The sequence below is a fragment of the Cryptomeria japonica genome, chromosome 2 (genome assembly GCF_030272615.1).
Source record: "Cryptomeria japonica chromosome 2, Sugi_1.0, whole genome shotgun sequence".
In the NCBI taxonomy this organism is placed as follows: Eukaryota; Viridiplantae; Streptophyta; class Pinopsida; order Cupressales; family Cupressaceae; genus Cryptomeria; species Cryptomeria japonica.
Window position 1 is genome coordinate 135818997 of NC_081406.1, and position 259364 is coordinate 136078360.

General features: G+C 38.5%; 1 protein-coding gene across 5 annotated transcripts; it reads right to left on the reverse strand.

The window, feature by feature from the left end:
* Nucleotides 1–37018: 37018 nt before the first annotated feature.
* Nucleotides 37019–221520, reverse strand: LOC131073245 (uncharacterized). 5 transcript variants are annotated; one of them, XM_058009647.2, is made up of 11 exons: nucleotides 221262–221520; nucleotides 220655–220733; nucleotides 138294–138424; nucleotides 138125–138210; nucleotides 137894–137988; nucleotides 100618–100710; nucleotides 81331–81427; nucleotides 81009–81063; nucleotides 37947–38101; nucleotides 37718–37843; nucleotides 37019–37609 (listed from the first exon to the last, which is right to left on the reverse strand). In XM_058009647.2, exons 1-11 carry the CDS (start codon nucleotides 221362–221364, stop codon nucleotides 37328–37330), a joined length of 1302 nt encoding a protein of 433 aa, XP_057865630.1. In that variant the 5' UTR covers nucleotides 221365–221520; the 3' UTR covers nucleotides 37019–37327. The 5 variants fall into 5 exon arrangements, with proteins under 5 accessions (XP_057865630.1, XP_057865632.1, XP_057865629.1 ...); XM_058009649.2 differs by having other exon boundaries at nucleotides 37723–37843; nucleotides 80952–81063; nucleotides 221262–221519; XM_058009646.2 differs by having other exon boundaries at nucleotides 37730–37843; nucleotides 80952–81063; nucleotides 221262–221518.
* Between the last annotated feature and the right edge of the window lie 37844 nt (nucleotides 221521–259364).

A 259364-nucleotide genomic window follows, 5' to 3' on the forward strand; every position in this document is an offset into this window, starting at 1 on the left:
TAGATCTATATTTCACATATAGAAAAATTTAAAAATCAACCACATATGAATATATTTACATACATAGATAGTAGCTCAGGCATAAGAATGCAATTTATTTTCAGATTTCAATAACATTCCATACAAGAACATACTATTTATTTTCATATTTCAATATGTTCAAAATGAAGAATATAAAATTTATTTTCAAATTGATGTATTATTTAAATCCACTCATAATGTATATTTGCATGCATATATACTCATATAGCTTGCAAACATTTTTAATATCAATGCAATACAATCAATTATTATGCAAAAAAAAACAAAAAAACTCACACATGGCATAGACTTAATGCAAGAGTCAAACTCACCTAGAGTGTTCCACTCACTAGGATGTTATGAGTATAAGGACAAGACATATAAGATCACTTTTATTACTTACGATTAAATAATGCTAAACACGGTATACTGTGATTCTAATACAATATAACTTTATACATTTTTTTATTCAAGAAACATATATATTCAATTATGTAGAGATTGTCCACTCAAAGATCATGCATTCATCTACACCATGATTCACTATCACAACTATATACGATGATATTTTCTTACTAAACAAAAATAACACAATAGAGGCACCAGGTCACCTTAATCACGATACCTTCATCATATAAAATTATATTATGAACTCTATTAGACCCACTATATAGGTTAGGTTCAACTCCAAACCATGAACAACAACTACAATATAGATATGATGCAAAATGTTCTTTATCACTCTATTTGCACTGTGAGACATGGACCAACTCTGATACCATGTGAAGAAAAACCCAATGGGAAAAAACCCTCCCCCAAAAGAGAGATGAAGAAAGCACACAATGTTCTCAATGATGAATGGGAAGAACAAAACTGTGTCCCCCCATAAGAGAGAAGAAGAGACCATGAAACCCCCCTCAATGTCGAATCTCCTGCAAAGATGGTCCAATGATGATGACCAAAATACCTCCCCATAAGGAAGAAAGAGAGTCAATGCTGCACCCAAAATAGTGTAATATGACTTATCTATTTTTAAGATGATTTAACAACATCATGGTTACATAAGAATGCTTATTAAGCATACATAGCTTACATGAGCATATATGCACGTAATATCATCAATCCACACTTGATAACTTATCAAGGATCTTATTTTTAAATAAACCTCCATTAATTGTAAAATAATTAGAACCATAATTCAGTTTACTCAACTTTTGAAGAAATATACAAAACTAGAATCATAGGTGACACTACAACACAACTCTGTATACACAAGTTTACAAGAGTATTCATGAGTATCTATAACAAATCATATAAGGAAATCAAACATGAAGACATAGAATGGTCAATCAAGAAAAGATAATGCGCTTAATAATGGTTATTCTTAACAATGTCTCGTCTTTAACACCCAATAGTTATTTCATCTGAAAGGGATAAAAGACTATCTCTTAACCCCTATAGGAGACAACTCAATATAGTGCCCTACATGACATGCTTAATAGTTCTTTAAACGTGTGCATAAAATACTAAATATGTGCATGAATCCTTCATAATCATAACATGCATATATGTATATACATGATTCCATCATCTACATACAACCATGTATATGAAGATTACTCACTTACAATCATATTGAAAATAACAGTGGAATAATACTGCCATACCTATATTTTATAAATAAAATTCATGTAGAGGACATCGAGAGATATCAAATTTAAAAGGTAAAAAAAATAGGATTCATAAATATAAACAAATGACAAGATTTACTATTTAAAACAATTAAAAAAAAAATATAAGGAACCTATTGCATTGATCAATTGACGAGACATTGCAGCCTTATTTACAAGATAGATATACATGTTGTAACACCCTTGTTATGAGGCCCAGAGGACAATCAAATAAATCAATGAAACTAAGAATATATATATATATATATATTAAAGGAGAAACCTTTCATATGCAATTGAGTTACATGACACAACATGATAAAAGGATAAGATGGATATATAATAGCTAGCAATAGTCCTCAAGGCCCCGCAACATTGTTACTCAAGTATCACCAAAATAACCCAACATACATAAGCGTAAGAATCTCCATTTAAATAATATAACTTTGTTTATTACATAAGTGCAAGATACACAATACAATGCCATACAAAAGTACATATATCCATCCATTACATCGCAAAGTATTCATAAAGACATCATCTTCAAAGTACATTAATGAAATGATTACATAATTTGGATCCATCAAGAAAGTCTTCAATCTTCACTCAATCCATCACGAACATGATAAAGGATGAACAAGACCCAATGGGTGCAAAAATAACTCTGCCCAACCATGTGGTACCATTAGGTCCACCTCCTGTGCTAGGAGATAAGAACCAGACCCATAAGACGAAAGCAAGCAAACAAGTACACATACAAGACTCACATGAGACTCATAAGATCACTACCACAAGAGACTCATAAGAAAAACAACCAATTCTAGAGGCCCACAACAAAACCCAAAGGAAAAATAACAATAAGAAACCACTAGGTATGTAATAGGGAAGAGTGTCATCACTAGGTTGTCATGGGTTACCCTGATGAGTCTTCACTAGGTCCTGGCCCCCATCTTGGGTTACCTTGGTGACGTCTATTGATCCTCAGCCCCCATACAAACACTAGTGGAGCACACCTACCTTTAAAAGGGACAAGATTGGTGGATGCCATTCCGGGCCTTCTCTACTTACCTCAAACCTAAACAAGCATCTGAGAGTAAGAGAAGCAACAATTAATATTTTTAATGTGATCTAGCTACCCACCCAAGTTCTTTAATTTAAATTACCACTTGATTACAAAACCCTCATTGAGTTAGCCCGGTGACCCCTTTGGGTCCAAACCCCCAATGAGAGCCACTCCCCCTTAACTTGCACCTAGGAATCCAAAATAGACCACAATGTCTATGACACCCGAAACCACAAGATGATAAGATCCCTACCATAGCAAGGCTTGACTCACTTACTAGAACAAGATAAAATCAAGAAGTAACAAATGCAAGCTAAGAATGACCATCTAGCATTAAAAGGCATACATAAAATCGAGTCAAACCACATCAAAAGGCAAAGGATATCCACGCAATAAAGAAACCAAACACCCCCTTAGCCTCTGGAATCAAATACATTCAAACACAACCTTCCCATGTTTCCAAAATAATAGACGACTTCCACACCAAAAGAAAATCTCAAAAGCGATACAAAGGGGCATTTCTTGCCATGCATAAGAGAACTAATTCACCATTTTATATTATTAACAAAGTAAAAACTTTCCACCTCCCAACATTTAAATTTAAGTTAATATCAATCTATTTACTCAAATCGAAACACAAAGACAAGCAACGAAACACCCAAATCTGTGATCCTATTGAAAACTTTTAACCCATTAATCTACCAACAAAAAAAAAAGGAAAAAAAAAAGAAAAAATCAAAACAACTCCAACCTGGAGTCCTACATTCGATGGAGGATTCTCGGCATTCCAGAGTGATCCACAAATTCCTCTAGAAATATAGATTCCAAAGCCCCTTCAAATCCTTTCCATCAAAAATAGATCCAAATCCAATTCCCTAAGAATCCCCAAATTCGATCCCAAAACCCACTCCCCAAATTTCTAAAAAAAATTTCACGGGAACCCCAAAATTATTCCTCCCTGCTTTTTCGAAAAAGCAACAATCTATAAAAACCAGCATGCAAAAACTCCCACTAACTCAAAAATTATTTACAAGATGAATAATTATTTACACCAGCATGCACATTAGGCAAAATATGGTCAACACCAAACTATGGTCATAGTTTCTATATACCAAATACAATCGATAGACATAAACTTTCTTGAAAAACTACAAGGCAATAGACACACAAATTCTCACATAATTATAATGAACAATGCAATAATGGGGAAAATAGTTATTTTCTCAATGATCAAACATGACCACTCACATGTCATTCACATATGAGCACGTTCATTTCACATATGCAATATAGCATGCAATGCTCACCTAGGGCAAATCAATAAATACTCAAGCCAAATAAAGTCAAATAGGAGCATCTATCCTTTCATGATAGGTATAAAACATGTTAGAGGCTCTCTCCCTCACTACTCAAGTTGATCCACACCAATTCAACTTTTGGTTCAATATATATAAGTTCTTTGATGAATACTAAGAGGGGGGGGGGGGGGGGTGAATTAGTATGCCAAAAATTACTATACTTAAACACTTTACTAGACTACCAGTAAACCGGTAAAACAGTTTAGCAAACAGACCAGTTAGCACACATGCAAACCAAGTAGAAAATAATGCATTCACCCATAGAAGCACAAACACCATAACACAAGAGATTTTGACGTGGAAACCCAAATGGGAAAAACCACGGTGAGATGAAACTCACAAGTAACTATCTGCAGAATAGGAACCAGACCGGTTAAGGTCATACAATGTTCTTTACCAGAATAGATCCTGTTAGGAATCTCAATCTTTGTTAGGAGATAAGTCCGATTAAAGACTATCTTGCTAGAGGATTTTAGATCCACAGATGTGAACCACCTTGTTAGAGGATTTACAAAAGGCTTTTTGGGCCTACTCGATTAAGGGCTTCAGACTTGTCGAAGATGTGAGTAATCAACAAGTGAGTGATCTAGCAAATAGCACAGATTGCTTGGTTAGATCCTTGATAGCTCGTTCCTAATGCATTCCAACATTACTTCAGTCTTCAACACATTCACACTCTATCTATCTTCCACACACCTGAACTTGTCTTCTGTGTTCTCTCTTACCAAAACTCATCAACCACCTTAAACCCTAGCAACAACCTAAAACCCTCGACATGATGTCCTTATAAAGGAATCTGATTTCATGTCGGTCCAATAGGATTACAATACAATTTCCTAGGTTCAATGCATCTAGACATATTCTGTAACATGACACAAAAAGCACCGTTAAAGTGTCGGCACCGCCAAACAATCAGTGGATGGTAAATCATCACAAAATGTCGGTTGGTAACTCATCACAGAGTATTACCGGTTCATACAGAATACCGGTTTAAGAAAAATACCGGTTGCCGGTTTGACAAAATAAAGACTCGGAAATATGAGTTGTGCCGCTTCGTTCCTTCGTACCACTTGAGATCCCCGAACTGCTTGGGGTCTTCACACCGCTTCAGATCGATAAACATTTTTTGCAAAACACTGATAGTCTAAAGGCTATAATACATCATAACGGTTGGAACAAATATTGGTTGAGCTTTAACTTCTACATACAAAAAGTGTTCTCAAATCAAGTGTGTGTCCATCAATGACAATCATAGCATCAATCATAAAAAATGCCAACAATCTCCCCCTTTGGCATTGATGGCAACACTTAGGAAAATTTTGACATCTAAGTGTTTTACAACAAAAATATACCATAATCAAAATTACTCTCCCTAAGCATATACACTATCCCTTTTGCAGAAAATACAATGTATACTACTCCTTAACAGAAATAACATGAAAGTATACATCAAAACATTCAAAATTTACATCAAATTTATACTTCTCCCCCTTTGCCAACAATGAAAAAAGTATTGTAGACTAACCCCTGTTTCATTAGTATTGAAATAATAAGTGTTTATGATAGTAAAGAGTAAAACTTGTCAAAAACTGATTTGAAGTCCTGCAAAAATTGCTTCATGGATAAGGACCATGAGTCAAGTAGGGATGTAGCCACCTCTTTCTTTGTCTGCATCTGGGAGACCTGTTCTTCCATGGCATCTATTGTGCTCATCTCTTGAGTGACCATTAGGGCATCAAGATTTAGGTAGCATTTCTGGAGAATTTGCAATCTTGGCAGTAGGACCAGTTGAAGTTCCTGCAAATTTCATGTCCGGTTGCTTATCTCTGCCTCTAGTCTTGCAGACTGCAGTTGAAGCCAGTGAACAGTTTGTCCATATGTGGAAAAGCAATCATATGGCATCGTGAAGGTGCTAATAAATGACTACATATCAGACTGCAGTTTGTTCTTTTGAGTGAGCACAACATCACAGAATAAATGAGGTTGGCAAATCTTGTTGAGTAGAAGATTGCCCTCATTCATTGCATCTCTAATGGCCTTTTGTGCCTTCTGGAGATCAGACCAGATCTCTGTTAGCTCTCTTACCAGGGCAGTGTCCAGAGCCTTTTGATGTTCCTTCTTGGCATTTGCTTCTACAACCTCTTCCAGGCTTTGCACCTGGTCTTCTACAACTGTGCATAGGAGCTTCAATTGTGCAAGTGAGGAATCAGTACTGGGAAGGTTCGTACCGAGTATCAAACTGGTAAGTGTTTCCACCGCAGTTTGGATAACATCTTCCTCCTTTTTCCTCCTTAGAGCATCCAATCGCTCTTGAGTAAGCTTAATGCTCTGCAACAACTCTGATTCATTTGCAGACTGGAGGTCAATAGGACTGGTAATTGCAGTCGGTTTAGCCTGACTACCGGTTGCCATTGGAGACTCCACCCGTGTGCTCTTTTCCACTGCTTCCTTGTCCTTGGCTTTTTGCTGGTCTTCTTGAGCCTTCCTCTGCTCCTCCTCTTCTTTCTTTCTTTTCTCTTCTTCTTGTCTCTTCTCTTCATCTTTTCGCTTCTTCTCTTCTTCATCCTTCTTCTCCTCTTCCTTCTTCCTCTTTTCCTCTTCCTGTTTCTTGTCTTCCTCTTTCCGCTTCTCCTCTTCTTTCTTTTCCTTTTCCTTCTTCTTCCTCTCTTCCTCTTGTTTCTTATTTTCCTCTTCTTTTCTCTTATCCTCTTCATCTGCCTGTTTCTTCTTTTCAGCTTCCTGTTGCTTCTTTTCTTCTTCTGCCTTCTTTTCCTATCCTGTTCCTTCTAATGGTGTATCCTGAGTAACATTTTCACCATCTAAGGCATCAACATCAATGGGGTCCATTTGTTCTGTGACCGGTTCTTCTTCACTGTTATACACCTCATCCGATTTGCCAGTTTCAGGTTCTTTCTCAACTTTTTTGTTGGCTTCAGCCACTTGATGCATCTTAAGAGCTTCTTGAGCATGAGTATGTGTATCCTTGATCACTTCATGACCCTTCCCTTCCAGTAACAGGAGTCTTCTTCTTCTCATGAAGAAGAGGCCTTTGTATTTATTCATAACTTCGAAAAGTTCTGAATTTGATACATCAGGAAAATGTTGAGCAAATATTTCCTCCCTCATTTCCTGTTCCTTTTCTATGGAAATGTGCCATTTATTGTCTAAAGAATTATACAAAGAATCCGGTGTCTCAGATCTAATTTCTGAAGGTGATCGGTCATTAACACACAAATACTTAATGATTTCCTATTCAACTTCTTCCTTTTCTTCATCATTGAAATCATCAAAACAATCAATTAAATCATTCAACACTTTTCTCCTAATATTCTTTATAGTTCTTTGACAATGTGTCAAAGGTTTGTAAGAAGAAATGTCAATATTTATCGGTGCAGATGATGCCGGTTCATTCTTTGTATTTTTCTTTGTTTGCCTAGTTTTCTTCTTAGGCAGTTCTTCTGACACAGTTTCTTTTGAGTCAGGTGTATTGCTTTTTGTCTTCCACTTCCTCTCAAAGACTTTTGCAGGTGCTGCTTCCGGTTTCTTCTTAACTGGTGACCGCTTGGTCACTTTGGGACTGGCTGCAGTAACCGGTGCCGATGCTGAAGGCACCGCCTTTCCTTTCTTTTCTGAGGGTTCTACAACCGGTGTAACCCTTTCCTAATAGGTGTCAGTTCTCTTTGCCTTAGGATCAAGGGGTGAGGCGATTAGGGTAGAAGCATACCCGTCCAACATATCATTCATTACCTCATAGCCCATAGGCTCTACTTCTTCCTGCCTAGGCTCAACGGCCTCCATTATGCATTCATCCACTTTGATGGTGAAGCAGATGTCTTCCTCATACTTTTTGACTAAATCACCGGATATTCTCATCCTTTGGCTCTTCTTGCATCTGAACTCATCAAAGTATTTGTTCAGTGCTTCCGGATAGCCGGTTCCAACCGCTTGTAGACTTTCCTTGATTTGTTTTATTACCGGTTGGTCGGCAGACCACTGAATATCACCTACTCCTGGAAAGTAGCCTTGAAAGTAAAAGAACAACCCAACCAGTAGTTGTCCGAACTTGAATCTCAGTGCATTGTCCTATTTGATCGACTTAAGATTCAACATAAGTTGTCTTTGCATACAAGTGCACAGATCAAACGATGCATCCTCCTTGATCATCTTGTAAGCGACATTTACCGCTGCAGCAGAGACATAATTAATTTTGCTAGCAGAGAACGTCCGGTAACCTATCACCATGTAGGCATACTTGACCAGATCGTCCTTGATTGAGTTGATGGTCATACCACGTGAGTCGCTCACTGAACTGGTGAGCTTGGACATTTCAGTCTTGCTGACCTTCCTTAGGGCTGGCACTTCCCCTGTATTGCAGAAACCAGTGACAGCATGAATCGCTTCCGATGTGATATCATGCATCCGCTCTAGGTACATCTTGTCACCATGTACCGTTCTTAGAATAATGCGAATGTGATCATCCAAAAATTCTTCAAGAAAGTAAACTGCATTTTGAAGTTTCTTCTTTTCCAGAATGTTGAATTCTGGTTTAATCTTCTTATCCTTTCCACAGAACAGGCTCAGCTAGGAATGGATCACAAGAGACCCTAGGTCTTCAATTTTGCAGTCTATGTAATCAGAAATCCCTTCTTCTACTATAACACCAGCCGGTACTTGAGACAGGGCATTATATTTCGACTTTCGCTTAATGAAGTCCATAGAATCAATAGTTGCACTAGAGCTATCATGAGATGCAGAAGCCATGATAAACAAAGAATTATGAAAAATACCTTCGTAGATTGAAATTTAGAGCTTCACAATTTGAACTTCGCTTCACACTCCTTCGATTGCAGAGATACCGCTTTGCGTTCTACACTCCTCCAACAAATGTTTGCTTCAGATTCTTCTGCGGGAATTTGATAAATTCTTTGATTCGTAGTGTAAATCGCTTTCCTTCGCTCTGCATTTGAAAAAATTCTTCGCTCCAAAAATGATAAGTGAGAAATGATTTCAAAATTCCTTTTAAACAGGTTCTCCACCTACCATAATAAATGCTCCAATATTAGGGCGTAAACCCTAATTTGCCTTTTACCATTTCTGGTCTTCTACTGACTGACAGGTATCTCATATCGGTTAAGGTCTTTTACTGGTGTAAACCGGGGGTTTGAAGTATTTCACCGTTTGCTCCCCCTAAGCTTTTCTGATGCTTAGTTTGCCGATTTCGTGATTTCCACACTAGGTGCAGAAACCGGTTCTTCTTGCAACACCGTTGGTTTCTTTTTCCAGGTTTTGTTCATATCTGCTTGAACAGTTTCAATATCAATCTTTCCTTCCGGTGTGTCTGGTATGTCATTTGATATGTTCTTTCTTGTTCTGCAGAATTTAGCAATGTGACCCAGTTTGTTGCAATGATAGTAGACCATTCCAGGTGCTCTCCAATGTCCATTATTCATGTTACCGTTCTTCCTCCTGCATGTTGCAGCAGTGTGACCATGACAATGATAGATCAAATAGTTTGCTCTCCATCCGGTTGCCGCTTGATAGCCACCGCTTCCTGACTGATGATTAAAGGTGGTAAACCGGTTGTGATTCTGGTTCACAAAAGGTTCCAGACCAACTCCTTGATTCCTTTGAGGATATCTTCCAGTGTTGTTCATAACAGACCTGCATTCAGATGCTTTATGCCCAAACTTGTTGCATGCATAACAATTACCATTGAACTTATTGGATCTAGGTACATTGTTTATAAAGTAAGGAAAATTATTGTAGGCTTTACTCCTACACACATTGGCGGTATGTCCTTCTTTAAGACAGTTAAAGCAAACAGGTTTAAACTTTTGCTTACCTTTATCCTTTAATGCCAGTTGTTTCTTCGATGCTTCAGCATTTGCACCAGAGGTCTCACCTTCCTCATGACCAGAGTAACCAAGTCCATCAGTATTCTTGATAGGTTTGGCCGATTTAAGCTTTTGCTCTAGCTTAACAGTACTCTTGTTGAACTTAGCAAGTATTTCCTTTGACTCAGAGAGTTCTTTGGAAATAGCAGCATTTGTTTCCATCAAGTTTGCATTCTTGGACATGGCTATGTTTAGTTCTCCTTGCATGTCTTCCTTTTCCACTTTGCTCGCATCGAGTTGAGCAGTTAGGGCACTGATCTCTTACTTCAGCTTGGAGATTTCATGATCTTTGTCTTTTACCAGATCTTCAGCTTTCCTCCGGTTCTCAAGCTCTTGGCACATTCGAATAGTCAGTCCTTCCAACTCTTTTCTCAGGTTGGAATTGGATTCATTCAGCTTTTCTACTTCTTGAATTAGGGCTTCCATGTCCACTTCATCAGAAGAACTATTTTCAGATAGCTCCATCAGTTTTTCAGCATGTCTTTTTGCCTAAGAGGCCTTATATTTGACCATAAGATCATCATAGGCTTGTTCAGACTGAGTGAGCCGATGAGTAAGCTCCCTCATAGTGTATTCCCCCATATCTCTTTCCAAGTGGTTAGACTTATAGAAAGGTTGGCTCTAATACCAATTGATGAATACTAAGAGGGGGGGGGGTGAATTAGTATGCCAAAAATTACTGTACTTAAACACTTTACTAGACTACTAGTAAACCGGTAAAACAGTTTAGCAAACAGACCGGTTAGCACACATGCAAACCAAGTAGCAAATAATGCATTCACCCACAGAAGCACAAACATCATAACACAAGAGATTTTGACATGGAAACCCAAATGGGAAAAACCACGGTGAGATGAAACTCACAAGTAACTATCTGCAGAATAGGAACCAGACCGGTTAAGGTCATACAATGTTCTTTACCAGAACAGATCCTGTTAGGAATCTCAATCTTTGTTAGGAGATAAGTCCGATTAAAGACTACCTTGCTAGAGGATTTTAGATCCACAGATGTGAACCACCTTGTTAGAGGATTTACAAAAGGCTTTTTGGGCCTACCTGGTTAAGGGCTTCAGACATGTCGAAGATGTGAGTAATCAACAAGTGAGTGATCTAGCAAATAGCACAGATTGCTTGGTTAGATCCTTGATAGCTCATTCCTAATGCATTCCAGCATTACTTCAGTCTTCAACACATTCACACTCTATCTATCTTCCACACACCTGAACTTGTCTTATGTGTTCTCTCTTACCAAAATTTATCAACCACATTAAACCCTAGAAACAACCTAAAACCCTAGACATGATGTCCTTATAAAGGAATCTGATTTCATGTCGGTCCAATAGGATTACAATACAATTTCCTAGGTTCAATGCATCTAGACATATTTTGTAACACGACACAAAAAGCACCGTTAAAGTTTCGTCACCGCCAAACAATCGGTGGATGGTAACTCATCACAAAATGCCGGTTGGTAACTCATCACAAAGTATTACCGGTTCATACAGAATACCGGTTTAAGCAAAATACCGGTTGCCGGTTTGACAAAATGAAGACTGGGAAATATGAGTTGTGCCACTTCATTCCTTCGTACTGCTTGAGATCTTCGAACTGCTTGGGGTCTTCATATCGCTTCAGATCAGTAAACACTTTCTGCAAAACATCGATAGTCTAAAGACTATAATACATCATACCGGTTGGAACAAATATCAGTTGAGCTTTAACTTCTACATACAAAAAGTGATCTCAAATCAAGTGTGTGTCCATCAATGACAATCACAACACCAATCATAAAAAATGCCAACATTCTTATACACAAATCCACTAAGTAAAAATTAGGTAGAGGTTTTTTGTGTTCTAATGTCACAAATAAGCATAGTGAACTCATGACCTAGTGTTGAACCTAGAGCTCTGATACCAAATGTAAAGACCACCATAATATCAAATTAACATAATTCAAAAATTACACACCAACAAGCATACTTTAATGCCACGTGTATAAATCTATAAGATAAAGACATGAAATTATATTTTGACATATAAAGTTAGAGCACATAGGTTGATAACAGGATATATTATGTGTAAACATATACCTTTACAACAGACCACATGATCAAATATAAAGAATATATAGTAAACAAAACATGACAACCACCATGACATCTATCTCCAACAATCACATCAAGGGTGAGAAGATTGTCGGAGCACATATCCGCCTTACCACAAAGTAGTTACACTTCCCTAAAATCTTTCATGATACGAAAAATACCCAACCCAACATGAGGTAGACTAACAATGTGCAAATCTTTTAAGAGTAATGGAATAGTGTAATATGACTTATCTATTTTTAAGATGATTTAACAACATCATGGTTACATAAGAATGCTTATTAAGCATACATAGCTTACATGAGCATATATGCACGTAATATCATCAATCCACACTTGATAACTTATCAAGGATCTTATTTTTAAATAAACCTCCATTAATTGTAAAATAATTAGAACCATAATTCAGTTTACTCAACTTTTGAAGAAATATACAAAACTAGAATCATAGGTGACACTACAACACAACTCTGCATACATAAGTTTACAAGAGTATTCATGAGTATCTATAACAAACCATATAAGAAAATCAAACACGAAGACATAGAATGGTCAATCAAGAAAAGAGAATGCACTTAATAATGGCTATTCTTAACAATGTCTCATCTTTAACACCCAATAGTTATTTCATCTGAAAGGAATAAAAGACTATCTCTTAACCCCCATAGGAGACAACTCAATATAGTGCCCTACATGACATGCTTAATAGTTCATTAAACGTGTGCATAAAATACTAAATATGTGCATGAATCCTTCATAATCATAACATGCATATATGTATATACATGATTCCATCATCTACATACAACCATGTATATGAAGATTACTCACAATCATATTGAAAATAGCAGTGGAATAATACTGCCATACCTATATTTTATAAATAAAATTCATGTAGAGGACATCGAGAGATATCAAATTTAAAAGGTAAAAAAAATAGGATTCATAAATATAAACAAATGACAAGATTTACTATTTAAAACAATTAAAAAAAAATATAAGGAACCTATTGCATTGATCAATTGATGAGACATTGCAGCCTTATTTACAAGATAGATATACATGTTGTAACACCTCCGTTATGAGGTCCAGAGGACAATCAAATAAATCAATGAAACTATATATATATATAAAGATATATATAAGGAGAAACCTTTCATATGCAATTGAGTTACATGACACGACATGATAAAGTGATAAGATGAATATATAATAGCTAGCAATAGTCCTCAAGGCCCCACAACATTGTTACTCAAGTATTACCAAAATAACCCAACATACATAAGCATAAGAATCTCCATTTAAATAATATAACATTGTTTATTACATAAGTGCAAGATACACAATACAATGCCATACAAAAGTACATATATCCATCCATTATATCACAAGGTATCCATAAGAACATAATCTTCAAAGTACATTAATGAAATGATTACATAATTTGGATCCATCAAGAAAGTCTTCAATATTCACTCAATCCATCACGAACATGATGAAGGATGAACAAGACCCAATGGGTGCAAAAATAACTCCGCCCAACCATGTGGTACCATTAGGTCCACCTCCTGTGCTAGGAGATAAGAACCGGACCCATAAGACGAAATCAAGCAAACACGTATACATACAAGACTCACATGAGACTCACAAGATCACTACCACAAGAGACTCATAAGAAAAACAACCAGTTTTAGAGGCCCACAACAAAACCCAAAGGAAAAATAACAATAAGAAACCACTAGGTATGTAATAGGGAAGAGTGTCATCACTAGGTTGTCATGGGTTACCCCGATGAGTCTTCACTAGGTCTTGGCCCCCATCTTGGGTTACCTTTGTGACGTCTACCGATCCTCGGCCCCCCATACAAACACTAGTGGAGCACACCAACCTTTCAAAGGGACAAGATTGGTGGATGCCATTCCAGGCCTTCTCTACTTACCTCAAACCTAAACAAGCATCCGAGAGTAAGAGAAGCAACAATTAATCTTTTTAATGTGATCTAGCTACCCACCCAAGTTCTTTAGTTTAAATTTCCACTTGATTACAAAACCCTCATTGAGTTACCTTGGTGACCCCTTTGGGTCCAAACCCCCAATGAGAGCCACTCCCCCTTAACTTGCACTTAGGAATCCAAAATAGACCACAATGTCTATGACACCCGAAACCACAAGATGATAAGATCCCCACCATAGCAAGGCTTGACTCACTTGCTAGAACAAGATAAAATCAAGAAGTAACAAATGCAAGCTAAGAATGTGTTGGCATTCCAATTATAATAAGAGATTGTTGGCATTATAACAGACAAAGGGAGATTGTTGGCATTTCTATAAGGATATTGAGAAGGTTGTTGATGATTATGGATATAATTGATTAAGGATGTTTACTGTCTTAATATTATTATTTTGTCATTGATGTCAAGAAATTGATTTTCTAATTCAGTATGATGTTGCCATATCTTAAGATGTATGATTTGGTGAGTATAAAGATGTCGATAAAAGACACAGAAAGAATGTGATGAATAAGGGGAGGAATAAGTTATTCAATGGGCAACTATTACTGAGTTAGACAATGATGAAATCATGATGTTTAGATTGTTTTTGATATCCTACATATGCTGTTGATTGTAAGGTTAATACTATACTATGTTACCGAGCAAAGAACCTAGTCGGTAAACCCTAAGGAACCTAGTCAGTAAACCCTAAGGTTATCGCTATTGGTTAATGAAGGCAGAATGTCTACCGAGTGAAGTTTAGTATTTACCGAGTTGCAACTGAGTAGTAACAGAATGCATTGAATGAATATAAGCATTATTTAATGAAGGAAGCTGATGAGCTGGAACTGATTAAATGATTGGTATGTCGTGCATGAAGTTTGTTAAGGATCTATGGCAAAGGAAAATCGACAGGAAGATCTATAGCTCAGATTGAACTGCAATACCCTAGCACAAGTTTGAAGAATTGTATGCAAGTTCCAAGGTGGGGTAAAATGTTTTCAGATCAAAGGATACATTGAACCTGGTCAAGTTTGAAGATCTGATGGCTATGATTGATCATGGGATATGTGATCAAGGAGATTAAGCGGTTGGCAAATTGTTTATAAATAAGGAACCGTTGATAAACAATGCATGCGGGCAAGTGTATGCATAGGGATGCTACATAGTGATTACCAAGCATAGAAGCTTGAAGACTTGTTTGATTAACAAAGTATAGAGCCCAACAGATGGACAAGATAAGTCCTATGACTAGATTGTATTGAGCAAATAAGAATCTGCTTTAGCATTTTAGATGTGAAGTTGCAGATAGATTTTTATTACTGTTATTTTGTAAAGTGACAGAAAATCTCTTAACCGAGTGGACTTAACAGTCTTATTTGTAAAACCCTCTAGCAAGGTGACATTCTGATTGAGTGTTTGAAATCCTTTAACAAGGTCACTTCTAACAAGGTGAAGATCCTAACAGATCTGAGGGAAATCCCTTAACCGGGTCACATCTAGCAATGTATTTGTAATCTTTGACAAGATTTGCTTTTAACCGAGCATACTCTAGAAGAGTATATTTCTTAGTGGGTCCGAAATCCGACAATGGTTTTTCCGTATTTGGGTTTCCACGTTAAATCTGGTGTTATGAGTGTTATGATGTTTATATGCTTATGAGTTTGCATGTTTAGCAGTTTTGGTTATATTACTGAAGTATATGTTACTGATGTTGAATCTGTTGATTTTATGGAAGATTAAGTTTGTATGATTCACCCCCCCCCTCTCATCTTGTTAGCTTGGCATCTGTACTTAACATTAAGTATCAGAACTATCAGAATGACCATCTAGCATTAAAAGGCATACATAAACTCAAGTCAAACCACATCAAAAGGCAAAGGATATCCACACAATAAAGAAACCAAACACCCCCTTAGCCTTTGGAATCAAAATACATTCAAACACAACCTTCCCATGTTTCCAAAATAATAGACGACTTCCACACCAAAAGAAAATCTCAAAAGCGATACAAAGGGGCATTTCTTGCCATGCATAAGAGAACTAATTCACCATTTTATATTATTAACAAACTAAAAACTTTCCACCTCCCAACATTTAAATTTCAGTTAATATCAATCTATTTACTCAAATCGAAAACAACAATGAAACATCTTATTATTCCAAAACTCACAAAATGAAACTGAAGCTCCACCATTCAAAAACTTATAAGGAATAAAAGACATTTATTAATTCCAAGGGTTACAATTATCTAATAGAATACATGAAGATCATATAAATATAAATATAAATATAAATATAAATATAAGTATAGAGAGAGAGAGAGACTGCAAAGTGTTTAAACCCGAATAGGGATCAACGCCACTCTTAGTGTTGTACATAGCCAGCCTAAAATATTGCATGAAAACCGATAAAAGTCGGTTATAAAAGAAGGCATGCCGATTGCAATAGTCAGATGCTGAGAGGTTAAACAATGCAAGAAAACCGATTGTATTAATCGGTCACAAATATAAACATATCGATTAAACAATGAATATCAATAATATTACTCAATTGAAAAATGAAAGAGTGCAATGATAACTAATTACTACACACCAAATTTTAATACCGGTAGCATTTGAAGGTATACCGATGATAGAAATCGGTTAATACAGTAGCCATAGGCTGATCAAGATTAAAAGAAATTGGGTTTATCAAATAGGGTGATGCCAGGGAATTCCTTTCCTAGTGCTAAGGCATGCAACTACAAGCAGAAACACAAAGTTTACATGCAGGAAGAACACAATAGAGATAAAATCTACATTACAACTACAATAATTTCAACCCATCTGAAGAGCAGAATTGAGGAAAACACAAAGAGAAGCAACAAAACACCCAAATCTGTGATCCTATTGAAAAATTTTAACCCATTAATCTACCACAAAAAAAAAGAAGAAAAAAAAACAACAACTACTCCAACCTGGAGTCCTACATTAGATGGAGGATTCTCGACATTCCAGAGTGATCCACAAATTCCACTAGAAATATAGATTCCAAAGCCCTAAGAATCCTCAAATTCGATCCCAAAACCCACTCCCCAAATTTCTCAAAAAAATTTCACGGGAGCCCCAAAATTATTCCCCCCTGCTTTTCCGAAAAAGCAACAATCTATAAAAAGCAACATGCAAAAACTCCCACTAACTCAAAAATTCTGAGAATAGCCATCATTCCTAACTCCCCTCTCCACTACTGAAATTAATTTTATTTTGATTGGTTCTTTTATTAATTTCCTGAGCAGATTTAAATTACCAAAGTAAATATTTAATTCCCAATTTAAATGTATCCATATTTACATTTTAAAAATGAATAAAAATGATTAAACCTTTTAGTTCATTTAATTAATTTAATTTAACATTGCAACAAATTTTCAATTTATTAATTAACATTAATATATATTAAATTCATTAATTCATTTAATATATTAATATTGATTTCCTCTTAACACAATATTGAATAAACATTAAACTACAGTCTGAAATAACAAACTGCATACCAACAAAGACACAAAAAGTTTACAAGAAGAACAACTGACCAGACAACCACATGACTGCCAACAACACAAGGATACATGACTGAAATTTCGTTCCTATAGGAATGATGGTCACTTCAAGGGTTTGGTTGATAACTCCAGATATCAACATATCCATTGGGTCATAGAGCATACTCAAACCTAAAGATTCAGGTGGCTTTGATGCTCGGTACCTGGAGGTGCATAAACACATTGTCGAGCATATACATATAATCCATATAACATCATACCGTGCAAAGGTAATGGAAGCGATGCAGCTTACTCACAAAGAGTAGGGCGATGCTTTTCCCTTTCACCCAAGCACATCAAAGATCGAAAGCAATGTACATCAGATCAAGTAAACACCGATAAGCATAATGATTAAATTATAACAAACACATGTATAATCCATCTCAATAATTATCTGACTAACTAAACATAGCTAACATCATATAAACACATCATAGTCAACATCATGTAAATCATCATCCATCGATCCAAAGGCATAAAACATAAATAACCACATATAAATCCATGTGACATATAGTGCACCATATCTAGAGTCATAATCAAACCAACACCATATAGGGTCTAAGCCAATGAGAAACTCCAAACCATAGAATCTGGAAGGCCAAAAAGAGAGTGAGCACTACACATGTAAGAAATTGAATGTGATAAAACCTACAACTTAGCAATAAAATATAATAAAACATTGGTTTCAAATGAATAATTAATCAATATTAATCTATTAATCACTAAGCTCAATGCTCTTTCTTTATAACTATTTTAATTGTATTATATATTTGATTATGATAATCAATCAATCTTAGTTCATGATTCAATCATATCATATACAAAACTAAGTATTCTATCGATTTAATTTATAACATGGTTGTATTTTTTATTTAATATTGCTTAATTGAACCTAACAATGACTCTAAAAATTCATCAAACATGACAGTAGATTTTGGAAAGTCAAATACTCTAAACCTTAGAGTAGATAAACTTGATGATGATGGCTTTAATATTTAGCATTTTAGTTCAATTTAATGTTCAATTAGGTTTAAGGTTAGTGTTTAATTTGTGTTAAGGTTTTATAAGTGTAAGTGTGCAATTTAGGTTTGGGTTTAGAGTTGGGCTTCGATTTGGTTTAGTATTAGGGTTCAATTTTCTTTGGTGTTAAGGTAAAGGTTTAATTTGGTTTAAGATTTATGATGGATTTGTTGGAGTAAATAGTTTTTAATATTTACGTTTACTTAAATTTTAACTTAGGTAACAACATTTAGTAGATAGATGGATATTTGTAGAGTTATATCAAGACTCTAACTCTTCCAGATGGAGACACTTGTCCAAATCTTGTGTACTCTCATCACTTGCTCTTTCTTATTTAAACAAGGCTCCTTGTACATTTGTGCTCACCACATTTCAATACAATCTCATGTGTTGAATCTCTCTTGGTTGTGGATGATGTTCTACAAATTGTCTCCTAGGTTGGGTGGAGACACCTACATAGTATCAAAGCCACCTGATATGCAACTCCTTCCTATTTAGAGATCCTTCATCATTTTTAAGTTTTGAGGTCCTAGATTGTCTTGATCTATCTCGTGATTGGAGGCATTCGATTTTTAAAGTATCTCATCCTTGGATTAGCCTTGGTGTGTTTGAATATGGTCAGATGGTTTCATTCACTGGTGACTTGTCTTTGTTTGGTGATCAAATTTCCTTGCCCTCAATTGTGAACCATGTGCCTTTGTTGTAGTAGATTGCATGTTTCTAATAGGCATTGGTTCTTTCTTTCAAGAGCGACTAATGATAGTTTATGAGTGGAAGAATGCTAACTAGTTTTGTCATGGTGGATCTTGGAATGCATCAATCTCTTGTTTAAGCATTAGGGATTTGTGTCAGACTCCAATAATTATTTTGTTGAGTTTGAATGATATACTTGGGATCAAATTCACTATTTATTTGGTCAAAGTCCCTTATTTTCATCATTACTTTGTGAGAGGTTGTATTTCCCACCACTAGAGTATTCCACTTGATAATGGATTTGTAGAGTTAAGAGAGACACTTTGTCATGAGGAAGCTTACTTAGCTTATCATATCTATTATGACTGCTCTCCCAAGGTGTTTTTGCCCGTTTCTAGTCATGTAACTACATCGACCTTCATTTGGTTCGATACTCAAATTCACTAGTTAGCCTCCATATTTTCCATGTGATTTTATGTTTGACAAATTGGCTACATAAAACCCATATAATTCATTTCATTAGTGCATCAAAATCTTTTGGGCATCTTGTTTTTTAGCGTCGATCTGCAAAATATGACTGGGTGGAGAGACTCCTCCTCAGGCTGCATTTTTACTTAGCTAGGCATATAAACTTTTCCTTGAAGGTCAATACATTTATTGTGAAAGGCATGTCTTTTTGGTTGGCCTATTGATGAGGATCGTATCATCCTACATGGTGGAGATCCTTACAATGATTATAGTTGAATCGTTTTTTAATTTTCTTATCTATTGTTTAAGATTTGAGTCGTACCCTCATTGTAATACCTGCCAAAATACCCTAGAGAAACTAAGCATCTAACATACTAATGGAGATATAAATTTTTTTATTTAACATCTAAGATCAACTAATGCAACATACAACTCCATTGTTTAATTACACTTATTAACCAATTAACTATTATGAACATGAATCATTACACATTTCCTTCATTTACGCAACTGGAAATAAACATAAACAACATTAATCGTTCCCTAGGGTACCTCAACATCATTACTTAATTAACTATCATAATGACATCCTAGTCATATGATAATCACATTCCATTCTAACTTAATGCATTATATCCATTTCCTAACCATGAGATATGCAACCTACTATGATGTTTATCCAATATGATATGCATACTATTCTAACATCTTTCTAGCATGATACATTTAACCATTTCAATGCATGAGTAACCCCCTTAGATCTACATTCTTTCTATGCACCGAATATCAAATGTGTTTTAACCCAACATTTCTTATCTACATGCTCTTTATCCTTTTCCATAATAATGCAATCCTAATGCATAGATATATTCCATCTTTACTAATCCATTTAAACATACTTCAATTGTATCTGATTCCCTAACATGACCATTTATTTTAACATTAATTCCAAATGCATAATGAAAGAATCTTAATGAAATCTTCTTCTTAACAATCCCTTGCGTGCAATGCATAATTTCCTTTCTACTGAATCACATACATGAATCATTCATCTAATCATATTATCCAACATTCTCATTAATACTAATCCATTCATTAAGGCTCCTTCTCATTTCAATCAGACCCTAATCATTTCATAGAATTCAATTTCAACCAATACAATTAAGCCATAATATAAATCCATTCCATTTCACTTATTAATACACAAGGGTATTTCTTCCATTCTATAAGTACAATGTGATGCATCATATAGTCTTATTACAATCCATGACATAATCCTAAATTCCAAATACTACCTTCTTACAATTACAATTACATAAAATACATCATGAACACAACTCTTCCTATTACAAGATCCCAACTACTACATACAAGAATATTACATTACATGAATTCCATTGTTTGCCCTCTCGGGTGATAACTTAAGACATAAAGCACGTAATGCAGAATAATAACGCCATAGATATCAGACAAGTATAAGAGATATTATTCCATTCATAATTGTTGTCGTTCCCACAAGTTACATTCAGAAGTATATAAAGATGCCGAGGGGGTGCGAGCGCCAACTGTCGCACCGCAACTGCCACCCCTCGGTTGCCAACTAACCAACACAATTACAACTTAATTAACTAGTTTTATTTTCGTGTACAATATTGTCGCCAACATGATCCCCCCAAAAAGAAAAGAAGTCATCTCCGGATGACTTAATACAAAATAGTGATGACATTAAACAGAACTGCTAATGCTAGTCGAGCTCGAAACTTATACACCTGCTGCGTCCTCGCTTAAAAACCCTTTTCTGCTACCATCCTATGCTCAAGTGCGGATTTCACCATTATTGCTTCTTTGGACATCCAAGTCCTCCTGTGCCTAAACCAAACTTGTCTGCAAAACACGCATTTCAGTCTCAGCCTCCACCAACTGCTACTCAAATGATACTGTCTCCCTAGCCAATTTGTCCTCGATAGCCACTCGCGTTGCCCTCTCGGCATCCAACTCCTGGGTACGCTGAACTAAGTCTCACACTAGTACTGCCTCCAACCTGGTGGTTAGCTCCTCTCGAGCCCTCTGTGCATCCACCAAGGCAACCGCACGTCTAGCCGAGACATACTCCAAGTTCCTCAAAGCATACCATTCCTGCCTAGAGGTGGCCACAACCCGTTGGCACAAAGGCTAGGAGACACCTTAAATCCTCCATCACACTCCCCAAAGGCTAAAAACTGAACTGAATAAATCCCTCAAACTCTGTTTGTTCCCAACCTCCAAATCCGTCTCCCGCTACGGCTTATGGCTTCCCTGCCAATGCTTAGCTGTAGGCTTCTTTCTCATAGTACTGACAACCCACACTTACCATGACTTCTCAGATGCCCTTTGCCCAACTCGAAAAAGTGTATTGTAGCTCAAAAAATAAACTGGGGGCAGCGCCTCCAGCGGGGTCTGGGGCAGCGCCCCGGCGGGGTCGAGGGGCAGCGCCCCTCGTGGGGTCCTGGGGCAGCGCCAACACCAATTTACAACCCTCAGAACCATACGAAAGTCCATGGCGCACAACATTTCTGTGATATTTTAAGATGCCAAAAACCCTTCTTCTCCACTTTGAATTTCCAGTGTCCTGGCTTCAAACTCCAGCGAATCATTTTAAATCTGGTCGTCATCATTTTTTTTTTTTTGGCACTGTAATGTCCCCGATGCCACCCCGGCCATACAACCTCCCTGTACGGTCAACAACAACACTGGCACCTCCGATCGTGTGGCCACCTTCCCGTGTCGTCAACACCCCTCCACCGTACGACGAACCACTGACGACGGAGCAATTGCGTGTGTTTGTGAGGCTGCGTGGTTGTGCGACTACGCGTCTTAGTCTTTGAATACGTTTTTGTGTTTTGGCCTTTCTGCACGACGATGGTTACCACCGTCAGTGGTGTCCACCATATGGTGGTCCCACCGTCGGTGTTACCACCGCACAGTGGTCACCGTCGGTGTCACCACCGTTGGTGGTCCACCGTACGGTGGTCACCGTCGGTGTCGCCACCACCGGTGGTCCCACCGTATGGTGTTTCCACCATGGTGCTTTTTTTTCGTCTTTTTTTTTTTTTTAATAAATTTTATATAACTTTTTTTTTTTTTTCCAACCGTACGGTCAATTGCCGTACAGATTAGTACGGCCATACGGTACTCTTTTTTTTTTTTTTTCCAATTTCCTAATTTAGTTGTCTAGAGAGTCTTCGGCTCGGGTCCCCTGTCTCTGGGATCGCCCTTCATCCTTCTCGATTTGCCTCACTCGAGAGTCTCCCGTTTTGGTCCTGTGCCTGGCGAGTCGCCTGCCCGGCCTCTCGGGTCCCCTTCCATCCTTTCGGGTCCCCCTCTGGACTCCCGGGTGTCCTTCCGGCCTCTCGGGTCCCCTGCGCACTTCTCGTGGTAGGGTTTCAATTTGAACCTATTGGTGGCAAGTTTATTTTCCATGGCCATCCGAAGACCTGGAACCACAAATTCTACAGGGACCACGGTCTCCTTCCCGTACATAAGAAGAAGAAGAATAATAAAGATTTTGAAGGCTGCAACCTTCCACATAGGGTTCCAATTATTGCCGACACTCTTCCGATTATCTACGTCGCCAGGGTTTGGGGCGTCTCCCTTCCAATATTCTCTGTATTCTGACAGGTACACCTCTGTTGGTTGCTTTGGTTCCTCTACTTCGAGCCTGTAGCTCTAGAACATTTCGTAATCCTCCATCTGCCAGTGGAAGAGCCCGTTCAATGACCCTGTCTCATCCTCAGAGCATTCTCCTAGTTTGAGAATCCCTTCATCGTTGGGCTCCCTGTAGCCCCGTCCTTAGTCCCTCGGGTAACCTTTTCCTTCACCCTCTGATTCCGAAGATGATTGCAGTTCCTCGTCAACAACCTGGGTCCTCAGATCAATGGTGTACTTCCGCCCCCCTTTCTCCATAGAAAGGGTGTTCTTTTTCCAGTCATGGTTCACCTTTGTTGTAACCAACCACCCTCTACCTAAGATGGCATCGTACCCCTTCTTCTTGAGTGGGATTACCACAAAATCTAGTATGAAAGGTTGCGTGCCGATGGTGACCGGCTGGGCCATCAGGGTGCCGAGTGGCTTGATGCTGTGCTGGTCTGCACCTACCAAGTTGAACATGGGTGGCCATAGTTTTGGCTTCCCCAGCTTCTTCCACGTATCCTCTGGCAGTACATTCACCCTTGAACCTTCGTCCACGATGGTGTCTTTGAGGATAGCCTCGAGAATTCCCATCTCTACTACAGCAGGATGCCGACCACTATTTAAGGCCAACAACATTGGGTCGGTCGAGGGGCTGATCGGAACTTTCGCCCATGTGGCACGCAAAGGTACCTGCGCAGTGGTTTGTATGGAATTAAAAATGGCGGTTCTTAACTGTGGCATTGTCTCTAGAAGGTCCTTTACCCTTATAGGTACTTCCATTTGCAGTACTTGCCCAATGATGTTATTTTCTGCTTCCGTACTGGATGATGTACTCGCCACCTCGTTGTCCCGTCGTTCGGCTGTTAATGTTCAATATTGGCCTTTGCCTCCCATAATCTCTCCTTCTCCGTACGGGGGTCGGGATAAGTGGTTTTTTTCATCTGGGCACGGGTGATCGCCAGTACTTCTTTCTCACCAGTCTTCTCAGCCTTCTCAATGTTGAGGAGATTAACCCCTGCCTGTGGGCAATTTGCATCCTCATGGTCGCCTAGCCCACACCATCGATAGAGGTGCTGAGGGGTGGCTTCCTGTGTGCAATCACGGGCGATGTGCCCCCACTAATTACAGGCCCTACATTGGATAATTGGCCAGCCCTTGGCATCATACTGGATACGGCTTCTGTTATTGTTATTGTTGCTATTCCTTCCGTCGCCACGTATGTTGTCCCGGTAGCCTCCAGATGATGCCATTGTGTTGGTTTGCTAGGCCATACCCACTGGTGCGGATGTTGTGGCCTGCTCCGTGAACAACACTTGGCTCATTTGCGTACTTCGGGTTTTCATGTTGTATGGGCATTCCTTGATGGAGTGTCCCATCACTTGGCAAATCTCGCAGAATGCCTTCTTCAGGCAAGTACCCTTTGTGTGCCCCTCCTCTTTGCACTCAATGCACCATATGTCCGTTTGCCAGCCTCACTGTTGCTGCTGCTTTCCTGTGACGAGTCATCCTCCTCGGACGAGCTATCCTTCTTTTTCTTTTTCTTTGATGTTTTGGTCTCGCTCTTGAGATCCATCGCTTTATTGTATGCATCGTCATATGATGTAGGTGGAATGATTTTCATCTTCCTTTGGAGGGAATGCTTTAGTCCCTCCACGAACCATCGCTTTTTCAACCCATCTGCTGGTTGACTCTCCATTTTTCCCAGCAATTCCTTTAGCCTCCTATTGTATGCCCGTATTGTCTCCTTGGTACCTTGTTTGGTACTGTATATCTCTGTTACAATTTCATTGTCATCACGGAGCAACTGAAACTCCTCTGTGAATTCCTTCTGTAGATTGGCCCACGTGGCCACTTTTTGCTTGTCCACATCAAAGTACCAATCTATGGCAACTCCACATAACGTGGCTGGGAACTGTTGTACCCAGTCATCCTGGTTTGTCACTCCGTTGGCGGACCAAATGGTTTCACATGTATGACAGTGCCGTAAGGGGTCTTCCTTGCCGTCCCCTGTGAACTTTGGCAATTTTTGTTTACTCGCCATCCTGGGTCGTCTTCCTGGGGGCGGCTGTGCTTGTGTCTGTGACCCTGTGCTGCTTCCTCCGGTGGCGCCGGTGGTGTGTCTTGCGTGGGCGACTGGAGGTACGGTGTTTTGCCTGTCGTGTGTGGCACCTACACCCATATGGTTGCCCTCCCCTTCGCTCCCACCCGCGCCCACTCCTGGTTCCCGTTGGTGATCTTCACTCCGTGGTGTAAGGGATAAGTTTCTAAACTGATCCCGAGTCTCTTCGACTAGATCTCTCCTTAACCTTGTTTCCGCCAGAAACTCTTCGTGGCTCTGTTCCCTACGGTGTTCTGGCGACGCATAGAAACTTCCCTCAACTTCTGCACCCTCCGTGACACCTCCGTGGTTCCCTTTGGGCCACCCTTCGGCAGGTCGTCCTTCGGCAAGTTGCCTCAGCCTCCGTCTCTGTTCTACTTGCTACTCCAGAATCAAGGCCCTCTGCGCGGCCTCCGACTCGTCCGTTTCTGCTTTCTTATTTCTGTCTTTATTTAATATATTTGGCATAAATCACCTCCGTACATAGCAAGCACACACCATGTACACAATTCTTTTATTTTTTATTTTTTATTTTTCCCTTTCGACCACAATTTATATCAACATTGTGCCAGGATTATTACAGGGTTCAATTTCCCCTTCGCCTCTTGTTCCGTGTGCGTGTCGTCGGTCTCTGGGTTCATCTCATCGACGGGTAGGCCCGTCGTGTGCGTGCGCCATCCGTGTCTTCCGCTCCCGAGTACGTCTAGGCAACGACGCCAAATGTTTGCCCTCTCGGGTGATAACTTAAGACATAAAGCACGTAATGCAGAATAATAATGCCATAGATATCAGACAAGTATAAGAGATATTATTCCATTCATAATTGTTGTTGTTCCCACAAGTTACATTTGGAAGTATATAAAGATGCCGAGGGGGTGCGAGCGCCAACCGTCACACCGCAACTGCCACCCCTCGGTTGCCAACTAACCAACACAATTACAACTTAATTAACTAGTTTTATTTCCGTGTACAATATTGCCGCCAACATCCATCATATTCATTACATATATCTGCTACAAGGTACATCCATAATCATCATGAAGAAGAATCCACATCCACACAAGAAGAATCCAAGATAACATCCCAATGGCTAAAAAGCACTAGCCACCGACCATGTGGAACCAAAGGAACCACCCCCTTGTGCTAGGAGATGAAACAAGGTCCCAACACACACACTCTAAACCTAAGTTGGCACCTATAACCAAAGAGAATAATCACACAAGGACTCTCATGCAAGAACCAACATAAAACGGCAAGAATAAACTCCCAAAGGCGTACAACTCAACAAGACCTAAATGCAAACAACAAAACATAATCATAAATCATCAAGGAACACATGTAGGGGTGGAGTGTCATCACATGTCATCCTCAAAACATAACAACATAAGGCACTAGTCTGATGGACATGTGGAGCCATCTCAACCTATGAGAGATCAAGGGAGAATAAGTTGCCATAGAAATGGCCTTCTCATGCTTATCCTAAGACATCCTCCCTAGGATCAAATCATGAGGCTCACATCAATTTCATCTTTATTAATGAATCTAACTACCCAACCCATTAATTATTAGGTTATCACTTATTTACAAATCATGGTAAACTCCCAATGTGCCATGACAGTCTAGACTTCATGTATCCTTACAAAGAACCTCATGCAAGCCTATCTCTCATGGCCCCGATCATCACAAGGGAGCTCGCTCCCCCTAACATGGCCCAACAATAAATCACAAGAGGCTCTAAACCATAATGAAATATGAAAATATAACATCTATATGCTACCAAATACATCCATACATTCACCATACAATATACACATGGCTACAACAACAAGTATAATAAAATGAGCCTCTTGGCCAATAAATACAAGGCATAACAAAGTGGTGCAGGGTACCTCTTGGTTTTGGATTTTTTGTTGTTGTTTGTGTGTTGGTAGGTGGTCCTACACCCTAGGATGGTGTTTTGGATCAGATTGGATCTTTGGATCCTATGAATGTAATAAAGAACCTTTTGTAAGGTCAATTGGCTCTAGGTCATTTATAAACCTAGAAACCAACTTTAACCATGGGTTCATGTAGGGTAGGAGGTGTGTTGTTAGATTTTCCTATGTTTTTTTAGCCTTAGGGTTGGTCTACAAGTCCATTAGGAACTTTGGAATGTCAAATGTGAATATTTGTCAAAAGTTGTAAAAAGTTGCAAAAGTTGCTAAGCAACATTACCCACCGATCAACAAAGAAGTTCCAGTAGTCATAACTAGTTGGAAATCAGTTGTAGCCATTGGGGGAAGGCTTATTTGTTCCTTTTAGATCACCTATGAGTGGGTTGGATGACAGATGTAAGAATTTGGTGGTTTGAATAAACAAAAACTCAGATTTTGCCCATTTTCACTAGTTTTCCGTACTGTACGATCTGACAGAGGATTGGTTGGCATGAAAATTTGAATTGGTTGGATTGTGGTGTGAATGTAGGATTGAATGCAAGTGGTCTAACTCGAATTGGTGGATTCTGGAGCAAGTTGTGGGCAGTTTACCAAAAACTATCACTCAAAGACCCATTTCATAGGGTTTCATAAAAAACATGACCCTAACTTGCAGATCCTACTGAGGAATTAAACGGCCCTTTGGGAAATGCAGATTGAGGGTGTGCATATTTTCCTTACAAAAGGTTGGAATATGGGAGTGATTTTTGGTGTGGTTTCCACCAAACCCTAGGTTAAACAAAACCATGTGTTTAGCCTACCCATAAGGAGGAATGAGAAAACAGTCACCTCGGAAGTGTTTGGGAACCGGTTTAATGGTGAATTTGGTCCATTAGAAGCCTAAGGAATATGCCAAATGAGTGATTTAATTTCTTCAACCCCATTCTTAAGTAGTTGCTTTGGAAAATAGGCCTAATTATGCCTATTAGGTCTGCAAACCCGGTAGGTGCTTAGGGGTGCTGGAGCAAGGTCATAACTCTATCTTTTGGAATTAGATGTAAGCCCCAAAAGGGTACTTTGAAATGTAATTTTTTCCTAGGATGTTTTGAGGAAAATTTGGATTATTTGAGAAATATCGGTCAGATAGGGCTACAAAGAATAGGCCTAATTGGGGATTCCTTGACCCGGGTGTAGTAGGATGTCTTCAAACTTGGGTGAAAGGCATAGGACGAGTGACCTTGGTTATAAAATAGACCAAACCCTCCTTAGGAAGTGTTGTGGTTGATTGAGTACATTGGTGTGTGTGTAGAACCCTAGTTGTGGGTTGAGATAAGCCTTATCTAGGCTTAGAAGGGTGAATTGGGTCTTCTTACCTTCTTGTTGCCCACTCTGCATCAAAAAGCGATCAAATATTCCATCAAATATAAAAGTGAAACCACAACAAGGCTAACTCACTTGCTGGTCCAAAACAACAATATAAAATCTACACATTAATCCATGACACATCAACATGGAGAGAGTCCAAAACATCCACAATGACATAGGGAAGTAAATAGACATAAAACCATTAAAATACATCAAAAACTGATCAAAGTCAAATTTGGAAAATATCAACAAACCTCAATAAAGCCTCTGGTACAAAAATCCAATCAGGAAAATGCCACTGAAATGAGCAAAACTGAGAAAACGCGTATTATAGACAGTTTAATGCTTTTACCTAACAATATAGTGAATTTGCAAACTAATACAACGCTTGTGTTACTTAATACAACACTTTTTACATCCCAGTACAACGCTTCTGCATTTTATGATAGGGTTTTGGCAGAGAAACAACACTTTCACCCTATAAAACAACGCAATCACTGCACATGATAGCGCAAATAAGAAATAAAATAGGCACAATTACATAATTCTGATAGAAAACTTTCGACCAAATTAAAATCATAAACTTAATCAAATTTCACGAAACATGGACCAACAAGGTCGCTTAGAGAAGAAGAATAAATAGGCACAAATGAAATAGAATATAAACCAAGATACATTAAAGTTTCCTCACGATAAAACTCACAAAGAAAACTAGAAAACTCCACAGAACCTCCAAATAATCCAGCAACACACACACACACACACACACAAGATATTCACATTCGAAAAGGGGATTTTTGAACACCCCAACAAACCAAATAGATTCACAGAGAGAGAATACGATATGAGAAAACATCATACAGAGTCGTGTTGTAGACTTCTCTCAATGTGTTGATATTGTACTGTAACTCTTAGTTTATTGAAATACAAAATATTGTGCTTTATGCACATTATTTTATTTAATAGTTAAGATTTGTAAGAAATTTGAACTATCTACCCCACTACATTAGTGTTAAGAAACATTTTCCATACCTTAGCTTCCTTTTAGTTGGTATTAGAGTTTGGCCAATTTTGGTCACATTGTTGGGTAGCAGGTTTATTATATTGATATCACTTCAAGTGGGAGTTTTTGCAGACTATTTTCAAAATCTTTTTGCAGGAAGAAGATTGTAAGCACATCTATAAAAATTGATACGAGAAGTTTAATTGTAGCAACTTCGAACTTTGGAAGTTGAAAATGGAGGATATGTTGATCAATCAAAATCTATGAGCAACAATATCTGAAACAAAAACCTCAAAACACAACATAGGATGTTTAGGATATGATGGATCAAAAAACTAAAGGTCTTTAAGGCTCTATTTAGCAGACTCCATTTTTTTGTAATGTCCATGAAGAGAAGATTGCAAAAGATCTTTGGAAGAATCTTGGAGACGTTTACCATGCTAAATCCCTAGTAAACAAACTATTTTTGAGAAAGAATATGTATCTTTGAAGATGGAAGATGAAGGATCCATTGTTGATCATCTCAATGCATTCAATATGATTGTTGCTATGTTGGGTTTTGTTGGTGGCAAGATCGAGGAGGAGGATTGTTGCATGCTTCTGTTGTATTCTTTGCCTAACTCATGGGACCACCTTGTTATGGCTATTGGGAGTACAACCACCATGTTCAAGATGGATCAGGTGGTAGTATCGTTACTTTCTAAAGAGATGCAAAGGAAGACTTTTGAGTCAGCCATGGATGCTCTTTCTATTTGTGGTAGATCAACAGAGAAGGGAAACAAGAAGGACAAGAAAGATGAAAGAGGCATATCCAAATCTTGTGAGAGATATAAGTCTCCTAGAAAGTCCAAGGCAAACTGTTGGAACTGCAACAAAACCAATCATTTCCATAAAGAATGTAACGAGGAGAAAAAGAAGAAGAGACCCTCGATTCAAATTTAGTCAAATCCTCTCAAGATGATGATGAAGCATGTCACAACCTTGGCAATGCATGCATCATAAGATGTATGGTTGATGGATTTGGGTGCGTCTTTTCACATGGCCTCACATTGGGGTTAGTTTTCAAATTATGAAAAATATGATGGTGGGAAGGTGTATCTCAATGATGACTCTCATATGAAATTTGTTGATCATCGATGGTGTAATGCACATTCGAGGTTTGACACAAAATCTACTCTCTATAAGTAAGTTGAGTGATGTGGATGTGCAAGTTTTTTTCTCGCAAGGTGGATGCAAGATGAGTAGATGATATATGGTGCTTGCTAAGGGTGTTCGGATAAGCACCTTGTATAAGTTGGATACATCCATTGTATAGTGCAATAGTGCTTCTATAGAGTCCAAGAAGGGCTCTAGATTATTCATCTTCATTGTTAGATCAATTTGTGATGAGAATTTTTTCTTCTACATGTAATGGTCATGATTTGTAGGTACCTAAGGGTGCCAATGCTTTGGAGATGAAACTCCCAATAAAGAATACAATGTTAGGACACCAAAGACTTGGTCATATTGGTGAGAAGGGTCTCAAAACTCTGAAAAATAAATGTCTCGTTAGGGGGCTTAATGATTGTAATCTTGAATTTAATTTCTGCAAGCACTCCATCAACGATAAACAAAATCATGTTCAATTTTACTCTAGTTCTCACAAATCTTCACGGTTGTTGGATTTACTACATTCAATTGTCTTAGGTCTTGTCAATGTTCCTTTGATTTCAAAATTTGTGTATTTCCTATCATTTATTGATGACTACATTAGGACATTTGTTAACTTTCTCATAAGTAAATCTCAAGTCTTTAGTCGGTTTAAGGAATTTAAGGCTCCTATTGAGAATAAGAATTGTGGAAAGATTAAGTGTTTGAGGATTGCAGATTTCAACGGGTTCTATAAGGACCATGGCATTGAGAGGCATATCACAACTCCATACACCCCTCAACAAAATGGAGTTGTAGAGAGGATGAACATGACGTTGATGAAGAGGGATAGGAGTATGCTTAGTGATGTTGGCCTTAAACAAAAGTTTTGAGCTAAAGCTATAGGCACCGCCTACCATCTTGCAAATAGATCTCCTACTTCAACACTTAGTTGATAAGACACCTTGGAGGTGTGATCAACAAAGAATCCCTCGATGATACATCTCAGAGTATTTGGTTGTGAATCTTATGCTTATGTTCCAATTGAAAAATAATCTAAGTTGGAAAACAAGGCAATTAAGTGTATCTCTATCGACTATGGTATCGATGTAAAAGGGTACAAGCTTTGGAATCTAGTGACAAAGAAGGTTCTCTGTAGTAGAAGTGTTATTTCCACAGAGATGAAACCTTCCACTATTGAGCTATAGCCAAAGACAAAGGGGAAATAGAACAAGGAGGTAGTTTAGATTCCTTCTGCCCCTTAGAAAGAAGAACTACGAGCTCCTAGTGGACCTAATAATAAGGAGAGATCTCGTAGCTCTAAAAGTTTAGAAGATGAATAACCTCAACCTCATCCATTGAGGAGGTCTACTCGAGATAACCTAAAGGATATGGTTATTCACCAAAAAGGATATTAATTATTATATTCTAGTTTTATTTTTGCTTTGATTGCTAACACTAATTAGCCTAAGACTGTTAGAGAGATTGAGTATGAGAGATGCACATTCTTGGATGAAAGCCATAAAGAACAAGATGACATCTTTGAAGAAGAATAATACGTGACATTTGGTACCTTTGCTCGAAGGATGTACTCTCATGGAATGCAAATTGGCATTCAAGAAAAAGTTGGGTCCCAATGGCAATGTTGAGAACCATAAAGCACAATTGGCCACAAATGGGCATTCCCAGGTTCATGGAATAGATTATAGTGAGATTTTCTCTCCTATTGTAAATCTGACATCCCTTTGATTCTTATTATCACTTGCTACAATTCATGATAGGGAAATTGAGCAAAGGGATGTGAAGACAACATTCCTTCATGATGATTTGGAGGAAGAGATTTATATTTCACAACCAGAGCATTTCGTGGTGAACGGTAAAGAAAATCTAGTTTATAAGTCTAAAAAGTCTTTGTATCGTCTGAAACAATATCCTAGTATGTGGTACCAAAAGCTTGATACCTATGTGTTGAGTTTGGGATTTCAAAGGTCTAAATCCAATCGTTGTGTTTATTTCAAAACTAATAATGGTTGTATTCTCATATTTGTATTATATGTGGATGATATGTTATTGTTTGGGAATGGATATTTGATTTTTTCATTTGGAGTCTTAATTGTCAACCCAATTTGAAATGATTGATTTAGGTGTAGCTAGCTACATTCTGATAATGAAGATCAAAAGAGCTAGATCTAGCAAAAAGCTTTGGTTAAGCTAGAGTATGTGAATTCCATGTTGGAGAGATTCAAAATGACAGCTTGTAGATCTATGGCAGTTCATGTTGCACTAGGAATGAAATTGCATGTGGAGGACTGTCCAAAATCTCCTACTAAGATGGAGGACATGGCCAATGTACCATACGTGGGTGCAATTTGCATTCTTTTGTATGCTATGGTATATACTAGACCAGATATTGCCTAAGTAGTGGGAGTTTTGAGTCCATATATAACTAATCTTTAACAAGTGCATTAGGATACAATTAAATGAGAGTTTAGATATTTGAGGGCTACTTTCGAGTATTCTTTGTTCTATCATAATTATTGCACTAGACCTTGACATATTTCAAGAATTTGTGGATGTGTGGATTCAAATTGGGCATGTTACACTGATAACAAAAGATCCACTAGTGGTTGTCTTCACAATGAATGATGATGCTATTAGTTGGATGAGTAAGCGACAAGTTGTAGTCTCTTTGTCCACGACAAATGTAGAGCATATGACAACTACCCATGCTTGTAATGAAGCCATTTGGCTTAAACAATTGTGTTCAAATATTGGGCTTGATGCAAGATTGATTACTATTTGTTGTGACAATTAGAGTGTTAATTGCTTAGCAAAGAATCCAACTTTCCATGCTAGAACAAAGCACATTAATGTTCAATTTTATTTTGTTCAAGATATTGTAGAGGATGGAAAGGTAAAATTGGACGAGGTGGATGGTGAACACAAAAAAGTCCAAGTAGTGTTCCAATTCTATGGACCTTTTTGTGAGATTTTGCCAAGATCAAGAGGTAATGGAAAGCACAAATAAGAGAGATAAAATAGATGGTAGGAATAAATTGTATTCAATCAAGATACAAAATATGATCAACTGGACCATTACAAGATATAGATTGATTGCCCGTACAAACAATGTAGATGAGCCTGCTTATATAGGCAAGGCTAGGGATATGTGAGCACACAAGCATGACATGTGGCTAAATAAGAAACAAGGGTAGGTAGGAAATAGGTGTGGGTAGGTAGGAGAAATAATATAATATTCCACATGAGGTGGAATGTAACAACAATGTAATATCAACACCATAAAAGATGGAAATTCTCCTACACACACTATCCCAATGTTGGCACAAACACCCAAGTGTCTCATACCCAAACTACTATGAAATGCATGTACCTAAGTAAACTTAAGTAAAGTGTAATAATATCCATGATGAATAATTATTTACACCAACACTTTTGAACCCCTATGATTGATCTATGAGTTATTTGAAAGGTCTTCCACAAGTGAGAATTTTATGATTAAGGTGTCTCAATATTTGCAAATCCGAACATTTGTTATTGGATTTATTTGTTTGTTAGTTTAATTACTTAATTGCCTACAAATGTCTAGTCATCTAGTGGGACGCAAAAGCTTGGTGGCATCGTACTTGATGGTGATTGTATGACACATGTTGCACTTCTAGAGGTAAGTATCCGACTTTGACGATCTTGACAAGTGTCAGACTATGACAGATTCTATGACAAAATTGACAAGTGGCAAGAGATACCTTTTGCATGGAGAGGTGTGCACCCAAGTTGTGTTATGACAAGTTGTAAGAGAATAAGCTAATAATATTCATTTATGATGGATTTCCATACAAATGTAAGTGTTATAAATTATGGTGGTCGTAAGATACATAACATCTATCAAATGTTAAATTAGCTATTCTTGGGTGCCAAACTCAAGAGGTTTGAATGGAGTCATTTGGAGACATGTTGAATGACTCTACCTTATTGCTTTATCTAGAAGCTTCCTTATTTATTGTATTTCTCTATATAAGGTGGCCTTGGAGAGTATTAGTCACATTATTGTTTGCAAATGAAGTATTATGCTACAAAAATTAATCTAGATTGTGGGTTGTTAGTTGTAGACTCTTGTTGAAGAAGCTAAGTGTTGCTATTGTATTGCACCCGTTAGTTTACTAGAATGCAAAGTATTGTACTTTTGGAGTATGTGGTTCTTCACCCAAAAGGGTTTTCCCCACAATATACCTTCTATTGATTGTGTTTATTTTATATGCATATTTCTTATATCCTTGTGAATGTGTTTCTATTTTTGCAAAAGTTAAGGTTCATAAAAAAATTTGCACTATATCCTCAACTAGATTAGTGTTAAGAAGCATTTTTCTCACCTTAGCTTCCTTTCAAATACCAAAAAGTTCAAATGGACTTAAAGAAAACAATTAGCAAGAGAAGAGGAAGTCTCCAAACCTCATAGCCAACACATAAGCATTTGCCCTCCTAAACATTGTACATGCTTTCATGACTCATGAATTTATCGCATTTGCCCTTATATATTTATTTCTTATATCTTATTTGATGTTTTACATTATTAAATCATTGATTATTATTACATAGTTGTTGTACCTTACATGATCTTATAATTTGCATTGACGTCCTATTCCTTAAAACTTCTATATTTAACTAATTGGTGTTGGGACATATATAATCACTAACATTTTTTGATGAATTTCATTTCTATTATGCCTTTATGACACTCGTCATCTTTTGGCACCATATAAATTTTTATGATTATTGATATACAGAGTATAATTTGCATGGTTAGAGCCTATATCCTACAATATGCAAGTTAGATCTATGTGGTCAAAGTTTTATCAACTTCCACAAGACAAATCTCTTTCCCTTCTCCCTTTATTCTTATCAAGATAGTTGTTCCTTAAAGAAAATTGTATTTTATGCTTATTTTAAAATATGTGACAAAAGCCACTCATTGCATACATTTTCTATTTTGCAACTTTTCAAACAAAAAAAAGCACTTGTTGCAAGAAGAATTCAAGACTAATTTGCATGCTCTACCTAGATATATATCCTTTGTGTTTAGAAAATTTTATTTACATGTTGTCTACTTGTTTTTACCTTGGAATGCATTCACCTAATTGACTAAATGCATATCAAAGTGGAGGCAAAATGTAATCATGAAAATAGCATACCCATGTCCCCATCCCTTATCTTTTGCACCCAACTTTAATGTGATGAATATTAAGTGTTATATTCTTGTGAGAATATTATCACTCGTTCCCAAAGATTTTATCTTCACCTAAGGATTCCTTATTCATCACCCCAAATCAAATTTGTATGTGTAAATGTGAACCAAACATTTCTATTGTCGCAAATCAAAACATTAAAATTCAAAATTCAATCTACACCTTTTTGATCTTTTTCACTACTAATTGTAACCTAACTTAATGCACATTTTATTGATTTGTGTGCTATGTTGCATTAAAAAACATTAAGTCATTCATTTGAAATCATTAAGGCTTTTACAATCGTCAAATACTATGAGGATAATTGAGGAATCATTAAAGACCATTGAAGCAACATTACCAAAGCATTACATCAACATCATCCTAGGGTTGCTTGCAATCATCAATCATTGTTCCAAAGCCATTGAATTGGTCCAAGTACTTCATAATTAAGCAAAGTCCTCAAAGGTGTTTGTAAGCATTGTTAGTCCTCACAAAAATTTAGATATCATAAGATTGAGGCAAGTGAATTCCAACAATCAATCTATGTCTTCATTCGCACAACTTGAAGTCCAAATTCTAATCACATATGTCAACCAAAACAACGATCAATCAATTTTCAAATTATGACCACATTCACCTATTCAAATCCTGAAAATCCCACATTGCGACAAATAGATTCCTAACATCTTCAACATAATTTTCTCATCTTCAAAATCCATCTATATATCACATTTGAGTTCCACATTTAATTTCAATAATTTTATTTATCATCCCAGCTCATCTATTTAGATTAATTAATGGTTAACTGCTTTAATTATTTTATTAGCCTAGATATATTAAGTAGTCGATCTGATCGACTCTTTAGAGTACTAAATATCACCAATAACATAATTATAGAAAGCAAAATCAAAGCTATGAGGCGATTTCAAGCCAAATCTATCTACAGGCTAAAAATAGAACGTGAATTCTAGCAATTTCAACTGATAGCTTAGACATAAGCAGAAACTAAAACAATCGAAGCATGATTTTTATTGCATAGACCCGTACTATGTTACCCCACCCAGCTTGTCTTTATACTTGCTGAGCTTATCTGCAGCAGCCAGAAGAGTACATTTGCTTTTGCAATAGGCAAATCTGATATACCTGTTCCTATAGTTCTTAGCTGTGTGTAAGATTTCAGAGGTTTCCACCGACTCTGGTCTTTGAATTGAACCTATGGCTGATTGAGAACAATCTTCCTTTTTAAACTTTCCTTTATCGTGAAAGAAGCCGCATCCAGGCACAGCAGCTACACCTGCGACCTTGATCAATTCGGCAACATATTCTACCTGTGAAACAGAATGATATATCATACACCATTAATATTTTCTAAACGAAGTATTATATGAACAAAAGGCTAAAAGCAAAAATATAAGTCCAGGGAGAAAATGAAATACATCACTTATTACACAGGTCTCAGGCAATTCTGCAAAAACAAAGACAGCTCCCTGAGGCTTAAAGTGAACTTTAAACCCAACTTCACCCAGCGAGTCCACAATGAAGTCCCTCCGTTCCTTGTACTCCTACAAGGACTTAAAAAATATAGGGAGAAAGCAAGCATAAAGATGCAAAAGGGAAATTCAGAGCCGTAACAAAAAATAAATTAAATCATTGAATCACGCTCACCATTCTCAACTTTTTCAAGTATTCCGGACCACTTTTAAGAGCAACCAGAGCAGCCTCCTGAAACGGTGCTGGGGCTGAATCTGTGAGTTTTACATGAATATTCCGTATTGAAGATGCAATCTCAAAGGGTGCAACTGCCCACCCAACTCTCCAGCCTGTATATGGATGTACAAAGCTATTTAAAACATGAACTCCAATATGTTACAATTTTATTTTCGAGTTTCTAAATAATGACAAAGTGAATATGCTTAAAAGAAGACTACCATAATTAACAGTACAAGCCTAATCTACGTAATGAAATATCAACCATTTTGTAGTACTAAATAAACTGGAAAAATAACTACTTACAACTTCTACATGCTATATTTAATGCATCTATCTATTGGTATTTGTATGGTCCTTCTGAATCTTCACTTTAATTGATCATAAATTTCTTTGAAATTGAATTGAATTGAATTGTGCAGGTCAACTAAGAAATGAGATAAATCATCTAGCACACAAAAGTACAGTTTTATATGGAAAAAAAAATATGATTAATATGAAGGGGTGGAGAGACGCTCAAAACAATGGTTCACTGCATGGTTGCACAAATCATGAAAAAATCAATTTATGAGATTAATAGGCAGTTGGCCACAGGGCCATTTTTAAAATAAAATCACAGATTTTACATATTTAATTGATCAACCCGATTTTTGACCCAAAAAAATGCTCTGTTACCCAACCTACCTGCAGACCAGCCGAATCCGAGTTCAGTTAAAATCAGATCCGTGATCAACCGATCTACCTGCAGATACGGTCAAGATGTGGGAAAATGAGGTAGGGTATGTCTGGGATGAACCATGCAGGAATCCAAGAGAACATAAGCTAGTCTAGGGAAATCCGTCTATTTTTCTGCCTCTTTTTGTTGTTCTCTTTTTTTAAGAGTACCTTTATTAACATTGCATTTTAAAAAATTATGAAATGGTGTTAGTGAAGGTCTATGTAATTTTGAAGGTGTTCATTTAAGCTTTGCAGCAGGAGTTATGCCCCTCGACCCCACCCTATATCATGTCAGGGAACATGCTCGGAGTGCTACTTCAAACAACCCAAGGGTCACTGCCCCTAGACCCCGTGAAGCTATGGGATATGGAGAAGCGAAAGTTGACTTGGATGCTTCGACTTTTCAACATGTTATACTCGAGTTCAAATAGTGAGCACACTTTTAGTGTGAGTGGCGGTGGCATTGTTTGTGATTTTTTCAAATGTTCCTACATCATTTAATATGTCGATGATTTAGAAAATTCTTATGTACTAAAAATTGATCATCATCATTTAATATGTCGATGATTTAGAAAATTCTTATGTACTAAAAATTGATCATTGAACTAATAGTAGTATTTTACTATTCAACTTGAAATGAAGAATGAATATTTTATAATATTGATAATTTGTGTTTTAAATGACATTTAAGATTTTATGGTGGTTCTGTTAATTATATTATGCTATGGGGTATTCTGAACTTAATTCCTATTTTTAGTCCACACATACACGCAGGTTACCAAGAAACGGGGTACTTGGAGACTTTGGAGACTAGTACAAGTACTGATACAGTAAAATTTCAAAAATTGGAGATAGGTGTACTTGGAAGCGCCAATTTGTTTTCATATATCAAGATCACCGAGAGACGGGGTACTTGGAGACTTCGAAGATTGGTACAGGTACCGGTATGACAAATTTCAAAAATTGGAGACAGGAGCACTTGGAGACGCCAATTTTTTTTTAATAATTTAATGATTTCCAAAATAAAATATCATGACATAATGAAAGCAAGAACAGTGGTAAAGGTTTTAGAATATATGCAAGGATTTGAATAAACAAAAACAATGCATGCAGAATGAGAAAGCATGATCAAGGCATGCGAGTCATCTAATGGAAAACCTTGACTACAGAATCTTATTGTTAGTTTAATCTGACCGAAGAATCATAACAAGTTTTAAGCAAGAGTTCATAGGGTATTATGAAACGCAAAGCTATATATTTATGTATGAACAAAGGAAGCTCAAATTTATCAAGCAAGCACAAGGATAGATCTACTTAATATTGACTCCTCAAATCATCGAATGAACAGAGATTGTTAAACTATATAGAGTAAATTAAACCAACAAGCTCCATAAACCTGCAAATGTTATCGTGGCTAGACAATCTCTCACATCCGTGCTTATCCAACATAGCTAGATACCGTATATAAGTGAGTTTTTCTTTTGTTTTTGTACCTTTTTAGGCCCCTAGATCGGAGTTGATGATGCCGAAAGACATCGACGCGAAGTCTCTTGCTCAAGTCGGCATTTCAAAAAGCAGCCAAGGTATCAGAAATCTCTCTCTCTCTCTCTCTCTCTCTCTCTATGTATGTATATATATGTATATATATATGTACACACACACACCAAGCCCGGTTACATAGGAAAAATTCAATTAAATGTTGATTTTTCTGATTGTTTGCCTTAACCCTAGCGAAATATTTCCCCTAACCTTAAACTGTAAACCTGTTTTGACGTATTCACACATTGCCCCATTGCAAATGGGGACCCCTGCTTTTTGCTTTCTAGGGTTTGTTTTCTTGGCTTAGTCTTTTAGGTTCTTGGCTATTAGTCTTTGCATTGAAGGGTCACAGGAGGGCTCATTAGGATAGGATGGTGTGCTTGAGTTGAAATGGGTCAGTAGGTGGTCCAGGTTAGGGTCTTTGTTCAAAGTTTCCTCTTGGTTAGGCCTGGGTCTTGCTTCAAGGATTGAGTCTTCTTTGAGTTTGCAGAAGTCATTTTATTATGTTAGGAGTCTTGCCCTTTAAGACCTAGGTCATTTAGTCAAGGAGATGAATGGAGGTATGTGAGCAAGTATCCTCAAGGATTTTTCCCCTGGAGGGTTTGAGATTGGTCCAATTGATGAAAGATGAAGTTCTTGTACTCTAGGCATAGATTGGTATAAAATTGACCTATTTATCCTTAGAAAACGCCTAATGATCAAGTCTAGACTTAAAAGTTTGAGCAAAAGGTGGAGAATTTGAGCTAGATTGTCAAATTCGCTCCTGACCCTCTCAAAGGGACAAGAGCGAAATCTTCCTTCGCTCTCTTTGCGCTCCTATTTTGGATAAAAATTCACTTTAAGGCATGGATTGGGGGGAAATTAGCTTGAATTCACCCTTGGAGATGCCTTAGACAAACTTAGACATGGAAATTTCAAGAAAAGGTCAAGAATTTGAGCATTATTGCAAAATTCGCTCCAGACCCTTCCAAAGGGTCTAGAGCGAATTTCTCTAAAAACCTCTCCTGCTTCTAACATGGGTTAAAATCCTTGATTCAACGCCTTGAGTAAATGAAAAATGATCTATCCATGCCTTTGGAAGTGAGGTGCAACCAAGTGAGATGAGGAAAGTTGGAGAATTTGAGCTAAAAAGAAGAATTCCACTCTCGAACCTTCCAAAGGGTCCAAAGCGAATTCTCCTAAAAATCATCACTTGGTCCTAGCTTAGATCAAAAAGCTTGCTCCTACGCCTTGACTGAATGAGGAATGACCTATCTATGCCTTGTGAGCAAGTTGGAACGAGATGGGATGAGGAAATTGAGCCTAGAACATCAATTTCGCTCCTAACCCTTACAAAGGGTCCATAGCGAAATCCTTAGAAAGGCCTTATTTGTCATCAAAAGCATTGAGTGGACATCACTTTGAAGGCAAATGGACTTGATTAAGATGAAGGACCCAAAAGCCAAGTCTAACAGAAAGGTTGAAGGAAATGATGAGAATTTGAGCTAAGAAGCAAATTTCACTCCAGACCCTTCCAAAGGGTCTAGAGCGAAATTCCTCTTGAGGTCATGTACCTTCCAAGAGTACCGAAGCGAAATTGTTAAGATGTACTTGTGATCCAGCCTATTGAACTAGACGCCTCCTTAAGGTGATTTCTTAGCATGTCCTAAGGTGAGGGTAATGTGAATGAAGATGGAGTTTGAATGTTTGGATGATATCTAAGACTAATTCCTCAAATTCGCTCCTGACCCTTCCAAAGGGTCCAGAGCAAATTTCCTTGGATCTCCCTTCTTTGTCCTAATTTGCATCAAGCTTAGGTTTCGAAGCATCAATTGAGGTTGATTGAACTTAGAGGCGCCCTTAGCCATGGATTTGAGTAGGTCATGATCACAAAATGTTAAGAATTTGAGCAAATAGGCCAATTTCGCTCCTGACCCTTCCAAAGGGTCCAGAGCGAATTTCCTTAGATCTCCCTTCTTAGTCCTAATTTGCATCATAAACCTTGTCCCTATTGCATGAATGAGAAAGAATTGACTTGTATAACAAAATGAAGTGATGAAAATGTGAGGGATTTGAGCATAATTGCCAATTTCGCTCCTGACCCTTCCAAAGGGTCCAGAGCAAATTTCGTCTAGCTCCCAACCCTTACAAAGGGTCCAGAGCGAATTTCTTCTAGAACCTGACCATTCCAAAGGGTCATGAGCGAATTTCATCTAGCTCCTGACCCTTCCAAAGGGTCCAGAGCGAAATCCTCCAAAGGACCTAATTCCTCACTAGGGACATTGAATTGTGGTCATGCATGGCAAGGAAAGATTCAAAAGTTCAAGTCTAAGACAAAGTTATGAAAAAGGAAGTGTGAATTGAGCCCAAGGGAGCAAATTTCGCTACTGGCCCTTCCAAAGGGTCCAGAACAAATTTCTTCAAGAAGCCTTGTACCTTGCTCGAACCTTTGAACTAATCCATTCCTAAACATTTTTTTAGGGCAAAAGGACTTGTTTTTGATGAAAAAGGATGAGAAATGAATTTTTATGAAGGAAAATTGAGCAAAGTGCAAAATTTGATCCTAACCCTTCCAAAGGGTCTAGAGCGAATTTCATCTAAGCACCTATTTACTCCTTGTTTGTGGTCGAAATCTTGGTTTCTATGGCGTAGTTGAGAAAGGATTGATGTATACTTGCCTTGAGAAATGGATTGGAGCAAAGGAAATGATGAAATTGAGACTAAATGACAAATTTCACTCTTGACCCTCTTAGAGGGTCTAGAGCAAATTTTCTTAAGACCCTCCCTTTTGCTTCAAGAATGGACTAATTTCATGCCTTGGAACCTCAACTAGGACGTTATCATGCCTTGAAGAATATTGAAGTAAAGAAAATGACGAGAAAGTGAAGAATTTGTGCAAAATGCAAAATTCGCTCCTGACCCTTCCGAAGGGTCCAGAGCAAAAATCCCATTATAGGTCTTGTCCTTGGAGAGGGTCCAAAGCGAAAATCTCATTATAGGTCTTGTCCTTGGAGAGGGTCCAGAGAGAAATTAATCCTAATGCCTTCTTGTTGATGATTTAAGGTAAGAAATGCTATGTTAGAATGAATATATCATGTATGCTTAATCATCTTTTGTTTATTTTGCAAATCAACAAGACCAAGTTAGAGGAAGATCAAGCGAGGACAAGGACTTCTTCAAGCTTCATCCACATTAAGGACGCCTTAGATGCATGAGAAGGTACCCAGGGTGTTGCTAAAATCAAAGGACTTCAAGTGTTAGAACTATCCTCAAGGAGATCACAAGATATCAGAAGAAGGATCTTACAAACACTTCAAAGCGAGATAAGATGACAGAGAAGAAAGAAAGACTCGACCATGAAGAGGCCTCATCGAACACAGGGGAGTCAAGGAGAGGTACATTATTCATCGAGTACAACAAGGTTGAAGGAGGATCAATCAAGGTCAGTGTAAGGGTGCGTTGAAGAAGCAGATAGTTTCAAAAGAGTTAATCAAAGTTAGCTTCTCATCATCATCACATTGAATATCAAGAAATACAACGTTCCTTGACCAAACACAAAAGCAAGACAAGGTGGCATCCCAGTCATTGTTCCTCCAGTCAAATAGGTCCACATCAACATGTCCAGATTCAATGTACCTGACTCACCAGTGATAACACAAACTTTGAGGCACCTACCCCTGACATCTATAGGTCCACACTAATGCAATGTAATTTCCTCATTGGCTAAGAGAGTTCGTTGTAACAAACCCTAAATGGTTTTCATCCTAGAATCCTAGCCATTCATTCTAAATCAATTTGAGCCATTGAATTGTAAAGGGCTCTCTATATAAAGCTATGGCTCTTCATTTGTAAAGGTTAATAGTTGAGGAATAATTAGTAGAATAGTTAGTAGCAAGGAAATAGGGAATAGATGGCAATTAAAGTAGATTAGGAGAAGAAGGCAAGAAATTGTTGCCTAAATTGTAAATGAACTCCATTTTCATTGAAGTGATGGTGAAGTGTGTTGTTTCTTTGCAATATGCATGGTCTCTTGTTGGGTCTTCATGTTAGATGGTAAATGAAAGAAGTTACTGAATGAACTCGCGTGGAATTTGCCTAGTCCAAACCACTAGCCTCTTACTGACTGTAAGTGCGCCTTGCATGGTCAACTGGCACGAATGAGCTTAATCTCGAGTCGTTACGTGTCTATTGTTCATGCATTAACTTGAATGGTGATCAGTGTCTGATGGGGTAACGATTTGAACATCTTCAAAATTCCCTTAAAAGATTGCACTGAGCCAATGTCAAATTGTTCAGTTTGATGGAGACCTAGCCTAGTAGGACTCCAACTAGTCATTCATCCATCTTCTTGCATTCTAGGCCTTAGAGTAGACTTTTTGAGCCTTTCTTCTTTTGCTATGTCTTTATTCTCCTTGGTAAGTAGATAGGACTTGAGTTCCAGCAAATTAAATGTTCAGGCAAACAAATGTAAGTCCCCTTGTGATTCCAACATAATCACATCACACCCTTATCCACACGTAGAGACCCTACATATAAGAACCTTGGAGTCTTCTCGAATGATCCTTAGACGAAATCTTCAACATTCGAGGAAATTTTGTTCAAGAGAGGATTAGATACTTAGGTATTTTATTCTGTGTTCGCATGTGCATAAAAAACACATCAACATAATTGGCGCTAGAAGGAGGGCCGATCATTGTCAAGCCGTGCTCAATAGAACTTATCAAGAGTTATCCAAAACTTTTACCCTCTCCTTCATGCTCAACAAAATTGAAGCACAATTAGAGGAACATGATAGCTAATGCGAACTCTTGAATCCAAGGAAGATCAGTGGAGAGCCTTTTCTCAACGCTCAACAGAGGTGGTACAAAGAAAGGAGGTGATCGCTGGGTCGTCAGTTGGACTTGCGAAAAGAAGGAAGCAAGCTAGAACTAGTTGAGCTTTCAAAGTTGAATCTGAGATATTCAAGATCTTTTTTAGGAAAAAAAAAAACAAAAAAAAACAAACATAAAATCCATAAAAAATCAAAAAGAAAGATTTCTCAATGGAGCAACAACAGTCTCATAATGAGCAACAAGTTGATATTCCTCAGCTTTGGTGGAAATTGAACATACAGTTCTACCCGCGGAGATTGTCTGAGTTTGCAAGATCAAGGCAGTGTAGAATCCACAAGACGGATGAACATGATGAGATGCATTGCTTGACATACTTTCTAGGATGGAACCAACAGTAGAAGGAAAGATCTTCTTTGGGATGTACCTAGGCCAGAAGTTGAAGAAAGAAACTTCAATGTCCCAGAGAGCAAAGACCCTCTTTCATGCTTCTTATGGATGATTGAAAGTCAAATTGTTTTGAATGGCGATATGTGCTTGGAAGACATATTACTACCATTGTGGTGTATGATTCATAACGCACCTCAGTCTGAATTTACTTGCTCATTGTGTGAGATGGCCATCAACCAAGTCAGATACCAGTTTGGAATGCCACTCTTATCCAAAGAAGAGTGCATTGTGAACAAATACTGGGGTGCACATCTTGCAGCTGAATTCAAAAGAACATATGAACAAGATATCACTACACCACCTGATTGTGAAGAAAGACAATTGCACGTCAATGATACAAATGCACCTGATGATCAATGTATTGCAATAAGTAGCTCACCATGCCTTGCACCTGAAGAAGAATATCATGGAATGAAATTTGAAGAAGCAATTGAGAATACTCAAGTAGTGACAAACTATGATCAAAGTGTTGAAAAACAAGTCAAGGAAGACAATGATTCACATCCCTTTCAAGAAAAGGAATTCCTCGAAGAGTTTTCATTCGTGCTACAAAAGGAGATCATGGAGAGTGAATTGCAAGAAATTTCAAATAGCACCCTTAAAGAGGACAATCAAATGGACATATTGAATGGAGAGCTACAAATCATAGCAAGTGAACTCAAATATGAAGAACCATTCGAGGGGGCACTCAAAGACACCATCATTGTCATGCTATTTAAAGGCGCAGTGAAGGACCTCATGGAGGAAGTAAAAATAGAATCATCACTAAAAAAATTTCAAGACAAACAAGTTATGGTGAGCGATGTGATTCATCATCAACTTCGGCCTCTCGAGACTATGCTTAAAGATAGAAAGCCACCAGAGATTGAATTTGATCAACTAGAGATGTTTGAAGCTCAATCTATGAAGAAGTCCCTAATTTTTGAAGATATGCTCACAAAATTTCATGAGGATGCATGGTTTATGCAAGATGTCACTACGCAAGTAAAGAATGTTAAGCTATTCGAAGGGGCGCTAAGCTTGGAACTCCAAATCAAGATCAACATATTGCAAATGCTCATGGAATGGTTCATCATCAATGGCGACTTGCTGAAGCAGCTGGCGATCTCGCTTCCAACAATGCACTTCCATTCGAATACGAACAATGCTAGGTTGTCTCTTTCCTTAATCCTAGCCTTGAAAGTTATTATGATTTTGATTACGACGGTTTTGGGAAAACAACTTTCATTTACATAGATCGTGGTCTTGATGAGTTACCTCAATTGATTACCTTACATGAAACCTTGCCTGAATATAAGAGATGCATGGTGAGAGCTTGCTTTTCTGTATTTAAGGATGAATTTGCTCGATTGAGAACCATCACCTTTGCCATGCTCATGTTGCATATCCTGAGAAATCATGTAAAGTCATGTACATACTTCGCTTCTATGAGTCGTGTTAAGTCTAAGAGTCTTTATATAGCTTTAGAGTAAGTTTTCCTTTTGTGTGTTTTAGTTAGGGTCTTTTTTGAGCCTTGTTCTTAATTTGCCTTGAGTCTTTTGACTCATGATTTTGAGTGGCTCAAATAGTTTACTTGTTTGCTTTCTTTAGTTCGTTTGCTTTTGTGTGCTTTAGCTTAGTTTGCTTTGGGTTTGTTTTGCTTTCGAGTCGATCGGTTTGCTTAGTTTAGGTGGCTTAAGTGGGAACCTTCATTTGTGAGAAAGACCTTTGTGTTGTTTTCTCACCCATTGGCAACATCTTGGATCTTATGTTTGGTTCATTTCTTAGATATCTATTCATGAAGTGCTTTGAATCCGAGGTTATTCCTCTCCGGCTTCATCATTTGGTTAGGACTTGTACTTGACCTGGAAGAGAATCACTTTCTATGTCTTGATACTGACATCTTTTGGTTGCTATATCTTAAGACAGTAATAAAACTCCGAGTCATTATGGTTTTCAGGCGAAGCCGTGATTAGTAAAAATCCAAAGTCTTGCTTCAATGCCACTGTAATCGTCAAACCCAAGTGAGCTTCATAGCTTACAAACCAAAGGAATTGACGGAATGAAAGAAAATAAAGCAATTGTCAAAATGAGAAAATGAAAGAGAAAAATCAAAAGAAAATGAAATGAAATATCAAAATTGGCTAACGGGAACATGCGAGTAACTCCATCGGGGCTATGGACGCCCGGCTGGCAATGGAGCAATATTCATGAGATTGCGGCGATAACCTCATCGGGACTATGGACGTCTGACTGGCAACGAGGCTCTATCCAAGATGCTTATGAAGTTTAGATATACTACGTAGCCAATCACAAGGGAACCTGAAGATCATAGTCGTCTTGTTGAGGGGAATGAATATACTTGCACACACATGGGCAATCAAAGACCAAGTGTCTTGATCCGGTTTGAGATTCTCCTTCCTTGTTGAGTATGTTTCCTCATTTCCTGATCAATTGGATTGAATTGCCCGGAGGTTCTAAGTGTCAATTGAGTCTTTATCTTTCAAATGTTCAGGAACATTTATTCGAGGTACCGCTAGATGTTGAGACGTATTCACACATCGCCCCATTGCAAATGGGGACCCCTGCTTTTTGCTTTCTAGGCTTTGTTTTCTTGGCTTAGTCTTTTAGGTTCTTGGCTATTTGTCTTTGCATTGAAGGGTTGCCAGAGGGCTCATTAGGATAGGATGGTCTTCTTGAGTTGAAATGGGTCAGTAGGTGGTCCAGGTTAGGTTCTCTGTTGAAAGTTTTCTCTTGGTTAGCCCTGGCTCTTGCTTCTAGGGTTGAGTCTTCTTTGAGTTTGAGGAAGTCATTGTATTATTTTAGGAGTCTTGCCCTTTAAGACCTAGGTCATTTAGTCAAGGAGATGAATGGAGGTATGTGAGCAAGTATCCTCAAGGATTTTTCCCTTTGAGGGTTTGAGATTGGTCCAGTTGATGAAACCTGAAGTTCTTGTACTCTAGGCATTGATTGGTATAAAATTGACCTATTTATCCTTAGAAAACTCCTAATGATCAAGTCTAGACTTCAAAGTTTGAACAAAAGGTGGAGAATTCAAGCTAGATTGTCAATTTCACTCCTGACCCTCTCAAAGGACCAGGAGCGAAATCTTCCTTAGCTCTCTTTGCCCTCCTATTTTGGATAAAACTTCACTTTAAGGCATGGATTGGGGAGAAATTAGCTTGAATTCACCCTTGGAGACACCTTGGACAAACCTAGACATGGAAATTTGGAGAAAAGGTGAAGAAGTTGAGCATTATTGTAAAATTCACTCCTGACCCTTCCAAAGGGTCCAGAGTGAATTTCTCTAAAAACCTCTCCTGCTTCTAACATGGGTTAAAATCCTTGATTTCAGGCCTTGAGTAAATGAAAAATGATCTCTCCATGCCTTTGGAAGTGAGTTGCAACCAAGTGAGATGAAGAAAATTGGAGAATTTGAGCTAAAAAGAAGAATTTAGCTCCCGAACCTTCCAAAGGGTCCAGAGCGAATTCTCCTAAAAATCCTCTCTTGGTCCTGGCTTAGATCAAAAAGCTTGCTCCTACGCCTTGACTGAATGAGGAATGACCTATCTATGCCTTGTGAGCAAGTTGGAACGAGATGGGATGAGGAAATTGAGCCTAAAACATCAATTTCGCTCTTGACCCTTCCAAAGGGTCCAGAGCGAAATCCTTGGAAAGGCCTAATTTCTCATCAAAAGCATTCAGTGGACATCACTTTGAATGCAAATGGACTTGATTAAGATCAAGGAAGGACCCAAAAGCCAAGTCTAAGAGCAAAGTTGAAGGAAATGATGAGAATTTGAGCTAAGAAGCAAATTTCGCTCCTAACCCTTACAAAGGGTACAGAGCGAAATTCCTCTTGAGGTAATGTACCTTCCAAGAGTACCTAAGCGAAATTGTTAAGATGTACTTGTGATCCAACCTTTTGAACTAGACGCCTCCTTAAGGGAATTTGTTAGCATGTCCTAAGGTGAGGGTAATGTGAATGAGGATGGAGTTTGAATGTTTGGATGATATCTAAGACTAATTCCCCAAATTCGCCCATTACCCTTCCAAAGGGTCAAGAGCGAATTTCCTTGGATCTCCCTTCTTGGTCCTACTTTGCATAAAGCTTAGGTTCCAAAGCATCAATTGAGGTTGACTAAACTTAGAGGCACCCTTAGACATGCATTTGAGTAGGTCATGATCACTAAATGTTAAGAATTTGAGCAATTAGGCCAATTTCGCTCCTGACCCTTCCAAAGGGTCCAGAGCGAATTTCCTTAGATCTCCCTTCTTAGTCCTAATTTGCATCATAAACCTTGTCCCTATGTCGTCAATGAGAAAGAATTGATGTGTACACCAAAATCAATTGATGAAAATGTGAGGGATTTGAGCATAATTGCCAGTTTCGCTCCTGACCCTTCCAAAGGGTCCAGAGCGAATTTCATCTAGCTCTTGACCCTTCCAAAGGGTCCAGAGCGAAATCCTCCAAAGGACCTAATTCGTCTCTAAGGACATTGAATGGTGGTCATGCATGGCAAGGAAAGATTCAAAAGTTCAAGTCTAAGACAAAATTATGAAAAAGGAAGTGTGAATTGAGCCCAAGGGAGCAAATTTCGCTCCTGGCCCTTCCAAAGGGTCCAAAGAAAAGTTCTTCAAGAAGTCTTGTACCTTGCTCGAACCTTTGAACTAATCCATTCCTAAACATTTTTTAGGGCAAAAGGACTTGTTTTTTATGAAAAAGGATGAGAAATGAATTTTTATGTAGGAAAATTGAGCAAAGTGCAAAATTTGCTCCTAACACTTCCAAAGGGTCCAGAGCAAATTTCATCTAAACACCTATTTACTCCTTGTTTGGGGTCGAAAACTTGGTTCCTATGGCGTAGTTGAGAAATGATTGATGTATAGTTGCCTTGAAAAGTGGATTGGAGAAAACTAAATGATGAAATTGAGACAAAATGAAAAATTTCACTCATGATCCTCTTAGAGGTTCTAGAGCGAATTTTCTTTAGACCCTCCCTTTTGCTTCAAGAATGGACTAATTTCATGCCTTGGAACCTCAATTGGGACGTTATCATGCCTTGAAGATAATTGAAGTAAAGAAATGATGAGAAAGTGAAGAATTTGTGTAAAATGTAAAATTTGCTCTTGACCCTTCCAAAGGGTCTAGAGTGAAAATCTCATTATAGGCCCTATCCTTGGAGAGGGTCCAAAGTGAAATTAATCCTAATGCCTTCTTGTTGATGATTTAAGGTAAGAAATGCTATGTTAGAATGAATATACTATCTATGCTTAATCATCTTTTATTTATTTTACAGATCAACAAGACCAAGTTAGAGGAAGATAACGTGAGGACAAGGACTTCTTCAAGCTTCATCCACATTAAGGACGCCTTAGATGCATGAGAAGGTACCCAAGGTGTTGCTAAAATCAAAGGACTTCAAGTGTTAGAACTATCCTCAAGGAGATCACAAGATATCAAAAGAAGGATCTTACAAACACTTCAAAGGAAGATAAGATGTCAGAGAAGAAAGAAAGACTTGACCATGAAGAGGCCTCATCAAACACAAGGGAGTCAAGGAGAGGTACATCATTCATCAAGTACATCAAGGACGAAGGAGGATCAATCAAGGTCAGTGTAAGGGTACATTGAAGAAGCAGATAGTTTCAAAAGAGTTAATCAAAGTTAGCTTCTCATCATCATCACATTGAATATCAAGAAATACAACGTTCCTTGACCAAACACAAAAGCAAGACAAGGTGGCATCCCAGTCACTATTCCTCCAGTCAGATAGGTCGACATCAGCATGTCCAGATTCAATGTACTTGACTCACCAGTGATAGTACAAACTTTGAGGCACCTACCCTTGACATCTATTGATCCACACTCATGAAATGTAATTTTCTCATTGGCTAAGAGAGTTCGTTGTAACAAACCCTGATTAGGGTTTTCATCCTGGAATCCTAGCCATTCATTCTAAATCAATCTGAGCCATTGAATTGTAAAGGGCTCTCTATATAAAGCTCTTGCTCTTCATTTGTAAAGGTTAATAGTTGACGAATAGTTAGTAGCAAGGAATAGTGAATAGATAGCAATTAAATTAGATTAGGAGAAGGCAAGAAATTGTTGCCTAAATTGTAAAAAAACTCCATTGTCATTGAAGTGATGGTGAAGTGTGTTGTTTCTTTGCAATATGCATGGTCTCTTGTTGGATCTTCATGTTAGATGGTAAATGATTAGATTGAATGAAAGAAGTTACTGAATGAACTCGCGTGCAATCTGCCTAGTCCAAACCACTCGCCTCTTACTAATTGTAAGTGCGCCCTGCGTGGTCAACTGGCACGAATGAGCTTAATCTCGAGTCGTTACGCGTCTATTGTTCATGCATTAACTTGAATGGTTATCAGTGTCTGATGGTGTAACGATTTGAACATCTTCAAAATTCTCTTAAAAGATTGCACTGAGCCGGTGTCGAATTGTTCAGTTTGATGGTGAGACCTAGATCAGTAGGACTCCAACTAGTCATTCATCCATCTTCTTGCATTCTAGGCCTTAGAGTAGACTTTTTGAGCCTTTCATCGTTTGTTATTTCTTTATTCTCCCTGGTAAGTAGATAGGACTTGAGTTCCATCAAATTAAACGTTCAGGCAAACAAATGTAAGTCCCCTTGTGATTCCAACATAATCACATCACACCAATAGAGCTTATCCACACGTAGAGACCCTACATATAAGAACCTTGGATTCTTCTCGAATGATCCTTTGGCGAAACCTTCAACATTCGAGGAAATTTTGTTCAAGAGAGGATAAGATACTTAGGTATTTTATTTTGTGTTCGCATGTGCATAAAAAACACATCAACAAAACCTAACCTAGTTTTTCTGGACTAATTAGAAAACTGTTTATCTTTTAGTTTGTTGATTTATTTCAGAGAAAGTTTTTTGTTACTATGGTTCTCTACGACACCGTTATATATATCAAAGGATAAATGCCAAAATCAATGACTTCCATTGGGAAGCAATAATTGTGATTCAAAATAATCCAGGCGCAGTTGAATTTATGGTTGTTTCCTAACTACATGATCTTGATGCATGCACCAAAAGTTGGTGTAGCATGCTTCAATGGATAAAGTAACTAAGGTGAATTGCTATTATGTTCAACATTTAGAGTTTCTACAATATTTTTTGGCATCCTCTGGGCATTTCTTAGTGTAAATGATTGTTACAACAAACGTAATATCTATTTGCCTATGCTAAAGAACGTAATGTCCCCTTTTCAAATTAGGATTTAATGATAAACAATAATAATAAAATTATAAATATAAAAGAATAAAATTATACATTACCATAACTAAAATTTAGTTAAGTTTAATGAATGGTCAAAAGGCATAAGATGAAAAGTTATGATTCCCTCAAACATGAGATATAAAAGGGAGAAGAGAACTTCATTTGAAAGAGGATAATTTTGGGGAATGAGAAGTGAAGATCTGATTTAAATAAGAAGTGCAGATCTGATTGTGAAAGGTTGTATCCCTTTCAAAGGGCAGAAGCAATCAAGAGTTACACTCTTTCAAAGGGTGCTAATGGTGAAAGGGTGTGCCGAAGGGCATCCATAATGAAGAGGTGTGACCTCTCCCTCACATTGTGAGAGATATATAGGAAAGGAATCAAAAGACAACAGTGTCATGACCGTGGATCAGATCAGATCATAACTGTTATTACGTTACAGGAATTGGCAATTTACTAGTAGGGGACATTAGAGTTGTATCAGAGCATGATCCTGCCATCCTGCAGGGTAAAAAGATAAATCAGGAGAAGCACTATCAGACATAGCAACAGTGCCAAGAAGTTCATTGCATAATTTATAATCACACTTGGAAGAGCAATTGTTGAAAGTTGCATATTGGAAGATCATCATCAGCATATTTACCAAAGACTACATCAGAGACAGCTAGCTTTCAGTTTAGAACCTTTGAGTGAAAAGGAAAGTTTAAAGACAAATTATTCACTTAGTATTCATTTATATTGATTAAGTTTAAAGATCACTGAAGAAATAACTAAGACTATTCGAGGAGAAATCAATCGAAGAAGTCGAATAACCGAGCATTCAAATCAAAAAGAGTGCAGACCCAGCAGTTATATAATTATCTAAATATTGTGGCTCTAAACCAAGATAAGTTCTATTTTTAGAATTAAGTTGATTATTATAATGAAATGCCTTCATATTTTTTAAAATTATATTTATAAAATGTATGGCAATACTCATCCCAAGTTGGAATTGTTGTCTCTAGACTAAATTAAGGTAAATCCCAAAATGAGATCTAACATTACGTGTATTGTGAGTGAAGAAACAACCATGTATATAATATTTACTCCAGATTAAGAGAAAATATTGTATGAAGGCCTAAGGTGGAATGGGCATGTGCTACATCATACTTAGGCAATGGATAAGACCTAAGGTGGAATGGGTATGTGCTACATCATACCTAGGCAATGGATAAGGCCTAAGGTGGAATGGGCATATGTTACATCATACAAAGGCAATGGATAAGACCTGCAGTGGAATGGGCATGCACTACATCATACTTAGGCAATGGATAAGATCTAAGGTGGAATGGGCATATGTTACATCTTACAAAGGCAATGAATAAGACCTAAGGTGGAATGGGCATATGTTACATCATACAAAGGCAATGGATAAGACCTGCGATGGAATGGGGATGTGCTACATCATACTTAGGCAATGGATAAGACCTGTGGTGGAATGGACATGTATGTTACACTCGTACAAAGGTGATGGAAAAAGGCCTACGGTGGAATGGGCATATGTTACATCATACAAAGGCACCAAGAGATGGATCTAGCCCTGGTTGGATGTTCCTGCCTCTTGTGGGTAAAGTGATGAATTGATTGGCCCAAGAGATAGATCTGGTCCTAGTTGGTGTAATATCCCTTGTTCAAAATAGTGTGGAAATGGTGAATTCCAACCCAAGGAATATTGTCAAACAATTGTCATTCAAGGTCTCAAACTGCTGATCTTAGTTTTTAATCAGAATTAATGTTGTATAACAGCACCCAAGAAGGTTGCCAATGATCTCATCAATGACATACTAACATGCACAATGCTATAACTTCAATTCTAATCAAATCATGACTTCCATAGGGTGTAATGATCAACTACAGCCAATAGAAATTTAGTCAAACAATTGGCTTGCAACCACATATCTAGATGGCACATGAATTCTGAATGCCACTTTATTATTCCTTTCATTTGAAAACATTAGACTCATTACAATGACAAAAGGAGTACCAAAAGCTTATCTATTTAACATTGGAATTTCAGAGTATCTAAAGACACAAGACAGCCATCAACACATGTGTATAACTGATAAATACATAGAAATCCTAATGCCAAATGCACCTGGAAGATATCGCCCAATGAAGCAATGAAGAATCAAGCAATATCCACTAGCAAAGTGTCTCCAATGTGCAAGATTGAACCCTGTCTCATGTTGCCCCTGCTGCTGTGACTGACAGGTCTGAGAAGACAATGAAATCTGCATCCAAGTGCCCCCCAACCACTTCCTATACTAGTCGGCCTCAATCCTAGAGGGAGGCGCTATACTCATTGATGTGTATTAATACCATTTCATGAAGATAGAACCCAAATCGAAGGGTTTCATTAAAGCACAGGTCCGTAATCACTCACTGAAATATGGCTGACTTCTATCATCAAACTCTCTCCACGTATTACCAAGAGGTTCGCCTTGCCCTTAAGTTGGAATCGCTGCCCACTTTCATGTACTTCGGTGCCTCAAACATGATAAGTGAACAAAATCGAGGATATATGAACCTGCTTCTGACTGATGACTGGCTGCAACCTTCATTCGATTCGCCTCCCAAATACTTCAAATAGCATCACCCTCTTCTTAGGTAGGATCGCTGATCTCAAACTCATGAAAGCATGCATCTACTATGAGCAATGGGCAAAATCGTAGAAGATGAAAAACTACTTCAGACTGGTTACCTGCTGCAAACACTCAGATCACTTCCTAATCACTCCAAAATGGTTGCCCTTTTTCCTTAGACAAGGTAGATGTCTTCAAACACAACAAAGATGTATTCACCATGAATAATGAATAAGATCGAGGTAGTCTGAAGGTCTGATGCAAATACCTCGAATCTGATATGAAACCTCAATAAGCTCAAGTGAAAGGACTGATTTGTCCTTCCCAACCACCATAAACTCATTATGCACAATGTGGAAAACTGAGTATCTCCCACTTCCAAGAAGAAGCTAGGGTTTCGTCCAGCCCTTCTATCCAATCTGCTGAAGGTTTGTGTCCGCAGAGATTCAACAAATGCAACGCATCAGTCATGTTATCATATCCAATCAATCTCCAATTCTAAGTCTCTTTCCTTCTATTACACTCCTCTATTTATCTTTTTCCATAACCCATCATGAGAGGCTTCTAGAAGAGGGTAGGTACACTTTATTTATTTTTAATAAGTGACTATTAATTATTATTTTATTTTTTATACTTTAGTCACTTTTAATTAAACTAATTAAATATAAAGTCACTTTTTAATAATTTATTTATTTTAATGACTTTATAAGAAATTAATTTAATTAATTTCCCCTTATTACTCCTATTAGCCAAAAGGCTAAAATTGGGGACATTACAGTTGGATGCTTTTGCCTCTTGTGGATTAGTTGCTCCAAGAGATGGTTCAGGTCCTAGATGGACATTCACGCCTCTTGTGGGTCAAGTGAACTATGTCTGCATATATTCATGTGTATGCTTTGTGTCTGGATACATTCATGTGCTTATTCTAGGTATGCTCCATGCCTTCATGCATTCATATGTATACTTTGTATTTTCAAGTGTATGCTCCGTGTTTGGTTCTATATTTTTAGTTAATCTAGAATATGAGAATACCTAGAGTGAATCAAAAGATAGGGATTTATTAGATTTGAAGTCATAGATGTGAGTCATACTATCATACAAACGTTGGGTCAATCCAAATCAATTTTGATGCTATTACAAGATGTCCTAGTTCCTTCTCTCAGAGTGATGACAGAAAACTTGTCTTAGAATTGCAAACCTCGCAAATTCTCAATGCCTTCGGTATTATCAGAGCAGCATAGCAGAACGTGAATTGTGATTAAAACCCTGTGAAAATTGTTTGAGGACAAGCAATTTTGGGAAGGGTGGACTGTAATGTCCCCTTTTCAAATTAGGATTTAATAATAAACAATAATAATAACAGAAAATCTTTACACAATCTAATCAAGAAGCATCTACATTAATAATAATAAAATTATAAATATAAAAGAATAAAATTAAACATAACCATTACTAAAATTTAGTTAAGTTTAATGAATGGTCAAAAGGCATAAGATGAAAAGCTGTAACTCCCTCAAATATGAGATATAAAAGGGAGAAGAGAACTTCATTTGAAAGGGGCATAATTTGGGGAAAATCAGACATGAAGATCTGATTTAAATAAGAAGTGCAGATCTTATTGTGAAAGGTTGTGTCCCTTTCAAAGGGCAGAAGTAATGAAGAGTTGCACTCTTTCAAAGGGTGCTACTGGTGAAAGGGTGTGTCCCTTGCCAAAGGGCATCCATAATGAAGAGGTGTGACCTCTCTCTCACATTTAGAGATATAAAGGAAAGGAATCAAAAGCATCCAGTGACATGACCGTCGATCAGATCAGATCAGAACTGTTATTAAGTTAAAGGAATTGGCACTCTCCTAGTAGGGGATATTACAAAGAAAGAGATGTGTTGTAGTTTGGCCAAGAAAACGAAACCTTGTGCCCTAGCTTCAAAACACTAGCTGCAATTGGTAAGACCATAATTGGCTGATTAAACAAACTAGCAACATGTTGTATCAGTCAAACCCTAATCGTCATTTTGAGGAAACCCTACTTGCGAACCTTAGAAAATCTATTCACAAAAACCATAACCGCAGACTTCAAGAAAGGCAAAATCTGCCCATAACCTTTGAAAAATCTAGTAAAATTTTTGCTGAAGCCTACCCTCATGTAATTTTAGATGAAAAAATTGTCGCAGTTCATAGACAAGACAACTGATATCTTTCAAAGCACCAGAAATCCATGATTTCCAGACTAAAAAATGGTGTGATTCTATGATAAAACCAACATGAAATCTGCAAACAGAAAGTAGTCACAATTATGGAACAAAAAAAATAATGAGATCTTTTGTTGAACTATGATGAGTTTTATAGAAGCAGACATGATCTTTTAATTTTTTTTATGCCCACAAATTATGATTTTAAATGGCACAATTTTTGGAAAGAACTTGTCACGATTTTGTGCACCAATGTGGCACAACTCTTCAAAAACCCTCATGGCCTGTTGCATTTTTTGTAGAAAAACTATCACAAAGTCCACCTAAAATAAACCCATGCGATTTGATCTTCAAGTTCTTGTAAGTGTTGTGCCACACTGATAAAAACTCTTTTTCTCATAGTTCCCTAATCTAATACCATGTTCTTAAAACCTATAGAACAAAAAATATTATTATTCAATTAGTCATCATGATAAATTAATATACATGGATGAACAACTTATATAGAGTTTGAAGGATGAAACAAAAAATAGTAAACTCGCTTAAGTCACTAAGGTGACTTTATTACAAAAGTAACTCATATTCTAATAATCATTTAATATTATTCTAATATTGTGACGTGACTCATGTAATATGAGTCATGATGATTGAATCAAAATTAAAATAATTAATTCCCAGAAAATTGTATTACATAAATAATCACATTTATCATTACATAAACAACAAATATATAAAATAAAAAAGATGGGAGTTCCAAAATGAATAGTTAATATCATACTGTTGTGACCTTTTCACACATCGCCCCATTGCAATGGGGACCCCCTCTTTTCTTCCTTTCTGCGTTGGTTAGAATAGGGTTTTGGCAGCTTAGTGGGCAATTTTGATTTTCTTGTGCCCGAGTCTCGGAATTTTGATCATGCCTATTGTCGTTTAAGGTTTTTGAAGTTATATGATCAAGCACGTAAAGTTGAGATTTTAAATGATCCTAATTTTGTCTAAGTGTAGACCTTTTGAGCGTTAACGTGTTTTTGAACGTCCACGTCGGTGATTTTAAAGTGCTAAGGTATTTTAAGACCTTTTGGACTTGTTTTCTCACTCTTAGAAAGTTATTCAAGTTGATTTTGCACTTTATCCCGATAGGTTTCCTTATTTTTCGCTCAAATTTTTGGTAAATCAGCCTAAGTCCAAATGGGTTTTATTGAGTTTTAAAGTTTCCTAGTGATTTTGAGTGGAAAAATCATCATTTTCCGGATGAAAATCCATATTCTAAGGGATTAAAGGTCAAAATTCCACACTAGAGATGCTTTTCCCCTCATATTCCTGACTACCCATGATTTTCCCCCACACAAAATCCAGACTTGCCTCATTTTTCCACCATTGAGAATCCATACTAGGGTTGATTTTCCCCATGATGCTTTAATTTTGACTAAGTGTTAGGATTTTATCCTATCTACCTTCGTTTTTCCATTGGGAGTATGGATAGGGTTGTGGATGGCATTCGCGATGATTCCATACCAAGATCGATTTTCCACTAGGACCTTTTGTAACAAGATTTCGTGGATTTTTATGTGAATCTTCATTCTAGACCCTTGGCGATTTTCCACTGAGAGTGATTTTGATGATTTTGTGTCCCGATGAATGTCTAGACTAGGGTCGATTTTCCACCAAGGGGATTTTTGTGCAAAATGATGAAGTTTTAATTGGAATTTTCATTCCAGACTCAAATCGATTTTCCGCTCAACCCATTTTTGTGCAAGTTGATGAATTTTGATAGGGATTTTTATCACTACTTGGATCGATTTTCCCTTAAGGGGATATTTTAATGATTTTTAATGATTTTTTAATGGGATTTTTATCCCAAGTTAAATCGATTTTCCCCAATTGGCCATTTTTTATTTAAATTTTGAAATTTTTTAATAAATGAGCCTCATTTAATTGTTTTTGATGAAGTGCAACGATTATTTAAAAATTAAAAAAACAAATTAATAAATGATTTGCCATGAGCATTAAATGAATTTTACCTTCTAGAAGCAAATCGATTTTTGTCGAGCAAGTATAAGAACGAGTTTTTTATCCCACATTGCTTGTATGGTGAAAGTTGATGGTGAAAGCAAGTTTAAAAGGAGAGATCCCAGCATTATTTTACTATTATATTTGCCAAGTGTGCTTGCAAGGGTGATTTTTCCTCCAGCCGGTGATTTTTTTGGTGAAGTGTTAAGCTGACACCATTGAGCTGCAAGTTGATTTTATCATTTTTCATCCTCCATTTCCAGTTGGGCGATTTGTTTTGGCTGCCATTTGGGTGCCCTTAAAGCTTCATTTTCAGATTTCTGATTTTTTGGAGGGCGGCGATTTTTATTTTGGAGGATTTTCACCTCCATTTTTGCTGATTCCTTTCACCATTTGTGGCGCCATTTTTTTTTGGGACTGCTGATATATGTTTTCAGATCTGATTTATTTGCCATTGCTGAAGATTTCTTACCTCCATTGCTAGCTGGAAAATCAATTTTCAGACTTACATTTTATTTCCAGCTCATTTGTGCCTACAGCAATTTTACCTAAAGGCTGATCGGAGTTGTTTTTAGTCAATTTTCAGAGCTATTCATTGCTGTTGCAGGTCTGAAAACACCATTGTAGGCGGCTGTCCTCAAAAATCTTCATTTCCAGCCACCTACCCACTTTGACAATTTTGCTTGGAGCTCATCCCTTAGTCAATTTTTGATCATTTTCAAGGATTTTTACTACTTTGCAAGGTGCTGGTAAGTCTGAAGTAATTAATTTTCAGACTTGCCCTCAGAAACTTTATTTTTACCAGCATTCTTGGACATGATTGCTTTCATCATTGAGGTTATTTTCATCAAGTTTGTGCACATTTGGGTGATTGCAACATGTTTTTAGAGATTAATTTGTGAAGTTGCAGGTTGTTTTCAGATTTGCTGGCAGCCATTGTCGACTTCGGAAGGTGTCTTCAGACTTAGTTTTGTGTGAAAACGCAACCTTTCACACCTTTCCTTAGTCATTGTTGATCCGGTATACTCCTTTGCACTCCAATTTGAACATAATTTCTAAGTATAAGGAGGTGTTTTCAAACTTTGGTCTGAAAATTGTTGATTTTAATGAATTTCATGAGGGTTTTATACCCTAACCTTGTCACATTTTTGCATTCAATTGTTGAAATTTATTAAGAATGTGGATTATTTTCCTGATTTCCATACCCAAATTAGTCTAAATCATTAGGAAATCAGAATTTTGTCCAAAATATTTTTCCTAAGTTCTAACTTCTAGCTTCGTGTAGGTGTAATGTCGAAGACCGGACTCAAGGAAAGGAAAAAACAAGAAAAGATAGTTGAGACTAGATTCTATCTGGAATCCAAGATGTCAACCATATGGAAGGAGATTACAAACACAAACATGCATTTCCTGAACATGAACCAGATGCGGCAGCATATGTTCAGAATTGGAAACCAAATTATTTCCCTAGCCTATGTGAACATTGTAATGTCTCCTCTTCTTTAGTTGCCATTATGTTGCTCAGATTCACCTGTCACCCATCTCCACAGGTGAAGTTCGATGATTGGAGATGAATTTATTAGCTAAAGGGGACCTAGACTTAGTCATTTTTTTTGACTTTGGTGGAAATAATAAAGTAACTTTATATTATAAAGTTACACAGGTTACTTTATTCTAAAAATAGAAATAGTTAATAAAGTAAATTATAAGTTACTATTTAATTAAATAAATGACTTTTTATGCACTCCTTGGCTCATGTTCCTAAGCAACATATTAATTAAAGGTGGCCCCACTCTCAATGATGAGCTAACCCCTCTATTAGGCAGACCTTTATGAGAGCCTAAGATTCCATTGGAATCTCCTAGATGCCAAAAGGAAGTTCGATGTAGGGTTGGGAATCATAAGGAGACTTCTACGTGAAAATCTTGGCATTGTGTTTTGGAGTTTTTTATTATTTTGCTCTGCAATTTGCTGCCATAGCAGGTACACCAAGTTTGGAGCCCAAATTGGAGACGAAATCCTTCAATTTTGGGCAGGTTGGACGAAACCCCAGCCATTTCTATCAAGTCAGCACTCAGGGAAACCTTCAAACCAGGTATAGAGGACCATTTTTAGAGGGTATGTGTGATTATTCTACAATTTTGGAGGTTAATACTCAGATCTGGGTGGTTTGGACAGAGTTTGTAGAAAACTATTAGCAATAAATGCCAACCATACAGCTCCCTAGGCCAGCCGTACCATTCCCACTTGCCTGGAGCTCAAAAAAAAAATTGAAAGGTTTTACTTGGGCTTTTTTGTACAAATCTGATTGTCAGCATTGGAAATAAAGATTTGACTCATCCTTTCAGGTTTATGATGCCACCAGAGAGAGATATGAGCAAAACAGTGGGGAAAATTGCCTTCTCCTGGCAAGTTTTTGGAATAAGCTTCAGATCTTCTCTGATCATCAATTTGTTTTAAATAATTATTTGTATGGTGAATAAACCTTATTGGAAGGGTTGAATTGCATTGGAAGCCATTAATTTGCAAATTATCAATAAATCCCACAGTCCAAGCTGCGTGGAACCATCTAGTATGCAACATTGATCTCTCTAGTTATAAAGCTTCCAAAGTTTGCTTTTATAGTTGCTGTTTAGAATTTTCAGAATATAAAGATCTATTTCAGTCAATTCTTTCATTGTATTTTGCCAACATTTCCATACAAGGCATTAAAAACACAAAAAAAATAGAAACTAAAAACTTATCAGCAAACATTTCCATCCTCCTCTTATCAGAAAAATAAAAACTTTCCCAAGAACTCCAAACCATTCCAAAACCCTTTCAATCCACAGAAGGGTAGCACATCTTCTCCTAAGCTTGATCAAGAGTCTAGGAATGAATTGAGGAGAAAGAAATTGTGTTTTACTTGTAAGGAACCGGGACACAAATGCCTTGGTAAAGGCAAAGCTCATCTCATTGAGGTAAGTTCAAATGTGGAGGATGAGCACGTTCAGGACACTGATGACAAGGGGGTGCATAATGAGCCACCGTAGATTGAGCTCGATTCTACTGATGCACAGGCTACGACGAATGTCACCATGGCCACTCTTTCTAGTTATCCTAAGTTCCACGCCTTCAGATTGAAGGGAACTATTCAGGGGCAGCGTATGGTGTTCTTAGTAGATACTGGAGCAACCCACAACTTTATTGATCACCACTGAGTAGAGAAATGTGGGTTACAGACAAAGGATTTTTTCAGGATTTGGTGTGAAGGTGGCAGATGGTGCAGTTTTGAGTTGTACTAGGAGAGTTCCTCAACTGCATATCCAGATGGGAGACTACACTTTGACCAATGATTTTTATGTTTTTCCATTGGAGGACTATGATTTAGTGATTGGTATGTAGTGGTTACAAGGGATTGGCAGGTATGTCATTGATCCCCGCAGGATGCAATTGGAATTCTTAGCTGATGGTAAAAGAGAATTTTGAGAGCGTTGTCGGATGGAAGCCCCAAGGAGGTTTCTTCTCACAGGATGGAGACTATTTTCAGGTACAAAGATATCCTTTGGGCTACACAGTGTTTTATTTCATCTAAGGCACCTTCATCACAGGATGGCAAGTCATATCACATTGATATATAGCAAATATTAGATAAGCAAATATTAGACAAGTGTAATGTCCCCAATTTTAGCCTTTAGGCTAAAAGGAGTAATAAGGAGAAATTAATTAAATTAGTTTCTTATAAAGTCATTAAAATAAATTAATTATTAAAAAGTGACATTATATTTAATTAATTTAAATAAAAAGTGACTAAAGTATAAAAATAAAATAATAATTATAAAGACACTTAATAAAATAAAGAAAGTGTACCTACCCTCTTCTAGAAGGAATCTCATGATGGGTTATGGAAAAAGATAAATATGAGAGGGTGATTGAGCTAAAGGCAGGCTTGGAGTTGATATTTGAGTTGAGTTGGTTTTGTAGAACCAAATTGGTGTCTGCGGACTAAGGATCTTTGGGAATGAAAACTCTCAATTGATCGCATAACTGAGAGGGTGAAAGATCTCTCGAGGGGTTGCATTCAGGAGGTGATACTTCAGTCATCTCACTTGAGCTCATTGAAGTTTTATATCAGATTTGATGGTGGAGTGCTTCAGATTTTCATATTTCCACAATTTGGTTAGTAATGAAGGACGATTCTTCTTGTGAATGTTAGTGACTGATTAGTAGACCTAACAAGGGAATATCTCAGTCTGAAGTAAATCATGGCAGGCAGATTTTGAAATCTTTCTTCATGATTGAAGCAACACACACATAGTTAAGGGACTGCAACTTCATTGGGAGACATGGCAATCTTTTAGGGAACATATTTGGTGGTGATTTCATGACAGTTCAACCCGGAATCGAATTTAGATCATAATTGCAACTGTCTGTCCTAAACCCCAATTTGATTCATATCTTCCCCCACATGCCTCGACTTTCACATATAAAGATTCCAAAATTTATTAGACAATGAGGCGATGTTTATGAGGCAATTTATTGAGTGTTTGGGGTGTCCATTTCATTACATTAGAGAAGCCAAAGCTGACAGGTCCGTCCTCCATCAACTCCATCGATTTCCATCATTCAATGCTCATAATTGCTTAAAATCTTATGGGGAGTTAAGGCACTGTCCTTCTGTTTGGAACCGAACCATTTGGAAGGAGTTTTGAGACACTTGAATGCAGATTACATTATGTTCTCAGAACTGCACTTGCAGCAGTAATGGTGGGTTATGGCATGGCTCAAAAATGTACGTTGGAGCTTCCGTAATGGTGGATGTCGATTGATCTTCATTGCCTCAACTAAGTGAATGCAAATCAGGTTTTGGAACAACTTCTTTCATTGTAACTTTGAGTTGAATGCTTCAGTTTAATGAATGCCCTATGTCTTCAGAAAAAATCAGTGGTATAGTTCTTTGTATCAGCCCATGTATTGATGCTATGATTGCATTTTGCACTAGTTTATAATAAGATTTGAAAGGGGTTTTTTGGCTGCACTTTGTTTAAATCAAGTTTCCTGACGTTGCATGAAATCTATTTGACAAAAATGTCAATCTATTGTTGACTTGTTTTTATGCTCCACTTGACATAGATTGCTGTCTATAGTCTACATTTGGTCCTCACATTTATTTCACAGGTTATTTATGACATTAATAGTTGTTCTCATTGAAGATTCATGTGGTTGATAACCTTTATAACAAACTGAAAACTCAGAACAGCAGTTTAAGACCTTGAAGGACATTTGTTTGACAGTATTCCTTGGGTTGAAATTCACCATAACCACACTATTTTGACCAAGGGATATTACAACAAGACACAATATCAATGTGCAAGAGAGAAGTCTCTAGACCGAATGCTACAAGCCCAACCCTATTGGCTCATTTGTGTTGTAAAACCTAGGCCAAGAAAAATGGAAAACAACAAGGATAGGCAAACGAGGTTTAGTTTAGACTGAATAAAAGACTTAGGGCAAGAAAAAAGGGGAACAAAACAGCAGGATCCGAAGAAATTCTTTGGAATTATGAAAGGAACAGATTTGATAAGTAAGAACAGCTTCTCACTCACTTCATATATTGCATGTTGGTGAAAATGGAATTTCACTATTTTCTACCAGTGAAAGTCTAAAAGTTTAGCCCAAAGATGTAAAATAGTACTTGTTATAGTTATCCGAGATTCTAGATCCAGCTTCATTTCATCTCACAAAGCCAGGTGCATACCTCTCTTTTTTTATAGGAGATATCTATTTAAACTTTACTGACAAGAAAAAGAGTATTAATAAGTATTCTTCCAGCCTTTGTGAATGCTCTGAAAAAACTAGCATTGGCTGGAAAAGCTCACAAGACTTTGCAGTTTGCTCTCACAACTACGAACCCAAAAGACACATTGATCAAACCACTATAGTTAGGACAGGAGCTGGAAAAAAATACAAACTTTTGTAGCCACAATGATCATTTTAAAAATGCGAATTGGGGCAGTCCTATTGGTGTACGTTTTATCATTCACCGAACATTAGAATAAAATGTCAAGGACACGCTACCCTCTCTTGAACAAAATCACTACGTATGCCAAGATTGCAAGAAAGACCACAAGGCGACTCCAACGTTTATGTGTACGAATGGGCGACTTTATGTTGGATACCTTCCTTGGCTATGTATGTTGAAGTACAAGGGGGACTTACGGTCAACTAGTTCCAATCACAAGTTAGGACTTAGATGAATTTAACAATAACTGCTCTCTTTTCGTTTTTGTTTTTTTTTGGTTTTTGGTTTAGGATTTCAAAAAAAAAAAGATAAAAAGAATAAAGGTTTAAAGGCTCTATGCTACTCCTAAGAACTCAAGAGACGGTAAGACTAGGTGAAACCAATAACAATACTCTGCTTTACCACATTGCTGATGGTGTTTTGATGCACTATCGAACAAAGAATAAAATACCAAAGGTACTCTATCCTCTATTGATAAAAAGACTCTCAAATGCTGAAGATTTGCGAAGGATCACTTGAGATGACTCCAAGGTTCCCTTATCTTAGGTCTTAACACGTTAGATAGCTTCAATGGCATTGATGTGATTTGTTGTACCTTCGAGGGGACTTCGTACTTTCTTGATTCAACTTCAATGGTTATGATGTTATTCAAATGATTTTGCAATGAAGCTTTTTTTTCTATATCTACTGATGGTTGATAAAAAAGGGTGAAAAATGAGTAGGGTGTAGGAATGCTAAACTAAACTAAAAATGCAAGATAATGGCGATCTTAAGTGAGCCCAACTAAGCTTTGCTTCGACATCTTTGAACATCTCCACAACGCTAGTGCAATCTTCTAAGGAGCGCTTAACAATTTTCACATTGCTAACTTCAAACATGTTTCACCTTCAACATGAAACATATTAATGATGAAATAGCAATCGAAGTTAAGTATAGGCTTAATGATTCCAGTTGACCACGCAAGGCGAGTATGCAATCGACACGCTCCTAGTAGTATGGATAATGGAGCTTCACTTTTAATCACGCATGCATCTTTCACTAATCTAAAACTTGAAAGCAAATTCTATTAATTGTTCTTCTCAACTTCTATCTTAAGCATGTCATTAAGTGTTTTGACTGTATCATTCATGTCTTCCAATGCTTGAACAGTGTCAGGAGGACCTAGGTTGATTGTCTGCACATCAAATTCTTCCATTGTGATTCATTTTCCGACTTATCAACTCTTGGAATCGCAACCTGCATGACTCTGGATCCTTCTTAATTTCGTGTTATCTTTGACATCCTTGTAGAATTTCTTACTTCACGTTCTTCACTTCTGTCCAAGTAGCTTCCTAGATCGAATGGATCTTGCTGCTCTACGATCACCTTCTTGGATAGTCTCTCCCTTAGCCCAACTGGTATAGTCGATCCCTCTTCTTCAACTTGTCTCTCTTTCATTTGTTGTTGTTCTCTAGGAGGAGATGTCACTTCTTACTCATCATCATCTTCGATGTGCACATATGTGTTACTGCTTGCTTTATCTTGTGCACCCTGTTGTTTTCCTTTGTCAGTTGTGTTTCCTTCAATTGCCTGATTCATTTCCATCTGATGCACAAATGATGTACTAGAGGAAGACCAAAATTCCTTGCTTGGCTTAAGCTTTTTCTTTGGATGTTCATCTTCATTATTCTCCTTCTGTTGAGATTCCTTTGAATGAGAGGAATGAGTAGCACTAGCATGTTGACTCTCATCTTCCATCTCTTCATCAAACATTTTTGCATTTCTCATCATTCGGAATGTTTGCTCAATACATTTATCCTGTAGCTTATACATCTGTGAGTCTAACCATTTCTTGGTATTGATCAATATAGTTCTCATGAGTTCCCTTAAATCTATAACCTAAACATCAAGCCAATTGACTTTTATCTCTTTGTTCTTCTCCTTATCATAAATTGGTAAGAGGCTTTGGCCGCTATCGTGTACTTGATCAACAACGTCAAAGACTCTTGTTGCTCTTATGATATCGATGGGTAGTCTTGAATTCATTTTCTTTATTACCTCAAAGTCATTAGGTGCATTCATGAAGTGATCTTCTAATTGCAATCTATGCCCATGCTTCCTTCCACCAATCTTTTGAATGCTGCCATAGGGATCGAAGTTATCTCTTGGAAAATAAGGTTGAAGATGGCAAATTGCCACCTCTTCGTCAACCTTCTCTGCTACTTTCAACGATGGGCAAACCTCTACAGAATCTCCTAATGCTAAAGGAAAAGGAATCTTTGCCTTCATTTCGCTCTTTTGCACTTTATTGTATGACATTAATTGTATCGCCAATTCAAGTAACACCAACTTGTTTGTAGGATATCGGGGCAACATGAGAGGCATACATGAGCTCCCTTGAACTCTTGTATAGGTGAATTTAGGAAATTGAATGAACCATGCACCAAATCTCTCTATCACTTTTTGGGCCTCGGAAGTCAATCTTTGATGAACACCTCCTTGTAGTAACCTTGTGATACGCATTGTAAAAGCATCATTCACTCTTTTATGGTGCTTCTGATTGAAGTAGTGCAACTGTGTGTAGGAATCACAAGCTCTCAATTGTCCAGACTTCGAACCAACTGGTCCTCTATATGACAATCCTACATACTCGTAAACCCAAGCAAGTGTATACATGATATATGAGCCCATGTAAAAGGTTTTTGTTTGTTCAATTCTTCTGAATTGCAAATCAATGTTTTCGCTAATGATCCTAGCCCAATGAATTCTTTCTCTTCCCATCGATACTATCTCCATGAAGTAGAACATCCAAATATCATATTGAAAGGCCTGTGGGATCCCAAAGACTCGGCTAAGGAGTGTCATCAAATCACCATACTCCTTAAAATCAATTCGATGAAGCTTGTCTAGAAGTCTAGATTTCTATCAAGTCTTTCATAACCAATACTTATTGATTATTCCTTGGCATCTATCGAGATCATCCTCATAGATTGCTTTTGCGCCATCAATGCTTTTGTATATCATGTTCCTGAATTGAGGTATACAGAAAGCCTCTGCAATTGCATCCTTGAACAAATAGGCTATTACTCTTCCATCAGGTGCAAAAATTATCCTTCTGTCAGGATCATAGTGTCTAGCACACTCAATGATGAGTTCATTACATTGCATTGCTAGGGGAAAGTCGGCTGCTCTAATAATTCCACTGTCCATTGTCATTTGAGAGCATCTTGTTGGTGCGGTAGTTTAGAGTTCTCCTTGAAATTTTTGCATATCAATCTGTCCGATGTTGAGATCTCCAACATTGTTCCACAGTGATGTGATCTTCGTCTCAAAGATGGGTTTCTTCGAATTCTCCTTAATAAGTGTTTGCATAGACGCTGCCATAGCACCTGTGAGAGTTGCTTAAGTCAGCAAATAAACAATTAACTTAAATCAAATTCCTAATAATAACCCTGTCCTTAATTAAATTAAGCCTCAGTATCATGACAAATAAAGGCTGCGGCCACGGCTACAGAGAAGAGATCTACGCCAGCAACAGGCTAAAAACCCAGGTTGATGCGCTTCGCTTTCTTCTTCCCAGTTTGAGAAAGGTGCGAGACTTCCTCCACTCAAGCCCCAACTTGCCGAACGACTGATGGTATCGGCAAATGCTATCCATTAGGCTAAAGAAAGAGCTAATTCTCTTCTGTCACCTCTTTCTATCTGAATATTCATTCACTCAGAAAACTCAAACCTTCTCTTCTCCACTCGAGTAGACCCAAAATTAACCAAATTTGTCTTAATATGAGGTCTGATTTGTCTCAGATCTGAGACAAACATCTTTCATCAGTTTGATCAAAACATGGAAATTCCACTAAGTAGTGACCAACTGCCTTCAAACCTCGTAAATCTTGTCAGCTTGCCACTTTGTGAGGTGATTGGAATTTGAAATCTCACTGTCAAAATAATAATAAAAATCAATCTAACTTGCTGACAATGAAAATTGAATTGAACGGTGAGATGGTAGCTCGACACTTTACCGGTTTTTAATACACAAAATCAGTACAAATGAGATCACTCTGATCAAATAAATGATATAAAATTCAGATCAAAACTCGGAATCTTGATGAAGTCACTGTCCTTGAATGATATTGCTGTGCCTGTGATGCTGGATGGTATCGCTGATTGCAATTTGTAACAAATCCGCCACCTGAATCTATCGGTCAAAAATGGAGTTTGCTGAATGAATCCAATGATCTCACAATCGCTTTTTCTTTGAATAAGCAATTCACTTCACATAATTCGCTGTCTACAATCAAGTCACCGATCAGAAGTCGAAAATCACTATTTGAAGCATGCATTCAGCTTAAAATATTAAAAAAAGAAGATAGCAGAATTCTGATGAATGCAGTTTGTTGTGATACAATTGTGAATTCAGGTGCAACCTGGATCAAAATCGACATGCCCAAGGTATATTTGCTGTGGTTGATCCAATTCACAGTTGAGTCTGTATGATGATTGATCAGCAACCTTGATGAAACATACATCATCGCTAATAATGAGTTTGCCAATGCTTGGATAGAGTCACTGCGCCTTCAATCAGAACCATCCAATCTTCATGAATTTGCCGTCAATCAACATCGCATACTGCCCTTAGCCAATTGGATGACAGAGGTTAATTGGTAAAATCAGATGAAATCAAAATGATGTTGAGAGAATTCATTACCTCATCACAGATAACTCAACAAAATTCATTTAATGCGTTGCAATTGATATAATGGGTATCCAAGTTTCAATCATTTAATATTTCACAGACACCGTTTTCCATTTAAACATGAGTATCTTTTAAAATCATGGTGTCTTTTGTGATGTATTGGTTTCAACTCGCCCTCCACATATTACAATTACCTCATGATGTGTGATTGCCATATATCAATGTGTTGGAATCAATACCTCAAAACTTTGAACTTGGCAATTCAAATCATTAAATGAAATCGCTTAGCCCAATCAAATTTAATAGATTGCATTTATCAAATCGATTCATCTTCATACATTGAATGCATTTTTTTTCTTAGCAATTTTCATTTAATGTAATATCATCTTTGCATTGGTTGAATAAGCCTTGTTGACATTTGGCTAGCGACTTCTCTTGTGTGGCGACCCATACTTGAATGTATGCTATGTAATGAATCGCATTTAGTCAATGTGCCACCTTTATCATTTGACAAGAGGCCCCGAGTTTTTCTTTTAAGCATCCAAACATAATCGCCTGGCAATCATCTCGCAAAGATAAGTGTTTCCTATTAAATATATTACGACCACCCACTTGCAACATAACATTGAATTTCAAACCATTTAATTAAAGACCTTGCATTGCATTGATACTTGAGATCTTCCTCGAGTTTTAAAAAGTTGTCATCGAATGCACTCTTGAAATTTAATCGTGGAAAACTCCAAGCCTAGAGATAACACCATCGATGGTTCATCAACTCAAACTTGCACTTGCTTATTGTTGATTGTTTTGAGCGACTTGTATCGTTAGAAGCAATGATGAGCAATGCACAAAGAGTGCAATGCTTTCGAGAAGCAAAGCCATCAAAAGGCAATGCTTAAAAATCAGTAACGATATTAATGAGCACTACTTAAAAAGCAGTAGTGACATTGAAGGGCAGTGCTTTAAAGAAGTAATGCTACTAAGAGGCACTACTTAAAAAGCAACAGTGACATCGAGAGGCACTACTTATTTTCCCATGCCTTAGCCAAATTTTTTTGATTTTGATTTTTTGATTTTTTGATTTTTAATTTTTTTGTATTTTTTCCAATTTTTTATTTTTTTGGATTGTTTCAATTTTTTTAATTTTTTTGGATATTTTATTTTAAGAGACACAAACTCTAAACTACACTAAACTGAGACACTTATTCTACAACAACTATGCTAAAGAAAAGAGGGGGTCCCCATTAAAATGGGGCGATGTGTGATTTGGTCACAAAACACAGTAAGGACAGCTACACAAAATAAGTACACTCTTCTAGGGTTGTCATCAAGATTTTCATATCGAGAATAAAACCATCCAACGAACAATATTTAATCGAATTCGAAGTTAAAGCATCCACAATATGAGCCCAGGCTAACTTTACACTTTGAATAAAAATCATTTATTCAAAGAAAGTATGAACAATTGTTCCACCAATCTATATTATCAAACCCTTCATTCATTTAACAACTTTGAAAAGAAAATTTACTCTAAGCAAATCTATTCCATGTTGAAGAAAATATGCAACCACGTGATAATAACAAGGTTTCAAAGAAAAAATGCAAATAAACTTCTATTATCAAAGTAGTTGTTTACAACAATTTCATAAATCTCTCCACACAACAAAATGAGAGAATGAGAGTTTATATAGAGTTTGAGAAAACAAATGAAAGGCCGAGATCAATCTAAGATCAATGGTCGAGATTGAAACATAACAACCCTAGATAGAATTTCCCAAAATAACATCAAGGACAAATGTATGGAGGACAAGTGGCACAAGGAGCTATCTTCTAGGAAGATGCATTCTTATCCTCTTCAGCGACAGTTTGTTTAATGAACCTGGACACAATTGGGTTGAATTCCTCCATCGTGACATGTGGCAGCATATTGACCCTGAATTCCCATCCATCCAAGTCATCTGCACTAGCGGCAAAAGCAATTTCCCATTCCAACTCCTGTTTTTGGAAGGCATCTCGAATGGCCAAGAAATCCGATGCCTTGGTCAAATTCTACTTCAAAACTGGTCCAGTGACGGCAAAAAAAACTTCCTGAGTTCAGAGCTTTAGATTTTCTGCCTGCATATCATTTTCTCGGATGGTCTCCTTCTCATGTAGATCAACAATCACAAGGAAAATCATGTTTTGAATCTCTCTAATTTGCTCCTCAACCTTAATACTATCAGCCATCACCCTCTCTAGGACTTCGCTTCGTGCAACCAATGCCCGATGCCATGTATTGAAATCATATGCAGCCCTTGCTGCAATTACTTTTCCATCAATCAATTCCTACTTAGGAATTCCTTTCAACACTCTAAGGCAAGGGATAATTTTGTCCTGAACATCATGAAGATCTTCCATGCTTCTGCCATGTTTGCAATTCTGGAGAGCAAAAAGGAAGTTGGTCCATATGCGAACATTAATCTGTCCACAAATGTGGCTGCTTCTTCTATTTTACTTTCCATCCATTCTTTAGCTTCTCTTGTTGTCACTTTTTCTTCTCCAAAATTTACAATTGTTTTTTGCGAAGGATTCAAAAGTGAAGGAGTTGTTGCATTGCATTGGTTAAGCGGATTAGTCAAGTGCTGAATATATTCCTTCAGGCGCTCAATTTCTTTTTTGTATTCTCTTTTCTTTCCAATCTCTTTGTCCAATCTCGTCTTGAGGGAAGTGACTAAATTGTCCAAGTCGTCAACCTCTTGTCCTTTTGTAGTTGGTCCCAAGTCAATAGTGGTTATTTCATACTCTTGAGGAGTAATATCCTCTTTCGCCTTGTCCATTTTTGGCACATCAATTTGTACTGAATGGCAGATGGCTTCGTCCCTCTGAATTGTGAAAAACTCTTGGCTGGCTTCTTTGCAGCAACTGTCTCTAATCTAGCCAAGAATTCAATCGTGTCATCTTCCTCTTGAACTTCCACCGACGCTTTTATCTTCAACCTTTCCTTCAACCAATCAAGAATCGTAGACCATTCAATGCCTTCTTCTTGATTACCTTCTTCATATGGAATATCCTGAACTCCTCGAAGAGCAAAAATCATTCCCTCTTGAAAATCCTCGTCAAGAATATCCATCTCATTCTCTGATTCAAGTATCTCTGTGCCTATAGGAGATGGGGGTTCTTCGTCTTTCTGTTGGATTGACTCCACATTTCCCTCATCGATTGGAGAAGGAATCCTGATTTCAGCCAATGGCTCATCCTGAATAGTTAATACATCATTCACATTCCTGGATATGGCTGAATGGGATGGCTTTGATCTCTACTTCTTCTGAGCAATCTCCTCATTAACAATTTTTATTCCTTTTGACCTTGAAGAGTTCTCAATTGTCTCCTTCCTTTTCCTGGAATCAATGCTTTCAATTGGCTCGACACTTTGGGATGGTCTTGCATTTGAAGAATATGATTACGTTTTGCCCATCAAGTTATAAGTGAGGTTCAAATTTCTTCGCCTTAGCACTTAGATCTGTTGATCGACCCACCACTATGAATATTTAACTAGTCGCATCAAAGTGATTGAATCTGCGAGCTCTGGTTTTGACTATCTCACAAGAGGAAGAGGCATGTTTTCATCAAAACGTGACTAAGTATACTCTCTCCATCATCTTCTAGCTGATCAGGCACACAGAAAAGCTCAGTTGTTTTGATCAAGCTTACTGGCAATCTAGACCATAGTCTTTTATTGATATCATACTCATCTGCAGCATTGGCCCAAAAATCTTCCAAATCAACCCTATGCCTGTACTTCTCTCCATTCATTGATCCAGTATGGTTATGAGGCTCGAAATCAGCTTGGGATTGATAAAATGTGAATGAATACCACTGCATCTCTAGTCTAGCACCTTTCGCTGCTTGTGTCGTTGGGCAAGATTCTACCATATTTCCAATGAAAAATGGAAAGGAAATGGTCGCCTTTTGCTTTGTTCTTTGGAAGCCTTGATATGTTTCCAATTGCCTAAGGACTTCAAGCAAGATCATTCTATTAGTGGGATAGATTAGAGGCCGATAAGGACATCTGGTAAATCCCTGGACTCTTATGTATGTAAACCTTGGATACTAGATAAACCAAGATCCATACTTGTTTATCAAGCTCTTGGCTTCCTTAGTAAGCCTCTAATGAGTTCCTCCCTACAATGTCCTGGTGGTGTACATTAGAAATGCATCATTTACCTGTTTGAAGTGGGATTTTTCAATAAGTTGCAGCCGTGGATAACAATTATAGAACTTGAATTCATCCTTGCCATTGCCTACTATGCCTTTATAGATCAATCCTATGTATCTGTAGTTTCTTGCTAGCAAGTAAACAATGTAGGAGCTCATATAAAAGGACCTAGTCCTTTACAAATTTTTCAGTTGTTCATTCAGGTTGTCGCTGATTATTCTGGACCAATTGAACATTCTGACTCCAGAGTTGATCTCATCAATGACATAGTACATCCATGTTTCAAATGGTGCACCCTAAGGCCTGCCCATTACTCTATTCAGCAGTAAAATGATATCACCATAGTCCTCCTTGAAGTCAATACGAAGCAATTTCTTCGGCACTCTCTTGGGAGTGGGCCTTGGCTTCTCCAGCCACAACTTGTTGACATTTGTGGAACAAAGCTCAAGCTGATCTTCATAAAGTTTATGGTTTCTTCTTTAGTTTTATAGGAAGTCCGATTGTAATTTGGTACCCCAAACGCTTCTTGAATGGCTAACTCTCCGAGATGAGCAAATATTCTTCCCTCCGACGGAATGATTTGTCTTTCTTGTGAGTTGTAATGTATGGCACACTCGATCATCAACTCAGTGCACTCCATAGCTGGTAGAAATCCAACCACAAGGACAATACCATTTCTCATCATCCGATGAGCAATAGGTGTTGGCAAGTATCCATCATGCATGTACATTCTCCTTTTGTAATCTTCGAAGTCCACGTACCCAAAGTTAGGGTCTCCGACATTTTTCCATTTGGAATTAATCTTTGACTCTAGCTACAATCCTTTATTGGCGAACTTCATCTGAATTTTTCTTGAAGGTCCTTTGGTGGGCATCAACCTTCAAAATTATACTTTTGACTGAATTTCTTGACGAAAAATCTGTCTTTACTTCTAGAACTTCTTGGTAAATTTCTTCTTTACTCGGAAAATTTACTTGTCCTTTGAAAATCTTCCTTCAAAATCTATCTTCTTTAACCTTGAGAGAGCAAAACCTTTCTCAATCGAACTTTAAAAAGAATGAATTGAACTTGATATAGAGTTGAAGAGTTTGATGATTTTAGCAACTTCATGTTTTTCTCTTAGATGCATCGAACCTAGTGTTGTGCGTGTCGCACACACACCCCATCAATGACAGGGGACCCCCACTGCTCGCAGAGAGGAAGAGAAGAAGCCCCAGGTTTGGTGGACAAATCGGGCAAGTAATAAATTCGCGCAAAGGAGGATATTTGCACATTCACCTAAGAGCCTGAAATCTTCAAGTCAAAGTGCCAATGCGAAGTGAGAAACTCGGATTTTATCCTCTTTCTGCAAATCGTGAAATCATCAGTTGGCCCGAAAAGTTAAAGGGAAAGCATAAACTTTTAAAACCCCTTCATGGGCCAAGAATGAAGAAGAGTTATACAGGTCAAAATCACACATTCCAGATTAAATATCCGAAATTGTGGTTAAACCTAAGTCGCGCAAATCCTCCAATGGCCCGAAATGCTAGTTTCAAGTTTGCGGAATAACCCTCCAAGCCGAAATCGTGAAATTTGTAAAGAAGAAGACAAAAGCCTCATCAACCCTGAGTTTCCCAAACACCAAAATCGACCTACATGGTCGTAATGCGAGGGGGTCGATGAAAAGAAAACTTCCTAAATTGCACCAAATGACTTCTCAACCCGAAAATGATAGGGGCGCCTAAGTTGGTAAAGTCGGCTTTCAAGCCAAAAAGGAGAAAAACAAAATTAAACGTGCAAAGTAACCTTTCATGCTGACTTTCAAAATAGCTCAGAGAGCCGAAAATGGCAAAAGATGAAATCGCGCAGTAGGGGGGGAAATGGCCGAAAACTTAAAGTCTTCCATCTCACGAAATCTACCTCCCTCGGCCGAAAATTGTAAGGCTTGCAAAACGGCTCAATAAGCCGAAAACGCGAAATAAGGTTAAAGCGTTGAAACTTCAAAACTTTTCAAAGCCCTCTCCGGCCCGAAAATAGGTAAGGCATTTTTTTAAAAACTTTGCAAAATGGCCCAAATGCCCGATTTTCGTATTGGGAGGGCGTTTTTTGGTTTAAAAAATCATGATTTTCCCCTTTAGGCCGAAACTCAAAAAAGGAACCCATAGGCCGAATTTGAAGTTGGCAAAATGTTTCAACTTGCCGAAAATGACAAGGAACTTCAAATTCGCCAAATAGGTTAATAACCCGAAAGGAGTTAAGGGTTCGTGAATTTTGACAAGCCAATAATTCAAAGCTCGCAAAAAACGCTCCCAAGACCGAAACTTAAGGACTAAGGGCAATAGCTTAAGTTAAACAAAAACCCGTACTTTGTCCATAAGGCCCGAAGTCGATAAGAAAGCAAGATCGCCACCAAATAGTCAAAACCCAAATTTGAGAGGAGTAAAGGTATACTTCAAAATAGCACATTTTTGACCAAGAACGCGAAATTCGCAACAAGGGGACATTTAAGCAGTTAGAGGCAAAGTCTCTCACTTCGCCTGAATTGCCCTAGATTTCAAGATGTCATTTGAGGCTTAAAATCTCACAATTACCCTCAAACGCTCGAATTTTATAAAGCATGAAAGGCGTTCAAAGCCAAAAGAAATTGCACACTCTAGTATAGATGCTCAAATTCCATCAAAGGCCCATACATTTCAAATTCACGCAAAAGATCCAATCAGGCCGAAAATAATGAAGGAAAATAAAATTGCACAAACACTTCATTTAGCCCGAAAAACTTAGGAAAGAGAAAAGGTCACAACAACGCCTAAGTCGTGCAATTCTACTAAATTGGCCAAACTTTTCAACGCATGTTTGAAGCGAACACATTCAAAAGGTACATCTCACAAAGAGCTTCTCAAGCCCGACTTCGCCAGCCGTTAAAAGTTTAATGTTTGTTAAATTAATTTTACTTTTTCAAATTAATTTATTAAAGTGAGATGAATTGTTGCAGGACATCATCACAAAGAACTAGGAGAAGGCCTGAAAAACACAAATCGAAGAAGGGTCATAATCAAGGCCAGGTGCTGAAGAAGAAGATGCAAGAACGCGTTGTAGGAGCGCGAGATCGAAACCGAGCATTGGAAAGCGTGCCACTGAACAACAAGCTAAAGTCCACCACCGGGACCAAGGACCAAAGAACACTCCAAATGCAACAAGTCTATGTGTTCTCAGTAAAAGTGCACAACTGGATTTAATTCCAGGAATTCAGTTTTAAACTGAAACTGTTTTATTGTAAAACTGATTGTGGGCCCCACTTAAGATATTTTGAAAGAAAGGAGAAACAAGTCAGTTGTGGATAGTTATGTCCAACTACCGGATAGATCCAAATTAAAGCCAAATAGTGACAGGTAGTTGAGATAGTGGTTGGTTGGATGACAAAGAATTGAATTGGCATAGGTTAAGGCTGCCAGCTTCTGGAAGGCAGATCAGGACCCTTGGATGCAGTCCATCCTGGCCTCTGTTTCAAAATTATAAAAACTATAAAAGGCAGTAGCCTTTCTTTTGTAAAGGGTTAGACAGTTAGAGAATTTTGTAGTTAGAGTTTTATAGCTAGATTTTAGAAGGTAGAATAGGTTAGATCTTAGCAGTAGCATAGAGATGTTGCAGAAATTGTTGTGATGGACAGCTGAAATCAATATATAGACATTGATTTGGTGTTTATTGTCTTGTTTTCATCCTGTTTGCATGGTTTCTTTCAGCATTTTAGATAGATATTTATGTTTGGGTGTGCAGGTATTTGATAGATTCAGGCTTATACCATTGAGGATATACTGATTGTGTATCCTTTTGTATGGTTAACCTGAGCCTTTGAATTGTGCTTGGTTCAATTGCAGGTGTTTGTCTAGGCTGCGAGAATTGGGTGCTTAGTCGTGCGTCTGCAGTCTAAAAATCTTCCAAGTCCCCTTGAAGATTGCACCGTTCCTGCAAAGTTGTGAGTTATTCTGGCCAAGTAGGGATTGGTTATGTTGAATCCGTTTACCCACACACCAGTCTTGTTAGTTTTAGGTCTCCTAAACCCTTCCCTTTTGATTTTATTTCACAATCCGAGAATCAGAGCAGACCAGCTTGTTTCAAAATCGTAAGTCCCCTTTTGTTTCCAGCAAAGCACATCGATCACTGAGTAATCCTGCAGTCAAGACCTGACAACCGAAACATTGAGGTCATCCCCATTGATCAAATTAACCAGCATTAGGGATTTCCTTATCTCAAGAGAGGATAGGATTCTTAGCATTTCTATTCTGCGTTGGCCGGATGAAGTCGTAGTTCCACGACTTTAGACACGTCAACACCTAGTCTCTTCCAAAATGGAAACTTAATCTTCATTGAAAATTTTTGAAAGAAAGTTTCTAATTTTCACCTTGGCGCCACTTTTCACTTAGCTAGAATATCTTCTCCTTGAATGAGTTGGCATGGAATCTTCTAGATTCTTTTTTGAGTTCGAAAATTTTCTAAGTGTTGAATTTTTCGAAAATTCTTCAAAGTGTTGGAAAAATATAAAAAATATTCCAAGTGTTGAGTTTATATTTCCAACCTCAAGCTTGATTAAACCTTCGTCAATGGTAGATTTTAAGTGTTTCATGTCATGTTTGTCTTCTTCTTTGGCCATTTCTTCTTTCTTCTTGGCGAACTTGATCATCTTCATGCCAATTTTACCTAGGCGAACTTCGTAGTTTTCAAGCCATTTGTCATACATGGCATGGCGGACTTTGTAGTTGGCAAACCAAACTCATCGAGTGTTGGGCGGACTTTGGCCTTAGCTTGCCATTTCTTGGGCGAACTTCACACTTGTCTTGCCATTCTTATTTGTTGGCTAGGTGGACTTTGCAGTTTGCTTGTCGTTCTTGGGCGGAGTTTATAATTGTTTGGCCATCGTCTATGGCAGACTTGATGAATGGCCAGCCACTTTCTATTTTGCTAGGGCGGAGTTTGAGCTTTGCAAGCCAAGTGTGGGGCAGAACCCATGCTTGGTTTGTCATCTTGACCTTGTGTGGACTTTACCATCTTTATGCCATGCTTGGGTGGAGTTTGCACTCTTCATGCCATGTCAAATGTGGGCGGACTTTGCACTCTTCATGCCATGTTTGACATAGCAAACTTTTCTAACTTCTTGCCAATCATACCAAGTGTTGGGCGGACTTTGCCAACCTCATGCTATTCCCTTTCATTGTTAGGGTGGACTTTGCTCTTGGCTTGCCATCTCCTTCATTGCTAGGGCAGGCTTTGCACTTGGCTTGCCATCTTGTATCCTACCAACTCCATTGATGGTAAATTTTGAACTAACCTAGCACATGGTCTACCTTTGTCATGAAAACTTGGATGAATTTTCGTGCTCAACAATTCACGTATATCTGTAATATCTGAAACAATACCTCGTCTGGAGATTTTCCCTTGCTTGTTGTACTTGACACAATTTTTTTATTTTGAACATAGGAATGTTGTTGCCATGACACGAGGGACCCAATCCTAGGTCAACTTTCAAAAAAGCTGCTTGCCGGATTGATCCCAAAGTGCCAAAAAATGAAAAAGCAAGAAAAAACAAAATCCCACAAAAATAGGAATGTATCAAAATTGACCCTAGCAATTGCGTTTTTCGTTCCTTGGGCCCTCTAAGGGCTTTGATGGTGTCCAGACACTATTCCAAGCATGATTTCCCTATTTGGCTTGGATGACTCTTGAAACACTCTAACTCCAAACTCTCAAAAATTAAGACTTATGAAATTGCAACACCAAGGCAAAACCCTAAAAAGCAAACTATTGCGGGTCCCCATTTGCAATGGGGCGATGTGTGAAAAGGTCACAACAAGTCGTCAATACTGTCTATAGTTAATAGCCAGGCCCTAAGAGTGACATAATATGGGCATATTACTAATATCAATTCAGATGAGACCAGCTTTGAGTTTTAGCTACACCACATTGATGGGAACTAGAGAGATCTAGAGGTTGTAAATGATAGAGATGCATTGGCTAGAGTGAACACTAAAATTAACATGATTAAACTACTTTTGTATTCAGCAGTTGTGTCCAATTACCATGCTGAAACCATAAAACATATAATTGTATCATTTTCTGATGCCTGTGTCCAAGGTTAATCCAAATTTCAGGAAATATTGAGCCTAGAAGGTCTCAGTGCCTCAGTGGTAGAGTGCCCCAGAATGTCCATGGGAGTGCCTAGGTTCAAGTCGGGCTTGGCAAATTTTTGCCAACATACAGATTATTCGGAATGGAGATGTTCAAGGCACTGCCTGATTAACATTTGAACACATAGTGGCATTGTGCATGGTTTATTGGTCTCTTTTGGTTATTAACATTATTTAATCTCATTCCAACTCTCAATCCCTAATAACATTTTAGGCAGCCCATCAAATCATGTTGGAAGCCTTAAGATTAAATTTAGACATTACATATCACTTCTGGAACATCAACAACAGCAATATACTACACCAAATTTTATCTTTTAAGTAAAAGCATAAATTTGTATGTGTGGAAATTTTACCTGTTACACTATATGTCTTAGACATTGAAGATGTAATAATGGTGCGGTCTAGCATACCAGGTAGTGAAGCCAAACTGATGTGTTCTGAATCAAATGTTATATGTTCATATACCTATATGAAACATATGCATTAGATGCTATACAGGCTCTAAATTAAACCAAATTGAAACATATTAAGGATCTTTGACGAGTACAAAGTCTTTTTCCCATAATATTGTTTCTATGACTTTAGTTGCAGGAAAAATACATGTATGGTTGGATCAACTGAATGTACTGAAAACCATAAATAGCAAGCTGAGTGCAAGATAAATTTCATTTTTCTCCTGTACATGTCTAAATTATTAAAAACAAAAAGAATTTAAATACATAAGTTCCATACTTCATCAGTTATTGCAAGACAGTCCATTCTGCAGCACAGTTCTGCAATAATCATAAGCTCATTTTTGCTGAAAACCTTCCCTGTTGGATTGTGAGGACTATTACAATCTGTGTTAGTCAAAATTATAGAATGTGTCTAATGTACCAATATTTCCAAAATATGGTATTCAAAAGAAATATAATAGTAAATGGATTTAAAAATTTGACTTTACAGGCAAAATTTGAAGGCAATTTAAAGCTTAAACTATAAAAAGGTTAACTAAGCCCCCCAATTTCATCTTTATAATCTACCCTACTATGGTTTTTCTTGTTTCTCATTTATAACAAAAAAATATAATTTTAAATATACATGAATTACACAACTACAATGCAGTATGTGCTTCCAGAATACTAATTAATTTGTGAAGGAGCATGTACGTTGGAATCCCAAGACAGTTCCATGTTATGCATACCATGAATTCCAGTTGCAGTATTGGGCCAAATTAACTTATTTTAATTTCATAATAAACCTTCACTTATGTGATAGTTCTGAAGGTATAAATTCATTAAATTGTGAATAGGCTTTTATAACCTGCTAGGATGAGGTGATTTACATCCTGTTGACGTGTCTGAAATCGCATTGCTGCAAACTCCATACGGCCAACGCAGAATAGAATAGCCGACTGATTATCCTACTCTCTCTTGAGATAAGGAAGTCTCTAATGCTGTTTTCTAAGTTTGATCAAAGGAGACAACCTCAAGGTTTCTTTTGTCAGTTCTTGACTGCGGGATCTCTCAGTGGCTTGATGTGTTTTTGCTGGAAACACAAGGGGACTTACGATTGACTGGCGATTCCATGGATAAGTTCCCTGGTACCTTTTACAATCTCTCCATCAGATGATATTGGTTAATTTGAAGCTGTTTTAGCAGGACTGCAGATTTTCCGAATAGATAAAAAGGGGAGAAAAGAAAGGAAGGATAGGGAGAGAGAGAGAGACATGAACTGTAAATTCTAACTAAGACAGCAGATTCAATCAAGCAGACAGACACCTCCAGGAAACTAGATTAGGCATCATCAGCCATTTAGACACAATGCTTGCTTAAACTTGGTGCAATCTTCAAAGGAGAAACTAGATTTTCATATTACCAAATACAATATTAGAATTTCTACATTCATGATATATATTTGATAATCGAACTGAGCATGAAATGGTCCAGATTAACCATGCGGAAAGAAAAGCAATCAGCTATTCTCTAATGGTATGGACTATGAAGACTCTATCAGATGCTTGATTAAAAACTGCTATGTAAAATGAATAGACATAATTAAAAGCTTTCAAAATTAAGTGAAGAAGGAGACCATGCACTCACAAGGAAACTTGAAAATAGTCTTAATCCATTGTATTAATTCCTGCAAATTCCTTCAGAGCTTTCGCAACAATCCAAGAACTTCTTACAAAATGAGGGAAAACCAGTCCCTTAAATAGGCCTCAAAAAAGATGAATGGCCTAGATTAAATCTAAATAAGTGGCCCAGATTCATCCATAAAGCAGTGCTGCCCATACCCATAAATGGGAGGCAAATATCAACAACTACCCCAAAATGGGTAATAACTACCCAAAAAGGGATAATTACAACAATTTGGAATAATCCAAAAAGGTGTATAAAAAAGTTTTACAATTTGTTGACCAAAAGTCAACTGTCACCCTTTGGGGACAAAAGTGCACTTTAAGATTTGGAGGGAAAAAAGCACTTTTGAGAAACTACTTTCTCTATTTCGGTTTCACACTCTTTCTTTAGAAACTGGTCCTCGCCATGCAGGTATTCCCGCCATAAATCACGACCTGCTGCTCGTTCCTTGCGAACGCATTCCTGAAATTTGATACATAACTGGAAGAGGAGACTGAAAGGTGGCATGGGAGGGTGGCGAATTTTGTACTGCATGCCCTCGAGATACTGGTCTACGTGCTTTAAACCGTCCTTCCAGCTGGAGCGATTACGCTCGAAGCACAATATGTTTGAATGGAACTGACCAGCAAAACTCAAGTCTCCAACTGAATAAGAAACCTTATCTGCTCCCAACCTTTCTTCCCAGTCTGGCCGGATTACACTGTCGGATAGGTCATTTATCCATCTTGAAACCATTGATCGGAGAATGGTCTTACCTAGTTCTTGCATGTTCCCGAGAATTACCTCACATGTGTCGTTTTCTTTGTCAATAATTTCCTGGGCGTCGTTCTTCATGGTGACGGTCCAGTACCATTCCTTGAGAACACTGATGCCATGGGGATCTAGGATGTCAGACAGTCTGGGAATTTGCGCATGTGTCCAGAAAAGAGCTCTCATGAGGGGAAGGGTAGAGGCCGCCACTTCGTGCATGTGAAGGGATTCCCTCTTTACCTCCAACAGCCTGACTAGAGTGAGCTCTCGATGGAGAGCCATTTCTTTCACCTCCCTAAGGATCTGTTCTCCCTTTTTCTTGATGTCCTGTATCCATTCCTTGACGGCCTTTTCGGTATCTCGAATTCCTTCAAATTCAGTCGTGGTCCTTTGTGCCAATGCCATTGGGGGAATGTGGGGTTCGGAGGGGTTGTGCAATGGCCGTAGGAGCTTATCGATGTATCCCTCGGCCTGTTCAGCACGGGCCCGATACATATCCTTTTCCACTGTGATCTCCTCGAGCTGTCTGAGTATGTTCTACACTGAATCCTTAGATTCTTCCTTTTCCTGCTCTTTTGTAGCTCGTCCGATGGGGACAGTCGTAATGCTATAATCTGCCAGTGTTATCTGATCTGCTGGCTTGTCTAGGGGCGGGGTGGCAATATGAAGAGTGCGGTTCCTTTGTTCGTCCCTGGTTACTTTAGAATATGCCCTTGGTTTCTTCTTCCCTTTAGCTTTTGCTTGATCCATTCGTGAGAAGATATCCTCTAGATCGATGGGTGCTTTGGTGGCGGCCCTACGCTGATCTCTGGCGATCAACCACTCTTGAGGCACTGTCTGGGTCGATGATAGGGTCAAGTTAACACCCTGTTCTCCTACGCTCTCAACCGGCTGACCACAAATTCGCAGCTGCCCCGCCATCGGAGGAGTGAAAGAGGGAGGAAGCTCCCTGCTTGCACCTGAGTTCTCCCCTATTTCGCTGAACAATTGTCTGACATCCTCCTGTGAAGGTTGCTCCTCGGTTCTCTCGGGCTCATGAATTTCGTCTATCCTTTGTTCTCCTTCGACGGTCGAGTCATCCTTGGCTATATTAAGGAGTAGCAATTCGTGACGACTCTGCTGGGTAGGTTCATGCACTTCGACCCCCTGGGTGGATGGGATTTCTCCTTTTATTTGGTCACCCAGTTTGGTCAACTCGAGGCCTTTTGGCTTGGTGTCTAGTACATTAGGTGCAGGAGGATCATTGGCCTCAAATGCATCGATGTCACTCTGGGAAGGCGGAGCAGGTACGCAATCCAACTCTATGGCATCGTCGGACGAACTGGGGTCTTTTGAAGATGAAGTGGCCTCTGGCCTCTTTATGGGAATCTTCTCCCTTCTTGTTCTTTTGGACGTCTGAGTTCCTCTGCAAGCCTTAGCTTTCTTTCTTTTCTCTGGTTTCTCAGTTGATGTCCCTTCGTCTTCGGAAGACTGAGAGTCAAGACTGCCCATCAAATGGTAAGTGAACTGGACCCCTTCATGGACTAGCCTCTCGATCTGATGATGTAACCACTGATCTGTGTATCTTGCTGGGGCTACCATAACTGCTTCGAAATCCGTGATTGGGTCCTGAGACCAATCAACGCCTGGCAAGAGGTGTCTTACTGCTTCGAATTCTCGGACTTGGAGGCAATTTCCTGAGTCCGTGAGCTGATCTAGGACCTGACGGTATTCAAAGAGTCGCATCTGCTGCACACTCAACCTAGAATATTCCCGTCGCCTGACTTCGTAGTCATCGGAGCAATTTTTCCAATAGTCTTCAGCTGACTCCTTTGCTCTGTATCTTCGACCATAGGCCCTTTTTGCCAAATTATCATGATCGAAGTATTTTCTTGGGAAATGGTCTTGGAGGCCATAAGAGGCCAGCTCTGCAAGGGACTCTTCTGCTAGGGTGGGGGTTCTCAATTGGACATCATGGTTGCCTATGATCATAGGAAATGTGAATCCAGCCTGCTTGCTCTCTCGAAGTAAGATGCCGGCGAGGCGTGATTGTCTTGCCACCTCCATAAGGATTACTTTATCGGTTGGGTACCGTGGAAGTCGAAGGGGGGCACCATCGAAGCCAGCTATTCGGATGTAGGAAAACCTTGGGAACTGAATGAACCAGGCTCCATACCTCTGCACTAAAGTGGTAGCTTGCTCCGAGAGCCTTATGTGTAACCCTCCCTGCATTAGCCTGACCAGGCGCATTGTAAAGGCGTCATTGACGCGTTCATACTGACCAACCGCGTAAGTCGGGCTGTTCTTTTCCCTTTGAGCTATATCCTGGTAGTGCAGCTGCGGGTAGCAATCATAGACTTTCACCTGACTGGGCCCATTCCCGATCTCACCTTTCATTATCAATCCTGGCAGTGGCTGGTTCTTTGCGAATATATAGACCAAATAGGAGGTCATGGTGAAGTACTTCTTTGTTTCGAGCTCAATCAGCTGAGCATGGATGTTATCGCTTATGATCTGGGCCCAGTCAAACTTAGACTTTCCGGCGAAGACCTGCTCTGTAAAATAGAACATCCACTCTTCAAAGTAGCCGGACTTAGGAAGTCCCATGACTCGGTTGAGTAAGGTGACCATATCCCCGTGTTCATTATGAAAATCACTTCTGGGGGTCTTTTTCACAATCCTGGTGTTCGGAGGCCTTTTCTCCTTGAACCATTCTTTGTTAATCAGTGCCCTGCATTGGGCCGGATTCATATCATATGCCCCTTGTGCTTCGTCTATGGTTGTAGCTGTGGGATTATTTGGAAAGGGGATATCAAATGCATCACCGATAGCCTCAGGGGAGAAGTCGGCGATAGTCATATTTTCCAGAAGCACTAATCTGGACTTTGGTTCGTATTGCCGAGCAACCTCTACTACTAATTCATAGTTCTGGATTGCTGGAGGAAAACCTGCCGCTTGGGCGATGCCACTTTCCACCATCTGCCTAGGCCTGCCATATGCGTTGGGTGAGAAGACCCAATTCCTGAAGTCCTGAATATCAATATGGCCAAGGTCGGTGTCACCAATGTTGTCCCAAACGCTCTGAACCTTCGAATCCCTTAATCCTCCCCTTTGATATTGATACTTCATCCTTTCAACCTTACATGGGATGTCTGATTTGGATGCTCGTGAGGTTTCGGCTGCAGCGGGTGTTTTTGATGATTCCACCGCCGATTTAGGCATCTATCCTGCACAGCCGGACGCGGATTACAAGGTGATACAAGAACGGTAATGCGGATTAGATAACAAAAGAAGTGCTCCAGTAGGCCAGGATTAATTTAGAGTTTAGTCCGGGCATGGAGCAATATCATTTTAGCTAACAACTTGATTATCTTTAACCGCAGCATATTCTTGAAGATTTGTGACTACGCATCTATACTTATCACTTTCGGATTTTGGATTAATTTTTAACAGAGGCAAAACATGGAAATTTTCTTGAGTTTGAAAAGAGATGCAATTTCTGGCTAAACTTTGGGAGTGAATTCTAAATTTCGAATGCATTGAACAACGCTTTATGAAAAAGAGATGCAGACTTCAAGAATTCAAGCATTATGATCAAATTTCACGCATTTGTCTACTTGATTTAAGCATTTTCAAATGATCATACGCGATAAAGCGTACTTACCTGATGGGAGCGGATGGCGAGAGATTACCCGACCTTGTCGCGTGAAGTGAACGGACGATCCTGCAAAGTTTGAATCCCAACGGTTATCCCTTTGATTTAAATTTTCGCGGTTTGCTGGATGAAAGAGAATTTATCAATTTTAAATGGTTTTACCCTTGGCAATCTGAATTTAAATGGTCGAGGGGGGGTTGATGCAGCATCTTACCTTCCTGTTTTCGGACCTTGGAGAGTTCTTTCAAATTTTGAATTGCATTTTCTCTCCAACTTTGGATTTTTGACGAATTTGGAGGTTTCGGAATTTAAACTTGGCTTCACCCAGCCTGCACGAAATTCGGAGCTTGAACGTTATTTGCAAACTTGGAGATTCTCAACCCGTTGGCGAATTTCGGAAGTCCCTGGGGTTTTAGGCGAGCTGGAGACGTTTTCGGAGCTCTTCAAAAACCTCGGACCTGAGCCCCCTTTTCGCATGCTCCCGCAACTTTGGAACTTCGGAGCTGGAGGCGGATTACAAACTTCGGCAAACCCTGGAGTCACGGCGCCCGTTCAAACTTCGGCGATCTGGGAAAAACTTCGAAGGACTCGCCGCCTACGTTGGGTGCTTTCGAAACCTCGGAGAGTTTTTAAAACATCTCGCACTTCAATTTCGCGATTTCAGACCTAGGGTCCGAAAATAGCATTTCGCGATTTAAACTTCGGACCTGAGGTCCGAAAATAAGCTTTGCGTTTTACTTTTCTTCTTCTCAAGGGTCCGAAATTCGGACTTAAGTGTTATCGGGCTTTCGGACCGGAACGCGTTTTTAAAAGATTTCACACTTTTTCAAAACCTCGGACCTAGGGTCCGAAAATAACACTTTGCTTCGTTTTATCCTCAGGGGTCCGAAAAGAAGGATTTAAGTGATTTCGGGGGTTGGAGGCGCTTTCGAACCAAGGAGAGCTTTCTTTTTTTAACTTCGCGTTTCACTTTTCCCAGGGGTCCGAAAATCGGGACCTAAGTGCCTTTTCGGACTTTCGGACCTAGTGCGTCCGTTTTAAACTTTTCACCTTTTATTTAAGCTTTTCTTCGGGGGTCCGAAAATAGTTTCTTTTTTTTTTTGTTTTAAACTTCGGACCTCAGGCGCGTTTTTAAAAGATTTCACGATTTAAACTTCGGACCTGGGGTCCGAAAATCGCACTTAAGTGATTTTCGGACTTTCGGACCTCATGCGTCCGTTTTAAACTTTATGCTTTTCTTCTCTCTTTTTTGTGTTTTCCTTTTGACGTCTCTTACCCCAGGGGTCTGAAAATAACACTTTTGCCATATTAAGAAGACCTCGGACCATTTGGACGTTTTAGCGAAATCGAGGCACTTCCAAATTTCGAAACAGGGGTCTGAAAATAACACTTTTGAGTGATTTTCTGGGTTTGAAGCGCTATCTTCACAACATTTTAAAAGAACTTTGTATTGCTTTCAAACCGAGCAAGGAGCATTTGCTTTGAAATTTTCGCTCCAGGGCCCGAAATCTACCCCTTAGACAATTTTGGAAACTTGCACGGAACGTCGGACCTCCCACTAGCTTTGCCAGGTTCCACAAATCTGGATTTGGGAGGCATCAGAATACTAAGGCACTCGGCCAGGCAATTCGATCTTTCATCAGCAGGCGAAAATCATCTCTCGCCCAAACCTTGCAAAGGTCGGGTGACAAACTTCATGCAATCGGCCTCATAGCTCTGGCTTGGCGGGATCCGTCAATTCCTACCATCTTACGCCTATCCAAGGCGATTTTCAAAATTTTGGAACAAAGCTCTTGGCGTTCATGCCCGAGAGCTAGATTAGTCAAGAGGACTCATCGGCTCATTACTTCAACGTCAATCAGTTTACGGATTGGTCACGAACTCGCTTGAAGAGACACGAGAAACTCTGCTTGGAACCTCAGGACAACGATCGAAAGCTCAAAACAGGAAAGGGGACCCTGTCGGCGACAGGGAGCGTGTGCAACGCACAACACATCCTAAACCAAGCAACCTATTCATTAAGCTTTTATGAGATAATTCATCATCCTCAACTAGATGAATTATTCATAAAACACTAATTGAGCATGCAATTCGAAGTTTAAAGAGAGCAAAAAGATATGTGTGATAAAGTGTCTGAAAGTCATTCATTTGTAGCCTAAAGAAGCAATGCTATTAGTTTAAATATCAAACAAATGTGTTATTGAGACACCAAATAATCAACCTTAGTATCTCTATGCTCTAAAATATGATTCACAATAATATGGTAAATATCAAGTGGTACTATTATAAACCTTTTTCCATGAAGTTTGATAACAGATTGAAACTAATTTTAAAATTTCCATGTAGGTCAGCATAAATCAAAGGGATCTGAATACTCTTTCAGATTTGAAAAAGACATGCTTCGCACTATCTTGATTTTCTCAAGGTCTTCCCATAGACTCAAGGTTGGAATAGTCAAAAACTCCTTATATCAGAATTATCGTCTATGTGAAAAGTCTGTCAAAAATTTTCTGGGATCTTGCATTAGAGACAAATAAGCTTGGTTATGAGCTAGCAGTTCTCATCGAAAACTGTCAATGCTATTTGGCACATGACAATCTAGAATTCATTCTGTTAATCTGTTCATTTTGCTTTGCTATGGAAAACACTATAAAAATCCTTCATTTGGTCTGAAAGTTGCAATAAGATTTTCTAATAAGCAATGTCCTTATGAAGATTTCATAAACAAACATAAGTTCAATGATTGTCAGTTCGACAATGCAAATCTTCATCCTGATGGATTACAGAGTGATCCAAAATGTTGATACAAAAAAATCTATTACATGGTGATATCCAAAAGCTCTTCTCATTATAATTGACTGTGAAAGAATGATGTCTGTTAATGCAGATCTTGTGTGAAATAGACAATGGAGCTTTCAGCATCTCAAGCATCTTATTGGGAAGTTTGTCGGTTTCCCATGTATGCTTAGTTGGCGATCAGGTAATTGAGATCCTAGCCGATGTATTTGTTGGATATGATGGAGAAATTCCTCAGCCTTATTGACTTCTACCTACCTCGAATGCAAGTAAGAACCCATAAGAAGGTGCACTCGGCCTCTTCAAAGTCACAATTGAGTTAGTTCTCGTCTCCCTACACAACTACAAGGTGGCTCCCTCAAATTCATTTAAGGTTGACACCGCATTAGTGGGGCATTTGGATAGGATTTGACATGTGCCTAACAAGGACCCTGGATTTGTTTCTTTTGGTTTTGAGAAAGTAGCTCTCAACAACAATTTGCCAATTGGTTCCCATGATGCCTCCAATCCAATGGTGCGGCTTCAAAAAATTCAAGGAAGATGAGCCTGTAATGTCCTGTTTTAGGAACCACGCAATATAACCTCAAATGCAATGCTCTGATACCACTTGTAATGTCCCCTTATGGTCAAACTTAGGAAATTGGGATAACTATCTATCAAGGATTAATTGCAACAGATTTCTTTCCTTAATAATCTCAAATAGTGCTTAAGATGATAACAATAGAAGTTGATACTTTACAAATGATGCTTATTATGAAATACAAATTGATATTACTTATATTCTGAAAATAGATGAAAACCAATATTGCTGCTATCTCTGATATGGCTCTAAAACATATGCATGATGATTTGTTCTACTTAATATAATAATGAGAAGATTATCTTGCTATCTCTGATATGAAAGATTGATAAATATGCAAAGAAGATCTTTATTGTCTCACTAAATTTACTATTGCTGATATCGATGTAATGCTCATTCCTGATATACCGATATGAACTTGTGAAGTTCTTGTTGATACTCTTGCTGTGTCTGATTTTGGTCCTTAAACTTATTCAATTACTTTCCAAATATCGCCTAGAACAATATGATGGTCTTCTGTTCCTTATGTCTTTATGAATATGCAGAGGTATATGATGATATCACTTACTGTGATATGTTGCTGTCCCTGATCTGAAATTATATGTTTGCAACTATAATTAATGGTGATGTTTCTGATATGACTGTATGAGCTTGCAACAATGGTGGTGCTCTCTCTGATTTAGATCTAGTTCTATGTGCAATCGATTATTGACACTTGGTCTAATGCTCTATGAGAGCGATCTAATAAGGATGAGAATAAGAAATAAAACTGATTCAATGATGTCTTCATGGAATGGGTTTGAGCTCCTTATGTATCTTGCAATACTGAAGGGATTGCACCTCTTGATGGTTGATGAGACGTACCTCTTACCAATCAGGCCTCTTCATAACAAATTGTACCTCTTCATGCTAATCGGTTAGTTAAGGGATATCGACTATTTTGCTTGCTGCCTTTCTGATTAATATCAATGCTCAGTATTAATCTTTATTTGTCTGACAATTGTCCAATCGCATTAATTATTCCAAGTCGTATGACTCACTAATGGTTATGACTTAACCACTTGATTAGTTAACTTCTTCATAAATCGATATGCTTGGCTTATAGATACGATCGATCCTCTTGTGCATTGGTGATCAAAGATTACTTGATGTTTATTGGTTCGATATGCTGATTAGTATACTGTTGTCATTATTCATTTGATCTGATTATCATCATGCCAATTCTAATGATCATTGTTATCTCTAAATTGCTGCCATATCCATTCAGATCGGATGTTGACTATTGCTCAAACATGGTTCCTCGTGGTCTTCCTTCGATGGATGGTTTAGTCTGAATTATTGGATCCACTTTGATATGTGTTGCCTTCAAGAAAAAGAGGGGTAAAAGATCTCCATGATTATTTATATATCATCAGTCTTACAGCCACTGCTTCAATATGGATTGTACCTCCTCCATGTTGTCTTGATGATGATGTTTGTTGTGCGTTATGCACACCTCACCCCATCCTTGATGGAGACCCTCCACCGTAGTTGCAGTCAGCCTGAGTGATGGAAAGATCGCACAATAAAGATATTTCCCCGAAGTTTGAAGAAGGATTCAAAATGAAAATCGCGCCAAACCTCCTGTCATTGCAGAAGAAAGCCTGATAAAGGCTTAAGGTCGATCTTTCATTGAGTTTTCAAACGCCTTCAAAATCCCCTGAAAAATGTTGAGCCATGGTAATAGCGAGAAAATACAATGTCGAGCTTTGTTATCAAAATGCAAAGTTCGATTTGATTCCCTTAAAGTTCGCTAAACTAGTTAAATCGACCGAAAGTGAGGTGGAAAGTGAAAATCACGCAGTAGAGGGAAAATGGCCAAAAAACTTAGAAGAGTCTAAATCGCACATAATCCTCGAGGAACCCAAAAATCATTGAGTGAAGTGTCAGGAATGAAGAGGAAGTCTCAATTCGCCAAAAATCATTTTGTAGGCCGAAATAATAAAGGATTCACGTTCGTGCAAAATGGCTCTATAAGCCGAAAAGCTCCATTTGCTCGAAAAAGAAAAAAATCTATTCAAAGTTCAAAGTCGCCTCCAATATGCACGAATAACCTCATCAAGCCGAAAATGCTTAAAGAGTTGAAAAGGAGTGAAGGATAAAGGATCGCGCAAAACGTCTTGAATAACCGAGAATCATCAGCAAAGGCTGAAGTTCGGCCTTTTGGTTAGATTTACAAGGCAAGCAAAAGCCCAAAAATAGCAAGGGGTCTCAGTAAGACAAAACTCCAAAGGAAATAAATCGCGCGGAAGGGCTCATGTGCCTAAAAATCTCAAAAAGTTGAAAAATCGCAAGTTTGAAAATCGGCCTATAAACCCCAAATGTAAGACGAGCTCTATAATCGCGTAGTATTATCCTTTCAATCGAAATGAGGCTCACGAAGTCTCTTTTTGACCCGAAAAATTTAATGTTTGCCAAATCACGCATTTCGGCTTTATAACCCGAAATTCACATAAAAGGGCCTTCATTTTGATAAAACAAAAGATCGCGTAAATCGTTTCATCAGGCTGAAAATTGAGATAAAGGCAACATCGCATCTTTGCTCCACAGGCCGAAAATCAACTTAAGTTTGAAGATCGGCATCATAGACCGAAATATGAGGTAAAACTCCCACATGCTTAAAGAGCCAAAGAAGGACACGCAAGAAAAAGAAAAGTTCAAATTCTCACAAAATCGGCTTATCGGCTGAAAATGACAGAGAAATTTGCAAAGTAAAGCCTTAGCCCGAAATTGCCATGAAAGGCATTTGAGCGAAAAATGAAAATAACACAAAAACCTTCAGATAGCTCGAAAATCATTAAGTCTAGTCAAGTCAAGTAGAAGTCTAAACTCCACACAAAATCGTCTTCTTAAATGGATCCAAATCTCACAAAAGGGACTACAAAATCAGAGGGAGAAGGCGAAAAACATTTAGAATGAAATCTCACAAAAGGTGTCTAATGCCCAAAATTCATTATGAGAGATGCCCAACGTCAGTAAATAAAATTTACTGTTTGTTAAATTAATTTATTTAATTTTTCAAATTGATTTATTAAAGTGAGATTGATTGTTCGCAGATCGAAGGCATTGTCCCAAAGAACCAGGAGAAAGTCTGAAACGTCAAGGAGCTAGACGCTGAAAGCTAAAGAAGAAGATGCAGGAACACGCTGCAGGAGCAGGAGATCTGAACCGAGCATTGGGAAGCATGTCGCTGAACAACAAGCCAAAGTCCTTCACTGGGACCAAAGACCGAAGAATACTCCGAACGTGGCAAGTCTATGCATTCTCGAGAAATACACAACTGGATTTAATTCCAAAAGTTCAGTTTTTGAAAACTGAAACTGATTTATTGTAAAACCACCTATGGGCCCCACTCAAGATATTTTGAAACAAAGGGGAAATAGGTCAGTTGTGGACAGTTATGTCCAACTACCGGATAGACTCAAATTGAATCCAGACAGTTGCAAGTAGTTGAGATAGTGGTTGGATAGATGACTGAGAGTTTAATGGGCATGGGTTAAGAATGCCAGCCTCTGGAAGGCAAGTTGCAGCCCTTGGATGCAACCAATCCTACCCTTCGATTCATATTGTAAATTCTATAAAAGGCAAAGGCCTTTCTTTTGTAAAGGGTTAGATAGTTAGAATTTTGTAGTGGGATTTTAGAGTTAGAATAGGTTAGATTTCAGGCATAGCATAGAGATGCTGCAGAAATTGTTGTAATGGCAGCTTGAGCAAGTATATGAACATTGAAATATGGTGTTTGTTGTCTTTGTTTTAGTCTGTTTGCATGGTTTCTTTCAGCAAGTTAATTTTAGAGTGCAAGGATTTTAATGGTGAAGTGTGGAGGGGTATTTGATGCATTTTTGGTTCATACCATTGGGGGTCTGTTGATTGTAGGTCACCGTGCATGGTTAGTCTGAACCCAAAATTGTGCTTAGTTCAACTGCAGGTGTTTGTCTTAGGATGTACCAAAATTAAGTGCCTAAAACGAGTGTCTCCGGTCTGAAAATCCTTCATCCCTTGGAGCTTGCACCGTTTTTGTTTAGTTGTTAGGGTATCTTTGGTGAAACAAGAACTGTTTATCGAAATCTGTCTACCTGCTGCATCAGTTGTTATCGTCCTTGTCCTTAGGCTTCCTGAACCATTCCCTTTTGATTTTATTTCGTAGTCTGAGAATCACAACAGACCACCTTGTTGCAAAACGTAAGTCCCCTTGTGCTCCCAGCAAATCACATCGACCGTTGAGCAATCTTGCAGTCAAGACCTGACAACTGAAACCTTGAGGTCATCCCTCATTGATCAATTTAAAACAGCATTAGGGATTTCCTTATCTCAAGAGAGGATAGGATACTTAGAAAGTGTATTCTATTCTGTGTTGGCCGGATGGAGTCGTAGCAATACAATTTTAGCCACGTCAACAATGTTGTGATGACATCTTGAATCCTAGTATCACATTCTGTTGTGCCTCTTAATGCCAAGTATGAAAATTGTCTTATAAGACCTCACGATTTCCCTTGATACCCTTGATGCTTATTGTCTCTGTATGGAAAGAACATGCAAACTATCTACTTGAATTCTTATTTGCTATCTACCATTTACTATTAACTATTTCCTAACTATCTTGAAGTGCTCAAGGTATGACACTCCTTGACCTCATATGTGACTTACTGTTGTTTCATTATTAGCCCAAAAATGGGGACATCACAATGCATGGGCTCCGACTACATTTTCTTCTTCAAGTGCAAGCATTCAACACCCCAACCCCAACAAGGCATCCCCATCAAATTCCCCATCTTTCTACTCTTCAACTCACATTTCAGAAGTTTGCATGGATGAGATTATTGACTAAGAATATCATTTGCAAGAACATACACTAGTATGCAAATATTCAACCTTGCAGCCCAAATTGTGTGACGTACCAAGTTGGATTGAGAAGCAATGGAATAATTTCATGGAGAACAAAAACTACATCTACCCTATGCAAGAGGCTTCTTCACTCTTGAATTTGAATATCTCCAAGACTTATAACTTCTGCTAAAATTAGAACCTTGCAATTTTCAAGGGGGTGTTCTCTACATCAAAGCATGGTTTCCAACCTTTGATCCCTAAATGGGTTCATTGTCCTCGACTTATTTGTGATTTTTTCCACCTTTATGGCTCTCCAAGTTTGAAAGATAAAGGTCCTCAAGGCCATGGGCAATAGTTTGAGAAAGCATCATAGTGTGTCTAATGAGAGAGTCAATTATTCTTGCTCCAACTATGCCTATATCCTTATGGAAATAGTCCTGACCAAAGAGCTTCCAGCTAAAATATTTCTAAAACCGGGAAGCTGAAAAAGGAAGCAACCAATAGATTATGACAATAATTCTAAGTTGTCGGTTCGGGTTCGGGCACCGGTTCGGGTTCGAGGAACCGATACGCCAGTACGATGAAATTTTGAAAAGGGGTTTGGGTTTGTTATATATATATGCAGCCTATAAGCATTAATTAAGATTAGCATGTCACATAGCATCATATACATCAAGTTTAATATCAAAATGACAAAATATTCAAGTATCATTGTTTCAACTTTCAACAATTATTAGTTTAGTTTATTATATTCAAGTATCATTGTTTCAACTTTCCCCTTGCTTGAAGTCATCTTAATTGTGTGAAATGAGCAAGTTAATGTTTTAAAACTCACTTTTAGGGTTATATTTTAATTTTTTATGTGGTGGATTTCAATAAAAAAAAAATTTGCAAAAAAACACCATTTTTGGGCCATCAAACCCTTGAGTTCGACTTGGGTCCTCTTGGGTTCGACCTGGTCCGAACCAGGCCTATGAATCACGAACCTTGTCCGGACCACAAGCAGACTGGACCAGTACCACGGGTCTGGGGGATCGAACCCTACAACATAGGAATAATTCCTTTAGATGTAGAAAATGCTTCTCTATTGGCTATCACACCTCGTAATGCCACAAAAATATTGGTTCGGATCTGGATAAATAATCAAAATGTATGAAATCCACCTAGTGGACAACTGCAAAAACTTTGTAATTACACCAAATGATATGCCTAGGAATGATACTCTCCCAATAGTGTATCAAACGGATTTCTTTCTCACAAAATTTCCCTTTCCCTTGCTTCAATTAATGTTGTTGTCGGTATTCAAACCAAAGATTTTTTAAAGTCTATAGCTTTAATGATAGAGTCACTAAGACTTCGTATGGGTTCTAGGGTTTCAAGGATTTTGGAGACCAATTTAGCTTAAAAGGTGGAGTCTGCAAAGAGTGAAGCAAAGCACATAAATGACGCCGAGGCGTAAAGCATGCTTCTAATTCATCAAATCATGATTGGACTCAAGTGAAAAAACAATGCCTTTGCAATGTAAGGCAAAGCAATAGATATCTTTAAGATCATCCAAGAATAGCATACATGGAAAGTCTTAGTTGGAGTCAACTAGAGTTTATATATCTCGTTTTACTTTTTTCAGTACCCTTGTTCATAGGGTTGTCCATAAGAAATGTTTAAGCTCTTACCAATTTTCTATATAAAATGGAGTGACCCCCTAGGCCACTTTATATATATATATATAATATAAAATATCAATTATTAAATTAATATATGATAATGAAACATTGTATGATATATTTTATAATGCATATTATATACTATAATAATATTTATTAATTTAAATTTAAACATGCCAATGTAATCAAACACACCCTGAAACATTTATATTGATTTGTTTTACAACACTAAACGGAACAGTAAAAAAGAGGCAAATGGTGGCCCAAACGGGGTTGCAAGAACCATCCCTTTGGGTGCTACTACACAACAAGGATCATGATCCACGCATGTGTGCACCCAAGTGTCTAGGGGGCTTGCACCCGCCCATATGGCCTCCATATGCATTGGTTTTTTTTAGAAGGTTGCTTGTTGAACATTTTGTCATTGATGTCAAAGGTCAGTTGTTGTGATTCAGAGTTTAATTTGAAGTTTCAATTGAGCTGCTTGAATGCTTTGTTGAGCTGAGTGGATGTGTACTTCAGCTGCTTGCTTGCTTGGTTGAGGTGCCTGGTTGTCTGCTTAAGCTGTTTGTGCATTCTCTTCAGCTGATTTTCAGCTGCTTACTGGACAAGTCAGTTTAATGTGCCATGTCAGATTGTCTATCTCCGGGTGTATTTAAAAGGTAAATATCAAGTTGAATATGTTCGACCTTCCTGTTGGCTAGGTTTATTATGTATTATTCGCTTTTATCTTAAGTTGTGGATGGCTTCAGAATTTATCACCATGGCGTGAGGCATACAATTGTTGAATTTAATATATGTTCAATTCATACTCTCAATATTTATGGACTGTTTCTGAAAGTAAATGTTTGGCAGAAAATTCTTTATTACTTCACATTAGCTTGAGTCTGATGACTTCAAGAGTTCCTGTGTTCATATGCGACAGCTGCAAGTGTGTCTAACGCCTTGGAGTTGACTTAATTTGTGCTGTTCTTTTAACAACGCAGCATATATGTTCTTTTTGAAGATGGGGCGAAAAATGTTTCTGAAGTTACATTTTTTTTTAACATCTTTTAACAGATGTCGTTCTGGAGTCTGTGGTCAGTAAGTTAAAATTTCGATGGAAGCTTTTTTTGACAGCAGATGTGAGTGGTTGCTACATTATTCTTGGTTGAAGTTATGAGTTGCCAAAAAGAATCCTCAGAACATCTGGCAGTCATTGGGTTGAACGTTTTCTTGCTGGACGCTTTCATTATACCTCCCTATGCATTGTGTGTGGTTACAACAAAGATTTCATGAGTTACTTCTTCTTTTCTTGGTCGTTTTGACAGGGGATGTTTGTCAGATGTTTCGGTTGGCAGGCTCTTTCTTTTTGTGCAACTGAATCCGTTTCTTCTATCGTGTTGGCACACAGTTTCCTTTTTGGTGATTCCATCGTTGTGTTTTTGTTGATTATTATTCGATCATGTTGGGTGTAATTATTTTAATGATATTGTAACTATGTAAGAAGCATTAAAAAAAGGAAAGAGCAGCTTGAAGTAAGACATTTTGTTTTGATATAAAAAAATCAGCCAAGTGGAAAAGAATATGGTGTTGTAGATTTTCGAAGATCAAATATACACGGTTTATATAGGATGTTTTTTTTCTGAAGCATATCAACTTTTGAATTGAGCTAGAGATGATATGATATTTGATGAGAGAAGATTACGATGAAAAACGTGGTGAAGGTTTTCGTTGCTGTAGAAGACAACAAATGATTCTATTTTTAGAAACCTATGAACAACAAGGAAGAATTCTGTGAGAGAGTATATTCCATGAAGCCTGAAGATGTGCATAAATTAAGGGTGAGTACTGCAGAGAGGTTGTCTCAGATCTATGTCTCAGTCTACAGTAAATTGAAAGGAGAAATTGTGCATGTATGTACAGTATTAAGCTCTCTGGTTCTTAGTGCTTTTAAAAAAAACAGAAGTACAGACGTTGGTGCCTCTTTTGATGAAGTTGGTGCTTTGTCATTAATGTGGTTTCTTCAAAGAGAGTCAGTTCTCTCAGTGAGTTGTAGCTCACTTTTGTAATCAGAGTTGGTGCCCTTTTGTTTTTCAAAGTAATTAGTGTGCCGTGGTTTTTTAACCCAATAGGTTTTCTGTTGATTTTCGTGATCAGATTAACAATAATGAGCAGGAAATAATAATGCAGTCACAAGAATCAAAGCACACAAATAGAAAGGGCACACGACACATGGGAAAACCTCCCTCTTGGAGGTGAAAAACCCAGCAACAAGATCCAAGTTTATATTAGACAATATCAGCATACAAATTTGCTTACTGCACTTGAAGCAACATATAAATAAGAACAGCAGACTGAAGATTCCAAACTAGGGCACAAGGAATAGCTTGATAGACTTATCTGCACTATTGAGATTTGTTGTTTGCTGTCATGCAGATCATTCACAGAGCATAGGAGTGAATTTGCTGACTGTGGATATGATTCGCTGCCCCTGAGACAATTTGCTGTACCTAGGAATGAATCACTGACACAAGAAGATAGTTCACTGTTCTTTAAAGGCTGATTCACATAAGGCTAGCAATGAATAATATGTATGTCTATTGTGTAGAATGAATCTTGTTTATATACAAGATTCATGTTTAAGTCTTCTAAGTCAGCCTTAACCAATTCTTTATTTTACATATTCTACTTTGCACTTTGGCACCCAATTTGGGGCCTACATAACTTGCAATTTGTGCCACGTTACCTTTTGGACCCAGCCCTATTGCTTGTCCACACGTTACATTTGGGCCCAGCCCTACAGACATCAATTTCTTAATCTACACGTTACATGGGAATAGGACCCAGCTGAGTCTCCACGTTACATCTAGAAGAAGGGCCCAGCTGAGTCTTCACATTACATCAAGAGGAAGGGCCCAGCCCTATAAGGATTGAATCCTTATTTATTTTCCTCATTAAGTTACAATAAACTAACATTTTCCACGTGATAAATTTTGGTGTCTTTGCCTCTATGCTATCTCTCTCTTCTAATTCTCTGTTTTAAGGGGATGTATTGATTAAAAAGATTAAAATACTGATTCATTCCACCCCCACCCCACCCAACCCTCTCAGTATTTTTTGTGTGCAATTACAATGTTTTCTCCTACACCAAATTCTCATTATTTCCAAAGTTAATAATTTTTCCTCGTTACTATCCTTAAAATGCATAAAACAAAAAAACTTGAAGCATACCTAAAATATCCCATTCTAAAACATTTGAAATCATTTCCAAAATTCAAATTTTCCAATTTTTCTTTTAATACAAAAACTAGATATTTTGAAGCAACTCCATTAAAGATACCTTAAATTTCCATTTCTCCAAAAACAAAAAAATTGAAAATCTAAAAAAGTGCCCTTTGAATGACACCTATTCTATGAAGTCAATTTTGGAATCTAGGCATTTTCAAAAATTTGGGTATTATGAGGAACAAAATTGAAAATTTTGAAAAGTTGTTTTACAAAACAATTTAATCAACTTCTTTTTTGTATAAATTGAATCTAAAGAGGGGAGTCCTATCCTCTCCTAAGGGTGAGCAACCCATTCCAGTGAAAAAACATAATCAAATTGAGAATAAAAGATAAACTTACCTCGATTTGAATGCACGCCCAAAACAATGAATAACTTGCAATTTCTTCAATTTCAGAGGGAGAAGATCCACACACACCATCAAAATCGTTTTCCTATTCCAATCCAATTAACTCCCAAACTTTTTCAAATCTAATCCACACAATTTTCTCATTTTCATAAAGGGGTTTCAAGAGGCATTTCTTCCAAAAAGGAAATATTGACAAATAAAAACTAAGTTCCTTTCTTTTAATCTATATTTGATCCTATTTCCTTTATTTATTTTATTTTCCACTTCCTAATTCATGTTAAACTTCCTAACTGTTTCCATTTCAATAACTGAAAGCGGATAAACATTCAACCTTATTTAATGTTTCTAATCTACATGATGATTAAAACAAATATTTGTAACCCATTAAATTTACAATATACACATCACTAGCATCACTAAACACTATTTTGATCCAACCAATTTGTCCCTTGTCCTTAAGTGCGTTGTCCATGGCATGTACACAACAAGGAGTTTGTTGTGAAGTTTTCACATATTGCCCCATTGCAAATGGGGACCTGTTGTGACGTTTTCACACATCGCCCCATTGCAAATGGGGACCCATGTTTTTTTTGCTTTTTAGGGTTTGTTCTTTAGGTTTTTTAGGGTTTTGTTAGCTAGCCTTTGCATTTTGAACGTCGCCCAGGGGATCACATGGATAAGTAAGTCCGGCTTGAGTAAGGTCCTGATCCTGAAATTTGGCTAAGTCTGGAATGTCCTGATCCTGAATTTGACTAAGTCTGGAAACTGAAAAAACCTCCAAAAACTAGATTTTGCAATATAACTCCTGGAGGTCTGAAACCACTCTCAAACATCCTGAAAGTATATATGGAATATAACTTAAAGTATAAAATACTTAAATGTTATATTGCATAAAATTTATCCTGATAGAGAGTTCGAAAAGTCAAATTTCGCTCGTGTCCTTCTCCAAGGGTCCAGAGCGAACAGCGCTCCTGTCCCTCTCCAAGGGACCAAGGCGAATCGCTCGTGTCCCTCACCAAGGCGAAATGCTTAGTTGAGCCATTCCTGACCTTGTTTGGACGAATCGAGACATCAAAGGCATGGTGAAGGACGAAATGAGCATGATAGAGCATCCAGACTTGATCAAAAACAATGAAATGATGAAGTTTTTGCCTAGAGGGTCAAATTCGCTCCTATCCCTCACTGAAGGACCAGAGCGAAATTCTTCATAAGGTACGATCTGGGCAAAGATCAAGCAAGTTTTATGTTTGAAGGCAAGAAAGGAGATGAATTGAACCCATTGAAGACAAATTGAATATTATCAAACGTCAACAAGGGACCCAAATGCCCAAGTTCGCTCCTGTCCCTCTCCAAGGGACCAGAGCGATCTTTGTCTTAGACAAATTTCTTGCCAAGTTACAATGAATTCCAAGGCATGGATGAATGAAAGGGGACATTACGAGACCGTTGAAGATAAATTTGGAAGCTAACGAAGTGTGATGGAGACTACAAGTACAAATTCGCTCCTGTCCCTCTCCAAGGGACCAGGGCGATATAATGATTATATTGCCTTTTCCTCCAAGTTCAATCACTCCAAGTCAAGGTGAAGGGTGGCGTGGACGTTTTAAGGCATCTCATTGAAGAACAAAGCATCAAAAATTGCCAAAGATGAAGGATTTGCACCAAGACATCTAATTCGCTCCTGTCCCTCAGGCAGGGACCAAAGCGAAATTCCTATAAAGGCCAAGATTTTGAAAGTTTATCAAGTGTTAAGTGATTAAGGAGAATCAAGGGACTTCATTTTACGCGTTGATAGCAATTACAAGTTGAAGAAGGCAAAGACAAGCTCAAAGCGTTGAAGTTCGCTCCTATCCCTCAGTCAGGGACCAGAGCGATATACACCATATTTGCCAATTCATGCATGAATCACGTTAAGTCAAGGTTTTGCGGGGTCATACAAGGTCTAAGATGTCTTTTGGAGATGATATACAAAGGTTTTTGACGTCAAAATGCTATCAATTGAGCTAAGGAACTTATATCGCTCCTGTCCTTTGGACAAGGACCAAAGCGATTTCTATTAAAACACTCATGCTCCTTCAAAATCAAGACAATGCAAGGGTGGGCAAGATCGAGGATGCCATTTGAAAGATAATGAATGAGGAACAAAGGTTGAAAGGTGGCAAATTCTAGCTAGAACACATGGATTGCTCCTGTCCCTCTCCAAGGGACCAGGGCGATATCACACCTAAAGGACATTTGTTTGCAGGACAAGTCGCTCAAGTTTAAAAAAACCTAGCGAACATGCCAAATCCAACGTGGAGATAGAGATTTTGGACGTAAAAAATGCAAGAATCAAGGCCAACATGATGGATCGCTCCTGTCCCTCAGTCAGGGACCAGGGCGATGAGGTACGTATCTTTCATCTTCAAAATTTGGCGTTCAAACAAGTTTTTTTGAATTTATTTTAAATGCTAAAATTCGATATGTTTTGAAAATTCAATTAAATGGCATTTAATATTGCGCTTGATATTATTAATTATTTTTTGCCTTGTGAAAATCGAATTTGATTAAATTAATTTAGAACGATGGCATTTAATAATTAATAATTAATTAATAAAAAAAAAAAATCAAAGGGAGCGCTTGGTTTATAAAAGTCGGCCTTGTTATTTATCAAAAAATCGTTTAATTTGCTTCATTTTCACAAAGTCGGCCTAAATAATAATGAGAGGTAAGCGCCTATAAAGGGAAGGTGGTTTATTCATTTCAAATCATCATTTAACATCCTTCATTAGCATGCGATTTGGAGAATACAAAGGAGGTGCGAAATTGTCATTCAAGAGGAGGGCGCAGACATCATCAAAGGAGTGCGAGCTTAGTCTCAAGTTGGGCGAACTTGCCAAAGACCACGTCAAAGATATCCTCAAGGGTGATGAATTGATAAAGGGATCGTTCATTTAAGGAGATCACGTTGAAGCCATCTAATTTTGATTTTGCCTATTCCTTGTTTTGCATTTTAGAGTTAGGCTCTCAAGAGAGGTATGGCGATATGGATTTATTGTAGCTTAAATTTTGAAATTTTGAAATTTTGAATTCATAGCTCAATAGTCGTTTTTAGGAAATGATTAATAAAGGACTTATCATTAAGTTTCCTAAAATTTGCTCTCTAATTTATGTTATGTATTGCAAAATCATGTTTCTAATTTTGAAATGTTGTGTAGGCATCAAATGAAGATCTCATCAAGAAAAATCAAGCCGGACGGTCTTCGCCAGGACGATCAAGTAAGGACATGGGCAACCTCTTTCAATCCAGCGTTCCAAGGCGAGGTACATCATCTTCTTGCACATCAAGGACACAAGGAGTTAGAACAAGGGCTCGTTGAAGAAGCAAATAATTCCAGATGAATTAATTAAAGCAAGCTTCTCAACAACATCAAGTTGAATATTTACCAAAGTTACAAGTGTCAGATGAGGTGGCATCCTAGTCATCACGTCTCCAATCAGTAAGGTCCACCTCAGCATGTCCAGATTCAATGTACTTAACTCATGGAAGGTGGCACAAACTCCGATGTACCTACCCTGGCTACCCATTGGTCGATTTTTCTAGAGAGGACATGTGTCCAAGCAATACAATTTTATCATTGGTCAAGCATTAAATGTTATGTAATGGTTGTAACAAACCCTAATTAGGGTTTTCATTGTTGAATCTTGGCCATTGATCTTGAATTGATCTAAGCCATCAAATTGTATTGTGGGCACTATATAAGCCCAGGCATTTCATTTGTAAAGGTTAATTAGCAATAAGTTAGAGATAGCATGTAAATAGTTGGAAGAGTTAGAATATAGTTGATAGAATAGTAATTAGAGTAGAATAGGAGGACAAGGCAAGAAATTGTTGCCATTGATTGTAAACAAACTCCATTTTCATTGAAGTAATGGTGAAATATGTCGTTTTCTTGCAATTTGCATGGTTTCTTGTTGAGTCTTCAATCCTAGATGGTAGATGATTAGATGAATGGAGGAAATGTGATTGATTGATGGTGGAATTCGTATATCCATACTACTAGCAGTTTGTTGATTGCAGACTTGCCTTGTGTAGTCAACTGGAATCGTTCAACCTAAGCTCAATTTCAATTTGTCGCTTCTTCATTGATATGCATCAACTTGGATGGTGTCTATGCCTGCGGTGATGATTTGAACATCATAAAGCTTCCCTTAGAAGATCGCACTAGTCTTGTGTAGATGTTCCATTGATGTCAAAACAAGATCTAGTTAGAGTTTCATCAAAAATCAAGTCATTGCTCTTACATTCTTAGTATTAGGATTAGATCCTCTCTTCGCCCTTATCCTTTTTTTCATTTTTTTTTCAAATCCAAGTTAGTCAGAGCCTGTGTCCAGCAAAGCAGATCGGAAGTTCAATCATCAGATGTAAGTCCCCTTGTGATTCCAGCAAATCACATCACACCACGAAGAGCTTATCCACACGTAGAGACCCTACCAAAAGAACCTTGGAGTCTTCCTAACCGATCCTTTATGCGAATCTTCAGCAGTTAGAGACTATTTTCTCAAGAGAGGATAAGATGCCTATTGGTATTTTATTCTGTGTATGATGGTGTATAAAATACACGTCAACAGGACCCCCTACTTTTTAGGCCCTCCCGGTCTTTTGGCTTTCGTTTTTGGGGTCTTTTTGCAGTAGTCTCGTCAATCTCTCTAAGCTTGCAAGTGAGTGGGGTCAATTTGATCAAGTTTGCTTTTCTTTTGAACTAATTTGGTTAATTCTAGGGCCTGTTTTGGTCATTTTAGGTTTTTGTCCTTCGGTCCTAGATTTTAGGGATTTCTTTTAGGGTTTTTGAAAAACTGAACTTAGAACTGGAATCAGGACCCTTCAAGGTACCTCCCAGTAAAATTTGAGCGAATTCTGAACACTTACTATTTTTACTAAGTTTCACTGCCTCTTGAATTGGTCTAATTTTGCCAAAACTCAAACTTACTATTTTTAGTAAGCGCTTTCCTAACCTATTTTATCCAAACTCTAACATTTCGAAACACTTACTATTTGGGAAAATCTATTTTTGGCAGGTTCATCCCTGAAGACACTAAAGACTGAATGTTCCTAAAGATCATTTCATACGAGAAAGTCAAAGAGCAGGCAGAGTCATCAAAATTTGACTAAGTGTGGGAACCAGTCCAAGAATGTAAAGCTCGAAAAATCATATAAGTCTGGAAATTCACATCAATCCACAAATGTCATCCTAATCCGGAAATGGCTTGAAATTTGACTAAGTTTAAAAATTTAAAAGATCTTCTAAAACCTAGAATTTGCATTATAATTCCTAGAGATCTAAAACCACTCTCAAACATCCAGTCAATATATACATGAAATATAACTTAAAGTATAAGAAAGGAATATTTCATGTATATATCCTGATGAAGAGAATGGGACAGACTTTGAAAAGTGAAAATCATGAAAATTTCTTCCTCCTAGCAAAATTCCGCGCTAGAAAGAAATAGGGCGCCAAAACCACCCTGCCATGGAATTCATGAAAAGCCAAAATTCCTTCCTCCTAGCAAAATTCTGCCCTAAGACATGGAAGGGCGCAAAAGTCAATGGGTCTTGGATAAATCAAAACATGGATGAATCCCATGATGCATGCATTCTAGCACCCAAGGCGTACGAAGGGCGCCAAAGGAGGGTCATCATGGAAGATAGAAAGAATTGTGAAATCCTTCCCTGGATGGAAATAGCGCCCAAGCTTGATTATAGGCACCAAAATGAAAGGCCTAAAGGAAAACTTAGAAGGTGATGGATTCCTCAACAACATGAAAATGATCAAATTTCTTCATCAAGGAAAATTTCAAGTCCAACGTCGACAATGAAGAAATTTCCAAGGCAAAGGGGAATTGAGGGTTAGGAATAGAATGAAATAGCAGAAAATCCCCTCAGGAAATTTCTAGAAAAATCCATTTTTACACACAAATCTCATCACAATTTCAAAATTTTTGCAAACTTGGAATCGTGAGAGAATTCTCTCTTCTGGACCCGAGTCCTAAATTTTAGGAAAATTCCTAAAAAATACGAATTGTGGAAAATTGATGGAAAAGCTTCCCTAGAACAAGATGAACTCAAAAAGCACAAAAAATTCCTTCCTCAAGGAACAAATTTCGAAAATTTCTTCTCCAATTCCGAAATGTGCCCAAGGTTGGAAGCAAGACGTAAAAATCAAGGTTCAGGAAGAAAGGTTCAAAATTCAAAAAATTCCTTCCTCAGGGAAGGATTGCTCCAAAGAAAAAGAAAGTCCAAGAAAGTGGAAAAATTGACTTAGTGTTGGAAATTCCTTCCTTCACGACAGAATTCCAGGAAAGTGAAAAATTGGCTAAGTGTTGGAAATTCCTTCCTTCACGACAGAATTCTTGGAAGAGGTGAAAATTTGGCTAAGTGTTGGAAATTCCTTCCCTCGGCACAGAATTCCAGGAAAGTGAAAAATTGACTAAGTGTTGGAAATTCCTTCCTTCACGACAAAATTCTTGGAAAAGATGAAAATTTGGCAAGTGTTGGAAATTCCTTCCTTCGGGACAGAATTCCAGGAAAGGTGAAAAATTGACGAAGTGTTGGGAATTCCTTCGTTCAAGACGGAATTCCAAGCAAGGAAGAAATCACAACCAAGGATGAATTGAAGATAAAATTTCTAAGGCAAGGAAGAAATCAAGGATGAACTAAACATGGAAAATTCAAAACTTCAAAGAAAATTCTTCCTAGATGAAATTTTCTCTCTCCAAGGGTTTCTCACCAAGTGGTAGCCAGGTTAGCGCATGTTGAAATAATGGAGCACCTTTTTTAAATGTAGCTGTCACATTTAGGGCGTTATGGCAGATTCCTTTTACATGGCAGCCATCGTACTCAATGCAGTGGTGGAGCATCTATTGCATGTAACCAATTTGGAAGTAATGGTGCATTCAATGCACATTGGGCAAATTTGAAAGAAATGGTGCATTTAATGCACAATGGATGCCATTTTTGGCAGGAATGTAATTAGTTGTAATGGGATGGAATTAATTGTCTATGGGCATAATGGGCATTTATTATTAATTCCCACCTTGTTGCATCATGTGTGGAGAATCTTTTGGGGAAACCCTAATTAGGGTTTTGCAACGCCTGAGGCCTATTTTAAGGGGTGACCCCCCCTCATTTGAAAAGTGAGGGAGACTTGTATGAAATTGTTGCGATAAGTTTTGAGATAACATTGTTCTTTGATGGTGTCCACTTAAGTTATTTTTTCAAACCTTGCATGGTTTAACCTTCCTCACTTAGAGTAGTAGTATAGTGCTTTGATTTCAATGGAAAATGTGATGGTGTTTGATGAATTTCCATGGTTCATACTTTTGGCATCTTGTTGATTATAAGATGTTGTGTAAAGCTAGCCTAAACCCCTAAATTTGTGCTAAGTTCGATTGTGGATAGTCATTTGGATTGCGCCATTTATGGGTATTCAAATGCACTTTCTCAATTTGAAAATCCTCTAGCATCCCCAAAAGATTGCAACAGTTCTTGCGGAGATGTAGTTAATCTTGGGGAAGCAAAGCTTGGTTTATTAGGAATTTGTCCACCAAAGCATTAACTGTTGATATCACTGCCCTTAAAAGTAGATTTAGATCCTCTAACTCTTTCCCCTTTATTTTCAGTTCATTTTAGTCCGTTCGAAGCAGCAACATTGCAAAATTGTCATATCCGATGATTGATTTCCAGCCACAATGAAAGAACGATCAAATGTAAGGCCCCTTGGATTACCAACAATCACATCCGCCAACTGAGTTACGTCCATTGCATGAAGGAACCTTGGAGTTAGCTGTTTGAACTTTCCACAATCTTAGCATAGGGTTAAACTTTGATCAAGAGAGAGTGAAGTGACCATTGGTAACTTTATTCTATGTTAGACGTAGTCATAAAAAACACATCAGCCGAGTCCATTGAATGTATCCATTTGTTTGCCTCAATTAAGTTGCCTATAGCTTTGCGCAACATTTTGTGGCCCAACCTCCTCTATTGCATCTTTTACGATCTAAAACTGAAAATCAGCATCTTTGTAATGACCAAAACAATCAACAACCCTAAGGAAATAAGGGCACTCCTTAATGTAACCATACTATTGATAAGTGAACAATGTCTAAATTTTTGGAATAGTTCTTATCCAAATTGTTGTCCTCATTTTAGATTCTGCTAGTGACACAAGTATTGGTCTGACCATTATTATCTTTGTCAAAGCCTCCTTATAATATGGAGAGTGAGCCATATGGAATGGAATGCAATTGGCAAAGAAAAGTTTGCCAATGGCATCATTCACCTCATCCTTCATAGCACACTAAATAAATTTGCAAGTGGCTATATAGAATCAATAGTCGCCCTAAATTTCCCCTTAAGACTCTATTACTCAAGACCCTAAACTAGAAGAATCCAGAATCAATACATGCGGCTTTTGCAATGTAGTAGAAGTAGAACTCTAAAGAGCCCTCCCCCTTAGTTGCAAAGAAGTAGACGTAGGTACAGTTTACTTGCCTCAGCTCTATATTTCAAGTTTGTACCAACTTTTCACATACTTCTACACCTTTACCTCAGATATCAAGGAGGTGATAATTAACTATAGTAATGTTGCCATAAAATTCTATTACAAAAGTGGCACTTCCAACACCTAGTGCCCCCAAATGTCCCACGCTTTACGTGTCACTTAGTTGCAAATTGTTTTAAAGGTGACTTCGATCAAAGAGACCCTTAGCATACTTTTGGAACAATTCGAAAGCACAATAAAAATTTGCACTCCTAATGGAACTAGTGGCTTCACCGCTCTTTGTGTAATGTGCCCTCTTTGAAATAGAATTTAATGGTAAATATAAATAATAAAACTAAAATTCAAAAGAATAAAATTAAAATGAAAATGAAAATATAAAAGAATATAATTAAATATAATTATAATTTGATTAAGTTAATGAATGGTCAAAAGGCATAAAATGATAAGTTGTGACTCTCCCAAATATGAGGTATAAAAGGGAGATGAGAACTCATTTGAAGGGGGGAATAATTTTGGGCGAAATCAGAAGTGCAGATCTGTTTTAAATAAAAGTACAAACATGATTGTGAAAGGTTGTGTCCCTTTCAAAAGGCAGAAATAATTAAGAGTTGCACTCTTTCAAAAGCTGCTAATGGTGAAAGGGTGTGTCTCTTGCCAAGGACATACATGATGAAGAGGTGTGAGCCCTCCCTCACATTTGAGAGATATAAAGGAAAGGAATCAAAGCATCCACGAGATTACCATCGATCAGATCAGATCAGAACTGTTATTAAGTTACAGGCAGTAACATTCTTGTCCTTAGTGGTATGCATGAGGATGTGCTTAATATGTATGTTTAATATATGAAGTCTGATAATGTTCTTATGCAGAATTTAATAGTATTATTAATATAGACTGCAACATGTATCACAGTCATACTTAATTTCATATACATTCATAAAACCATTAAAATGAGATGACAAGTCATTACCGTAAGAACAATAGCAATTACAAGAAAACCGTTTATCATGAAAGACACAATTTGAATAACAAATTTGGTTGTTATGAAATGGCACGATTTGCATATGGTAAGAGATGCGATTTGGGATAAGGCATAAGACATGTTCCTTTGAACACAACCAATCGCTTCAGTCAGCAAGGTATAAGATAGGGTTTGACTGTTGACATCATTCCAGCAAAGGAGGATTAGATGGAGTATATATGCTGATTATTCCAGTATCAATCATTGGAGAATTGATTGGAGCGCACAGCCTGAGTTGTGTGGTTGACAAAAGCAATGAAGGGAAGGCAGCGACCTTTCAAAGGGGTCGCTGCCTCTAAAGGACGTGACCATTGATAGTGGTCTTACACTATGATAGAAGAGGTAATCAAGGGAAATAAAGGAGGAGGTAAGTAATAAGACAAAATCCTAATATCTGCTACAAATATACTCAGCCATATATCCAAACTGGTATGAATTCCAGAAATTATATATAGCAAACTGTAGATGCATTACACGGTAATTTTTGCATGATAATATCTGCATAGTCACAGTATTAATATCTTGCATATTTATGACTGATGCTGATAACATTCTGCATATTTGGTTGGCAATATATTCATGTTTATGAATCTGAGCAATTACACATATTTGATGGTAATGGATAAATGCATACTGGCAACTAACTGATAAATAATCAGAATATTGATTAGGACAAGAATACTGAAAATAATGTTTATTAATAATAATCTGTACAAGGGCACCTTATATGATAGGGGGAACTGCAGTACAAGGGCACTCTATATGATAGGGGGAAATTCTGTATAAAGGCATCCTATATGGATACATTGAGTAAGGGGAACTGCTGTATTAAGGAACCCTACATGGTTACATTTAGTAGGGAGAACTGTTAAAGACACCCTACCAAATCTTGCACTATAGTTCACTACCATAATTCATGTTTTTTACTCTGTTAATGTTACAAGAATCCGTCTTTATGTTATACATAGCTAATTCTATATATATATATATATAGTCGCTCATATTATCATTCTTTAATGTAATTTGTAGTATCTTCTGACTTTATTTTTGCAGGTCATTTGACAACAACAGAGGCTAAGGTATTGTTGACGTGTCTGAAATCACATTGCTGCAAACTCCATACGGCCAAAGCAGAATAGAATAGCCAACTGATTATCCTACTCTCTTGAGATAAGGAAGTCTCTAATGCTGTTTTCTAAGTTTGATCAGAGGAGACAACCTCAAGGTTTCTTTTGTCAGGTCTTGACTGCAAGATTACTCAGTGGTTGATGTGTTTTGCTGGAAACACAAGGGGACTTACGATTTGCAACAAGCTAGTCTGTTGTGATTCTCGAATTACGCAATAAAGAGCAAAAGGAAAGGTTTAGGAGATCTAAAACTAACAACACGGGTATGCGGGTAGACGGATTCAACATAACCAATTCCTGCTTGGCCAGAATAGCTCACAACCTTGCAGGAACGGTGCAATCTTCAAAGGGACTTGGAAGATTTTCAGATTGGAGACACACGGCTAAGCACCCAATTCTAGCGCAACTCAGACGACCACCTGCAATTGAACTAAGCACAATCGAAGGCTCAGGTTAACCACACAAAAGGATACACAATCAGCATATCCTCAGTGGTATGAGCCCAAATCTATCACATACCTGCACACCCAAAACAGAAAGATCTATCTAAAATGCTGAAAGAAACCATGCAAACAGGATGAAAACAAGACAATAAACACCAAATCAATGTTTATATATTGATTTCAACTGCCTATTACAACAATTTATGCAGCATCTCTATGCTATTGCTTAAAATCTAACCTATTCTAACTCTAAAATCTAACTACCCAACTGAAATCTCTAACCCTCTAACAATCTCCAATTATCTAACTGTCTAACTGTCTAACCCTTTACAAAAGAAAGGCCTCTGCCTTTTATAGATATTACAATTTTGAATTGAAGGCTAGGATGGACTGCATCCAAGGGTCTTGATCTGCCTTCCAGAAGCTGGCAGCTTTAACCCATGCCGAATTAATTCTCAGTTATCCAACCAGCAACTATCTCAACTACCTGCCACTATTTGGTTTTAATTCAGGTCTATCCAATCTTCTTGGTGGTTGGGAATAGTTATCCATAAAAATATCTTGCACGGGACCCATAGGCAGTTTACAATAAAGCTGTTTCAGTTTTAAAACTGAATTTCTGGACTTAAATCCAACTGTGTGCTTTTTCTCGAGAAGGCATAAACTTGCAACATTCAGAGTGTTCTTTGGTCTTTGGTCTCGGTGGTGGACTTCATCTTTGTTCAGCGGCACACTTCCCAATGTTTGGTTGCTCTCGCGCTCTTGCATCTTTTCTTTTTCCAGTCTTCAGCGCCTAGCCTTGAATTGCGATCCTTCATTGATTTGCGTTTGAGGTTTTTCTCCTGGTTCTTCGATGACGCCCTGCAACCTGCAAACGATCAATTTCATTTCATTAAATCAATTTGAAAAAATTAAATAATTAATTTAACAAATATTAAATTTAATTACGACGTCTGGCTTGAGAAGCTCTTTGTGAGATGTATCTTGAAAATGCTTCTCCTTTCTCTTCGAATGTGAAATCTAATCCTTGGTCTTGATGGTGTTTGGGTGATTTACTTCTGCGTGTTTTTACCTTTGGAGTCCTGGGCGCTTTGAAAACTTCTTATAGCGCGACTCTAGAGGTTTGAAGAGCTTCTGCAAATTTTAAAACTCTAACTCTCATGCCTTTTCTGGTGAATTTCGGAGAATGGAGGGCACTTTTGCAGACTTTAAACTTTACGTTTCCATCTTCCAAATTATGAACTCTGCGTTTTCGCGTTTTGTCTAATAAACTTTCTGCGCTGTGTTCTTCGGATGAATGGGGATCTATCAATTTCGCATTCCTTATATTTGGGCCTATGCGTCGCGATTCTGGGCACTATGGCAAATTTCGGACCTTGGAGGGGTTTTGGCGATTTGCCCAAAATTTTGGACCATTCAGCATTTTTATAAATTTCGGAGCTAAAAGCGTTTTTGTAACCTGTAGAAATTTCGGACCTAAATGCCCTTTGGAATTTTCGGATGCTTTGGACGTTTTGTTTACTAAGGCATTTTTTGGACCATTTAACACTTCGCAAAAAAACTTCGGACCCTTTGCCCCCTTTTGAAAATCGAAGAAACTTCGGACCAAAAGGCGTTTTTGGAATTTAAAGAAAACTTCGGACCATTCAGCATATTTTGCAAATTTCGGAATTTTAAGCGTTTTGGCGAACTGGGAATATTTTCGGAGTTCAACGCGCTTTGCAAATTTCGGAGCAATTGGGTTGTTTTCGCCAATTTCGTCGCCTTTCAATTTCGGCTCTAGGGTCTGAAAATAAGGATTCAATGCGAAGTTCGGGCCAAAAGACGTTTTATGCAAAATCGATGCACTTCCAAATTTCGGAGGAGGGGTTCGAATTTGGGGTTATAAAGCGAACTTCCAAGCTGGAGGAGTTTTTCGAAACATTTCGCACTATTTCACATTTTCTAATTTTGTCCTAGGGTCCGAAAATGGACACTTAAGTGTTTTCGGAGCTTATAGCATATTTGGCGAATTTTAAAAGGAACTTCGGACCTCAACGCATTTTTTTTTTTTAAACTAGATACACTTTTCAAATTTCCCCCCTCAGGTCCGAAAATGGACGCTTAAGTGGTTTTTGGACCTGGTAACATATTGTGCAAAATCGCGTTTTTTAAACATTTCGCCCCAGGGTCCGAAAATGGACATTTAAAGTGTTTTTTCGGACCTTGAGGGTCTTTTGGCAACTTTTCACTTTTTCAACTTTTGGCTTGTGGGTCCGAAATTAAGCATATGGAATATAACATTTAAGTATAAGAAACTTTCTCCTTTCTTATACTTTAAGTTATATTCCATATATACTTTCAGGATGTTTGAGAGTGGTTTCGGCCCTCCAAGGGTTATATTGCAAATTCTAGTTTTTGGAGGTTTCCTCAGTTTTTCAAAGTTAGCCAAATTTCAGGGTCAGGAAATTCCAGACTTAGCCAAATTTCAGGGTCAGGACATTCCAGACTTAGCCAAATTTCAGGGCATTTGAAGATCAAGACGACATTTCAGACTCCATCACTCACCAACTTGACCCTTCATATCCCCTTCCTCTTCCGCAAAGATAGAAAGGCACAAACCGGGGGGTCCCTGTCCAAGACGAGGATGGGTGTGCGATTCGCACAACAGGTACCTTCTCTCAACCCTTGTACTAAGAGTTGAGATCCATAACTAGGATATTTTAAACCAATTTACTAGGGGACATTACACTTTGCTTGTCTGTTTTAATCAAGTGCAATATCAAATTCAAATTCAACTTCTTCAACCTCATCCTCACTTATGCTATGAGAACTCATACTTGTATAGACACTAAAAGAAATGATATAAAATTTATAAATTTGTTCTTTTAAATCAAAATTCAAACCATGCATAATGCAAGAGATTAACCCACAAATTTTCTATTGATTTTGCTTCAAGTTGGACAAAGTGTAGAAGCAAAGTATAAACAAATAGGAATCCTTGTTTTCAACATTTGTCAAAGCACAAAACAATTGATACACAAAAGTTAAAGTCCTAATTTGACAAAAAAAGTGAACATCTAAAGAATAAAATATTGTTGTTCTAAATTTTAAATAAAAAGTTAAAATTTGATTATTATTCGTTTCCAAACAAAAATAAGGAATTGAAATTAAAATTTGCAGCAATGTAAATTGAAAACCCCTAAATTGGTTACTAAGTTAATCACCTAAAACTAGTAATTACTAATTAGCATGGTTGCCAAGAGACCAATACTAAAATTGGTACAAGAGACAGGTACCAATATCAATATAACTATTTTAAAAAAATTGGAGACAAAGGTACTTGTAGATGCCATTTCTTTTAATATAATTTATAAATTTATAAATTTTCTACATAAACTTGAAAATAACGTAACACTAACTTTTAAAACAACAACACTAGTAAAGTTTAACATTGACTTTAAAGTCTCAATGCACAAATGCCCAAAATTCAAAGAGTTCATACTACCTATTTGATAGAACATATTGAAATTAAGAAATATCGATAGCCTAATAGCTTGATATACATACAAAAAATTAAAATGGAAAATTAAAAATCTATAGTCTACACTTCTATGTCATCCATTTCTAGGGCCTCAGTTATGTGCTCACAATCAGGTAAAATTTGGTCCTGTTGTGACGTTTTCACACATCGCCCCATTGCAAATGGGATTCCCTGCTTTTTAGGTCCTCTTGGTCTTTTGTCTTTGGTTATTTCGGTCTTTCCGCGGTAATCTGTTTGGCCTCCTCAGTTTGCAAATGTTTGAGTGTCAGTTTGATCAAATCTGCAACTCGTTTGAGCGAATTTGACTAAGTTTGGAGCCTGTTTCGTCCGTTTTAGGGTTTCATCCTTCAAACTTGGATTTGAGGCCTTTCCTTTAGAGATTTGAAAAAATTGAATGTTGCATTGGAATCAGGATCCTTTAAGGAACCTACCCGTGAAATTTCAGCAAATTCTAAGCAACCTTCAATTTTCTAAAAGTTCCTATTTTTAAGGGATCTCATTGCCTCCCGGATTGGGTCTAATTTCGCCAAAAATCAAACTTATTGTTATCACAAAAGCTTCCACCCTTGCTGAGCTATCAACTCAGCAACCTTGTGAAACATTGAAACAACCCCGAAGTGTGGGACCTTGCGCAAGGGGTTTGAATCTCCGGAGAAGGTCGGCTTCCTTCTCAATCCACGTGCGGTTGAACCAACTCAACACTTCAAAACTAACTCCTAAGCCTATCCTAACAACTTGCAGAGGTAAAGGGAAGAGAGAATTGCTTGAAATAAAGGGAGGCGATGCACCAAGAAGAGATTGTTTCTCTCCCTACTGAAATGACACAAGGCACTAACTGAAACACCTTGGAAATGCACAACTTCAGTTGTATGAATGATCCCAATACATGTGTGGAGGTTAGAATTTACTAAGTGTCAAGAGAGGAGAAGGATTCCCACAAGTCACACTCAGAAGACAAGCTAACACAGCATACATGTGAAAGAAAATCACAACATACACTTATAATGGAGGTAACAACACATACATAGCATGCATAAGTTAAAGTAAGGCAAGAATGGTAGTTTCAATTCATTCAAAGGCCAAAGGCCAAACTTACATTTGCATAAATGCAAGATAAATACAGGAGAGGTGGGAGAGCATAGAGAAAGCTCAGGGCAGCAGGGAGAGAACCCTTTACAATGAGGCTTAACAGCCTTTATATAGAAAAATGGTTACAAGAGTGATCATGACCCCTGTATGTAAGTCTGGGACTGCAGGGTAGTGCGTGCACTTGACTTGTACATGCAAGCAACCTAGCCATACCCACAAAAGGCAACTCTGAGAAGGGTGCATTGACTGACCATCCAAAGTCAGAGTATGCAGACATGACATAAGTCACCATAACAAACATGACCTCGTACCTCCCCTAATGGAAATCCTGCCAAAAACATTAAATGCACCCATGTGGCTTCACAAAAGGTGCATAAGTCACCAAAGTTGTCAGAGCATTTAAAGCTTTGAGTGTCGATCACGCCATCCGGAAGTGTTACAAGCCGGAAGGAAGTTTGGAAAACTTCGAAGACCTAGGTCACCGAAGTTGGGGAAAGACCTCGGAGACCTGAGTCACCATAGTTGGGAAGACTTCGGAGACTTGGGTCACCGTAGTTGGGGAACTTCGGAGACCAGGGTCACCGTAGTTGGGGAACTTCGGAGACCTGGGTTACCGTAGTTGGGGGAACTTTGGAGACCTGGGTCACTGTAGTTGGGAAGACTTGGGAACCTAAGAACTTCGGGGTTCCAAAGTTTCGGGGTTGAAGACTAAGGAACTTGGGAACCTGGGGGTTCCGGAGTTTCGGTGTTGAAGAACTTAGGAACTTGGGAAGCTGGGGGTTCCGGAGTTCCGGGGTTGAAGAACTTAGGAACTTGGGAACCTAGGGGTTCCGGAGTTCCAAGGTTGAAGACTAAGGACCTTGGGAACCCGAGGGTTCCGGAGTTCCAAGCTTGAAGAACTAAGGAACTTGGGAACCTGGGGGTTCTGTAGTTCCGTGGTTGAAGAACTAAGGAACTTGGGAACTTGGGGGTTCCGGAGTTCCAGGGTTGAAAAACTTAGGAACTTGGGAACCTAGGGGTTCCGGAGTTCCAGGTTGAAGAACTAGGAACTTGGGAGCCTAGGGGTTCTAGAGTTGCGAGGTAGAAGTCTTAGGAACTTGGGAACTTCGGGGTTCCGGAGTTCCGGGGCAAGAGAACAAGAGACCAAGGAAGGGAACTTCGGAAGTTTCGGGAAAGAGAGAGGAAGAGAAGGCTTGGGAAAGGAACTTCCGACAAGACAACACTTCATACCTTATGATTCCATCGTCTTCTCTTTGGATCAAACTAGGGCAGCGCTGGTCCATGGAACATATCTCTGATCAGTTCTCACTGATGGACCAAGGGTATAATAAAATTACAATATTTTTGGCAACCTCTGCGAGATGCTTGCCTGCTAAGCATATAGATCAGTAGCCTGTGCAATCCATTGGCCGCAGAGTCACAACTACAAGAAAAAAGAAAACTCTCCTCTATAACCTGCAAAGGATCAAAATCAGCCATTCTGAAGGGGAACAACATGTGCTCGTGCACTTCTTGGAAAACAAGAAACCTAACTAATATTTACTTTGTTACAATAAGAGGCAACTGATGTTTTTGCCTCTATCAAAGAGGAACCTTTTGAAGGAGATGATCCCCTTCGTACCATTGTTGCATTCACCATCTAGCTGTAATGGTTGAAATCTCTTGTATGCATGCATTAGATCACACATACTACTCATGTGGTGAAAGAACACTTCGCCATTCACCTTGCCACCATAGGGAAGCCATAGAAAATAGCCACCTGAGACATCCAGGGATGCATGAAGCATACACAATAGGAAGGGGGGAGTTTTTTAGGAGTCGGCTAGAATCAAAAGAACTACTCCTTGCAAAAGAGAAGGCGTCTCTTTTATACAAGAGGGCATCATTTATTCCACAATAGCCGACCTCTTCTTGTCGTGAGTTGAAATCAAAGGAAAAGGCCTCGAACTCACATGGTGATGAAAAGTATACCATATCTTTGTTTTGGCCTGCACAAGGGGGCTCTTCAGACACATCAAATTGGAAACTTCGAAGCTCGGGTATACTGTCAAGTTGAGCAACCAAAAGGTTGTCGGCATGACCAACATGTTGCTCAACGTCATCAAACTTGGCATGTTGGTCCCAAGTGAAACATTCAAGCTCGAGCACATCATCCCTAATGCCAAAAGAAACATCATCACCTTGAATGAAGACCTCATATTCAACATCATCACTTTCAGGGACAGGGGAGAACCAACGTACACCATAATCACATGTGTTGATATCCAACTCATCAGCACAAATCTCAAGTTTATGAGACACCTCGAAAGAAGAACTAAAATCTTTAGATTGTCTCTTTGCTTTTGTTTCCTCCTCCTGGCAACTGAATGCAACAACCTCAGGTTCATGGCACGATCCATTCGCCATGCAATCTGTAGTAAAACATTACCCCTTGTGCCCTCCTCAAGACTAGCATGTTGCTCCAGAGCTACCATCGGGGGAGGTGTCGACATATCCTTCTCCTCATGATCAACAAACAAAGGAAGATTGTCAAATGAGAGGACAGTGTCCTCTTCTTTTCCTTCGCACTCTTCTTCAATGACCTGCTATTGCAACTGATTATTTTCAATATCATCCTCCAACATCGTTGATTCCTCTTCCTTTAGAGCATATGAAGGCTCACCAATGGCTGATTGAACCCTTCCTCATGATGAGAATGGGAACCATTTGTCCTCCATACAACAGGTCTGCCCTTAAAAAGGGAGATAGCATCAGGAAAGGGCCTAGGTGGTGGGGTGTTTTGCAAAAGGCACTAAGGAGAAGGCTCTTGTATAACAACAACTGGCGCTCCCTTGAAAGTTGGAATTTTAAAACTAGGGGAGTTAGCTGAAGGCTTGGGAGGTCTCCCTTGTCTGAAGCTTGGGATTTCAAACTTAGGAACCCTAGGAGCAGAAACCTCCTCCTATATGAGCCGCATCTCTATGTCTGCTAGGTGCTCAATTTCTTTCTTCCTAGCAGAGGCAAGTTGCCTTGCAAGGAACTCCTCATGTTGTCTTTGGGCTCCCATCTGTTGTTGCAGAAGTTGACCCTGATAAGCAAGCTGATCAGGCTGTAAATCCCACTCCTGTTGTCTCTTCAACTCCTCTAGCTGCTGGGTGAAATTAAGCAACACAATTTTGATTTCTGCAATTTGCCTTTTTTTGTCATCTTGGGGTTGGTTGGGCTGCCAAGAAGGTTGAGCAGGGGTGGGTGGGTGCCAAGCATTAGGAAAGTACCTACCTACTGCTGAAGTGAAGTTATTTAGCATGAAACTAGGAGCAGTCCTAGTTTGGCCCTATTGGTAAGGAGGGGAAAAACAGCTGGCATTCTCATCGAATGGGGGTGAATAGAAGTTACACCCAAGATATGAACTCATTTTAAAGCATTTGAAAGAGATGGATCTTTTTTAACAAAATGTTTCAAAGAGCAGATGAACCCTCTCAACCAAACATTGATAACATACCACAGATCCACCAAATGATTGCATAGTTGTCAAGTGCTTGAAAGATGTTGCCTCCAAAGGCTTGATGAACTAAAGAACACACCAAATCTTCAATTGGCTTGGACTTCGGACTACATGACTTCGAAACCTTGGGGTTCCGGAGTTGAGGACTTAGGCACTTCGGAACCTGGGGGTTCCAGGGAACTGAACCTGCGAAATGCGAAACCTGGGGGTCCCGGAGTTCCGGAGGTGGTGACTTGGGAACCTGGGGGTTCCGAGGTTGTGAAGTTCTAGAGTTGCAATGACTTGGGAACCTGGGGGTTCCGGACTTCCGGAGAAGTAACTTCGCATGAACAAGAACTGGACTTGTTAAGCATAATCGCCAAGTGCTTGAAAGATAACTACCTCTAAAGGCTGAGACACTAAGAACAACACTGAATCCGTAGCATGTATGTCGAACTAAGTCCCACCGGGCATGCAAAAAACTGTTATCACAAAAGCTTGCACCCTTGCTGAGCTATCAACTCAGCAACCTTGTGAAACATTGAAAAAACCCCGAAGTGTGGGACCTTGCGCAAGGGGGTTGAATCTCCGAAGTAGGGCGGCTTCCTTCTCAATCCAGGTGCACGTGTTGAACCAACTCAACACTTCAAAACTAACTCCTAAGCCTATCCTAACAACTTGTAGAGGTAAAGGGAGAATTGCTTGAAATAAAGGGAGGTGATGCACCAAGAAGAGATTGTTCCTCTCCCTACAGAAATGACAAAAGGAATCAACTGAAACACTCTAGAAATGCACAAATTCAGTTGTATGAATGATCCCAATACATGTGTGGAGGTTAGAATTTACTAAGTGTCAAGAGGGGAGAAGGATTCCCACAAGTCACACTAAGAAGACAAGCTAACACAGCATACATGTGAAAGAAAATCACAACATACACTTATAATGGAGGTAAGAACACATACACAACATGCATAAGTTAAAGTAAGGCAAGAATGGTAGTTTCAATTCATTCAAAGGCCAAAGGCCAAACTTACAGTTGCATAAATGCAAGTAAATACAAGATAAGTGGGAGAGCATAGAGAAAGCTCAAGGCAGCAGGGAGAGAACCCTTTACAATGAGGCTTAACAGCCTTTATATAGAAAAATGGTTACAAGAGTGGTCATGACCCCTATCTGTCAGTCTAGGAGTGCATGGAAGTGCGTGCACTTGACTCGTACATGCAAGCAACCTAGCCATACCCACAAAAGGCAACTCTGAGAAGGGTGGATTGACTAACCATCCAAAGTCAGAGTATGCAAACATGACATAAGTCACCATAACAAGCATGGCCCCATACCTCCCTTAATGGAAATCCTGCCTAAAACATTAAATGCACCCCTGTGGCTTCACCAAAGAAGGTGCATAAGTCACCAAGGCTTCGGATCATTTAAAGCTTTGAGTGTTGATCACGCCATCCGGAAGTATTGCAAGCCGGAAGGAAGTTTGGAAAACTTCGGAGACTCGGGTCACCGAAGTTGGGGGAACTTCGGAGACCTGGGTCACTGTAGTTGGGGAACTTCGGAGACCTGGGTCACGGTAGTTAGGGGAACTTCGGAGACTTGGGTCACCGTAGGTTGGGGAACTTCGGAGACTTGGGTCACCGTAGTAGGGGAAACTTCCGAGACCTGGGTCACCGTAGTTGGGAAGATTTGGGAACCTGGGAACTTTGGGATTCCAGAGTTCCGACGTTGAAGACTAAAGAAGTTGGGAACCTGGGGGTTCCGGAGTTCCAGGGTTGAAGACTAAGGAACTTGGGAACCTGGGGGTTCCGGGGTTGAAGAATTAAGGAACTTGGGAACCTAGGGATTCCGGAATTCCGAGGTTGAAGAACTAAGGAACTTGGGAACCTGGGGATTCCGGAGTTCTAGGGTTGAAGAACTTAGGAACTTGGGAACCTGGGGGTTCCGAAGTTCCGGGGTTGAAGAACTAGGAAATTGGGACCCTGGGGGTTCCGGAGTTCCGGGTTTGAACTAGGAACTTGTGAACCTGGGAGTTCTGGAGTACCGAGGTAGAAGACTTAGGAACTTGGGAACTTCGGGGTTCCGAAGTTCCAGGCCAAGAGAACAAGAGACCGAGGAAGGGAACTTCGGGTTCAGAACTTCAGAGAAAGAGAGGAAGAGAAGGCTTGGGAAAGGAATTTCCGACAGGACAACATTTCATACCTTATGATTCCATCGTCTTCTCTTGGATCAAACTAGGGCAGCGCTGGTCCATGGAACATATCTCTGATCGGTTCTCACTGATGGACCAAGGGTGTCATAAAATGACAACACTTACTATTTTTAGTAGTTTTTGTTTTTAGTAAGTTTCTATTTTTAGTAAGTGCCATTCTGCCCTGGTTTGCTCTAATTTTGACGTTTTGAAATACTTCCTCTTTATATTAAGTCTATTTGTAGTAGGTTCTCAACTGGCAAGGATCCTGGCACTGAACGCTAAGCATTCCTAAACACTTCTTACTTTCGAAAATTTGAAAAACAAGTAGTTGATTGAAAAATGGTTCTCTGAAATCATTCTAGAAGTGAAAAGGCATCGAAAAATCTCCTAAGGAATGGGAATCCACTTCAATCCAAAATGGCATCCTGATCTTGGAAAAAGTTCAAAATTACCTATGTTTGGACAGAAGCAAGTCAAATTCCTTCATGTAGGCAAAATAGCGCCCAAGATCACATATGGACGCTAAAGTGAGGGAATCATGGAAAATCAAAGAAGTTTGAAAATTCCTTCATCATAGCATTTTGGTGCCAAAGTCATGTTTAGGGCGCCAAATAGAGGTGGCCATGGAAAGTGATTGAAATTGAAAATTCCTTGACACTAGTAAAATAGTGCCCATGCCCTAGGGAGGACGCCAAATTAGCAAGGCCAAGGAAAATCCAAGAACTCCTAAATTCCACCACTCTACCCAAATGGCACCCTAGGCGGGAGAAGAGCGCTAAAATGGAGAGGCCAGGGAAAAGTGGAAAAAGATGAAAATTCCCTTCTTAAGGTGAAATGGCGCCCAAGTCAAGGTGTTGGGTGCCAAAGTCAGCATGCCATGGAAGGTTCAAAAACTCCAAATTTCCTTCTCAATGGCAAATTTGTACCCAAGTGTGGAATAGAGTGCCAAAATCAAGGTGTTGAGGAAAAGCTAACAAATGGGAAATTCCTCCATCCAAGTGAATCAACGCCCAAGGGGAAGGAAGCAAGGTGCTAGGAAGAGGGTGCCATGGAAAAATCGTCGAAAATTTCCTCCATGATGTGCAAATGGCGCCCGACGCCAAATCCAAGGCCCCAAGGAAAACCAAGAAATTCCAGATTTCCTCCATGAGGATGATCTGGCGCCCAAGTTAGGTGTTGGGCACCAAATTGAAGAAATCAGGGAAAACCCACAAGCATTCAAAATTCCTCCAAGGCAGGCAATTAGCACCCAACGCAAGCATGGGGTGCCAAATGGAGGTGAGCAAGGAAATGTCAAGGAAAGCAAAATTCCTTGCTCAAGGTGAATTAGCACCCAAGATGGTTGTGGAGCACCAGACTGAGGAAGGGAAGGAATTTCCTTCCAAAAGAGAATTCCTTCACAACATGAATTCCATGCCAAGATGAATTGAAGGTAAAAAAAATTCTAAGGCAAGGAAGGAATCAATTATGAACTGAACAAGAAAATTCCCCCCAAGGAAAATTTTGAAAAAATCCATTTTCGTGCATCAAAAATCATCCAAAATTCAAAGTAATGATAGATTTGGTTTCGTGAAAGAATTTTCTCTCCTGGGACCTGGAACTCAAAATTGGAAAAATCCCTAAAAGAGAGGAAATGTGCAAAATTGATGACAAATCTTTTACAAGGCAAGGAAAATTCAAAACTTCAAGAAAATTCTTCCTAGATCAAATTTTCTCTCCTAAAATTTTCTCCCTCTAGGTGTTTCCCACCAAGTGGTAGTCGGATCAACGCATGCTGAGATAATGGAGCATCTTTTCCATGTAGCCGTTGCATTTATGGCATTGTGGTAGATTCCTTTTGCATGCAACCGTCAAGTTCAGGAGATGATGGTGCATATATGGCATCAAGGGCTATTTTGCATGGAGACATATTTATTGCATTTATGATCTATTTGTGTAATGTCCCCAATTTTTAGGTTCTCTAGCAAGCTTTAGTAGCTGACACTCTGGGTTCACATTAGCTTGTTCAGATGAATAATCTGATGTTTCCGATGAGGTCAGTTGGTTTATTAGAGTTATATGCATGTTTCCAAAGTGATTTATGGCCTCTGGATTAGTCTCCAAGAATCTTGGGGAAGCCGTCTATTGTTAGTAAGTTGCCCGATCGGCCTCGTTTGCTATTATTCTTCATCAGGATCACTCTGGTGCGATCGGAATTTGATTCCGGTGTGTTCTAACAAGGTTTAGCAAATTTGGTGCATTAATGAGTTATTTTAATTATTTTACTAAGCTTGCTTAAATTTAATTAAAATATTTAATTCCAACCTTAGTGTTATAGCTTGTTGGAACCGGGGCAAAAAGTTTTAAATCTTGGGCACATAAAATAGTGACTTTAAGTGTCAAAATATTATTATATTTTTGAAGAAGTCATTTTCAGAGGAAAAAGGGAGTCTAAATTAATAAAGTGACTAAATTAAAGTACATCTATTTATAAAGTCACTTATTGTAAAAGGTACACTTTATTCACTTATTATGAGGAAAGTGATATTTTTAAAGGAAGTGATTTATCCCACATTTGTGGTGTCTTGGGAAATGGGCCCAATGAAAGTTATAAATGGAAGCATTAAATGGAGTTTGTGGCATCTTGGAAATTGTGTTTTTTCTTGAAGTTTGGATTTTTGGATAAATCTAATAGATTTCTTGGCTTTTATGGACATTCACCCTCATGGGCAACATTTCCCAAGTTTGTGGAAGACCAAATTTGGGAAATCCAAAATTACGAGCTTCCTATAGAAAGCTCCAAGCACTATTAGCCGGACAACAGGGTGGTACATGCAAACGGGACAGTAATGGTTGATTTCACCCCCAAGGCTATTGGAGAAGCCTTTGATATCCCAGTCAACGAGGATGCAATTGTGGTGGCAATAGAAGAAGATTCAACAGTATATGACACCAATCCCAATAAGTGCAAAGGGAAGATGAATGAAAATTGGTTTAAGGACAAGAGACCCCCTAGCAGTAGGATCCTCAAAAAGGTCTACAAAAGTAAGTTCAGTGAGTATGAAGACATGGTCACTCTACTCAGCTGAGTCATAGGGCTCCCCCACTCCAATATGTTTGAGGAATGGATATTTTACTTCGCAGAGGTCTTTTCAGGAAAAGTTAAGTTTGACTGGGCCCAAATCATCAGTGACAACATCCATACCCAGATAGTCCAATTGGCAAAGAAGAGATACTTCACAATGACCTCTTACATGGTTTATATGTTCACCAGACATCGTAGACTGTCGAGATTGATTCGCTCAAGTGAAAATGGAAAAAGGACAAATCAGATAAAGGTATATGACTACTACCCTCAACTACATTTCTACAACATAAGTCAGAGGGAGAGAAATAACATAGCCTATATAGTAGGCCAATATGAGAGCATCAATGATGCCTTCACCATGTGCATGATGTTGATTTTAACACTTTCAGATTACTGTAAACTCAGAAAATCAGAATTTAATTACTAACTAAATTGATTAGATGAAAGATTTATAGTTTTCCAGAATTAAGCATAACCAAGAAATAAACAAAATAAGAACAAGACACGGTTACCCTGGGAAAACCTCCTAGGAGGAAAAAACCTAGCCAGAAAAGATCCTCAGATCTGATTATGGATTAGATTCATATGAAGATTACAACAATTATCTCAAGTATTTGAAGGCGATTGCACTTAGGGCTGATAATGTCTTTCACAAGACTACACTTTCACAAGTATCCCTTTACCACTTCCAACAGCAATCAGGTCCAAAGCCTAGGTCTGCATTATGAAATCTGCACTTTGTTAGACAGCAGCTTTAGCCCTCAGTTCGCTCTCCACATGGATGAATTTCGCACCTTTAATGGCAGATGTGATTCACTGATATAACAGGTGTGATTCGCTGTAGTACTGCTCCTTCAAACTCGCATTAGGCAGATGTAGATATTTCGCATGATAATGTATATTGAATGTTTGATTGAGGAAAAGGTAACTTTACTTATATGATGCGGTATCCAAAATTCATTTATGTCGGCTCATACTAAATTATTGACCTTTTAATTTATTGTTTCTCCTTCAACCGAATGCATTAGATAGGGTTGGCCCTATTTTGTTTGGCACGTTAACTTTCATGTGGCGTGGAGTAGCGTGGGGTTTTATGATGTGCCGTGAGGTATAGGGCCCAGCCCTATACGTTGGAGAAGGGGCTGGCCCCTTAGGCGGATTCCAATGTTGCCCAAGGCAATTGGAATCCGCCATCCCTAATTACAATCAACACTCCCTCTTAATTAGGGAGAAAGATAATCTTACAACCAGGTTACAAGATTAGGGCCCAGCCCTAAGTAATACATACAATGTTTAAATTGTAATCAGAACTTAGCTGTCAAATTCAAATAGTCCTGAGAGGGTATCACAACAAGTATCCCATAGTATCCATCTTGTACTGCCTGTGGAGGATGACTTCAAACTTTAACATGCACACTTGCAAGTCATGAATACATACACAATTATTCATGCACATCATGGAGTCTTTCCATGCCATCGATCACGCATATCCATCATTCATTGTCTTTACCTCAGTCTTCTCCCAAAGAAGAATGTAACATCATAATCTTCCATCTTGCACCCAAGCATAGAGTGGAGATACATAATCATTGCTCTCCATAAGCATAAAATGAAAACATAGTCCTCCATCTTGCACACAAGCATAGAATGGAATTTAATAAACATAATCCTCCATCTTGCACACAAGCAAGAAATGGAATAGACATAATCAGAATATTGTAGTCTTCCATCTTGCACACAAGCATAGAATGGAACTACATAACATAGTCTTCCAACTCGCACACAAGCATAGACTGGATCCACCTTACATTGCCCGTAGAGGGTGGAGAGGATCTTTTCTACCATCTTACATTGCCCGTAGAGGATGGTTAACAATTACACTTCTCCCTGAGAAGATTACAATACCATCTTACATTGCCCGCAAAGGATGGTTAACAATTACACTTCCCCCTGAGAAGATTACACTACCACATTACATTGCCCGCAGAGGGTGGTTGATACAACACAATGTATCACAGAGGTTCAGACTCCCTCTCAACCGAGGCAGTGTTCTCCACAACTCCAAGTCTATCGCAAGCTTCAAGAGACTTGGTGAGAACATCTGCAACACAGGATTGTCCTGCCATAAAACACTGAATTGTTAGGTATCACTATACAACCCTGATAATAAATCAAAACAGCATAACAAGAATTTTGAAAAACCACACTACTTCTCTTGATGCAACACTTGCAACAATGTATTTAGCTACAGTAATACTTAATGCAACTGAGGACTATCCCTATAGGTCCAAGAGATAGCAGTGGGTGAATGCTTGAAGTGTTTTCCTTGTCCGTAACACTTCTTGACCAATCTGAACCTAAGCAGCTTCAGCCCATAATCAACTGTGCCTCGCAAGTATCTTAGGATGTGCTTGGCTGCAACATGATGAACATGTTTGGGCAAGCTCATGAACTGGCTAAGAGCATTCACTGCAAAGCATATGTCTGGTCTAGTGTTAACTAGATACATCAGTGATCCAATCAACTGCCTGTACTCTGATAAATCTACAAAATCAGAATTAGCTGCAGAAACACTTAACTTCTTTAAGTTAGATTCCATAGGAGTAGACACAGGTTTACAATCCATCATTCTAAATCTTTTCAAAATATCAATAGTATACTTTCCTTGACTTAGAAAAATTTCGTTAGACCTTTGCCATACTTCTAGACCTAGGAAATAATGCATTAAACCTAAGTCCTTCATTTCAAATTCTGAAGCTAATTCTTTCTTACATCTAATGATAAGTTCATCTTTACCAGTAAGAAATAAATCATCCACATATCGAACTATAATTAGCATTTCATCATTGGATGACTTAGAGTCAGCATCATTTTACAAAATCCTAAACAAGTATTTATCAATTCTTTCATACTAAGCACAAGAGGCCTGTTTGAGGCCATACAGGGCTTTCTTCAATCTACACACCTGAATCTCATAACCCTTTAAGATATACCAAAATAGCTGGAACTCCCTCTCAACAGCAGCTGTGTCCAATCACAGCTTCCAAAGCACTTGAACTTCCTTCAAGTGTATGCCCATCCAAATAATTTCCCTTGAAGAATTAGTATGCCCTGTTTCAGAATCATTCCAAGCCACTGAAAGATCCAATCAATTTCCTGTACTCCAGGATAGGAAATCATACGCTTAAGCATCAAGTCAGTTCAATCATAATGAAATTAAAAATGCTTGACCCAAGAAAAGAATTACATGCTAATACTCATAATAAAAAGTAATCAACCAACATAAGTTAGAGTATACCAAATTCAGAAGGAGGCGCTCCCCCTTAACTTCTGCACAATCAATCTTTTATGTTAATCTCAAGGATCCTGTCCATCTATCTTTCAATAAGGTGGACCCATAGCACAATTGTTGAGATAAGATGAGGATAAATTCCATCAAGAGATTACACAACAAGATTGCCAATAAAATGTCATCAATAGAAAACGAAAATCCTAAGAGATCAATTGCGAGGTCTTTCAAAGAGGAATCACAAATAGAATCACAGATTTGTAGAAAATAGTTTCAGCCAATGAATAGCAACATTCTGCAACATTAGTAAGACAAGATATAAATTCAATCTCTTGGAACAGGCGACGGAGTAAGCACAATAAAGAAAACCTCACAAATCATCCAACCGTGCCCCATCAACCTCTTATAGGGGAAGTGATGAATCTACAATTATCAGAACTCAAGATTCCTTTAAGGTCCATAGTTGATCATTATCTTTGGTATTACAAAACCAAACAAGAAAGATTTGCCCTAAAACATAACTTCTTCATAAAACATTTATAGTAGATCTCATTCTTCACATCAATGGTCAGATTTGAAGGTTGAGAACATCTCAAAGAATACTAGAACAACTTATTGGTGTAACAATCAACGAAAATAATAGTTTACTCAAATCAGAAGAAAGAACATAGAAAAAGACCAAAGACTGAATGCAGCCATAATATCCATTAGTTCATCTATTTGCAGTTCGGTCCAAAGGAAGTAATCAGAAGTAAATCAAAACGAGTGAGCATTGATAAAATTGATCTAACAACATCATTCTGAAAAATGATATTAATAAAATACTCATTAGTTATACTCTTTGTTAACCACCAAGCACAATTTTATACTTGATCAAAACCAAACAGATCTCAAGGTAGTTTATGATAGTAGAAGAATCCGCTACATCAAAAAGCACATGAAGAAGATCTATATTATACGAACTACAAGGTTGTGTAATAGATAGGAGAAATAAGTTTCTTCGGCTAGCATTAACCCTTGCATACTACGAACATGATTGCAGATCATCTTTCAACTAGCTTTTCTATCAGGAACACCTATTAGTAAAATTACACATAGGCCAAAATATTAAGTCAAAGTGATCTCGATCTGTTCATTAAGAGTTCATCTCCATAATTAATAGAACATAAAATTCCTACACCTCAGTCGGTATACTTATATCAATGATGCCAAGGCAAACAATCATTACCTCCTCATGACTATACACATCTCCATAAGTTGTTCATGTCAAGTAGAATTCAAGTCAATAAAAATGTCATGAATGAAGATCATTTAAAAAAACATAACTCGACCAAGCATAGCTACTCACTTAGAATGCATATAAGTATTCATCACAAGAATACTTAGAACTTTTAGATCAAAAGTCAACAATAGAGCCAGTCCATGTTATTTAACATACTAACAATATCTAAATTACATATGCAGAGAACATAACAAGTATTTAGATCATAGTTATATAGATGACAACTGTGGATGATGAGTCCAAGACATTCCTGATTCCAATCAAAGTATTAACGAAGAATCAATCTATAATACCTTGCAATACTCAAACAGAAATTTAGAATACCTTCTAAGTTCTAAAAAAAGTATGCAAATCATGATGATATCTAAATAATGTTCTATATTAGATAAGTCTAACAACTAAGGCAATTAGAATCATAAAATCAATACGACCTAGAACTAGGTCAGCCAAACGATAATACTTCAATCCTTTGGATAAGCTGAGTATAATATATCTTGCAATCAAGAATGCAATGACTCAAAAATACTTAGCTTGAATGACGCTGAAGAGTCAAATCTTCAAGCATGCTGGACCAAGATGTGACCATGCTAAACCTTTGATCACAAAACCTTTTCAATCTTTCCTCAATCCTGGAACCTGTCATCAATTATACGACAGCAAGAAGGTGCAAGATCTAGGCTACAGGATGCTAGATCTTATTACAACTTGGCTCTGATACCGTGTTGATTTTAACACTTTCAGATTACTGTAAACTCAGAAAATCAGAATTTAATTACTAACTAAATTGATTAGATGAAAGATTTATAGTTTTCCAGAATTAAGCATAACCAAGAAATAAACAAAATAAGAACAAGACACGGTTACGTTGGGAAAACCTCCTAGGAGGAAAAAACCCAGCCAGAAAAGATCCTCAGATTTGATTATGGATTAGATTCATATGAAGATTACAACACTTATCTCAAGTATTTGAAGGTGATTGCACTTAGGGCTGATAATGTCTTTCACAAGACTACACTTTCACAAGTATCCCTTTACCACTTCCAACAGCAATCAGGTCCAAAGCCTAGGTCTGCATTATGAAATCTGCACTTTGTTAGACAGCAGCTTTAGCCCTCAGTTCACTCTCCACATGGATGAATTTCGCACCTTTAATGGCAGATGTAATTCGCTGATATAACAGGTGTGATTAGCTGTAGTACTGCTCCTTCAAACTCGCATTAGGTAGATGTAGATATTTCGCATGATAATGTATATTGAATGTTTGATTGAGGAAAAGGTAACTTTACTTATATGATGCGGTATCCAAAATTCATTTATGTCGACTCATACTAAATTATTGACCTTTTAATTTATTGTTTCTCCTTTAACTGAATGCATTAGATAGGGTTGGCCCTATTTTGTTTGGCACGTTAACTTTCATGTGGTGTGGAGTAGCGTGGGGTTTTTATGATGTGCCGTGAGGTATAGGGCCTAGCCCTATACGTTGGAGAAGGGGCTGGCCCCTTAGGCGGATTCCAATGTTGCCCAAGGCAATTAAAATCCGCCATCCCTAATTACAATCAACACATGGTTAGGACAATGCGGGAAGGATTACAACAAAGGTTATCCAAATAGGCCATCGTACTAATATGGATATATGGGACATGGTATATTCGGCTTCCCCAATTCTACTACTTAAGAATATCAAGCTTTGAAGGCAACCTTTGCAAACGCCTTAGATACCCCATTAATAAAATGGTACTCTTTGAGGTTGCCAGACAGGCGCATACAACTCGGTAGGTCCTTAGAGAAAAAAGGATGGTAGGAGTCACATTCCTAATGGTTGTAGGGGATGACATGTATTTTAAAACCCCTGTGCAGGCTAAGCAATCGAATGAGGAGTTGGCATCTTATTGCATTCAAAAGCATACCTATAGAAAGAACTTTGATCCTACTAGATTAGGACGGAAGGCTTATGGAAGGCATTATAAACATAAAAGGCATATAGAGGACTACTAGGCTAGCTGCGCAAATGATTTTGAGGTTCGTAGGAGAAAGTACACTAGGCTCAATCTGCAACAAAATGAACCTTTGAGTACGCCCAAGTTCTAGATCAATTAGTGGATTATAGGGAACGCATACAACATCACGCCTATGAAGCCATAAAGGACCGCCCACCTTCGATCAACTGGTCTCAAGAACCGGTCATTGACCTAGAGATCAAAATGGAGGGTTCTAAGAGACATGTTAATGTCTGGCTCCATAAGCATATTCAAGAGCTGACCCATGACGGCACACAATTCACCTATAACCTAATGCAAGGTCTTGAGTCCCATTCATCAGAAGAAGACGAAGCCTCAAGTGTTGCACAAGAGGAAGAAGAAGAGGCCGAGAAGAAGCCAAAAAAGAATAGAAAGAAGGCAAAAGCTAGTAAAGGGACCCAAGCATCAAAAGAGGTCCAACAAAAATAAGAGCCAATCACTTAAGGCCCATGCACAAGAAAAATTACCAATAAGGAGGCCATCTGCTGCCACCTCAACAAAAGATACCCATGCAGTAGAGAACGTAACTGAATTGGAATGCCAATCCACTCCTCCCACACAGCAAATTGATTCAGTTGTCACTATAACATCAGATCAGCAAGAGCCTAGTGTGCAAGAGCCAAGGATGCAAGTCATTGATCTGGATGGACCTAAGAACCAGATTCAATGAAGAAGTTGACAGGCAAGATACCGAACAGGAAGAACCGGAGAAGGCAAGTGATAAAGATGATGGGGAAGCTGCTGAAAAGAATGAGAATAGGAATAAGGATAAGGAGGAAGACAACAACAAAGACCTACCTAGATATGAAGGACATCAAGAGCTCGAGAACCCTCGGCAATTGTTGAGTGAAGTCAGGGAGAGTTCAACTGTAGACAAAGAACAAAATAAAGAGGGGAATCAGCCTTTCTCCCTAACTGGCCAGTCGAGGATTAGAAAGTGGGTCAGCTACAGCATCAGAGGAATAGAGTAGAGAGTTAGTGGTCACCTCAAGGCAGTCCATCCCTCCTACATGGTTACAATCCCAGGTGCAAAAGAAAGCCATAGTGAGGCCGCCTATAAGCTTAGAAGACCTCTTCTCTCGAATAGGAGAACCACAGACTAAAGAGAAAAATAAACTGAGGACATATTCCAAGGTTACCAAAGAAGATCAAAAGAACTGGACGATGCACATTGCTATTCACCCAAAGGAAAATCCATCGAGGAGACAGCCCTAGCCAATTACAATGTTATGTCTATAAAGGTGGCTAAAAGTCGAGAGGTTGTAATATTGACACAATTTTTTATTTTTTTTAAACAAGACTACACACACAACCACACTCGTTAGGGTTAGAATAAGAAATCCAAAACCAGCAAGAGGAACCCTACACCTTTTGATCACCGAGAGCCCAGACTGGGAGGGTGAGAGCATACGGTAGCAGGGGATTGTTAGTTGCAACTGCTGAAGTAATGAATACAATAATGGGCAGCAAGCCAGCCCCTTCCACTTATCCAGCGGGTAAACAAAGAAACTTGGCGGTAAACCAGCCAAGAGAACAAACACTCCAAAGCATGAATCACTCTACAGCAATATTTTAGCGGGAGGACTAAACACACATAACAAAGCTCAACTCAACTGCTTGTGCAGCGGGACGATCATTACAAACATTTATCCCTCAATCGCTTATCCAACGGGAGGACCATTACAAACAGATATCACTCGACCGCTTAAGCAACGGGAGGAATGAATTACAAATATCGAATATAGGCGGCAAGCTAACCTCTTCCACTTTTCAATGGGGTATACTTTACAATCCAGAAGTGGTTGATAGTACTACTATTTTACCTTTCAAAAAGAGAAAAAAGATAGAATAGAAGAACAATGCTGATCACAAAAGATAACTACCACCAACCCAGCTCAAACACCAACTTTCTAAAATCTGATATAGATAACAGCAGGCTGGAAATGCATTACCAGCAACACCTAATCACACCAAAATGCTCCCAACTCGCTCCAACCTCACTCAAAACACCCCACAACACACACAAATTGACACTAGGCATAAAGCAACTAAGAACAAACTGGAAATGAGCTTCTATATGCCCCCAAACACATAGAACGCATCCCAATGCATACACAAAAACCAGGCCTAAGCTGGAAATGTACAATTTGCATTATAAAATTAAAGACTCCAAACAAGGGGATAAAAACTTACAAATCATATCGCCAAAAGCATAAAAATAATTTGAGCCGACACCCAAATGATAGTTCGCACAGGCAGGGAGGAAGGATCGAATTTTTGCTTCAGCCACACCAAAAACCAGCAACACTGAAATCCACACCACACAGGAACTCTGAAAAAATGCACACTGAAACTACACCACAATCCAACACTCAGCTAGATACTTTGTTTCAAGTACGAAACTGGCTAAACTAGGGAGCCACAACACCGAAGCTCATATTCACTCACCATTCCGGCAACATAAAAATATGATTTCTTCAAGATAACCAAATGAGAGGCCAAGCACCTGTATTTATAGATTTTTCCCAGTAAAATTCAAATGCAAATGGCACCCAAATTCACCTCGAATCAAATTATATTTCATCTTACTTCAACATTGTGTTGCATTTCATTTCACCACACCCCTCATGTGTTTGGTATACCCTTCCTAGGCAAAAAGTTCGAACATTTTCCTCGGTGAATAGTTTGCAACTTCAAAATATCATAAACACATAAAATATGCCTCTTTTTTCACCAACGCAATTGACTTAGGAAAATAATAACATTAACAGCAGATATATATCTTTTCCCTAAGTCGTCCACAATAAAATTAATCAATAATAAAATAATTAAATATTAAACCTTAGGATAAGGAAATAATATTTAATTAAATAACTTATAACTCCAATACTGATTATCATCAAAATTTATTTAAACTAAGCAATGAGAACCACTGAACTGGACTGGATCAGAGCCCTGCGCAAGACTGCCAAAAATAGCAATGCTCAAACTGCCACTTACTAAAAATAGCAAGTCATGAAATACTGCTCCGAAAAACATGATCTTCGCACCCAGAGAAAGAGCTTGGAAAGCTCGGTGAAACTGTACCATCTAGTCAACCAAACCCTAACTTACTAAAAATAGTAAGTTCACACTTCACCGTAGAATCAAACGCATGTTATGCCACCCTAAAGTTCATGAAAAACCCAGAAGGAAACCATAAACAGAACTGAAGAATTCCATCCGGACAAACCCTAGAAAGCTCGTGCAGAACTCCACAAAAGTACGAAACCCTAATTCTCCTTTCCATATAGCCTACAGGTCTCCGGAATAGGCCACTGGATCACAGAATGACATCACTGAGAAGGGGACATTATAGAGGTGGAGAAATTCAAGGATTCCATGCACACCATATTGAGCCAACTCGAAAGAATGACTGCTAAAAGAGAAATGTATAAGGCTCATGCACTGCAGGTTGAAAATTATATAGATCACTTGTTGAAGCCATTGCAGCACATAAATGAGGCCTATATACCATCTGTAGCATTAGCTCAGAAAACGACTGTTGAATTTGAGACTATATGAGACACTGCCAAGGCAACCAGGGAATGGATGGAGGATATTGCAAAGATAGGAAACCACGTGATTAATGATTTGGTTTACTATGAGCGGGACACAAAGAGGACCTTTAGAACAATCAAGGCACTTAGGAGCAACATTGAGGCGACACGGAAATCAGTTAATAGGCTACTTCCCATCATGAAGGCACTATTCTGGACTCACTCCTTGATTCCCATGAAGCAAGAGATCTTTGAACCTCACGATTTCAACACCTTTGACGGCTGATTTTGGGTTATGGTATTGAAAGGTGATGTCATGGACCTCATTGATGAGGGATGAGAAGATAGTGAAACAATCTTGCTTCTTGTCAGGAATAATTGCGAAGATCTCCTGAAGAAGTTAGTGGGTGAATGAAGGACAAATATGGACTACGATGAATTCAAAATGTGCTAGAAGAGCCAAGTGAAGAAGAAAGGGGCTGCATACACTTAAAATGATTTAAGATGCGCCAGCAGATTCTATGCAGCCATACAGGATTATAAGACCAATGGGATCAATTTGCTTCAGCAGCTAAGAGAAGTAGAGGATAGCTATATAGATACTAGCATCCGGATGGATAACCCACCTATGCCTCCTCTTCACGAGATAAGGGTCGTCTGCGTGAAATTTCAAGAGCATTTTAGGGACGCCTTACAGAACCTCAAAGCCTATCCTACCCATTAGCGTAAATCCCCTCGTGTCTAGCAGCAAGACACATGAACCATTGAGCTATCCCACAGCCAAGAACTGACAAGTTTGAACCTTGAGGTCGCCTTCTCGTGATCGTTTCAGTAGCACTAAAAGCCTCCTTATTCAAGAGAGAATGGGATTACCTTAGAATTCTATCCTGTGTTGACCGGAAAGAGTTTAAGTACGACTCTCGCCACATCAAAAGGGCCTATACCTGGGTTATCTGCCCCTATGTTGGCTATAGTTTTCTTTTGTGTGCAAAAGAACTGATCAAGGTATTTCAATTACCTGCTGCAATATGATTTGGAATGAACTAGATGAGGTGAGGCATAAGATCGAATCTGTAGAGGTGGTACCCCTGACCTTACAAGCATACAAATTGAAACAGGTGACTTACATGAATATGGGATTTTTCTCCCGTGCTCCTACATACTGAAGATTGATATAAAGTGGGTTACCACCCTTATGCAAGTGCTCCTCTATTTTCCTACAGCTGTATTGCTCATCTGACTAAAGTCTAGATTGAATTGACTGGTTCTTCCATGTGCTTACATCCTTGGAGCTGTGAGGGGTTTCTTTTAGCTATAAATTGAACATTTAAGGATGTAATTAGTAGTTTGTTGATCTTGGACATGTTCTTGTTATACTTAAGTGTCCATTGATCAAGCTTGTTCTAGCCTCTAGGGCATCAAATAATAGAGTGTGACCCATTTCTCTCATGCCTACATGTATTGCAATCGAAGGAAGGTGTTGATTGCAGAAGTCTCCTCATGATGCCAGTTTCTCCATAGTTATTTGGATGTTTTTGAGGAATGGGTATGCCATATTTGTTTGTGAAGATACATTTGCCAGCCTGGTGGAGTATTATTGAGCTAGTCCTTGCAAGGATTTGTAAAATTCTGTCAAAGTGTATCTAAGCCAAGTTTTTTAATGCATCATATGGATTCAGCTTGTTCTATCTTCAAAGTATGCTTTCTTCTGAATGCTTCTAGTATACATATAGGGATGTGTTTGGGTTATCATTGTACTGGACTTATGGTCTTCAAATGCTTGCTTAGTTCTCATATTTGACTTTCCTGGTATGTTTGTATGAGAACTGATGTTTGACTCAGTTGCCCATGTGTTCAAGAAACTGATATACTATTGATTATCCTTCCACCACCATTTAAATATCATAACACCTCTCTCACATTCCAGTTTAGCGTCCTCACCAATGTGTATGTTTTAGTTTTCAAAATCCTAAGCATTTTCATGGTTGATTCATACTCAAAGAATTGTGCATGATTGGAGCATATTAAAGGTTATAATTATATACATTTAGATTGCATAGACAGTAGGTTAAGGGGATTCATCTTAGGTGAAATAATTCCATTCCACATCTTTGGTTCAGAGGCAATTTGCCATTTTCCATCTGCTTAGTGTGAGTCTACTGTTAAGCAGGATATGGTTGCAAGGACCTCAAACATTATCATATTTCTCTTAATTTGCCATTTTTAATAATGTCCAGGAACACCCTTCAAGATTTAGCCAAACCTAAAGCAGAACAAGAGCACAGCCTCTCTTATGAATTAGCCCATTGTTGTCCACTGTTGCCTCATAAGTATCAGTCCACCATCCTAAGCTGGCATTCCCCAGGCTTAGATTTTGATCTGCTCTTTAGGATCTGTAGAGCCACAGCCTTGAGAGCCAGCAGAGTGTAAAAACGATTGTGTAATGGATAAGAAGGTGCATTCATAAAAGGAGAAGCCCATGCTCAGATCACCAAATCACATTAGTGTGGCCCACAACTTAGAGGATATATGCACACATAGTCACATATTCAAAATTGGGTCCCGTTCCCCGCAGAACTGATCTTGTTCCGGTGAAGCTCAATTAAAAGAAGAAAGGATTCAGAATCCTCATGGGTACATGTTATCTTGAAAGAAAAACATTAAACTAACCTGTTTAGCACAATTGCTTTTGTCTGAGATGTAAATGCTGCCATGAGCTCCTCTACATTTAAAGTCCAATGAGGCGGATTGAGAGCAACATAAACCTGTTTTATCAGATGTATCTCTGGTTTCTCATGAATTAAACAAAAAGAAAATCATATGCAGATTTTCAATCTATAAATTTTTCAAATCAATATGTTGAATTGTAATTGATTTCTATATGTAAATGCAAGGCCTTACCGGAGTCCCTCCAGCCATCGTAATGCAAGCTTCATAAGTCTCATATGCTGGATCAAATAACAATACTTCATCCCCTTGATCTACAACTGTTCCCAAACAGTGTCAGGTCTACAGCATATTTAAATTCAATAATAGGCATTGCTTCAGATCAGAAAGAAGAAAACACAACCAGATAGTATTGTTGCAGCAAAAGCTTCTGATTGACCACAACAAATGGTGATATTTTTCACAGGGTCTACATCCAAACCCTGATTTAACTTCATAGTCCATGCTATATAGTCACATACACCTTGAACATGTCTGCAAGAAATTAAAGAAAAATTAATTGAGTGATCAAACCGAGGTTATCAAATTCATATGGAGTGAAGATAGTAGTGAAGATAGTAGTAATTCTTTGCAAAGATTTATACTTATGGATTCCAATCATTCCCATGCACACTTGAGAACTATATAATGTGTCCTTAGATTCATACATTTATGCTAAAATTTGCATTATCTATGTACTAACATAGCAAACCTTGCTGTTTGACAGCTGCAGTTGCTAATTGAGTAAGAACTAGGAGTTAAAGATAGTGAAATTAGAAGATCAGGAGAGTGTCCAAAAAAAACAATCTACAGAGGTACATGAACTTCTCAATGCGTCTAGCAGTTTAGAAAGCAACTGAAGTCTGAAATGCATTATTAGTTGAATACCCATTCTTATTAATAATCATCACAATGACATCACAACCTTTCAGAATAATGGAGTTGGAAGCAATATGTTTTTTTAGCATCATAAAAGATGAGGCACATAACTAAAATGTCCTTACTTCAAGATTATCAAGAGAATCATCTGTATTTTAGAGTTCGATGACCTTCATGACATCAGCACAAACATGATTTGAATAATAAAGGCCTCTTCCACTGGAGCAAAAATCAAGAAAAATTGCGAATCAGCACTGTTCCTAACTTTGTCCTTGAAAAACTTTCAATTTTGCAAAAAATTGTTGACTGTCACAGTTGACCCTTTTCTCCAAAAAATTTTGAGTTTAATTGCATTTAAATCACAGGTTTGAAAATTTTCAATGGTACTTTGACATACCAGTGCCATTTCCTTGTTGGTGTGATTTATATGCGATAGGCTCATGCATTCAACACATTTGGCATTTTTTTTCTTTGTGCAATGACAGGCAAGGACTTTTTTTGCTCACCACGACAGACTGCCTATGCATTGAAACTGTGGCAATGGGAATGGTGTTCCAATTAACCAGCCAAGCTCAAACATAAGCATGGAAATCGTTTGCTGATATTAATTTGTAACTATGAGATTGATTAATCAAAATACAAGACATTAACAAGATAGGAATCTAAATAAAAACAAGCTTTTATTGTTCTGTACTAACTATAACTAACATACATATTTAAAAAAAAAAATCTCTGGGAATTCTTAGCTGTTTTCAGTTTTGTCATTTAAAAGGAAACAAACTAAACAATCTAAAACTTCCAAATTGAAGGCTATTCGCATTAAACAATTGAATTATCAAGACTATTACTTCACAGCACAAATAACTCTCAAGAATGATGTAAACCTTATGTATCTTGTGAAGTCCTGAGCCAATGTCCAAATCATGGAAATGCTTTCCTTCAAAGATGCAATGTGGTTGGTGTTGAGACATGGACCAACTAGGACTCGAACCTAGGACCTTCCATACGCTGCTGGAGTGCTCTACCACTGAGCTACTGGCCCGTCTTGGAGTCCATCATTGGTCCGGGTGTGGCTTATTTCCAACACCAACACCCCCCCTTAAGCCACACCTCTCGTGTGCTTGGGGCTCCTAGCCTGGACCTAGCTCTGATACCATGTTGAGACATGGACCAGCTAGGACTCGAACCTAGGACCTTCCATACGCTGCTGGAGTGCTCTACCACTGAGCTACTGGCCCCTCTTCGACCAGTCATCGTCGGTCCAGGTGTGGCTTATTTCCAACACCAACAGTTGGAAATGTTTTCCTTGTTTATGGAGAGAAAGTAATACAGAGAACTAGCACTATACTACAGTACAGCTACACCACATAAACACTGATTTTGTCATTAAATTGAGATTCAATAAAAATAATGAATGCAATTAAAGATCATTCAGAGCCATCACATATATTATTAACTTTTAAGGACAAATATTTTTAATATCAAAGAGAACTGATTCTTGATTCCAAAAGAAATAAAATCTAATTTTGAAAGAAAGTTGTAATGGATGGAAAGCTAGGGTTTCACAAGTTATACTTTATAAAGTAGGAAATGACCTAACTTTCACATACATCACATAAAAAAAAGGAAGAACTCAATAGATCCAACCTCAATTTTAATAAGAAGAGGGTTGAATGCTGATCGGAGTCCTATTCCCTTTTTCTTTGAGTTGAAAATGTAATTGAAAAGATGTAAATTGAATGCCAAAATCTAATGTAAGAAGGTGCATCCATGAACTAGCAACTTGGACTGATTATGCTAGCTCATAATGAGACAAAAACTTCACAACAAGTACCAAAATGGATAGAGAATCCGACAACGTAGCTGTAGTCAAAATCTAAAGCTGAATTGATAGGACCAGGGCACCCAGCACCTTGGTCTTTTGAGTTGTGGTATGAAAGTCTAAATCCTAATTGTTGTGCGTTGCACACGCTCCCTGTCGCCGATAGGGTCCCCCCTTCCCTTTTTTTGAGCCTTTCGTCTTCGCCCTGTTGGGTTTCGCGCAGAGTGTCTCGCGTCCTTTCAAGCAAGTCTGTGACTGGTGTGATGATATTGAAAGAAAAGAGCCGATGATTCTATTAGGCTAGTCTAGCCCTCGGCCACAAATACCAAGAGATTGTTCGAAGTTGAGAAATCGCCTTGGATAGGCGTAAGGTGATGGAAGTTGGCGAAGCCCGCCAAGCTGAGAGCAACGCGTCTGAAGGTCGCATGACGACCCAAAATTGTCATTTTTGCGTAAGAGCGATGAGATGGTAAGAGCGATGAGATGGATTACATGAGGTTTGTTTTGCGGAGTTTACCAGATTTGAATGAAGAACGATTTTCACCAATTGAGAAAGGAGGAGCAGATTTCATTGCAAAATGCCAAAGTTGACAAATTTGCCCAAGTGCCCAAGCTCGCGCTTCTCGAGGAGAAAGTTAAAATCGCCAAAATCGCTCTAAGGGCGAATTTCGGACTTTCACGCCAAATTAAGAGAAATTTCAAAATTTGTTAAATTCCCAAAATGGGCCAAGGGTCCGAAAATGCCTTAAAACTCACAAAATCTCGAAAAAGTCCGAAATTGCGAAAACTGGCAAAACTAGCCCAAGGTCCGAAATTTCACTTAAGTTGCCAAAATTGCCCAATGGGCCGAATTTCGGACCCAGGGGCCGAAATTTGAAGATTTGTGAATTTGCAAAAAACATCTAAAACTCCGAATTTGCAAAAAAGTGTTAAAACTCCGAATTTGCAAAAAGACACCCAAGGTCCGAAATTCACTTGAGTCATCTAAATTCGGACCCGGGGGCCGAAATTTAAAAAATTCATAAGTTTGCAAAATATGCCTTAAGGTCCGAAAATTTGGATAATTTGCAAAAAAGCATTGAAAACTTCGAAATTCCAAAATGGGCAAAAGGTCCGAAAAACTCCAAAGTGGCAAAATCGCAAAAGCTCTGAAAATTGACAAGACGTTAAATGCTTCGAAGTTCTTTCAAAATCGCAAAAATGTGCCAAGCGTCCGAATTTCATTTAAGTTGCAAAAGCGATGAATGCTCTGAAGTTCTTTCAAAATCGCAAAAATGTGCCAAGGCATCCGAAGTTCGCACTTAGGGTTTAAAAGCGCAGTTTAAGTTTGCAAAACCTCTCAAAGCTCTGAAATTAGCCATAGAGCCCAAAGTCGCAACGCGTAGGGCAAATAAGGAATTCGAAATTGGTAAAACCCCTCCATTCCTCCGAAGATCACAACACCATAGCTCCGAAGTTCACGATTTGGGAACGAAGCGTGAAGTTTAGAAGTTTGCAAAACCCCTCCATACTGTCGAAGTTCGCGTAAGGGAGGATTGCGTTCGATTTTGAAAGGGAACCCAGAGAGTATAATTTGCATCCAAAGTAAAACACTGACATAAACCCTTCCAAGCATCCAGGTTCAAATTGCTAAATCACACAAGGTAAAATCGCCTAGTTTAAAACTCAAAATGACAAATTCCTTTCAAACAACAGCCGTGGAAAATTTGAATTGAAGATTAACCGTTGGAATTCAAAATGTGCAGAACTATCCATTCGTCTTTGCACAGCAAGTCGGGCAATTTCTCGCCGTTCATTTTTGCCAGGTGAGTACGCTTTGTCTCTCTCGATCATCTGAAATGCTTATAAATCAAATAGATGTGTGTGCGAAATCTTATTAAAATGCTTAAATATTCAAAATTCGCATATTTTTCCGCTTGTAAAACGTCGTGCAAAGCAGTGAAAATTAGAATTCGCTCCTAAGATTTAACCAGAAATTGCATTTTCAAACTTAGGAGAATTTTTTCAGCTTTGTCCCTTTTGAAAGTTAATCCAGAAAATGTTAAGTATAAATTCGCGATCAAAAGCTTCATGAATACTTTGGTTTAAATCAATCAAGCTTTCAGCTAGAAATATCACTCTGTTTTCAATCTAATTTTTGAATTAGTCCTTGAAAGCTAGCATATTCTCTATCTAACCTGCCCTGCTTCTTCTATATCACCTCGTAACCCACGTCCGGCTGTGTAGGATAAATGCCTAAATCGGCGGTAGAATCATCAAACACGCCCACTGCAGTCGAGACATCGCGAGCATCTAAATCAGATATCCCACGCAAAGTTGAAAGGATGAAGTACCAGTATCAAAGAGGGGGATTGAGGGAGTCAAAAGTTCAGAGCGTCTGGGACAATGTCAGTGATACCGACCTAGGCCATATTGACATCCAGGACTTCAGGAATCGGGTCTTCTCCCCTAACGCATATGGCAAGCCTAGACAGATGGTGGAAAGCGGCATCGCCCAAGCAGCGGGATTTCCCCCAGCAGTACAAAACTATGAGTTAGTGGTAGAGGTTGCCCGGCATTATTAGCCAAGTTCCAGATTGGTGCTCCTAGAGAATATGACTCTTGCCAACTTCACTGCTGAGGCCATTGGCGACGCATTCGACATTCCTTTCCCAAATAATCCCACGGCCATGACTATAGATGAAGCACAAGGGGCATATGATATGAATCCGACCAGATGCAGAACACTAATCAACGAAGAGTGGTACAAGGAGAGAAGGCTTCCAAGCGCCAGAATTGGGAAAAAGACCCCAAGAAGTGACTTTCATAATGAGCATGGGGATATGGTCACATTACTCAGCCGGGTTATGGGACTTCCTAAATCCAGCTACTTTGAAGAGTGGATGTTTTATTTCACAGAGCAAGTCTTCGCTGGGAAGTCCAAGTTTGATTGGGCCCAAATTATAAGCGACAACATCCATACTCAGCTGATTGAACTCGAGAGCAAAAGGTACTTCACTATGACCTCCTATTTGGTCTACATGTTCGCCAAGAACCAGCCGCTGCCAGGTTTGATAATGAAAGATGAAATCGGGAATGGCCCTGGTCAGGTAAAGGTCTATGATTGTTACCCGCAGCTGCACTACCAAGAAATAGCTCAGAGAGAAAAGAGCAGCCCAGCTTATGCAATTGGCCAATATGAGCGCGTCAATGATGCCTTCACAATGCGCCTGGTCAGGCTAATGCAGGGAGGATTACACATAAGGCTCTCAGAGCAAGCTTCTATTCTAGTACAGAGATACGGGGCCTGGTTCATCCAGTTCCCAAGGTTCTCCTATATCCGAATAGCGGGCTTTGATGGTGCCCCTCTCCGACTTCCACGGTACCCAACCGACAAAATAGTTCTCATGGAGGTCGCAAGGCAGTCACGTCCGACCGGCATCTTACTCAAAGAGAGCAAGCGAGCTGGATTCGCGTTCCCCATGATCATAGGCAACTAGGATGTCCATCTAAAGACCCCCACCCTAGCAGAGGAATCCCTCGCAGAGCTGGCCTCTTACGGCCTACAAGAGCACTTTCTGAGAAAATATTTCGATCATGATAATCTAGCAAAGAGAGCCTATGGCAGGCGGTACAGAGCAAAGGAGTTAGTTGAGAATTATTGGAAAAACTGCTCTAATGACTATGAGGTCCGGAGGCGTGAATATTCTAGGCTAAGTGTGTAGCAAATGCGACTCTTTGAATACCGTCGGGTCCTGGATCAGCTCACAGATTCAGGGAATTGTTTACAGGTCCGAGAATTTGAGGCAGTGAGGCATCTTGTGCCAGGCGTGGATTGGTCACAGGACCCTATCACTGATTTTGAGGCAGTCATGGCAGCTCCAGCAAGATATACAGACCAATGGTTGCATCAGCAGATTGAAAGACTAATCCATGCAGGAGTCCAGTTCACCTACCACCTAATGGGTAGCCTCGATTCTCAGTCTTCCGAAGATGAGGGAACTTCCAATACGCCCAGAGAAGAAATTGAGAAACCTGAGAAGAGAAAGAAGGCTAAGGCTTGCAGAGGGACTCGGACGTCGAAGAGAACAAGAAGGGAAAAAATCCCCATTAGGAGGCGAGAGGTCACTTCATCGTCAAAGGACCCTAGTTCGTCCGACGATGTAGTGGAATTAGATTATATACCTGCTCCGCCTTCCCAGAGTGACATTGATGCATTTGGAGTTGATGATCCTCCCGCACCTGACATGCTAGAGGCTGAGCTAAGAGCCATTGAATCAATTGAATCGGGTAACCAAATAGAGGAAGGAGAGATTCCATCCATTCAAGGGATCGAAGTGCATGAACCCACCCAACAGAGCCGCCATGAACTGCTGCTCCATAATACTACCAAAGATGACTCTACCATTGAAGGAGAGCAAAGGACAGAGGAGACCCGCGAGATCGAAAGGACTGAAGGGCAACCACCAAACAAAGGCACCAGACAATTGTTCAGCGAAGTGGGACAAAATTCAGCTGCAAGTAAGGAACTTGGCACCTCCTCCACCCCCCCGGTAACGGAACAATTGCAAATTTGTGATGAGACGGCTGAGAACATCAAGAAACAAAGTACAGATTTGGCCATAGCATCAGCCTAGACTGTGCCTCAGGAATGGTTGATTGCCCGAGCCCAGCGCAAGGCCGCCACCAAACCACCTATCGATTTGGAGGACATATTCTCACACATAGACCAAGCTAAAGCTAAGGGGAAGAAAAAGCCCAAGGCATATTCTAGAATGACCAAAGATGAGCAAAGGAACCGCACTCTTCACATCGCCACCCCGCCTGTAGACAAGCCAGCAGATCAGATTACACTGGCAGATTATAGCATCACGACTGTCCCCATCGGACGAGCCAATAAGGAGCAAGAAAAGGAGGAATTCAAGGATTCAGTACAGAACATGCTCAGGCAACTTGAAGAGATAACAGCTGAAAAGGACATGTATCGAGCTCGTGCTGAGCAGGCCGAAGGATACATCGATCAACTCCTGAGGCCACTACACAATGCTTCCGAGTCCCATATTCCCCCGACAGCATTGGCTCAGAGAACCACAACGGAATTTGAAGGAGTACGGGACACCGCAAGGGCCGTCAAGGAATGGATACAAGGCATCAAAAGGAGGGGAGAAAGAATCCTTGAGGAATTGAAGGAAATGGCTCACCACCGAGAGACCACTTTGGTTAAGCTGTTGGAGGTAAAAAGGGAATCCCTTAGAATGCATGAAGTGGCTGTCACTACTCTTCCCCTCATGAGAGCTCTTTTCTGGACCCATGCGCAAATTCCTACATTGTCTGCCATCCTTGATCCATATAACATCAGCACTCTTAAGGAATGGTACTGGACTATCACCATGAAGAATGACACAAGGGAAATCATTGATAAAGAACACGATTCATGCGAGTCAATTCCGAAAGGCATGCAAGAACTTGGTAAAACCATCCTCCGATCAATGGTTTCGAGATGGAAAAATGACCAGTTTGATGACGTGATACAACCAGACTGGGAAGAAAGATTGGGAACGGATAGGATTACCTATTCCGCTAGGGACTTGAGTTTTGCTGGTCAGTTCCATTCAGATATGTTGTGCTTTGAGCGTAATCGTTCCAGTTGGCGAGATGGTTTGAAGCACGTAGACCAGTACCTCGAGGGCATGCAATATAAAATTCGCCATCCTCCTATGCCTCCATTCAGTTTGCTATTCCAGTTGTGCCGCAGATTCCAGGAATATGTTCGCGAAGAGAGTGCCGCAAGTTGAGACCTTTGGCAAGAGTATTTGCATGGTGAAGATGAATTTCTAGAAAAGGAATGTGAAGCTGAAAAAAAAAAGTGCTTTCCTAAAGTACTTTTCCTTTTTTAAACTTTAAAAGTGCTTTTCCTTCTAATTTTGAAAATACACCTTTTCAACCAAAAGGTCATATTTGACTTTCAGGTCAACTAAAATGTAAAACTTTATGAATGCACCCTTTTGGGTAATTTTGGATCAGTTTTAATTATCCTTTTTTGGGTAGTTATTGCCCATTTTGGGGGTGGTTGTTGATATTTGCCTCCCATTTATGGGTATGGGCAGCCATGTTTATGGATGAATCTGGGCCACTTGTCTAAATTAAATCTGGGCCATTCATCCATTTTGAAACCTATAAAAGGGACTGGTTTTCCCTCTTTTTTGAAAGAAGTTCTTGGATTGTTGCAAAAGCTCTGGTGAAATTTGCAGGATTTAATGCAAAGTTAAGACTGTTTTCAAGTTTCCTTGTGAGTGCATGGTCTCCTTCTTCATTAATCTAGATTTTTTTTCAGTTATGTTTATTTCCTTTATATAGCATTTTCAAGTAAACATCCGATAGAATCCTCGCAGTTCACACCATTAGGGAATGGCTGATTGCCCTTCCTTCTGTATGGTTAATCTGAACCTTTCATATATTTAGTTCGGTTATTGAATGCTCACTGAATGAATGTAAAAGTTCTAATGTTGTATTTGATAACATGAAAATCCTATTTTCGTTTGAAGATTGCACTAGATTTATGCAAGTATTGTCCTTAGATGGCTGATAATGCTTAATCTAGTTATTTGGAGGTGTCCGTCTGTTTACTAAATCTGCTGTCTTACTTAAAATTTACATTTTATGTATCTCTCTCTCCCTATCCTTCCCTCTTTTTTCCCCCTTTTTTATCAAGAGAATCCGTAGTCCTATTGAAGAAAGTATCAATCCAACTCAAACCATTGGATAAGCAAGACCATTAAAGTTTTGGGGAACTTGTCCAGCAATCAATTATCTCACCGTAAGTCCCCCTTGTGTTTCCAGCATAAACACATCAAACCACTGAGCAATCGCGCAGTCAAGACCTGACAAACGAAACCTTGAGGTTGTCCCCTTTGATCAAAGTAGAAAATAGCATTAGGGATTTCCTTATCTCAAGAGAGGATAGGATGCTCAGCGAGTTTATTCTATTCTGCGTTGGCCATATGGAGTTTGCAGCAATACGATTTCAAACACGTGAACAGAATTGGCGCTAGAAGGAGGGCAGTATGATGAATGTCTAAACAGCTAAATCCGAATCATATCAATCTATATTTGTAAAGAGTAACCCTATAGCTTTTTTTTTACCCTCCTCTGCGTGCAATAGAATTGGCGCTAGAAGGAGGGCTTGATAATGCAGTATGGTATTGCTGCATGAATTCTTGCTCAACCTTCCCCTTGAACAGCCGGATCAAGGACTGAACCAGTCATATATTGTAGACCAGTTACGAACCCTTGCTTGGAAATCAGAAGCAGATCACCCTCTTTTCAGACAAGTAAGTCGCACTATTAATCAGGAAGAAGAAAGGGGTGTGCAAATAGAGACTATGATCAGGGAAAATTTAGAAAGACAAAGGGTTGTTGCCCTTCACAAGCAAGTCCTTAAGGAAATCCGACAGTTTTCTTTCCGATCTGCTAATATGGTAAATAATGGGTCTGCCCATTAATCCTCCTCAGCCAGGAAAAGATCTCGAACCAGTGATACAACCAGATTTGGATTTCAGCGACGAACAAGAAAGCCTTATCATTGAATTATACAGCTTGGCCTGGTCAGTAAAAAGAAACTATCCAGACTGGTCTCGAATGCGCTTGATCCTTGAGGAAGAATAGGAGATTGTTGATCGTATCGACGCACAGAATCAGAGAAATCAAGAAGAGGCTAATCTAGCTCCCGCACCGCCTCCACAAAATTGACATTGAAAATAACTCACGCTGGAACGAATTGGATCTTTCTCTCCGGAGAGATTCGAAAGAGTCCTAAGGTCAAGCCCAAAGCGGGAAAGATTTGTTGGATTCCAGTTCTACAGACGCAACAGTTATCGACGAGCTGCAAATCCTAGTGAGTCCAATTCTACAAATCAGCAATTTGCTGTCCCAGCAGATACAGTTTTTACAGCTCCAACGGTTACAACTCCAGTTCCTAATCAAACTCAAGTAAATCAACAACAGATGGCGCATAATCCACCCGCTCCAAATGGTGCCACTTGGTTAGTAGACAATCCGTCACCCATCATTTTCCCAGCTTACCATGATATGCCTAAGAGCCTGGACACGTTCTGTTCTATTTTTCATGCAAATGATCCAAACAGAATAGCGGAAGAACATATTAAAATATTTGAAGATGCATTACGCAATAGACAGATTGAGTATGCAAACGTTGCATGTAGACTTTTCCCTTATTCATTGGGGGAAGACGCATTTTACTGGTTTATCCACTTGCCAGTATCCTCTATCGACTCTTGGGAGAAGCTGAAGACAGCTTTTACGGGAAAGTATGGTATCCCTATAACCCCTACAGAGCTATAAAGACAGTTTCTAGAAGTCAAAAGACAAGGACATGAGCCAATTAGTTCCTTCAACAATAGGTTCCATAAAGCCTTTACCCAATTGCAAGATCCCTATGTGGTAAGTGATGCTTCGGCAAGAGAAATCTACTATTCAGCTCTGGACTATTTGACAACTATATTTGTCCGAGAGTCACACCCCGCACCGACCACGTTAACTGAAGCCTATGCTAAGGCTATGGAGATCAGTAAGGGATTAGGCCAAAACATCGCCGAACCCTTGATGCAATTAGGACCTCCCGCTATGCCTAGCCAAATTCAAGAAATCAACCAGGCTTTGGCTCACCAAACGCCTATTATGAATCCAATTCCACAATTGGCATATCAGCCTCAACAATCTACCAATCAGCTAGTGCTCCATCTGAGACCACCTATATCCCAGATCCCTCCTAAACAACCCATATATTTGCAAAATACTATAGTATCGTCTAGAACCCAAGAGGAGAAGGACGAGATGCGAGAGCTAACTGACCAGATGAAGAAGCTCTCCTCTGAAGTCACTTATCTGCGAAATCAAAATAACCAATTGCAGAATAGTCAGAGAAGCCAGCAGCAAGGTCAACACCAAGGTCAATACCAAAACCAAGGATATCAACGACCCACAAGGACATGGAACACTCGTCCCAACAACGGAGGAGTCCCCACTCCACTTGATAACCCGCCGACATCAGAAAACAGGCCAACAGATAGGGTATTTTTGGCAGAGGCAGCTCTATCTAATCGGTGCAGGTTGCATAATACTAACCAGCACTCAGAGCTGCAATGCGACGAGTTTCAAGTTGCAGCAAATATATTCCAGCGAGAAGTTGAGAACACAATGCCTCAACCAGTACTTCCTCCCACCCGATTCGAAATAGTGTCGTCACCAAGGTATGACACCGCACTTGTCTTAGAGACCTACATTCCCTCGTTCTTCTTCCCTAATCAGGATGAAAATGAGGTGGCAGACCTAAACCAGCCTGCTAATGTGAATGCATTTCAGCAATACCAGCGCGGCAATCGAGGGTATCACAATAACAATAACCAGAACAGCAATAGTGGCCCTTATACTACTTCCACGCCTCCCAAAGATATTCAAGTTCCTTCAGATCAGAATGCCAAAAACAACCCAAGTTATCCTAAGGCATCGCAGCAGTATGTGAGCCAAAGTCAGCCGCAAAAGGCACAAACCCCTCCGAGAATACTTACCTCTCAGAATCAGCCAACCGCTGCCGCAAATCAAGGCTCCAGTGATAAGCCATCCAACAATATAGAGATTACTAAACTCACCCAGTTGGTGACAAATGAATTCAAGAAGATTAAAGTCAGCTTGTCCCTTGCTGAACTGATGAAAGTTTCCGAGGTCAGGGATATGGTTTTGGGCAGCCTCCAAGAACCCTCGCTGGTTCAGTCTAAAGAGACCGATGAGAACTCCGGACCGAGAGCACCGCCAGGACAACCCCAGAAGGTCAGCAACGAGGTGAGAGCACTAACAAATACTAGGGGTGCAACAATAAATTACGCTACACCGCCTGAGTTCTCGAATGATTAGCCTATGGAAACTGGTTTTGGAGTGCGTGCACGAGGAAGAACTCAGGACATCTCAATCATGAACAATGACACCCTCCCATCAGAGCCTACTATCAATTTGTTTACTGAGAAGCTAGAACCCCCACGTTTCCTATTAACCCTCAGAATCTTTGGTAAGAACTTGCAAAATTGTCTAATAGACTCAGGAGCTTCAGCTAATGTTATGCCTCTATCAGTGTGCAGCGCTCTAGGCCTAACCCCCACCAAGACTAACCGAAAGGTTACTCAATTAGATAAATTTGAAGTGACGGTAGTGGGGGAGTTGAACAATATACACATGCAGTTGACAGCAGATCCGCGTATCCAAATGTATATTGATATCCAAGTGGTAGACATACCGGGAGCATATGGCATGTTGCTTAGTCGAGACTAGACCCGCGTCCTTAACGGTTGGCTGCATTCTAGTTTCACCCATATGTGGCTACCATGGAGAGGGGTAGCGAATCAAATCCGGATTGAGTCTAAACCTAGACTCAAATTGATGATTACAGAATATAACCAGGCCAATGAGACCCTATTCCTAGAATCAGACATGGACACCTATAGGGCTCACACAGACTCAGCAAATGAAGTTTTGTTGGTACAATGCTCAAATCCAGTCCAAAATCTGGAAGGAATTGTAGAGAATTATGATAAGGAGATCCCATCACCAGAAGAAAATGAGTTGTTCAGCAGCTTTAAAGAGTTTTTCTGCAAATACAAGGAACACATGCGACATCTAAACCGTCAAGATTCTATTAAGAATTTGCTTCTAACCGGCTGGTGCAGAGTTCACAATGCCGCCCATTCAGAAATAACATGTTCATTATGTAGAACAACATTAAATCAAGCATGGAAGAGACATTCAGAGGTGCTGCAAACCCACACTCTCAGGCCAGAAGACACTGCTCTCCCCGAGATTCCCAAAAGGAGACCTCCTGAGCAAGAAAAGTATGAAATGATAAGTCCAACAATCATAACCAATAAGGTTGCCAGCCCAAATCAGACTTAGGCTTTAAGGTTTGATGGTTCAAAGTCCAAGCAAGGGGCTGGAGCAGGGGTAGAACTGATAAGCCCTACGGGTGAAACCTATTTGGCCTCCTACCGACTACAGTTTCACTGTACTAACAACATAGCAAAGTATGAATCTTTGATTCATGGTTTGCTGCTAGCCATCAAGAAGGGAGCTCAGATCCTGCACTGTTTCGGAGATTCCAAAGTGGTAGTCCGGCAAGTTTGAAAACAATACACCTGCCATGATAAGAGACTCAGTGTTTATCGCAACCTAGTGTGGGATATAATTGAGAGTCTTGATGCTTTCAACATCGAGGCCATCTTCAGATCACAGAATCAAGTTGCTGATTCATTGGCACAGGCCGCAAGTACGCTCGAGTCCCTGTCAATGCAAAGTTTAAACAAATTTACAGTGGAGTTAACACCAATCCCATCTGTTCCGGACAATGTCACTAATTTTCAGGTGTTCAATGTTGATAAGCACATCATTAATTTTATTACAATTTCAGATGTGTTTGCAACACAGATTATTGACGAGGAAGAACCTCAAGAAGCCGAGATCAACATAGAAAGAGTCTTGAATCTTAAGACAAACACCATTCCCAGAGGCATGGTACAGTTGGAAAGGATCTTCGACTGGGACCAGCTCAAATCTCGCAAGGAAGGTACTTCCGAAGGAGGCGCCTGCAATAAGATCAACATAGGCACGCAAGAAAATCAAAAGAACGTGCTGATTGGCAAGGTATGTACATCTCAAGAGAGAGACGGAATCCTCAAGAACATGAGGGAATTCCCAGATATCATCGCTTGGGGGTATGAGGATCTCAAAGCTTATGACACTTCAGTGATAACTCATACCATACCCCTTAAGCCAGACTCAAAACCTTTCAAACAGAGGCAGCGGCCAGTGAACACCCTCCTCGAACCTTTAATTTATCAAGAAGTAAAAAAATTACTGACTGCGCGCATCATCTTTCCAGTACGACATTCCACGTGGGTCGCTAACCTAGTTCCTGTGAGGAAAAAGAGTGGTGAAATCAGATTGTGTGTCGACTTCCGCAATCTAAATAGAGCATCAAAAAAGGACAACTATCCGCTTCCTTTTCTTGATGAAGTCCTGTAAATGGTCAATGGATCCTACATGATGTCTTTCCTAGACGGTTATTCCGGGTACAACCAAGTAATGGTCGAGTATGAAGATCGGCTGAAGACTGCGTTCACCACCAAGTGGGGAATATTTGCTTATAGAAGAATGCCTTTTGGTTTGATCAACGCAGGAGCTACATTTCAGCGCGCCAGGGACATCGCATTTAAGGACCTTGTAGGCCGATGCATCATTATCTATATGGATGATTTAACAATTTTCTCCAAGCAAAGGGCGGATCATGTGAATGATCTGCGAAAAGTTTTTCAGGGTTGTCGCCAATTCGGGATATCTCTAAATCCCAAGAAATGTATGTTTGGCATGATTGAAGGTAAGCTTCTCGGTCATGTTATATCAGAAAGGGGGATATCAATCGATCCTGATAGAATCAAAGCCATATTACAAATCAATCTCCCCGCAAGCAAAAAGGAACTTAAGTCATACTTCGAGAAGATAAATTTTATCAGAAAATTTATAACTGGATTTGCTGAAATAGTTCGCCCGCTCAATGACAAGCTAAAAAAGGATGCCAAGATAGAATGGACACCAGTGACCAAGAAGGCGTTTGAAGAAATCAAACAAGCTATCGTCCAGGCACCAGTTTTGGTAAGCCCAGACTACCTAAGGCCATTCTACATATATTCTTTCGCTTCTGAACACACCTGTGCAGCAATTTTGACTCAGCGAAAGGAAGAAGAGGGGGAGCACCCGATAGCATTCATGAGCACCCCACTGAAGGAGGCTGAATTGAGATACCCGAATATTGAGAAGCAAGCTTATGCGCTAGTCAAAGCCATCAGGAAATTCCGGCATTACATACTCAAGAGTAAGATATATGCCATAGTGTCGGATGTTGCAGTAAAGACGTTGTTTATGCAGAATGAGCTGGGTGAAAGGAGAGGCAAATGGGTAACCATCATCCAGGAGTATGACATTGAAATCCAACCCATGAAGCTAGTACGAGGTCAGGCTTTGACGCAGACCCTCGCATCCGAATGCTCAGGAATCGTGCATCAACAATACCTGATTGAATAAGTCTCGCCAGACGAGTGGTCTGATGACATAACCTTCTATCTTCTTAATCAAAAATGTCCATCACACCTTAACCCAGTACAGAAAAGGGCACTGAGGATGAAGAGCAGTTGTTTCATGCTACAAGATGTTGTCTTGTATCAAAGAAACCACAAGGGCATCCACCTAAGATGCGTGAACAGAGATGAAGCACGCCAAATTATAGGGCAGTTCCATACTAAGTTTGGAACAGGCCACGGGTCAGGCTTAGCAACAGCCCACCAAATCCTCAGGGCAGGCTATTATTGGCCTACCTTATTCCGGGACACCCATGACCATGTGAAGACCTGCCATGTTTGCCAAGTAGCCGCAACTAAGGAGCGAACCCCAGCCATGCCACTCCGACCAGTCATAGAGGTAAAACCGTTCGGCCAGTGGGCGCTCGACTTCATAGGTACGATCAACCCGCCCTCCTCTGCGCAACACAGGTACATTCTAACCGCTTCCGATTATTGTACGAGGTGGTCTGAAGCTCAATCTTTGAAACAATGCAATGCTGATGCTGTTATTAAATTTTTAGAAGAGAACATTATTACGCGTTTTGGTTGTCCTCATGCTTTAGTTTGTGATAACAGTTCTGCATTTGCATCATTAAAATTTTCAAATTGGGCCTTTGATTACGAGATTACATTAAAATTTTCATCTAACTACTATCCCTAAGGTAACGGTTTAGCAGAATCCACTAACAAGAACCTGCTGCAAGTGATCCAAAAACTTCTAGACAAGAATCCGAAAGATTGGCACACCCAACTCCGATTTGCCCTTTGGGCAAACCGCACCAGATGTAAGGCCGCCATTGGAACTTCACCATACCATTTGGTATACGGCCTTGACCCCATCTTTCCTATACAATTGAGAATACCCACCTTGCAATTTATGAGAGAATATCTAGGAATCGACAACGCTGTAGAAGCCAAGTTGTCCCAACTGTTATATTTGGAAGAAAAGAGAGACAACACCATAGACAATTTTGCTAAACACCAAGAAGTGGTCAAGCGTTGGTTCGACAGGAGGGCGAAAGTGAAGGCCTTCCACATTTCTGACCTTGTCCTTTGTTGGGACAAAGCTCATGAGCGGAAAGGAGAGCACGACAAATTTGATAATCTGTGGCTCGATCCTTTCCAGATTTCCGAAATTTTGGGAGAGAATGCATTCCGACTCAGGACCCTAACAGGCAAGGACGTTCCCCTGCCTGTGAATGGTCAATTCCTCAAGCATTATTTACAGCCTTAGGCTTCTCGAAGCCTTTCCCCTGTATATAATGGTTTAGTTTTCCGCTTCCTGTTTTAGTTTAGTTTCCTGTTTTCCTATTTTGTTTTGGGACCCCTATCGATTTTGAAAGGAGGCCTATGCCGTGTACAACTTTGGTGCGATGCCGGATTTCTGTAACCTTCTACTTCTAGGATCCAAGCTCGGGGAGGACTCTTGATTGATGGAGCACCCCATGATGAGGTCAGTCTAATCTAGATGACCTTTCTCTGCAAGATCTTGTTTTTTGTCAAAACCTATCCCCGATATCGTGATTACTGCACAAACACATTAAAAATTGCATACAATTAGTTGTTAATCAAAGGGACACTACATCGATGAAAGGTCCGGAGCTCTGCTTCAGCGACCACTGTTACGCTCAATCCTGCATAGGCTCCACTGCCTACCATGCCAAAAAAAAAAAAGAGAAAGAATCAAGAGTAAAGACATTTTGAAATCAACTTGATATCAGGCATAAGATTGGCCAATGGGAATGCAAGCATCTCTGCCGGTATAGAGCAAAAAGATAAAACTTTCTTGCCGGAAACAGAGCAATCTCTGTGAGCTAACAGGGGATAACTCCACCAGCGCTATGAACGCTCGCTGGCAGCGGGGCTCTATCCAGGTTGCTTTTGAAGTATCAGCTCGCTAGGCATCTCGACAATGTGAAACATTGATGCCTCAACTTTTTCTAAGCTGGAATAAACTCCACTTGCACACACTAGTTAATCCGATCTGCGTGTGATTCGATTTGACCATTGACACTATCTCGTTTTGAAAGGCTTTTCTCCTTTTCTCATCTGAATCGTGGTGGTTAACCAGAGATCCTGGGTTCGACGACTCAGATAGCGAGCAAACTTAAAGTGCAAGTGTAAGTGTCATTGGCATTGGCATTGATTCATCTAATGTCAATGACAATGATGAGGAGGAGGAGAATGAGGATGACGAATTAGAGAATCCATTTGATGATCAAACTTTAAATTGTTGAAAGTTGAAACAATGATACTTGAATATTTTATCATTTTGTTATTAAACTTGATGTATATGATGTTGTTATGGTATGATCATGATGCTATGATTACAAGTTTATGTTGGTTTTGTTGTTTATATGATGCTATGTGACATGCTAATCTTAATTCATGCTTATAGGCTGCATATATATATATATATATAATTTACATGTTTTTGTACTAACGAACCCAAACCCCTTTTCAAAATGTTGTCGTACCGGCGAACCAGTTCTTTGAACCCGAACCGGCAACCTAGAAAATAGTCAATCACAACCTTCGAATAAACTACAAAAGTCTAATTGCCAAAAGGAATTCTTCAAATCTGAATAAATAGAAATAAATTTGAATTGTTACTAATAACCAAAAAAGGGGCATGAGTTTGAAATAGAAGGTTTAGTTTGTGAAGGGAAATAGAGGTTGTTAAATAAAGAGAGAGAAATGGGTTTTGGAATGGAATGTTGGAAGGTGGTTTACAAATGGCAAGTGAATGTTCCAAATTTGAATTACAAACATATTTCCCTCCTAAGCGTTGGATTTGGGCGCCAAGTTTGAATGCAAATTATAATGGGGTTTAAGTATTGTTTTGGCTCCAATTTCATTTATTCTATCTTATCATTTCAACAAGGTTTGTTGTTCTTCTTCAGAGGTTGAGAAACCATTGAAGGAGTGATCTTCTAGGCTGATAAACCAAGGGGATAGAGGCTTGCAGGCAATGTGTTTACGAGTCTCCAGTGGCAATCACATTCAGGGGTTGCAGTTGTGCTTCAAAGAGACTTTTATGTGGGTTGTTTTGGAAGGGGTTGCAATAGTTAGAGTGTTGTAGCTTCTTAGTTCATTTTTAGATTTGTATTGGTTGTAATAACAACATATATTGTTGTTATTCGTTGTCGTTAGACATTTACTTTCATGCATCTCGCTATTGTGGGAAAGTTTGAGGAGTTTGGAGAGTATTTTGGATTTTATAGTGGATTTGCAAAGCTTTGAGCTCCATTTTTGGAGTCTATTTTGTAATGCTTCATGGTGTTGGTGTATGTTTTATCATCTACCAAACATTAGAATAAAGTACCCAAAAGATAATTTATCCTCTCTTGAAAAACCACCGTGTATGTGAAGATTGCTATAAGATCATATGGTGATTCCAAGGTTTATTTAGTCGGGTCTTGACGTGTGGATAAGCTCAACAGGCATTGTGATTTGCTGGTAATACACAAAGGGACTTATGCTTGGACAAATTGTCAGCAATTTTGGGATTTAGATTGATTTATCAATTAAAGTTCTCTCTTTCTCTCTCCTTTTGGGATTTTCGGGATTTAAGACTTCAAAAAAAAAAGAACAAAGGAATAAGGGTTGAGAGATCTACTCTAATCCTACGAATTTCAGAGACGGTATTGATTTTGATGGCCTCACTAAACCACAATTTGCTTCGCCTCATTCATGACAACTACACAAAATGGATCCAATCTTCAAAGGACGTGCTTATGATTTGGAAGTTAAACATGCACAAACGAAAGCTCTGACTAACTTTGCACAGTAAATGAAAATCATCCATTCACCAAAAGTATGAGCAGAGATACACCATAAACCAATACTTATCAGATCTTTCATTCATTTAACATACATGAAATAAATTCTAACTAATGTGTTGAGGAAACTAAAAACCTCGCTAATCATTCAAATAAAAGAGATTACAAGGCCTTAAGAGAAAGCACACAAGTAATGTATTATTTGGAAATGACCTTCATGCAACAATATTTCACATAACCTTGCACTCCCCAAATGAGAGGAGGCAACCTTATATAGGAGTCCAAAAATCTTGAACGGCCAAGATCGAACAATGATCAAGGGCTCATATTAAATGTTCAAAACCCTAATTAGGGTTTCCTCAAACTCTAACAGTTAAAATGAACAAGAAGAAAAAAAGTGGTGCGGATGCTATTCTCACTGAGTGTCCAATTTTCTTTGTTGTAGATTAGATGTACCTGGACACAAGAAGTCGCACCTCCTCTATGGTGACACTTGCAAAGTTGCTAATTTGGAAGTCGACCATATCCACATCATCAGTACAAGTGGCGAGAGTATCTTCCCAGCCAATTGCTTTTGTCAGGAAATCTTCGTCTATGTGCATGAAGCTCGAGACTCTGGAGAGATTTTCCTTGAGAATTAGCCCTGAAACTTTCAAGAAGTTTCCTTGAACTTTGGCCTTCAAATTCTCTGCACGCAGATGCTTCTCTCGCAACTCATCCTGTTGCAATATCTCAGCTGCCACAAAGAAAACCTTGTCTTGAATATCTCTCGGTTTTTTCAAATTCTACACACAACCTTGGATTTTCTCAGAGATTCAGCCCTTCTAACCAAGGCAAAGTACCAAGTGTTGAGATCATACAGGTCATCGGGTTGGATGTCTTTTCTGTTTACAAGATCCTGCTGGGAAAGTCCTTTGATTATCTTTAGATAAGGAATAGTCCTCCTCTGAATATCCTCAAGATCTTCCCAAGCTTCAGCCATGTCTCGAATTCTGCTTAATAAGGACGATGTGGAGTTATGTGCTGCTATCAAGTTCTCAATGAGTATGTCAGCACATTCTGAGGCATCTACTGTCCATTCTTTTTCTTCTTTGAAGGTTGTCTTCATCTCTTCATAATCCTTTAATGACTCTTGTGGAAGAGGTAGGGGAAGAGTAACAGGTACCTCCTCTCGATCCATAGGTTTCGTCAAATGTTGAACATATCTCTTCCATTGCTGATTCTCTACCTCAACCTTCCTTCCTTTTTCCTTTTCCTTGGCTAGTCTTGCCTTGAGGGTATTGCAAGAATCATCAAAATCTTGGATCTCTTCGGCCTGAATAGGCTTACACAAATCTATTGTAGTGATCTCATAATCTTCTGGAGCAACATTATCCCGAGTTTTGCCTTCTTTGGGTACAGCTACTTGTATTGTTCTGAATCCTGCACTATCTCTTTGAATTAAAGAGAATCTCTTGGCTAGTTTGGGCGGTCTTATCTCAACCGGTTTACTCACCATAGCCAGGAATGCTGTTGTGTTCTCCTCTGAATGAGCTTCCTTAGGAGCCTTAGCCTTTATTCTTTCCCTCAGCCAATATGGAATGGTTGACTGCTCCATGCCACATTCATCAAACTTATCCTCAGTTGCTTTTGGTCCTGTAACTATACCATCTAGGAATTCCCTTGGAAACTCAGGTTCTTCAACTTCTACATTCCTAGCAGAATTCGGCTCTTGGGCTGGTTCTTCCATTATATCTTCCACTGAAGGGGAAGGAGCTCTTACTTCATTTCCTCCTATATCAACATTCATCTTTTGTTCATCAACTGTAGCCTTGACTGGAGCAATGGATGCAACACTTAAGGTCGAATGACCCTCGTCAGGTTTATACTTTTTGCTTGCATCTCCAACTACTTTCTTTCCTTTACACCCCAAAGAATTTTCAATGGGTTCTTTCCTTTTTCTGGATCCAACACTTGACAAAACACCATGGTTTGAAGACATTGATTCATTGGTTCCCATGAGATCATATGTGAGATCAATACCATTGGATTTAAGATCCTTTGTCTTCTCGATTGCCACCATTTTGAATATTCAATTACCGGTCTCATGAGGTCACTCAAATCAGACCTCTCAAAATCTGACCAATTAACCAAGGCAAGGGGCTCATTTCTCAGTTTATCAAAGTGAGGTTTGCTCAAACTCACGATTATCTTCAAGCTGATCCGCTACTCGAAACACTTCTATTACTCTAATTAAATTCAGGGGAAGCTTGGACCACAACCTCCTTCTGACTTCAAAACTATCAGCTGCATTAGCCCAATAGACTTCGAGATTAGGTCTATGCTCGAATATTTCTCCATCAACCTTCTTCATCTGGTGAAGAGGATCAAAATGCTTTCTAGCCTTATACTGGAAGAATGGGTACCAAGCAAGTTCCTTTTCAACACTAGCGGCAGCCTGTGATGATGGACATGTCTCCAATCCATTTCCAATAGTGAGAGAAGATGTTCCTGCCTACTTTTGCTTCTCTCTCTGAACAATCATGTAATTTTCAAGTTGTCTAACAACTTCAAGCAATACTACCCTGTTGGTGGGATAAATAGGCAACTTGTAAGAAGGTCCAGAGAATCCTTGAATTCTTAGATAAGCAAATCTAGGGTATTGGATGTACCAATGCCCGAATCTGCTAATAAAATCTTTAGATTCCTGAGAGAGCCTTTGATGAAGACCACCTTGGAGCGTTCTTGTAATGTACATTAAGAATGCATCGTTGACTCTCTTGAAATGAAATTTTTCGTCCAAGTGCAATTATGGGTAGCAATCATAAACTGCAAACCGATTCTCTTTATTTCCCACTTCTCCTCTACAAGTGAGTCCCCTATATCTGTAGGTTCGAGCAAGAGAGTACACCAGATAGGAAATCATATAAAACGTCATGTTCTCTAAATTCTTCAATTGGTCATCAAGATTATCACTTATAATATTTGCCCAATCAATCATCTTTACTCCGGCAATTATCTCATTGATGAAGTAGTACATCCAAAGCTCAAATGGCGCACCTTGTGGACTACCCATGACTGTTTAACAGAACTATCAAATCTCCAATATCTTCCTTGAAATAGGCTCTCACAAGGTCCTTGGGTAACCTGGAGGCACCCTTCCTTGGCTTTTCCAACCATTGGTGGTTGATGTTGGCCTCGTATTCTTCAATATTATCCCGATACAACCGTGTTGCTTCTTCCTTGGTCATATAAACAGGGTTATGAAATTCAAGGATGCGGAAAGCTTCCCTAATAGCGACATCACTAATGTTCGCCAAGACTCTCCCGTCAGGTGCTATGATCTCTCAGCTTATAGGATTATAGTGTTTGGAGCATTCTACCACCAACTCAACACACTGCATCGCTGGAAGGAAACCAGCAGCTTGTACGATTCCATTTCTCATCATCTTTCTAGCAGTTGTTGTAGGCATCAAGTTGTCTAGGCCATACATTCGCTTCTTGAATTCTCTCAAGTTCATATGTCCCAGGTTCGTGTCTCCGACCAGCTTCCACTTAGACCTCATCTTGGATTCCGGAGGGGAATCTTTATCCACCTGAAACTTCATCCTAGCTATGAGATACCTGCAAAATAAACAAACTTAAGTCAAATTCTATACTTGTAGGCGCAATTTATGAGTTTAGTGGACTTTCGTTTCAATACTTAGTCACAAAATGGGATTTCCCATACTTCATTATCTTGAAAATCTCTTGAGAATCAGAATACTCAGTCTGATAACTCAGAACTTGGGAAGATTTAAGTCCAAGAATATTTCATTAAATTCATTCAAACTCAGAAAATAAAGAGAAGGGAAATATCTTTTCCTTTTTATTCCTTCTCTTTAGAACTTTGAAAAAAATCTGGTTGGAACCTTAATATTCTGCCTATGAAATCAACTTTCACCTTCAAAGAATGAAGAAGAATGGGGAAATCAGAAGTTAATCACAGAAAAATCAATGGGTTTGTTCTCCCAACAGTCAAAATTCTTCAACAATCTGAGTTGAACTTGTTGAAAAATGATTAATAACTCAGAAACATACTTGAAATCTTCTTCAAAACGCTTCCAACCTGCAAAAATTCCTTCAAAATTCACTCTCAACCTGCAGAAAACCTTTCAAATTCACTCTCAACTTGCTTATAGAAAGTACGAACTTTATGTGTAAAAATGAGAGAATGAATAAGGTATTTGTATAAGAGTTCGAATTTCATATTTGGAATCACAAAGGATCTTCAAAATTTGTTTCCACTTTGCTCTTCATTCATCGAACTTGGACATTCAGTCTATCGAGCTTGCAAAAAAAGTTTCCATTTTGATCTTAGTTGCTTTATCATCACTATCAAGTTCAAAATCCTCATTTTATCCTTCCAAGGCAACTTTCTAAATTCATTTTCAGTCCATAATTCGAACTAGATCTGCAAATCTCCAAATCCAAAACCTTCCATTTTGGTCTTGATTCGAATTTCTCTTCTTGGTTGCAAGTTTCTAAATTGTTTTTTAGTTCATAATTTGGACTGAATGTACAATATCCTCTTTCCAAAAACATTCTAATTCTCTTTATGAAGATCTCACTAACATCGTTGAGGAATATTCCTTAATTTTCAAATTTTGGCAAGCATCTCCCTTGGGCGGACTTTGTTTGACATACTTCAACCTTCATCAAAGATAGGGCAGACTTTTTGACGTTGTTTACCATCATATGCTGATGTATGGCGGAGTTTTTGAGAGTTGGGAACCATCATATGCTTGAGATCTTACCATAGGGAGGACTTTCTTTGACTTAGGAACCATAGGGCGGACTTTCTTGATCACTGTGAACTTTACTTGCAGCAGGGCGGACTTCATCCATCTTAGGCACCATCTTATCTGATCAAGGGCGGACTTTCTCTAACTTAGGCACCATCTTATACTCATCACCTTGGGCGGACTTTGCTCATCTTATGCACCAAGGTAAGGGCAGACTTTGCCCATCTTATTCACCAAGGTCAAGGCGGACTTCATCTCATTCAAGGCAAGGGCAGACTTCATCCATCTTTCACACCATATTTCTTGACCAAGAGCAGACTTGAATGGCTTCTCTCCTTCTTGCACATGGCGGACTTTGTGAGTCTTGTTCTCCATCATGGGGCGGACTTTACCAAACTTGGGAACCAGAGAGGGCGGACTTGCTCACCTCTTTGCACCTCCTTCATCATCCATAGGGCAGACTACATCTAATTCAAGGCAAGGTAATGGCGAACTTTATGAGTCTTGGGAACATTGGAGGGCGGACTTTGTTGAAGTTAGGCACCATTACTCATCACCTTGGGCGGACTTTGCTTCACCTTTCTTCAGATAGGGCGGACTTCAACCCTAGCTTGCACTTCAACTCATGATAGGGCAGACTTTTTGAAGGTCATGACTCACCTCACCTTTCCCAAGGCGGACTTGAACAAACTTGTGCACCAACATCAAGGCGGACTTCATGAAGATCAAGAACCTTATGACCAAAACTTGAAATCTCCATAACTTGTGCAATTTTTATCAGATCGCCTTGAAATTTGAAAACCATGCCTTAATCATTCATTGAATTCCTCAAGGTTCCTAAAATTTAGGAGATTAGCTTTTTGGGTCAAAACTTGGATTTTAGAAGGAATTTGTCGATCATTTCAGTGTATCTCAGTGTGAAGAGTGTGAACCCTAGAGCCACTTTCTAAAAATAGAAAAAGCAAGGTTCCCTAAAAAATAGGAAAAACTTTCTAAAAATAGCCACTTTGAGGATCGTGCTCAAAATGCCAAAAACGAAACTTCCTAAAAATAGGAAAAAACAAAAAGCAAAACTTTCCAAAAATAGAAAGTTGTCCAAATAGACACAATGACGACGTCTAGACTCTATTCTAACTATGGCTTGCACACACTGACTCATAATGTTCAAAACTTAAGTTGCTCAAAATTGACAAACTTGACAATACTGATGACAGAAGGTCACAAGGCGCTAACGAAAACCCTAGAAAGCAGGAAAAAAGGAGGGTCCATGTTTGCAATGGGGTGATGTGTGAAAAGGTCACAACACATGGCAGATTTGTAGACTGTCATAAACATATTTTTGCATGTTGTTATAATGCCAAAAATTTTACAGAATCTTCTTATGTTTTTATGAGGGTTTTAAGTGTTTATAAGTTCAATGGTGCAATTTTCGGCATTCCCGCTTTCACCGTTTGGTTGCAAATTATAAATCTAAGTTGGGTTATTAGAATTTTATAAAACTAATATAAAATTCCAGCAAGGCTTATTACACAAAATGTTAGGATTAGGGCAAAATAGGGCGCAATGACACTAAAAATAGTAAGTTTGATTTTTGGCAAAATTAGACCAATACGAGAGGCAATGAAATCCCTAAAAAATAGGAACTTCGCTCAAATTTCATGAGTAGGTTCCTTATAGGATACTGATCAAATGAGTTCTAGACTTGGCCAAATTTGCTCAAACGAGCTGCAAACTTGATCAAATTGGCCCCACAACACCTGCAAACTATGAGGACTAACAAAACTCTCATGAAAAGACCCAAAACCTAAAACGAAAAAAACCGAGGGTCTACAAAGTAGGGGGTCCCATTTGAAATGGGGTTATGTGTGATTAGGTCACAACAATGCCTGACTAGCTATTATTAGAGTTGTGAATTGTTTAAGTGTAGAGATGCAAACTTTCAATTTAGTGTTTTCAAAGAGGCCATTGAGGAGGTTGGGGCCTCAAATGTTGTACCAACGGTCATTGATTCAACACGTGTGCAAATTGGTTGGTATGATGCTAGACGGTACTTACAAGCACATCTTTTGGACCTCACGTAGGTTCATACATTGAAATACGTAGGGAAAATAGATTCTCTTTGTATCTTGCCCTAAGCTTGTGCGCCTTAGCATTGCAAGTCCATCAGGTGCATATTGCTCCTTGGCAATAAGCCTGAAATCTTGTAATCAGCTTTATTATATTGTAAGTGTGATTCTCACCTTTGTTTTCCCCTTACAAGCTTTTCCACGCAAATCTGGTGTTCATGTGGTGAATGTGCTTGGTGGTTTCATGCTTTGCAATTATAGTAAAAGGTTAATAGTTATATAGATCTGAAAAGAATTAATCTAGAATGATTCGTCCACACCCTTTGTCCTGCCGTGTGTTCAACAATTGGTATCAGAGCAAGGTTCATCATAGTAAATCTTAACCACTTAAGGTAGATCTGGAATGGCGCAAGATTCCGACTACAAAGCACCAAAGTTTGATGGCACAAACTACTCTTATTGGAAGGAGAGAATGGAATGCTATTTGGAAACTTTACCAAATGAAATCTAGGAAATTGTAAAGACCAATTATACTATTCTAGAAAATGGTCCTCAAACTCCAAATGAGGTTAAGGATCGAGAAAACAATGCTAAGTCAATTGTATAAATGACAGTATTTGACAAAGTTACGAGATTGAAGATTGTCAAAGATGTCTAGGAGAAACTAAGCTATACATATGAAGGAGATCCAAAGACAAAGCAAGCCAAGCTAATAAACCTCAAGAACAAGTTTGAGAGCTTGAGAATGTCTAATGATGATAATATTGAAGACTATATACATAGAATTAATGAAATAGTAAATGCTATTAAGGGTGTCGGTGGAAAAATGGAAGAAAGTGATGTTGTGAGAAAAATGTTACTGACTCTAGCAAAACCCTACAAACCCAAGATATGTGATATTGAATGAAGTCATGATTTGGAAGTCCACTATCGACTAGCTCCTTGTTTCACTATATGCCTATGAGATTGTCGAAATTGATGATATCGAAAGGGAAAGGAAAGAGAATGCATTCAAAGCGTCAAGAAAGCTTTAAGATGAACCAAACTAAAGTGACTTTATATTTAATTAATTTAATTAAAAGTGACTAAAGTATAAAAATAAAATATTAATTAAATAATCACTTAATAAAATAAATAAAGTGTACCTACCCTCTTCTAGAAGCCTCTCATGATGGGTTATGGAAAAAGATAAATAGAGAAGGGTAAGAGAAGGAAAGGGAAGGAAGATTGGAAATTTGGTTATGAAGAAATGACTAATGCCTGGCATTGGTGAAATCTCTGAGGACGCAAAGCTTCAGCAGATTGCAGAAGGGCTAGGCAAAACCCTAGTTCTTCATCCGGGAATGGGAGATATTCAGTTTCTCACATTGTGCATAACAGGTTATGGTGATTGGGAAGGACAATCAGTCCTTTCACTTGGGTTTATTGAAGATTCAGATCAGTTTTATGGTGGTGGTGCTTCAGACTTTCAGATTTAGAGACCATTTTGTTCAAGGTATTCTACATCAGGAATATTCATTCTTAAACCTTGGCAATACCTATAGACTTCATTGGAGTTTTTGGAGAGAAATTGGAGACAGATCGAAGGACTTATAGCTTGCTGTTAAAAAAAGGTTGCAGACCTCTTGGAACCACATTTTCACTCATATCTCTCATTTGGAGCATCGATTCTTCCATTTGTTGATTGCTGATTGAAGGGAGAGTATGGGCGATTCCTTCAAGGAGATTTATTGGTGTTAAAAGTGCATAAATTAATTGTTTGAGAGGGGCCGAATTGTAGCAGGTCCACCACCCCCTAAACCCATCGAACTTATCTATAGTGCCCAAGTATGGTTGGAAATCCTTAGGAAAGGGTAGGCGCTGTCAAGGAGGCAAATTCCGATCAGATGTGGGTGAATATGGGAGGCTATTGACAGAAGCAACAGTGGGTTGGTCTGAGTCATCTTTATCAGCAGCAGCACGGCATCAGACATGAACCTCTTCCACAACGATCTTTGAACAAAGCTTGTCTAGTCGTTCATCGATATCCTTTAGTGGATGAATTGGGCACTTTGGTGGAGGTGTGTGGGGTGTTATCAGCATCACATCTCATGTCTTCAGACTACAGTAGACATTTACACTTACAGTAGTAAGACAGTCACCTTTAGAAGGACTTTTTGGCACTTGGGTGAGCTTGTAGATCACCATATTGCTTCCTACTCCACTACAGATTTATCAGGTTCATTTCATTATATTTTCAGTTTTGCATTCAGACTTTAATGGCTGCCATTGTCCTCGGAAATTAGTGTCATGTGTATGGTCATTGGGAGAAAATTACTTATGGACTTGTATGATCATTTGCAATTGAATTTAAGGAGGAATAAGAGTGTTCTTGAAAACATGTTTATCTGTGGTTCCATGTTAAATGTTTGACAAATTGACACTTGGCTGTAAGTGCATATGTATTCATTGTAAACTCATGTATATGTGTGGTTAAAGGCTTAGATTGTCCTAGATGATGCATTATGCATGATAGTGTTGACTTTTCAAGTTTAGGAAATCATTATATAAGTATATATCAGACTGATTTTTATAAGAACAGCAAATTGGAGAACTGTCTAGCAAGTGTTTGACAATATTCCTTGTGTCTCACAAGCAAATTTTAAACCTATAAGACCAAGGGAAATTACACAAACACAAGCGAAGATATGGATGAGATTGAAGCAAACTTTGTGGGGAAACTAAAGAGAGGAACCCGAAGGCCAAAGGTACATTACCCTTGAAATTCTTTAATTGTGGAGAAATTGGTTATTATACTTCTACATGTATGTATAAGGAAAACTACAAGAGATCAGGTGATGGCGAGAAGAAGGATAGATACAATAGAAATGATAGAGACAAGATGCCAGATGACAGAGATAAAAGCAAAACGGGATTTTGCTCAATGGATGCATATTCATCTAAGGATGAAGATGATGATGATTTTTGGCTACAAAGGAGAAGGATAAAGGAAGATCTAGAAGACAGATGATGGAAACCTAGTAAAAGAAAGAACTGCTTTGCATGCTAAAATTGAACTGAAGGCTTGGAGTATTGACTCCATATGCTCAAACCATATGACAAGTGATTGAGAGAAGTTCATTAACCTTGAGAAGTATGATGGTGGAGCAATAAAATTTGCAGGAGAAGAGGCAGCTCCTACTTGTGGAAAAGAAATCATTACAATTGATGGTAAGTATAAGAATTAAGATGATTATTATGTTAAGGTTTGAGACACAATCTACTAAGTGTTACTCAGATGTGCAACAAAGGGTATGAGGTTACATTTAGAGAGACTAGATGCAAAATCAAAAAAGAAAGGTCCAAAAAACTTGTTGCAAAGGATTACAGTATTGGCAATCGCCTCCTGGTGCAAGTATGTTGAGAACAATATCACACTAACAATGTATGTAAACCTGAACTGAAGAAAAGCTTACTCAGAAAGATAATAGCTAGATAAGCATAATGGAGGAAGAGCTGAGTTAGGCAGAAAAAAGTAGGGGAATGGAACCAATGTCCACCCTAACAGAATTCCAATTGAGTGAAGAAAAGAAAAAGGTGAAGGTTGAATTAACTGACTATAGTAAAGATCAGCGAGTCTTCACTCCAGTCCACGACAAGAAGAATGTCAAAAGTTCTCCCACTACTCAAATCAGGTATTCAACTTTCAATGGGAACTATTTTTCTTGCAGTAAGTTTGGACATAGAGCTAGAGAATGTAGAAGTCAAATCAGATCAAAATTCTTTAAAGGACAATGTTTAAATTGTAATAAATTTGGACATAAGCCTAGCGAATGTAGAGATCAGATCAAAAAACAATCTTTTGAAGATATTATGCATGCAAAAAGTTTCGATATAGAGCTACAAAACGCAGAAATAGTATGATATGGAATGGATATGAAAGTATAAATCATGGTAGATATGTTCAATCTTTCAAAGGATATTGTTATGCTTGCAACAATTTTGAGCACAAAGCTATTTAGTGCAGGTCTAATGGAAGGTGGCAAAATGAATGGAAACAGCAAGAGCCAAAATGCTATAATTGCAGCAAATCAGGACACGTTGGCAGATTTTGCAGAGGAAAGAATGAGAAGACTAGTTCGGTTAAGAAGATTGACTTGAATAAGGAAAGATAGAAGATGGAGATAACTTGAGTGTAGAAAGCAGATGAGAGTGCTGAAGGAAATGTCAAAGTTGGATATGCACCCTTTGTTGGTGTCGATTCTTCTTCTGAAAACTAATCAGTGGTGCAGTGTCTAAGGGGGAGAGTTGAATACAAATCTAGTATTACCCCCTCTCATGTTTCAGATGTTGAGATGTCCTCGACATGGCATAGTGTGGGAAGATCCTTTGTGGAGATTTCTAGATATTTCTGGAAATCCACAACAAAGCTGTTAATTGATGTGCATCTATCTAGGCGAGATTTATAGTTGATCTTTAGTACTGGCTTCTCTCAAGTGGAGCAATGGTATGGTTCCAATTTGGTGGTTTTGTCTTGAGAATTTGTGTACTCATCTTTGTTTTCAAGAAGTAAGATGGATCAGTAGTTGTTTGTAGTTGTGTGCCCGTTGTCCTTGATGTCAAAGGGGGAGGAATTTCATTAGAGTTTGATGGTACCAATGTTGCCTTCAGTGACAAAGGGGGAGATTGTTGGAAACTTGAAAAACGCTCTATTGTATTGTCATTGATATCAAAATTATCTAGTGTTTTGTCTTGTTTGATGATTGTCCAGATTTAGATCCAATTGATGATTGGTCTGATGATGCTCAGTGGATGTGTTTCAATTGATGGTTTGATGATGCTTGGTTTAGGTGTTTCAATTGATGGTCTAATGATGCTTAGTTGATGTGTTTCAGATAATGTTCAGTTGATGTGTTTCAATCAATGTTCTAATGATGTGTTTCAATTGATGTTCAATTAATATGTATCAATGTCCTCTCCTTGGTATGAATGATTGCCTCTGGGACCAATATCAATTTCCCCTCCTCATCTAGGGGTGGCAACTTTGTTGATGGAACTCCATTATGGCCTAGAGCCTTTTTGAGCCTAGAGACATGAAATACATTATGCACCTTACTGCTGGATGGCAATTCTAACTCGTAGGCCACCTCCCCAATGCGTTGAGTGACTCTGAATGGACCATAGAATCATGGCTTAAATTTCTCAACACCGCTCCTCTTCAAAGAAGACTGTCTATAAGGTTGAAGCCTCAAATAAACCATATCACCAACCTCAAAGATACGCTCAACCCTGTGTTGATTCGCAACTTTGGCCAAGTTAAGAGTTTTGTATGACCTTTTGGTTGGCAATTTTCAAACTTAAAGTGCCCTTCTCCTAAGATTCGGTCACTCCAAGTGTTTTACAAAGTTCGGCCTTTCAAGTGGAAATACATGACTCCTTGTTTGGGCGATTGGAATTTGTAATATGTGTTAAATCGCCGAATTTGTAGAACACCCTTATCTCCTTAATAAAATTCGGGCTCTATGGGTTACTTGTGCGATTTAATACTTGTGTGATATCGCCCCCTCATTTACAAACTTCAGGCACTTTCCCCTTTTGCACGATCTAGACCATTTGCCCTGAGTTTGTCGGCATGAAACATTATTTTGCAACTGGGGAGATTTTCGGCCTATAAGGGGAATTTGCACGCTTTGGCCTCTTGTTACCATTTTCGGCCAATTAAGGTTTCTTGAGAGCTTGATTTTCGGCTTGAAAAACCGATTTCTTCTTATGATTTTCGGGTTTGTCAAAGAATTTTGTGTGTTTTGAGATTGTCAGCCTGAAAGAGGATTATGCACAATCTTACCTCCCTTAGCCATTTTCGAGTATTCAAGCCGGTTTTGAAAGTTGCTTTTGAATTTCGGCCAAATGACCCATTTTGAGAGCCTTACCTCACATTTCGGCCTTTTATGCCGATTTGTGAGCTTTACTTTGTTTTTCGGCCTACTTAGGAACTTTGAAAGCCAACTTCAGGTATTTGAGGAGACGCGATTTCTCTCATTTCGGCCTTAAAGGCTGATTTTTGCTTTAACGTTTTCGATTCTTAAGACTTCCTTCTATCATTTTCGGCTATTTGAACTATCTTACGCGAATTTGCACTTTTAATGACTTTCGGGCGAAATGTTGTGTTTGCGCGATGTTACCTTCCTTTACTGCATTTTGGCCCAAATGAGGTTTTGGCATGAATTTGTCTCCTCCCATTTCGGGTTGCGAGGGGAATTTGCGAATTTTGCTTGCATTTCACTTTCGGGCAAATGAGCACGAATTGTGCGATTTTAACTACACTTACTTTCCCAAGTTCGGTTTTGAAACTCTTTTGTTTATCTTTGATTTTCGAGCTATAAGCCAATTTTGAAAGTTTTTACCATTTTCGGCGATTTTGGCTTTTGAGACGATTTTGGTCTTTGAAGTTGTCACTTTGGCCATTTAGACCAAAGATGTAAATATCATAATCGGCAATAAATCTTTTGGCCAAAAAAATTTTTAAAAATTGGGAATCGGGAAAAAATCGACAATAAATCGGCAAAATTATCGAACATTTGAAAATATATAATTTTTTTAAATATTCTAAAAAAACACATGTATACACTAAATTTATAGAACACAATAGCATATTACTGGTTTCCGTCATATATAAACCATAGTCATACCATATGGCATATAGCAAAGTGATATACCAAAAAAACAAGTTCAAGTTCTAAATAGTAAATACGATTGAGTCAAATCCATATTGTAGAGCCTAGACCACAAAACAAATCAGTGAACTCTGAATACATATTAAGTTCATGGTTTCATATCATTGAAAACTAGAAATCATAGATTGCTGTAATGTCCCTAGTAGTTTGGGATCTTTGGCCTGCAAAACAGTTTGTAATGTCCCTACTAGTTAAAGATTACTGTCCTGCAAAACAAATTGTTAGAATACAACATATGAATATATATATAAACCATTTTTTTAATTTGCAATCTATCTTTAATACTTAATTAACATAATCATCATTTTCATCTAAAAAAGGATACCAATGCCATACGAAAGTATGTCCTTAGGCGGCCGTGAAGTTCGCCCTCTTGGAACCCTTGATTCCAAGATGTCCTTAGGCGGCCGTGAAGCTCGCCCTCTTGGAACCCCTTGGTCCACATTGTCCTTAGGCGGCCGTGAAGCTCGCCCTCTTGGAACCCCTTGGTTCCAAGCCCTTCAGGAAATCGAAGATGAGTTCGAATCCTGTCTTGGGTGTAACCTCTTACACCCAAGCCATCCAAGGAAGACCCTTGTCTATTCCTTGCCTTGGGTGATGCCTCCATCATCCAAGTCCTCAGAGGGGACCGGCCAAATCCGTCTCTTCTTGGTTGAGTTTAATCAACCAAGCCATACATATGCATATCAGTGTTCAGTATATATACTGCCCTAGGGATTATCATAATCCCTCCATTAGGCATAGGGAGTTTCCTCCCTATAGCCTCCATCATATAATCACATTTATAATACATTTTTGCATTTTATTACTATTTTCCATTCCACAATCCACATTTACATATTCCTGATTTACATGTATTCCCTAACATATATTCATAAAACATTCATTATCATATACTCACATTTATTTATTAACGTGTATTCCTAACTATTCATTAATATATTTCCCCATATTCATTAACATACGTTTACATATTCCTTAACACCTAAAAACCCTTCATTAACATAGATATAAAAAATATCCATTACGTATATATTAAATATGCCTTAATTATATTTATTAACATATATATATTAAAGTTTTCATTGTCGTGCAAGACAAGTAACGGCAATGTACTTTTTTGACTCTACATTTACTAAAATTAATTTGAATCCGCATTTACTGTTTGTGATGATTCATTGGCTGCTTGGAAAACAAACATTAATTCTACATTTTTGCCTCTCTTTTAGCAAGAGCATCAATGAATTTTTAAGGCATAATGGACACGGGCATGAGGAGCGTCCCTCGTCTGCAGCAGTAGCAATCTTTTCCACTGTAACTTTCGAATTCGATAGGTGAAAATATAGGGTCTAGCACTAGCTTGTTCAATTTTACAATAAAATCTATTGCAATGGTCCTCCAAGAACATAAGGCCCCCATGTTTTCCATTCTATTTGAGTTTTAAGTACCAGACAATATCTTGTCCAATCCCTATGTACTTAACAGAGAGTCCCATACAATAATCTTAGAACGTTGTACCAATACTTTCCATTCTTTCTTATTATTAGTTTTATGGCCTAACAAGAAAGACATAGCATAAGATGGCGGAGCGGAGTGGGATCACGGGCTTTCGGAGGCATGAGGGTTTTACTTACAGTAAAGTTGCAGAGAGGCGATGGCCTTTCAAGAGAAACCACAGCCACGGATGGAAGGCGTCTGGCCGACAATACCAACAACAAGGCTCTTGGGCATGGAAGGCTCCGGGGAATGCCAAGCCCTAGAACCGAAGGCAAGAAGAGGGCCCCAAATCACCATGGAAACAAAAGGCAAGTTCCTTTCGCGGATATCGTGATCTCGGAATTGGTCCAAAAGTGGACTTCAGGATGGTGCAGGAGAAGTTTTGGCGGCCAAAGATATCCACAGAAGCGGCGAAGACCCTAAAGGTAAACCCTAATGCCGAATTTAATAGAGTTATGACAGTTGAACTCTCAAATGAGGCCTGGAAAGACTCTCTCGACTTTCTTAAAAATAAAGTCCTTTTTGTTAAATGGGCTGGGAAATGGCCGGCTTTCTCAAAATTTAGGAACTGGTGTGACAAGAACTGGGGGGAAGGCATGGACCTAAGAACATTGGGCAATGGTTATTATTTAGTAGTCTGCCCATCAGTTCAGGACAGAGATTGGGTTTTAGATAATGGCCCCTTTTTTATTGAAGGAAAAGGTTTAATCATTTCTGCCTGGTCCCCAAATTTTAATCCATATGAAGCCACAATAGAAAAAACCCTCATTTGGATTAAGCTTCCGGGACTACCCCAAGAGTATAAGGATGCGGACACCCTGAAACAAATAGGTAACCATTTGGGGGAATTTGTAAAGGCGGAAGAGCTTGTTGACCCATCAGATTTCAGCATGATTTCTAGAATATGTGTAAATTGGCAGACAGTTCATAACCTACTAGACACTTCAGATATTAAAACAGGGATGGGGATATTGAAACAAAAGATCAAGTTTGAGGAAGAAATGGAATCTTGTGCGAAATGCTCCAACAAAATTCATCCCCCGGGTTTCTGCAATCCAGAAACAAAAGGAAAAGACAACATGCAACAACATCTGGAAAAGGAGATTATTAGAATGACAGAAGGATATCATGGTGAAAGTCAGTGGATAGAAAAAGATTGGGAGATAAACTCCCTTGGAAAATATTATGGATATGGTGCAGAAGGGACACAGATGGTAAGAATAGAATATCAAAAATCAATCATCGATGAGACTTTTATGGCAGAGGCTCAATCTATTGTCATTTTAACAGGAAAAAGGACTCAGAGAAAGACAAGAAGAATATTTCCTCCTTCACACTGAGAGGGCAGGAAGTTTGGTAGGAAATGGCACTCAGGAAGGCGATTGGAGGGAGATGACTTCAGGAGAGGAAGGTAGCAAACACCACCATCAGGAAAACAAGGCCCCTCTACAAGAGGAAAACACATCAGCCTCCCTAATGTGTATGGTAAATGATAACGCTACACAACAGGGGATAATGACAATTAATTTCTCACCCAAAGCAATTAACTTAATGGAGAACAGCATAGTCCGATCCAATCAGGAAATTGAAACAAATTTGGAGCAAATGCAATCTATGTGCACCTCAAAAAAGACAAGAAGAAGTTTAGACCCTCCAGGGGAAGAACCAATATTTAAGGATATCCAAATATCCCCAATCAGAAATCTAAACAGCTCTTTTGAAGGGGTAGATGATAGTGGTGGAAATTTTACTGCATCAGATTACGACTATGAATCTTCAAGATTTCAGGATAAAGAGGATGAACTGGGCCTGACAGCAGAAGGAGTGCTAGAGAAGCGATCTTTGGAAACCACTCTATCCCTCCAAACCAAAGCTAAAGTTGGGGAGAAAAAGAAAAGAGGTCCAAAGTCACAAAAATTCAAACTGGAATTGGCGGGCAATGCAGCAGGCCAGAGCAAATTGAGATCGGGAAGAGGCTATGCCTCTTCCCGAGGGCAATGAAGACCCTCTCGTGGAATGTCAGGGGCTGCAATGCCCCTGACAAGATTCGCTTGATCAAGCGATGTATTGATCAAGTGAGACCGGACATCTTTCTCTTACAAGAAACAAAGATCAAAGAGGAGGATTTTAGCTTGTTTTCTAGGAAATTTCAATCATGGAACTGTAGTCTGGTAGGAGCACAAGGCGCTTCTGGAGATCTAGCTGTGCTTTGGAAGGGTTCAGTTGTTGATGTGACTGTTGTTAGGGCCACTCGCTGGTGGCAATGGCTGAAAATTAAATCAATGCAATTACAGACATGTTTCTTCCTCTTCAACATATATGGGCCGATCAACACAAATTTGAAAAAGCAAGTGTGGAGTGAGTTATCTAAAATATTGACTAATGACAAGGAAAATGTTTTCATACTGGGAGGAGATTTCAACGCACTAATCAAGCTTTCTGACAAGAAGGGGGGCGTGGGTTAGAACAGGCAGAGTCAAAGAGATTTCAGCTCCTTTGTTACAAGTTCAGGTTTAATTGAAATCCCTTTTAAAACGGGAGAATTCACATGGACCAATAGGAGGAGTGGATTCCTAAATATCGCTGAAAAATTAGATAGGTTTTTTATAGTAGGAGATTGGTCGGAGAGTCACTGGACCAGCGATGCGGAGATTTTACCTTTTACGGGATCAGACCATTATCCAATTTGTCTAAGGTTGCAAGATGACAATGCTCCAAAGAGATGCCCTTTTAAATTTGAGGCAATGTGGCTTCGGGATGGCAACATCAAAAATCTCATAGACCAATGATGGCAACACAAGCCTGAAAACCCAGGTAATAAAGCTTTCACTTTTTTCAAAAAACTTCAATTTGTAAAGGATCAACTTAAGCAATGGAACAGAGAAACATTTAGAAATATCTTCAAAGACAAGATTATTTTAGAGAAAGATCTAAAATTCTTACATGAGCAAATAATAAACAATGGTTTGAATGAAGACCTGGATAAACGGGAAAAAACACTCAATATCCAATATGCGGAGGTATTAGCTAGGGAGGAGATTTATTGGAGACAAAAATCTAGAGAAACTTGGTTGAGGGAGGGTGACAGAAACACAAAATTCTTCCACACCTCAGTTAAAGTAAAAAGGGCTCACAACAAGATCTTCTCAATTAAAAACCGAGATGGAAACACAATCACAGATCAAAAACAAATTAATTCGGCAGCAATAGAGCATTTCTCTGAGATTTTCAATAGGTTGGACATTCAGGAAGAAAACATGCCTCACATTCTAGAGGCCATTCCCCCATGCATAATGGAAGATCACAACAAAAGGTTAATGGAGCAGGTATCAATGGAAGAGGTTAAAAAGGTTGTCTTCAGCTTAGGTGCAAAAAAATCACCGGGGCCGGATGGTTTTCCAGCTCTGTTCTTTCAAAAGTTTTGGGACATATTGGTGGAAGACATTCATGGAGTCGTAGAGGAATCTAGGAGGGGAGGATTCATTTTAAAAGATTTCAACAACACCTTCATAGCTTTGATTCCAAAAAAGGCGGAAATCAACTCTTTTGATGATTTTCGCCCAATATCACTCCGTAACACCATTTATAAAATCATTACAAAAGTCATCTCCAATAGGTTAAAACTTAAAACCAATTTTAGACCTAGTGATCTCAAACGAACAGAGTGGTTTCGCTCCAAGCAGGTCTATTTTTGAAGGTATTATACTGGCCCATGAAGCTGTTCACTCCATTAGGACAGCAAGGTCAGAAAAGATGATGGTTAAGGTTGACATAAAGAAAGCCTATGATGAGGTCAATCGAGACTTTCTTATAAAAGTCCTTCAGAGGTTCCGTTTCAGCGAAGTCTAGAACTCCTGGGTCAAAAGTTGCATTAGTTCCCCGAGATTCTCAATTCTCGTAAATGGTAGCCCCCAAGGTTTTTTCGAATCTAAAAAAGCTTTAACGCAAGGAGATCCTCTCTCACCGTTCTTATTCATAATAATGGCAGAAGTGCTCAGGTGCCTTATCTCTAAAAAATGGGAATTAGGTGTTGTTGACGTGTATTTTGTACACGACCAAACACAGAATAAAATACCTAAAGGGTACCTTATCCTCTCTTAAATAAAGCCTCCGAATGCTGAAGATGTCGCGAAAAGGATCAATCGGGATGACTTCAAGGTTCTTTGCTGTAGGATCTCTACGTGTGGATAAGCTCTCTGTGGTATGATGTGATTTGCTGGAATCACAAGGGGACTTACACTTGATGACTGAACGTCTGATTTGCTTTGAATATTGCTGGAACACAGGATTTTACTGCCTTAGATTTGAAAAAAAAGGGAAAAAGGACGAGGGCGACGAAAGGATCTAATCCTAACACTAAGAATGTAGGAGCAATGAATGATCTTTGATGAAATTCTAACTAAGTCTTGTTTTGACATCCCAGGACCATCTCCACAAGGTTAGTGCGATCTTCGAAGGAAAGCTTTATGATGTTCAAATCATCACTGCAGGCATAGATGCCATCAGGCTGATGCATATCAATGAAGAAGCGACAATTGAAGTTAAGCTTAAGCTGAATGATTCCAGTTGACTACACAAGGCAAGTCTGCAATCAACAAACTACTAGTAGTATGGATATATGAATTCCACCATCAATCAAGCACATTTCTTCCACTCATCTAATAACATGAAATCAAATATGAGAAGTATAGAGACCATGCAAATTGTCGAATCGACCCATAAATTTCACCATTTCTTCAATGAAGTTTTACAAGTCTTTTACAACAACATCTTGGCAACAATCTTTGCCTTCTCTCTCTACTCTACTCTAATTGCTATTCTATCAACTAGCTAATCACCTTCTAACTACTCTCTATTCACTAACTTCTCTCTAACTCTTTCTAACTACCTTTACAAAATGAAGAGTCGGGGCTTATATAGTGCCCTTAATACAATTCAATGGCTAAGATCAATTTGAGATCAATGGTCAAGATTCAATAATGAAAACCCTAATTAGGGTTTGTTACACCCATTACATAACATTTAATGCTTGACCAATGATAAAATTGTATTAATTGGACACATGTCTTCTCTGGAAAATTCAACCAATGCATAGCTGGGGTAGTGTTGTGACCATTTCACACATCGCCCCATTAAAATGGGGACCCCCTCTTTTTTTCTTTTGTTTTGCCTGTTCTTCTCTCTGCTTTAGGGTTTTGGATTAAATGAGTGAGTCGTCTGGATTAGGGTTAAGCCTTAGGGTTTCCTTTGATATTTTCAAGCCAAAGTCCAGTCCAATTTTGAGAGATTATTATACATCCTCGCATTGATTGCCATTTTGAAATAGGATGAGCCTGTCAGGAGGTCAAGTTTGTCTCAGGATGGGTCCAGTTAAGATTTTGAAGGCAAATTCAAGTTAGGTCTAAAGTGTTAGCATTTCAATGATGGAATTGTGCAATTTTGTTCGGGTGAATTTTGACCAAATTTTTGAAGGTTTACTAACTGGCCCCTGGCCTTGGAAATGACTTAATTATGCCTTGTCAAGTGATTTGAAGACCCAATTTTTGATGTTTTGGCCTGCAGAGGTGAAATCGCCCCTGTCCCTCACCCAGGGACCAGGGCGAAAGTGATATTTTGTGCATATTGGTTATTGACTTGTTTAATTTGTTTTATGCAGGGTCTCCAGGAGAACAAGTTGGACGTAAATTGAATATTTTGAAGATTTTGAAGACTCAAAAATGATGAATTTTAAAGTTTAAGACCAAATCGCTCTTGTCCTTCACTCAGGGACCAGGGCGAAATGGTTTCCTTAGATCGTTTTGGGGCCTCATTTGATCAAACTGAAGCATCAAGGACACAATGAAAGATGAAGTGAACGTAATTGAATATCCAGACTTCATCGTTGGCAATGGAAGATTGAGCTTTGGGCCTAACAAGACAAGTTCGCTCCTGTCCCTCACTGAAGGACCGGAGCTTGTTTTTCAAAGTTACACTGTCCTTGCAGGACCAAGACAATTTTTTGATTGGAAGAGATCAAGGAGGGCATGTTTTGTCCATTGAATATAATTTGAGCGACCAACTAACAAGGAAATATGCTAAAATGACAAAATCGCTCCTGTCCCTCACTGAAGGACCGGAGCTTGAATTCCAAACTTGCGTTGTCCACACAAGATTTAAGTGATTTTGAGATTTAAGGAGGTCAGGAGAAGAATGCTTTGTTCATTGAATATAACTTGAGCCATCTACGAAGTTGAAAATCAACCCAAATTGGCTAAGGCGCTCCTGTCCTTGACCAAGGGACCAGAGCGAATTTCAAAGGAAGCTCCTGTCCCTCTCCAAGGGACCAGAGCGATTTTCCCTTAAGACAAGTTTTTGGCCAAGGTAAAGCGAATTTCAAGCTTGATATGAAGGAAAGAGGGCATAGTCACTCCATTTGAAGATAATTTTGAAGCTTGCAAAACGCAAAGTGAGCCCATAATGGCCAAGGCGCTCCTGTCCCTCTCCTAGGGACCAGAGCGATTTCCTCATAAGGCAAATTTCCCGCAAAGTTAAAACGAATTTCATGTTGGAGATGAGTGAAGGAAAGCATAATGAATCCATTGAAGATAGCTTTGAAAATTAGCAAAAAATGATTGAGCTTATAATTGTAAAAACGCTCCTGTTCCTCACCAAGGGACCAGGGCGAAAAATGTATTATCAAGACTTCCCTTCCAAGTTCGGTCGAATCCAAGCCAAGGCACATGATGGAGATGATATTTGGAATGCCTCAAAGAAAAACAAAGTTGCAAAGACCACAAGCATTTGATGAAATTGGCTAAGGCGCTCCTGTCCCTCTCCCAGGGACCAGAGCGAAATCTTCAAATTTGCCTGATTGCCTAACATTTTGAAGTGCTACTGTCATTTACAAGACTCGAGATGGGATAAGGAACAATGTTTTACGCCTTGAAGAGAATTTGATGTTGATATGATTAAGGATTTGTGCCATGGACTAAAATTCGCTCCTGTCCTTCACTGGAGGACCAAGGCGATTTCTATAAAATCAAGCATCTCCCTCCAGAATCACGCCAAGGCAAGGTTTTACGAAATGAGAAACGCCTTTTGGAAAACGATGGACAAGGAAACATCCACAAGAATTGACAATTTTTGACTCAAGTATAAAATTCGCTCCTGTCCTTCACTGGAGGACCAGGGCGAAAATCCTTAGAAGGGCTCGTTTTGTCTTGAGAGGGCGAATTGAACATGCATTAAGCGAACAATAGAGATCATTGATTGCCTCACATCATAAATTGACAATGTGGAAAACGAAGATCAAGGACAAAAAGATGAAATCGCTCATGTCCCTCACCAAGGGACTAGGGCGAAAATGGTTCTAAAGAGCATTCATTCAAAAATTGAATAGATCAAACTCAAAGTCACGAATGAAAACCCCATTTTGGACGTAAAGGAAGAAATTTTGAACGTAAAAGGCAAGAAGTATGAGGTCTAGAATAAAATCGCTCCTGTCCTTCAGTCAAGGACGAGGGCGAGATTGCTTTAAAACAAGTTCCTTCCAAAGATGAAATAAATTAAACCCCAAATGCCAAGCAAGAATGCTATTTTGGACATCCAAGATGAGACTTTGAACGTCAGAAGTGAGAGATACAAGGCCAAAATGAAGGGGCGCTCCTGTCCCTCTCCAAGGGACCAGAGCGATCTTGTTAATATCTATTGTTTTCCATGCTTGGGCGCCAATATCATTCAAATTGCATTAAATGCCAAGTTCGATAAAACCTTGAAGCATTTTGAAATTAAATTGACATTTAATAAGTGCGCAAGGCATTTAATAATTGAATTTAGCCTTTTTAAAAATCGAAATTTAATTGCAAAGGCATTTAATTAATTAATTAAATTATTAAATGAAAGGAGTGCGCTTGGGGTTTTATTTTAAATATTTTATAAAGGTCGGCCTCCTTTTTATTTAATTTTGTTTATTATTTGCTTCATTTCCACCAAGTCGGCCTATGGGAGAGTATAATGGTGAGCGCCTATATAAGAAAGGTATTGTGAAACATTTTGATCCATCATTCAATCATTGTTTAAGTGCGATTTGGAGAAGCAATAGAAGGAGCGAAATCTCATCCAAGGAGAAGTGCGAGTTTTGATCCAAGGAGAGGTGCGAATTTTGTTGGAGGTGGAGCGAATTTTCCTCAAAACGTTGAAGGCTAAGGGTGGTGAAATTGCTAGAGGGAGCTCACGTTGAAGACTTCGATCGACATTTTGCCTAGCAAAATTTCTTAATTTTTGCATCTTTTTTTAGAGCTAATTCTCCAAGAAAGGTATGGTGAAGATCTTCCTAGCCCAATTTTGAAATTTTGAAATTTTGAATGTCCAATTGCATCGTCATATTTAGGAAATGATAATTCAAGGATTTATCATGAAGTTTCCTAAATTTAAAACTTAAGCTTAATCTATATTTTTACATTCCAAGGTATATTGCTCATTATGAAATGTTATGTAGGTATCACGATGGCGACCCCAAAGGCAGGAGCAGCCACTAGTCGTCCAGCCCTCATGAAGGAAGATCAAAGGAACGAAGAGATGGAGACCAAGATCGTGTCAAAATGGAGCAACATTGGAGATACCAACTTGGGAAACTTCAGTGTGAAGAAGTTTCGAGAGGTCCCTTACATTGGAAAGCCATCACCTGTCGCAAGGAGAATAATTGAGAGTGGCATTATCAAGGCGGCCGGCTTCCCTCCAGCAGTCCAGTGCCATGAGTTGATGATCGAGTGTGCTCGCCATTATGACCCACAGTCAAGATCGATCGTGTCCAAGGAAGGAAACACTTTGGCTTATCTTTCAGATGAGGCTATCAGTGAAGCTCTCCATCTGCCAGAACATAAAGACATGATTTACAAAAGCTTGGAAGGAGCTAGATCCATGTACGAAGATGATCCAGATACTTGCTTGAGCATCATCAACAAGAATTGGCTACTCAAAAGTCGTCCTCGCCTGAGCAAGATTCCCAACACACCACATAGGATCGACTTCCAGGAGGAGTACAGAGATTTGATAACCTTACTCAATCGAGTTACAGGGGCTCCTCAAGCCTTCTATTTTGAGAAGTGGATGTTCTTCTTCATCCAAGTGATAGTTCAAGGAAAAGGAACAATTCATTGGACTAGAATTATTAGCCATTGCTTGGACGTACAGTTGAGAAGACTGAAAGCTACTAAATCCTTCCACATGAGATCGTACATCATGTATGCCTTGATCAGGAGTTTTGAATATGCAAGACTACCTCACAGAGGATCGATTGGAAGAGGACCTGGAGAAGTCAAAGTTTGTGACTCTTATGTTCACTTGCATCATCCACCTAGGAGTAATTACAAATTAGTCAATGATACTTTCACAATGAACATCACCAGGACACTACAAGCCGGGATTCATAATCGGCTATCTCAAGAGGCACAAGAACTTGTAAAGACGTATGGTGCCTGGTTTATCCAATTCCAGAAGTTTACATATATTAGAGTTCATGGGTGTCCTTCACCTCCATATATGTTGCCAAGATATCCGACAGACAAGATGGTACTACTTGAGGTGACTAGGCAGTTGGCAGCTTATGCGAAGGCATTCAGACACGGGCATGGAAATGGGATTCCTGTACCTATCATACTAGGGAATTCAGTTGAGGTATGTCCTAATGCTCCAGCTTTAGATGATGCAGAAAGGGAGTTGGCCTTGTATTCATTTTCATTCTTTTCATTGAGGGAGAATTTTGATCCTTATGGGCATATAGAAGAGACAGTTGGTAGAAAATACAAGCATGAATGTCAAGTAGAAGACTTTTGGATGAATCTCTCAGATGATTTAGAAGTGAAAAGAAAGATGCATTCCAGATTGCCTTTGGATTTCATCAAGAAATGCAAAATTTACAGAGTGGCCGATCAAGCTCAGGACAGTGGCAGGCACCTCCAATCCTCTTATGATAGAGAGGACAAGGCAGTAAAGATAGATTGGAATGAACCTGAGGTTGTGGACTTGAAAACTTTGATGGCTCCAGTTTTGTCCTGTACTCGCAGATGGGTTGATGTGCAACATCAAAAGTTGAGAGAGCAAAATATATCAATGACTTTTACTTTGGAGGAAAGGTCGGCAGAAGGAGCAAGCGTAAGTGAGGGCCATCCTCATCCTAGAAGCACAAGCGAAGGCAATCCTCACCCCAAAAGCGTAAGTGAAGGCAATCCCCATCATAGAGGTGCGAAGAGGAAGGAAAGACCTGAGAAAAGAGAATCTTCCAAGAAGAAGCAAGAGGCCAATCGAGATCGCTCATCCGGCACATCTTCTCGACAAGAGAAGAGGACACTTGAAGTTGAGGAATCTATGGAGTCAATGGTTCAGAATGATAAACATGAAGAAGGACAGGCATCTCAATGTTCATCAAGTCAATCTCCCCAGGTCAATGAGCTACATGAAGACCAGAATGACGATGAAGCGACGTCTCCTCTCAAGAAAGAAGAGCCACTACCTAAAGAAATACAAGTTAGAGAGACAAGGTCCGCCATTCCAGATTGGTTAAAGGAGAGATTAACAAGGGTAATTGTGATCGAAGACGAAGATAATGTGATTGATTTAGATAGCCTTGTTGGAGATTCTCAAGGAGTAACAGAAAAGAGGAAGGCCACCAAAATGTCCAAGATGATCAGAGATGAGACAGGGTCCAAGAAGTTGCAGATAGCTACACCGGCAGTGGACAAGTACGAGGGTGAGATCCTTGCAGAAGAATATGATGTAGAAACCGTTGAGCTTGGTCCACTCACCACCGAGCAGGCATTGGATGAGGCAACTGATTCATTTGAAGCACTTAAAGATAAACTTAAAGAAGAAATGGAAAAGAATAGAAAACTTGAGAGAGAGAGAGGTGCTTGGAGATGCTACTTTAGCCACCTCAGTCAGCCTTTGGGACGTCAGGATCCAGCAGTATCTCCTGTGCAAGCACTTCCCCTTGAATCAGTTGGTGAAGCAGAGAAAGTTAAGAGCTTGGTCCAGCTTATGAGCTCTTGGATTGACAAATCCCATACAGTTGTCGTTGAGTTTGCAACAAGAATGATGCAGACCATTCATCGGGCTATCCAAGTCCTTGAGATCATCCACAACCTAATGATAACAGTAGCCGCCTTTGCTCATACTAAAGATGTTATCATTCCTGTTCTTCAAGTAATCAGGCAAACACCAAGAAAGATCTTAGCACAAGAAAAAATAATGGATGGAGGAGCTCATAATTTACTCCAGTGGTCTACTTTACTCCAGATGAAGGAAGTTCTCTTCGAGGACACCAGCACCAAATGCAATCAAGTAGAGGAGGTCATCCATCCGATCCAAGACAAGGTGTTTGGGGTTTTATGTACTATTCTTGGCAGAAGGATCGAAGTTGAGACAAATGTGGATCTTCAAGAATTAGAAGAAAGGGTCAAGGTCATCTTTTGCAAAGATGAGAATGTTATTACAGATGAGCAAAGAGATCAAATGTTTGCTACTATGCTCCTGATTGAGAAAATTAAGGAACTCGAACCTGAATGGGACGCAGCTCTTCTCAAGGCCTTTGATCAGATTATTCACTTGGAAGAACGAATGAGGAATCTTCCTGAGATTCCTATTGCTGAGATTGAGGGAATCGTGTCCAGATTCATTGCATATGCTAAAAAGGAGCATTGGAAAGGGAATAAGGTTCTAGAAGAGAGGTTGTTATAGATGACATGGCACCTTAATTGTCATTGGTCTATGTTTCCTAGATTTTTGTGCCAAATTAAATATTTGGCTATGCATTTAATATTGTGCAATAAAAAGGGAACTTTTGTAATAAAACCCTAATTAGGGTTTAGGTGTCAGAATCTCAGCCGTTGATCTTCTTTTGATCTAGGTCGTTCATTGTAATTGAGGATGCTATATATACCCTCACTCATTTTCATTTTGTCATTAGATATTAGAAAATAAGAAATAGTTAGAAGTTTAGAGTTTTTGGAGAGAAGAAAGTTATTTTGTAGCAAGATTGAGCATTGAAGAAGGAATTTCAAGCAATTGTTGTCTATTTTGGCTTTGAGATCAATAAAATATTGAAGTTATGGTGTTTTATTGCAATTCTTGTGGCTATCTTCATGGTTGTTTACTTTCTTGAATCATTCTCAATCGAAGTAGTATTTAAGTTTGAAGAACTAAGTGTTGGGCTTGATTTTGGTGAGATTCACGTTCCAAACCACTAGCTTCTTACTGATTGTAGGAACGCCTTGCGTGGTCAACTGGAGATACTTGAATTACTTAAACCTTCAATCGTCATTGAGCTTTGGATATGTGCCTTTGTGGTAGTGTCCATGATCCTTGATGAATTGAAAAAATCATTTGTTACCTTAGAAGATCGCATCAATTTCAGTTGGGTTGTTATTTCATGGCAATATTGAAATTGGTAGAATCTTGTCAAGTCTAGCCTACATTAGGTCATTCATAGGATTAGATTAGAATTTATCCCTTACAAACTCTACCCTTTGATCCTTTTTGAGAATTTGTTAGTTTAGAGAAATCTTGTTCCTACAGCTTGGAGGACGTAAGGCCCCTTGATGAAACAGCATTCACAACGACCACTGGTGCTTATCCACACGTAGAGACCCTACATAAAAGAACATTGGAGTCACCCTGATTGATCCTTTTTTGCGACATCTTCAGCAATCAGAGACTTTATTCAAGAGAGGATAAGATACCCTTGGGTATTTTATTCTGTGTATGATTGTGTACAAAATACACGTCAACAGGTAGGTACATCGAAGTTTGTGCCACCTCCCATGAGTTAGGTACATTGAATCTGGACATGCTGAGGTGGACCAATCCGAGTGGAGAAGTGATGACTAGGATGCCACCTCGTCTGACACTTGGTTGATGCCAATTTGATATTGCTGAGAAGCTAGCTTTAATTAACCCTTCTAAAACTATCTGCTTCTTCAACGAACCCTTGCTCTGACTTATTCTGTCTTTGATGTGCAGGATGATTGATGCACCTCGCCTTGGAATGCTGGATTGGAAGAAGTTATTCCTGATGATGCCGGATCGAAGAAGGCCGTCCTTGTCGATGCTAGACTGGAGGAGGTCGCCCTTATCCTTGCTTGATCTTCTTGGAGGAGACCGTCCTTGATCTGGCTTGATTTTCCAACTCCGGGATCTCCATTTGATGCCTACACAAAATATTAAAGTTAGTCTTTTGAGCATCAAACCTCAAAGCATGAAATTTAAGACCTTTCAAAGGTAAAACTTAAGATATTAATTTGAAAAAAGTCATGATAAATCAAGAACTATACATTTTCAAATTAATCATGAATGGAAATTGGATTTTCAAGACTTAGATTTTACAAAATTGCAATGGGATCACAATAAGTCTTGAATGAGATCTTTAAAAAAGTAATTCTTCATACCTTCCCTTGAGTACTTAAGTACAAAACCTTGAAAAATGAAGGAAGAAGACCGGATTTTGTTGGGCAAGATTTATAGCCCTCCCTTGGATGAAGTACACCTCCTTTAGCCTTCAAAAGAGCTTCACCTTCCACTAGCTTCTCCAAAATCTGGAAATTCACCTTCAAACTTGCTTAATTTCACCTTCAATCTTCTGGATTTCACTCCTCAAAATATGCCCTTCAAGTTCGCATGAGAGATAATGCAAGAATGATTTGAATTTGCTAAAGAACCTCTCCCATTATATAGAGCGCTTACCTTGATTCTTGTTGAGGCCGACCTAGCAATTAAGCCTTAAAATAAAATAAAAAACCACCAAGAAGAAGGCCGACTTGATAAATAATGACAAAATAATGCCTTGTGCGCTCAACCTTTAATTTTTTAATTATTTAAATTAATTTTAATACCTCTAAGATGTTTATTTTGATTATTTCAAGGTACAAAATTAATTTATTAAATTGAAATGCCTTTAATTTAATGTGAATTTGATTTAATCTTCCAAAGGCTTCGAAGTGAGTAAATTTTTAAGAATATCACGCTCAAATAATGTAAAAATGAAGGATATCACTAATCTCGCCCTGGACCCTTGGCAAGGGTCAGGAGCGATTTTTCAATTTTGCTCTTAATCCTTCATCTTTTAATTGTCAATTCTCCTTGTGGGGTAAGCAATGATCTCCTTTACTCGTTCCATGCATGCTTGATTTGCTTTTGCAATGCAAAATAGGGGCTTCAAAGATTTTCGCTCTGGGCCTCCAGTGAGGGTCAGGAGCGACTTTTGCAAATTAGGCTAGGATCATCAAGCTTTGGAGGCAAATCCTTGTTCATCACGTTTTGGAGGACCTTTCCACCTTAGCACAACCTTGCCTTAGCGCAATCTTGAAGGGAAGTTGTTGGTTTTGCAAATTTCGCCATGGGCCTTCAGTGAGGGTCCGGAGCGATTTTGACTCTTTTTGCACAAATTCTTGATGACTTCAACTTCAAATTACCCTCAAGGCGTAGATTATCATTCTTCACTCCCTTTTGAGTCTTGGAAACAAAATACCATCTCGAAATACAAGGGAAGTGAGAACTCTTGGAAATTTCGCCCTGGACCCTTGGAGAGGGTCAGGAGCGATTTTCCCTATTGTCATGCCAGGAGCGATTTTTGTCTTTGTTGCCCAAAATTCACCATTTTTCAAACTTTCAAACTTTCAAATGCATCCAGAAACGTCCAATCTTCTCTCCAGAAAACCCTGCACAAAACGAGTTAGCCAAAATTAGCGAGAAATAAACTTGAACAACATTTTCGCCCTGGACCCTCAGCAAGGGTCAGGAGCGAAATTTACAATCTAGGCTAAATTGCTCAATCTTTTAGTTTCAAACCACTTCACAGGGCAAGGTAAGATCATTTTCAAGTCCAGGAACAAGGTTTCAAATTCAAGCGTGTTGGCATATGATGTCTACAATGAATTTCGCTCTAGACCCTCAGAGAGGGTCAGGAGCGAAATTGCCTTCCTTGGCCAAAATTCATAATTTTCTTCAAGGGGTTCAATCAATCCCAAAGTCTAAACAAAATGCTTTGCAAATCAAAATTTGGTCGAATAAGGCCAGGAATGAGTCCTAGGTTGATTTTCGCCTTGGACCCTCTGGAAGGGTCAAGGGCAAGATTCGCTTTGGACCTCCTGAGAGGGTCAGGAGCGAAATTTGCTTTGGACCCTCAGGAAGGGTCAGGAGCGAAATTTGACTTTTTCAACTCTCTATCAGGATAATTTATATGGAATATAATATTAAGTTATATTCCTTATATACTTTCAAGATGTTTGAGAGTGGTTTTAGACCTCCAGGAGTTATATTGCAAAATCTAGTTTTTGGAGGTTTTTCAATTTCCAGACTTAGTCAAATTTCAGGATCAGGACATTCCAGACTTAGTCAAATTCAGGATCAGGACATCACTCAAGCCGGACTTGCTATCTATGTGATCCCCTTGGCGACACTCAAAATGCAAAGGCTAACGGACAAAACCCTAAAAGACCTAAAAAGACAAACCCTAAAAAAGCAAAAAGCAAGGGTCCCCATTTGCAATGGGGCGATGTGTGAAATGGTCACAATAGGTGTTTGGAAGGGGGTCCAAATAGCAGCAGGAGTAAACCCTTAAACCCATTTACAATTTGCAGACGACACCTTCCTAGCAGGAGATGCATCGGCTAGGGAAGGAAGGGTCATGAAAGACACCCTAGACATCTACAAAACAGCTTCAGGTCAAAAAGTTAATTGGCATAAGTCTGAGATTTTTTTCTTCAACTGTAACCCTAGCAAGCAAAGGGAAATATGCAGACTTATGGGTATGAAAGTAGGATCCTTACCGGGCAAATACTTAGGAATACCCTTCTTTGGGGGAGCAAACAGGACGAAGTTGTGGAAAAAACAATTAGATAGCTGCATTAGCAAAATGGAGGGGTGGAAAGCAAATGGCTATCTTCAGCGGGCAGAATTTTAATGCTGAAAACAGTTGTGTCAGCCATCCCAATTTACTCCATGATGTGCCTTAAAATCCCGAAAAAGGTCATCAACTCAATTCAGCAAAAGATGAGGAAATTTTTTGGAATGGGGCAAATGATCAAGAAAAAATCCCACTTTTGGCATGGGACAAAATTTGTCAAGCCAAGGAAAGGAGGGGCTGGTCTGAGGGACTAGCAAAAAATGAACAGCGCCCTAGGAGCAAAATTGGTGTGGAATATATACTCAAACTCAAATCAGATGTGGGTAAAAGTGTTGAGAGCAAAGTATCTAGATTCAGCAGAGCATCACAGAATCTTCACAATCTGAAACCCTCCCAAAGGGTCAGCAATTTGGAACTTCATCTTGGAGAGTCGCAAGGTAGTAACAGATCATCTAACATGGCAGATTGGGAATGGGGCTAAGGCCAAATTCTGGGAGGACTCTTGGGCAGGTCTACCTACTCTGAGAGAGCTGGAAGACTTCACAGAGGCAAAGGAAGTGGTAGTGCAGTTATGGGGTGATAAAGTCAAGGACTACATTCATAGTTCTGAGGGTGACTTAGGAAAAGAATGGCATTGGAAAGATTTATCTACAACAGGCATGTCCGCTCAGGAGCAACAAAGACTTAGAAATGTGTTGAATCAGAGGAAGGTTTTCCTTACAGGTAAGGAAGATAAGGTGATTTGGTGTGGGGCTAAGGATGGTAAGTATTCAGTCAAACTAGGATACCAGCTTATTGAAGGTAGGGAGGAGGCTCCCTCAAAATCATGGGCCCTTTTCTGGAGTAAAGAATGCCTCCCAAAAGCAGGAGCGTTTGCCTGGTTAGCAGCGAAAGGCAGAATCTTAACAAGTGAAAGAAGGAAGAGGCTCGGCTTGGAGGGACCTTCAAAGTGTATTATGTGCAATCAGGCAGAAGAATCAGTGGACCACTTGCTCTTAACTTGTGAAGTAGCACAGAAATGTTGGTCCGAACTTCAGAGGAATCTAAACTAGCAGGGACCGCTTCAATGCTCAGTAAAAGAGGTTTTTGAGAGCTGGCCAAGACAACCAAGGAAGTCAACCCTCTCATGTGTTTGGAAAATAAGCCCATCTATAGTTGTTTGGGAGATATGGAAGGAAAGAAATCGAAGAATATTTCAAGACAAGATAGAGGATGAGAGAAGATTGTTATCAAGAATCAACAGAGCTATTGAGGAGGTGGTAGGATCGACAACTTCACAATCCTCCTCATTATCCAACCCTTTCTCCTTAATGGACAGAAATATTCAAAAAGCATGGCCAGGAATCAAAATTAGACATGGATCAACAACAATGAGTAAGGGTAAAAAGGGAAACTTAGAGAAGGTCCAATGGAAACCACCAGAGAAGGGATGGGCTAAAGTAAATTTTGATGGAGCAGCGCAACATTCTGGTCAGCTAGCAGGGGTTGGATTTGCATTATGGGATGACAATGGAGATCTTTTAAAATATGGAGCTAAAAGGCTTCGGAAGAGCACCAACAATGAGGCAGAAGCCCAAGCAGCGCTATTGGGTATAGAATTAGCAAAAAAAGAAGGGGTTAGGAACCTACATTTAGAAGGGGATTCTTTAATTATAATTCAAGCAATTATGAATGGGGAAATAAGTGCTTGGCATCTTCAAGGCCTCTTAGCAGTTATATTAGAAGAACTTAATTATTTTGAAAAATTCAAAATCAGTCATATTAGAAGGGCGGGCAATCAAACTGCGGACAATTTATCCAAATGGGCCTTGTCTTTTGATGCCGAAGATGTATTGAAAATGGACGGCTTTCAGGGATTATCACTTTTGGATGAGGTGACAGGTTAATGATTGGTGAGAGGGATTGGAAGGAGTGATGTCAGCAGGATGATGTCAATTCCATGAGAGACTCTGTGTGCAGAAAGGCCGTAGTGAAAGTTCGCACGGGGGAAGATCCACAACTTCAATAAAAACACAAAAAGGAAGGCTCAAAGCAGCGGCTACTCGGGAAAGTAGTAATAATGATGTGCGACCCCTCGACACACATGAAATAACATCAGTAGTTGGGTTGAGCAAGTGGTGATTAAATGTTTTTGATAGGGCTTTCGAAGAGGAACATGCGAATGCATCATCAGATGGTTAACATGCCATGCTCATAAATAGGGTAAATGCGGGTTATAAACCAAGAGGTGTAGTGTTTGCAACGACTGTGGAGAAGTAAACAAGGTTGAGAGAAATAGAGTAGAGGTATCCGAGAAGAAAAAAGGGTAAGGAGGAGCCGCCAAGATGGAAGCGACTTTTACAGTCACCACCAAAAAACAGCAAAAAGGATTTAAAGGGGCGGTGAGCAAGGATAGAATGGCAGGGCTTCTCCGTTTTAAGGAGGAAATGATAAACACTGTGCTGAAGGTGGTTGGCCCATTTTTTATGGAGAATGTGGCTCGCTGGAAGGTAAACTTGGATATCATTTCAATGGTGATAGCCTGGGGCTTAGAACTTGGTGAAGATATTGACACGGTGAAATGGGCTACAACATCAATTTTTGATGATGCTATGCTGGAAGGGCTCGATTCCATTCTGGAATGGGCAGTGCCAGGGGTAGGGTTTGACTACTCAGAAGGATTTGTAGAGGCCAAGGATGCAGAAGAGTTCGGACTGGTCCCCTTTGTTCGCTGGATAGGGAAAGCAGACAAGGAAGCTTATGTGCTGGAAAGGGCGGAAGCATGGGAGAACCTGAAGAGGTTGATTCAGCAGCATGAGATGGAAGAAAATGACCTAGTCAAAGTATGGCCAAAGGCTTCCCCTAAAGGCAGGCGCAGAGGAATGAGGAAGCGAAGGATATTCCAAGGCAATTGGCTGCAGCAAAAGAACCCCTGTGGATTTCCGACTGGAGGTTGATGAAGGCGAGGGGATTGGTGGGTGTTTTTCGTTAAGTAATGGAAGCAGTTTTTTAGAAAGCAAATAGGGATTATAAGAGTAACATTATCAATGTAAACCCGTTATGGATCTGATTAGTAGAATTAGATATCAGTAATAGGATTTTATATCATCCTATGGGTTTCGGGGGAGCTGGTAAGATGTGTGGTTTTTTGTTATTATGGAGGTGCTATGGTTGTAAATGCACGAAGTGTGAGGATCTTGTAGGTTTGTAAGTTTAAATATCGGGCTAACTAGACATATGAAAGCCTGAAATTTTGATGATGTAAGAAATATTTTATATAATGAAATAAAAATATTATTACCGACCAAAAAAAAACATATATATATTAAAATATTCCTTTATTAACCTATACATTAAAATATGCATTTAATTATATTTATTAACATACATATTAAAATATTCATTTATTAACCTATATATTAAAATATGCATTTAATTATATATATATATAAATATTCATTTACTAACATATGCATTTAATTATATTTATTAATATATATATAATAAAATATTCATTTATTAACATATGCATTTAATTATATTTATTAATATATATATATATATATATATATTAAAATATTTATTTATTACTTACCTCTTTTCCCCGAGCACCTTCCCTTCTTCCTTACCTCTTTTTACTAAATGAGTTCCTTCCTTGTATAGAAATCATACTTTTTTTCCCCCTTTTCTTGTTCCATGTGTTCTTATTAAATATATCCCCTCCTCAATGGGCAAACGGTCATACCTTTTTCAAACAGTTGCTGCCTTTGATAAATTATTTTTAATTCACAACCTTTCAGTTGCTTCCCCGAAAACTCTTAATTTAATTTAATTTTTAATTAAACTCATTTGTTTTATGAATAACTTTTATCTTTATTAACTCTTGATTGTTTAAAATGATTTTCATAGGGCTGCGATGTTTGTGATAGAGAAATACACGGTTACTAATTTTCGGTACTTATTTATTATCGTATCTTGTTGATTATTGATATTTGTTACCACATTGGCTGATTCTAGTCTTCCCTTAATGCATTGATACCTTAATGTTAATTGATACTTATGATTTAGAGAATGTTAATTGTTGATTGTGATAATATGCTTGATGTTTGTTGTTAATACATCGATACCGTCTATTAATTGATATGTCTTTCATTTCTATTATAATCTCTCTTGTATGATAGATATTATAAATCAATGTAAGAGCTATTTATTAACTTAGTTGATTGCATACCCTTATATCTTTATTCCTTGATTGTGAGGTGTTGATGTTATATAGCTGCGACTATTATATCTTAGTATTACCTATTTATTTATATTATTATTATTTATTATTGATTGTGTAAATTATATCTTATAGTATAATATTAATTTATTTTATTTTAATTAGTAATAAATATATAAATAAATTTCAAATAGTCATTCTTTATTAATTATTATATTAATTAATAATAATTGTTTCATTTAGGATATATATATATATATATAAATATATAACGATCAAGGAGGGGACATGACAATTGCATTTGCGACTAAAGCTCAAAAAACTCTGTTGCTGCTGAGTGGGTGCTGAAGTAGATGGTGTTGCAGCAGCTGCTGCGGCTGCTGCAATATCCTCAACCGGTGATGAATTTGCCTCTTCTAGATCAACAAACTCATCTCCCGCCTCCTCACATTCTGCCACCTTTGCCGCCCATTCAGCTGCCTCCCTCTCCATCTCATCTAACTGAGCGTCAGTGATAAATGCATCCACATCAATATCACCAGTAGCACCATCAGGTTCAGCAATCCAATCCGCTGTGTATGGATCAATCTCATCAATGTCAAGTGCGTCATATGAATTGTTCCCTTGTACCCTCTTTTCATGCAGTCGAAGGTTGTACCACACATATACAAGGTCATTCAAGTGCTTCTGAGTCAACCTATTGCGCTTTTTTGTGTGAATGGCCTCAAAGACACTCTAGTTGTGCTCACAACCAGAAGCACTACAAGGCTGAGATAATATGCGGATTGCAAGCTTTTGAAGATTAGGCGTTGTGGCACCATAATCTTCCCACCACAGATCTGCAAGCATACAAATTGGCATTTATAACTTGGTAAATATTTTTATAAACTTAAAGATTGAAATAAATGGTAAAGTTAAACCGTAAAATAGATTTAAGAGCACTTTTTTTTTTACCTGGCAACGGGGTGTCTCTCTTACGAATACCAATAGGTGAAGAAAACAATGGCCCATCTTCCTTCTTGTACCTCTGCAACTCATCAACAATGATGTCTTGAATATTTTCATCAGGAACCAACCTCTGAATACATGTGTCAAGGCCAAGTTGAACCTCCTAATCTATTTTGAAACTGCGGGAGTAAAAGAACTTGGGGTTCAAATAGTAGGCAGCAGCATGGATATGTTGGTGGAGTTGTCGGTTCCACCTTCAATCAATTATGCGCCATATGGGTTCATATTTAGTCCTCTTTGACTAATACAAGTGTTGAATTGCCTCTTTGGCCTTATCCATGGCCTCATATAGATACCCTATGGGGCTTTTATCCCCATCCACCATCCGTAGAACCCTCACCAACGGTTCTGACAACTACACATGACAAATTTAACAAAAATAGCAATGTGTAATATTAGAAAATTTAAAAATATATCATCAATTGAAATTTGAACTTTGAACACTTACATTGATGATCTCCTCCATGAGTTTGGCAAATCTATCATCAAAAACGGCCTTCACGACCTTCTCTGCTTCAGGCTTCCTACAATAAGGGCTTTGCAACCATCTTTCACTCACAAACATCCTCTTTAGGTTGGGCAATGCACGTAATATGCTCTATAAGTTGAGGAAATTTGTGGCAAAACGTGTGACTCCTGAACGCACAAGATCCTTACCATCAATGTGTTGTCTCATAAGCTCCAAGACCCATGTGTGGTTGTAGATGTACTTTGTGATTTCCCTTCCATCTTCAACCACATTCTTCCCCCAACTAAGTTTCCCTATGTCCTCGAGGAGTAAATCAAGGCAATGAGCAGCACAAGGGCTCCAAAATAATGACGGATGCCTAGCCTGTAGAAGTTTACCCGCTGCCACATATGCAGTTGCATTATCAGTCACAACCTGAACAACATTCTGCACTCCCACTTCGGTCACCACCTCATCCAACATGTTGCACAAGGTTTCTACATTCTTCACTTGATCTGAGGCATCAATCGATTTTAAAAATACCACCTGTCCCCCTGAAGCAACTAGAAAGTTTATGAGTGTCCTATTCCTACTATCCGTCCACCCATCAGATAAAATGGTGCAGCAATTCCTTTCCCAATTCCTCCTTTGTTGTTCCACCAGCTGATGTGTGTTTTGGACCTCATCCTGCAATAATGGCCCACTCAACTCATAACGACTTGGGGACTTGAACCCCTTACCAGAAATGGTCAATCCACTGACCATTTGCTCCCAATATGGACTCTCAATAATACTAAACGGAATACTGTTGTAAATCCAAAATCTAGCCACTACCGCTCTTGTCTGCTGATGCACTTCCTTATTCCATGAAGTACCTAACAATCCAGGTTGTGCACCAAGAGTGTTACGAGGAATGAAAAAACCAGATGTATTGCTGCCCACCCCAATATTTTTTGACTCTATAGAACTGATATTCCTCATTGGGGCTGCCATTGCCTCTTCTGTCCTCTTTTTTTCTACCTTCTTTTGCTCAAATTCTGAAAGTCTTGCTTTTGCCTCCCTTTGAACCTCTTCAGGACAATTGTCACATACTGTAATATTTTGTCCACTGATTTGTGCAAGGTGAATTTTGAGTCGGTATATGCCACCGGTCATAGTTTTCGTGCAATGGTTACAAATAACCTCTCCTGCCACAGCACCTGGTGTGCCATGTTTCCACATAGGATCCCTCTTTCTACCACCACCTCTACTTGTACCACCTCTAGTTGCAGAAGCCATTGTCTTTTATTGAAATTCGAAAGAAACCTATCAAAAGAGACCAAACATGGATCAATAAATATAAATTGAAGATGAACACAAACTAAAATTGGACAATTTAGCATGGTCACGACTCACAGCCAAAGTACCAAACTACAGAATCCAGATAAATGTCTCATCAAGCTAATTGTAGGTGCCTCCATTATCAATTAGATACATCTCAATTCTGTTATTTTTAAACCACTATTGCAGTGTGTAACTATAGATCGTGGATACAGTTAATTATTATTACACAGTGACACACCACTATTAGTAATTTATTACTATTATTACACAATACAGTGTATTGTGTAATAATAGTAATAAATTAAATTTTAATAAGTGTCTGTGTAGTAAACTGTAAATTAATTATAGAGTAAGTAACTGTAAGATAATAATAGTAAATTACAATCTTAGGAATCTATAGTAAACTACAGTCTTAGGAAAACTACTGCAAATTAATAGTTGATAACTTAATATGAATTTTACAGTGTAATTCTAAATTAATTTTGTGAAATTTTTTTTATTCAAATTTCATACAGTGTTGCAGAAAAATTACTGTAAATTAATAATATACAGTTACAGTTACACACTTAATCAATTAATAAGTATTGATCTGTAAATTAATAATATAATATATATAATATATATTATACAATAATACACTATACAGTATACACACTATTATTAATTTGATTTGGGTTATACAGTTGAATGAGTCAGGATATATCGAATAGCATTATACAGTTACCACTTGCCAGTATACAGTTTTGGGTTAGTTTTTTATTTGAATTAAATTTATTATTTATTACAAAGATGTTAATTTAACACAGTATACTGGAAATTTTGAATCACGAATTAGGAATGAGCAGATAAAATAAAAATAAAATAAAAATTTAAAACAGTATATGCCCGTGCCGTGGAAATTTCGAATCACGAATGAGCAAATAAAATAAATAAAAACCTCAAACACAGTTTGAATGCCGAGTCGATGGGGAAGCTGCAGTTGAAACCTACGAATTCGCGTCGCGTGCAATACGATTTCCGATTTCGCCTCTTTTTTTGTTTTTAACTTCAACTTTTTTACTTTTTAGGGTTCCATCGTTTTAGGCGCGCGATTTTTACATGATTTTTACGTAATAAAATCGCGATTTTCAAGTAAACAATGCACGATTTTTACTAAAAAAATCGTTTCCGATTTTTTGCACGATAAAATCGGCGGGCTGAATGGCTCGGGATATATCGCGATTTTCGCGATTTTCCGCCGATATTTACAACCTTGATTTAGACCGATTTTGGCTTTAGTGGCATTCGACCTGGACTTTCTCTCAAAAGAAGGGCTCAGAGACGAGGGTCCCCTTTCCACAACGGGGATGGGGTGCAAAATGCACAGCAAATGGCGACTCAGCTGGGAAATGTTCCTTTCACGGATGACTATCCAGATCGAACCCCAGAATCTCTGGTACATACCCCATAAAACAACCCAAATGACAAAAGACAGATTCAAAGTAAAAATGAGGTCGCAAACTGAATGAAGTCACCAAACTTGAAAATCAAGTGTGTGCAGTGAAGTTCATTTTGTCTTAAAGAAAGTTGAGATAACATTGTTCGATCAAGGCAAGCTACCTTGCGGACTCATACTCCAAAAGCAACCTGGATAGAGCCCCGCTGCCAACGAGCGTTTATAGCCCCGGAGGAGTTATCGCTTGTAAGCTCACAAAGATTGCTCTGTTTCCGGTAAATTTTCTTTTGAACACTAGCAGAGGTATCTGTACTCCCAAAGCCAAGCATCTTGATTTTCTTTGCTTTTGATTTTTACTTTTTCACATTGGCTGGTAAGCAATGAAGCCTACGTGGGATTGAGCATTACAGTGGTCGCTAAAGCAGAGCTTCAAATTTTCACTTGCGATGACTTCCCTTTGATAAAACAACAGACTTAAAAGATTTTAAGCATTTAACGTGTGGTGATCACAATGTTGGTGACAAGACACAGTAAGCAACTAAATTTTTAGAATGACTAAGTCTTTAACCAAATGAACTGACTACGGGGGCAACTGTCAATTAGGTGCTCTACCAAAGTTGTCATCCAAGAAACAGACCGAAAAAACTTCCTGACTTCGTACACCAATGCCGGGAAAAGCAAACATACCCCTTGCAAAAGAGACGAGGAGACATCCCCTTTTGAAAGGACACCTACACTACAAAAAGCAAACTACTAAAGCAGAAAAAAAAGAATCTAAACTAAAAAAAAACTGAAAACGAACTAAAACAGAAAACAAAAACCTAAACTATGTACAAGAAGAGACTGATTGTACAAAATGTGGACTATATGTATAAGTTCCCGACCCAGGGTGATTTTTCAGTATGTGCAGCAGTAACAGGGCAGCGGGAACGGTTCTAAGTTTGGCTTGTTTGTCTTTGAATTCTGAAAAGAAAATTTTCAGTTGGCCACTCTCAAGTTTAACCAAGACCTCAGGCAAAATTATTAGTTGGGGAGGCTCGTTAGGTTCGTGGTTAATCCATTTATAGGTTCTTTTCCCGGCATATTCAAAATTAAATTGAAAATTTTCAGAATTAACAGTAAGAGGAAAAGAAACAACCTGGCAAATTTCTGAGTCATGCGGGGTGTTGTGCGGCGGAAGATCTTCAACAACTGCGTCAGGAGGTCGCCACTGGTGGTGGGGCATCTCGATAGCATCCGGTGTGTGCAAGTCAGTATCAAATTCTTCATCGGGTTGCGCAGGTTGAAAAGAAGTCTCAAAACTGAACTCGAAGTCAGGAAGGAGGGGTGCATCATCTGTCGTTGCATCTTCAAACAGCATGAACAATGCGGCTTTATGCACCTCTGTCAGCACATCTTCAAATAGCAGGGACTCTTCGATTGATTGGTCCTTAAAAATGTCCTTGACTAGCTCTTGGACTGTATCCTCCGTTAATGGGGCTATTGCAAATCGCTCCTCAGTGTTGGGCTGATCTATGAAGCTCACTAGATCGTCCTCAAAAACATCCTCTTCAGCCTTGGCCTCTTCAAGTGCAGGGACATCACAGTCCTCCTCTGTCACATCTTTTGGCACAAGGACAGTGTTGACGTGTTTTTTATGACAGCATCGAACACAGAATAAAGTTGCCTAACGGTCACTTCACTCTCTCTTGATCAAAGTGCGATTGCATGCTAAGATTGCAAGAAGTTCAAACAATCGACTCCAAGGTTCCTTCAATGCGTGGACGTGACTCAGTTGGCTGATGTGATTGTTGGTAATCCAAGGGGCCTTACGTTTGCATCATTCTTTCACTTCTTTGTTGTGGCTGGAACTCCATCATCAGATATGGCAATTCTACGATGCTGCTGCTTCGAACGGACTGAAATGAACTGAAAGTAAATGGGAAAGGGGTCAAAAGGATCTAAATCTACTCCTAAGGGCAGTGATAACTATGAATAGTGCTCCGGTGGACAAATTCCAAATAAACTGAGCTCTGTTTCGCCAAGTTTAACTACAACCCCGCAAGAACCGGTGCAATCTTCTAAGGATGATGAAGGATTTTCATATTGGGAAAGTGCATTTGAATACCCAACACGGCGTAATCCAAACGACTGTCCACAACCGAACTTAGCACAAGTTTAGTGGCTCAGGCTAACTTTACACTGCAAGTTACAATCAGCAAGATGCAAAAAGTATGAACCATGGAAATTCATCAGACACCATTACATTCTTCATTGAAATCAAAGCACTTTACGATTTCTAATCTAAGCGAGGAAGGTGAAACCATGCAAGTCTTGAAAAAATAACTTAAGTGGACACCATCAGAGAACAATGTTTCACTGTTATTATCCCAAAACTTATCGCAACAATTTCATACAAGGCTCCCCCCTCTACAAATGAGGGGGTCACCCCTTTATATAGGCCTCAAACCATGATTACATGCAAAACCCTAATTAGGGTTTGCCCTAAAGATTCTCCACTCAAGATGCAACAAGGTGGGAATCTCCAATTAATAACCCATCATGCCCATATACAATTAATTCCACCCCATTACAATTAATTACATTCCAAAAGTGCCTACTATGCAATGAATGTACCCTCATGCAAAAATCGCTCATGATGCCATAAATGCACCATCATCTTCTAAACGTGACGGCTACATGCAGAAGGAATATGTCATAATGCCATAAATGTGACGGTTGCATGCAGAGAGATGCTTCATTAATTCAACGTTCGTTGACTCGGCTGCCACTTGGCGAGAAAACCTTGGAGAGAGAAAACTTCAGGAGAGAAGAATTTGATCCATGAAGAATTTTTCTTGAAGTTTCTCGAACTCTCCTTGCTCTGGAGGAGATTTTCAACAATTCTGCACCATCTCCTATTTTTTAGGAATTTCCACAATTTTAGGGTTTTGGTCCAGGAGAGAGAGAATTCTCTCACGTATCCAAATCTTCAAAAATTTCTAAATTTGGAGGTCATTTGAGCCTTGAAAATAGAGTTTTCAAATTTTTCCCTGGGGGGAAATTTCTTCTCCAGTTCATCGCTGATTCCTTCCTTGCCTTAGAAATTTTATCTTCAATTCATCCTTGGATGTGATTTCTTGTTGTGGAGGAATTCATGAAATTTATCCATCTATCCTTGCCTGACCCATTTTGGCGGCCAACTACATACTTGGGCAGAATTTTCACTATGCCATGGATTCATGGAATTTTCCATCTGTCCTTGCCTTCTTCATTTTGGCGCCCAACTGCATACTTGGGCGCAATTTTCACTATGCCATGGATTCATGGAATTTTCCATTGTCCTTTTTCAACATCCCTATTTTCTAGGGATCCTCCTAAAATTTAGGAGTCAGGTTCATTGGATGGAAAATTTCATCCCGATTCCGAATCTATAAAATTTTCCATAGTCCGTCAAGATTTGGTGTCTAAAAATAGTAAATTCAAAAATTTGCCCGAGGGGAATTTTGCTTTTTATTCCTCCTTGACTCCTTCGATTCCATGCCTTAGGCAAAATTTCAACTTTTAGCTTGGGCGGAATTTTCACCATGCCAAGGATTCATGGATTTTTTTCTTCTGTCCTTAGCTTCTCCATTTCAGTGCCTGACTCCATACTTGGGCGCATTTTTGCTTTGTCCATGGACTCGCGGATTTTTCCACCTCTCCTTGGCTTCTCCATTTCAGTGCCTGACTCTAGACTTGGGCGCATTTTTGCTTTGTCCATGGACTCGCGGATTTTTCCACCTCTCCTTGGCTTCTCCATTTCAACACCTGACTCTATACTTGGGCGCATTTTTGCTTTGTCCATGGACTCGCAGATTTTTCCACCTCTCCTTGGCTTCTCCATTTTGGCGCCCCAGTCCAAACTTGGGCGCATTTTGACTTTGTCCGTGGATTCACGGATTTTTCCTTCTGTGAATGGCTTTTCCATTTTGGCGCCCCAGTCCAGACTTGGGCACATTTTGGCTCTGTCCGTGGATTCATGGATTTTTCCTCCTGTGAATGCCTTCTTGATTTCAGCGCCCCAGCCCAATATTGGGCGCATTTTGGCCCTGTCCATGCATACATGGATTTTTCCTCCTGTGAATGCCTTCTGGAATTCAGCGCCCCAGCCCAACCTTGGGCGCTTTTTGGCCCTGTCCATGGACTGATGGATTTTTTCACTTGTGAATGCATTCTTGAATTCAGCGCCCCAACCCAGCCTTGGGCGCATTTTGGCCCTGTCCATGGACTACTGGATTTTTCCACTTGTGAATGCATTCTTGAATTCAGCGCCCCAACCTAGCCTTGGGCGCATTTTGGCCTTGTCCATGGACTGGTGGATTTTTCCAATTGTGAATGCATTCTTGAATTCAGCGCCCCAGCCCAGCCTTGGGCGCATTTTGGCCCTGTCCATGGACTGGTGGATTTTTCCACTTGTGAATGCCTTCTTCAATTCAGGCATGGATTCTCAGTACTGGACCTATTTCTGGTTTTCTCCGTCTGCTATCTGACTTTCCGGAATTAGAATTGTCTGTGAATGCTTGATCCTTGTCGCCTTGGCTGACTGACCCTACCAGTAATAACTTTCTAAAAATAGAAACTTTCCAGGTGTCAGCGTTAGACCCCTATACAGGGTGCAGTAATGACTTACTATAAATAGAAACTTAATAAAAATAGAAATTACTGAAAAATAGTAAGTTTGATTTTTGGCAAAATGACAACATTCCGGGACTCGAAAAAATCCCTAAAAAATAGGGACTTTCTAAAAATAGAAAGTTGCTCCGTTTGGGCTCAAATTTCACTGGGAGGTCCCTTGAAGGGTCCTAATTCCAGTTGTATGTTCAGTTTTCCCAAAACCCTAGCAGAAACCCCTAAAATCTAGGACAGAAGGCAAAAACCCTAAAATTCACAAAACGAGTCCTAGACTTAGCCGAATTTGCTCAAACAAAAGGCAGACTTGACCAATATGACCCCCAAACACTTGCAAAGCAGAGAGACTGGCGAGACTGCTGCAAAAAGACCCCAAAAAAAAAGGCCAAAAGACCGGGAGGGCCTAAAAAGAAGGGGGTCTCCATTTGTAATGGGGCGATGTGTGAAAACGTCACAACAGACAGCAAAATCATTCGCTGCCACAGTCTAACTGATTGATTCATCCTGGTCAGCACTGGGCAACTCCATCTCAATATCATCAAGAAGTGTAGTGTTGCATTGATGTTGAGCTCTTATGTACTCATCTGCAGCAAGGTAGGCACTCAACACTTTGCTGGTGATGGATTCTTCTAGCTCCTCTGGCAGTCCATATTGGTCTTTGACTTGACTAACTGCCTCCATGCATAATGAGCAAGTGAATTCTGAATGTGGAGTGTGGTGAATTCTACACCACCAAAGTGACAGCATGCTCTCCAAGCATAACTCCTCTTCGAGACCAAACTGGTTCTCAATCAAGTTATTAAATCGAGTAAACTCTTCTATGCTTGACGTAGGACTGGGGATATTCGGCTGCGCTAGCTCCTCCGCATGGAGATATCCCAAAAGAATAGCTGCCCCTGCAATGCCAACTCGACTCTTGATAGAAACGTCGAGCAACTCAACTCATTGTGCTCCGCTATACCATGAATTTTGCAGTGACCTGCAGATGTGAATTCAAATAACCGCCTTGGATACAACTGCAGGCTCAGCCTTTGCTGGATTTGGGAAATGTCAGATTGCGGGCAGCCTTCATGAAGCGACTGACCATACATACTAACTCAGAAACTTTTTTTGGTATTTTCAGATTTTCTTATTTTTTTGGTTTTTTTGGTTTAACAGGGATCTTGCATATCCCGAATACAGCATTTAAATTGGCTCAATGGACTCAACTTGTTGCAAAGAACTTGATGGGGGGGGCTCCTTCTAGCACCAATTCTGTTGACGTGTCTAAAGTCACGAAACTACGACTCCATCCGGCCAACACATAATAGAATGTACTCGCTAAGTAACCTATCCTCTCTTGAGATAAGGAAATCCCTAATGTTGCTTTTAATTGACCAATAGGGACGACCTCAAGGTTTCGATTGTCAAGTCTTGACTACAGGATAACTCAGTGATTGATGTGATTTGCTGGGAGCACAAGGGGTCTTACGATTTTGCAACAAGATGGTTTGCTGCAATTCTCGGACTGTGAAATAAAATCAAAAGAGAAGGGTTCAAGAGACCTAAGGGCAAGGATGATAACAGTTGATGCAACGGGTAGACAGATTTCGATAAACCAGTTCTTGTTTTGCCAGAGACACCCTCACAACTAGAGAAGAACAATGCAAGCTCCAAGGGATTAAGGATTTTCAGACCGGAGACACACGTTTTAGGCACCCAATTTTGGTGTAGCCTAAGACGAACACCTGCAGTTGAACTAAGCACAGTTTGGATTCAGACTAACCATGCACGATGACCTACAATCAACAAACCCCCAATGGTATGAACCGGAAATGTATCAAATACCCCTCTACACTTCACCATTATAATCCCTACACTCTAAAAGAGAAGGGTTCAAGAGACCTAAGGGCAAGGATGATAACAGTTGATGCAACGGATAGACAGATTTCGATAAACCAATTCTTGTTTTGCCAGAGACACCCTCACAACTAGACAAGAACAGTGCAAGCTCCAAGGGATGAAGGATTTTCAGACCGGAGACACATTTTAGGCACCCAATTCTGGCGTAGCCTAAGATGAACACCTGCAGTTGAACTAAGCACAATTTGGATTCAAACTAACCATGCACGATGACCGACAATCAGCAAACCCCCAATGGTATGAACCAAAAATGCATCAAATACCCCTCTACACTTCATCATTATAATCCCTACACTCTAAAATCAACTAGCTGAAAGAAACCATGCAAATAGAATGAAAACAAATACAATAAACACCATATTCAATGTTCATATATTGATTTCAGCTACCATTACAACAATTTCTGCAACATCTTTATGCTATGCCTAAAATCAAACCTATTCTAACTACAAAATTCTAACCCTTTACCAGAGAAAGACCTCTGCCTCTTATAGATTTACAATTTGAACTGGTGGCCAGGATCAACTACATCCAAGGGCTGCAACCTTCCTTCTAGAAGTTGGCAGCCTTAACCCCACTTAATTCTTAACTATCCCTTCAACCACAATTCCAACTACCTACAACTGTTTGGCTTCAATTTGGGTCTATCCGGTAGTTGAACATACCTGTCCACAACTGACCTGTTTCCCCTCTGTTTCAAAATATCTTGAACGGGACCTACAGGCAGTTCTACAATAAAACAGTTTCAATTTTCAAAAACTGAACTTCTGGAATTAAATCCAGTCGTGCATCCTTCTGAGAATGCATAATTTGGCAGCATTTTGCGTTCTTTGGTCTTTGGTCTTGATGGTGGATTCTAACTCCGTGGTTCAGGTGGTGGTGCACTTCCCAATGCTTAGTTGTGATCTCGCGCTCTGCATCTTCTTCTCCAGCTTTAATCGCGATCAAGGCTCCTTGACGTTTCAGGCTTTCTCCTGGTTCTTCCGGACGATGCCTTCGACCTGTGAACAATCAATTTCACCTTTAATCAATCAATTTGAAAAATTAATTAAATTAATTTTATGAATATTAAATTTTATTTAACATTGGCCTTTGGTTGGCGAAGGCGAAGGATGCTTGCATTTAAAACAATATCACTCCCTTTGTGAAATTAGGGTTTCAATATTTTAAAAAGAAAACGACCCCTTGTTTAAAATCAGCCAAATGATAAAAATGCGAGATTTTATAGTAACCCATCATGATACCTCCCTATTCGCATTTTCGGCCAAGTTAAGAGTTTTGTATGATCTTTTGGTTGGCAATTTTCAAACTTAAAGTGCCCTTCTCCTAAGATTCAGTCACTCCAAGTGTTTTATAAAGTTCGTCCTTTCAAGTGGAAATACATGACTCCCTGTTTGGGTGATTGGAGTCTTGTAATGTGTTAAATCGCCGAATTTGTAAAACACTCCTATCTCCTTAATGAAATTCGGGCTCTATGGGTTACTTGTGTGATTTAATACTTGTGTGATTTCGCCCCCTCATTTACAAACTTCGGGCACTTTCCCCTTTTGCACGATCTAAACCTTTTGCCCTAAGTTTGTTGGCCCGAAACATTATTTTGCGACTTTGGAGATTTTCAGCCTATGAGGGGAATTTGCACGCTTTGGCCTCTTGTTACCATTTTCGGCCAATTAAGGTTTTTTGAGAGCTTGATTTTTGGCTTGAAAACCCGATTTTGAAATGAATGATTTCTTCTTATGATTTTCAGGCTTGTGAGAGAGAATTTTGTGTGTTTTGAGATTGTCGGCCTAAAAGAGGATTATGCACGATCTTACCTCCCTTAGCCATTTTTGGGTATTCAAGCCGGTTTTGAAAGTTGTTTTTGAATTTCGGCCAAATGACCCTTTTTGAGAGCCTTACCTCATATTTCGGCCTTTTAGGCTGATTTGTGAGCTTTACTTTGTTTTTCGACCTACTTAGGAACTTTGAAATCCAACTTCGGGTATTCAAGGAGATGCCATTTCTCTCATTTCGGCCTTAAAGGCCGATTTTTGCTTTAATGTTTTTGATTCTTAAGACTTCCTTCTGTCATTTTCAGCTATTTGAACTATCTTACGCGAATTGGCACTTTTAATGACTTTCGGGCGAAATTTTGTGTTTGTGCGATCTTACCTTCCTTTACTGCATTCCAGCCCAAATGAGGTTTTGGCACGAATTTGTCTCCTTCTCCCATTTCGGATTGCAAGGGGAATTTGCGAATTTTGCTTGCATTTCACTTTCGAGCAAATGAGGACGAATTGCGCGATTTTCACTATACCTACTTTCCCAAGTTCGGTTTTGAAACTCTCTTGTTTATCTTCGATTTTCGGAATCGGGCTATAAGCCGATTTTGAAAGTTTTTACCATTTTCGGCGATTCTGGCTTTTGAGCTGATTTTGGTCTTTAAAGCTCACTTTGGCCATTTAGACCAATTTTGGCTTTAGTGGCATTCGACCTAAACTTTCTCTCATACGAAGGGCTCAGAGACGGGGGTCCCTTGTCCACGACGGGGATGGGGTGCAAAATGCACAACATAACCCTTCTTGATCACTATAATTTGGTCAAGCAAATCAATTTGTCTAATGTACTATTCTTTATCTTCTAATCGCTGCAATCTGAGAAGACATATAAACTCACTGTTTACATTATTCTTCCACGTGTAATCGTTGCAAGCTCATGTTTGATGGTAATCCAATACCCTTCTACCACTAATCACATCTAATATTATCAACAGCCTACTAGGAGGCTGCCAATTTCCCAATACTCAACACCCATTACTTAATATTCTCGTGCCATAAATTAAATTATTTAACTAGATAGCCCAATTTATTCATAGTACAATTGATAGTAGCTCTATTCAAGCCCCAATTCTTGTAACCTTTCTAATTCTCAACCCCAAATGGGGATTTACTTGTCTAGGGCGCAATGACACATCCTCCATAATTGGGCCCAAGTTTCGGGAACATCCATCTAGACCACCCTTGGGGCTCACCTACTTTGGGATGGATTTTCTCCACCTCTCCCTAACAACACCATTCCTCTCCTTATGGTGGGGCAATAGAAATGATTAAGTAATCGGGCTATGAATACACTAATTTCTCATGTATTATGAACAAAATATGTGAACAATTGAAATTAAGTATGACTGTCATACATATTGCAGTCTATATTAATATTATTATATTCTATTAAATTCTGCATAAGAACATTATCAAGCTTCATATATTAAGCCCATCCCCATGCATACCACTAAGAACAAGGATGTTACTGCCTGTAACTTAATAACAGTTCTGATCTGATCTGATTGATGGTGATGTCATTGGATGCTTTTGATTCCTTTCCTTTATATCTCTCAATGTGAGGGAGAGGTCACACCTCTTCATCATGTACACCCTTTGGCAAGAGACGAACCCTTTCATCATTAGCACCCTTTAAAAAAGTGCAACTCTTCATTATTTCTGCCCTTTGAAAGGGACACAACCTTTCACAATCAGATCTGCACTTCTGATTCCCAATCTATCCCCCCTTCAAATGAGTTCTCTTCTCCCTTTTATACCTCATATTTGGGGGAGTCACAACTTATCATTTCATGCCATTTGACCATTCATTAACTTTAATCAAATTTTAATTAAATTTAATTATATTCTATTTATTTTAAAAGAATTTTTATTTTTATTCATTCGTATTTTAATTTTATTATTATTATTTATTAAATTATATTTCAAAGTGGGGACACTACACAAATTCTATTTGTATGTCTTATGTGTGTTTCTCTTTTGAAGCACTATATTTGGCGTGACTAATAGTAAAAGTTTTTTTCTATATTTTTTTAAATATTTCAGTTTTTCTTAATTTCTCATTTGCCACAGTTTTTCTGTTTTTTCCAATTTTAAGAATAATCAAAATCCATTTACACTTTCAGTCTGCCATATCACTATCATGTAAATTGAACTGAACAGTTTCAGTATTCTTGAATCTTAATATTGCTCAATCCTATTATTTCCATGGACTATCTAGGAGCTCCATTAACATGCTTGGGCACCTTACTGCATGGGTAAACAAGACCCTTCTCAATTTAGAGCACTGATTGTTCTTTCTAACATCCCCCTTGAAGCCACACTTCTTTGCTTGGAGATCCTAATCAGAATATAATAACATGTTATTTTCTATGGGCAATCTAGGAATTGAACCTAGAAGCCCCCATTAGTATGCTGAGACACTCTACCACTGGGCTACCAAACACTTGGTGGTTCAAGGTGTGGATTGTTCTTTTAAATATCACACCTCAGGGCATGACTCTTTGCTTGATGCTCCTATTGTGGTTTTGATGCTGTAGTATTTTCTAAGGACCAACTAAGACTGAACCTAGGTTATCATATTAGCATTGGGTGTACTCAAGGGATGTGTTGGTGTTTGTTTTATCATCTACCAAACATTAGAATAAGATGCCCGAAGGTATTCTATCCTCTCCTGAAAAATCATTACTGATTCCAAGGTCCATATGTGCGAACAAGCGACTTTAGTGGGATAGCTAATTGGGTAGTGTATGCTGAAAATCTCAAGGGGGACTTACGTTAACAAGTGTCTTTTGAATAGCTGGACTTAGATGGATTTGGGGGGATTTTCGATATTTAGACCTTCAAAAAGGAGAAAAGAGATAGGGTTTGAGAAAGCTGATCTAATCCTACGAACTCCGAAGACAGTATTAACTGGGTGCTCTCGGGAAACCAAACTTTGCTTCGCCACACTAGGGACAACTACACAAAGCCGGTGCAATCTTCAATGGATTGTGCTTATGATTGAGATGTTGGGATGCACAGAGGATGGGCTCAGACTAACTTTGCACAGTGAAATGGAAATCATCCATTCACCAAAAGTATGAGCAGAGATACACCATCAATTAACACTTATCAAATCCTTCATTCAATTCTAATAACATGAAAGCAAATCTAAATTAACTTTAACTAAGTGTTGAGGAAATTGAAACCATGCTAATCATTCAAAAAATAGGGATTACAAAGCCTTAAGAGAAAGCACACATGCAATATATACTATTCGAAAATGACCTTCATGCAACAATATGTCAAAAACCTCACACTCTCCAAATGAGAGGAGGCAACCTTATATAGTTTTTAGAAATTAAATGAACGACCGAGATCAAACAGTGATCAAGGGCCCAGATTGAAAGCTACAAACCCTAATTAGGGTTTCCCAAAACTCTATTAGTTCAAAAGAATAAGAAAGTGACATGTGGCAGAGCTGCTAATCTCACTGAGGTGAGTGTCCAGTTTCCCCTTTCGCAGATTCGATGTACCTGGACACGATAAGCTTGACCTCCTCCATAGTGACACTTGGCAAGCTGCTAATCTAGAAGTCGATGATGTCCACATCATCGGTACATGTGGCAAGGATGCTTTCCCACTCAACTGCTTGGGCAAGAAAGTTCTCATCGATGAAGAGAAAATTTGCAATGCTTGAAAGATCGCCTTTGTCAATCATCCCCGAGTCTTTGAAGAAGCTCGACTGAATCCTGGCTCTCAGGTTCTCTGCCTACAAGTGCTTCTCCCTTATACTCTCTCTTCCAGATCTTTGACGCTACATGAAACACCTTGCTCAAAATCTCCCTAACACTCTCCTCTGTCTCAAAGCACTTAGTCTCAGATTTCTTCAAAACTTCAATCTAGGTGACCAAAGCATAATACCAGGTGTTAAAGTCATACCTATCCCCAGCCTGTATGACACCTGCATCCACCAAACTTCTCTTCGACAAGCCTCGGATAACCTTCAGATGCGGAAGTATTTCATCTTGAATTTCCTCCACATCTTCCCAATTTGCAGCTAGGTCTTGGATACGACTGACCAACGAAGAGACCGACTCATGTGCTGACACTAAATTTTCCACAAGTATATCAGCACGTGTTGAAGCATCTGAAATCCACTCCTTGGCCTGTGTGAATGTGCCCTTCATATCCTCGTAATCCTTTATTGACTCCTGCTGAAGAGGTTGTGGAGGGGTGCTGAAGCATCTGAAATCCACTCCTTAGCCTGTGTGAATGTGCCTTTCATATCCTCGTAATCCTTTATTGAATCCTGCTGAAGAGGTTGTGGAGGGGTGACCGGTACCTCATGGTTGAGTGGCCTGGTAAGATGGAGAACATACTTCCTCCATTGCTGGTTTTCTTCCTCAACCTTCTTTCTCTTCTCTCTCTCCTGAGCTAAACTCACCTTGAGGGCGTTACAAGAGTCGTCAAAGTACTGGACCTCTTGGTCTTGGCTAGGCTTACCCAGCTCTATAGTGGTGATCTTATAGTCCTCCGAGGCAATATTGTCCCTAGTTTTCCCTTCCTTTGGCACAGTTATTTGAACTGTCCTGAATCCTACACTATCCCTCTGAATCAACAAGAACTTTTTGGCTGGCTTAGGTGGTTTGGCTATGACTGGCTCATTTACCTTCTCTAGAAATGTTGTTGTGTTCTCTTCAAAATAGGCTTCCTTAGGGACCTTAGCCCTTATCCTTTCCCTCAGCCAATCAGGGATGGTTGATTGCTCTACGGTATTCTAATCAAACCCATCATCTATCCCTCTTGGTCTAGTAGCTATACCATCCAAGAAGACTACTGGAGATGCAGGCGTTTCAACTTCTGTAGCTGCATTCAAAACTTGCTCCCTGTCCGGACTCTGGACAACTTCTTTAATTATTTCCTCGATTGAAGGAGAAGGCACTCTCACTTCATTATTTACCATATATAAGTCCATCTCCTAATCTTCGACTGCATTCTGATCAGGCACGGCAGATGCGGCACTCAAGATGGAACGAGCTTCGTTGGACTCTCGTCTCTCCCCTACAACCTTCTTTCCTCTGGCCTTTCCAGAGCTTCCAACTAACTCCTTTCTCTTCCGAGACCCAACGCTCTCTGGATTTCGAGCATTGCCTGCAAAAATACAGAGGTTGGAGGACAAAGAGTCATCTACTCCCATTAAGTCATAGGTCAGGGCCACGCCTTTAGACTTCAATTGTTTCGTCCTTTCAAATGTCCACCACTTAGAATACTCGACCACCGACCTCATGAGGTCTGCCAAATCTGATTTCTCTCCCTCTGACCAATCTATCAAGGCTAGTGGTTCATTCTTCATCTTTTCAAAGCCTGGCTGCTGAAGCTCAAGGTTGTCTTCTACTTGGTCAGCAACTCTAAACACCTTCGTTGCTCTTACCATGCTCAAGGGAATCCTCAACCAAAATCTCTTCCTGATCTCGAAACTATCGGCTGCGTTAGCCCAATAATCTTCTAAATCAGCTCTATGCTCAAATGTCATCCCTTCGACCCTTTTTATTTTGTGGAACGGATCAAAATTCTTCCTCGCCTTGTACTGATAAAAAGGGTACCAAGCCAACTCCTTCTAAGAAGTGGTAGCAGCTTGTGATGACAGACATGTTTCCAGTCCATTCCCAATCGTGAGAGAGGAGGTTCCCGCCTTCTTTTGCTTATCTCTTTGAATTGCCATATACCCCTCCAATTGCCTCACAACCTCGAGTAACAGAACTCAGTTGGTAGGGTAAGCTGGAAGCTTATAGGGAGATCCGGTAAACCCCTGAATTCTAAGGTAAGTGAACTTCGGGTATTCGATATACCAATATCCAAATCTACTGATGAAGTCCATAGACTCTTGAGAGTCTCTGATGTAGTCCACCTTGCAACGTCTGTGTGATGTGCATGAGAAATGTGTCATTCACCCTTTTGAAATGGAATTTTTCTTCCATGTGAAGTTGAGGATAACAGTCATAGACTGGAAATTGGTTTTCTTTGTTTCCCACTTCCCCTCTGCAAGTGAGACCTCTGTATCTGTAGGTTCTAGCCAGGGAATAGAACAGGTACGAGCTCATGAAGAAGGTCCTATTTGCTTCCAGGTTCTTCAGCTGGCTATCCAAGTTGTCACTTATCATTTGAGCCCAGTCTATCATCTTCACTCCATTCATTATTTCATTTATAAAATAATACATCCAGGGCTCGAATGGAGCACCTTGAGGACTCCCCATTATCCTGTTCAGCAGGACGATCATATCTCCAATATCTTCCTTGAAGTATGATCTCACCAAGCTCTTCCTCTGTAGTTTGGAGGCACCTTTCCTTGGCTTATCCAGCCAGGAATGATTGACGATGGCGTCATACTCCTCCAAGTGGTCCTGATACATGCGATCAGCTTCATCCTTGGTCACGTACATGGCATTATGATACTCTGGAATTCTGAAAGCTTCTATGATGGCCTCATCGCTGATGTTTGCCAATACTCTCCCATCGGGTGCGACAATATCCCTACCGGCAGGGTTGTAATGCCTAGCACATTCAGCTACTAACTCAGTGCATTGCATGGTAGGGAGAAAACTAGCAGCGTGCACGATGCCACTCTTCATCATCTTTTGCGCAGTTGTGGTAGGCACGAAGTTGTCCAAACCAAACATCCGCTTCTTGAACTACCTTAGATTGATGTGCCCGAGGTTAGTGTCGCTAACATTCTTCCATTTTGAAGTCATCCTTGACTCAAGAGGAGCGTCTTTGTCAACTTGAAATTTCATAGTGCTTAGAATCTGCAAGTAAACATGAAGCTTAAGTTAGAAATTGGTTCGTGAATTGAAGAAAATAGAGGCTGCGAATGGCTAAGTGTTTGTAGATTTTATTTCATTTTCATACTTAGCCACAAAAAATGGATTTTCATATGTAAACTCTTCAATCCTAAGGATAATTGTGATTGCAATCCAACACCAAGTGTTATAACTTCAAAACTCTCCGTTTACTTAGTCAATAAAATGATTTTCCTTCACTAAAAATTCGAATAGATCCACTAAAATCGCTTTCAATGACTCTGAAAACTCAGAAAATGCAATAAATCTGAATTTTAAATTCAACTTCACCTTCAAATAAATTGAAATAAGGCTAGAAGTTTCTCAAAAAACTCAGAAAAAATTAACAATTCTTCCTTATACCAGCTGGCTCCACTCCATAATCTGAGAATTCTTGGACAAGAAGCTCACCCAACTACAAGCAATATCAAGATTTTCTCCTAATAAACTCCAATCTGCAAATATACTTCTTAATGTTTTCCTCAACTTGCTAAGGAAATTCAAACTTCTTGGTGTAAGAATAAAGAAACAAAGGATGCATTTGTAATGAAGTTGATTTCATAATTAGAAACACGTAAAAACCATCCAACTAATGTTTCTAAATTCAACTTAAATCTTGATAATGTTTCTCATCCAATTTCGAGTTGTGTTGTCATCTCTTTTAGTTCGAAAATCTTCTACTTGTGCAAGTTTCTAAATTGTCTTTAGTCCACAAATTCGAACTAGGCTTATAAATTAGCATCTTCCAAAAAGTTTCTAATTTGGAACTCAGTCTGAAAATCATCTTGATCTGCAAATATCTTCTTTCTAATTTCAATTTTGAATTTCCATTTTGATTTCCCAGCTCGTTGATCTTTGAAAATCTCTTTTTCCAACTCTAAATTGATTAGAAGTTCGAATTTTAGGAAGATTTGATGACATCACTTAGCTTATTGTTGACTTTGTTTGGCTTCCAAGAGTAGGGCGGAGTTTTAAGTGTTCAACTTCATGCTTGGGCGGACTTTTGGAGGCTCTCTTCATGTTTGCTTGTCTTCAACTTCATGCTTGGGCGGACTTTTGGAGGCTTTCTTCATGGGCGGCCTTTCTCCTTCTCACCATGCATGGCGGACTTTTATGACTTTACCTTCTTCACCATCAAGTTTGGGCGGACTTTGGAGCTCTCTCAAGACATGGCGGAGTTTTAGAAGACCTCCTTCAAGTCGGACTTTTGAGCTCTTAAGACATGGAGGAGTTTGAAGCTATCACCTTGAGGACGGACTTTTGGTCTCTCTCCTTGATCATGGTGTTGATTGTAACCAGGTAGAATGCGGATTCCAATTGCCTTAAGGCAACATTGGAATCCACCAAGGGTTGGGCCCTTCTCTCCCTTCTCACACGCCACACTAAAGGGGAAACGTGTTCCCTCTAATAGGGCCAACCCTATAAACAAAAGTAATAAAATAAATAAAAGAATCAGCACCAAGCTGACCTCAAAAAGGTCCTTGTGCCTCATATAAATAAACAACTACTTGACCTCATTCATACATCATATCATTCTACACATCATGTGAATTAGCTCTCAAGTTGAAGCAAAAATAGTCAGTTACTTGCTGTGCTTGAATGCGAATTACATTTGCTGCCAAGGTGTAAACTTTAAGTGTGATTATCTCCAGTGAAAAGTGCGAATTGCTATCAAGGATCAGGCGTCCAAAAGTGCAGACCAAGTCACTGGTTGGTGAAGTCAAAAGTGCAGATCTGAGGTGCAAACATAATAGAGATTAGTCAACTACATCAGCCCTAAGTGTGGCCATATCAAACCTCTTAAAGAGATAAGTGTTGTAATCAGAATATTGTGTCTAATTCATAATCAGATCTGAGGATCTCTTCTTGTTGGGTTTTTCCTCCTAGGAGGTTTTCCCAAGGTAATGTTGTCTTGTCTCATTTTGTTTGCTTTTGTCATTTACTAAGTTGAAATCCATAACTAAAATAATCCAATTCTAGTTACTAAATCTATTTTCTGAGTTTTTCTGTTAATCTGAAAGTAAAACTAACATGGTATCAGAGCACTAGGTTATACATATTTAACTTTCAGATTTTAGTAGTCTTTTATTTCCAGTTTGTTGTTTCATTTTTAGTCAGGACAATGACAGGGCTGAAAGTTGAAGATAGGCTCGAAGGGGCACTTAACTTTGCTGCCTGGAAGGTTCGCATCCTACTTGCTCTTGAGGAAGATGATCTCCTTCAATTTGTGCAAGACAAAGAGCTGACTGCGCCCACAGATCAAGAAGAACTAAAGTAGTTCAAAAGGAATGCTCTCAAAGCCAGAAAGCTCATCATTGACTCGGTCAGAGGTCACCTTGTCACCTCTATCTCCAAATTCACTACAGCCAGAGAGATATTCAATCATCTAGAAGGTATTTATGAGATCAATAACCTCAGTAGAGCAATTGCATTAAGGCAACAATTACTTCACATTAAAATGGCAAAGGAAGATTCAATTATGTCTTACTTCATGAAGATCTCTGAACTAAAGGATCAACTAGGCTCAATTGGTCATAACATAAAAGACAAGGACATTGTCATGATCTCATTGAATGGTCTCCCAGATTCATGGGATTCCTTCATTCAATCCATAAGTGGGAGATCCAAATTCTCAACCTTTGATCGTCTTCGGAACGATTGCCTTCATGAGGAATCTCGCCTTGCCACAAGAGGAAAACTCAAGAGTCCTCAAGTGGATGATCAGCATATGCTTGCAACCCAATGCAAGAAAGGTGATAATTGGAAGAAGAATAATCCTAAGAGGAATAGAGAATTCAGACCACCCAGCTCTCAAAATTCTTGGAAGAAGCCAAGAGATCTCTCTCGTGTTCGATGTTTTAGATGTGACAAATATGGTCACTATGCTAGAGAATATCAAAATGAACCCTCGCAAGCCAACCTAAATGAGGTCTCAAAACAAAATGAAGACTTCTTATTCATTTCTACCTTGTCAAGCAACATACCCTCAGATAGTAACACATGGCTGATTGACAGTGGTGCTTCCAGACACATCACAGGCTATTGTGAGCATCTTTCAGACTTAGTGGAAAAGGATACCAGTCTACATGTGGTAATTGGTGATGATGCTCGATATTCGGTAAGAGGTTTTGGCACTACCTCTTTAAATTTAAATTCTGGTATTTCACTTCACCTTAGTGATATCTTATTTGTTCCTGGAATTAAAAGAAACTTAATTTATATTTCCGCTCTAGAAGATAAAGGCTATCAAGTAGCATTTTCTGAGGGTAAAGTACTTGCTTGGCCTAAGAAATCTAGTTTTAAATATGCTCGTGTTATTGGAAATAGATATGATAGTTTGTATAAGCTCTCCACTAACACTGTTCAAGCCCTCATTAATGAGGCCCCTGAATCCTGTGAACTATGGCATCGAAGGCTTGGACACTTACACTTTCAAGCTCTTTCTTCCCTCGGAAAGATAGTTAAAGGTATGCCTAAACTCAGTCAATTTCATGATGATACTTGTAAAGGTTGTGCTATGGGTAAAAATATTAAAAGTTCTTTTTATAGAAGTGAAATTAGAGCTAAAGAAAAATTAGAACTTGTTCATTCTTATTTATGTGGACCTATGTCCGTAGCTTCTCCTAGTGGATGTCTCTACTATGTAATCTTCATAGATGATTTCTCTAGGAAAACTTGGATTTATTTCTTAAAGACTAAAGAATCTGATGAAGTCTTAAGTAGATTTAAAGAATTTAACGCATTGACTGAAAACATTTCTGGTAAAAGAATTAAATGTTTAAGGTCTGACAATGGAGGTGAGTATACCTCTGGCAGTTTTTATGACTTCTGTGTTGAGTCGGGAATTAAGAGGGAGTTTTGAGTTCCCTACAATCCTCAGCAAAATGGAGTTACTGAAAGAAAGAATAGGACCATTGTTGAGGCTACAAAGGCTATGATCCATGATCAAGACTTGCAGAATTTTCTTTGGGTTGAGGCTTCTAGAACGGCAGTCTATATTCAAAATAGATGTCCCCACCGTGCTCTAAAGAATATGACTCTTGAAGAAGCCTTCTCAGGATCCAAACCTGACATCAGCCACTTGAGAATTTTTGGAAGTCATGTATATGTTCATGTGCCTAAAGAAAAGCGAACTAAGTTGGAGCCTTCCGAAAAGAAGGGGATGCTAGTTGGATACACTGAATCCTCCAAAGCCTTCAGGTTTTACATTCCAAGTCAAAGGTATGTTGAGGTAAGTAGGGATGTTACGTTTGAAGAAGATATTGCTTTTAAGAAATCAAAAGGTTCACTTGTTGTTGATGAGGTTAATAATAATCAAGATATGAATATTGATACTAACCTTGAGATTTAGAGGGAGTCTGTTGAGCCTCCACCTCAAGAAGAGCATAATGACTCACCTGAGCCCATGAATCCCACTGATATACCTAGTGACACTATTGTTAGCAAAAAGAGGCCACTTTGGGTGAAAAACACCATTCAAGAAGCTGAAAGATTTGCAGCTCCCAGTGGCACCTTCAGAGAAAGCAAGAGGCCTCAAGTATTCTCCAACTATATTGCATTGATGAGCAATCTCATTGAGTCTGAGCCATGCAACGTTGAAGAAGCTTTGAACCATCATGCCTGGAAGCTTGCTATGGATGAAGAATATCAGTCAATCATCAATAATGATGTTTGGGACTTAGTACCTAGACCCAAAGCTAAATTTGTTGTTTCCTCTAAATGGTTATTTAAAGTTAAACATAATGCTGATGGTAGTATTGAAAAATATAAAGCTAGACTTGTAGCTCGTGGTTTTTCTCAAAAGGAAGGTATAGATTATGAAGAAACATTTGCTCCTGTTGCTAGATATACCTCTATTAGAACTATAATAGCTATTGCTGCAGCTAGAGGTTGGAAGCTACATCAAATGGATGTTAAGACTGCCTTCCTTAATGGTGTCATTGAGGAAGAAGTCTATATTGAACAACCTAAGGGTTATGAGATTCATGAAAGAGATACTCATGTGTGCAAATTGAAGAAAGCTCTATATGGCCTCAAACAGGCTCCTCGTACTTGGTATGAAAAAATTGATAAATACTTGTTAAGTTTAGGTTTTTGTAAAAATGATGTTGATTCTAACATTTACTTCAAAATATCCAATGATGAAATGCTAATTCTAGTTCTATATGTGGATGATTTATTTCTTACTGGTAAAGATGAGCTTATCATTAGATGTAAGAAAGAATTAGCTTCAGAATTTGAAATGAAAGATTTAGGTCTAATGCATTATTTTCTAGGACTAGAAGTATGGCAAAGATCTAACGAAATTTTCTTAAGTCAAGGAAAGTATTCTATTGATATCTTGAAAAGATTTAGAATGATGGATTGTAAACCCATGTCTACTCCTATGGAATCTAACTTACAGAAACTGAGTGTTTTTGCAGTTAACTCTGATTTTGCAGATCCATCTGAGTATAGACAATTGATTGGGTCCCTGATGTATCTAGTTAACACTAGACCAGATATATGCTATGCAGTGAATGCTCTCAGCCAATTCATGAGCATGCCTAAACATGTTCATCTTGTTGCAGCCAAGCACATCCTAAGATACTTGCGAGGCACAGTTGGTTATGGGCTGAAGTATCCACTTAACACTTCAATAACCTTGGAAGGTTATTCAGATGCAGATTGGGCAGGAAGTGTCAAGGACAAGAAAAGCACTTCTGGCATTTGTTTCAGCTTAGGATCCGCAATGATCTCTTGGGCTTGAAGAAAACAGTCCTCAGTAGCACTAAGTACAACTGAAGCCAAGTACATTGCAGCAAGTGTTGCTTCTAGAGAAGCGATGTGGCTTCGTAAGCTCCTTGCTGGGTTGTTTGGACAACCTTGGGAATCTACAGTTATTCATTGTGAAAATCAGAGTTGTATAAAGATGTCTGTCAATCTGGTGTTTCATGACAGGTCAAAACATGTGGAGACTCATTATCACTTCATTCGAGATATGGTGCAAAGAGGCGTCATTCAACTGAAGTATGTCAGCACTGATGATCAGATAGCAGATATTCTTACCAAGCCCCTGTCGAGAGTGAAGTTTGTGTACTTCAAAGACAGACTTGGTGTTGTGGAAAATGAAACATTGGTTGAGAAGGAGTCTCAACCTCAATGATACATTGTGTTGTATCAACCACCCTCTGCGGGCAATGCAAGGTGGTATTCTTCTCAGGGAGAAGAGCAAATGTAACCATCCTCTGCAGGTAATGTAATATGGTAGAAAAGATCCTCTCCACCCTCTGCGGACAATGTAAGGTGGATCCATTCTATGCTTGTGTGCAAGATGGAAGACTATGTTATGTAATTCCAATCTATGCTTGTGTGCAAGATGGAAGACTACAACATTCTGATTATGTAATCCATTCTTTGCTTGTGTGCAAGATGGAAGATTAGGATATTCTGATTACGTAATTATTTCCTCCCTAGTTAAGAGGGAGTGTTGATTGTAACTAGGTAAAATACGGATTCCAATTGCCTTAAGGCAACATTGGAATCCGCCAAGGGCTGGGCCCTTCACTCCCTTCTCACACGCCACACTAAAGGGGAAACGTGTTCCCTCTAATAGGGTCGACCCTATAACTAAAAGACACACACCACTCAAAAGTCAAACATGTTCCCTCTAATAGGGCCAACCCTATAAACAAAAGTAATAGAATAAATAAAAGAATCAGCACCAAGCCGGACCTCAAATAGCTCCCCGTGCCTCATATAAATAAACAACTACTTGACCTCATTCATACATCATATCATTCTACACATCATGCGAATTAGCTCTCAAGTTGAAGCGAAAATAGTCAGTTACCTGCTATGCTTGAATGAGAATTACATATGCTGCCAATGTGTAAACTTTAAGTGTGATTATCTCCAATGAAAGGTGAGAACTGCTGTCAAGGATCAGGCGTCCAAAAGTGCAGACCAAGTCACTGGTTGGTGAAGTCAAAAGTGCAGATCTGAGGTGCAGACCTAATACAGATTAGTCAACTATATTAGCCCTAAGTGTGGCCATATCAAACCTCTTAAAGAGATAAGTGTTATAATCAGAATATGTGTCTAATTCATAATCAGATCTGAGGATCTCTTCTTGCTGGGTTTTTCCTCCTAGGAGGTTTTCCCAGGGTAATGTTGTCTTGTCTCATTTTGTTTGCTTTTGTCATTTACTAAGTTGAAATCCATAACTAAAATAATCTAATTCTAGTTACTAAATCTATTTTCTGAGTTTTTCTGTTAATCTGAAAGTAAAACTAACACATGGTTGGGCGGACTTTTAACTACCTCTACATGGCGGACTATAGGCATTCTCCATGATAGGGCGGAGTTTGAGACCACTCCAAGGCGGAGTTTTGAAGGTATCAAGGTAGACTTTCTCCACTTCACCTAGGGCGGAGTTTGGGCATCCCTCCATAGGGCAGAGTTCTGAGCTTCCTCTTCAAGGTGGACTTTCATGAGACATCAAGGAGGGCGGACTTTTGAAAGCATGACTACCAAGGCAGAGTTTTAGAGCATCAAGGAGTGCGGACTTTTGGTCTCTCTCCTTGGGCGAACTTTGGAGCTCTTTCAAGACCATGGCGGAGTTTTGGAAGGTCTCCTTGAGGGCGGGGTTTTGAAACCATCACCAAGGGCGGACTTTGTCTACTCCACAATGCATGGCGGACTTTAGAGTGACCTCAACACATGCTAGTATCTTGGGCGGAGTTTCTATCACTTGCCATAACACCCAACATCATCCATTAGCCAGACTTAGAAAAAATTTAGAAAATTTCAAAATTTCACAATTTTACCAAATTTAACCAGATTAACTTGAAATTTGAAATCCATACTCAAGTAAACCATCTGAAGCATGTAGGAAACTAGTTTTTTAGATCAAAACTTGGAAATTTTGGATCACGGTCGAAGCAGGTCAGTGGCACCAGTGCAAACCCTAGATCCCCATTCCGAAAAGCAAAAAGCAAACATCCCTAAAAAATAGGGAAAACTTTCTAAAAATAGCCATACCGGGGATTGGGCTAAAAATGCCAAAAACAAAACTTCCTAAAAATAGGAAAAAGCAAAAAAACAAACTTTCTAAAAACAAAAAGTCGTTCAAATTCATCCAAATCAATTGCGATCTTCGTCCTTTGGCCTTTCTATGCACTCTGACGGTATCCTGACTCTGGAATCACTTGGTTTGCAAAAACTAACTTTCAATCTCTAGGACTCAAACTATTCAAAATTGAGCAGGGCTTGACAAAACTGAAGCGGAAGGCAACGGGACACTAACAAAAACCCTAGAAAGCAGGAAAAGAGAGGGTCTGCATTTGCAATGGGGCGATGTGTGAAAAAGGTCACAACATGATGAAATACCAACTTCTTTGGGATTGTGAGTTCAAAATGTTCTTTCCAATAGAGAAAAAATGTCATTATTTGACTACATAATATACCGATTTAAAGTCTCTAAACATTATAATAAAGAATTGGATGGTCCACTAATAGCATCAACGCCATAATTTTATGCAACTAGTTCAAATCAAGCTATAAGAAAAATTCAGCATGGGATGATTTCTTACCTGTATTGATTGAAATCAGCACTTATGGCTCCTATTGCAGCTTCTTTAAGTTCCATTGGAGCTGGAAAGTCCGGGAAACCTACAAAACAATATAATAAATTTAAATTTCAAAGAAAATTTTACTTGAAAAAACTCAAAAGTTAATTGCATAAAGATGCTATTTAATATTTACAATAAAATTGTGGCCAGCAACCATTGACAGTCCAAGGCCAAAGTTATAGGCTAGGAGAAGCAGACAGTAGTTATAATAAAGTGAAAGTGGTGTAAGTGGTCAAAGGCTTCAATAGTCCAGAACCACGGTGAAAAAGTTTCTGAAAGGAACTAGAAATAAGAACATTTTGGATCACCCCGTGTAATCTTCTGTCCCAGCTCTAGCATAAGATCACACGGGATGATCCAAGCCTAAATGGTTTCAAAATCTCCACTGCATGCCTTTCAAAACCATTTTTTAAGAAAATTAAAGATTATGTTCGAAACCACAGCTAAGATGGAAGTTCAATTTGATTCTTTCCCATTTACCTAAAATACTAATTAAATTTACAAGCTCATGAGTAAACCCTTCCTTGTAAATTGCATTAAAACTCTGATGGTGAGAAGCAATAAATACCTTCAGCGAGATTGATGGCATTGCAACGCTGGGCAAGATGAGATAACTCCTGAATTGGCGAGGGTTTTAAAGTTAAAGCCCGCTTTGATAACTTCCTCTCCATTTTTCTCTTACTTTTGGTTGTTATCTTCTGCTCTCTTCCACATATATTCTTCTGTAAATCTGTCCGTTGTGTTTAATCTTATCCGCAATGAAATATATTAACCAAAACGCTCTTCAAATTGATCGACCGTTTACGGCAAATGCACAAATAACAATTTGAAAAGCGGGAGATTTTAAAATTAAAAAACATCATTTGTTTTGAATCTTTTTAAATTAATTAAAAGCCCTTGAAAATCATTCACAATTAAATAAATAATAGAAATGGTCTTTGGTACGGAATTATTTCAAAGTTTAGGATTGATTTTCTTTTGGGAGGTAGCAATTTTATTAAGACCGTATTTCTTTCTATTAAGGCATCATTTGTACAATGAAGCAAAAGCTTTGGCAATCTTGAAAGGGATCAAATTCATCTAGAGGTTGAAGGTTATTCTTAGTGATTATAAATGGTTTAAGAAAAAAATGTTTTAGTGTGATTAAAAATTAAAAATTTTTGTTGAGAAAAAAAAAATTAAAAGTAATTTTGAAAAAATTAAGTTTAATTATTGTTTGAGGAAAGGTAATGTGATGGTATATTGGGATTGTACATGTGTGGTTAGTGAGGGAATCATTTTTTGATAGGGAAAAAAGTATTTCAAAATTTAGAATCTCTTCCAATCATTTTGGGGTGATCATGTCTAGCTATGGTTCGTAGCTTTGGTCAAAAGTGTTTACCTCTAATTTTAAATTGATTCTGCATTGGCATATTTATGTTACAGTGTTACTATTTTTTTTATTTTTTAAATATATAAAATAGTTTTGACCAGTACAAATATGTGTGATTTCATGGTTTGTTAAAATATTTATAAATTGCAAAAATAAAATAAAAATTGATCAATGGCAGAGACGAGCAGAGGAGCGGGAAAGGGAGGTTTTGAAATATTAAGCAATGGCGAAGATGAGGAGGGGGATGGCGATGACAGTGATGGAAGATCTAGAGCTGTTATTGTGGATCCGATCATCGCCAAAGGCAGCGACATGTGCAAGGTAGGTTGCAGGGATGAACACAGTGAAAGAAGCTAAGATGGAGGTGTGTCTGGTTCAAAGGAAGGAGAAGGAGAAGGCGACGAAGTAGAAGGAGAAGACGACAAAGATGAACTTGTTGGGGAATGGTATCGTGCTTTTGATGAGGACGAATGGGCTTAAAGGGTTTCCTCAAATTCTAATGATGAGGATGTTTCTCTTCTTGACCTATAAAGGCCAGTGTAGAGAAATGTTGCTCTGAGTGTGGGAGGGACATTGGGAAGGACAGGTTCCTTGCTACACGTTCGATCCCTATGGTGCATGAGTTGTTGGCTCCTTCTAGGTCCAAATTTGGTGACCTAAGACTTAGTCTTAAGAGGGGTTTTCTTTTGCACTCCCCTAGAGTCCTTGTGATAGTGACAGATGCCCTTGGTTCTTCCCATGTTGCCAACATGTTGTTAAGTTCCTCTTATGATGAGTATGTTAAGGTTACTAGTGTGGAGGAACGCGGTTGTAAGCTTGTTGATCCTTGCTTGCTTGCCCTACCAATGATATGGCCTCTGCATAATGTGGGTTATTGCTCAAGATTTGTTGTCAGAGTTAGTGTGTCTAAGCTTGTTGTGACAAATGGGCCTAAGGTTTATTTGCATCCTACCCCTAGTTGTCCTTTTATGCCTAGTATGGTGACTTCTTCCCCTGTTGTTACTCTTGATCGAGTTCCAAGGGTTCGTTTAAATACTAGTGATTTTGTTCTAGTTGTTAGTATAGAGACTAACTTAGGGGATCCTGATGTAGAGAGTACTGGCTTAGGAACTACTTCCCCTGCCAAAGCTATGGAGAAATGGAATATTTATTTTATACCTGATTCTCTCTTGGTTAGGACAACTACACAACTTCAAATTTCATTGGTTGGGATATTTTGCAATTATCCACTAACATTGATGTTGTTTGAAGATGGGTTTTTTGGATCTCGAATCTTAAGGGTCAGGTAGAGGTTTTCTCTGTATTATATATTTTTTTCTTATTTTCCTTCTCCTTCCTTATAGATTGCTCTAAGGTCCTTCAAGATGGTCCTTGGTTCTGTTGGCAATTTGGAGGAATTCATTATGTGTTGCATTGATGTTTTGTCATTGATGGCAACACTAGATGTGAAAAACATCCAAGTGCCAAGAAATGTCAAACAACCAACAATATACTTACTGCAGTAGTATTATCTGACTATGGGTAGGCTTCCCACCGTGGTTTTTCCCTTTACCAGGTTTTCCACGTACAAATCTTGGTGTCATGTATTATGGATGGATGGTAACTATTGTGTGATTTATGTTTATGCTTAATTGTTATATATGTTATTCCGGTATTTGGTTTATGCATTCTGATATTGAGTTTATGTGTTATGAGAATAAGGTTTTGGATGCTTAAAGCTATGTAATCTGTTGACAACTGATTCACCCCCCCCCCCCCCCCTCTTAGTTGTCCTCAGATTATCTGAGTTGTTTAACAATTGGTATCAGAGTAATTATTCATTCCGAATTGATGCGGTGAAGCTACTACTCAGAGGGAGTAATCATTTGTGTAATTCAAAGGGTTTATGATTTATCTTTGATACTTATGTCAGATATTTCGCATTGATGTCAAAGGGGGAGAGATATTCTTGTGAAAATCATAAGGGAGAGATATATTCATTAGGGGCAGAGATCAGAGCTTAACAGAGATATCATTAACAAGGGGAGTTCGGTCTATTGGTTCAAAGCTTCATTGCTATATCATTTTGTGGGAGATTGTTGGTTGTTTGGCATTTCTTGGCACTTGGATGTTTTTCACATCTAGTGTTGCCATCGATGCCGAAGGGGGATATTGTTGGCAATTTGGAGGAATTGATTATGTGTTGCATTGATGTTTTGTCATTGATGTCAACACTAGTTGTTTTGGTTGTTTACTAGTTTCCGGTTGGTTCCGGTAGAGTGGTTGGATTATGATCCGGTATGCTCTAGTATGCTTTGGTTTGTGGAATTGGTTTGGATCTGTCATTCATGTTATTCTGATGCATATCATGATCAGTTGGTTCGAGATTTGATGACTTAGATGCTATCACTTGTTCTAGTAACCCTTTTGGTCACCGATAAGGGTTTTACCGACAGAGCTTTGTTGAAGATCTCTTGATTCACTTGATAAGTGGTGTTGGTGCAGCTTCTAGATGGCTTTTAGGATGTTGTTGGTTATCTTGTTGATTCATCTTGTTGCATTTGGTTTATGGCGACTTATTTTGGGTCCGGTGTTATCTAGGTTATGGACTGGTTTATGTAACATGTTGGTGGATGATTCCAATGCGTTACCAGATGGATTTATTGATTGGATTTTATTGTCTTGATCCCAGGCCAACTTGGATGATCATTGGATTGCAGGTTTATATTATGAATTTATAGTATTATCTTTTAGGTGGCCGACCTAATTATTTAGGTCTCGGGTTGATATATATATATAATGTAAGATCTCTTTGTAAATCATGTTTATGTGATTATTTGTGTGTGAATAATGTTGTAATCATATGCAGAGGTTTTGGTCGATCATAAGTGATCGAATTGGGTTTGTAAGAGAGGTTTAAGACCTCTGGTACTGAGCTTAACCAGAACTGTACTAAGGCATAGGAGATATTATCTTTGCAGTTCACTCTTCTTTCCGGATTGTAGTCTGGATTTATTTTGTAGTCAGTGAGGCTCATTTTGTGATGAGCAGTGCGCTCTAGGTTGTTAGGCTTCCTGCATGTGTAGGCCCCTCATTTTGTAATCACATACTTACTGTAGAAGTATTATCTAACTGTCGGTAGGCTTCCCATCATGGTTTTTTCCTTTACCGAGTTTTCCACGTACAGATCTTGGTGTCATGTATCATGGATGGATGGTAATTGTTTTGTGATTTATGTTTATGCTTAATTTCTATATCTGTTATTTGGTTTATGCATTCTGATATTGAGTTTATGTGTTGCAGTAATAAGGTTTTGGATGCTTAAAGTTTTTTAATCTATTGACAACTAATTCAACCCCCTCCCCCCCTATTAGTTATCCTCTGGTTATCTGATTTGTCTAACAGGTTCATGGGGTCAAATGGCCTTGGTCTAAAACATTTGTCTTTAAGGTTTAATCCTTTTAGTGATGACTCCTTCAAGTTCCCTATTTGGGTTTGTTTCTCAGGTCTAGCTTTAGAATTTTGGGATGAAGAGATTTTCAAGTTTATTTTGAATACCTTTGGGCAATACTTTGCTACTGATAAGCTTATGAAGCTCAATAAATGTTTATTATATGCTCATTTTTGTGTGCCTATTGAAAAAGACAAAGTGTTCCCTTCTCAAATTAGTTTATCTTCCAAATTGGAGCTTGGGTACAAGAAATTGATCTTGAAGACTCTTCCATTTTTTGTCAACATTGTTGTAAAGTGGGTCATGCCACTACTAGTTGCTTGAGTATCATGGAACATTGGAGGAAAAAATAGGTTATGCCTACTATTGTTAAGGAATGTTACGTTTCCTTTGAAGTTTTGTAGAAGGATGAAAATAGGGAAAATTCTCCTATAGATGGCACAACTTTGGCGTTGTCTTTTAAAGTCCATGGATTAGTTGATGCTTATGTTAATTTGTTCTCTCTTATTCCAATAAAAGAGATATTGAATTGTTGGATCCTTGCTCAAAGACAAAGAAAAAATTGCCAAATCAACTTGACTTCAAACTACCCAGAGTTTGGGTTGGTTGGATGTATGGTTTTGCAGTTTTTCCCTATTTGTCAATGTCTCTTTGGTGTTCCTTATTATCCAGGTATACATATTATTAATGTGCTTTTAATGGCTTGATATATCTACCTACAAGCTCTTTGCCGACAGGGTCAACACCCTTGCTTTATTGCTTTAAAAATTGAAAACAAACTAAAAATAAATAATCAATTCATTAAGATGTGTTAGATTCCTCGTTAATTGAGAATACGAAGATGAATTTTGATGGTACATCTAGAATTAATATAGGGCCTAGCTACTAATTTTATAATTAATTTTATTTTAGTGGGTGGTCATTTTATTAAGGGTTTTCATTCTATCGTGGTTGTCAATTAAACAATGAAGCAAAAGCTTTGGCAATATTGGAAGGAAACAAATTAGTTGTTGCTTTTGGATTCAAAGATATGGAGGTTAAAGATTACTCCTTAGTGATTATGAATGGTTTGAATAAAAACACTTCACGTGATTAGAAAATGAAAAAAATGTTATTGAGGAAATTTTCCTTCTAAAAGTTATTTTGAAAAAAAATTAAGATTAATCGTTGCTCAAGGGAAGGCAAAGTGGTGGAAGATTGGAATTTACACATGTGGCTAGCAGGTGACTCATCTTTTGGTAGGGAATTAAGCATTCCAAATTGTATAATCCTTCCCATTGTTTTGGGTTGATCGTGTCTAGTGATGGTGCAAATTCTTGGAAAAATTGAAGCAATGTTCATTAGTTCTTTTAGATTGAATTGTGTATATATTTTTTAAACTAGAGGTTGAAGGTGGCTCCCTAATGATTGTAAATCCAATCGATGTTAAATATTTTTGGTAATTTTTTGTGTCCTTTATGAAAGAATTTTCTCTAAATAAGTTATCGAATCTAGAATGTTAAACAATAGCAAGGAGATTCGTACGATATAACATCAAATTTACTTTAGGAAACCCTTTTGTAAATAACCCAACAAGAAGACACCAAACTAAGTGTTATATTAACAAAAAACATGGTTAGAATAGTGTGGTACTTTTGCCTATATAAATCTTCTCTGGTGGCAAGTAATCCATTGCACTCCTCCATATAATCACTTTGACAATAAGTAGGATACTATAACAACAAGACCATGTAACAATGCATCCCACTTCATGCCTTCCATTGAAGCCTATCACAACATGTTTTCTCAATAGAGATGCTCCTCTAAAGTTTCCTAGAATGTCAATGTGCTTGCTTATATAGAACAAGTTTCTCACTAAGTGGTATCAAACAAAGCATAAGCCCATAAAACGATGTGGATCTAGACTTGTTATATTATGAGATCTCTAATAATTATAATACATGTCTTAATGTGGCTCCCCCATTAAATAAATAAGTCTAGTTCTAAATAACATTACAAGTGTCTTTGTCCTTATTAATGGGTTTAAAAAGGTTGATCTTCGTGTCAATCTTAGGGACAATGTGAAATAGAAAGAACTAAAAGAAGGATTGATAAAGATCAACTTTGATGGGGCGTCGAGATGGAACCTTGGCCTATGTAGTGTTGCGTGTGTGATCAAAGATCACTCAAATAAAATCCTATATGAGAAAGTTGAAAGATACCACCAACAATACGGTCGAGTTTCAAGCATCTCTACTAGGGTTAAGATGTGGACTTGCCCTACGGCTAAACAAGTGCATCTTTAAGGGGACTCTCTTATTACTATTAATATCATCAAATAAATTATGGCACCTAATTGGGTGCTTGGTACATGGTTAAGTTCGATCGGAAGCATATAAGGAAATTTGAATAATTCTTTGTGTCCCACATATATTGGGAAGCAAATGGGAGAAATTATGACTTGGAAAACAAGGTGGCTGAAGGAGAAATTATCAACAGCATGGACTTGGGACAGGGTGGTTTTCTTTCCCAAGGATCTAAATGAGGATAGATTATCAATGATCGAAAGAGGCGATGAATTGATGGAATCGTCTGATTGCAGACATTTATTACCTTTAGTGGTGGGATACACAAGTGGAATGAATGAAATAAGCATTGGTAGAGATAGGATGGAGAGGACGGTAACATGTTGGCCATTGCATTGGTCCACACGATTCAAGCGATATATTGGGAGATTGGTCCTCATGTGATGAACTTCATTGACAGTTTGAAGGCCATAAAATTTTAATCCAGGTGGTTCATGGGGTGCGTGGTAGATAGAGAATAATCAAAGAGTGATGCTTTGGGAAGTGTAATACTTATTAATGTGATCTAGTGTATAGGATAAAATGGCAGAGGGTTAGGCAGAAAGTTTCATTCTAGTGGTGACATTCTAACTCTATGATATGGACACATTGATTAGGCTCACTTGTAGAAGGAAATGTGTTTTTCTCTTAGGAAAAGTTTTGGAGAAAGGGTAAAGAGGGTGTTGATATAGGGGCATGGAATAGTAATTCATGTTGTGTAGAGAATTTTGGGCAAGGATTTTCTTGTGATTGAACACCCATATAGTGTGAGTATAGATATCACCGCAATGTTCGATGCAGTCCTAAAGGATTTTGGTGAGCTAAAGGAGATGGTGGGTGCTCTATATATGAAAGTGTTCAAAAAGAGTTCCTTGGGTGAGTTAGTAAACATGTTAGAAAACATTGATGGGATGAACATGATTCCTATGCCAATGGACTACTATGTGATACGCAAGCACGACAAGGAGGTAAAGAAATTTCCCCTCCTTAGTTGGGTGGATGCCTTGAGAATTGAACAAATCCATGTGGTGGTGAGAAGAAATGCTCTTTTCTTGAAGAGGATTTTGGTGAGAATGATTTGTCCAAGGAAGGTGGCATTGGTTGGTTGTAGAAATATCTAGTATTGGAGGGTCTTGTCAAGAGAAGAAGATGGGGCCAAGAATTATATAAAGCAGAAAAATGACAATGCATCTGGTAAGGAATTGCTTAGAGAAGCAGAGATAGCTACACATGCCAAGTGTGGTCCTAGGTGTCTGGTCAAGGCTTGGACTACTATGGATGCACATCGTAAGAGGTGAAGGTTTTTGCTAATTCTTAGTTTGGATACTGTAAAATGGTTATGTAGGTCTAGTTTTAATTACAAATGTCAAAAGATTTCTACAATATATGTATACGACCTCGGAAGGGTAAGATGTTAGATAGGATGTTAGAGAAAATTAGTAAGATGTTATATAAGACTTTTTGCTATACTAGTCCTATCTTTAGTAAGATGTTATATAAGAATTTTTGCTATACTAGTCCTATCTATACTGTAATTTTTTTTTGTTTTAAGACAAGGGTATTTCCCTTTAGCATCTATTTAATAGTGAAAAAAACATTATGAGTGTTTCAAGATTGTATAATATTAATATGGAATCATGAGGAGATTAATAAAATAAATGTGAACTCAAATTTTTATTGATCATTTGTATGTTGTAACTTTTATAAAATTGTATAATTCAATATGTGAAGAATAATTGTTTATATTAATGACTATCATTGTTTGTATATATAGAGGTAATCGGTGGTTCGCCAATTATGATTCCTAGAGCTTTACCTCAATACATCAATAATTAAAAATAGATAAATATTTGTATACAAATGAAACATCAACATGTCACATTTCAACATCACTACAATGACCATACAAGAGAATATGTTTTTCTATAATGATGAGGATCATGTACTAGTCCCTAATCATAATCTATTGCAAACAATATGACTAGAATGAGAGTGACAAACTACATCATTACACAACATGACACTACAACCAACATTTAAAGGTACGTGAGAATGAATTTCATACAATAGGATTTCGTACACAACAAGCAAGTCGATTGGGAGACCCAAACCCTTAATAAATCAAACTATTGACTAGTAATTTTGTTGGCACATAAATAATTATTCATCATGGATATTATTACACTTTACTTAAGTTTACTTAGGAAATGCATTTCATAGTATTTTGGTTATGAGACACTTGGGTGTTTGTGCCACATTGGGATAATGTGTGTAGGAGAATTTCCACCTTTTGTGGACTTATCTTGTTGTTACATTCCACATTCAGTGGGCGATCCACCTCATGTGGAATATTATATTGTTTCTCCTACCTACCCACACCTATTTCCTACCTACCCTTGTTTCTTATTGAGCCACATGTCATGTTTGTGTGCTCACATATCCATATAGCCTTGCCTATATAAGCAGGCTCATATTCATTGTATGTAACGCTTGATGATCGAGTTGATCAGTATTTTCATCTTGATAGAATATAATTGATTTCTATCATCTATTTTGTCTCTCAATTGTACTTTTCATTGATCTCTTGATCTTGGCAAAATCTCACATGGTATCAGAGCCTATAGGGCTTCATTGATTAGTCTTTTGGAGACATTTTTGGAGGCTTCAATTTTTGTATTTGGGGATATTCAATTTTTGGGGGCATCATACAGTGATTTGGACATCATGGTTGAGTCCGGGAGGCCGTTTCCATAAATTTTGACTATAAAGTCGACTATATTTGGTGAAATTTTTTTTTGCCTATTTGGCTATAGTCATACGAATTTTCAAAAAAAATAAAAATTTAATTCTACAAAAAAAAAAATCCATTTAAAAATTATTTGCAGAAGATTTTTTTTTAAAACAATTCGATTTTTTTTTGAAAAAAAAAACTAAAAACTAAAAAATAAAAAAAATCAAATTTTATTGTTTGGGGGGGTGGGGGTGAGTTGACCGCACCCCGATCCGTAATCTACCTGCGTGTTTCTGCAGGCCCGTATACCTGCCATTGTTGTACCTACCGTTGCTTCCAAACCCCAACCGTTGTGCAGCCGCCTATGATCGTCATGCTCCCATCGGTCTGCACTGTCGTGCTCTCCTCCCGCTCCGGCTTCCCGGTGATCCCCTTGGTCGACTGCTGCCCGGGACCACCAACCAACACTGCCCTCTATTGTCATACTGTCGTGCTGAATTGTCGCTGTCGTCCGAGTCTCCCACAACCACCAACATACTGCCAGCTCTGATGCTCTGCATAGTCCTGTCGGCGTACTACCTGCTCCCGTCGACGTACTGCTCACAGTGCTTAGTCAACGCCTTTTTGCCACTCGGCGCCTAGTTGGTGCCACTCATCCAACATGTCAGCATGACACCTTGCAAACATGTTAGCGGTCGTACCTCAGCCATGTAGCTTGCACAGTCAGTAATCTGTACGGTACAGACGCCCAGTTAATAGGGAGGTGAAATTTTTTTTACGGCCAGACGAGCGTCAAATTTAAGCCTCTCATTTGTGTTAGCATTTCAATAAGTTTGTTGGTATGAGGATATTGAGAAGGTTGTTGGAGATTGTTGATATAACTGATAAAGGATGATTACTGTCTTAATAATATTATTTTGTCATTGATGTCAAGCAATTGATTTTTTGATTCAGTATGATGTTGCCATATCTTAATGAGTATGTTTTGATGAGTATAAAGATGTCGATAAGTGACACAGAAAGAAGGAGAATGAAGGGGAGTAATAAGTTATTCAATGGGCAACTATTACCGAGTTAGACAGTGATGAGATTTTGTTGTTTTGATTGTTTTGATATCCTATATATGAGTATTCGAAGATTGAACAAGAAGCAGAAAAGATTTCAAGCAATAGAATGAGTAAAGGTTTGATACTGTTCTATGTTACCGAGCAAGAAGCTAGTCGGTAAACACTAAGGTTATCGATATCGATTAAAGAAGACAGAATGTCTACCGAGTGAAATTCAGTATTAACTGAGTATCAACCGAGCAGTAACAGAATGCATTCGATGAATAAATACATTATTAATTGAAGGATACCAATGATCTGGAGATGTATAGTTGATTGGTATATCGTGCAAGAAGTTTGTTGAGGATCTACGACAATGAAAATGCAAGAGTTAGATCTACAACACAGATTGAACGGTCATAACCTAGCACAAGTACCAAGAAAGGAATACAAGTTCCAAGGCGAGATAAAACATTTTTCAGATCGAAGGATTCAATGAACCTAGTCAAGTATGATGATCCAATGGCTAAGATTGATCATGGGAAATGTGATCAAGGAGATTAAGCGGTTAGGAATTGCTTATTAATAAGGAATTGTTGATGAACAACAATGCGGGCAAATAGAAGAACGGTGATGTTGCTGTAGTGATCACCAAGCACAAAAGATTGAAGATCTGATTGAGAAGCCCAACAAGGAGCAAGATAAGTCTTATGACAAGATTATTTTGAGCACATAGAGTCCGCTTTAGCATTTCAGATGTGAAGTTGCAGATATATTTTATTACTATTATTTATTTTGTAAGTGACAAGAAATCTCTTAACCAAGTGGACCTAACAGTCTTATTTGTAAATCCTCTAGCAAGGCAACATTCTGAATGAGTGTTTGAAATCCTTCGACAAGGTCACTTCTAACAAAGTGCAAGATTCTAACAGATATGAGGGAAATCCCTTAACCAAGTCACATCTAGAAATGTGTTTATGTAATCAATAACAGGATTGGCTTTTAACCGAGCATACTCTAGAAGGGTATATTTCTTAGTGGGTCTGAAATCCCATAGTGGTTTTTCCCTATTTGGGTTTCCATGTTAAATCTGGTGTTAAATGTGTTGTGATGTTTTAAGTGTATCTCTTTATGAGTTTGAATGATTTACTATCATAGTTGCATATTGAGGTAAAGGCTACCGAGGTTGAATCTGATGAATATATTGCAAGGAGAGTTTATATGATTCACCCCCCCTCTCATCTTTCTAACAATTGGTATCAAAGCATCTGGACTCTGGAAGAAAAGTTTAAAGGAACTTGAGGCAAGATTTGAAGATGTATAAGAGGGATGCACCAAAGCTGAACAAGTCAAGTTTCTCCACATGGCAGAAAAGGATGAAGCTGCACTTATCAGGAATTGGAGAATATGCAACATATTATCTGGAGAATGATTACACTACACCTAGCACCTACTCGATGACAATGGAAGAGATAAAGGCAAAGCAAGAACATATTCAAGCAATGATTGAAATAACATCATCATTGACCGACTCAAAGTTTAATGATCTGGAAGGCTGCAATGATGCCAAAGCGATGTGGAATAAGCTTATATCTATGTATGGTGGTGATGAACATGTTCAGAGAGCAAAAGTAGACAGTCTAAGAGGTCAACTTGAAACCATGAGAATGAATGAAGGTGAGAACATAATCCAATACAGTACAAGGTTAAAAGAAATTGTCAATCAAATCAAAGGAGCGGGAGGAACTATTGAAGAAAGGGATGTATCAAGTTGCTTAGAACACTTCTACTTGCTTATGCCATTCGAGTCTCTGCAATTAGTGAATTAAGGTTTGTACCAAATATGCCAGTCTCTTTGGATGCTACTATCGGTAAGCTACATGCATTTGAGTTAAGTAATTTTGATAACAGTGGGTCTTCGGTAAATAAAGTTGAATCTGCATTCAGTTCTTTTCATCTTGGTGAATTTGATGATTACAATGATAGAATGTATAAGTATACTGAAGGAAATCACAGTGGAGCAAGTGAGAGATTTCAGAAAAACATGGAAGAAGTACACAAACTATATGAGGAAATCAGAAAGCAAGAAGAGTTTGAAGCATTATTAGCCAGAAGGTTACCGAGAGGCAAAGGAAAGTATAAAGGAAAGTTACCTTTGAAATGTTTTAACTGTGATAAAATAAGACATATGGCTTCTAACTATCCTGACAAAGAATCTAGTGAAAAGAGAGAATACCAAGATGACAGGCAAAAAGACAACCAATACAGAGGGCACCGAGACTTCAGAAGGAGAGATAGAAAAACATGCCTAGTAGCTGATGAGGAATCCAACGATGATAAATCTGATGGGACTGAGACAGAGGAAGTTGTTTACGTGGCTATCAAAGATGGATCAGATGAAGAAAGGTATGAAGAAAAATCCTTAATATCTCACATAAATAATAATGATTCTTGGATCATAGATAGTGGATGCTCACATCACATAATAGGTGATAAACACAAGTTTGTTAAATTAGAAGACTATGATGGAGGTTATGTAAGATTTGGTAATGATGCACCATGTCTGGTGAAAGGTAAAGGTTCTATCACACTTCTTGACAGTGCTAAATGTGATGATGTATATTGGGTTGAAGGTTTGAAATACAATTTGTTAAGTGTAGCACAACTAAACTGTTAGGTTTCAAGCAGATCCGAAGCAAATATGAACTAACAATTATATGTAGATTTAAATACAAAAGATAAAGAAATAAAATAGGACACAGATAACACAGAGATTTAACGTGGTTCACCCAGAATGGGTTACGTCCACCATACACAGCCGTCCAATCTTTCTTATTATCCAGCAAAAACAGTGCATCAACCTTACAATGCCTTAAGCATCCCAGCCGCTTATAACATGCGTTTTTAGGGCAACAAACAAAGTCGGCCTTTTTAGGGTTTTATTACAATGTCAGTTTTAAATCATGTTGTGTTAGCTGTTATTATATTTATGATGATAGATTACCTATTCATGCATAAAGGTGAAATGGAAACGTAGTATTTAGTTGAGTGGAAAACTAAGTGATTTACCGGTTAATGCTTGTCACAGTCATTCTTAGCCTTATCGGTTGCATTCTATTTCAGATCGGTGTTACTGTCTGTCAGACATTTGCAGTGTTTGTAGTCAAATCGGTTCAAGAAAATATTTTGTGACTACTGATTCACCCCCCCTCTCAGTACCGGTTTGGTACTTATTGTTCATCATTGAGTTATCACTTGGTATCAGATCATCCTCCAGGTCCTTTGTGTTGTAAGCTTAACCGCTTGAGGGAAAGATCCTATTGTAATGATGAAGAGGGAAGGTCCAAAGTTCAATAGAGATAACTTCAAAATATGGAAGGATAGAATGAAGATTTACATCAGAAGCATGGGTGCCCAACACTGGAGCTATGTTGAGAATGTTTTTGTTATTCCTACCGGTACTCTCACCGATGACTAAAAGAGAGAAATACAGGAGAATGGGCAAGTCATGGAAGCCCTAATCAGCAGCTTATCTGACATTGAGTTTATTGATGTCCAGGATAAAGATAATCCCAAAGAAGTATGGGACACTCTCGAGAGTATCTATGGCGGTGATGATCATGTTAAACAAGCTAAGGAAGAAAGCCTTAGAGGGAAGTTTGAAGACATGCGAATGGTTGAAGGTGAGACCATTCAACAGTATGGAATAAGAATCAAAACTGTTGTCGGAGATATCAAGAGTGCAGGTGGTAAAATGGAAGATTCCACTGTGGTAAGCAAATTTCTAAGATCCTTATTACCGGTCTATGCAATAAGGGTTGATGTTATTCAGGAGTTGAGATCAATAGACAAGACTAAGGTATCCCTAGACTCCATCATTGCAAAGTTGACAACCTATAAGCTAAATAGTTTTGATGGCAGTGTTCAAAAGACTAAATCAACTTTTAAAGCTTCTATTGTACCATCCAGAAAAGGAAAAGAAGCAAGCACCAGTGGTGAACCAAGACAGAGCAGAGAAATGGATGATGAGGAGATCCTGATGGAATTTGAAGCTCTTCTTTCTAGGAAACTTCCTAAAGGAACTGGTAAATACAAAGGTAAGCTCCCTTTGAAATGCTTTTCTTGTAACTGGATAGGACATATTGATGTAAACTGTCCTAATAGTGACAACAAGGACAAACCAGAAAGGTTCAAGAAATTCAAAGGAGGAAACCGGAGAAACTGTTTTGTGGAAGTTGATGAAGGTGTCAATGATGAAGAAAATGAAGATATTGTGTTCGTTGTTGTCAAGGAAGATGTGTCAGACAAGAAGGCTCTTGTCTCCCGCTTTGATAATTCCAATGAGTGGATTATTGACAGTGGTTGTTCTCACCATATGACTGGTGACCGGAGTAAGTTTCTATCCTTGGAAAAGTATGATGGTGGTGTGGTTCGCTTTGGTAATTATGCACCATGTATGGTCAAAGGCAGAGGGTCCATCTCTCTGAATGGAAAGAGCAGTGTTGACAATGTGTATTGGGTTGATGGTCTCAGTCACAACCTTTTGAGTGTTGCTCAGCTGAATGATAGTGGACTCACTCTGGAATTCAAGAATGGAGTGTGTAGAATCAAAGGAAAGAATGGTGAACTGGTGGCCACTGACATGTAGACCAAAGGTAACTTATTTCAGCTGAATGCAAATGTAAGTACATGTCTTATGGCTAAATTTGATGATAGCTAGATATGGCATAGGAGACTCTGCCATGTAAACTTTGATAACATTGTGAAGGCTAGTAAGACCAAGGCAGTCAAAGGATTGTCGGTGCTGAGCAAACTGGAAAATCCTTTGTGCAGAGAATGTCAACTAGGGAAAATGTCTTCCTCAACTTTCAAAGGTAAATCTTTCACAGCAGACAATTTACTTGATCTTGTGCATTCTGATTTGTGTGGTCCTATGAAAACTAGGAGTGTGCAGGGAGATAAGTATTTCATGATTCTGACTGATGATTGCTCAAGAATGATGTGGGTCACATTCTTGAAAGATAAGTCTAAAGCTTTTGGAAAGTTAAAAGCTTTCAAAGCACTGGTAGAAAAGGAAAGTGGTAGAAGAATCAAATGCCTTAGAACTGATCAAGGAGGAGAGTTCACTTCCGGTGAATTCAACAAATATTGTGAAGAGAACGACATCAAGAGGCAACTGTCTGCCCCCCAGACTCCACAGCAGAATGGCTTAGTAGAGAGAAACAATCGGACTATGGTTGAAGCAGCTAGAACTATGTTAATCCAAGGAAAAGTTGCTCACACCTTTTGGAGAGAAGCGGTGAGCACTGCAGTTTATACAATGAACCGCGTACTCATCAAGAAAGGAAAGGATAAGACTCCTTATGAGTATTGGACTGGTAAGACACCAGTGGTAAGCTACTTTAGAATGTTTGGTAGCAAATGTTATATCGAGAGGAGTGAACATCAGAGCAAGTTCGATGCAAAATGTGATGAAGGAATATTTCTAGGATATTCCACCAAAAGTAAAGCTCTCAAATGTTTCAACAATAGGACTCAGAGAATTGGTGAAAGCATCAATGTTAGAGTTGATGAAAACTCTGGAAAACCTAAGGAAACCGATAGTAAGCAAGTAAGAGATGAACCGGTCGTAACCTTCTGGGAACCGGTTGCTAATCAGCCAAGTACCGGTAACAGTGTTCTTACACCGGTAGATGCTGATGCTAATGAAGATGAGGATGAAGAAGAAAAGCAGGAGGAATCAGTCAAGAGCATTCCTCGATATGTCAAACTAAATCATGATCCAAAGTAGATCATAGGAGATAAGGATGTAGGAATCCTTACAAGAAGAAAGGTCAGAGAGAATTCTTGTATGATCTCTGAATTTGAGCCTAAATCATTCCAAGAGGCACATAAAGATGAAGATTGGATCAAGGCAATGGAGGAGGAACTTGACCAGATAGAGAATAATGGTACATGATCTTTGGTACCCAGACCGGAGCATAAAAATGTCATTGGTACCAAATGGGTTTTTCAGAAACAAGTTGAATGAAGATGGCACAGTGGTAAGGAATAAAGCCAGACTAGTATGTAAAGGATATGCTCAAGAAGAAGGAGAAGACTATGAAGAAACCTTTGCCCCAGCAGCCAGATTGGAAGGAGTTCGTATGCTTCTTGCATATGCAGCTTTTAAAGGATTCGAGGTATAGCAAATGGATGTAAAATCTGCATTCCTAAATGGAATACTTGAAGAGGAGGTGTATATAGAGCAACCAGATGGGTTTGCCCTATTAGAAGATAGTGACATGGTGTGTAGGCTACATAAAGCCTTGTATGGACTGAAGCAGGCACCTAGAGCATGGTATGAATGCTTGCACTCCCATCTTGAAAAAATTGGATTTGAAAGAACAAGTGAAGATAGTAATATCTACTTGAAATCAGAAGGAGATCGGATTCTGATCTGTGAAGTATTTGTTGATGATATCATCTTTGGAGGTGATGACAAGATGAGTCATGAATTTGCTGATGAGATGAAAAAGGAGTTTGTAATGTCACTCATAGGGGAGATTAAGTTCTTCATTGGACTGCAGATTCAACAAATGAAAGATGAAATCTTTATTACTTAGTCCAAATATGTCAAAGAGGTGTTGAAGACCTTTGGCATGGAAGATAGTAAACCGGTTGGTACACCAATGGTGACCGATTGTAAGCTATCAAAAGAAGATGACTCAACAGTGGTAAATGAGAAGGATTTCCGATCAATGATTGGTAAGTTGAATTATGTAGTGCATAGCAGACCGAACATTGCACATGCAATGGGTATTACTGCTTGGTTTCAGCAAAGCCCTAGAGAATCCCACTTCGTAGCAGTCAAGCAGATTCTTAGATATTTGAAGGGAACCATTGACTATGGGTTATGGTATCCATACAATAATGATTTCAACCTGAAAGTGTTCACAGATGCTGATTGGGCTGGTAATGTAGATGACCGGAAGAGCACAACCGGTGGTGCATTCTTTCTCAGTGGTAGACTGGTCTCATGGATGAGTAAAAAGCAGAGTTGTATCCCTCAGTCCACAATAGAAGCAGAGTATGTTGCAGCCTTCATGAACTGCACTCATACTATTTGGATGAAGCATGTATTAAATGGCTTCAAAGTTCCTGTATCTAAACTGGTAAGTATATTTTATGACAATACTAGTGCAATTAACATCTCCAAGAATCTAGTTTTACACTCTAGAACCAAGCACTTTGAACTTAAGTATCATTTCTTGAGGGAAAAGGTTCAGAACAAAGAGATTGCATTGGAACATGTCTCCAACAAGGAGCAGTTAGCTGACATATTCACAAAGCCTCTCCCAAAAGCTACATTTACCTATTTGAGAGGTGAATTAGGGGTGTTGCCCCTTCAAGAGGTCAACTAAAGATGTGTGCCCCATATCAGTTAGATCTTACATTGCTATATCTATTTAGGACTGATGTGTTGACGGATGCTACTCCTCAGGGGCAGCAACATTGTGGAACAAGGAATCTTGTGCCTCCACTTTGGCATTGTTGTCAGAGGGGAAGAAGATGAGAAGTGGAGGAGATAGCTGCAATATTGGGGGAGAAGATGTGAAGCAGAGAGATATCTTTGTATATTTCCATCAATGCCAAAGGGGGAGATTGTTGGCATTATGTGAACCGGTAGTAGATGACATTGTATGTTGTCATTGATGTCAATATGTTGAAGAGTGAATCGGTATATTGAAGTTTGTAATTGGCAAGAGAACCGGTATATGTCATTTGCAAAGCGGTATGATTGTGAACCGGTATATGTGCTAAAGTGAACCGGTATGATGGTGAACCGGTATGTTGGTATGGGAACCGGTACATGAAAGCTTTGTATGACTACCAGTTGGTAGTCTCAACTTCAGGATTTCCGGTTGATGTGTTCCAAGCCTATGTGACTCAACCGATGACATTATCTGATGAGTTAGCATTGTAACAAAGAACAGATCATGTTGCCATGTCACCCTTATGCGCGTGAAGGATCTTGCATAAAGGAGATTGCTCCTATCTACCTCGGGAATGTGCAAAGTCTATAAACGGTGATGGGTTATCAGCTGCCATGCAAACGGTGGAAAACGAACGACGGTGAACATCTTGAGATTGGTTCAAGACTGTTACATTTAATGCAATGTGCTCAACGGTCAGGATTGAACCATTTGAATTGTCTAAACCTAAATGTTTAGGGTTTAGGGTTTTGCTACTGACCTGACTGTTTCCTATAAGGTTGATGTTGTGTTTCTTTTTTAGGTTGTTGGAAAATGTTGTGTATGTGTATCCAAGTAAAGAGATACGTGATTCTTGCCAAACCAGAGGAGTGAAGTGATACCTGCAAAGTGTGAGTGCAGAAGGAGAAAAGGAACTAAAGTGGATCTATTTTGGCATTGAGTGTCGTTACCAGATCATTGTAATACCTGTTGATCTTTAACCACTTCAATAGTTGGAAAATCCCTTAACCGGGTAGCTTTAATCAGCTTGCTATAAATCCTTTAACAGGGTGACTCAAACTAATTGAGTTCTTGAAATCCTCTAACAAGGTAACCTCTAACAGGGTTTAACCCATAACCGAGTATTTAGCCATCTCTTAACCGAGTGATCTCTAATGGGATCGGTTCATAACAGAACCTGTTGTAATAGTCTTTAACCGAACTAGGCTCCTAATAGAGCGGGCTTCTAAAGAGTTCAAAAGCAGCTTGTGGGTATTCATCCCCACCGTGGTTTTTCCCAGTTGGGTTTCCACGTGAAGAATCTATGTGTCATGTGTAATATTTTTCATGTGATGATTTAAGTGATTTGTGTCTAAAGGTAAATCATGTTGAGCTAGCTGTTATTATATTTCTGATGATAGATTACCTATTCATGCATAAAGGTGAAATGGAAGTGTAGTATTTAGTTGAGTGGAAAACTAAGTGATTAACTGGTTAATGCTTGTCACAGTCATTCTTAGCCTTACCGGTTGCATTCTGTTTCAGACCGGTGTTACTATCTGTCAAACATTTGTAGTGTTTGTAGTCAAACTGGTTTGAGAAAATATTTTGTGACTGTACTGATTCACCCCCCCCCCCCTCCTCAGTACCGGTTTGGTACTTACTGTTCATCATTGAGTTATCAAAGTAATCATGCATTAGTTTTACTTTTGGCATTGTTGTCAAAGGGGGAGAAGACTAATGACAGGGGTAGAAGTTTGCAGGAGAACTCTACAGCTCAAGGTTAACAACAGATAGGTTAACAACAATCTGAATCTGAATCAATTGGAATAAATCAAGTTGGTATTACCATCAACGCCAAAGGGGAGATTGTTGGCATTTCAATAAGTTTGTTGGTATGAGGATATTGAGAAGGTTGTTGGAGATTGTTGATATAACTGATAAAGGATGATTACTGTCTTAATAATATTATTTTGTCATTGATGTCAAGCAATTGATTTTCTAATTTAGTATGATGTTGCCATATCTTAATGAGTATGTTTTGACGAGTATAAAGATGTCGGTAAGTGACACAGAAAGAATGAGAATGAAGGGGAGTAATAAGTTATTCAATGGGCAACTATTACCGAGTTAGACAGTGATGAGATTTTGTTGTTTTGATTGTTTTGATATCCTATATATGAGTATTCGAAGATTGAACAAGAAGGAGAAAAGATTTCAAGCAATAGAATGAGTAAAGGTTTGATACTGTTCTATGTTACCGAGCAAGAAGCTAGTCGTTAAACACTAAGGTTATCGATATCAGTTAAAGAAGGCAGAATGTCTACCGAGTGAAGTTCAGTATTAACCGAGTATCAACTGAGCAGTAACAGAACGCATTGGATGAATAAATATATTATTAATTGAAGGATACCAATGATCTAGAGATGTATAGTTGATTGGTATATCGTGCAAGAAGTTTGTTGAGGATCTACAACAATGAAAATGCAAGAGTTAGATCTACAACACAGATTGAACGGTCATAACCTAGCACAAGTACCAAGGAAGGAATACAAGTTCCAAGGTGAGATAAAACATTTTTCAGATCGAAGGATTCAATGAACGTAGTCAAGTATGATGATCCAATGGCTAAGATTGATCATGGGAAATGTGATCAAGGAGATTAAGCGGTTAGGAATTGCTTATTAATAAGGAATTGTTGATGAACAACAATGCAGACAAATAGAATAACAGTGATGTTGTTGTAGTGATCACCGAGCACAAAAGATTGAAGATCTGATTGTAGAACAAATTGAGAAGCCCAGCAAGGAGCAAGATAAGTCTTATGACAAGATTATTTTGAGCACATAGAGTCTGCTTTAGCATTTCAAATGTGAAGTTGCAGATATATTTTATTACTGTTATTTATTTTGTAAGTGACAGGAAATCTCTTAACCGAGTGGACCTAACAGTCTTATTTGTAAATCCTCTAGCAAGGTAACATTTTGAATGAGTGTTTGAAATCCTTTGACAAGGTCACTTCTAACAAAGTGCAAGATTCTAACAGATCTGAGGGAAATCCCTTAACCGGGTCACATCTAGCAATGTGTTTATGTAATCTGTAACAGGATTGGCTTTTAACTGAGCATACTTTAGAAGGGTATATTTCTTAGTGGGTCTAAAATCGCACAATGGTTTTTCCCTATTTGGGTTTCCACGTTAAATCTGGTGTTAAATGTGTTGTGATGTTTTAAGTGTATCTGTTTATGAGTTTGGATGATTTATTGTCATAGTTGCATGTTGAGGTAAAGGCTACCAAGGTTGAATCTGATGAATATATTGCAAGGAGAGTTTATATGATTCACCCCCCCCTCTCATCTTTCTAACAATTTGCCGACGTCAACGCCACATCAGCAGTATTTTGAAATTTTTTGACCCCCTCTTCATTTGGCTTTTTGATTTTGCAGTCCAACTTCAAATGACCATATCTTGCTCATTTTTGCTCCTTTTTTGATGCAATTTTTTTTTTGAAATGGGCTAGAATTTCGTGCTCTTTGCAGTGGTGGAAGAATTTTATGATTTTGATTGACAGATTTTCAAAAATTGCATATGTTCATGATTGTACATGTTTAATCCTCGATTTTGCAACTTTAAAGGCTTCGTTTGGGGTCATACGACCTCTTTTTCAGGTGTCATTTTTTTAAAAAGTGCATAATTTTTCGTCTAATTTCATAATCTGCCATTAGTTTGCAGTGATTTTGAGTAAAAATTGTACTTTCAGTATTTGGTCATTTTTGGCCTATTTGGTACTTGTATTTCGCTTGGATCTCAATTTAGATCACTAGCAGTATTTGTTGAAGTCTCTTATATATCATTTTGAGAAGTTGTAAATTGAAATCAGAAGTCCACTTTTCCTTGTCTTGAAAGTGGCCAATTGTATATGCACTAAGTATAAAGTGTCAAATTACCATTTTATTTTTTAATTTTTTTTGGGGGGGTTTCTTGATTGAGTATTTTGGGGGGGTGTCTTGTGTGATTGTGTCTCTCTGTCTCTATCTTATGTTTTTTCATTTTGGTGCTATGGGTTCTCCTAAATTTCCACTTTTAACTCCTCGTAATTATGCTTCATGGAAGATTAAGTCTTGGAGTAAACTAATGGAAAAAGGATGCATTCATTATGTAACTACAACTATTACAACACCACCTGATCCTAAGGTTGATCCTAATGCTCAACTTGAATGGCTCACTAAGAATGTTATGGCACTTGGAACTCTTAGAAAGTATGTATCAGATGACCTCATTTTTCACATTGAGAAGTGTACAACAATTAAAGAGGCGGGATATTTTTCAGAAATTGTATGGTCAAGTTGATGAGATTAAGGGCTACAAGATTGATAGTGAACTCACAACTTTGGATCCCAAGGATTTCGATACAATCCAGGATTATGTCACAAAAGCAATTGAGCTAACAACAAAGCTAAAGGAATTGACAAAAAGGATGCTCAATTGGTTTATAACTTGTTGGACAAGCTTCCTTAAGAGTATGCAACTGTTGTATGTAGCTTTCACACCCATAGGTTAGCTCAAGGTTCCTCATACACTTCTCCCTCATTGATTCATTCACGAAGATGTTGATACTTGAGCAATCTAAGTTGACCAAGATGGGGATTCTCAAATCTTCAAAGTCACAAGCTTTGGTGGCTAACAAAGGGAATCAAAGCAATCAAGGAAAATGTGAGAATCAAAAGCAACTTAAGTCAAAACCACATCAAGATGGAACATAATCTTCCTCTCCACAATAAGGTGATTCACTATTCTCACCTAAGAGGAAATCATCTAAGGACAATTTTTTTTGTGGATATTGCAAGAAGTCAGGACATGATGAACATCATTGTTATAAGAAGGATATTGATGAGTTGAAGAATCTTCTTGAGAAGAACAAAATCAACCTACCTTCTAGAATGTATACATCAACTTCTTCTTCAAAGGATAAAGATAAAGGAAAGGATAACTCTTTTGGGATAGATAAAGGAAAGGGACAAGCTCTTTGTGCTACTACAAGTCATGATTTAGGGAGATGGCTTCTAGATTCAGGGGCTTCTCATCATATGACATCTTCGTAGTCTATGTTTTCTACATTTGAGTCTTGCCACATGCCACAAATTTTGATGGGCAATCATACATGCATGGATGTGATTGGGAAAGGATCTATTGCCATTGGGGATAACTCCTTCAATGATGTGTTGTGTGTACCCCATTTGACAAACAATCTTCTTTCCATCTATCAAATCACACATGGGGCAATTAGGAAAATTGTGGAGTTCACACCTAATTCAGTTCTCATTAGAGACTTGGAGAGTGGAGCTATCATTGTGACTGGTGTGGTTGATCGTGCATCTCGGTTGTACTCTTTTTCACATTTTGGTCCTATTGATGAGGTTGATTCTTCCTATGTTGATGATTCAGATTTTGAGGAGAACATTAGGCACTTGAACTTGGGGATTATCACATGCGACCCCATTCTTGAGCCTCACATATCATCTCCTCCTCTTGATATCAAACCACCTATTGCACCTGATGATGCAGCTAGTGCGACAATTTTGCCTTCTTGTGATTCAGTGTAGCAGGATATTTCATGTCTTCCAGCTTTAGTTCCATGGGATGCCTACTTGACAGACATTGCAGGTTTGTTTGTGGAGTCCTACATTGCAGATTTGGGAGACATCATTGATGAAATTCATCTTCTATTTGATGAAGATGATCCTTCTTCGATTGTTGCGAGGGATCACTCTGACCCTCTTGTGCATTCTCTACATGGTCAATCTTTTGAGGTTGACATGATTGTGGATACTTTTGTCCAATAGTTGGAGGAGGTCTCTTTATCTTTTGAGGAGACATGTGAGTCTTTGGATATTATTCTACATTCTTTTCCACTAGTTCTTGGAGTGCCTTTTTCAATAGTACGGTGCAGTTTACCACCTTTGGAGGGGGTAACTTTTAGCATCGACATGGGGACACTTGAGCAGTTTTCAGAGATTCCATTCATCATGGATTTTTTTTCATACATCTTCCCTTCATGATTGGGGAGACTTCATGGATATACCTTTGGTTTTGTTTCTTCCTAAGGGGAGGAATGTGGTTCAACATTCATGGAGCAGTTTCTTCATACATCATCGAGCTTCTATCATCGGTGCAGATTCTACATGGGGGGGGGGGGGCTTTCTAGCTTCTCTTCTTCTCTTATATGGGGTGAACTTTTTCCTCACATGGGGTTTTGTTCCTCACATACTTCTATGATAGTTCTTTGTATCTAGTCTTCATCTCTCTTTTGGGGGAGGGTTTTTTCCCATTGGGTTTTCTCTCTTTCCCCGCTTTGTGAGAGATTTCATTGCATTCATTTTCATTTGTACATGGGTACCTAACATGGCCTAGTAGTCGGGACCCATCTTGCATTGCTTAGTTGCATGTAGACTTAAGTGTATTCCCCTAAGTTTTACTTAAGGGGGGGTGTTGGTGTAAATAATTATTCATCATGGATATTATTACACTTTACTCAAGCTTACTTAGGAAATGCATTTCATAGTAGTTTGGGTATGAGACACTTGGGTGTTTGTGCCACATTGGGATAGTGTGTGTAGTAGAAATTCCACCTTTTGTGGACTTATCTTGTTGTTACATTCCACATTCATTTGGTGATCCACCTCATGTGGAATATTATATTGTTTCTCCTACCTACCCAAACCTATTTCCTATCTACCCTTGTTTCTTATTGAGCCACATGTCATGTTTGTGTGCTCACATATCCAGATAGCCTTGCCTATATAAGCAGGCTCATACTCATTGTATGTAACACTTGATGATCCAGTTGATCAGTATTTTCATCTTGACAGAATATAGTTTATTTCTATCATCTATTTTGTCTCTCTATTGTACTTTTCATTGAGCTCTTGATCTTGGAAAAATCTCACAAATTTTTACACAAATGTTGTCAACAAAAAAGAGTGAATAATTTGCAAATTAAATCTATCATATTCAAAGTGATATAATAAGTAGGTAAAGACGATAAAATATTAAAGGTAAATGACATAGAAGATCATGAAAAGCACGTAATACCTTCACCTAGAACCCTTATTTCTCCTTAGATAAAGCTAAAGCAGAGTACTTCGTGGCTCCAGTTGATTGATTTGTTTTTGTTTTTTTAAATTTATGGAACACGGTTGCTTATAAAACCAACAACGTGATAGTAGTATTGTGATGATGAATAATAAAATGGATAGCATAAGAATACGACGAGGATATGGCAATAAAATATTAGATAGAAAATGTAGCAACATAACAACATGATGAGAAAAGATGCAATAGAAAATTGGACAACATAAGGGTATGATAATGGAAGATTAGTTATAAAATTAGACAACACGATAATATGACAATGGGAGATGCTCAAATGGGAGAAGAAATCTCACATTTATAGAATTTCTAATAGACAAATCAAGGGCCAACATGCATTAGTTGATGGAGAGAAAAATATTTGAGGTTTAGGGTTTGGATCAAAAGTTGTATTAATGTGCTAAGTGTTATATGAGATGATAAAGAGGAGATTTGGGGTTTCATTAGAGAATATCCTTATGTGAATAATTAAGGTTTATAGATATAGTATGAAATGAATGGATGACATGTAAATTTAGTTTAACTTTTGTGGTAAGTGTATAAGTTCAATAAATCTAGACAAGGTCTTACTTAGTTAGTCTTGAGACTCCAGATAATTAATTAAATAATAATAAAAGTATTCAATTGCTTATTAGAAAAGGGTGATGTGGGAGGATAAGTTAATTAAACAAATAATATTTATTTAATTAATTTGGCTATATGGGGAAATAAACTAATAAATTAAATAAATATAAGTTATTTAATTAATCAGGAGATGAAGAAAAAAGAATTGAAATAAATAAATAATAATAATTCGTCTAATAAATTTAAATTAACTAAATAAATATAGCTCATTTAATGATTTTGGAAAACAGGACAAATGTGTCACAAGGTCACATAAGGTGGTGTTAGGAGGATGAATGACTAAGTGTTAAGGGCCTGGTTAATTTTAGTTGTCTACATTTTCTCTCTCTTTGATATGATATCACAACTGTAAGAAGTGGTGTTGTATCAAAATGAATAAAATATAACTTGTTGAAAGGGATAAGAACAAGTGGCATTATGCCCCAATCACTAGAAGGATGAAAGTTAGGTATGCCCCCTTGAGAGGATGCATGGGTTAAAATAACATATGTGTGCTATTGAAATGGATAGGAAGATTAGAGGATGAAGGAAAAAAAGATATGGTAGAAGATGGATGAGAGAGATTGTGGATAAGAAATGGAGGATGAGTGATGACAAAGTTACAATGTTACAAGCAACTTATATTTGATAATGTACTTGACTTTATGCACCAAGGTATAAGAAAGTAGAGTGAAAATGTGTCAAGTACATGATAAAAAAGGTTGAATGCAAGAATATGTCTAATAACATCAAGATATGGAAGACCATGATGCCCTTGTGTCAATATGGTGCAAATACCATGATAAATGTAAATAATAAAAAAACACACAAGCAACAAGCAAGCATGCACAACAAACCAAAATCAAACAAGGACTATGCTCCCAGTTAAGATAAGAACTGATTGAATCAGATGATGAGGATAGTAAATTAAATGAGAATAAGAATGTATACCCAAGGATTGTGTTGTTAACAACATGAATTATAGTAGAATTAAGAAGGATACAACCTTGTGATGATAATTGGATTAAAGTGGACCAATGGATTATCAACTGATTTGGACCAAAATTGATAGATGTTTTTGGATGAATAATATGGGATGGAGGATGTGGATAAGGTGGGGCAGATAGGATGTGAAGATCCTCAACCTTGTTAAGATCAAAGGAGTGAAGGGAGGATACATTTGGATAGGAAGAGGGATAATGGGAAAGGATGATGGTGGGAAAGAAGGATGTAATTGGATAAGATGAGGGACATGGGATGTAAGGTTTGCATAACCTAAGGTATTTAGGATATCAAGACCCTTGCCCCTGTCAAGATGACGTAAGGGAAGCAAGGATCCATTTGGGTAGGATGATGACTAGGGAATGACATGGATAGGATATGGTAGGCAAAATAGCATGAATGAAAATTTCATTTTTGTCCCCTTGACTTATCAATATTAAAGGAGAAAATGGAGGATATATTTGGATGGGAGATTATGGATAATGGAGGCTGTGGATAAAATGTGGTGTATATGATAACATGGATATCTTTCCTCTATATTTGATATTATACTTGGTGTTATACACCAAGGTACTTAATGGATTAAGGTGACTTTATGTCAAGTATGTGATAAAAAAAGGTTAAATACAAACATATGCTCTATAATGTCATGTTTCCCCTATGACAACATGATGCAATTATCATGATAAATGCTAACAATGATAACACACACAAGCAACAAGTGAGTATGCACAATAAAGAAAAAGACAAACTAGTATTATGCTCCACGCTAAGCTAAAAATTTATTGATTAATTGATGATGAGGAGGATATCAAAGTAATAATGAGTACCCTGAGGATTGTGTTTCTTAACAAAAAGAAAAATATACTAGGATTGAGAAGGATACATCCCTATGCCAATAATTGGATTCAAGTGGATCAGTGAATTACCAAATATTTTGAATCGAAATTGATGGACGATTTAAGATGATGGTCTAGATTGTAAGATTGGATGCATGGATTATGATTGATTACATTGAATGTGTTGCTTTGGGATTTTTTTATTAGATGGATGGAAGATAAATGAATTAGATAAGATGAGATCACATAAGGATAAATGGAATGGATAGGATGGGAATGGAAGGAGGATATATAAATTATATGAGAACCAATGACAAGGGATAACTAAGGTATGGTAAAAGAATGGAAATATGGAGGAATTGTTTGGATGTGATATTAATGGATTATCTAGATGGATGAAAGATAATAGAAGATAAGAGGATAGGAGGATGAACCTCTAAGGACTATGTTGAAAAGGAACAAGATTCCCCACACTATATGTAGTACAATCGATACCGATGGTGGGAGAGTATGTTTGTTATGGAATGACAATGCATAAGGGATATGGATGGTAAAAGAAGTGAAATGTGCATTATGTAAAGAATGCATTGGTAGTTTTCCCTAAGTCTATCAAGACAAAAGATGGGAAGGGAGGATATAGTTGAAAATTATATGGATGAAGTAGATGGCGATTTTATAATGTAGACATGATAAAAATGTATACATGGATATTTTGCTAGTAGCCTTATCAAGATAAAAGGTGGGAAAGGAGGTTGGAGTTACATGAGCATTACATGATGGACAATATGGATATGATAATTGATGGTAAAAAAAATTAAAAAATAACATAGTGGCTTAGGGACAAAAGTTGATGTATTTGTAAATAGATGGATATTAGGTAAATGAAAATAGACCAGTCTTAGGTTGCAAATAATTCCATGATTATTATTTCCAAAATTTATAATTAAGGCCTTGGTAATTAGGCATTAACATTTAAGTTTCATCTTTAAAATATTAACTATACTCTTGATAATGAAATTGTATGCAAACATACCTAGATTTATAATAGGTTTTAAAGAATTATGAAAGAACTAGTTATTGAGTTCAAAATATTGGTCTTGGTAATTAAATATTAATATAAGATGTTGCTTTTTTCTACACACATACATACATGGATACACACACACACACATGTGTGTGTGTATATATGCATATGTATATATATACACATATATACATCTATATACACATATATACACATGTATATACATATATAGACACATGTGTATATATATGTGCATGTATATATATTTATATATGTATATGTATGTATATATATACACACACATACATGTATACATACATACACATGTATATGTATGTATGTGTATATGTGTGTGTACACACACACATATATGTATGTATGTATGTATGTATATACATATACATATACACATACATACATAAATACATATTTACATACATACATACATACATACATACATACATACATACATACATACATACATACATACATGCATGCATGCATGCATGCATGCATGCATACATATGTGTGAGTATATGTATGTATGTATATGCATATATATGTATATATGTACATATGTATATGTATGTATGTATATGTATATGCATATGTATGTATGTATTTGTATATGTATATGTGTATGTATACATGTGTATATGTATATATGTACATGTATACATGTATATATACATATATATACATATACACATATATACATACATATATACATATATATATACATATACATACATATCCATACATATACGTACAACATAGAAGAGAATAATTAATAACCGATCATCAATAACCTTAATATAGACACAATGATCCTCTTTGCTTCTAACATAACCCAATTTGAATGTAAATGCATCAAACTTCTAGTACCACATATTGAGCGATCGTGTCATACCACACAATACCTATTTTAGCCTGCAAACCAATTTTCTTTCTCAACAAAACTATCAGGTTGTCACATATAAATCTCTTTTTAAATATCCCCATGCAATAAAGTAGTTTTAACATCCATTTTCTCTATCTCAAAATCACAAGCAAGAACAATAGTTAATAGGAATCTAATAGAAGTTAGCTTAGCAATAGAAGAGAGTGTTTCGCTAAAATCAACTCCCTCTCTCTAGGAGGAGCCCTTGGCCACTAGTTTGTTTTTGTACCTCTCTAACAAACCATTTGCTCCAAAAAAAAAAAATTAAATATGCACTTGCATCCAATGGGATTTTTTCCTTTACAAAAACTAACAAGATCCTAGGTGTGACAACTATTCAAAGGTATCATCTCCTCCTACATGGCTTGCATCCTAGACTTTCTTTCCTCATAAGAGAGTGCTTCACCATAAGATCTAGCTACATCGTCAATACTTAATAAAGTAAAATTACAATGGAAACATGGTAGATGATACCTATCAACTAGTTTCACTATCTTTTGGACCTTCTCAAAGGTGGAGTAAGAAGTTCTTCCTCATGTTATTCTTCATTTTTTTCAGCTTCTTTTGTCACAACTAAATATTTTGAACTTTCACTTGAACCCTCTTTTTATTGTCCATATTCTTGTCCATCTCTTTGTTCTTCCACATGTGTATCTTCTTGTTTAGTTTCAAAATGCATTGTTTTTTACTTTTCCTTTGGTTGTTCTTCACATGAGTCAACTCTAAATTCCTCGAAAATCACATCTCTATAAAAAAACATTTTACGAGTTAGATGATTTCAAAGCTTATAACCTTTTACATTCTCACAATATCCCAAAAAGATGCATTTATGAGCTTTTGGATCCAATTTATATTGCTTCTCTTGAGGCACATGAAAAAAAGCCTCACAACCAAAAACTATTAAATGTGAAACTAATGGCTTTTTTACCCAACCACATTTCATTAGGTATTTAATCAACAAGATATTTACAAGGAGATCTATTAATCAAATAACAAGTAATACCAATGACTTATGCCCAACATCATTTATCTAGTTTCACACTACTTAACATGCTCCTAGCACTTTCCATTATTTTACAATTCATTCTTTTTGCTACTCCATTTTGTTGGAGAGTGTAAGGTGTAGTATTTTGCTTAACAATTCTTGCATGTTTGCAATACTCATCAAATTCCTTAAAGAAATATTCACCTCCATTGTTAGATCTCAATACTTTTATCTTATAATCTAATTTCATTTCAACATATGCCTTAAATTATTTAAACTTCGTGAAAACTTCAGATTTTGAATGCATAAAATAAATCAAAGTATATCTGGAGTCATCATCAATGAAGGATTCATAATAATGAGATCTATTCAAAGAGTCAACATTGACTGGACCACATACATCTGAATGAATAATCTCTAAAATTCTCTTTGCTTTATTAACTCCTTTAGAAAATGAAGATCTATTTTATTTACCAAACACATAGTGCTAACTAAAATCACTCTTACTAATATAATAATTAGAAATATCCTCAACTAGTTTCTTATCAAGGATGGTCATGAGACGTTTTCACCAATGTGATCCAATCTATGGTACCACAACATGCATGGATTTTAGTCCTAGTTACAAAAGTTGAATTACAAAAAAGGAGAAGCACATAGATTAAATGAAGTCCCTACCGATATCCTTTAAAAATTAACAAACCTCCCCTTATCAACTTGCAACTAGACTTATCAAATGTCACATGCATTGCAATATCATTTAACTTGGAAACCAAAATTAAACTTCTTGAAAGATTCAAAAGATGTAAAATATTACCAATGAAAATAATCCTTCAATCACCGAAACACAACTTTACCTTTCCTTTGCCAATAATCTTCACTGCGGTGTTATCAAAAAGAAAAATTTCTCCTCCATCATATCCTTTATACTCAGAATACCACTTCTTGTGAGGATTTGTATGGTAGGAAGCACCTGAATCAACAAGCCAAGCATCATTACTAATAGAGTTAGCTGAAATAAATAAAGCATTAGTATCACTGCCATCTAAGGACTTATCTATGGAAGCTTTGGTACTCTTCTTCGTATTTCTACACTCCTTCACATGCCCTCCTTTACCACAATTTGAACACTTACCTATGCTCTTTCTAAGGGTCTTAGAACATCCTTTGGACTTGTCCTTCTTTTTATCCCCTATAGGCCCTTTTTCTTTAGGCTTTACTCAAACATGCAAGGCATCTTGGAGACTTAAAATCAAATTAAAAGAATTCATTTTTTTAGCAATAGAATCACCATCCCTCATTTTCAAAGGATACAAACATCTTTTCAAATATATCTTATTAAACAAACTCCTGATTTGATAGATATCACCTATTTTCCTTCATAAGTTGTATGTGGTGTCTTTTGTAGAGATATTCAAAAGGAAAGAGTCGGTGAGACACAACCAAATGGCTCCTTGTGCCTTCATGTCTAACTTTTTCCACTCGTCATCTGTAAATGTGGAATCCTCTAATGTCTTTTCTTTTTAAATTGGAAACCACTGATCTATCTCTTCTAGGAGATCCTTAACTTTCAATTTCCACATCTTGTAACTAGTACCATTGAACTTATCAAAATCTTGATGAGAGGTGGAGGTCATGGTATACAACCTTCCTCAAATTTGCAAAAACCCACAAAACAAAAGCTCTTACTGCAACAAAAATATTCAACACTTATAAAGAAAGACGCCCCTCCCTCAACATAACAATTATCTCTGATACTAAATGTTGTAAAATAAGGTGAAGAAAACTTTCAATATGAACTTAAACTATAAGTTATTACAAATTTGAAACTAAAGATTAACCATTAATACAATGATTTTAGAATAAAAACAAGAACAAGAAAACCTTTGCACATGAAACACCAAATTTACATGGAGAAAACCTTTCATGAAAAACCTCCACTACAAAAAGAGAGGCAAGTATATTGCTAATCTAATGAAGAATACAACAACAATACACTACTCTGTAGACATTTGTAAAACCTGACAACACTCCATTACCTTGCAATTTGAACAATACTTAATGAAGAACACTAGCTCAAGGTACCAATTTATAGGGGTTTGTGAGGATGAATACCACTATGGTATCACCAAACAACAAGCAACAAAACCACATATAAAAAATCACACCCACCTCCCAAAAGAGCCTCTTATAGATGCACTTACAGTTGTCGCAAGGCATCTTTCATGCATATGAACCTATTTAAGGATTTTGTCATAAATATTGGTACAAATGCTATCATAGCAATAATGACTATCTTACTTGTTGATGTGTTTTTAGGCACATGTGAACACAAAATAAAATACCCAAAATTTTCTTATCCTTTCTTAATCAAAGTCTCTCAAATGATAAAGATTTGCACAAGGATCACTTGAGATAGCTCAAAGGTTCTTCAATTTTGGGTCACGACATGTGGATAAGCACAATTAGTCATTGTGATTGTTGTTTCTTCAAGGGGCCTTACGTTGAATTGTTGAATGCTTGAATTGTTGGAACTTAAATTCTAATTACTTGCTTGGAAAATTAAAAAAGAGAAAAAGGCATGGGTTTAGAAAGACTATTCTACTCCTAAGAATGCAAGAGATAATGAATGATTAGATGAAATTTGAATAAGCTTTGCTCCACCATCAACAAACAACTCTACAAAGCTTGCGATATCCTAGGGTAGGCACATGAAGTTCAAATCACTACCAACAACAAAAACACCATCAAGGCAATGCATATCAAAGTATGAATAATAATTGAAGTTAAGCTCATTCAAGTATTCCAGTTGACCACCCAAGGCGAATTTGCAATCAACAAGCTGCTAGTGGTATGGATATATGAATGCCATCATTAATCACTTGCAATTCCTTTCATTCATCTAATTATTCATCATATAACATGAAGATCCAACCAAAAACCGTGCACTTGTAAAGAAACAACACATTCCACCATGAATTCAATGAAAAGGAAGTTTATTTACTACTTAGGCAACAATTTTTGCCTTCTCCTCCTACTCTAATCTAGTTATTGTTTACTATTGAAATCATGAAATTTCCACTGTCCATAATAATGTTTTTGTTGTGCTTCTGGAATAGATTGTGTGGATTGTTATGCTGCCGACATTTCGGATCAAACACCATGACCCATAGTCAGGACAAGAGAGAAAGTGAGAGAGCCAAGAGAACACAATGTGAAGGAATATTAGCAAACCTAAAGGTTTAAAAAGATGGAAGAAATAGGCACAAGGACATAGGCACAAAAAAATGAGGAGCTAAAAAATATTTAAAATAAAAACAAAAACTCACAAGGAACACAAATAACAAAACCAAACCATGTGAGGAAAAAATTAAACAAAAGGAAGTAAACTGAATTCAAAAATAAAGAAAGCAAAAAGAACGAATAAAACTCTCTCTCTCTCTCTCTATATATATACACACACACACACACACACACACACACACACACACACACACACACACACACACACACACACACACACACACACACACACACACACACACACACACACACACACACACACACACACACACACACACACACACACACACACACACACACACACACACACACACACACACACACTTACTATTGGCATATGCACACTCCAATGAGACATTGTAGGTGATTGAAGGTTTTGTCATTGATGGCAACCTTACAATCCTATGGCACCGGCAAGGCATCACACCGGCACTAGCAAGATCAGACTCTACACCGACACTTAGACCACCGACACCGATAGAGAAAGGAAGCATACTGACACAGAGGCCGACACGATTTTTGTTATATTATATTTTGTTTATTATTGTAAAATCTTTGTAAGCCAACTTGGCAACATTGTAAAATGACTCATATATATAAGAAATCATTGTAGGACATTTAGATATGGATAGGAAAAATTATAAGGCAGACCTATTATGTGAAATATAGGTTAAAGGGTTTATGTAAGAAGCATAGTAGAAACTGGTACTGGATCTGGCATTATAGATGCTATTCTGAAGCAGTACAAGATACTGGATTTATATAATCCATCATTGTAAGTCAGTGAGACTTCCCATTGAGCAGTGAGCTCTAGGCACTTGGCCTTCCTGCATGTGCAAGCCCCTCTTGTAAGTAATATTCTCTTATTGGCCAGTAAGTGAATATTGTCGGTCACAAATTCCACTGAGGTTTTTCCCACACCAGGTTTCCTCATTAAAATATTGTGTTATAGTGTGTTTCTTATGTGGTTGCTTTTAATTCTGTTTATTGCACTATTTCCTGCATACCGGTACACTGTTATAATATGTTCTACATGTTTTAAGTTAAGAAATTCAACTCATCGGTTAGATATTGATTCACCCCCCCCCCCCCCTCTCAGTATCTGTGGGAATCCTAACAATTGGTATCAGAGCCTGGTCCTCTATTTTCAGAAGCCTAAAAGCTTGAGGAAGATCTTGACATCGGTAGAAATGGAAAATCTGATGAAGCAACTAGAAGCAGCTCTCTCAGAATATGATGTAGAAAAATTGAAAAACATCAAACTTGAAGATGATCTAAAGGCAGCTCAGGATATCATTCAGGCACTTCAAGAAAATTTTACCATTGCAAGAAACAAGAGAAGAGAATTATGTGAAAAGATGCAAAATGAGAATGATGAAAAAGAATCACTTAATGATCAGATAAGCAAGCTAAAACAAGAGAACATGGGACATAAAAATGAGATGCAAGACATGACCATGAGATTCTGCAAGGAAATTGAAGATAGGAAGAATAATGAAGAAGAATTGACCAGAAGACTAAGTGATGCAGCAAATGAGAACACAAGACTTGGCTATTAAAATGACCTATTGAAGACAGATCTGATGCATACACAGAATGGCTCAAATGAACTGATGAGACAGAAAGAGATCTTACAAAGAGAACTAGATATTGCAAATCAACACAAAGATAAATTCAAGAAAAGCTCAGAAGAACTTGGTGACTTATTGAAGATTCAGAAACCTAATGGTGACACTTGTGGAATTGGCTTTGAGGCAGGAGAAAGCTCCGGTACTGCAAACACTCAGGATCATAGCAAACCGGTAAGGCAACCTAATGCTTATAAATTCAATGGAAAATGCTTTAACTGTAATAAGTATGGGCATAGAGCAAATCAATGTAGATCTAGAAATTATCAGAATATCAACACACCCACCGGTCAATGTTCAAAATGCAACAAAGTTGGTCACAACTCTGAGAATTGCAGAATGAATGTGAGATGTTATGTTTGTGGAAGATTTGGACACCTATCTAATCAATGTAGAACACATACCGACATAGGTTATGGTAAAGCTATTCAGAAGAATAATGTGACTTGCTATGCATGTAACAAGATTGGGCATATTGCAAAATTCTGCAGAAGTAAAGGATCACCGATAGACAACAAAAGTTCTAGTTTGAAAGGTAAAGAAAAAGTTGAAGAGGTTAAGCAAGAAGTCTCAAAACAATGGATTAGAAAGTCAGACCTAAATATTATTGGGAATACTCCTCCACCGGTAGAATCAATCAACACTTCATTGGAAGGACAAAGTAGTGCTTTACCGACAGGACAAAGTAGTACTCCACCGGCAGGAAGCTCTTCATCAAATTGAAGAAAATTTTCTTTGAGCGTTTGGCAATCAATGAGACATGCTATTATTCCCTCGGTTAATGGTGAGAAGTTAGAAATTACTTCATTACTAGCAGACAATGTTAAGTGACTACTTAACCGGTATACATTAAATGTGGTAGTTGGCAAATAGACTTTATAAATTTGTGATTTTTGCTCCATTTCACTTCACCGAGATTTCAAAAAGCGCAAAATTTGCAGAGCTAAGGCATTTCGAGCAAAGAGGCAAAGCACTTCAGCAATCAATCCATCCAAAGGCAGAAAAAGGTATTTATCATCATGGCATCCTCCTCTACACCTGAATTTATAGCTAACCCTACTGTAGTTGAGGTTATAAAATGCCCTAGGCCCGTATTTCAACTAGTTCCCGAGGTAGCAAAGAAAGATGACAATGTAGGTGCTTTTTCCCAAATTCCAAAGGGAGTTGTTTTTGCAGAAGACCCCATAATATATATCCATTGCAACATAGAGGAATTAGGAGATGAAGAAATCAAACACATGTATAAGACTGTTATTTGTGATGATTCAGAAATGTAAGATTAGAACATAAAGTTGTTGAAACCCTAGGATTCACCGAAATCCTCTGCATTCCTGAATTTCACAAGGAGGTGATTAGGATAGTTTTGAGCAGGGTACATGGTTCATTCTTTTGGCTTGATGAAGTTCACAAAATTAACAAAGGAAGTTGTGAAAGCAGTAACAGGATTACCTTCCACCGGTAATAGACCAGACAAGACTAAGAAGGTCTCCAATGACCTTGTTATGAACTTAACTGGTGCAACATCGGACAGAAGGTCTCTGAGGGTTAATGATGTGACAGATATAAATGTGAGATTTGTTAGCATGATTTTAGGGTACAAAGAAACTCATGCAAACCGACTTAACTCAGTTTCCAGTTTATGCATAAAGAGTGCATGTGATATGGTTAAGGATAATGCAAAAATTGATGTATGTGAATGGTTGAAAGATGAGTTAATTGATAACTTAGGCAAAATCAAGAAGTATAAGAAAGGAACTTTTAGGTTTGGTAATCTACTTGTATGCTTGATGCTACACATAACCAAACAGGTTCCTAGTATAGACAATGAAAACCTTGGATTTGATATACCGGCAGGAAAACAGTTGACAGACTTATTCAATAACATGGGTGATAACAAAGAAAAGAATATCCATGACTATTTTAAAGCACTAAAGGCTAGGATGAGGAAAAGAATTAGACTATCACTAGAAATTGTCAACATATACAAGGATTAAATATGTTTGGTAATAAAAAAGGATGAGATCTGGATGGAAGCAGTCATCCCAAGAATAATTTGGGTAACAGAGATGGGTTATGAGACAGATGATCATATCATTGAGACATATGCTAAAGCACTTCTGGAAGCACCCAGAGAACCTAAGGAAGACGTATTTGGTAGTCCTGAGACCATAGAAAGTCAAATTCAATCTAAGAAGAGAGTGAAAAGGGTTGAAGCAGTTGTGAGAAGAGGCTCTAGATAGGCTCAGGCTATAAAAGAAGATGTACTGAAACAAACCGGTATCACTGAGGATGAGTTAGGAACTCTACAACTTGAAACTCACCTATCACTGGTAGCTACTTCTTCGGAGAATGACATGCCTACAACCTTCAAAAGAGTTGTAAGGAAAAGGGACCCTTCACCGACATCCACCCCCTCGCCTAGAAGAACTAGACAAAAACAACAAGCAGTGAGGTCTCCGGTTAAGAAAACTACACCAAAGAAAAAGTTGACACCAAAGAAGAAGAAGAGGACTCAACAAAACTTGGCCCCTCTTGACAAATTATTGAATGAAATCACAGAAGAAGGGAAACTGAAGAACATAGAAAAGATATATGATACACTGACAACAGATGAGAAAGAACAAGTGGAAAACAATGTCATTTTGCACATTGACATGTATAAGAAATTCTTAATGGAAGTAGTAGACGAACTACCAGATGAATTGTTCAAGAGATTGGAAGCAAGAAGACAAGTTGTGGTAGAGCTTGATAAGAAAATCAAAATAGAAAATTTACTTGCTATTTACCCAGTAAACTCACCCAATGAAATAGATGATTTAATTGCAGAAGCCAACCAGTCAA

What these genes read in the sequence shown, in the direction of transcription:
- LOC131073245 (XM_058009645.2), bottom strand. Translation starts at nt 221,364, where the DNA reads ATGGAGAGGAAGTTATCAAAGCGGGCTTTAACTTTAAAACCCTCGCCA. An exon ending in GCTGATTTCAATCAATACAG is followed by an intron (nt 138,425 to 220,654) that starts GTAAGAAATCAT and finishes AATTTCTTGCAG; the next exon opens with ACATGTTCAAGGTGTATGTG. An exon ending in AGACCTGTGTAATAAGTGAT is followed by an intron (nt 37,610 to 37,717) that starts GTATTTCATTTT and finishes TCTGTTTCACAG; the next exon opens with GTAGAATATGTTGCCGAATT.